General features: G+C 43.4%; 5 protein-coding genes, 1 long non-coding RNA gene and 1 other non-coding gene across 11 annotated transcripts; 5 read left to right on the forward strand and 2 right to left on the reverse strand.

Moving 5' to 3' along the window:
* The first annotated feature begins 46,868 nt into the window (after window positions 1-46,868).
* Window positions 46,869-57,882, forward strand: LHX8 (LIM homeobox 8). The gene is made up of 8 exons (XM_055815506.1): window positions 46,869-47,289; window positions 47,477-47,635; window positions 50,125-50,246; window positions 51,746-51,966; window positions 52,424-52,527; window positions 54,763-54,858; window positions 56,325-56,508; window positions 57,289-57,882. The coding sequence occupies exons 1-8, from the start codon at window positions 47,143-47,145 to the stop codon at window positions 57,363-57,365; spliced, it is 1,110 nt and encodes a 369-aa protein (XP_055671481.1). The 5' UTR covers window positions 46,869-47,142; the 3' UTR covers window positions 57,366-57,882.
* A 5,191-nt stretch (window positions 57,883-63,073) lies between these two features.
* On the reverse strand, window positions 63,074-70,211 carry LOC114014116 (uncharacterized). 3 transcript variants are annotated; one of them, XR_008749062.1, is made up of 4 exons: window positions 70,134-70,211; window positions 67,084-67,871; window positions 64,369-64,469; window positions 63,074-64,266 (listed from the first exon to the last, which is right to left on the reverse strand). It is a non-coding gene; the product is annotated as an uncharacterized LOC114014116 (long non-coding RNA). The 3 variants fall into 3 exon arrangements; XR_008749063.1 differs by lacking the exon at window positions 67,084-67,871 and having other exon boundaries at window positions 70,134-70,208; XR_003557527.2 differs by lacking the exons at window positions 67,084-67,871; window positions 70,134-70,211 and having other exon boundaries at window positions 64,369-66,307.
* Window positions 70,212-72,479: 2,268 nt separating this feature from the next.
* On the reverse strand, window positions 72,480-166,871 carry SLC44A5 (solute carrier family 44 member 5). Of its 3 annotated transcripts, none has more exons than XM_055815582.1 (22): window positions 166,432-166,869; window positions 121,462-121,510; window positions 112,580-112,653; window positions 105,166-105,250; window positions 101,565-101,649; window positions 98,449-98,577; window positions 97,608-97,668; window positions 95,965-96,088; window positions 94,646-94,729; window positions 91,994-92,106; window positions 91,421-91,552; window positions 89,003-89,102; window positions 86,885-86,977; window positions 85,874-85,961; window positions 84,398-84,660; window positions 83,233-83,327; window positions 82,743-82,846; window positions 81,394-81,467; window positions 79,499-79,569; window positions 77,985-78,073; window positions 77,257-77,341; window positions 72,480-75,313 (listed from the first exon to the last, which is right to left on the reverse strand). In XM_055815582.1, the coding sequence occupies exons 1-22, from the start codon at window positions 166,466-166,468 to the stop codon at window positions 75,201-75,203; spliced, it is 2,148 nt and encodes a 715-aa protein (XP_055671557.1). In that variant the 5' UTR covers window positions 166,469-166,869; the 3' UTR covers window positions 72,480-75,200. The 3 variants fall into 3 exon arrangements, with proteins under 3 accessions (XP_055671557.1, XP_055671558.1, XP_055671559.1); XM_055815583.1 differs by lacking the exon at window positions 166,432-166,869 and adding an exon at window positions 166,130-166,358; XM_055815584.1 differs by lacking the exon at window positions 72,480-75,313 and adding an exon at window positions 75,324-77,200 and having other exon boundaries at window positions 166,432-166,871.
* A 12,064-nt stretch (window positions 166,872-178,935) lies between these two features.
* Window positions 178,936-188,468, forward strand: ACADM (acyl-CoA dehydrogenase medium chain). Its single transcript, XM_055815559.1, has 6 exons — window positions 178,936-178,962; window positions 181,989-182,117; window positions 182,231-182,300; window positions 184,662-184,762; window positions 184,849-184,929; window positions 187,367-188,468. The coding sequence occupies exons 1-6, from the start codon at window positions 178,936-178,938 to the stop codon at window positions 187,448-187,450; spliced, it is 492 nt and encodes a 163-aa protein (XP_055671534.1). The 3' UTR covers window positions 187,451-188,468.
* Window positions 188,469-196,144: 7,676 nt separating this feature from the next.
* RABGGTB (Rab geranylgeranyltransferase subunit beta) lies at window positions 196,145-207,731 on the forward strand. The gene is made up of 9 exons (XM_055815338.1): window positions 196,145-196,266; window positions 196,695-196,802; window positions 197,736-197,933; window positions 200,442-200,547; window positions 201,995-202,047; window positions 202,167-202,277; window positions 204,400-204,525; window positions 205,342-205,491; window positions 206,807-207,731. The coding sequence occupies exons 1-9, from the start codon at window positions 196,264-196,266 to the stop codon at window positions 206,945-206,947; spliced, it is 996 nt and encodes a 331-aa protein (XP_055671313.1). The 5' UTR covers window positions 196,145-196,263; the 3' UTR covers window positions 206,948-207,731.
* On the forward strand, window positions 196,937-197,019 carry LOC114014117 (small nucleolar RNA SNORD45). Its single transcript, XR_003557530.1, has one exon. It is a non-coding gene; the product is annotated as a small nucleolar RNA SNORD45 (small nucleolar RNA).
* A 144-nt stretch (window positions 207,732-207,875) lies between the features above and the next one.
* On the forward strand, window positions 207,876-241,385 carry MSH4 (mutS homolog 4). The gene is made up of 20 exons (XM_005244488.4): window positions 207,876-210,470; window positions 212,482-212,643; window positions 216,804-216,967; window positions 217,900-218,010; window positions 219,128-219,243; window positions 219,909-220,082; window positions 222,432-222,604; window positions 223,418-223,485; window positions 227,532-227,606; window positions 228,064-228,128; window positions 228,662-228,831; window positions 230,560-230,696; window positions 231,121-231,224; window positions 232,040-232,164; window positions 233,915-234,115; window positions 235,296-235,414; window positions 235,931-236,059; window positions 237,536-237,710; window positions 239,308-239,396; window positions 239,739-241,385. Exons 1-20 carry the CDS (start codon window positions 210,206-210,208, stop codon window positions 239,922-239,924), a joined length of 2,808 nt encoding a protein of 935 aa, XP_005244545.2. The 5' UTR covers window positions 207,876-210,205; the 3' UTR covers window positions 239,925-241,385.
* The last annotated feature ends 46,973 nt before the right edge of the window (window positions 241,386-288,358 follow it).

Here is a 288,358-nt window from a genome sequence, read left to right on the forward strand (position 1 = left end):
CTGGGCATCAAAAATGATCAAGCAACCCTTTCAGAGTCTTGCAGAGGCTCTGCTGGAGCATTTTCTTGTAATCTGTTAACACATATTTCATCCCCTGTGAAGAAAGTCTCTCACTTTGGTAGCTAAATTTATCTCAGATCTATAAAACCTGTAGAAAATATGCTAAATCCAAAATAATAAAGCAGTAGATTCAATTCCACTTGCATTCAGAGTTTCCGAAATTTCCATGGCCTGATCTCCAGCTGATAAAATAGGAGTGTGACCATCTGTTTGAGAAGAATCTGCTCCATAACATGAAAATTAGCTGTAGTTAAGAAAAGAGTGCACCTCAAGACCATAATTCTGTTTTGCCACAGACATAGCAGCGCACAACTTGTGGCAGGACAAAACCTGTGAGTTCTGTTTCAGCTGAGGAAGCTGCTAGAGGGTTGCTGTGGAAAGCTGGATTCTTTGTTCCTTCTTCTTGCATGTTTAGATTTCAGAGGGCTTCAGGGCTTTACCAGTCTTTGAAACAATTGACTGATCGCTTTTTTCTCTTTAAGGTAGCTAGTAAATGGAGACTGGAAGAGTGAAGAAACTTCTAGAAAAATAATTATAGTTGTTCTTAATGAAAAAAAGTATGACGGCATACAGAAGAGTTAGATTTCTTGTGGAAAAATATGAATGATCTCTAAAACTTGATCACCTAAAAAATACATCTTTTGTAACAAAGCTTTTCAGGCTAGTCCAATCAGTCTCCACAAGATTAAATCACAAGAATTTTTCAAGGGGTTGGTTTCTAAAGCTAATTTTTATTTCTAATACCTTCCATAAATTATTTTGACCAATTTCTGAGTTCCAGGCTGCCACAAATTATCCAAACCACATTACTGGAATAAAACACTTTAAAGCTTATAATTCCTACAGGGTATTTTGATTATTTTATTCAACTAAACTCAAACAGAAAAAAAAAATCACAAGGGAAACTCCTGTGTGGTTTGAAGCCATATTCACCTGGTTTCAGCTCTTGTCTTTGTCTGGTGTTAAAGCTGTGCTTATTAACTTGACACAATAAACTCAAACTTTAACATATTTGGGTTGAATTTGACTCAGTCTTGGCAGCATCCCTAGTAGGGTATTATCCACAACCTTATTTGGCTTTCACAGATGTACAGTGATTCAAAGCTCCAAGGGCAATGCTAGTGCCTTTGAGATAGCCCAGGTATATTTAATTTTACATAAAAGCACAAACACTAGGCTGCCACAGCCTTACCAAGTGTGTGCCAACAGTGCCAGCATTTACACTGAAGCCCCCTGTAAATACTGGGAAGTCCTTCTGTGATGAAGGCAGGCACAAAAAGAAAGGAAAAATGGGTCATCAATTTTGAAAGAAAATGCTGGATTTTTCTTAAAGATGCATGAGTATGCAAAGGACATGTATCAGCAGTAGGGAGTTTGTAAAAGCAGTCTTCTTGCTACCATCTCGTTTGAGTATGAACTTTGTAGAGCCACAGTATATGCTACCAAGCCCCTGCCTGTTGAGAAGACAAGCCCTTCTTACTAGTGTAATCTGATTTTCTGAGCACTCCTTTGCCTCCGCTTTCCTCCCCAGCCCCTCAGCCGCAAACCAAGGCTGCATTACTGTCTCAGTGCTGTCTGGTGTTACCTCGGTCACACACAGGTTACTGTGGTAAAAGAAGTATTTACTAAGTTACCACACAGCAATATCCAAGATAGTGCCGTATTCCCCTGACTTTAAAGCAGGAAACAATTTTTGAAGTGTTGTGGCATCTCAGAAAAGCAATTCAGTGTTGTCAGCATTGGATATTCTACTGTATTCTCCAAACCTTGATAAGAGCTCCAACAGTTTCAGTGAAAATTCCCTGAAGTACATGTTTGATAGCACAGAAATGTAATTTAAATGCTGTTAGCTGATCACACACCATTTGTGAGAGAACTCTAGATGAAGCGATAGGGCACTGCTTGCTAAATGAAACCCAACTTCTGCCAATAATCATAAAAATATTATTGTGCAAATATTTAATATAGGTCCCAGTTGCTCAAGGAGAAAAATCCAGACTGTAATCCCATTGCAAAGAGTGGGTGGAGGCATGTTCTGCAGCCCAGTGAGCAGGGCTGCTGCTAGAGTGATGCACCCATCCCCAAGATACTGTGCCTCATCATTGTCAACTCATCCCAGCGAACACTGCTCTGAGCATCTCCACATTACACCTGGGTGTTGCAGGCAGCGACTGCTGGTTTCCTACAAACTGCCCAGCTGTGTTCAGAAGTCATAGAATCACAGAATTGCAGTATGGTTTGGGTTGGCAGGGACCTTCAAGACCGTCCAGTCCCACCCCCCACCACAGGCAGGGACCCCTCCCCCCAGCCCAGGCTGCTCCCAGCCCCGTCCAGCCTGGCCTTGAGCCCTGCCAGGGATGGGGCACCCACAGCTGCTCCGGGCAGCATGGGCCAGCGCCTCGCCAACCCCCATGGGGAAGGCTTTCCTCCTAATAGCTAATTTAAATCTGTCCTTAAAACCATCACTCCTGAGACTGTGGGTAGAAAAGAGGCATCCAAAAGCTGAGCCCAGCTATTAACGGCTGGCAGGACTGCATGTCCTAACAAAACCACAGCACCAAGCCCTCACTCCTCCACCGCACAAGCCCCCCCAGTCCTCAGTGAGCCAGGCACCGCGCTGCCCAGTCCTTCTCCAGCTGCTGTGCATGCTGCTAGGGATGGAGCCCCAGGAAGGCCAGAATCCCCCACAGCCACTCACTTTGCAGGGGGAACCCGCACCTCAGCCATTCTCTTGCTGTTCTCTTCAGTGGGCTTTCCACAGAAATGCTGTGTAATTTCGCAACAGCAGGTATCACAGACACAACGCCTTTTATGCAAATATTATGCAAGGTTCACACCACCCAACATCCAAACTTGCAAATGCAAAGTGCTAATTTGAGTTATTTTGTTAATGTAGCAAAAACCCCACCGTATCACACAACACACAAAGGCAGCCAAAACAAGTATCTACAGAAAAGATTTGCAAAACAGTTTTCACTCGTGGCAAAACTGAAGAAAATCCCAACTCCCATGGTACACATATAGAATGACCAGTTCCAGAAATAAAATCCTGTATCTGCTTGCACGCTCTGCTCTGTATACTTACATTGCTTGCCAAGACATTTTAGAGAAATGTTTATTTCAAAAATATGCTGATTCATCAACACTGACTTTTTATGTAGGGAAAAAGGTCGGTTATGACATATTGCCAGTTGCAAAATGCAATTCAAAATCCAGTTTCAATAGTCTAAATGACAACTTCCAATTTTTTTATTCAAAGCCAGTTTTTTACTAAGAAAATGCAATCACTGGTAGTATAAACGCAACGTAAAAAAAACCACCTGAAATGCAGAACAAAATATTTTAAAATATTCTAAGCAAGCAGTTACAACTGACTGCTTTTTTTTATGGCCAGTAGTCACTCACACCCTAACTGTACATCCAGAAATCTGGATAGTGGTCGTAAGTCTCTACGTGTTATTTTTTTCCTGCAGCATTCTTCTAAGTACCATCAGTAGCTGGGAAAGCTTCCTATTAGCACGATTCAGAGGGCTCACAATGCAGTCAGTCAAGCCAGACACGCCAAGGCAGTCACATCCCCGCATGTAACAAGTCTGAGTACCTGCACCGACAAAAATTTCCCATGACAATGCTCCTTACGTCATCTTCTGCTAATGCTCCATCGCAGCGTGGCACACGGGAGACAGCACTCTGAAATCCCCTTTGGATGTAAAAAAGAAAGTTTATTTTACCTCCTTCAAGCACCATTTTGCTCACTTAGTAACAGCCTTATGCCATATGACCATTAATTACCGTTTGCTCCTTCCTTCTTGCTCCCGTCTATCCCTTTCTGCCTCGGTGCAGGGGCAGGGAGGGTTGGGCAGCCCCCCCGGAGCCTGCTGCTCCCGCCACCCACGGCCCAGGGCAGGGCTGGGGAAGGGGCTCCTCGCCTCGCCCTCCTTCCTGCGGCCAGGGGCGGCAGGCACCAGGCAGCCTGTCCCCCCCAGCGCCCGCACCTGCACACTGCTGGAGTACTTCTTGGCTCCTTGCTCACAACGAAACAGGCACCTTCTGGATGTTTCAGACACTGAGGGGATCGTACAAAGCGGTTTATAGCTTTGTAAAATTACGCTGTCTTATTAAACACCGTGCAGCATGTGTTGTCCCAAAGCGCCAGCCCAAGGACTGAAGTCTAGACTAGAAATAAGACCTAACCAGCCTTTCTTAGAACTCCCCACTAAAACAGCATCCTGGAGGCTCTAACAGCGTTCACCAAAGTTTCTTTCTACAACTTTTCTTTAAACAAAACAAAACACACAAAAAAACCACAAGGAAAGGAGGCAGGGGATATGTTTGCAGGTCTAGGTTTTCAAGGCAATTAAACTCCTTCTGCATTAAAATCCCCGTGTTTCTTTACCCAGCAGAGCAGGGAAATGCCTTTGTTCGCGGGGAAAATGGCAACTGGGATTTACCTACTTGTTCTGGCTGTCTGCAAGGCACCCCGCTGACAAAGCACACCCACCTCCCCCTGAATACAGCACCTGGGAAGGACTCTCCCACACTACATGTACTGAAACATACCCTTTGCTACCCACAATGATCAATACCAAACGTTAGAAAAAAAACACACAAAGGAATTGAATTAGAAAAAGGCAGTAGTACAGAAAGGGTTTCTAGTCCACAAGATGTACTTTCACACTCTAACAAACATTTTACTTTCAAAGGACAACAATCTGGAAAGCTCAGAACATTATGTGAGGGACATAGCCAACAGAAGGATCATGAAGTTAAAAAGTCTCTGTTAATCAATGACAAATTTAGTACTTGTTGCTACAATTACAAAGATAATAGTTCCTTTATGTCAGTGCCTTTGGTTTTGCAGCTGTAAAATAGCTTTGAAATTCAGCATTTCAAGTAACAGAAATTAATAGGAGGTCATTTCTACCAGAGAAATTTTAGGGGCCCATCCTCTCTAATCATCATTAAAAACTAAATCCACAGGAGAAGAGGCACTTTACTGATTGTCAAGTGGAAGCTATTATTCATTTGATGAAGCTCTTGGCACAGTGCCATTTATTCTGCTGTAGAGCCTGCTGGTTGCTCTACTTCATCTCATGCAATCAAGGTTGTTTCTGCCTGCCAAGAGTTATTTATAGAGTGGAAAAAAACCCCAATACGTTCTCTTGCTTCAAAAACAAGTTTCAAACTTTCTAACCGAACAACCGCCTCCCTACTCCCCAATGACATTCTTTTATTTTGAGCCCCATTTGTACAAAAACAAAGGCACATTCCCACATTTCATCTCCCCTAAAACATGGAAATAATTCCTGTGCCATGCACATTTTCATTCAGAAATCATCTGATTTTCACAAGTTCAGACTGCATAGCCACATACTTCTGACAGCACGCAGCCAGCTTCGCTGCACATCAGCCCTCCTGGCCCCTGTCAGCGCCAAGGGGGATGTGCAGAAGTGCCTCTTTTGAGGATCACCTTCACTGATACAACTCACCTGTGCCTAAACGGTGGGGAAATTTGGTTGGTGATGAGGAAGCTTTGCTGTCCTCTCTAGGCTGCCAGGATGAGGAGGTGGATGAGGTGTTCGGGCTGAGGGAGGATGAATTTCTGTCCCAAAGACGGATTCTCCAGTGTCCAAATCATGTGCGATCTTTACACCCATGCAGAGTTTGTCACTGTGTTGTGTAAGGGGTTTACATCCCCTTCAATATGCAAACGACCATAAATTCCTACGCAAAAATTTAAAGCCTGTTTTTGACCTCAAGGCCAGTTTAAATCAGGAAACCTGGCATTCTTGAACTGAAATATATAAAATCAGAAACAGTCTTTAAAGCAAATGTAGTAAACCACCACCAGCGTCAAGTTTGTGCGTGAGCCCAGAACCAACCCTTTAAATTTTCTGTAGGTTTTAAGAGCAGTCCCATGTAAAGCTCAGACTAAACATCTTAAAAAGGGGGAAAGTTAATTTCATGCATGGTAAGAGTAGAAGTCTCACAAATGCTCAAGAAGCAGAACTATCAGCATGCAACTGAGCAATTTTACAGCTGAATTCCAGTTTATTCAGCTCTGTGAAACAGAAGGCAAACCACGGTCATTTTCACATCAGCAAATAGTTAATCCTCCATTTCCAGAACTAACAACCAGCCCCTTTAAACAGGCAGGGTTGTTTTGAGTTTACTTATTGCAGTTCTGATACCTTTACTCACACAGAATAGCACCTTATTCCAGGGGTGTTTTCCTTGATAACACCCAGTTATTCCCTGAACAGACTGTCCTGTCACTGGTGTGCCCTTCCCTCTTCACCTTAGCACTTTACACCTAACAAACAGCAGGAGCCCTGCACGAGCCTCCTTCACCCCCACAGCACAATTCTGGCCATTCCCTACACCTGCACGAACCAAGTCTCTCCACAGCTGCTCACTGGTTTGGATGGGTGGTGGAGCAAAGGCAGGGCAGGCTGCCGCATGCAATCAGCGAGGGATCAGCGCAGCAGCAGTTCAGGTAACCACGGCTCACAGATTTCTTGTTTGGTTTGCAAACTTCACGTGGGGACTAAGAAAGATGATTAAACTGGCACTGTTTCCAAGCCTTTATTATTATTATCATTTAATGAACCTCACAGACAAAAAGCAGAGATTTGATTCCAGATCATCATTTCCTAAATAAAATACCAACTTGAATGCAGGAAGGCTGTTTTCTAATGGGTTCTAGCCTTTCCTTTTGACCAATATAAAAACTGATACAGTTTAATGGATCTTTAGTTAAATAGAATTCATAAGACATACGGAAAGCTACTAATAAGCAACTGCTATTGCAAGACTGCCAGGAAATCCCTTCAGTAAAGAAAATGTTGAGCAATTGTTAGCCAATTTCCTAGGGATTTTATACATAATAAGCAAAGTACATTAGGAGCTCTTGATTTAACAAAAAACCCTGAATTATGCATTTGTGTAATGACAAGTACTGCAGGCAACATTTACACATGTATGCAAATTTTACGTAAAATCTAGTTTGCATACGGTGAAATACCCATCCCCCACATAAAACATGAGTTAATTCCAGGGAAGAATTTTCAGCAGGTAATACCTTCTGCTTCATGGTAAGGACCTCACAGCTTGATCGAAAAAACACAGGTTTCTAAAATAACCAGCAAAACTATTGTTCTAACTGGTATGTGAAAAAAGATGTATAAATCACTGGAAAATCATGTGTGGTTTGAGGATTATGCCTCCAAGCTGGTTTTCCCATTGGATGACACGCCAAACCCCGGACACCAAAATGGGTTATGCTGAAGAGCAAATACCAGTCATTAACTTTCCTGTGGTTTAATAATTACACCTCTTCCTGGGGATGTGATTAAACCACACACAGCATCAGAAAACAGAGGGAATTAAGTCAATATGCCTCAGAGCTGAAGAGTAAGTGAATGTGTATAGTAAAAAAAAAAGCTGGATCAGATGGCTGGATGTATATTTTCAAGGTCTGTACAGCAGTGCAACACACGAATGCAATAAGAATAACATCATTACCAGATGGAACGGCATTCTCCCCCTCCACAAGGGAAATGCAGCATTGCATTACAGAAAGACATGAGGGGCACCAAGATCAGCAGAGACCTGACCCCCCACCATGAGCCCTGGCTCTTTGAATGGAAGGATGACTCCTTGCCAAAACATTTCAGTCTGCTGTTTGCTTCAGCACCGGTGTTGTGGTTTTATATTCTTCCCTGGAACACAGGGAAAATGCACCTGAAAAGCCTGGGAAGGTACTGCTGCTTCTTAAAAGTTTAAATATAATCAAACTGAAGCCTGTGGAAAGAAACATTGGGCCCAAGGACAAACGCCCTCACCCCACACACACGCCTGGCTGAAGACAAGTTGAATGTTCAGCCACTCGTATGCTCTTCCACTTTACTTTGACTTCAGCCTTACAGTGCTAGAAACATTTCCAACCAATACAGTATGCCTACATTACATAATGATGCATGTGGCATTGTGAGGTGACATCAGCCGCAAGAAATGGCATTTCTGAAGAACTGCATTAAACAAAGACTCCCCTATTTCTCCAATTTTTAACTGGAGTAACTCCAGGAAATTCTCTCGAGTTACTTCTGGGTGGAAAGCAAGACAGCGGGAAGAAATGGTTTCTCTGTTTCCCTCCCTGCTTGTAAGACCAAGTTGTACAAGACCCTCTCAGTGGGACACAGATACTTACCAAAGCATCTACAACATAAATGATAAATTTAAAGTGTGATACCGGCAGGGAGAGCTTTTCAACCCCACTGACACTTGCCTAATCCTCCCCACATTTCTCTCAGCCCACTGGCTCTCCAAGCCACAGCTTTGCCTTTGAGACTGGAGATCAGCTTAGCAGCAGGGGAGGCTGGAGGCAAGAGGACCACTCAGTCTCCAACAGCACTTGGCTCACGTCGGGTAGCTGCACTACATTCCCCTGGAGTGAGCAGCTGGTGATTATTGATCTGGTCTGGATCTGAATCAGTGACCGGGAGAGAAGGGACCGTGTCAGGCTATCGTTTGCCAAGCCATCCAGTGCTTCTTAATCTGGGCAGAATTTTTGCTGTCAAACGTGGACCTCAGTGCAATTCTTATTATTTTAAAACACTGGTGTCATGGAAAAGACAAATGTTCTAGCAACAAATAAGAAAAGATAGACATGTGAGTATTACTTATTACTTTCCCTTCTCCAGAGAGGAGAGCATTCATAACAGCTGGCAGAATTTGAGGCAAGGAAAAACCCAGCAAATTCAAAGGGATAAAAATCAATATTTGTCTCTAAAAACCTTCCAGCTTTACCAGACCCATTGTTAATGAATAGTAACAAGTATCTTCAGGCTGACTGTAGATTTCTGGGCGGGCAGAGCTCTTTTCCTAATCACAAGTCTTTGCCCACTGACCATGCCCTCTGAACACACGTCTGCATTCTAAAACCATTTGCAAGCAACAGTAACAAGCCAAAGAGGTTTGGCAAAGTTTAGGAGGATGCTGGCTCAGGAGACCAAATTAATTGGCTTTGATGGAGTAACATCAGGGAGGAATTTAAGACTAAAGCATTTCAGTTGTGAGTCATTTAGGCTCCAATGCCACCATCTGGTTTTGGACAATTCTGTAACCGTTACTGCTCAAGGCTGCACTCTGGGAAGAGCATGGCACTGTTGTGCCAGAGCAGGCAAGAGCAGAGTCCAACAGCTGACCAAGGGCTGTTTTCAGTTCCTGAGGTGGGGGAAATGACAAAAGTGACAAAGTTTTCATCTTCTTTTTGAACATTTTTCTTCAATAGTTCGGGGGTTTTCTTTGAAATACCCAAGGAGAAGACATTCCATCTTTCAATAATTTGAAAAATCATTTTCCACTCAGTGGTAACACCCCCAGAACTTTAAGTGACTATTCCCTCTGTAAACTTGCAGAGGAAAAAATTGGAAGATGTTCCTCCTAAAAAAAATATTTTTAAAAAATAATTTCAAACAGTTCTAGCTAATTTCTTGCTTCCTTTTCATAAAAGTGCTCAGCTACAGACTTGGGATATGAATGCACCTCGTCCGGCACCTCTTAGCACCTGGGCTGGAAGGAGTCATGCATGCTGCCTGCCGTAGCACAGCCAGGATGAACTCATGTGGCAGGTCTGTGGTTTGCCCAGATGCTCCAATGTCAACAACTGAGTCACCGAAGCCTCTGGGATAGCTGTTTTCTGAACCGAGGTGCTACCCCTCACACCCTTCTGCTAAAATCACTAATATAAGTGATAACCCCAAATACTGTCTGCATGAGGCTGGCTGCCCCCGTTTCTGGTTACACAATACCATTACAGTCCTGCATTTCCTGGGGCAACTGGTCCCTCTTGGGACATCTTCATGGATGAAAACAGAGCAGATCTCCAAGGATGGTAACACAGCAGATCTTCACAGACGATAACACAGCCCTTGAAGAGGCTGGCAAGCCCACCCAGCCCAATAACCATGCTCCTTCTCATAGAACCACAGAATGGCTGAGGTTGGAAGAGACCTCTGGACGTCATCTGGTCCAACCCCCCCTGCTCAAGCAGGGCTGGCCGATCCACTTGCCCAGGCCTATGTCCAGTTGGATTTTTAATATCTCCAAGGATTGAGACTCCACGAAGAAGAAATAGGAAACTTCTTTAAGCAGAAGATACCACATTAGTCTGGGATGACCTCTCTTTCCCAAATTCATGCTGTATTTTATCCCATTTATCATTTACCTCCACACCTTTCATTACCCTTTCCAAAGTAAAGCTGCTTTGCTCTGCTGGGCCAGTTGACAAACCGGCAGCTGTCAACCACCCCCTCTGCACCCCTCCTCATTCTGCCCTGGAGTTACAGACCACTGGTCTCTGACCACCCACCGCCACCTCAGCCAGGCAGCTTTACTAAAGCACATCGCATCACTCTGCTGGAGGGAGGTGGTAGGTGATTGCCTCTGTATCACTTGGGTTTGGTTTGTTGGGTTTTTTTCCCCCCTCCCTTCACTTACACTGTCTTTACCGTCTAGATGTTCTGGCTTTTGCCCTTCTGATTCTGTCCTCCATCCCACTGCAGGGTGAGGAAGAGTGAGTGAGAAGCTGGTAGGTGGCCAGGGTTGACCCACCACAGACTTCTCTAATGCAGGTCTTTTTCCCTGTCTTTTTGTCTCGTTAGCCATCCAGCATCTGCCCACAAGGCTGAAATATTATTTATGGGAAACTTGGACAAAGTGTTAGTTTATTATATCCATTTATGATCAACATATTTTAAATGCATTATATTTTAAATGACCTTTTACTTCTTTTTCCAGTCTCAGTGCAGACTTGGTTGAAGAAACTCTGAATTTCCCTCATCAAAATACAGCTCACATAGCCTTTGGTAGTCTTCATTTTCCACTTTTTACCTCTAAAGCACAACTTTTTGTTCGGATTAATATATTTTTCTTTTCATAATAGGCTCTTTACTTATTCATGGTGTCCTTTTGAGGTATTTTTCCAGTTCAGTCTGGAGTCATTCCCCACAACAATTTTTTTTCTTTGTCTGCCATACAGACTCTGGATAGCTTTTATACCTTTGATTTCAAGAAATTCCAAAGCTCTTCCATATGCAAAGAAACATCAAGACCAACACAAGCAGAAATATCTGGACCCTGTAATTATTAGTAGCAGTTGCTCTCCAATCTATATCTGGAAAGTTAAAAGTCTCCCATAATGATACTATTACTGGTACTACTTATCTCTCTAAATAACATTGCTGAGATCTCTCTCCATTTTCAAATCCAACCCTGAGGGCCTACAGCAGACACCCAGCACTACCCCAATAAAGCCTCTTATAACATCCTTTCCCAAAATTATTTCGACTCAGACTAATTGTGGTTTCTATACACATTAGCCCTTCTTTGTTCTTTATAGTCATCAGGTCATTAGTGCGCAGTGCTATCCCAGATTAACACATGCACAGACACTCCCCAGAGGACGAGAACTTGCTACCACAGCAGTCCCAAGCCAACTGCTCCTGTCTGCTGCTACCGGACTCCTACGCTGAGTTTGCTGGCTCTCCTGACCACTGAAAACCACTGACTTCAAGATCAGGTTCTCGGGAAGAATACAACGGGTGGAGGAAGGGGACGGGTCTCACTGTCCAAGTTGCTGCTTTCCACCAGCTGGCATTGCAACACCACCTTTGGCAAAATCACGGCTATGTTTGAAACTCAAGGCCCCTATTTATGCGACTTGTAAGTCAGACTGAGATCTCTTCAACATTTAAAAGCGGCTCCCTGGCTGGGTTTTGTCTGTTTACGAAATTCCCCTATTAAGGAGATAATTTATTGTGTTTTGATGTGTGTAGCCAGTAGCCAAGAAAGAATCATAATACAGAAAGGGAAGAAAATGCTGACAATGAAAGCCCTGCAGATAAGCATTGTTTCATTGGTGGCAAATAGAAATATTTTCGACCAGATGCAAATCTTTTGTCATTTATTTAAATCGTAGGGATTGCACCAGGAGTCAAATGGGTCATATCCCTAGTGTCACTGATGCATATCTTACATTTACAAGAAGACCTGAAGGCACACCAGTCTATTTGATAGATGGGTCTATTATAAATAAAAAGAAATTATAAATCTAAATAAATATAAATTATAAGTGTGTATATATATATATGTACACAAATGTTTTTTCATGAAGATATGTGTGTCTGAAGTTCCTCTAACCACTGAAGCAAAAATGCATTTTGAGTCCCCTGAACCATGGGACTTTTACAAACCAAAATGTTGTTTAACTATTTCACTGAATACAAGAGTCATGTCACAACCCTTATTATCTAAATCATACGGACTTAAGGCATAAACATAGGCATAACCGAGGAAGAGTATGTAGCTCAGATGCTTTGACCATAAGAACTGAGTTGCATGTTGTATTGTCTTAATGTGAAGAATTAAAGGCATGTTTCATGTTTTAAGGTTCTTGCAAGAATCAGATTCCTCTAAAATTTAGTTGCCCTCTCTACTGTCAGTATCTCCTCTACCTGGACTGCCCTCACTGTCACCTTAATTTGCAAAATACCCACTAATACTGTAGAAACCACTACGGTAACTACAGTTTATTGGAGCATGTCATCTTTAACAGGCCATCAGGCCACACCATAACTTCTACGTCCTGTAATTTACCCTGCCAAATGGCAAGATTAATTTGCACTCATTGTCACTGAAGGGGAGGCATATACAATTATTCCTGGAAAAGACACCCAGCATAGGACCCACACTGATCAGATGCATCTGCAGACACAACCCAGTGCCTGAAAACACATGAGAACTTGCAGTGACACACCGCATGTGACACACATCCATGTTTCTTCCAACACAGTCATGTTAAGGGCTACCTGTTGTGTTTGGTGCAATAACCAGCTCTTGCTAACTCGGTCTGCAAACAGGAGCAGGAAAATAAGGAGACAAGATTGCTAACTTCCGAAGGATTGCATTCCTTTTTTGATTTACCACCAGTTACTTTCCTTCTTTATGCCCTATTCTGCTTTCCTTGTAGCAGGCCTGTCCCCCGCAGGCAGCGGGGCGCTGCTGGCAGGGGCACAGCTTGGCAGCCCAGGCACTGCCACTGACAGTGGCCCCAGGCCCACCGCCGGGCAAGGTCTGATAGGACTTTAAGATGGAGCTGTCTAAAACAAGAAGAACACTTGCATTGCAAACATTTTATTCATGAGAAAAGCTTCTAACTGTTTTGTGCAGCAGCCTAGAGTTATTCCTGCCCTACACCCAACGTCAGGCAAAAACATCGATTCTGCTCCTTTGTGTCCTGGCGTAAAACACATATAAAAACTTGTGTTTTACAAAACAGTTACTTGGGCTACTTCCACAGTTACACTTAACCACGTCACACATACTCACCTTCTCCCGAGGTTTGAGGAACGGTGCAGCATGCGTGCGTGGGTGCCCTCATCCCAAGGGGGGCCACGCAGCTCGGGCACTGCCCTGGCCCCAGCTCCCCCCCAGCCCTGCCTGAGTGGCGCGGGCCCAGGAGGGGGCTGCTGGCCGGCGCTGGGATTAGCCATGGGATGTGTGAGGCCATGGATTTTAACGTTCTAATAAACACGGGGTTCCCTGGGGAAATAAAAAATTAAAAAAGGCAGCGGCCGCTGCGGCCTGCGCGCCAGCTCACTTCTGCCTCCCGCCCCGCTGCCCCTTCCCGCGGCTCCCAGCGCCCGCGCCGCCGGCAGCGCCCGGCTCTGCCCTCGCAACCCGGGGGGGCGCCGGGGGGGAGCCCGCTGCTCGGCCGGCCCGGGGCCCGCCGGGGGGGAGCCGCCCTGCGCCCCGTTCCCTGCGAGCCGGCCCGGCCCGCGGCGGCGCTCGGCGAGACTACGGCCGGGCGGGGCCGGGCGGGGCCGGGCGGGTGCCCTCGCAGCGGGCATGGGGCCGCCGTCCGTTCGCCCACCGCTGCCGGGGCAGCTGAGCCGCGTCAATACTGCCGGGGCTGTCCGTAACCGAAACGCTCGGCGCTGTTGTTTGCCGCGGCGCTGGGGCACAAGGTGCCCGCTTCAGCGAGCGCGTTCGTTAGCAGACAAAACAAACAGCATTAGGGGGCACGTCGTTACCAGGCTCGGTGGCGCTGGCCCTCACTGAAAAGCAGCCTCCGGCCCCCGCCGCAGGGCCCGCACCCCGCACCCGAGGGCGCCCCCGGCCCGCTCCCTGCGCGGCGCTGGGCTCAGCGCTCCCCGTGGTACGCGCAGCGCCGGCGGTGCTTTTACAGGGGTCTTGCTCAGACTACGTTCCAGCAAAAAGCGCTTTTTCCTGGCCCGTGCTTCCCAGGCTGCACACAGTCAGAAGTTTGAGCAAGTATCAAAATACACACGAGGATTCATAGAATAACACCACAGAAGCACCACTTGCCGTTTGGGTCGGGAATTCTGTCTGCTTGTAACTGCTAGTGCAGCATAACATTTGGAAGCACCAAAATGCCCAAGTCGGAGTACCTGGAGTTACACGGAGCCCAGTAACAGGCTGCAGCTGAAATGAGGGCAAGTGTGCCGAGAACAGCTCTAATCGCAAATACCTGCTGCTACATCATTGTCAGATACCATTTCACATAACCAAGAATCCAGTGAACAGTCCCAGGCGCTGGGAGATAGTGTGAGGTGTCTGGTTCTTGAGAACCTGAACCGGCAGCCTGGCTTACTGAGTCGGTTTTGTACCATCTGCCGTAAGAAAAATAAGGGGAGATGTGCTGTATTTATATGAGGTGGCTCAATTCCTATATCATCTAGGCAAAACAGGAGCCTATGTTATTTCTGTCATTAGTTATAATTAGAGAACTCTAATCAACCCCCTGCCTGCCCCAGTATTCAAAAGTGTTTGAATCTGCAATTTTGCTTGTGTTCTTCATTAAAGAAGAGGGAAAAAGAAAAAGAAATTCATTCATGAAATTCCCATCCATATCAAGGTTTTTTATTTTAGATTTTACCTTCAACATATGTATCTTTATGCTTTTTAAATGTTCTCTTCCTGCACCATCTGCAGTAATAATTCTCTCTATGCATAAATCTATGTAATGCCTACTAAAAACCAGATATTCTTCATTCTTCTTCAGCAATAATTATAGGAATTTGGTGCAGAGAGAGGGAAGTATTAAGAGAAGATAAAGATCTTTAAGACAACCACAGGAGGTATGCGTTACATTCACTTTCTGATGCATAAGGGCAAAATTGCTCAAAATCTTCAGCATCTTGAGTCTCAACTATTTCCAACAGATGGTGCTGATGACATAATTAGTAATGATTACATTTCAACTTCTATTACTGAAGGATTTTTAAAGGCACAGGTAAGCAGCATCAAGCCCAGACTGAGATCTTCACCAGGGCTGCCTGGATGCCACAACAATGAATTTCACCTCCACCCACTCCATTGCTTCCTGTCTACGTTTCTAGGAGGTTCCACGCAAACACTGGGCAAAAAGCTGTGCCCATGCACACTGATGAGGTCCAGAGCATTACCTACCACATCCTTACAGGGTGTCACAGATTTCATAGGATACTGGATTTCAGAGGTTCATAGAGATTAGAGACAGAGTGACAATCATCCTTTTTTACTCTGTCGTATCACTGCCCAAAAAGGTACCATCCATATGTGCTATAACATGAACAAAGGCTTAATTTAAGCCAAGTATTTCAGTCTTACAGCAAAACCCACATGCTACTAACAGAGAACCAAGGAGATCATGCCACCTCTGCCTGATACTTCTACACTCACAGGAAATCAACATGAGAGACTTAGACAGCTGATTTCAGAAATGAAGTTGCATACCAAGGGATGTGAAAGAAGGCAAAAAAAAAAATGCAAAAAGGTTCTGCTGTGGGAAACACCATGGATCTGCTGACTGCTAGAATCACTAGTCTGCAACAAAACATCTGAGGGGAGTATCTTTGTTTTCCACAGCACAGTTTACTCAGAGTTTTGTCTCGGACACAGCTAACTGCCTATATGCTTTAAAGAACCAGTAAAATTTAGTTAAAGTTTTGTGCTGCCTTGTGGAGAAAAAAGTCTCCCTAGAATGGAACAGGCAGAAGCCCCAGAGCAGAATATGTTTGGCTTTCTTGATAAATAATCCCATGTGTCAAACATGTGGCCCAGTTGCCAGCACTAAAATACCCCAAGCACGTGCTGAACTCAAGCAGTAATCAGGCCAGAATTTATTGTGAGCTTGAATCCCATGGGTTTCAGCATCACTTAAGTATGCATGCAAGAAACTTCCCTAAGAGGCTTTCTGAACCAGAATCAAAAAGTGTAACGTTCATTGAGCTGGACAGAACTGTCTCAGTTTCATCAGATTTCCACGTTCCTGCCCCTTAGAAAGGAGCTATGAGATGGTGTAATGCCAGGCAACGCAGCTTGTGTGCCATTCCCACCGGACAGCATGCCACATGGAGTGCAGTCAGGTGAGCTGCAGGAGCAAGAGAGCAAAACAAACAGGAATCAGTTATGATCTGTTTATTCACCTTATCTGGAATGAGATGTGTAATGACTCTCATATATCCATGCCCTCAGAAGTATAATTATCTCAGAACTCAACTACTTTTTGTTGACAGAGGCCAAGCCAATGAACTAGACAAACAGACAAACCCACAGCTTCTAGAGATGCAGTGATAGCATCTCACTTACAAGCCCATTCATTATTCATGTGGCCACAGTGCCAAGGATCCAGGCATTCTCCTGGAACCCAGGGAGTTCACAGCCTTAGCCATGGCTCAGCAGCCATCCTCGCAGGCAGGGATGGGCCTTGGACACCAAGCAGCACAGCCGTACAGGATGAAATAGCAATGTAGCTGGTAAACTGTTAGCTGGCTTCTTATTCACTAGTGCGCACTTGGCAGAAAGTTAAAAAGAACCGTGCACCAGAGACAACCAAATGAGTTTTTGTGATGGGAAAAGCAAAGTTTCCTCACGGTCACCTACATACTAAAGGATATATCAATGTTCTGGTGCTCTCAGAACTGAGGACCGAAGAGGGGTACAAGCACTGCATGATCAAGGAAAAGAAAGTACTATTCAGGCTCAAAAAATATAGTATTGAATTTACTGTAGTACCTTCCATGTTTTCTGCCTCCCAGCAAACCTACAAAAACTGCCCCGTCGTACACAGATTCTGATCTCCTGGACAGCTCATGGGAATCACTCCATGATTGAACAAATCCTTTCCCAGAGTGGAAAGTCCAGGGCCCTTCTGCCTTGCCGGGTGGGATGTCACCCTTCTTGTGCCCCAGGTTACATGGAGACAACTGTAGCTCCAGAACACAGAGCCAGGTTTTCTGGTAATGTACTCCTCTCCTTAGCAATCCACATCCACAGACACCTCTGCCTGTTTTTCTGCCACTGGAGTGGCCTGGCTCAGTCCCAACAGTTGCTTGAGAAGCTGCTTGTACAGACTGCTGAGTCTCATGGAGTTGTTCAAGCCATTGCCTTGTAGGCCACGGGCCTATTACATTCCATGTTTCAGTTCAAGTGGCTTATAGAGCCCACCATTAGCAACAAGCATGTTTCCAGTTAATTCATTCTGATTTCCCATACCAGCATTTCCCAGCAAAATTAAGAATAAAAACAATTAACAATCAATCATCATGACAAAACTGCAAGAACATATAATCTACCTGCAAATTAAAATGAAGGACAGAGTTAAAAAAGGCCTCTGAGGGTACCCTGCACGGTTGCACAAGCTTGCTTTTCACTGCTGTCAAGCAACAAACACATTCATTCCAGCTGGTGTCAACACTCTTCTGGGAACTTTATTCAGCACTGACAGCTCGGTTAATCCAGACACAGCGCTGCACTCTCCAGTTCCTCAAACACTTCGTTCAGCTAGGACAGCTGCACACAGTGGCACTCTCGGCAGCAGATTGAAGACACCAGTTTTCCTGCACTCGTCATCATCTGACTCAGTATCCCTTTCTTCTCCATCAATACCATGTATCAGCAGCAGTCCCACCCTCTCAAAGTGTGCTGTGTTCACGTCTACCCCAGGTCTGTTATTTCCCTTACATAAAGTTGCATGATTTGCTTACCTTTGGCCAGAGCCGTGACTCTTCCTCAAGACCATCAAAAGCTTGTTCCATTTCATGGGGAAGCATCTCGGGTACGAAGCACAAGCGGCAGTGGGCAGAAGCCATCTCCTGGACAAACCACTGAGCACGCACAAATGTGTGACCTGTTTTCCTGAAGGCACCTGGCAGAACTTGAGGCACCAGGCTAAAAAAAATATTTTTAGCATTGACCATCTCTCCCAAATCTCTCCCACTCCAGGAAATGAGAAGTGTTCTTTCTGCAAAGACACTCAGGAAAAAACAGACTTGAGTATTCAGCTCAGTTTCCTAACAAATCAGGCTCACTGGCGAAGCCGAGCTGAGTATATTCATGTACGCACACTCTCTCTGACAGTCCCCACTTCATCGGCTTGTAACCCTTCATCAACTTCAGCTAGCTCTGACAGAGGAAGAGCATGCCGTCTCCCAAATTCTTAGTGAAAACAGGTGGCCAAATGGCAGAAGGATCTTACTAATATTCATATTGATGGAGAAAGCACAACAAAAGCCTGCCTCAGCATCGGCGGGTTCACATGATGGAGAGACTGTGGAGCAGCTGTTGGTGAAAATCTGTACCTAGCAAAGGAGCGAGTCAGCACCGTGTTCAGGGAAACTGTCACTCCTGTGGAGAATCTCTGGGATCCGTTAAGTGTTCAACTCTTGCTGTAACTGTAGTAGAGACATTAAAAATCTGATCCATCACATATTACAAATGGATTAGAAATGAGGGGGGTTGGACAATGTCTTGAATGTTCACCATGGGTGGCACCCAGTCCTGCTCTAGCTCTCCTGCCTGCCACATGGGTGGCTTCGTACCCGGCTTCTGCCTTCAGGAGAGGCGGCTTCCAGGAGTGTGACTTAGGAATCCTGCTCCTGCGTGCCCTGCTAAAAAACAGGGCACGTCCTAGAGCTGCTACCTTTTTGCTTAATGCACCTGATGAGCAGGACTAAGGACTTGATCTGCGGTGGGTATCCGTGACAAACGGCCTTTCCCTGCACCCTAGCACAGGCGTCCTCAGCTGCGCCCTGCTGCCACTGCTTCTGGAAAGGCACAGCTGCGGCCCCCAGCCCCCATGTGGCCTCGCCAGCTCCCCGGCCCCCTGCCCGCCACCCCACTCACCCCCTCCATCCCTGCCACGCTTTCCCCTGCCCGGATGTAATCCGCAGCCATTTCCAGACGAGAGCCATCGCCTCGGGCTGTGTTATTTTCCACAGGGTGTGTCGGTCTTGGCGTGGTTGCCTGAGATGGCAGCTTGAGCTCCACGTTGCTCAGCCGCTGCTCACAGCATCTGCAGCTCACCCTGCCCAGCACTGCTGGCTGGTCGAGCGCTCCTGGCTTTCCTGACAAAAGCCCCAGTCTCCCACAGTCACTTGTTCTCTTGGGATTTTGTCCCCGGCTCAGCCAGAGCAGCCTTCCCTCACCCACACTCCCCTTCCCCAGCCACGGCAGGAGGAACAGCGGCAGCGGGGCAGGCCTGGGGCGTCCCACGCCAGGGCAAGCCGGGGTGACCCTGCTGCAGGCAGCTCACCGACAGGCCCAGGCCGTGGGCAGGGAGCGGCTGGACACCCCGGGGCGGATGGTTGGGGCCATCCGAGTCATTTTACAAGGATCAGCGATGATTGCTACAAGGCTTAGGGGAGTTTATGCAGAAGCTTCCCAATTGCCTCTCATGAATTGTTAGATGTACGACCGTGCAAACCAGACAGAATCATAAGAATAATCCTCGCGTAGCTTCTAAAAATAAAACTCACAAATGTTTGTGACAAATTTCGTAACACAGAACTGTCACATGATGACAAGGTGACTGTTGAAGCTACAGGAGTGTTCTGTATTCAGTAGCATAGATTATGGCGACTCTAATAGTAACATCTTCCAATAGCTGAATCATGGTGGGGAAGTGAGCTTTTGCATTGTGAATAGCAAACTAGATCCTCTTTGCATTGAAAAATGATTAAAAACTTCCCTGAGAGGGACTTTCCCCCCTTCTGTGGCCACTAATGCTTCAGTAATAATGGAAGGAAGAAATAATCTATTTACTTGGTAATTTTCAAGCCAACAGTAAATTGAATGGCTTGAACTTTGGCAATGCACCATCATCCACCATTGGTAATACTAGCCTGAACTTCATGGGATACTGTTCTTGTTTATGGATTAATGAAAAATAAATATTATTTTGCTTCCAGCTAAATGTCTAGGTTCCAGGCTGCAGAATAGAGCAGAGGAAGCTCTAAGTAGATCAGAGTTTCACCTTAAAAGGTGTAAAACAAGTCACAGACTCACAGAATCACAGAAGTTCTCAAACTGGAAGGGACCTGTAATCGTCGAGTCCAACTCCCTGCTCCTTGTGGGACTACCTAAAACTAAACTGTATGACTAAGAGCATCACCCAGATGCTCCTTGAACTCTGGCAGGCTCAGTGCTGTCACTGCTTCCCTGGGGAGCCTGTTCCAGGGACCGGCCACCCTCCCAGTGAAGATCCTTTTCCTAACGTCCAACCTGAACTTCCCCTGACGCAGCTTCAGTCCATTCCCTTGTGTCCTGTTGCTGGTCACTGGAGAGAGGAGATCAGCACCTCTCCTCTGCTGCCCTCCTTGAGGAAGCTGTAGGCTGTGATGAGGCCACCCCTCAGCAATGAGGGCACCCCTCAGCCTCCTCTTCTCCAGGCTGAACAAGCCAAGCGACCTCAGGTGCTCCTCGTAAGTCTTGCCTTCGAGACCTTTCACCATCTTGGTTGCTCTCCTCCGGACACAATCTAGCAGTTTGATGTCCTTCTTGTACTGAGGCCCCCAAAACTGCACACAGAACCCAAGGTGGGGCCGCACCAGCATGGCGTAGAGTGGGACATTCGCCTCCCTCGACCGGCCAGCTGTCCTGTGCTTGATGCACCCCAGGACACGGTTCGCTCTCTTGGCTGCCAGGGCACACTGTTGAGTCATAGTCAACTTGCCGTCAACCCAGACCCCCAGATCTCTTTCTGCAGGGCTGCTCTCCAGGCCTGTCGTCCCCCAGTTTGTACATGAAACCAGGATTACCCCATCCCAGGTGGAGAATCCAGCACTTTCTCTCGTTAAATTTCATATGTTTGGTGATTGCCCAGCTCTCTAGCCTATCCAGATCTCTCCACTTGCTTGACTTCCCACACTTTGGAATTGCCTTCTCCTCTGCTCTTAAGAGATGGCTCTTAAAAAGTAACCAGCACCCATGGACCCCTGTACCTTCAAAAGCAGACTCCTGGGGGACCTTACCAACCTGGGGGACCTGAGCCTGCTCCCCCCACGTCCAGGGCCAAAGCTTTGCTTTTGGTGACAGTGCTTCTCCTGTCACCAACGATTTGAAACTCGACTACTTCTTCCTGGCCACTCCGACCGAGACAGCCACCAGCCACACTTCACCCACGAGTCCCTCTGTCTACAAGCAACAGATCTAGGAGGGCACCTTTCCTAGCCTGCTGCCTCCATACCTGCACCAACAAGTTATCTCCAGCAGGCTTCAGGAACTTCCTGGACCTGTTTGTGTCCGCCCTACAATGCTCCCAGTTGATGCTGGGGAGTTAAAATCACCCATAAGGACAAGGGCAGTTTTAAATAATATTTTCATTTGCCAGAAATACTGAAAGTCTTAAGGGTAAACATTTCATTTTATTCATCCTGAAACAAAGGGATAGTAAAGGAGTATCCCCCAAGTCAGGAATTAACCCAGGTACACAGGGTCAGGATTATCTGAGAGTCTTAAAGATGCAGGTGGAGCTTGTTGGACTTTCTAGTCCAGTTCAGAGATTAGATTTTAAACTTCCACTAAGTGCAAAAAATGTTCTGTTACAGTCTTCAAATTAAAAGTGAATGCATGCATACTGAAGTTTACAAAGATGCAGTAAAGGAATGGTAGGTTAGAAAAAATGGTTAATGAGGAATTATCTGATTACAAATGCAACTGATGTAAAAAGTACATCAGAAAGCAGCAGAAGAAAATAGGAAGCCATTTCAGTCAGTGACACAATTGGATTTCAAAATAGCTGATTTCAGCAAACAAATTTAACCTGATTCAGCCACATACCCAAGGGGAAAAAAATACTGACTTTTCAGGAAATCCTTAGCATTACTGAATGACTGAAATTGGACAAAAGACTGATTATGAATTGTTTGCCTGAAGAAGATTTTGTAGTCAGAGACTCAGCAGAGCTCAAGCCTCAGTAGCCTAGTATTAACACTAAAAGCCTATCTTCAAACATTGTTGCTATCCTCAATTTCTTAAAACTTGTGGAATTTATCATGGCCTTAAATGCAGTAATGGGAAGAACCTTTTCCTGTGTAAATAGATTTGGACAGAGCGCAGAACACTGCTGAACATAGATTTTTCTAGGATCATGCTTAAGTCAAAAAAAAGCCCAAGTCAAAAAATATGCAAAAAACCCTTTCTTATTTGATTCAAAACAGCCAAGGCATATGAAAACAGAGTTCAATAGTCTGAACAATAATAATGAAATAGACTTGTGTATTTGAAGACAGTGGAAATGTACACTGGAGGGGAAGATACATGTCACACTAGGGAACGGCTTTTGCCCTAGAATGTTCCTTTGGAGAATTTTCCTTTGTTTTTCATGCAGTCTATTACTTTCACCCAAGAAAGCTAGATGAACTAACCAATGCCAGAGCTAGCAATGCTGTTGTGGTTCTCCTGGGCACCCAGCATGGCCCAGGCAAGCTGGCACTGGAAGGGGGATGCAGCGAGGTAGGGAATTTCAGGTAAGAAATTCGGAAGGGCAGAGTGGCAGCTGCTGGCACATGCTTTCCCTACACTTCTCCAGCTCCTCCCCAAGGAAGCACAACTGATCATCACTCATTGAAGGAAAAATAACCTGCCTTGTTGTTGAGGAACCATAAAGATAAGTACCATGAGAAGAAAAAATAAGCGGTCATGGATCATGCCTGAGGCAGAGCCCCAGTCCATCACAGTCACCCAATTTTTAGCTGTCCCCATACTTCCAGCCATTCTTCACCACTGCATCCCAGGCTCCCAGCTGGCAGCACTGGGAGCCGGTGCCTTCACTAAGGGAGCGTGGGTGCTGGGGGTGCTCTAAGCGTGGCGTCGGGCTGAGCCCCAGCCGAAGCAGTGACCATGCCATTCCTCTGCCGGGCTTGGCGCACCAGCCTGGCCCTGGCACAGCCGCTGCACACCCGGCTCTGCCCGAGGGCCACGTGCGGGATGCCTGCAATGCCCCGTCCTCGGGGAGAGCCTCTGTGCACAGCAGGGTCAGGATCCCACCCCACCTGGACAGGCTGGCACCACACCCTGACCAAGACTGTTGCGGGCTCAGCCAGGCAAGGGGTGGGATGTGGCCGTCAAGGAAGGGAAGGGATGCAGAAGTTTTAGTCTTGGATTAGGGGAGACCTTTGCCACCACTAGTTAGCCCCATGCTCCCAGTTGCGCCTGCATTACTTAGTGTTTGGACCGCCTGGCTAATTGTGGCATGCGAACGGCAGGCTGCACAGATGTCAGATGTCACGCTCTATCTGATGAAGAGGTCTCTGCCTCAGGCTGTTTATATATGACCTACCAGAATTTCCTGCTGCATGATGAAATAATTAGGGGGCCCTCATGCAGGGAATAATGTTGCTAGTAGGTTGCAAAGGCATTACACATACAAAAAGAAAATCCTAAGCATTTTCCTTATCTGTGATATAATCTTCCAAGGCTCCTTATATACATTCAACTTGTTTGCATTATTTCTCTTAAAGTTCTTCATGCAGATGCCAAATGAAGGCTTCAGAAGGTTTAGCAGCACGCTTTCTTTTTTACTCGGATTACATAGTGGGAATAGTGGCATAAGAAAACAGGAAAAAAGGGAGATTTATTTGTTTGTTTTAAATCAGGATTGCTTTTTTGCCTCTTAAAGCAGCAAACTCTAAACTGCGGAGCGTTTAATAGAAGTTGATCCTGTCATCAGAAAGAGTTTCATTTTTGTGGCTCTTCTTTTTCTAATCAGTTTTAATTCACAACTGGTTTTATACATAAAGAGTGTGTCCATATGCCCACAGACGCTCCATGTACGATTGATCTCAGCCCTCTACCCTTGCAGCTCACTACACCAGAAAACCAGCTGGGTCACATCCTCAATTTCAGTCTGGAACAGCTTATCCATGACTAGCAAACTTTCAGGTAAAACACAGAAACATGAGGTAAGATGCTGACCTTGCATGTCCCGAATGCATCCCAGGCAGGGGAACTGAGTCATTCTGCTGGCTGGCAGCGGCGAGGCCAGCCTGGGCGGGAGCTTGGCAGGGAGCTCTGTGCAGAAACGCCCTCAGAGCAGAGACCCACCCAGCCGCTTGCCCACGCCAGGCTGTGCCCAGAGCCCCCAGCCCCGTCTGCCGCCCGGCGGTGAGTACACCAGGAAAGCCGCGGGCAGCAGGCATGGCCTGCTCTGAGAAACCCCTGGAGTTCACAAACCGAGATTCAATGAGGTGGGCAGATCTCAGGCAAGAGCTGGAAGTCATCTGACAGGAAAAAGTTCGTTGCATCTTCTGCACTAGGAACTGGTTTCCTAGGCTGGAAAATGAAGGCAGTTGGAGAGTGCTGGGACTCCTCAGTTTTGGGAGGAAGGGGCTTGGGTGTCTTATCCATTTGTATAAATACCTGGTGGAAGGGGAGGAAGAAGAGGCAGTCCATTGACAGGACAAGAGGCAATGGGCACAAACTGAAACACGGGAAGCTCCACCTGAACGTAAGGAAACCCCCTCTCACTGTGAGGGTGGTCAGACACTGTCAGACGTCGCCCAGGAGAGGCCGTGGACTCTCCGTTTGCAGAGATATTCAAAACCCAGCCTGGTGTAACTGACCCTGCTGGGGCGGTGGGGTTGCACTGGGCGAGCTCCAGGGACCCCTCCCAGCTGTTGCTATCCTGATTTTGTGACAATAGTAATGATTGTTTGTTAGTGTAAAACAACTCTGATGTGCCTAGAAAGTCTTCCTGGAAGCCCATTTAATTTGCGCTTTTTCTACTAGCTACTCACAGTGCAGTAGTATTCTTTCTGTTTGGCAATAGGCACACAGCTGCTACCCTTCCCCACCACTCCTACTGCTGGTGCAACTGCATGGGCTGCTCTCAGCCTGGGGACATTCCTTCCGCCTTCCTCAGAGTGATTACCTGCTTGGATAGATACTTTGTTTAGAAATGTAAATATTTTCTTTCTGGTTTTCCTGTTTCCAAAGCATATTACCATTATTCTGCTGAGGGGCTTAGAAATGGCATTCTCATTGGTTTTGAGCAGACAAATACTAGAGAAATCCTACAGTTTAGATTAATAAAATAAATGAAAATGAATTTTCGAATTGGGTGCATAACTCATAGCTGGCTAGCCTGGATTTTGACTCACTCATCTGGAAGGAGCATGAATTACTCATAAGCATATCATTAAATAATCAGAAATCTTTCCAGGCAGTTAATCAAAACAGGGTATTCTCATAGAAATGCAGCAGTAAGCAAGGATATGCTGAAGAAATATCTAGACAGAATAAATGAATAAGTCAAACTTTTTTGCTAAATTTCTCTTATCAGAAATCATAAAATAATTTTGATTGAAAGAAACCTCAGAAGGCGATCTGGCAACCTTTACTCAAAGAAGGGACACTTCGAAAGGAGATCAGGCTTGAACATCTCCAAGGATGGCAGCAGACAAAGACTAGCCAGCCCCCACAACATTTACTTTCACTTCTTAATCTTTCTGACAAAGCTGCTATGTGAACCTCTGTAGCCTGCATTTACCCATGATTTTGGTAACAAACAAAAAAAAAAAGGTAAACACACTTTCTCACTAGCCATTCTGTACTAGCTGCTAACCAGCCAGACCCTGCTTGAGGGAACCTGCGGGTGCAGAAACCTGCGGGTGCAAAGAACACTTTGGTCTCTCAGCAAGGTACAACCGGTATTTTTTGATCAGATCACTACATAGCTTTTTCCTTCTGGCATCTTGACTTCCTATTAACTCTTCTTTTTAACTTTGACCTTTGATGCATCTTTGTACTGGTTTTGGACAGGCTAGAGTTAATTTTCTTTGTAGTAGCTTGTACAGTTTGATGGTTTAGATTTGTGATAAAAACAGAGTTGATAACACAGGGGTGGTTTTTGTTACTGCTGAGCTGTGCCTGCACAGCGCCGGGGGCTGTTCTGCTCCTCACCCCCCACAGCCAGCAGCTGGGGGGCACAGGGAGCTGGGGGGGGACATGCCGCGCCAGCTGCCCCCCCCGAGCCCAGGGGTACCCACCCCGTACGGCCTCACGCTCAGCATGGAGCGCTGGGGGAAGGAGGAGGAAGGGGGGCCGCTGGCAGCGATGGCGCTGGTCTCCCCCAGCCCCGTTAGGTGTGCTGGAGCCCTGCTGCCCTGGGGGGGCTGAGCACCTCCTGCCCTGGGAGGTGCTGGGGGAACGCCTGGGCTTGCTCTGCTTGTGCACACAGCTGGTGCTGTACCTGGGGAACTGCCTTCATCTCAGCCCACCCGTTTTCTCACTTTCACCCTCCCGAGTCTCTCCCCACCCCGCTGGGGGGAGGGAGTGAGCGGCTGGGGGGGCCTGACTGCCTACCGAGATTAAACCCCAGCAATCATGATGGACCCCAGTGTAGAACAAACCAGGCTGAATCATATTAATTTCTTTGCTTCTTACACAGCCTCAAATAATGCACCCAGACATACTAACATTAATTTCAAAGACTGAACTCCACAGATCTTCCAAACTGCTCAAGCAGCTGCCCCAAGTACATCATATTTCCAGACTTCACTTCATGCAAATGACACCAAATGATTGGAAATAGGGTAACAGGTGACCAAAGTATGCAAAAGAAGAGTTTTCAGTGTGGTGACCATCTACATTTTCATGGTTCGGAAAAGCACACTGTCATCAGAACGCAGCATGGAAAAGGAATTCACATTTCTGGAATATCAAAAATCATTGCTCTACATATATATAAATGTGTTTACCTCTTTCTTTTTGTATATCATTGTCACTGCTCTACAGATATGGAATACAAATCCTCTTCTAAATTATCATTGCCTTCCTATGTCTATTTAGCACCTCAGCAGTCTTCCTTTCCTCATCTCCTTTTCTAAATGGATCCTGTCTTTCACTAACCAAAAGTTCAAGCACAACAAACAGATATTTCTTTGAGTGTGTGCTGTCCCTACAGGTTTCAGCTCAATTAACACTGCCTAAGTTAGGTTTGTACATAGCACTGTACACAGTACTACCAAGGAAGTTGGTCTCAAGGGTTGGAATAAAACTTGACATTTTCTTGATCTGAGTTCTCCATTAGGCTCACTAATAGCTTCTTTAGTTATATCAGAAAGATATAGCTCACCACCATTAAAAGTGTACAAGTATTCAATATCAGCTAAAGCTTTGGATAGGGAGAAGAGCTGGTGGAGTAGGGGTGCATCTCACACCAAGAGCAACAGTATTCTGCCCTCTGAATAAGACAGAACTGTATTCCAGCGTGCTGATACCACAAAGAAGCCTCTGCCAGCTCAATTTAGGTTCCTTATTCTCAGTGTACCAGTGCACCTTCAAGAAAGAATAAAAAGACCACAAGTCAAGAAAATTTCTCTTGCTCATGTATTTGAAGACTACAACCATAACAGACATCAAGCCGCCTATCATCAAGGCCAGGACCCCCTCGACAGCATCCATTCCTTTCTATAAGGGAAAATCAGCAATGATACATGATGATGGAAGGCATTACCTTCCTCAAGGACCAATTTAGCACAGCAGGGGAAAAGTAGCTAAGGCAATATGCATCTCAAAGCAGGAGAAAAATTAAAGGCAGGAGGAGGAAGAGTGGATTTGGAAGGGAGAGTAAGGGATGAAAGTAGCAGTAGTAACTGTGGGAAGGATAACCATGATAAGGGCAGCGGGCAAAGAAGAGCAAATGCAGTGCTTGCAGTTCATTAGTGAAGGGGACGTCTGGACCGAGAAAACTGGGACATCATAAGCAGGGTTAGAGCTGGCAGAAGTGCATGTTTACCAGAATAACTGCTCCTTTGTTCAACTTCTTTCTAGCAAAAGATAAGAAGCCTGCAAGAAGCCCACCTCTGCACGTCAGGTACCATGCAGCAGGATTACGGTGCTGCTGCTCTTGTTGCGGGCCCAGACTTCGTCACTCACCTCTGACTACTGCAGCAGGGTGGATAAACGGGAGCAGTTTCTGCTCCAGCATGCCTGTACCCCCCCACCCCAACCCAAATGAGTAACAGAAAGGGTGTCTCCCTGTCTGTCCCTCTGCCTTCCCGGCCCTGCGCTTGGCACGGCCCCTTCCACACAGTGCCACCCCTTTCCTGCCTAGCCAGGGTTCGGTGCGACTGGAAAGAGCACCCTCACAGCAGGCTATACCTGTGGGCACCCACAGCAGGACGTGCTGCTGGGCTAGCAGTGTGCTAGCACACCCCGGTCTGCAGGACCTTAGGCAAGTAATTTGTCTCCCTACACCTCTGTTTCTGCCTCTATTAAATTTTACTGACTTGCCTCACATAGCTGAGAAGAAAAACTATTAAATTAGGGGCATACTAAAAGTTGGGGGAAATTCCCCTCACAGCTGGCTGCTGACAGAGCTGTGGAACTGTCTTCAAAACAGTTTACAAGCCCTAGAAGTGCCTGATATTCAGATAAAGTATTTGTTGAATCACCTTTATCTTTTGACCTTTTATTTTTTCACAACATAAAGTCACAGCTTCTGCCTAAATGCACATATCTGTATTAAACCAAAACCCAGTAGTGGAAGTGTAAAGAAACAGCTCCTTACACAAACTAAATACGAACATTGAAAGTTCATGTATGGAATACAAAATTTTTTCACCTGTAGTGCTCAGCCCTTCAAAGCAAAACTTCCATTAACTAAAACTCAGGACTTTTTTTCAAAGTGGTTATGAATTTAGGCAGTCCATTTTAAAATAGTCTTCCATCTATTCTATAGGTGAGGGACACCAGTCGATTCCCAGGCCCAGGCACACTGCTTCTGAAATTACCAGGTACCTCCCGCACAGCCCCAGCCCCATGAGAACAGACCAGCAGCTGCTGCGTGTGGCGCAGGGCTGGGGCTCAGCAGCCCAGCCTCACACGTCCGCGCTGGTAGAAGGTGTCCTGGCGCCGTCCCGGGGCTGCTGCGTCTTGTGATGGTGAATTCACCAGCAGTTTCCAGACAGGCTGTTGAGCCCTGCAAAGCAGCCCTTTCAGGGACAGCATCTCCTTCCAAACAGTACCGCAGTCCTGTCCTCTTTGGGTCAGAGACTGGCCTTGTTGCCTGTCCACATACCTCCCTGACCTTTAGTTCCCACCACAGGGAGTAACAGTAACAGGCTTTTTAACCACTAATAATAGATAACCCATACAAAGACACAGAAAACAGAGGTAAGTGTGGTTTTACAGGTTGACAGGAAGTTTTGTCTTGGTGGTCCACTTAATCACATATATTTGAAGGATAACACAGAAATGTTCTCAGTGTGAAAAAAACTCTAGTCTGGGGGAAACCTGAACTCCCTTGCTGCCTGCCCCCATGATTCCTGTGATTGATTATATATAGCCTCATCTTAGTTTTAAGTTATTCTTCATTTATTTCATTTGCAACATTTCTAAGCCTTTTTCCTGATAATCATTTTATTCCCTTGTCTTCCTTTCATTTGGCAACAGCTGAGCTGGCAGCAAGCCCAAAACATGGTAAATGACAAATCACTACCAGATGAAGCTGTGAGTTTTACGTAGAGCATTTCCTCCAGCCACAGAATATTTGAGGCCCAATAAAATTACCAAACTGATTGAGAATTATACCAAGATCAAGCTTTACATGAAGGCCTCCCAGTTACAGAAAACCATGCTAATTCTCCAAGTTGTGAATCAAGTAACTGGGTTAATGAAGCCCCAGAAAAGCTGTAGAATCAGATGCAGCGATAGCAATGCAAATCCATACGGGGTCCCCCAGTCAGGGTTTCATTCTTGCTGCCTCACCTGGGAGCAGGAAAGGCCCTCCATTCCCCTGGAGAGACAGCTGCCATGGAAAGAAATGCCCCACAAGAAGCAGTAATCCCCCTTGTGTCCTCCCTTATCCATGTTAAAGCCAAGGAGCTGAGCCAAGTTACCTCCCTGCAGATGGGGCTCAGAGGGTGGTGCTTTTCCAACAGCCTCAGAAAGTTTCCCAGCAAGCCAGCATTTTGGGCCAGAGAAGAAAGCAATAGCAGACCTTACTGCTGCTGACAACCACGGTAAATCCTTCTCTGGAGAGTGCATCCCCCCAGCCGGTGAAAGGAAAGTAGAATGAAGTTACAATCAGGGACCAAGATGTTTCTCCTGGGCATCCTCCAGGCGGGTACTCGCCTTTCTCCTGGGTGTCCTCCCTGCAGTCTCTGGGATCCCAGCACTGAAGCCACAAGGCGCATGGTGTAAATGCTTTCCTGAAGCTTGTTTCACCCTCCCAGGGCTGATGCCCCAAGACATCACCTTTTGTTATTCAATATTGTCAGATAAGGGTTGAGACACGCTGTCCTGCAAAAAGACTTCCCCATTTTTTGCTAGGTAGACATTTTTAATCAAGGCTGTGGTATTTGCAGTGCCCTTGCAGCTCATGCACAGAGTTACATTTCTTTATCTAGTTGTACAGACAGCGGCCTGAATTTCTGTGTAATTCTATAGGAGATACAGAATGATAAAGTGGATGTAAAACAAAACCGATCTGAGTCACATAACATAGGCTAAACAATGCCTGGCTGTGGACATAGCCAAAAGATATAAAGTGAAGCCAGCAGAGTCCTAAACAGAGAAAACACTCTTGAGGTATACCCTTCCAAAATTTTCAAGATTAATGATACAGCCATGCAATGAATGTTTAAAAGTAAAATCAGAGGGAAAGGAAAAACTCAACAACAAAGTGGTGTTTAGCTGTAGTTCTGTGTACCCAGATGCCACACAACTTGTTTTTCAGAACTGCTGGAAAACCACTCCCTTAAGAGGGGTGTTGTTTGATTTTGTGGGAAAGTTTATAAGATATTGAACAGTTATGTATAAAACCACAGAATACACAGCACATATCAGGCTTACTTAGCTGCTTCCAAATTCAACCTTCATTCACCAAGGGCTTAATTCAGCATTCACAGGGTATGGTTAGGACAATTTGTTGCCGCCGAGCAAGCTAGTACACATTTAGGCTTGTCGACTCCAGGGTGCTAGGGACTGAGCAGGTGCTGGGATCATCCAGGCTGCACACATGACAGACCAGTATGTGGGCCACAGATTCCCACGTCTCCCCATTGCTCGTGCTGCAGAAGGACCAGCAGAATGCTGCGGCACTGAGTGTTTTACAGCCAGGGGAGCACTGCTCTGCCTGCTGTAAAACATACACGGGCAAGCTCATGTGTGGTCATTCTTGGAAGAGTTAGATTCTATGAACAATTCCATACAACCTTTTTCTTTCAAAAAGGCAAAAATCCTGGGTTAGTCTTACAAGCCTGCCATGAAGCAGTTCATCGGACGGGATACTCAGGATGAGGGTGCTCAGGCACAGGGGCCACACATAGCTGGATCCCCGCAATCTGCCAGCCCCCCAGCCCTGAGCCAGCTCCCTGGCCCAGCCGTGACACACAGCGGCAGCCCCCACCCAACGTGCCACAGAGCCCAACGCACCCCTCCTCGGTGAGCCACAGGCCAGCCCTTGGCACCCAGGGCTGGCCAGGAGGGGTGCTGGGGACCCCCTGCAGGCTCCCCCCACCAGGTTCCCAAGAGCAGGCCCCCCACGTGTGCCCACGGCATCCAGATGTAATAACCACGGCAGCATCCACAGCTTCCAAGCGCATGGGGCAGGGGCAGGGGACCGCAGTGCTGAAATCGTGGCAAGCCAGTAGGTGGAGGTGAAGGAAACTTCAAAGGGTCAAGTCCAGACAATACTTTCCTGTCTCGGGGAGTCACACACAGTCTGGAAGAGGAGGGCAGGGGGACGCCTGTCAGCCTTCATTTGCCACAGGTAATGGTACAGAGTAATTTCTTCTGATAATGTCACCGGAAGAGGAAATCCTGCAGACTAAACTCATTAAGGCCTGAGGGGAGCACGGTGAGGGGCTCTTTCTGCAGGAAGGACGACTGCAGGCTACCTTTGTCTGGGTGGGGGAGCATCTCTCCTGGCACACAGATCGAAAGCTCTTGGGGCTCCCTGCTTTGGTATGTGTTAGTTCTTAAAGTCTGACTTCTCACTTTTGAGTCAAAACTTACCCATCCTTCCAAAAAGCACACACACACCCCAAAAAAAGAAAGCAGCAGATTGATGCTCAAGAGCCAGTAATCTGGAGGCATTTGAACAACTTTCCTTTGCTGGCGTTCTTGTATCAAGCAAGCCAATAAATAAGACATTACATTTCCGTAAGTGCTTGTTCCAGAGGCCGTTAAATGTAATGCAGATATTTCCATTGGCTTTGGATCAAGACCAATAATGCCTTGAAGTTGAGGCTTTCCAAGTATACTCTGGACAGTGGTGGAACAGTCCTCAACAGCTCTTCACCAAAGGGCAGCATCATTTGCCAAAAATAAATGTTGCTATCCATGCAAGGCACCCGGGGCACGTACAGATTTAACGCCCAGCTCTCCCCTCCTGCATGTCCCTGCAGGTCCGGGGCAAGTCCCTCCTGTCACGGGCAGGAGAGGGCACTACGGCATGGGGCTGCCCATCGGATGGGAAGCCTGTGCCCCCTGGGCACCAGCAGCATTGCCAGCACTGCCAGCCCTGCAATCCCCAGCTGCCTCCCCCCGATAAGCCACGCACACCTCAGCGGCCAGCAGCATGTCCCACACACTCGCTGACTTGTAGGCTGCTGCAGCTGCAGTTGCTTTTCTGCACATTGGTAACAGATTTGGAGAAAATGGGCAAGTTCCTCCTGTTCTGAGTCCATAGCACAGCAGTGAAGCTTAGCCCACTCAGCTCAACAGAAATATGCCCCCGATTTCAGAAGCAATTCAGACTGATCCCCGATATTTTATAGGAAAATATTTCAATGGTACAACAACTGAAATTAAGTAAAGTTACGATGACCAGCATTTAATCTGCTAATCCTCCCAGGACTGGTTAACTTGAAAATATAAGATAACATTTTTTAAGTGCATGTCTCTACTTTGAGAGCGCAGGCGGTAGCCCAGCTGGCACACAGCTCCAACCTGGCCTTCTGCCAAGGCAGCCATTTAGCAGGGACAACGGCTTGGCCATGGCTCCTCTCCTGGATCAGCAAAGCCATCCCAGCCCTGCCTCCCCAGCGCAGCCGGACCCCGCCCATGCTTAAAGAAAGATTCATGCACGGAACTTGACACAGGCTAAATTCAACCAACCTTTCAAAAAAAATGGGCTTCATCTCAAAACAAAAAACAATTAGGACTTTATACCAGCACCAGTCAGAAAATTTCCAATGGACACAAGTACCTCAGAAAACACCAGCTTGTCAGAAATGAAACAATTTGGGGAAAAATACGTCACTTTTGAGGAATGCTAGTTTTAAAATAAAGATGAAGAGAAAGCATTTCCAGTAAAACAAAACATGATATTTCAACCTACTTTTTTCAGGTTTTGAAAGTAATGTTGTCCAATAAACTGAAAAATGTAAGATCAAAATCTCAATACAGTGTTTTGATTTTGTTAATCAGACTGTTCACTTATTTTTTTTAGAATTTGAGATCACACTTGAAGAAAAGCAGAAGGGGGGGAAAAAATACCTGTTCCAGAATGAAAGGCTGAAATCATAAATGACACTACAAAATTAAAAGTCTGTACCTGCACTGCTGCACTTCGAAGAATTTACCCATATTTATGGATTACAGTCTTTCACTCAGCATATCTAAAATGTCAGCATAACCATTCCTTTGCAGACAAACATATGTATTTCATCTGTGTACATGCATACTTCCATGATAAACTTAAAATCCACAGAGAGAAGAACAATCTTGCAGTCATTTTTCAGACTGAAGGCAGCGGGCACTTTGACAGAGCAAGGACCACAGGGCTGTTGCATGAATGGAGCTGCAGTTTCATTTTTAAACACAGAACTCCTACACTTGTCATCACTAAATACGCAAGTAGCTTTTGCATCCAAAACTGTAACACGTTACATGAATTAAGCCATTTGTCTAGGGTGGCCTTTCTTAGAAATGAAAGACAAAATTAAGAGGAGTATGAACTATATGAAAATGCAGTAAATTGGATCACTGTGACTCCAGTCCAGGAGGGACTGTTTAACTCAAAACTGGTCTGCTGTGTACAGAGTAAGTCAAAAAGCCTCAAAACATCCCAGAGGCGAAGTTCCTAAGTTCCGCCCTGCCAAGTAAAACAGGCATCATTCCTCTGCAAAACAGGTCCGAGCAGCACGCCTGGAGATATGCACCACAGAATTATATAGCCCGTCCCTCTCCACGAAGGGAGCCATTGCATGGGCCATGCTCTGGCTCGCTGCTGCCTCACATGCACAGGCAGCCCGGAAAAAGCTGGCATGCCAGCACATGCTGCTGGTGCCCCGCCGTGACGGCCAGCATGCTGGCTGCCCCCGCACAGCTCCCTGCAGGCAGGGGCACTGGCCTCACCAGCACCCTGCAGGACAGTGCCCTGCACCTCTGACAGCCTGGCTGCAACGTGTCTTGAGCGTTAGAGCACATTTCCCACTTCCAGAACTCTGGAACTGGATATTGTGCTAACCCTCCCATCACCCAATACCTACATGTGAGGCAAGGGCTGAGGCGGCAGAAGCCAGGGCTGGAGGCAGTGCTAGCTGTCTGCGCAGGGACCTGCTGGCCTGGGTAACATCCTCTTCCGATGGCGGTGGGCCCAGGGCTGTCCCACCAAAGTCAATAGATTGTCTTCACCCTGAGCAGGGTAAGCCTAATGTGAGGCTGGTGGGGGTCTAAATTACTTTTTTTTCTGATGCATATTGCAGATTGTGGAGCTCTTACATGAGGCGCGGAGATGCTGCTGCTGGAATCCACAGTTTCAGATTGCAGGCCAGAGCACTGAACAGACAGTGACACTAACACAGACTATGAAACCTACTCATAGATGCATGTGAGTTTACATAATCCACCCCTGGGACTGTTTATTAGTATTGCGAACTGTACGCATACAACCTTAAAATACCCCCTTCCTCCAGTATCCCAGTGCCCCTTAACTGGATCCATTACTCTTCCAGTGCTTTCCTAAAATAACTGTTTTGATTCGGGAATTTAAGTGGAAGGAAGCATACATACATAGGCCAGAACATATTTAAAGCATCACTTCTGCTCACTGAGCTGGTCTAATTCTGTTTCCTTACTCATTCCTGATCATGGTCTTCAAAGCACTTTGCATCAGACCCACGAGCTTGTGCTTTTGCCTGATTACCTCACATCTAAAACAAGAGAAAGAAGGTCATGAACAGACAAATCCTGCACCAATGTGGCCCATGGGTGCTCAGCATAGGAGCATGGTGCTGAACCCTGGAAAAGATGTGAGCTCTTCCCTCTGCTGGACCAAGCTGAATGGAGTCTCCTTGCACGTCTTGATGTGTACCTTGCTAAAGACTGAGACAAACCCTAACGCATATGCTTTGTGAGAGCATCTGAGCTCAACGGGTCTTGAAAGCTAGAAACTTTCTGTTGCCAGTATATAACTGTTCCCTGAAAGTGAGGTGAAGGAATTACCTGCCTCATCCCCTGTGACAAAACAAGACATGCTGTGGTCAGTGAAACTGTGAAGATGCACCGGCAGAGCAGGTGGCCCGACGTTAACTGTTCTTATTAACAAAATGCAACTGGTGCTTACACACAGGGGATATAAACAAGTTCATTTGCTAAATCAAACTGGTGAAAGCATACTTGGTTCAAATTTTCACTTATAGTAAAAACAGCCTACTAACCATAGCATCTTTACAAACCCTGAAGGGTAACAGAGCTAGAAAGAAGGGATGGTCCCGTTGCACTGAGCAGAACTTGTTTAGTGATATGAACTGCAGAAAAAGCAGAATCCAGGAATGTATGTAACAGTATTTCTTAAGACAGGTCCTGACAAAAAATGCTATTTCTTGTACATACCTATTTTTAAACATTTTTTCTACTCAAATAAAAATGTTCTTGTATTTGACATCTTAATCATATAACTAGTAACAACAACAAATTAAAATGAATGAATCCCATTCTGACTTATCTTGCTTGCAGTGTTAAAAGTAAGTACACAAAACACAATTAAGTCATTGTAAGTCCTCTTTTTAAATCCTAATCACAAATTGCTACATCTAGATCAAAACAAAACAAAACAAAGCCTTTCATTTGGTGTGAGCTGATAGATGTATAGCACACAGTTCCCACTGATTCCGAGGCAAATACTTTCACTGCTTCTTAGGATTTCTGGTAAGGAACTTGCTCAGAAGTATTGGGACTGTACACAGGATCTGCTATTTGGAATAATCAGTGCAGGGAAACTTTAACTACAATGTATAATATAAAGAAAGATATTAGAAAGATATTAGCCTAGGGATGAGGAAGGTCTGACACTTGTTAAAAAAAAAAAAAAAAAAAAACAAAGGAAAAGATAGAAATGCTTCGTTGATCTGAGCTGACATCTCCCTCTTGCTTGGTACAGACACTTCTTTAGGGCACCTCATTCCAAGGCAGCCTGCTCTGTCCATTTTGAAGTACCCACATGGAACCCAGACTCATTTCTCTAGCTAAGCCATTGCATATGCCCAGGTAACAATCAGACACATGGCCCACAGACCCCATTTGAGGAGACACCAGCAGAAGACAAATGAGTGCTGCTGTGTGCAGAGCAGTAGCAGTGCAGTAGTCTGGGTTTCTGGTGTTAAGAACAGCACTGCAGTGACTGGCGAAGGGCTGGAGCTTGCTGCCATCCCTGAGGGCACTGTGCGGGAGGGATGGGGCCACAGTGTGGAGAGGGATGCACACCCCCACTGCAGTGGTAATGCCTGAGCTGCAGGTGGTGTGAAGGCACCAGACAGCTGAGCCTCTGCACAGTTCTTTCATCATACACAGTATCACGCATATGTGACAACCAGACGTCAGAGGGTTATTAATCCCTGTTAAGTCTTCCAAACTAGCCCACCTCTGCACACACAGAGGACGCTGTAGCCACCTGCCCACTGATGTACACAAGTCTGTACATCATGTACATACATGTACATACACAAGATACACTACACCTGTTGCCAGACTCATGGGGTAAGTCCCAGCCTAGGAGTCGTAACCCTGCCAGAAAGCAGAAAAGAAATACAGCATGAAGGATTTGTTGGATGGTCCAGCTGCTCTCCCATCACCTTGATGCTGTTCATGGATCTCTCCTCTCACCTCGCTTTTCTCCAGATGGTGCCCAGACTTTTCCCCCTGCATGGACAGACAAGCCTCTCACCCTGAGTATGCACACGTGAACCCATACTGCAGGGATGCTCCTGGAGCTCAACAAGAGCTGGAGCCTGCAGCAGCATACACTGCACATGAGAAGTCCAAGAAGGGGGATCTACCACATAGCTGCTGATCTTCAGCCAGCCTGATACCTGAGCACCAGGGAGCAAATGTTGCTCCACTGGGATGCCCCTCTGATGCAGCCAACATTAACCTCAAATGCCTCAGACGGCAAACAACAGCATAAATGAAGAAATATTGCAGGGAGAGCTCTTAACTATGCACAGGGCAGCTGGCAGTGAGGAAGGCACCTTGCCTGTCAGTTGGGCAAGTGTATCCATGAGCTGTGTTCATTCCAGAAATGTTGTCATAGACCAGACCAGTCACCATCCTACTGCAGGAATGAGCCCTAGCTAGTGCCTCTGCCTGTTCCAGAAGACATACTTGTGGTTAGAGGGGCACCACACATTTGATCTTTTCACATATCTGCTGCACCAATCAACATTCTAAACCTAGTGTCACTATTCCTTCATTCTGGGAAGGAGTCCCTCATTGTAACAACACCTTCTTTGGTCTCTAGATGTAATAGCTGCCTGGTCAGACTCCGTTCTTCTTGTATATATCATCTAGCCATACCTATCATAGCTGAATAGTACATTCACAGCTTCTAGCACTGAATAGAATCCATATGATCTGTTCTCCTCTCATCCCTCTGCAGAAATTTAGCTGTCTAAGATACTTGCTATGGGATCCTGCATATCCCATTTAACACCAACATTCAGACACAAAGCAGCATCATATGTCCTGGTCTGTTGCTCCTTGAGAATGTGGGGCGTGATCAGCCATCAGTATGAAAATCACCTCCAAAACACTGGCATGAACTGCAAATACACCCAGTGGAATGCAGTGAAGACAGAATAAATGTAATTTCCACTTCTGAACTCTCTGTGATTTTGTCTTACAAGAAAACACAGGTTCTCAAAACAACAGTGCAAAGTAGACATGGAAACATAGCAAAACAACTGCAAAGTTTAAACAGCAAGACAAGATAGAGAGGGGCCACGTCTCCCACCCTGCTTGCAGCCAGGTAGAAGGCAAAACCACACAGACCTTGATGGCAGCACAGCCACTGCTGTGGTGGGCCCAAAGCAGGCAGGCTTCCAGGGAGTCATCTTTCTGCTTGCCAAAATCACGGACTCCAGCCCAATGGGCTCCACGAACTGGGAGTGTTTCAGTGGTAAGGAGCAGGGCAATATGCCATCTGCAGTTCTGCAGCCCTCTGGAATGGCGTGCTGAGCACCAGCCCATGGGATTCTTCATTCTGTAAACCTGCCTTGTGATGCCATCAGGGGCTGGTTGCTGAGCATCTCATGTTTCAGTATTTATAGCACAGCAGTAGAATAGCATCAATATCATAACCTGCACAACCCTGACAGCAAGTCAGTTCTCCATTGAATTCTTGAATTTTCTTTCATCCCTGAGAGTTAGATAAGTAATTTTTTCTTCTGCTCAAGCACTGACTTTCAGATGGTCCTAAGGAACAGCAAAACACACGGTGAAGTGCTGCTTTATGTAAACCTTTTTCCAGGTAACCAGCCAGAGCTGACTCATTTTTGAATGTTTGTTTGCACAGATCAAAACAAACAGTTGCCTTTAAAATCTCCAGTCACTCCCTCTGACACTCTCTTCTCCTTCTTGCAATCCCAAGCTGAAGCAATGAACAGAAGATTATCATTTGATCACCAGTAAAGAAAGATCACCTTCTGTCAGACTTCTGTTGTGGAGTGCAAAGAGAACTGGGAGTATCATAGAGAGTGCGATGGCTCTTAAGCCACATGAAGGGAACAAGCAGTTTTGTGCAGAGCAGTAAGGTGAACAAGACTACTCCTATGTGTGCAACCAGTATCTTTTAGCTGCTTCATGTGCTGCTTAAGTAATCAATCTCTTGCTACTTTTTTACTACCTTTTTGTTTGTTTGTTTGTTTGTTTGTTTGTTTAATATGTGTTCAGTGAAACACTTCCTTGCTGCCCTTCAAAAGCAGCAGCACAATAGCCAGGGGTGCTACTGACTGCGGTAGAAGCAGGACTGAATCCAGGTCCCCAACACTTACTGCCAAGGTAGCACAGCACAGCACTTTTTCCTAAAGCCGCAATATGCTCACAGATCAAAGATGCATTTTAAATCCTGACCACTGTGCTTTCATGTGTGAACAGATTAGTTAATCTCAGAAAACTGTTCAGAACAAGCAGGTGGACAAAGGGAGTTGTGTTAAACATACTTGGCATGTCCCCTACCTTGTCCCCTGCCCAGAAGTACCGGGCTGCTTTTCGAGCACTAAAGCCAATAAAAGTAGATGCCTGGATGGAAACAAGCACTGCCCAGGCACATCACCAGAACAGCATCACTCTGGCACCAGGTAAAATCTCCCCATTTAGTTCTATGAGTGTCAGTCAAGAGTTAAGGCAGCCATATCAGCGTAAAAATGACAAACACAAAGAAGAGTAAGATTCCTTATTTCTACTTAAAACAGTACACTGAACACCTGCAGCCTCTGCACTTTCAAAGGAAGTGTATTTTATTTCAGAGAATTACAGTAGCACTTTGTACACCCCAGTCACAAAATTATGAATGTTGATTTACTTGTGTACAGATGCAAACATTTCAGCAACTGTGACCGGCAGGTAGCAAACCGGGATCCTGTTTCTGGAGGCACGCTGTGGTTTTCGGATCGGGTATGAGTGAATCACCTTTTTTCATCAGCTCCCTTCCCAGCTTGTCCACTTAGTAAACAAAACATCTCTAACTAGATAGTCCCAAATGTGCTCAGGTTTTGACGTATTTTCGTTTCAATACACATGCTGAACATCGTATCAGCATGCAAAGTCATAAATTAGCTGGGGAAGGCTTTGAAAGCTTTCATCTTGAAGTACAGTGAATCCGCCCTTTAATTCACATTGCAAACAGTCCTTCACGGCGACATGCCACAAGTCCCACCACCGAGCTGCGGTGCAACATGCCCCGGGCAGTGCCGCTGCATTAACCACGCAGCAGCCAGTGCCACCCGCATCTCCGAGCAGCAGCCAGCGCTCCCACCGGCGCCTGCTCGGCAGGGAGGCAGGAGCGTGAGCCCCAGAGGCAGTACAACACCTCCCGGCTGTCGGGCTTCACCGCGCTAAGCGCAACGTGAGGAGAAGTCCCCTCAACGTGTCTGCAGCTGAGCCCCAAGAAACTTGAAAGCCAGCCACATGGAAATCCCTGAGTGAATTTCAAGCAAAGCAAAGACGTTCCAAAGCCTGTGCCGTGCTCGGGGCGCTGTATCGGCGCAAGGAGACAGGGCTGAGGGCATCACGCACCCCGCTTACCGCAGCGTGGCCTGGGACGCTGGAAAGAGGCGGGATTTGATCCCAAGGTAGCAAATGCGATTTTTCTCTGAAAAGCCTTTGCTCTGCTGTGGGGGAGGGAGTTCTCATTCGCCGAAAGAGGGAACTGCCCATAGCCGCCCCAGGCGGAGCGGCGCTGGGCGCTCAGACGCACGGCCCGAATGAGGGAGAAGGTCCTGCGGCGGACAGAGGCAGCCACGCGTCCTGCCAGCCGGCCCTGCTGCTGCTGCTGCTGCCCCCGCCCGCGGCCGTGACCCACACCTGCCCCCAGCCGCCCCTCCAGGGCCGGTTACCAGTGAGCCGACCGCGGGGCGCAGCCGGGCGGCCCGTCGGGGAAGCCCCCAAGCACAGCCCACCGTGCTGGGCCGTCTCTGCGGCGGCCACAGCGGCTGTCGGAGCCGCCCGTCGAGCCGCGCCCGGGCCCAGGGCCGCCCTGACCGGCGGGGCCCCGGCAGCCCGCCCGCCGGTTGCGGTCTCTGGGGCTGCCGTCGGGTCTCGCCTCGGCCGGCCTCTCCCCACGGTCTCTGCCGCCTCCGGCCTCCCGCGCCGCTTCCCCCGCGGCCCCCTGGCCAGGGCGGGACCGACCCCTGTTCCCGGCCGGCCGAGCTCACGGGGGCCGGCAGCACGAAGGGGCCCCGGGCAGCGCTACTGCGGAGCCCCGCGATGCTCTCCGGGGACGGGCAGCGGTGGGGGGTCCCCGGGGAGCCGTGAGAGACCGGGGAGAGCGCGGGGCCAGGCGGGAGGCGGAAGAGGACCGGGGAGTAATGAGAGAGATCCGGGGAGGGGTGGGGGGGGGGGGGGTGTCGGACAGTGCGGGACCGGGAGGGGAACAGTGCGGAGCCGTACGAGAGCCGTCGGGGAGGGGGGCAGTGCGGGTCGCCTCAGGGTGCCAGGCGCAATGCCCGGCGCGGAGGATGCGCACAACACCGCGGAGCCGCTGATCGCGCCCCTACCGGGGCGGGACACCACGATACGGGCTCCCGGGGGGGGAAACCGGGAGGGTTTAGGGCTTCCGCCACACCTGCACGGGGTCCCGGCGCAGGCTGCCCTCCCGGGCCTCGCTGCGTCCTGAGGGACGAGCTGCGGAGAGCCGTCGGTCGCCCGGCCGTCGGTGGGAGCCGCCCCCCGCCGGGGCGCACGGGGGGAGCGGGAAAGCCAGGCAGCCGGCGGGGGTACAGGATCGCTCCCCGGGGGAGCCCTGCTGCTGCCGCAGCCCCAGGGATGCTTCGCACAAGTCCGTCCAGGGCCAGGTTCCTGCGGTACGCACCCCCGCGCCCCCCGCGCCGGGGCAGCGAGGGTCCCGGTCCTCACCGGCGGTCGCCGAAGGAGCTGAGAACCTGCCGAGCTCCGGCGGGCCCCCTCCTCCCCCCGGCACACGCGGTTCCATTTGACGGCCCCGGTCTGCTGCCAGAGCAGTGTTTACTCATCGCATAAACAGAAGGGAAAGGCATTAAGCTGGCAGATAGGATAGCTCAGGGGAACCTTTCAGGCCCTTCAGCACCGAGTTACCGTGCTCACGGAAAACAGGCCGTCCTTACAACCGAAAACATGCAGCGAGCTTTGCAGCTATGTATTTATAAACAAACCTAGATGGTTTCCATTTTGGTTTTGCCCTCCAGGGCGTTAAGGGCAAAATGCTCTTTTACATAATTTGATCGCTGCTTTAATTTCCTCTGTCCCCAGCACTTTCCCTAGCTGAATGACAGCGTGACACAATTAGCACAGACGCTTAAAAATTCAACTTCTAGATGAAGCGTTCACCGATTTTCAGGGACAGAGAAGTGCAACGCTTAAATCGAACACGCACAGGTTTCATCCAGACAGCCTTGTTCCTAGTGCGGGGACCAAGAGGTGGAGTAAGTAGATCTGAGTAAATGAAGCAAAATTATTGCAGTTACACACTGGGGTGCCGAAATTACTCCCTGCGCTTCCTCCCGCAGTGCAAGGGGCAGTGCTCTAAAAAGATGCAGGGCTGCATCCCACTAACTCCCTTCTTGCCCTCTGCCTCCCCGCCCCAGCCCCCATTTTTTTTCCCGGGGCGGGGGGGGGCACATTGCATCGAATTCTGAGTGTTGGTGGGGGAACCACTGGCTCGGGAATCCAATTAGGAATGAGAAACTTTTCCCTTCGACTGATCTGGTCGTTCCCCATTAAGCAACGCAGAGCTGCACACTGGAACAGCCGTGAACAAAAGCCACGTCTGCAGCTTTGGAAGATCCTGGACCCACACAGCCGAGACAGACAGCCTGGCCCAAGACAAGCGTATCGCACTGATTTGGAAAACAAGTCATTGGTAAGAGACTGGGTTCGTTTACTCGTTAAACCAGTCCAGAACCAAGAATGCAGGGCTAGTCCAAACCCTGCAGCATTTACCAGTGGCTGGAGCCAGCGGGGATGTAAACTCGCGAAATGTGAGCCCGAGAGCGCCGGCCTGACTCCCCCGCCGACCCCCCGGCCCACCCCACCCCCGCTCCGTCCAGGAGGCTGCGGCCCACAGATGGAAAGCCTCTGGGCACTGGCAGGTGTGCAAGCACCGAAGTACGCGTGAGGTGGCTGAGAGAAGGCGGGGGGCTTGCGGGGAAGGGAGCCCTGTCCGGCAACGGCTGTCAGGCTCTCCTCCCCGGGTTGCCCCCCTTGCCAGAGAGCTGCTGGCGAAGCGGGCGACAACAGGCCCCGCAGCGACAGCGCAGCGGGGCGCCGGGGCAGCCTGCCTGCGGGACCCCCCCGCCGGCCCCGAGGAGCGGGGCGGTGAGGCTGCGGGCCGGGGGCAGCGGCGAGGGGAGGCGGGCTCCGAGCCGCGGGGCCAGCTCCGCCCCGGGGCCGCCCGTCCCTGCCGCCGCCCCAACAGCCGCGCCCGGCACCGGCCAGCGCCGGGGACCGTGCCAGACGGGGCCAGACGGGGGTGGGCAGCCGTGTTCACCGTGGCCCGGGCCTCGGCACCCGTTTTTCGTGAGCTGGACACAATGCCGTTTGTGATTTCTCAGCAGACCTTGTTTTAGCGGAAAAACCAGTTTCGCTGGAGCAAGCTCCAGAGAACCTCCAGAGGCTCGCAGCGCGGTGCCGTCGCTGGTCAAGAAGCCCGTATGGCGACCGCCTCTCGCCGGAGCAGCCCCCGCTCTCCGCTCCCGCGCTTCCCCCGCGCCGTGCCTTTCCGTCAAGTGTTAAGAGATCTCTCCTACAAGCGGACTGATTAGCACTCCCACCCACTCACATCCTTGCATTACTTGCGAGAGACGAGAATCAGAACCAGACGCAGTACCCCCGTCTGAGGGTCCCGCGGGAGTCCCCCGTTCCGCTCGCAACCTCGGCAGGACCAGGCCGGGGCCACCCTGCCCAGCCCAGCCGCGGCGCGCTGCCTGCCCCCCACCCCCCGGGCAGATTTCCCTTCCTCCCCATCTCTCCCTGCTGAGAGCCCGCCGACCGTCCCCGCGGGGTCCTGCCCGGGGCTCGGAGACAGCAGCAAGAGAGGCGGGGGCGCGCAGCAATCGGAATCCCCTAAAGCCTGCGTGCCTGCCTGCTTTGACCTCCGCCAAAACCGGTGCTGGGAACGCTCAATGAAATAGCGAGGGTGTGTAACTGAAACGATGGAGTTCAGAGGAGACTTTGGGGGGATAGGTGTAAAAGCACACAGGCGAAGCACGGGTGGAGCGCGGATAACCAAGCCCGTGTACTTTCCCCGTCCACCCTGTACACACCACAGCGTTTCCCAGGTCTTCTCGGAAATAACGCCCCTTTCCAAGAAGCTCGGCAAAAAACGCTCACCTCTCGCGAAACACCCCTGGCCGTAGCAATAACCAGGCTCTGCTACATGAGTGTCTCCACGCCGGTTCTCAGGGGGACTCGTCCTCACGCCCCTCCGCGTCCCCAGGACCGCCGACCCAGCCCCGGGCTCCACGCAGCCCTCGGGAATGCCCCGGACAAGCCCCGCACCCTCGCAGCGCGCCCCCCACTCCGCCGCCACAGAGACCCTTACACCCCAGGACCTCGGGGGTGGGGGCGGCGGGACACCCGGGGGCGACCCCGACGCCACGGCCCGAGCTGAGGCAGGGGGCGGAGAGGACCGCGGCTTGGGGGGTGGTCGGGGGGGCCTGCCAGTGCATCCGCGGATGTCCGCCGCACTCGCTCCTCGTCTGGCGCAGCCGGGCGCCGAGAACGCTAAGAGACACGGAGACATCCCCGGTCCACGGCATTCCGCCAGCAACCGCTTTGTGAGCTACTGCCGCAAGTCCACGGTCGCCGCGGGGAGCAGCGCGCGGACTGACTTTGTTGGCTCCTACTGCTGTATTCTTCAGAGAGAAAAGGTGTATGCACGCAGAAAGGAGTTATGCTATAGAAATCCCACGCGCAGCCCTCCGTGAAGCGCGCACGAACACCCTGAACTAACTTCTCTAACAGAGCAGGGAAGGAGCGACGGGCAACCTGCTCGACGCTGCTGCCGGCCGTGCCACGCTCTCGCCGCGCCCTGCGCTTGTCAGTGGCTCCCCTCCCGGCGGGGCCGGCCCCCGCTCCCCCGGGCACGGCTCTCTGGAGGCCTCCCGCCAGGTGGTCGCTTGCTGTCGCGCCGCCCGGGACAGATGACAGTCCTTGCGTCGTGTTTCTGGCAGCCGCGGGCGGGCAGCCCCGCGCAGAGGCAGGGGCCCGACGGGCTACTCCCCGCCGGAGCCCACGGGGTCGCGCCGACGCGTGGGCCTGGACGCTCGGCCCGCGCCCCCGCGCAGCCCAGGGGAGCGGGGCCCCGAGGGGACGCCCCGGTGCGCAGTGCCCGGGGTCTGCAGGATACGGCCCCGCGGGCCGCCCAGGGAGAGGGGCCGGGCCGGGGGCGTCGCGGGCAGACCCGGGCCCGCCGGGGAGACGCCCGAAAGCCGCTTCCAGGCCGGCGGGGCCGGCGGGGTCCCGCGTCCGTCCCCGCTCTGCCCGCCGCGCCGCGCCGTGCCGTGGCTGGGCGGCCGGGCGGGCTGTCGCGCTGCTCTCAGCCTCGTCGCGGCCAGAAAAAAAACCAAACCAAACCACAACACTGCTTGCCTCGCTGCGGTAACGGCTGTCAGGGACATTAGGACTAAATTCTGTCCAGGGTTTAGATCAGTTTTAGCCCGGGACAAACGAGTGACCGACTACGGACGTCCCGAGTTTACTGGGGCTCGGCACCGCCGCTCGTTCCGTTACGGTCCTGCAAAATCGAGTCCTGCAATTTGAACCAACGGTCGTAATTTTTAGGGGGAAGAAGAATACGGGGCTTCTCCTTTCGTACAGCTTCTCGAAAGCAGAATTCCCTTTTATCAAACTTATCGTATTTCTAAGCGTACGGGCAATTCTCTGTTTGCTTTACTGAGGCTCTGCAACATGTCTTGCGTCTATCGTCGGGCAGAGCTGAAACAAAGAGACGGGGGAAAGATGGAAACATAACGACAAGTTTAATTAAAAACACCTGGCTAGTTAAATACGTGCAGAGAAGCTGACGCCCCGGTTATTTGCCTCACCTGCGACGGACAAGCTGTTGCTTTATTCTCCCGAAATGTTCCGCGAGCACCGGCATTATTTGGTTTGAGGGAACTCTGCGGGGGAGGTTTGTAATCGTGGAAAAAGCGTGCCGGTAGCCTACGGCTGAAGGAAGTGTCCTAGTTCTCCGGGAGCGGCGAGCAGCCAGCTCCCGGCGCCTCGGTCCGCGGCGGACACCGATGTAGATTAGCAACGTCCATGGTCGGTCAGGCTTGCTTTGAACCGCGCTGACGGGGCGGCCTTGGGGCCGCTCAGATGCTCCCGTTTGGGCTTAATGAGGAAGGTTTTACGGCGGGGCGCCGCGGCCGCGGGGCGGGGGTTGCCGGGCGGTCACGGGCGCGCGCGGGCTCTGGGGCTGGGCGGTGCGGAGCCCTCCGGCCCCCCTCGCGCGCGCGCCGGCTGTGTCGGGACAGACGTCACCGGGGCCTGCGGCGGGGTGAGCCGTGGCAAGCGGCGGAGGCGAACGGGGGGGGACCCTCTGGGTTTTTTTCGTTGCCGTCGCTGCTGGGGTGCCCCCCCTCCTCTGCGCGAGAGCCGCGCGGCCCGCCGGCGGAGCCGCCATCCCGCCGGCAGAAGGCGGGCCCTGCGCAGGAGGTGAGGCCAGCGAGGCAGGTCCGCGCGGCCGGGCCCACCCCCTCGAAAACAAAACTTTTTTCCTGCAGGCGCTGCGAGCAGAGAGCTGGCGCGGGGTCCCCGGAGCAGCCTCGCCGCGCCCCGCCGCGCCGCGCAGCTGGTATGCGGTAGGGCAGTGCCATGTACTGGAAGAGCGACCCGATGTTCGTCTGCAGGCTGGAGGACAAGGACCTTCCCGCGCTCGGCGGCCCCTCGGAGAAGGTGCGCGGGGCGGCGAGCGGGCGCGGACGGGGGCGGCGCGGGGCGAGCGCGGCGCCGGTGCCGGCTGCGGGGTGGCGGCCGCTCCGGTCGCCCGGCGGCTCCACCGCTTCCCCGGGCGCGGCCCCGCGGAGGGACGCCAAGCCGCTGCCCTTCCTGGCGGGGCGCCGCAGGTGCCGGCGCGGCCCCTTGCCTCTGCTGGGCGAGGCGGGCGGCAGCCGGGCGCTGACCGCCGTCTCCCGTGCGATCCCCGCAGGCCGGCCCCGCCGCGGCCGACGAGGACTCCTGCTCTTCTTCCGCCGCCCTGTCGCCGTCCTCCTCGCCGCGGTCCATGGCCTCGGGCTCCGGCTGCGCCCCCGGCAAGTGCGTGTGCAGCAGCTGCGGCCTGGAGATCGTGGACAAGTACCTGCTGAAGGTAAGCGCCCGGCGAGTGGCGGCTTCCCACCGACGTGGCGCCGCGGTGCCGCGCCCGGGGCACAGCCAGCCGGGGCGGCTGGGGCTGGCGTCGTCGTCTCCCGGGGCCTAGCCCCGCAGGCCTGCCTGGGCTGCGGGCACCGGCGCGGGTCGCCCCCGCTGCGCCCGGTGTGGCCCCTGCTGGCGGCGGGGCTCGGGCCGGGTGCTGCGGCGCCCCGGGCAGCGATTCCCTGGCGCGCCGGGAGGGAGCGGGGGTGGGGGGTGGGCGGCGGCGCCGCCGCTGGCGCCGTACCGGGCTGCGGGCTGCGGAGGTGCCGCTCGAGGGACGCGGGCATGAGCCGCGGCGGCTTGCTGGCCTGGTGGTGTCGGGGAAGGAAGCGCGCTGCGGGACCGCGGAGCGGTTTTGCTGGCCTTAGGATTCGGGACCGAGTAAGATCATTTAAAAAGAAAGCCATGCGTTAATGCGGTGGTGGGTATTTTCCTTCTGTTTTACGGCCGGTAGAATTGTTCTGGCTCAGATTTTCTCCCGCTCCCCTTTCAGAAGGGAGGTCAGACAGCCGTGCTAGAAGTCGCTTGGTTCCACTTAGATGCAGCCTTAAATTAAGCCGTTGTGTGTCCCGCAAAGCCGAACACCACCGAAAACGTCTCGATTAGATCAGTTGTTAGATCTCGGCAGGAGCGCAGGGGTCGAAGGCAGGCGTGTGCTGGGCCGGTATGTGTTCCCGTGGGAGCGGGTGCAGGGGGGTGCCATGTACCCTCTGTTCCAGCAAGCCCCGGCCGCCTCGGCAAGGTGTGCTGGGACTGGGAGCAGAGCTAGCTGGAACTTGGTGCCCATCCCGCTAACTCCCGTGATAGCTCGTTCACTGATCTCTGCTGTCTAAAGGACTGGGATAGTACGGCTTGGAGCAACAGACCTCTAAATGGTTTAGCCAGAGGTTCGAGTTAGCTGTTACCGCTTCCCGCATAGGCAGAGAGAGAAAGGCATCTGTGCAAGGGAACTGCTGTCTTGCTGATGACCACCAGCGTGGTGTCCAACTTCAGCCCTGTAAATTAATGAGAATGTAGATAAGTGACGTCAGATGGGACAAGTACCGAAGCGATCGGTGTCCCGCTCCGTGGAAGAGCATCGGCCTCCGAAGAGGCCGCAGCGAGATGCGCCGTGCGTGGCCGGGCCGTCAGCCCCGCCGGGCGGAGCAGCGCAGCGGCGGCCCGGGGCCCGTCGGGGGGGCAACTGCTTGGGCCGCCCCGGGCCTGCCCGCGGCGCAGCCGTCCTGGGAAATACTCGGGAGGATCGGCTTGACAGCTGTTACCAGCAGCGTGGCATTGTATCGCGGTGTTGTGAATTTGCCAGTGTCGGGGAAGACGGCTGCCAGCAAGGGCAGCAGCCGGAAGGGCGCTGGGCGGCGCAGAGTGGTGCGGTGCGGCGGGACGGGCGCGGGGGTCCCAGCCCGCGTGCCGCAGGCGGTGCCTCGCGCTCACCGTGCTTTGTCTGGCAGCGCTTTGAGGAAAGGCACGTTCTGGGTTATCGCAGATCTGCTGCTTTGCCGTAGGCAATATCTGGGCTGTTTGGTATGAGATGAGAAATTGGCTCAGAAAAAAAATAAAATTCTGAACTTAGTCATTGTTTGGTTTACATAATTCCTCCCATGCAGCATGGGATTATGCAGAGGGTTATTACTTCATTTTTATGGTCACTCGGAGTCTTGGGCTTTCAAATAATTTGTTTGGCTTATGCATGATGTGCAATGTACAACAAAGAGTGGTCTTTATAGGAAAGAAGGAATGAAAGTAATTGCACTCAATTTATTTGCCCCAAAATTATATGCAAGATTTCAAAACTGCTGATTTCTGCTGCTTTCCGTGACTATGTCTAGTTTCACTATGGATGTTACATGTTGGAGAATTCTTGAATTTGCTATTAAAACAAATGCTGGTATCTTGAAACTCACGCTTCATTCACTGACTTGGCTTTAACAGAAACCTGGCAAAAGAAGATGTGATTCATGAGGTGTTTCTGTTTTGCAGACCTCCCCCCTCCCCCAATACTCACATCTTAAAATTTCAAATTAATCCCTTTGCAGAGTTTGTTGTTTGTGAAGCAGGACTTTTTACAGACTGGGAAATACAAGTATGTAAGTTAGCTGCCTTCCTGAGGTCATGCGAGGCCAAAACTTGCTCTGTTACTCTAATGTGATGAGAACAGACCTGGGCACAAAATATCTACGTGCAGCTTGAATCTTTTGCTTCCTCTCTGGTGCTTTTAATTACAGACTAAGAGAACTTACTCTGAAGACCTCTATCAAATTATTTAACCCTTAATACGCATGCAGTTCTAAAGGAAAAATGTTTTGCCTTGAAGATAAATTTTCTGTGAGTAGTAGTACGTGTAATTTTTGGCCTCATCTGTATGGATAGAAAAAATAGTTTTTGTAAACATGAAATACAGTACCAGTAGCACGAACGTTGAGGGGTATTTTTGCATTTTTGCAGGTAAACGACCTCTGCTGGCACGTGCGCTGTCTCTCATGCAGTGTTTGCAGGACTTCTCTAGGAAGGCACACCAGCTGTTACATCAAAGATAAAGATATCTTCTGCAAACTTGACTATTTCAGGTATATCGTAGGAGATTGTAATTTTTTGGATAATGTTACTCTTGCTTGTTACTCTTCACTTAAGCCACAACTAAAATGCACAACGAGGCTCTTTGGTTTTTTATTTGCTAGGTTTCTTTTCGGTAGTTAAACTCTGACACATCTTGTAGAGGTACTTGGGAAACCCCAAGCCTGTCTAATGTAATTACCCCCCAGGACTGGCCTTCTGCCCCTCTGTAACAACATTTATAGAGCAGTTCACTTCTGCATGCGCGGGGGCCAGGGAAGTAGGTTGAGTCCCTGCCACAGCAAGGTTGTAAAGCTGTCGTATGTGCGAAGAATCATCCTTAGGTGGTGTCGATTGAGGGTACAAGGAAGAGTTGAGGTGGTACTCTGTTTGGGCTAGCACTTCACTGGTGTGAGGCTTAGGGCATCACGTGGAACTACAAAAACAACCCAGAATATATCCTGTGATCTTTAAAACAAACTTTCAGCAGTTACACCTTTCTGTGATAAATCTGATTTAGAACATGAACCATTCTCCAAATTTAAGGTCTATTCCTGTAAGGAAAAGACTTATTTATTCGTGTTGGCATTGAGAGTACTCATGATACAAAAATCTTTAGTCCAGAAAGCAGGAAAAATTTTTGCTGTTAATTTCGATGTGATTGCTAGTGCTTCCCTAGACTAAACCATTTATGGAGTTCTCACCTGTGTAGTGAGTGGATGATGTTCAGCTAGTCAGTATTGACGCTGAAAGAGAGGGAGAGGGCAAGTTGAATACTGTGAACTTCTGGAAAAAGAAAGTGTTCTGGGACTTCAGAAAAAGACCTTCCAAGTCTGCAAAGATTTTCAGGACAAATTCTTATCTAAATAATCAGCATATCTTGGTGGCTAGTTTCCTCTTCAAAGAGAAATATTCTTCTGCGGTAATGTAAATACTTGCAGATATTTGAATTTCTTTTAAAATCATAATGTTGCGGTAATTAAGGAAATAACTATGAGGATACAGGTTGTCCCTCTTCTGCTGAAGGGAACCGAGTGATTGTTGAAAGTTGATGTAGCTAAATATAATAATTCAGGCTACCACTGGAGTAATGTGAAATACATTTGAATAATGGGGAGAATTTTGAATACAGTCAGCTGTTTCCATCTCCCACTCATAGCTTTTTAAAAACTAATTATAACAGGGAAGATGAAGAGCGGTGAATTTGTGTCACAGTTAAGATGCTTCAGGTTTACTCTTTGCCTTATGAAAATATTAACTTCCGTAGTTCAGTAGTGGTCTTGCCTTAAGCTGCCAGATGCAAACTTGCTGCTTTTTTTTTTTTTTTTTTTTTTCTCAATAAAAGCACAGTTACGCTGTCACCTCATCCCTTATCCCTTGCGGGTGGCCCATTTCCTGCAGGTCTCAGCTCCGCTACCCCTTCCTGGTCGCCTCTAGCCCTCCCAGAGTCACCATCTCACCCGAGATGGTTAGTGTCTGTGCCTTCACCCTCCTGTTGCCTTTATTCTTGCAGGCGGTATGGCACCCGCTGCTCCCGCTGCGGGAGGCATATTCATTCTACTGACTGGGTCCGAAGGGCTAAAGGAAACGTGTACCACTTGGCATGTTTTGCGTGCTTCTCCTGCAAAAGACAACTCTCCACTGGAGAGGAGTTTGCTTTGGTGGAAGAGAAGGTCCTTTGTAGAGTACATTATGACTGCATGTTGGACAATCTGAAAAGAGAAGTTGAAAATGGTAATGTACTGCTTTTGTTAAGAACTATGTTTGTGGTTTAGTTTTAATCAAATTGTTGGGGTTTACCTCATCTTCCTTATTAAGTGGTAATTACCTGGCTTTACTAAGGCTGGAAGCACAGGTTCTTGAATTAAAATAATGTGCAAATTATTTTGTTTTAATTTTTTTCAGTTTGTGTAACTTGTTTTCTATCCTAAGGAAAAGAGAGCAAGGGCATATCTAGTTGATAAAATGTCATGCTGGATTTATTTTTTCCCTCGCTTGCAAGGGAGTAATTTGGGGTGTAATGGGTAATGGTGCCAGATCAATTTAACTTTGAACAGAAGGCGGCTTTTTTTTTACAGTTGAAATTCAGCTGCCTAAGTACTGTTGGCTATTGTTGGAGGACAGTCTGAGTTACAAATAACATCATTTTGAATGTTTAGCAGATGATGTTGTTTTCTTTTTAATGCTTCAGGTAATGGGATTAGTGTGGAAGGTGCATTACTAACAGAACAAGATGTTAACCATCCAAAACCAGCAAAAAGAGCTCGGACCAGCTTCACAGCAGATCAACTCCAGGTAGAGGAAGCGCTAAAAACTTGCATAGCTCAGGCTGGCGCAGGACATGGGTGCTGAACTGGTAGGAAGTCGGATGCGTGTGTGGGGAAAACAGAAAGCTTGCGTGCTTTTAAACTATTTCATAAACTGTCAAGACACAGCATGTTTCTGGAATTGTTTGTCAGCTTCAGCAGTTTAATATGAAATAGTTATTCTTCAAGCTTTTTATTTCCCTGGGGGCAGCCAGTAATTCTGCAGAGTGGAAACAAAAAGGTGGTTCTATTTTGATTGCTCGATAAAATCGATTTAATCAGGCATTTACATCGCTACACATAATGAAGACAAAATATTTTTAGAATTATGTAATGTGAAGAGTTGTACTAGAGATGGGTACTGTGTAGAACTTCAAGACATTAACAGGGTGGAAGCTTGAATTTTGTTGTAATGCCTGCATCTGCTCCGTTTTCAACGCTTCTTGTCTTGTTGCTGCCTTGGCAAGAGTTAGCTCTGGACTGCCTCAAATAGGAGTTATTTTGCCCTCTGGATCACCACTTCACTTAAATTAGCTTTCTAGGGAAATGCACTGTGCTTGGGGCCAGCTCCCTGTGAAAGGGGTAGTGGTGAGGCCAGGTGTAGAGGTTTCAGCCTGTAGCGGGAAGGATGCTGTGGCTTTCCACCTAAACCTAGCTATGCACCCGTGCTTTCAGTTTATATTGTGTCTCTGAATTTCTGGTCACACATGGCCACCACACTGTTCGTTTGCTACTGTCTCTGTCAGAGTTCTGTTTTCTCGGCCTGTCCCCATGTTCGTGGTGAAAGCAGTTGAGAAAAACTAAAGCTGCGCTGTCATAAAACATGTGAGACATTTAAGCATCACCATATAACACAGCATGTGGCTGTCCAAAGCTTGGTTTGGTATTTCAGTTGTGGCTGGAGACAGAATGCGTGGTGAATACCAAACAAGCATGTCAGCAATGATCTGGCAAGGGCTCTGCAAATCAGGCTTGGACTTTTGCGAAAGGGAGCTTTCTTTTCCAGCAGCAGCTGAAGGGGAGACAGGCCCAGCCATCAGGGCAGGAACTGCACTCAGGGCTTTTTCCCCTCTGCTGTCATTGAAACTTCCATGTTCCCCTCTTTTCCTGATTTTAAATGGGTCATAACCTACTTCAGCAGGTGTTGGAGATCTTAGGGCCTCACTTAATGACACTTGTTGTCTGCCCAGCGCAACTGTGTCTATAGCTGTCCTTGATGCTGGTGTAAGGCTTTGCCTCCAATAAGAGAAGCATCAGCCCGATAGGTGATGGCTTGTCTGAGTGGCAGCATGTAGTAACACACCTCGTGAAGCACTTGTACAAGAGGGTGTCCACGCTTCTTGATGTCTTGGTATGAAACAGTAGGAAGGTAAATAGTTTCAGCATTTCTGAGTGTGGAGAGCAGTAGCCTGAATGTTTAAAGATGAAACCGGGGAAAATGTGCAGACCATCAAAGGCCAAAATCCAGGAATGAGAAACTACAGTTTACTAAGTTGCTGAAGGTACCATGCAGAAATCCGTGAAGCCTTACTTTCTTAAATAAGGTAAACTCTTACAGGCTCTAAAACTGTTCAGGATGCAGGCCAAGCTGACATCTACTTCCTCACAGAAAAAACATAATTCATATCCTAATGACAAGTGTTCACTTAAATTTCCTGTTAAAAAAAAAAAAGTGTAAGCAAACAATTACATGGTGCAGGTCAGCCAAGGTGGAGCCTCTGTGTTCCTTGGGTCGATTAAAGGTAAACAAGGCACAAAGTGCTTCCCAGTTGCCGGCATCCTCCAGGCAGCTGAAAAGAGGGTCAGGTTGCTCTGTATATGCAAGATGCAGATAGCAACTGACAAGTTCAGAGGTGGATCATAGTTCCTTCCTTCCTTATGTGGCGCACCGTGGTCTGCTGCTACAGAAGTTTTCTTTATCGAGTGTGTTTGAATTGCTTTGCAGTAGATTTTCTCCCACAGTCCTTTTAATGCAACCGTAACAGAGTGGCTCCTCCTTTTTTTTTTTTTTTTTTTTTACTGCCACCAAGCGGAATTAATTTATATCATTTCTGGTAAACGTCTCAGCATAGTTAAGCATAATAAGGGGTAGCTTGTATTTTTGGCTTTGAGGGTTGATTATTTTTTTTTTTTTTTTTCCTTCTGCACGGTCTGAGAGGAGTCTCTAATGCTGCTCTCAGGACTGCACACACAAAAACTACAATCTCTTACCTTGCCTTTTCAGGTTATGCAAGCACAGTTTGCTCAGGACAACAATCCGGATGCACAAACACTTCAGAAACTGGCAGAAAGAACAGGCTTGAGCAGGCGTGTTATACAGGTAATTGTGCAAAGTTAGTTGATTAACAAAGTCTGGTACTCATCCACTGGGAATACTTAATAACGGTTTTCTCCAGGTTGTTATTCTGAGATGGAAAAAGTTCTAAGCTGGCAGTTTTAGCATAGCTTCTGACAGCATCCCCTTAGTCAGGAACAGGTCTAGAACAAACCTGCTAATTTGGAAATCTTGCTGTATTCCTCTTGCACTTTGTATGGAGGATTAATAATCTTCCAGGAAGAAACTCCTCAGACTAAATAGTACAGAAAGTGGCACTGAGCTCTTCTAAATACAAGTTTTTGACTTTAATAGTCTGTTCTTAAGACCTGCACTCTTTTTGCAAACATCTTCAGGTTTGACACGTTAGGTGCAAGCACCTGGTGATCTGTTCTAGGGAACAGAGTTAAAATATATACCCATGCCATGCAAAACTGAGAGAAACAGGAACTTAGAATCTTTGCCTGAAGATGTCTCTCAGCAAACACCATATGTGTGCTTTTATACACAAACATGAACTCTTATATAGTACACATTATGTATTTATATGCTTGTATAAATAAAAAGTTTGCGGTTCCTTGGGCTCTTTCTAGCTTGCAAAAATGGAGTGTTTATACAGAAATGAGGTATCTGGCAGCTGCAATCAAGCCTTAAAAAGTACAGAAGATTACATGTAGAGGAATTATAGAGGACTGTATGAAAAGTTTATTTGTAAAAAATTTGTGGTGATTGCTAAAACCATGAGGTATGAAATGTTAAAAAGAAGAAAAAGGGGGGAATTGTAGAGGAATGAAGCTGGGTTAATTAACATTGATAACATACAGCTGTGGGCTGGCTTCCTGGGCGGTGGGTTGGCTGATGTAGACAAGGTGCAGGTGTGGCTGGTTCTGTTAAGGGGTTGGGCAGCCAAGGAAGAGAGAGGAGGAAGGAGGAGAGAGAGAGAGAGCATGTGCATCCTGGATGAGGAGAGACAAGATGAGGAGAAGGCAGCAGAGGGACTGGTGTGAAGAGTATGATGGTATGAGATGGTAAAAGACCTTGTTGCAGCCGGCTAGTTTTGGAGAGTGCCGTGACACTTTCACACTTCTCAATGTGAAAAGGAAAGTGGGTATCCTGTGAGAAACCCGCTTTGTGGGCAGCGGGGCTTGGGCTGTGCCCCGTTATGTGTGTGGGCAGCAGCCCCAGCAGGGCGTGGGGCTGCAGGTGCCGTCGCTCAGCCTGTGGGACCCTGCAGCCCTCGCTGTCCTTCGTGCTGCCGGTCCCTGCAGAAGCCTTCCTGGCTTGACCGTGCTTGCTTGAGGCACTGTGTAGGCTGAGAATGGGTATTTCTTCATTTGGACAGTTGGGGTTATGTGAGAGGCCTGATTAACTAACTGAATTCAGCTGAAGTTAGAATGCTGAGGGTTTTATTATGCTAATGTTGAAACAGAGCCCAATCTATCAACATCACAGAAATTTTTCTCCCTTCTCAGGTGTGGTTTCAGAATTGCAGAGCACGCCACAAGAAACACGTTAGTCCTAATCATTCGTCTACTGCTCCTGTCACAGCAGTTCAGCCCTCCCGGCTGTCGCCGCCCATGTTAGAAGAAATGGCATACTCTGCGTACGTACCCCAGGACGGGACTATGCTAACTGCCCTGCACAGCTATATGGATGGTAGGTGTAATCGCTTCGCGTAGCCACGTAAAACCATTCTTCATTGTAGCAAGAACAGTTTGCCAAGTACTGATTAATGAAACTTAGTGGATTTTTAATTTCTAGTGTCCTTTATAGAGTATCTTAATACTGTCCTTGCTATCTGTGTCTCATTAAGGGCGCCTCATCAAGCAGTAGTCCTTTGCTGTAAGAGCATAGCTGAAGATCTGGGAATGAAGACCACTTTTTGTGCTTCTTCCAGCCTATGAATGCTAGTAATAGGAACTCAAATGCTTGGCTTTTTTTAAACACCCATGCCACATTTTTTAATGTGTAATTTTAATGAAAACTGTTTACCACCTACTCCTTGGCTTTTCCCCTGGGGGACTGTAGGTGAACTCAGTCCAGCAGCTTCACTGGAAACTTAAGCTTCCCCCACAGTAACACATAGTGCAGGGAGCAGGGTGGTCAGAAGTACTGAAACAGTCATCGTTTTTATTTTGTCGTCAATACTTTGACCCAGCAAGTCAACTTTGGCTTGTGTTTGTGATTAGAAGAGACTGTGAGGGTTTGGGGAGAACTGGACTCTGAGCTGCATGTGTGGCCTGAGCCTGTTTTTCTCCAAGGCAGTGGTGTAAGGTGGGCTGCGGGTGGAGGAGTGTGAATGCTGGGCGAGGGAAAACAGAGCATGCTGCAGCAGCTGGGAGCAGTGAACTGTTACTGCCCAGCGGGATTTACTGGCTTATAATCTTTTTTTCTACCACAGATGAATCTGACGGGTAAATATTTTTGTCTTTGTAGCTCATTCACCTACAGCTCTTGGACTCCAGTCTTTGCTACCCCATTCAATGACACAACTGCCACTAAGTCACACCTAATTCCTTTCTGTCAGGGATACAAGCTATTAAGGATATAACCTGAAGTCATTTATTGTGTATTAAAAATATCATTGGAAAGGTATTAATGTTAACTTTTTATTTAACATCTAAAGCATTTTCAAGATCATTTTTGCTGCCCAGGTATGTAAGTATATTTAGCCTGCAAGACACTTTTATGGATTCTACATAAATAACTATTACGTTGTTTACAAGCCTTATTAAACACTTTTTTTTGTATTGTCTGGAAGTAGTCCACTCTAGTTATGTGTGTTAATTTATTTGTCATCGAAAGAGCACTTTGCCTAAAAGAAAGGACTGACAATTGTGCAAAATGTTTACAATTCTTTGTGAAATTGTAGTTTATCATTAGTTTGTAAGTTATTGCTGAAAGTATTACCTGTATTTGAGTTGTATACAGCCTATATGTTAAAGCTTATTTCTGTGAATTTACAAAAATAAATTTTGGTTGCAAATATTTTCAGAATGAACTGAATAAAATTTCTGCTGTAGCATGTCAAGCAAAAATGTTGCTGTGTTTATGGCTGAACTGTGATTATTTGTCAAGTGCTTAACCTGAGTCTTCAGTTTTAAGAGAAGGTCCCTAGTATCCTTACATATACTACACCAAACCCTTTCAGGAGTGTTCACATCTGTCTCGATTGATTTTTAAAAAAAACTTTAATGGGCTTAGTCTTGAAACACTCCAAATTACTACTTTAAGTATACACAAAACAGTGCTACTCCTGAAGGTGCACACCTGCAGGGCGAGGGAGATGGTGGATGTATGGGCTAGACTTTTAACTGTGGCTGAAGTTAGCAAGTAGAGGACCTGAATTTGCATCTTCTTTAACATTTTGAATTTTTACTACTTCAGCTTCTCTTTTCTTCCATGGTTTTTACCTCATGATTTTGTTAAGCAGGCTGGTAACCAATGTGCAATACTTCGAAACAGAGTCTGCATTTTTAAAGTAAATTTAGTTCAGTATTTTAACTGACCTGTATAGAACTGCATATGAACAGACTGGCATTCAGTCAAATGCACAAAAGTCTACTGTGTTTTAAATTGTTAATGTGCTAAGACTTAATGGCAAAGCATGTTTTGGTACACTGATTTGATGGATAAAGGCTAGTTGTGTACTATCGATTCAACTCATTTTTGCCTTCACAGACTAGTTCCTTCAAGGATTTAAGACTAGTAGGTCCCGTCTGCACACCTAAACTTTACTTGCATCAGAAGGAAATCATACTCTTGAAGCAGGGGGTTTATCCATATGTGTGTGTGGGTTTTTGTTGGTTTTTTTTTTTTTTTTTTTTTTTCTTCTTTCCTAATTCTCGAGTTAGTGTCACTACTCTGTGAATTTTTTTTTAACTTCCTGGTCAAACCATTTCAATGTGGAAAAGGTAGCATTCTCCCTGCTGCAGTGGAAAGATGATGGCTTCTGAGGGCATGGGCTTTAATGGCAAGCTCTGAATTATTCAAGTTCCCTAAATTAAATGTTGGCACTGTTTCAAGTGCTACTCACAGATGTCTGAGCTAATCTGAGTAGCAAAAGCAATCTGTTTGCACTGACACAGTGGTTTGTCTAGGCTAATATTATCCTGCCACTTTTTTTTTTTCCACAGAACACTAAAGACATGGAGTGTTGTGGAACTTGATTGACTTTACATTTTATTCTAACATACGTGACTTCTTAGTGAAATACTCTGGGTGGAACACTGAATTTGGTATGCTGTTTTCAGTACCTAAGCTAGCTCCATGTATCTTTGATACAAAGCTGCATGCATATTGGTAGACAGACTGGTTTTTGTTCATTTGTTGGGTCTGATATGCAAGTAGGACAAGATTACTGCTCAGCTTCTACCAGTTAAATGCTAAATAATGCTAATCTAGATCTTAATGCAACTTGGCAATTTAAAATACTATCGAGTTGTCTTGTTTTAAAATGTGACTTGACTTCTATCAAGTCCCTTGGAAAAAAAAGTAATTATTCACTCTAATTTGAAGGACTGAACAGCTTCAGGTTGCCTGAAACATAAGTCTAAGCTTATGTATGAAACACTGCCTTCTGTTCAGTTCCAAAGTCAGTGCAGGATTGAAGTAAATGGGGAGCAGCTTTCCTGTTTCCCTATGAAAATAGGAAGCAGCAGAACTGATCTTTGCTGCTGTGAGTGCTTGAGCAGCTACTTGTAAGTGCAGCTGGGGAAATGTAGCATTGAAAATGGGAAGCCCCAGCAGAGGATCTGGACTTTCGAGTCTTCCCATTGAGAATGCCAGACCTGTGCCGTGGTAGCTTCAGCTGTTGTGGCTGGTGTTAGGCTGCATGGGGCTGACAGAGCACGTGGAAAACAGGACAGCGTTAGTTTGCTGCTCTCAGCTGAAGCTGTTGCTGTAGCCTGACTTGCAAGTCTGAATGCTTGTCGTCTTCTCCTGCTTGTGCATGGGCTTGCATTTGTGACTACTGCTGAGCTCTTCTCACCCTGGAGCCATCCTTACTGCCTCTTGCTGTTAAAAGAGTAACTTGGATGTTGCCGGGCTGAGGAAATTTATGGACTTTCGTTACTAGAAGAGAATGCAGCTATAGCAGGAACAGGTAGAATGCTGAGTCGGCGCCTTTTAGACTGCACAGGCTCAATGTAAAATTGAGGAGATGTATGAAATTATCATATGAAATAAATTGGGCTTAACATCTCACTTAAAAGCGACCTGCCTTGAACAGAGAACAATACAGAGCTTTGCCTAGTGCTCTGCTACGTGGGTACTTTTGCAGAGCACTGTATTTGTAATGTGTCCCCTCTGATCCCAAAGTGCTTAGCCTGCGAGGTAGGGTGACAGTTTCTATGCTAAGTTGCAATACAACATATCTTAAAAAATCCAAAATAGAACTAATGATGCAGAGCCTATTTTGCATCAAGAGGTTCTCAAAGGAGGAATTACCACTCTAACAGTTGTGTCTCAAAAAGTACTGTGAGGAGACTGGCTATCAAATTCCACTCCTTTTCTCCTTCCTTCCCTGACCTGTCCAACCAATGCAGGTTGGGGCTAGCTGGCATATTGTGTGTTGCAACAAGCAACTACACTGCAAACTAAAACTTATTATTTTCAACCTGCTGTAGAAGGAGGGAGAAATATACACGAAAAGTATCCTCCTAGTGCAAACTTCACAGAATCTCTAAAGGATGTCTGATTATTAGAAGTTGGTAGTATTTCAGTTTGCAGTAGCCTGTTGGTATAGCATCCTAGATATTTTGACATTCCAGCTGTTCAGTGGAAATACAGGTTTGTGTTCATATAAAGGTAAATCTGAAAAGTACTTGGGCATTCTCTAGCCTGCTTTTCACCCTCAGGCACGATGAAATATTTCAGCTACCACTAGCAGAGATGTTTGACTAATCTGTTCTTCAATTTCTCCAATAGTAGAAATCCACAAAAACTCTGGCACTTTCTTAGGGTAAAAAATAAATTCCAATAAACCCCCCAGACTTCTCCCTGCCAAACAAATCCGATTCACTGAGTTTTTCATACCAAGTCACGTTTTGTAAATGTCTTAACTGTTTCTATGCTGTTTTCTTTGTCCATCTTCTTGAAGCACGAAGCTCAGTTTTAGCCAAGCCCCTACTGATGCTCAGCAGGAGGATTAGGGCACACAAGTTGGTTGCTGCTGTGTGTTGCAGGGTGATGACTGCTTTTCTTCTAACAACACTGCCCTCCATGTTCTGCTTGTCACAAGCTGTTATCTTGTCCCCTGATGTTCACCCCTCTCCATAGATTATTGCAATCTATTTTACCATATTGAATTTCACCCCACTTCTTTCTTACTATTTCTCCAAGTTTTCAAAACAATTTTGAATTCCATTTCTGAGTTTCCCCGGTTCTGCCTCTTTTGTGTTGTCAAAAATTCACTAAGAATCTCTTTATTCTGTCACTCAGGTAATTACCTAAAATACTGACTAGAACCTGACCCTTCGGTAATTCCGTTTGTTCAAACAAGAGAATGTATCGTGTGAACTGCTTGCAACAGCTTACTTTCCAACTTTGCTATCCTAGGTTATGTCCCTGTCTTGCTTATGCCAGACAGCGATGTGTACAGCTTCTTGACCACACACACAGCTGTTACAGGCAATCTCATTGTTTGTATTCTTATTAATGCTGGCGTGGTTGAGATTATAAAATTCTTGGATAAAATAATTAGACAAATGAAACAGCATTATTGGATTCCCTGGCTTTCCTCTGCACAGTTCCTGGGCTCTAGACACCGTTTCAGTCCTGGTGTCTCTCCAAAAATAAGAGTTGATGGTTTGGAGAGGCTGCTATCTAGCTCAACTGCCCTAGGAGAAAGTGCAGCAGGCCCAAGCTACCTGAAAACATTTAGTTTGCAATTATCTAGAAAGCTTGCTTTTGTTGACCTTGGTACTAACTGTACTAGTGACTTGTTCATAGATTTCTCTCTATGTTTGATTGGGGTTTTTTGTGGTCAAAGCTGATACAAGTGAAGATCCAGTTTGGCCTTCTGGTACTCACTGGCTGTAGCTTTGATCTGAGTAACAGATCAGCACTAGCCTTACTTTTGATTAGATTCATTCATAAATGTACAGAATGCTGTTTTCTTTACCCTTGCTGACATTTGCTAATGCTACCTGATTCTGTGAGTTGGTTTTTGGCCAGAAGTCCGTGTTTTTTATATTTGCATTACAATAGCCATAACTGCCTTCTGTGTCCCTTCCGCAATTACCTCTGAAGCTGAAGAGTTGCTTAAAGTTTAGGCAAGTTGATCTTACTACACTTTGACCTTTCCTTTACTCTTTCAGTTTTTGTAGGTATAGATAACTGTTATGAATACTTTTCGCTTCTGAAAAAACTGATGATTCTTGTCTCCTCCCCCAGCCTATGAAATGTCACAGCTCAGCTCTGGGTTGGTGGTATGCCTTCTTGAACCCCCAAGTTACCATCTTGCACTACGCCACCCCTTAGGACATGTGAAGTTAGTGATATTATAAAGATGGGTAGTCAAGTAGACATACAAGGAATAGCGTCTTCATAAAAGACACTGTTTCCAGAAATATTTCAACACATGTACCTGTGCTTTTGTCCCCCTTTTCCTTGTCTCTTTTAAAAATTACACTGCATTTAAAATCATTACTGATTCAAAAGTCACAATAGTCTCTGACAGATAAACCTGTTTCTATCCTTCATTCAGAATGACAGCTGGTTTATGAAGTATATATTATTAAAGAAGAAGTTGCAAGCCTTCTGCTTTTTGTACAAGCCCACGTGTAACCCGCTGTAATGACCATCCCCGTTCTCTGCTGTGCTAGCGACATGAATGCCAAGGCAGGAATTCACAGAAGGCCACCACTCTGATCGCCCCGTGCAGGGCCAGTGACCAGCTGCCCGGAGCCCTGCCGACCCTGGCCCAGGCTTCACGTTGTTCCATACTGCCGATTTCACCCGTGGCTGTTATCATTACAGTAACTTACGTTTAAGCTCCAAATATCCAGCTACTCCATATGTAGTCCCTAGATGACTACTTGGGAAAAAGGTGTGCACCTGCAGCAGAAAAAATTTTGCAAGTTCAAAAACTTAACTTCTGCCAACTTAATTCAATGTATTACTGTTGTTGCTTGTTAACTTTTAACTCCTGCTCATTCTACAATTAAAAATTAAGCTACTACACTTGTCATACAAGTCACTAACAGCATGATAACCAAGCTTTTTCCAAAAAAATTAAACAATTTATTAGTTTAAATGTAGAGCAGAAAAAGAACCCTGAAGTGGTTTAGTAAATTTTTGAAAATCCAGTTTAGTTACGTGTGGATGAGCCTCCAGAATAGTGACATCTAGGGACACAGAAAGATAGTACAAGATTAATAACAAGAAAGACAAACTGCTTCTAAGTTGTTAGTAAATGGATTTACATTGAAGTATATGTTTGCACATTTTAATGCTCCTATATTTCCTTTTAAAATAGAATGAATAGTTACTGAAAACACACCACTCTGTTAGCACTCTCTCTCACACATGTTCTTGGATGGAACCTAAGAGAACAAGATACTGTAGAGGGTCTCTGCTGTGACCGTGGGTACTTCTAACTGGCTTTAACACACAGGAATGGAATGCAATTCTAACATCACTTTTAGAGAATGACCTTCTGTTGTCTTATACAGCTACCCTGGTTTCAAGCAGAATAGTTTTCCTTCAAGTTACAAGAGGATGCCTTTTCACTCGTAGGTAAGGTTGTCACTGATGTTCAGCCCGTTGAGAAATGCCGAGTCCAGAACATGTTCTGAGCAAGCTGACATTCTGACAGCTTCTCTGTTCCTGGAGGTTTAAAAAAAAAAAAAAAGGAATACTGTGGGTACTAACTGTGTGCTTTCATCAACAACTTAACTTTGAAAAACAGGTATGTTTGGGATTATGTCACTTAGAAGAATATTATCTCAAACTCTAGAGGTCTACATTTTTTACAAGACCACCACTAAAATTATTTACAGTTTTTTTCCAATAAGTCTGGTAGTAATAACTGCAACACAAGTCTGTGACGATAGCTATTTTCCTCTCCCGTGGGGAAAAGGATTACTGTAGACTGATATGCTGTATAAACTGAACTTAAAGACTTACTGAGTCATAGTTTTTCCATATATGCTAAAACAACTCCCTGTCAAATGTTTTCTGCATTGTTTTAAAGAAATTGCGCATCAAGAGTAGTCTCCAAGAGAAAAATAAATCTTGATTCTTATCTGCATTCATCCTTTATCCTGGCATCCATCATTATCCCCAGCTGGCTCATTATCATCACTTACACTTTCTCATTCTCTTTAAGGATGATGGTTTTATATTCCACACTTGATCTTGACTTAGGCAGACTTAAACCTTCTAGAATCAAATGGCTTTAAATCTGATCTTCTATGAAATGGATGCCAGGGAAGAAAAAGAACAAAGCTAAGAACCTGTTAGCAGAGGAGCTTTTAAAATGTGCAAAATCTTTCTGGGCTACACCAAACTTACTTGTTACAACTGCATCCTCTTCCGTGGCACTCTCTCCTTCATTTTCCCCTTCTCCACCAATCCTTGAGAGGAGCCTAGTTCGCTCATGCTGCTTAAGGGCCCTGTTGCAAAACCTCAAAAGGCCAAGATAACAGACAGTATTCACAACTCACAACAAAGGCAGTGGCTCTCTTTCTGCACTCAGGTGTAGACGCTCAGGGCTTATTTCTTTGTTCTAAGCTGCTGCAATAATGGCCATATGGTTTCTAAGCATTTTACAAATGTGGCTCTGTGTGTAAGGACACCAGCCAGAAATGCAATACATGCCCTTCTCCAGAGATGCATCACGGAGATCACTTAAAACTGCTTGGGAGCCAGCCCAGCCATACAGCTTCTGTGGAGTAGTAAGGGTGGTTTCAAGTGTAAACTTGCCCTAGAACCAAAATTTTGTTCTTCATCTACTGGATTTGAGGGATAAATTGTCTGGCAGTCACATTTTTTTCCTAGTAATTTAAGTCTGTGCAGTGTACTCTGTATTTTCCAAATATACTCCCCTGAGATGAAAAATATGACTGATTTTAGAATCAGTGCTGACTCCCAGCCTACTGACTTGCTGTCACCAAATGAGGTAACACAACATAACTCTTCTGAGGTCTAACATCTTCTCACCAGGCTGCTGGTGCAATACGGTACCTTCATGCAGGCTATTGATCACTCCCTTCTTGTTAAAAACTGGGTAAATCAATTTGATGGGGACACCCACAGTCAGTCTATTAATATTAAAGGTACTTCCAGAATGAAAGAATTACAGCTTCTTCCAGGAGTAGGATCAGGGCTAGGGGAAAAAAATAATCTCTAAGCTATGTCTGGCACTACAACAGACTAGTCTTAAATCAGGTCACCTGGGCTCTGTCAGTAAGTATTCTGGACTACCATTTTGAAAGGCAGAGCAAGAAGTGAAAAATCAAATCTATATAAAGAGACTTTTGAGAGTAGGTTTTGACAAAGTGGCTCAAAACAGAACAAAACCAATAAGGAAACAATACTACTTCCACAAGAAAAAGAGCCCCCCAAAAAATAATAAAAAAATCACACAATCTAATCTAAACACTGAGCTATAAAGATGCACCTTTTCCTGATCCTGTTCAGTTTTCTCTCTCATTTTATATTAATGGAAATGTGCAAAAGGTTTTGGTGACTTCTGTGTGTGCGAAAAAGCAACGTGTGGGAACATGCTTTTAAAGCATCCAATAGAACAAGGACAGATTTTGCCTCTTTGTGTCATGCTGCCGGCTCCAGCACAGCTACGCTCCCATCATAATTGCTTTTATGTCAACACATGGTGATCTTATGCAGGAGCAATTATTCATGCAAATATTAAGATGACAAAAAGCCATCCAACATATCATCATTATAAGAGGGTATTTACACCTTCAGAATGGACTGTACCAGGATGAACTGGCAAACAGGTATTGACCAGGGTAAAATCTATCAAGAAAAAAAACCAGGGTGTAGCTCAGACCAGTTTAGACAAATGCTTTAAAAACACCATAATTTATAAATATATATGTGTCAGTATGTGTGTATGCATGTGTGTGCGCTTTTCTCTCTTCATCTGGTTTGTGCTTTAAAATGTACTCACTTCATATGTTACCTATAGCTGTGAAGCCCTTAAGTTAAAAAAGGAATAATGAAGTAAGAATTTACTCTTTTGGTTGAAACAGTTAAAAACACAATGTAAGATAAGTGAGCTTTACAGTATTTAATCATGGCCAGGATTAGCAGCACAGGTGGAGTAACCAAAGTCAAATGTTTGACTCTCCATCTGCCATTCACCTCCCTGCCCATCTTTTCTTTTCTACTCCTGCTAATTTGGTTTTTTCCCCACACAAGTAAGGATACAGCAAACCAACAGCAGTCCTGGGAAAAGACCTCGTAACTGCCTTGCTGCCTGCAGACTGCACATTCCTCTCTCTCTCTCTCTACACCGCTCCCCGCCCCCCCCCCACCCCCCCACCCCCCCCGGGACTTCTTCCCCACCCCTCTTGTAAAAAGCTTTTCCCTGTTGGGCACACACATGACTATGTATCAGCTCTCTTTCAGACACTGCTGTCTTGTGGTTGGTCGGGTTTGTGTGTGTGTGTGTGTTTTTTTGTAAGGCCCTCGGACATCTCAACAGGAACCAATTCCACCCACCCCCATCCCCCGAATGATAACTTCTATCAGCTGCCATCACAAACTGCACCAATGTATTTCCCAAGCTGACCTCGTGGGAGAAAGCTGTCTCCTGCTCCAAACTGCCTACAAACAAAGTTTATCACCAAAATATGGGAAACCTAGAGCAAATAACAGTACACCAGTATATAAAAAAGTTACACACTTTCTTATGTTAAAATTAAGCCATTGCATTTGAAAGTCAGCTAATCCATTTAAAAAAAAAGACAACAACCCAAAAACAAAACCACACAAGGAAACATTTTGATTTTTTTTTTAGTGTGAGTTAGCAGGTCATCCATGAAAGCTAACTGTAAAACTATCATTTAAATAGGATGTAAACTGTAGTTTGCTGAATTCAGGAACAACTAACAGACACCCTTTTTACTATTTCCAGAAATAATCAGCAGAAATACTGGCATTTCTAAAACATGTATACAGGCACTTACCCAAAATACGAATTTAAGACAAAAAATATGTGCATATGCATGTTACACATAGTTAAATTCATAGAAATATTACCTTTTAATATGCATTTTGATCTTCAGTGTCTGTGCAGCAATTTGTGCAGGTGTCTTGGTAGCGGACTGAAACACCAAGACATACTCCACAGGGTATGTTCAAACCTGCAGCTACAGTTCTCTTGTCATGACATCAGTTCAGAAAGAGCTGCCACCGCTGGACACCAAGAGCCACTAATATTAAGCTCACAAAGATAACATTGACTTTTCTAAGCTGTGGTGGCCCAGAGCCAATACAGCTGAGTATTATATTATGATGTGTTGAACTGGTTTGGACCATTCTTAGTGTCCTCACAAAATAACCCGGCTGTGAGCTTAATCATACCAATATGATAACGCTATTCAAGTATTTAGTTTTCCTGTAAGAAACTGGAACTGCATAAACTAAAAAAAAAATTAAAACAAAAACAAACCACAGGAACAACGCCCACCCCCCCTTTGACATTATCATTTGGAGCAAATTAAGCACGCAATCTTCTCCTGAGACAACTATGATTCTTTCCCAAACTTGGGCTCCTTCAGACTCCAAAATTAAAATAGATCAGCCGTAGAGCCCAGCCAAACCAACATGTTGAAATGAGAACCTGGGACTTGATGAAATGAAAGTTGATTCAAGACAGGAAATTGAGTTGGTCAGATGTGTTGAAAATGATGGCAACCAGAAACTACATTATGAAGCTCTGTATGAAGCAATCCCTTCTTTTCCTTCTCCAAGCCACCTGCAGTTGTGTGGATTTGCAAAGTAGCATGCCAGTTCCTAGAAGGAAATGCACCACCAGCAACCTTCATCTGCAAAGGCAAACATCACAGGTGGTACATATCAAACATCAGCCAAGACAAAACCAGAAACATTTTACCCCATGTTTATGACCAGGGTCTGTTTCATTATAACAGATTGGTTACGTTATCACTTCCTTCTTCAGTGGATATTGCAGCCAGCCCGCACCGCTGCTGAGAGCACCACTGTTCCATCCCAGCGCAACTGCAGCACGATTACTGCCGAACGTGCCCAAGTGGAAAGGCAGGCAGCCACTCTCCCTGCGCAGGCACCGATGCCAGTGAGGAGAGTTCCCCAAGCAGGGCACAGAAGCTGGTGCTTCCCACAACAAACCCAGCGATTAAAGACGAGCAGCTGTGCTGCATCTGCTCAAGTGATGGCACGGCTCACTGGTGCACACCCCAGGCCTGTAGGGGAGATTTGCAGGGTGCAACGTTCCCCTAGGGTAACTAGAAAGAACAAACCTTGCAAAAGAAGCAGGATCCCTGGAAAAGTCTGGAGATTAGACAGCCAGGACACAAGAGAAAACTCAGCAGCTTTTGAATTCATCTGGATGTGGATTAAAGTTTCTATGGCATGCAGCCAGCAATAGATTTAAATGCAATATGAATGGCAAGAAAACCAAGTGTGATGTAAAACATATTGGTCTGCAAACACATTTAAAAGGAGGCAAGAAGACAATTTTGTTAGTAAGCCTGACATTTTCTGAAGGAGGACAATACAACTATTAGCTGCAGTCAGTTCCAACAGACCATGTGTGTTAACAGCAGATACTGATGTAGTTTAAAAAACAACTAATCCAGATTTAATTAAAATAACTACATACATATGAGACACATAGTAAAGGTCCTCTATGCTCCAAAAATCCCCTTACAACTGTGCTTTAACATACACAGTGCTTTACTATTGTTGTTGTTCACTGCTGCGGTCAGAACTGAACTTCACAGTGATGCGTTACAGAACAAAAAGCATGCAGGCTTTGTTTGCCAAATTTGCATCTGATCAAATGCTAAAAGAAAAAGAACAAGAAAGGGTATGCTTTTGTGAAGATTTACTGTAGAACAGCAGCATCCCTTAGCTCTTCTGAGCAACTGTTCTCTGCCAGGCTTGTACCTCTGCCCGTGTGGCATGGCCTTGGCAGCCTCACTGCTAAGCTGGGCTCCAGTACCGAGGGATACACCGGTAGCCCCCTGAAGAACTTTTACAGTTCACCTTTCCCTGTTCAGTTTTTCAAACTGCCCACCTCTAAGCCACGCGGGCTGAGCCATTCTGCTCCCCGTGCGGCTCTGCCTTCTCACAATGTGCCTTTTCCCGCCACCCCCGAGCACAGCGGCCTCGCGCCTCTGCTGCGCTGGGCCAGTCCCGCTGCTCACAGCCACGGTGGCACAGCTGGCTGGCCAACACAAACCCACCAGCCCCCCCCCAGAACCGACGGCATTAAACCTTCTCTAAGAAACAGCATCCTACAGTGTAGGCCTGATATACTGCCCATTTACCCTCAAGCGGTATATGCTGAGCTCTGAATTTAAAGTTTCTGTGTACCCTGTGAGCTTCAGTGCATCAGTTTGCTGTCAGGCACCGAACCCTGAACACACAGCCACGCTCTCCCCCTTGAGGCACCGCCAATGTCGCCTCCCGCTGCAGTTGCACTCTTCTGCCTGGCTGGCCACACGTGTCGGCATCGTTAGCTTGTTGTGCTAATTCAAAACTTCATCTCGAGGTTTCATTGCAGCGATTGCTGAATGCCAGCAGCACCCTCAGACAAGGCTCCCCACATACGGAACGACTTACAACGCTTGCCTTTAGCGGCTAAGCGGGAGCCCAAAGCCCCCCCTCGCCCTGCCTCCAAACCCCGCCCCACCGCCGCCGCCGCTGTAACTCGGCCTCAGCTCCGAGAGGCTTTTGCGCTGCTTTTGGTCGCGTTCTCCCCCCGCCTGCCAGAAAAACGCACTTCGGGCAGAGGTGGTGCCCCGTCGGCCTCACTCGTCTCAAGGGGCCACCGGCCAGCCTGGGGCCGTGGCCTCGCCACAGCTGCTCCCCGGGAGCCGGGAGCGGGGCAGCGCCGAGAGCGCGGCGCCCCGCTGACCTCACCCGGAGGGAGGAGGGAACCGCGCCGCGGGGGCTGCGGGGGGGGGCTGCGGGGGGGGGGGGCTGCTCCTACACCACAGCGTGCGGGTCCGCCTGATTTAACAGGCGCCCCGTCTGCTGCAAGAGCCCGGAACAGTTTCCGCCGACCCCCCGCGTGTGATTACCGCCGGGCCCAGAACACTTACACGGACGATGTAACAAGTGACCCTCCGGCCTCCAGAGACGCAGCGAAGGAGCCCGCCTGGGTAAGGAGCGCCCCGCCCCGCCCCGCCCCGCCCCGCGGCTGCCAGCCCCCTCCCTGCCGCGCGCCCGCAAACCGCCCCGCGGCTCGTGCCCGCCCCCCCGGCCCCGCCCGCGCCGCCGCCTCACGCCGGGGGCGGGCACAGCCCCAGCCGCGCGCGGGCACACGCGCACACAGACACACGCGCTCCGTTTTGTATCTAAATGTTTATTAGAACGATCCCCAAGAGCTGTAAAACATCGGAGTAGCAACAATATTAAACCTTCAGTTATCAAAGATAGGCAGCGCGTTCCCATTTCTGCACAGCAGAAGCATCAGGGTTTAGAGCTCAAACTGTCGTGCTCATGTTAGTTTGGTTTTGGCAAGGTAATAATAAAACTTTAATAATCATATTAATGACACAGTAACTTCCCTTCCATTTCTTGAACCTCAAACAGTCGTCGTCTTTTTTTTTTTTTTCCCCATGATTTTACAACTCATTATTTGGGACAAAAACATTTGGACGTCTTGTAACATAGAGTAACAAACAATTCCAGTATTAGTAGCACTAGTGTTACTGAAACATGAAGGAACAGTTATCTTTCTAATTTGATTACAGTGCAGTACAAATTACGTATTACCTCAAAAACCACCTGTATCAAAAGTTTAAAAATTTAGAAATTAAAAACCACTTCCAGAATAGCAAATTATCGGTCTTGAAATGGAGAATGAACTTTATGCTTATGAACACGCAAGGAGATGCGCTACAGGAACATACTATGTATTTGCTCAGCTTTTGTCCTCCCGTCCGAAGCAGCCGGAGCCTGGCTCTCCCCGCAGTTACGCAGGTACAACACATACTGTCACTGTAACCAAAAGCAGAACAGGCCCTACTCGTAACTCCACTGTACTGTAAATTAAAGCTATTAAAAAAGCCTATGACTGAAGATGGAACAGTCTTGCATTGTTTTTATTTAATTATTTGCAACACCAGCACTGGCACGTGTTCCCCCCAGAACACACAGCCTACTTCCACCATCTGACAACAGCAGCAGTAAAACCACCTGTGCCGCATCATGCAGTCCAAACACATCTCAGCTTTTCCACAATTCATACTGTACCACTTAATTTGAAATAAAGAGTATTGTTCTTCCTGTCTGGTCTTGTCTGTCCTGTAGTCTACCCGGTGTGAATAAACCTCAAAACATAAGCCGAGTGAAATAATAGCCAGTAAGGCACTTTTGTCAGAAGGGACACAGCTTCCAGGCCGAGCACTTGGTCAAAGGGAGACATTCCATGTTACCGAGAACAGTCAGTCTATTCTTCGCCATCACTGCTCTGACAACCCATTTGTAGAAGAACACTTACTGACTGCCCCAGAATCAGCTTGACATTGCATCCATCAAAATCTTTCTCTGTTCTACAGCAGAACACGGAACAGTAATCTATTTCGTATTTTCAAATATTGACATTTAAAAGGCTATTCAGCATCCTCCTAACAGCCAAGAATCAGTTGCTGAGTAGCACTTGGGAAAAAAAAAACCTCAGCGTTAAGAAATGATCCCATCTTTCTTGTTTTGTTTCTGGGGTCACTTTTTTCCTTTTTTTTTTTTCTTACAAGATTTGAAAGCTGGACATTAAAACTTTGGTATAAAACATGGAAATGAGAGCCATCCATTAATACATCCTAGGGAGACACAATGAATCCAACCAGCACCAAACCAGACATGCCTGTGTGGATGTGATAGCGGGAGTTTTCTACTGTCTCTCGGTTTCTACATTCTGCTTGTTCATGACCTTCAAGGGAGTTCCTCCTACTCGCGCACAGGGCCTGTCTGCAGAGCCACCCTGCCTTTCCGCAGAGCCCACAGCCGGGCAGGACCGCTGGCCTGCCAAGCCCTTCCCTGGCGCAGGCGGAACGATGGGGTCTGGGGTCCTGCAGCATCACCCCCAGCCGCGCCACCGCCACGGAACCGCCAGCCCTTGCCTGCACCCCGCTCCCACGGCCCCAGAGCAAAGCACAGCCGGCACCACTCGCTGTGGTACAGATGGCCACGTGTGCCCCTCTGAAGTGAAGAGCAGAATTCTGAATTTCAGATTAAATCAAGGAACAAAATAAACATCCAAATCCATACATGCCATTCCCAGGACCTCCTGCGTGGTGTCTGTCTGCAGACTCTGGCCCACAGGATTAGTTAGAAACCATTATAATAAGTTAGTCCTAAAATATTTTAAGTGATTCTTTCCCAAGTAAATACTTGCATTGATTTCTACTTCATTCACTAATAGCAATTTATATTTAAAAAGCCAATTTTAATATTAAATCATTATAATTTATTCAATTTCTTGATTACAAAATCTACATGATATTGCTTTGTATTTTCACAGTTCTCATTAAGAAAATGGCTTTTAAATTTTCTTCTCAGAAATGATGATCACTTACATTCTAAATCATTTCACAAAATAGCGAGTGGAGCAAATTTATACATATATATATTTTTACTTATATAAATAATAATACAATTTAAAACTTTCAATTTTAGAAATTCCTTTAGTAAATGCATAGGTTTGTTACAAAAGTCTTCTAATCAAATAACTGTATACTATTTCTATTATGTTTTATTCCTAGTAAATTCTATGGTTACATTCATATGATAAAAAAAGCACACTGTATTCAGAAATACACTTTTATCAGTTGAGCTCCCAGTAAGACACTCAAGTCCAGTAGAAATATAGATTACTTAATGCAGTTTCTTTAGCTGCAAACTAATCACACAGTAGTAGGAGAAAAAAAAAAAAAAAAAGCTTTAGCACATGGTGGTAATTCAGACCAGCAGCTTTTAAATCACAGAACGGTGACACAACACATACCCCAAAAACTCATGGACTTAATTCTCAGAAGAGATTAGAATAATGGGGGGTGCGTGTGTCTACATCCAGTGCCACGCATGTTAACGAGAAAGGAATGATGACGATGATGAAAAACATCAGTCAAGTCTGATTTTTTCCAAAGGTAGGTTAGTCAGCCCTTTCTGAAAGTCAAGTTTACTCTGGGGTATCTCACGAGGAGTTGTCAAAAACAGAAGATGCCCATGATCAGTAGTTACATTTGAAACTGCACACCTTTATTTTACCTTGTTTGAGTCCTAAACTGAACCACTCATTTCTGCCTCAGGGAAAGGCGCCCGCTGGCTCTCAGGGAACACGTACAGCTACCCCTGCCACTTGCACCTCGGTTCACCGGATTTCAAGATCGCACTATGCCCATGACTGCAGATGCACAGATGGTAATTACTTGTGCATCAACATGACCCTGGAGCTGCTGCACCAAGAACAGCTTTTCTGCCTTTGTAGCGGTTACAGCTGTCACAAGCTGGAGCCTAATTTAGAAAGCAAACTCACTTTGGGATGTGGATCGTCAGTAAATTTTCCCCAGAAGCTTGCATTCAGATTATCTGGAAAAGAATATGCCTTTCTCTTTGTGACACTAATGGACTCCTGGGGCTAAAAAAGTATTTCCAGGTGCTGAACGCCCGTGACAGACCCGGCAGAGGTATGGCACGTGCCACTCCTGGAAAGCCAACAGTAATGGAATACCTTATTCAGTACAGTCGAATCCATGAAAACCGGAGGCAGGCCTTGGTAGAGTTGTGTCCTTGGGGACCCATGAGACTAACAAATTAAAACCTTTCTGGCTCAGCTCATAGCAGTAACAGACTTGAGAGCTACTCCAGTGTAAGATTTTTTCCATGAGCAGAGCTGTTACTGACCTCAGTGGCAGTTCTGCTAACAGGAGGGTCATAAAACTGAACAAAATGTTAATGTGCTTTCTACCAATAGATTTTGTACTAATGACCGGGCAAATCTAATAATCCAAAAGAAAACTAAATCTTTTGGAGCATCTCTCAGTAGCCAAATAGTTCACCCTGCATCATGAGAAGACTCAAGTTCAATGTCTTAACACCTTACTGTGAGAGCCACTGAGAGCCTCGAGACCCACAAGAAGAGCCCACCTGGCCCTCAGCACCGACATGGTCATCACAGTGTCTTGTTAAGAAGCACTCCCGAGCTAGGCAGAGGCAGTGGAGCTCCTTGTACACATATACGGCCAAGACTTTCTTCCAAGGGAAAAAAAAAAAAGACTGCATTTGATTTTCTTTTCAGTGAAGCTCAACTTCCTCGTAATGCAGAACACAATCAGAGACTCATTAGAGATAGGGGGATATTAACACAAGTGCATCTCTCTCAGACATCAGCTAAAAATGATACATTCACCATCTTGTACCAGATGAAACCTCATTTGTGTGAACCACAAATCAAGTGCAGTGGGACCTTCTCTCAGTTACATTTTAAGCACAACGCACAGAAAACTTCACTTTAGGCAGTACCAGCTATAGTCTTCTCTGACTACCATCTTTGGACCTGCAGGGTACCATCATTTCTTAAAAGATGTAGTTGTGGATGTGATTAAAATATCACTACATTTTTCAGTGTAGGGAATAATTAATGAATGTATAATCACAGTTTAAATAGCTGTGAACCAGCTTGTACAAAAAAATACAATCATAGCACCATATTTACAAATTTAGTACCATCTCCTGGTTAACTAGAGAGTCTTGAACTATCTTTTTATGGCTAATTAGGTTACATGTTAGTGCTTTCAAAAAATTGCCTGAATTTCTTTTACAAATATACACTTATAAAAAGAAACATTATCAAAACTGCTGTCATCTAAGGCAGCAACTTGTGTTACAAAAGTTATTAAAACATTATTATAGACTTAAAAAAGCTTCAAATTTACTTTTTCCTTTTCATAGGCACTCTATAAACTAAAACGTGGCCTTGTCTTCACAGCTGTTAGTTTAAGCATTTAAACTAGTTAACATTATCAATGTTGCTCACTTTTTTAGATATAAGCAAAAGGAAAAAAGAATCACCCATTAATCAGAAGCATAATTTACATTTTTTACTTTTGCCTACTTTGTACACGTTTTAAAAGTGACACTGTTTTGATGTCGAGGCTTAGTTTATGTTATCCCACTGCCTTCTTAGGGCTTAGTTCCTTCTTCCCTAGAATTTGGTGAAGGCTAGCTGACATGAAGTAGGGTTTTGCTGTAGATCCATCATTTCTTTCCAGATCTTCACCTGAATTTACACAGCAAAAGCAGCCAAAAAGCAAACAGCAGTACAACCACACACACACAGAGACAGAATTGAAGAAAGGAGAGAGCAAAAGAACAAACATTAAAAAAAAAAAAATCTCAATCAAGGCAATTTAGCTGTATCAATAAGCTGATGAAGGACAGTACAATTTCTATTTTCTCAAACCGGAAGAGGTTTTACACAAAGCAGACAAACAAACATCTGGCCATTTCTAAATGATAGCACTGTACCCTTTTTATCCTCTAGTTCTTTGGTTTGGCAGTATAGGTGGAACTTTTCAGAAACACTCACACCTCCACTGAAGTCTGGCATTTTGGCTACTTCTTGCTAGAAAATTTGTCCCAAAGAGCACTGTGGATTTAAACACTTTTAAAAACTGGACCCTTTTTTACTGTCAAAGGTAAAGTTCTTTTGAAAACCTGATGCCACAAGCGTGCAATATTCTATATGATCTCTATTGTCCGTTACTGAATGGAAGCATGGGAAGCAAAACAGAATATGAATTTAAAATAACGAGGTAGATGTATTACTTTTTTTTCCTTCAGAAGGTCATGACTAAATCACCTGTCTGGGTTCAGCCCAGTATTTGTGCCATGCAATAGTCACAGACCAGTGAAAAATTTCTCAGTGATGGGCAATCTGGAAGGAGTGTGCAGTGAAGCACAATCATTGCAAATGCAACCCTGCTGAAGCAAAGCGTGGTATCTGCAAGGCCAAAAAGACAGCACGAGTCGTAAGAAATGACCGAAGAGGTCAAAGGAAGCAAACCTTCGTAAATCTCCATGGCAGTATATACCATGTGTCTTTGGAATAAATTGAAAAAAAAAATCTGTTAATTTTTGAGACACCAACAAACTTTCTAAATTTTATTAGTTTGATCACTTTCCATGCAGTGTCTTGACTGTGATCACGTTTCTTTAGAACCAAAGTCCATAACATGAAATAAACAGGACGTAGTTCTCAACTAGACAACAGTTTTCAGTTTTGTGACTGATTTTATTCCTGTAATTCTTTGGGAACCCAGTATTTCCACAATCATGACTAACCTTAGGTTCCTGGGGAAGCAGGGTTAGGAAGGTGGGTGTTTAAAGAAAAGAAAGAATTTATGCTATTGTAAAATGAGAATCCGTATTACTGTTTATATCTTGCTTCAGTGATCCACTGTATATATGCTAGAACAAGGCTATGACTATTTCATTATTCCTTTAGTATTACCAAATAATCCATCAATTGCAAGAACAATCACTGCCATGTAAATTCTACTTGAACCTACCAGAATGACTTTTGCTATAGAAAAACTGTATCTTTATTTCTTTAATTTAGTAAAACTAGCAAATGAAATGTATTTCTTAATAAGTACATCCTCTTCTTATAATCATGTCCTAATTTGAGACCAACAGATTTCTTTCGTGATTTTTGTATGCTCTGACAGGACACATTGAACAGCAGTCCCTTTGATGGTGCCCATGACTGCTTGCCATTGGGGGGTCCAAGGGACATACAGCTTTTTAAATGGTGTTTCACACAAATTTGAAGGTAATTCAGCATAATTGTTCAGGGACATTAAGGTGAAAACAAAGGACTACCTATATACCAAAGAGTAACCTTGTTATTAACACAAGGTTTGAGTTAATCATTGCTGTGCAGGGCTCTTTGCAAAGCACCCAGAAGCAAATTCTTAATGAAAGTTAAGGAACATCTGAAAAACAAAAGCCAGATATCCCCATGAGCCACACAGCCACCCTCCATTACTTAATCTAATTAAATTTGAATACTAAAACACTTCTGCATTGAAGAATGTATCAAGGAGCCAGTCTGAAAAGCAGAAGCAGTTCCTTTTTCGCAGTCTGCTAGCATGTCACCAGAATTCTACTCTTCTTCCCATGATTTGCAGGTGTATCAGCGAAAGAAAAGGTAGTACTTACAAAAGCAGAGGAAAAGCGTGTCAACACACATTGCATAGACGCTGAAGAACGCATGTGCAACTAGGTAGGAGCCAATAATGACCGTCTACAAAAAACAAACCACAGTAAAACCCCAAATTTAGTTTGGCACCAATGTGGGAGTGTTAACACAAGTCAGAAGCCTAGTCTACTAAGCAAATGTGGGAGGGTTTAATGGCAGTTTCTGACCAAAAATCACTACTGCTGTGGAAAGGCATCACAGGTTTAAGACACTGTGTTCTATCTAACATGCAGTAGCTGCTGGTTTTCTAGCTGCAAAATCGGAGCCATTTCAACCCCCAAACAAAATATATGCCCAGAATACTCTGAACTCCTTCAAGATTATTCTAAAGAATCGCTCATCTGGAGATGTTCAAGAGTCTAGGGGGGCTACAAAAGGAGAAAGACATGCACTGCAAGTCCCTTCCACTAAAAGCCACACCATCTTCAGTGCCTCACCACCAGCCTTTGCTGTCTGGGAAGTCTGAGCAAAGCAGATATGGAACCTAGTTTTTCTGAAGGTGCAGTTACTGCAGTGCCACTTCTGCCTGAAGTATCCAGAGAGGCCTAAAGCAGCAGATCAGTCCTCACGTCAGTGGACAGTATGCCACCGAGAAGATGACAACAGGGCCTGTTATCAGACCATGCCTGGGGTAGTCTGAGCACCTCAAACTGCCCTCAGCGTTCAGGATATTAGATGGTTGCCTTACCAACAATGGTACCCAGTAGTAATTTAACGTTGGTGCTTCCTGTGCAAAGACTGGTATTCTCTGTGTGAAGAAAAAGAACGCAAGAACACCTGCAAGAAGCACAGAAGATTAGTGATTCCTATGCCAAAGCTGACTTCCTAATGCCTAAAGAATGGATGAGATAAAACAAACAGGTGACAAGATCCAAGGTTGGTTTAAATCAGAGTTTGTAAACAAGAAATTCCTCCAAGACTAATCATCTGCTGGATCTGTATTCTAACAGAAGAAACATGTCAAATGAGTCAATTACCATAAAAATATTTATGGGCCCAGAAAGACATTAATGAATTTTTTAATCATTCTGTTGGATTTAACAGTAAAATTAATAAATAATGATAAACAAGCCAATGACATGGGATAACGACCATTGGGTGGATCCTTTCTAAGACACAAAAAGAGTGAGAAAAATTCTGCTGCTTTAAATTTTGCTGCTTGAAGAAATACTTAATTATTTCAGATTGAAAGGAGAAACGGCAGTGCTCATGATAAGCACAACAATAAGTTTAGAACAGACCAGTATCCTCAACACAAATCGCTCAAAGAATTTATTCCTGAAGAGGATAAAGACACAAATTAATTTCAGTATTTCATGGCTTACATTTCAGAGAATATGTCTCCAATCAAATTTGCTACCCCAGTTTGAAAGTCATTCTACAGTAATGACAAAATCTTTTAGATCTGTTCTTGGTACTAATTTTCAATTTTTTGTTAAAATATAATTAATTAGTAATCTTGAAAAGTATACAGCATAGATAATACAGTTATTTGTAAAATAATGCTTTGAAACTGCTGTGAAAATTTAGAAAAAAATATAAGGGAATACTGCCAACTTGAATTTCTGGAAGTGTTTCACTTAAAAAAAAAAAAAATCACTTTTCTGTCACAGAAAAACATGAGTAATATACTTTGATGTTTACTGGTAACTAAGAAAATGCCATAAGGGTGTTAAAAATACCCTTTTTCTTTTACTGCTGCTTATAGCTATAAAGGGCTTGAACACAGCAGAGCTTTAGGCCCATCGCCTGCAGACCTGCACCACCTCCTCTTTGTACACATGCTGTCTGCTACCAAGTAGATCTCATTTGCACTCATTTGCAATTTTCTTCACTTCTGAAAGGAGAATCAATTGTGGCTGACTTACTGGATGTGAATTTAGTTTGATACAGCTATGATGCTTTGGCTGCAGAAGTCCTTACCTCAGCAACAAATGCAAGAGCTGTAAAAGCAGTTATGGAAAAGACGCTGTCAACAACACACAGGGGGAGAGCCAGCGGCTGGGGGGAAGGGAAAGGGCGTGGGGTGGGGGAAGTATTTTAGTTCAGTCTTGCAAATCCTACAAACAGGGGAACAGCTTCCCAGGACAGCCAGACCAGTGAGAACCTCCAGCTGTTAACTAAGCATACATGAATATGGCAGGCATACTTGTAGGTACCAGAAAAAAGAACATACTGTTTGATAAAAATCTACTAGCTTACCTACACCACCAGCAACAAGAATTTTCCCCAGGAATAAAAGGAAGTCTGTCACTTTGTCCAGAACTGCAACTCTGTTCAGCAAAGGACAAATGATACACAATCATCACAAACCAGACATTTGTGTTCTTTCTCCTTAAATCTATGGATAACTGATAAACATGACCAAGAAGCCATTTTCTGCTGGTTTCACAGGCTGACAATGCAATGCAGAAACACAACACTGAGATGGGCTTTATTACAGCCTAATCCCAGGAGGCAAAAAAGCACTGAGCCTCTTGTTCAGTTAGGCTTTAACACAGCAATACCATTATAGCACTTGAAGACTGTTTATTGCTCTTGCTGGTTGAAAAAAAACTAAACAAAAGCATCAAAATATTTTTATTTCAGCCTTTCTTCTAGGGTCAAAGATAAGCCAGCCCAGAAGAGGCAAAGTACACACTAAAAAAACCCAAAGCCACGTTTGCGTAGATTGCTGGTAGGTCTTCTTTTCACTTGGTCCTATCTGGCCACATTTCATGATCCCATAACATGCAAAATCTACTGTTTTGAAGATATCATGGTACAACACAGAAGGCAGGAGGCCTCAAAGCAGGGAGACAATCACAGGTGAATGAATGAAGGTAGACAGAAAAATTGACAGTAAAATCTGCAACCCTCGTGGAAAGCAACAGCAGGGAGTTTCTGCCCAAAATCCTGCCAGTCTGTCTTATCAGAAACTGCAGGTAAATAATGGGATGGAAAATGAGCTTTGTATCATCAGCCTCAACAGTGCTGAAGGCTATGGATATACAGCACTGACTACCACGAAGGATAAAATGTTAAGAAATATTGAAGAGAACAAATCTTCATTGACCTGTCAGAATTCAGAACAGGCAAAATACAGAATAAAAAAAATATCTCTGAAATGATAGAATTATATGCCTGGCTTTTAGCTATTCTTACTGATAAAGCACAAAGGACAGTGAGGCGATGTTCTGAAAGGAAATGAAGGCAGATTCTCTTTCGTGTTGCACAGGCACTACATGGTGTGGACGCCACTGTACTGATATTAACGCAGAGTAACAGAGTGAATGCATTCCATTCTCCTCCCATTTCCATCTTAAGCATCCCTTTAATTTTCCTCTTTCAGCCTCCTCCTCCATTCCCCTCCTCCTCCCAGTCCTTTAACTTAAAAAAATTTAAACCACCGAACCAGTTTTACTGTGTCTCTTGCTTGGTAATTAGATGGTCTGCTATTGCATTAAACACGGCCTGCTCCTAAGTTATTCTCCCATAAATTTTTGATCTCACAGTAGTATAGGAAGAGCGAGGAGCAATGAAAAGTACTGATGAGAGCAGGGAGTTTGGCAGCAGTCTTGGTAGTAGGGAAAAGGGCCAGGGGAGTTCCCAGCACCAGGGGAGATCTGGTTGTATTAAAGATACTGGTTTTGGAAGCAAAGTACTCTCTCTTCTTTATTGCCACTCTGATACCTTGTAAGCTTTCTGGATGACACTGAAGACACAGGTGTCTCTGCTTTCTTCTTCATAGGCAGTGAGCAGACCAAAGCTCAAGAAATGCACATATGGCAGGTCACAAGCACCCCATTCCTGTACATCCATAGATCTCTCAGGGGCTCCATTGGTTCTTTGGGAGGCACTATTACAATCTACTGGGTGCTTATGAATTTAAAAGAGTAACCACAAGGAAACTGTTAAGATTATATCAGCCTTGCTTAGGGTACTATGCTGGACAGCCTGCCGTTACACACTGAGTGCTAGAAGTGAGGGTCATGTCTGAGCACAGAAGCAGCATACAACAATATTTGGAGGAGACATGGGAGAGGAAATAAGTGTGTCTTCAGAGCGCAATAGCAGGAAATCCTGACATTTCCAAGGACTGGGAGATGGCCCCTTACCTCACCACATTCCGCATGAGCAGAAAGAATGCTTCCTTTGCCGAGGTGCAGAAGTTTTTACCATATATGGCAATCTGCAAAACAATAGTAGCTGTTAAGAATTTTAAATTATGAGAATACCTCCTTGTATGCCAGAATCTTACTGTGTGTAATACATAGTTCTTTCTAATATGTGGCCTTGAAACTCAGACGAACACAAAACACTTCCCCCAGCCACCTGCTGCCTCTCAGTGCTTCCCACCAGGCTGGGACAGAATATTATCCATCCTTCCCTTTGAAATCACCCAGTGATGAGCATGCCAGTCCCTGTGACCTTGCAGGCAGTAGACTCAGTACTTAGTTTGCCAAGTACAGCAAATAAGATACTTGCTGAGGGGTCCTTCTGACTTTGCTAGCTACCAGCACTAGATTTACAGTCAGTGGAAAGGCACAGGCACTTGTAGAGCAGAAGTGAGTTGACTCCTATAGGCATCTCCTTGGACCTGATACTGCTCTCACTTAAGAAGAAATCAGCAATGCCAGTACCAAGTCAGTGGATTTATATCACCATGAAGTAAAGCAGCTAAAGCTGTTCAGGAATCCATTTCTTCTTCCTGGAACAGTGTCCACAAGGGTAAGTTGGTAAGGTATATTAGAACAGCTCTTGGTGAAGTCAGTTTACCAACCGTAAACAAGACAGTCAAAAAGAATACTTCTTCAAGATGGCATTAATTTGAGATATAAATTGCATGAACATGGGTTATAACGGACCATTACAGCCACCTCCTTTAAGACAAGTCTATGACTGCACCATTTAATCACTGAAATTACTTCCAGTCAGAACATCCTAGGCTGAAATCTGTGTATGTTTATACAGGTGAAAACTGGAATCTCCTGGAAGTTGAGAAGGGTTATTTTAGAGAAATATCACTGCTGCTGCTAGTAGAATTTATGCTTTTGACTTCCAGGAGGAAATACAAATACCACATGCCTTCTGCCCTCCTTACTCAAACACTGCCTCCAAATAGAAGCATCATCAACATGCAGCATGAAACAAGCTAATATTCCTGTTGAAATCAGGATTTCAAGTGGTGAATCAGAGGGGGGGTTAACCATTTATGCCATCCCCTTCTAATGACTTTGGGGGGTGAGGGGGATGGACATGGACAGGCATGAAAAGAGGCCGAGTTTAGGAGAAGAAGAAAGATCTTACTTTTTCGTTGTAGGACCATATGCATTTCCTAAAAACTTCCATAAATCCCATTATTTATTCATCAGATTCTAGTACTACTGGCTGTTGCCCAGCTAGTAGTGGCTAGGGTATTTTAGTGTCCCAGATAGGGGAGACCACATGCAGAGAGAACACGTACCATGATGTAGGCATTTCTGTTTATAAATTTTAAGAATTTTTCCAAACACCAGAAACAGCATTTGAGGCAGCAGAGTAGAAATCTAGTGAAGGAGTTCTGTGTACCTGAAAAAAAGGAGAGAGTACATCACACATAGAACTCATGAACAGTCTTCAGAACACAAAGTATTCAGAAGAAAATGTTAAATTGTGACAAAAGCAGACACTTTTATTTCTTTTCTTCTAGGTATGGACTCTTTCAACCAAATTTATCTCACCTGCTTTTGATTAGATCAGATCCACATCCCACATGAACTTTGCATTAGGCTCCCATGGACAAAGACTCAATTTGAATAAATCAGCACAGATTCACTGGCTTCACATGGAACTACAATGGCTAAAAATAATGTGGAATTTATCTGTTTTCATTGATGAAAATACCTCTTGGGAAAGTAAGGAAGTAATTTACCAAAGAAGGTCTTAATAACCTACAGCAGAATCATAAATCTCACCTTTCAGTTTGTGATCCAAGTACTCCAGTATTACTCTAATAAGCTGGACAACTGCAAGAATTAAGGCTCCAAAGGCCAGTGAACCTGTATGGTATCTAGAACAAAATAAATTACTGTTATGTTGTGCATATGTGCATATATACTATTATATACATATGTGTGTGTGTGTGTATATATATATATATAAAAGTAAAATTGTAACTGGAGGAAGGTCCATTAGTGAGAATTACATATTCTAATGGACCTTCATCCTGGTCCACCAGAGAGGAACAGGATGAAGCCACTGGTGCTGCTGGTGTTTTTGTGAGCACTGTGTGCGCCCATCTGTTGCTCTATGTGGACAGCTGTGTATGTGTTGTGTACATGTATCTGGGTGTGTGTGCCTACTGGGAATACCTGCTTGGCCTTGTCACTGGGGGCACATGGAGCTGCAGCAGCCTTGCCGCTATTGGGCTACACAATCCAGCCTCCTCTTAGCAATGAGATTTTCCTGATCATACTGGTTTTGGATGGAATAGAATTAGTTTTCTTCATAGTAACTTGTATGGTGCTATGTTTTGGATTTGTGATGAAAACAGAGCTGATAGCACATCAGTGGTTTAGCTGTTGCTGAACAGTGCCAGGGGCTGTTCTGCTCCTCACCCCCCCCACAGCCAGCAGCTGGGGGGCACAGGGAGCTGGGGGGGGACATGCCGCGCCAGCTGCCCCCCCCGAGCCCAGGGGTACCCACCCCGTACGGCCTCACGCTCAGCATGGAGCGCTGGGGGAAGGAGGAGGAAGGGGGCTGCGGGGAGTTATGGCATCTGTCTTCCCCAGTCACCGTTAGGTGTGATGAAGGCCTCTTGTCTGGGGGATGGCTGAACGCTTGCCTGTGATGGGAAGTAGTGAACTAATTCCTTATTTGCTTGCGCACACTGCTTTGCTTTACCTATTAAACTGCCTTTGCCTCAGCCCATGAGTCTCTGCACTTTCACCCTCCCGAGTCTCTCCCCACCCCGCTGGGAGGGAGGGAGCGAGCGGCTGCGGGGGCCTGGCTGCCTACCGAGATTAAACCACAAAGCTGACTAATCGTTTTCATTTGATATTCTAAGTCTGGCTTCCCTAGATGTAAAAAGAGCACTTGTTGGAGAGATGACAAGGCTCACATCCATCTCCAGAGTCTTACCGTATTGCTCGTCCAAATGAAGAGAAGAGCGGCCACAGTGGAATATCAGCTGGTTTTCGAGAGGCCCAGTAATAAGAGGCAAAGGCACCAGCAAGGGTACACTGACCCAGTGCAATTGCAAAGTTCACCAGCCAGAGAAAGACAAAAGCATTGGCCAACTGGAAGATGAAGATGTACTTATGGTACAGGCTTTCTCCTCCATAAAAAGCAAAAGTACACTGAGCACCCAGACATACTTTAGTCACATTGGTTGTGTTAAAAGTCTGCATAGAAAGAAAAACAGTCAACACAATGGTAAGCAGTCAATTCTGTGCAGTCTCTGAAGTTTAGTAGCTTAATACAAGTAACATAACTCTGCTGATGTTTCATTAGCTCACCCAACACCGCACTCCAATACTATGTAACCTGTTTACATATTTAAGGATTCATATTAGTATCTTATACAGGTGCTCAACTTTATAAACGATGCAGTTAGTAAACAGGGCTGTTCACTGCATGCCTGAAACCTACATAAATGGAATTTAATTACAGAAATCTACTTTTAAGACACATAAAAGCTTCAGTTTCATTAAAGAAAATCTGTTCACATTAAAAAAAAAAAAATTATTTCAAAACCAGAGGACAAATCTACAGTTTAGGTAAATCCCCACAGCCAAACTGAAATCAGCAGAGCTGTGCCATTTTACACAAGTTGTGGACGTGGTTGTAACTTGCCTTACCTATCTCAGAGTATTAAAACAGGTGTAGTCTTTAAATTGAATTAGTTTTCCCTATTTCTATTGTTCATTTCATGTATTTGCTCCGTTTTGGCATGAAATAAAACTAGTCAATTTCTAATTCCTTTCTTTTTTAGTGTTCAGACATCATCAGCAGGGTGGGGAATTGTTTGGCACATACATAACCAGAGCAGTACACTGAAATTTAAACACCTGAAAATAACTCTGATGCAACATTTAATAAGTATTTCCAGTTTTCAAAACATTCTGAAAATTCAACCCCACAGTCAAGTAAAAACATTTGACTGAAGACAAATATTTTTTGAGCTTCATAAAGGTTATTTCTATGCCAAAAGAAGCTAAGCTTCTGCTTCAAAACACGGCTGATCCTTGGGAAACTTTGAAGCACAGGTTTCAAAGTCTTCCATTGCTTTTTGAGGACCACAAAAACAGAATTTTCATGAATTCAAGAACAACTTTCCAAATAAACCTGTATTTCTGTGTCTTTCTTTCTCACTCTGTAAATTATTAGGTTAATATTTACCTATTTAACAGGATAGTTTAGCTCAAAAATCAGTTTATATCTGTAAATTGCTTTGAACAAAGAAGTGTTACCTGAACACTAAGTACTATTTTCAGATTGAACATGAGGAATTGTTACTTAAAATACGCACATTTTCACCTAGCATTGCATTTAACAGTGATTAAGAAATGCAATTAACATAGCTCTCACTATAGGTTAAGTATCTGTTACACTTACCTCTGGATCACAAGTCAGGTTTGCATACTTGCAGAGTGTTTGATTAGCCATTACTTTATACACAGGTTCTCCTGATGTAGCCAGAAAACTGAACGAAATATTTTAAGGCGGAATGATAGAACTGTAAGCTTTCAGCAGCTTAGGATACTGCACTGGGTAACCACTAGCTCTAAAGAACTTGAGCAGGTAACAGGAAAACTGCTTTTGCTATGCAGAGATGTATACAAAGTGTTGATAGACGAGACCAAATACCATTGTTACTTAGAGAACTAAGGCAAACTCCATCCTGGAGCTGTAATAACCCCTAACCAGAATGGGCAAGTGGAATAACCTTGAAAGTTGATTCAGTCACCCCTGCACATCTGCCTTTGACAGGGCAGATTATGCAGTAGTTCTTTGACAGTTTGTGTATTAGTGGAAGTAGACACAGACCATAAAGATAAATTAGCATTGTCCTGAACAGCAATAACTGGCCCCCCTTGCATGTGAACAAAATATTAGTTTTCAATAAGCGATTTCCCCATTTCTGATACTTTACCAACCCTTGCTGTTCTGGGAACAGATGGTGGCTGCTGTTATGCAATTTAGAGAAGACTCGGTGCACTGCATGTTCTCTTACTCCTTGCCTATACTTTTCTGAACAAAACACACCTGGAGCCCGCCCCTAGCTAAGAGACCACTAACATCAGGCCTATAGAGCATGCAGCACACTAAAGGCCATATTCACTCTTTGCTGAGAGCCCTTTTTTACCCCTTAAAGTCAACCTTATGTAGTACACAAGGCCTTGATGATCCCTCTGATTTGGCATGAATTTTAGTCCAATTCTTCTTAATGAAATTAAATTCACTGTCCTATTTGTACATCACATGCAAACGGGCAGTGAGAAAGAGTGCATCAGTGCAGCAAATGCACTCTTAACGTTAGTTTAGTTAAGGTGAAATAGCAGAGAATTTATCTAGTCTTTCAGACCAGAAGACTGTTCCTCCAGAGGTACACAGACAGAAGGATACACAGCTGTCACAGCCCAGTAAGAAATACAAATTGCAATGAGTATAAAGGTGACGATTGGGTAGAACAACGTAGACATTATGTAGCCAATAGCCCTATGAAAGAAACAAAACATACCGGTAAGCTACAACAATTTAAGAAACAAGCTTTTTATCAATCCTCTTCTAGTATCATCCTTTTTACACTGAGCTACTTGTTGATAGTGGTAGCATCAACTCTGGGTGAACTGCCCGCAGCAATCTCAGAGGTGAACACCTCCAGCTGGGTATCTCATGGGATGTGATTTCAGAGAGCATGTGTTTTGTTCACTGAAGCTTACAGGTTGGTTCTCTATATACTCCTGTCACCAACCTCTTACTGTTACTCTACATTTTCCTTCCAGTGATGATGTAAGTTTATTACAAGCCTTTTTGTCTCTTAAGACTATTTCCTGCACTATTTCTCCCATGACTTGTGGCACTTGTGATGCTATTTGTTTTACAGAAGGCAGTTTCCAGAATGTAAAAGGAGACAAATTTACTCAGTTCCTGCTGCTAAACTAGTAAATGTTGGGCAGAATGCAAGGGAACTGTCAAGTGCAATCAAGAGGTTAAGGGCATCAATTCCTGCCTGAGTCAAGAGATGTAAAAGTCCATTAAGAGTCACACAAGAGGACACAGCCTCAGGCTGAGAAAGAATCACTACCTATTAGCAGTGTTCAGCAGTTGATGGCAGGCCTCTTAGTTATCACTAAGATAATGGACAGTCTCAGCTCAGTCCAACAAACTGAGTAACAACTGTTGATTGTTTCTAACTATGAATTTCAAGTCAATTATTAGCATTATAATTGTAGGATTTTTGAAAGAGTAGTTAAAAGGTATTAAAACATGTAATCTGATTTCCAGTCATTAGCAGCTTCTTTTTCATCTTCCTGAATACAGGGTAGGTCTGTTAGATTCACAGTAATTACATACGGTGTTCCACCTCATGTATTATGCATGAGAGTAAAAATATCGCCCCCAAGTGACCATTTCATGCTGCTGAAAATGTTATTACTTGCCAGCAGGAAGTTTATGAACTTCTTGAAACCCTTCTACTTGCCAAGGTTGTGAACAAAAGGGTTGCAGAATGTTAGAAGTGTTCCTGGATTTTAATGAACAGGAATTAAAGAGTATAATTTAGTGCTGCCAAAAATAATCACTATGCTCGAACTGCACAGTAGCGTAAGACAGGAAACAGGTACCTGGCTGAATGCAGAACTTCAGAATTTCTTAATCCCATTACAAAACTCCCCAAAACCCCAAATCCACAACGTCAATGGAGAAAACTACAAGCAAGTGCACATAGATAAACTCAGAGCTAACCCTATGTGCTCTAACAACGGAGTTCTACTTCCAAGGCCTATGAGACCTTAGCCTACTTGCAATGAAATCCAAGGGTCTGACATTTTAAGTCAATTTCTCCTTTTTTATATTCCCATTTTTTTAAAAAAAGAAGTAAGTGTTGGCACTGTATAAACCAGGAACCACCATGAACAAAGTCTATGCAGATTTCAGGAAACACAAAATGAAGAGGTGTCCTAGACCTTCAACTCTCATTATCGTGCTCTGCTTTCTTCTTTACTCAGAGCTGAAAATGGAAGTCTCCTTTTCTCTCTGCAGATTTATGCATGTCTACTCAAAGGTTTGATTTGAGCCAGAAGAATCCAGTCTCTCCTAAACAAAAGCTATAGCCAAAATAACACCAATCCTCTAACCACTACTATGTCACGCTGGAGACAATCCAACGACAGAGCAAAGTTGTCAGCCCAGGCTCCTGTTAACAGTATACTACACGTAGCATCTCTGCTAGTACACTTTCTTGCACTGAGGATATGTGGTACCACTAATAGCATATGTACTCTTAAGGCAGGCAGCTGAGAGGCAAGAAATGTCTTACTGCTAAAGAAAAAGCTTTTATAAGCACAACCTCATTAACAGAGAATTGGCATTCCTTATACTACCTATTTGGCTCAACAAATCCAGTGCTGTACTCTAACCCTCAAATTTCTGCCCTTGGTAATGCAAGATGAAGTTCAAGAAGAGTGTATTCTAGAGATCATTTAATAAAATTCAAAATATATTCAAATCAGACAAACATACCTACTACCTTCCTTCAACAGCGCAATAGCAATCCGGATCCGATTCCTTAGGAAGATCAGCATCAGTATGATTATGACCTCAACAACACAAAGTATTATCACTGTAAAAAAAACCAAACAAAAAAGTTTGATTTATCAAAAATTCAATGAGTACGCTGCCTCTATAAATCATTTCCCCCCCTTGTATTTTAAACTGCTGTTCATGAATTCTCTGCTACAGCAGTTGTCTCTTCCTCTCACTGCACCTGCCAATCTTCAGTCCCATTTCACAGTTCCAGTGTAGGGAAATTCTACATGCAGAGAGTTAGTCAGAATGTGTAGGACCCTGACATTAGCACTTAAAATTTTAGAAGAAACTTTCACCAAGAGTGCACTTTTCTGATATATATTATTCTAACATTAGATGTACTTGAATCAACAGTTTAGTTTGAGTATTAACGTGGCATGAGCTCCTTTCACCTCGTCTGAGTAAGAAAATAACAAGAGTCTAAGATAGGACAGTTTTGGACAAATTATTTTCACCTTCCGGTTGTGCTGCTGGAATCATACAAACTTGCCTGAGGTTAGAGAGCTGAGAGCACCATGACCTAGAACATTTCCTCTCTTTAGTTATGAGCAGCGTTTGAATCACAACCCAGATCTGGTTTAAAGAGTCTGCTTCTGTCTGATTTCCATTTGTGTCGGTTCAAAACCTACTTCTGCAGTAGAAAGTAAAAAAAATTCTCTGGACTTCATCTAGAGAAGACAAGAGTCTTTAATGCCTGAAGCATATCTCCCCTGACTCTGAGACATATCCGTTAAATCTAGGTGCTTCAGATAGGTAGATAACATTTAAACCTGCCCAGCAGTTGTGCATGGTTGCACACAGCAGGAACTGTCTCCTCCAGCTGAAACCAAGAAGTTTTGTGGAAGGAGAAGAAAATAGAAGTGATAGTATTGCAAAGCCTTGGATTGTCTGGAGGTTTGCAAAGGGACTCGGGAATTGGCTTCATGTCCCACAGCTTAGACATAGTCTCAGAATCCAGACCCAGACAGTCACAGATGATGTTAAACTGCAGTCCCGAGTATTATCAGTACCCCCAGCCATCAGAACTGGTGGTGGCAGTGACCACCGTGGTGCTCAGAGCCAGACTTTTTTCAGAACAAAGTTTTTGTTACACACAATTCAGCACCTATTTTTGATATGGTTCCCCATGAAGGAATACAGAATCAGGTTTCTTTAAAGTTGGTCTCATACTAGTTCAGCTCTGTTAAGTTAATGTAGCTTGTCCCAAACCATTGTGAAAAAGGAAAGTAGTGTCAGTACACGGTGAATGTACTAGGCCGGTGAATGTACTAGGCCTAAGAGGACCTACGTTTTCTTCAAGGATATTTAACTGCTTTGCTGGGTGACTTTGGAAAAATAATTTAATTCCTGAGTACCTTAATTTACTTGTCTGAAAGTGACACTGACCCTTGGATAAACTATATATTGGCTGCTAAGAATCCAGCAGGGGAAGAGCTTGGAGAGTTAGAAGGAAAAGTGTAGTAAAGTTGTAATGTTCTCTAGAGGTAGCATACTAAAGAACTCTGCCTCAACAATATATAAAAGATATCTCACAAGCTCAATGATCCAACATAGAGTTAAATAAAGACACAAAGCAGAGGAAGGAGATTTAAACACTAAACTGCTGCTCTATTAATTTAGCTGCCAACAGGGAGAGGCAGTGTTTTAGGTTATGTCCCATTCATCATCAGTTACCGTCTGTGTGCCTTCTAACAGAGCAGAAACAGCAGTGCAAGCAATATTTAACAGGTATTTGCTCTCTCTTCTACCACTCCTTCTCTGGGGAGGGATGTGTATACTACAGGTTGTCATATTTCAGTAGAATTTTGTTTTAAATACACCGCCCTTGTAAGAGAAGGCAGTGAAACACTTCTGAAAATAAAGGTGATGAAATCTGTGATGATTCATTCCATGCTCTTAGATCAGTCCCCAAGAAAATTCAGTGGCCTGAATGTAAACAGTTCTACAAAGATGTGTAGAGTTATTAATCTCATTCCTGGGGTCCTCAAAAAGGAGGAATAAACAAACTAGAAGAGAAAAACGCCCCTCCTAACGTAACTTCATCAGGACTAACTAACAGTTATTGCCTTCTGCTTCACTATTATGAAGACTGAACACGCAGTAAGTGGAATGATGTTAACACAAGCATTTTCACTCTCATCACTACCGCAATTGCATTATCTCCCCTTACAAATATACTAGTCTTCTTGCAAAAAAAGTAGATTTTTGCACAATACAAAGAAAGAGAATTCTGCTTACTTCTCTGAGTGACATATGTAGAGGAGGAGATTTAACAAGGCAGCAACTGTAGCAAGACAGTGATTGATCCTCCTGAGTATCCATTAACAGATAGCAAGTGTAAAGGGCACTTACTAAATGCTAACCATGTTTGCCTCAATTGCAGGTACACTCTGAAGTCTGTCTGGAATCCAATATCGTAAACAGTAAGGTCAGATCCAGGTATTCCTTTAAGATGATCATACTCCCAGTAACAATGCCAGATGCCTTTTAAAAAACAATTAATATAAAATGAGTGTTTCTGAAGAGTGCAAAGACAAGTTTTTTAAAAAATCTTTATGAGCCAAGTGTTTTGTCCTCAGCATGCCAGGTAAACAAAACCCAAAAATGCATCACTGTGAGACTAGTCATGACTAGTCACTTGAGTAACTAGACATCACATATATAGAAAAGAAGTATCAGTACAAGTGAAAACAGACTAAGCATACTGTAAGTAGATAATTCAGGTTACTGTATCTGGTGCTAAGTATCAGCACAGTTTGATTCTTACTAAATTTCACTGCCATTTAAGCCCTTCCCAAGTAACTGTCTAAAACTAGGCATTAATTCTCCCAGTCCTACCATTTAATTGATGTAATTACTGATTTTCTTTGCCCAAACTTAATCAATAAGAAAAAACAGCCTCAGAAGCCAGAAGGTAACACCTACCATAACCGATAATTCCAATCACACCAAAGATGAAAATCCAGAAGAGAACCCCAGCTGTGAACCTCAGTAACACAAGGAAGAGCAGACTCACAATCATTGCAACGAACAGCCCACTAGAAAGACAGAAAACAGAAACACAGGGAAAACAAATGTGAGAATCTTCACTTTCTTGCATGCCTGTTACTCCAAACAAGGGTCACTTCATCGCAAATAAGAGAATGATTTGTAAAAATGTATTTCAAAATCTTCCTTATGAAATACATCCTCATGGCTATTATCTGCTATTAGAAACAAATAGCTTATATATGATGATCTCACAAGGCAGAGCCAGAAATTTTTGCATACACTAGGTTCCCAGGTTAGCTGGATGGGACTAGTACAATGCCTTTTTGGCCACTTACACCAGCTGAACAAATCACTGCCTTTTTCAGGCCATGGTCTAGTTCGCAGTACAGAAAGTTTAACTGGAGGGATACTTATGTGTGGGGAGATTACTCTTTTCTGTCCTCCATTAAAAATCCCTACCTGCAAAGAAACAATGTTAGTAAAGTAACATTGTAGGAGCTTTCCTAGAAAAAAAAAGAATTAAATTTAGGAGGAAAAACAGAGACTCTTTCTACCCATTAGAAGAGGAAATGCTCAGGGCATTGTGATGCACAAAAGAAACTATTAAGAGCTATCAGTGGGGCCCCCTAGGAAATGCACCTACAGTGTCTTCTCTTGATCAAGTCTGTGGTAAAGAAATACCTGTTTTCAGTTTCACTCCCAGAAGGCAAGTAAGAAAGGAAAAAATGACTGCAAAAGACCTTTTTACACATTGAGGCCTTCTAATGTGATTAATAATCCCATCCAACATCCAGCTCAGATGCTTCACAGAACACTTCATCTCTCAGAATTTTTTGTAGCTATTACATCAGAATTTTGTAATAGTACGGACTCAGAAAAATTTAAAACCTCTTCTTGCCTGTGTTCAGTAACTTCTGAATGCTCCCATCTTATTTAGCCAGTTACCAAAGACAAAAATGGGTTAGCCTGATCATAAACAATCAAACCCAGATGTTTTGGGCAAACTAAGCCAGACAGGCAGAGGGACAAGAAAAACATCATCGATTTATTTAGTTAAACCTTTGTAAGCTGCTTTTAACTCCCAGCCCTTTAAAGGCCTCCTAGCATGAGGTATTTTCCCTTTCTGAATGACTTGTTTGAATTCAGATTGTATTCCTCAAAACAAATTGTAGTTTTGGAGCTCATGACTTGAGAGCAGTAAGTTACCTTTAGCTAATGTTATCTTTAGCTATACATGTGTCATTGTAACACCAAAACGGAGTACATGGTAACAACTGTCCTCAATAGATCAGTTCCCTTAAAACTGAGGCTTGAAAGCAGCAATTCTTTTGGGGTACGCTAAAAAACCTAGAGCAATTTCATATTTAGTTTTTAATCTAGCCTCCTTTCACTATCAGGTCTTCACTGTCATCACCCAGACTCCGGCATTTAAATACATTTGTCCAGAAATCGTTTGATATATGCTACCATTTAGTGAAAAGTGTGAAGAAAATCCTATCCAACTACTTAAAAAGTAGCAACAATTCCTTACAAGAATACTGTATTTGAAATGTGGAAACTGGCTTCAGTATTTAGAACTTCTGTTAAAAAATGGTCAACTCTCTCCAGCCTCTGTTCAGTGATATCTCCTTGGAAAGAAACTGCACCATAACCCTGATTTCAATAATAGACCTAGAAAGGACCAAGCTTGCTGAATAAGAGCCGGTTTCTTGCTACTCACTGTTGTGAGCACAGTATCAGACTATGAGAAAGCTGTCCTCCCATCCGTGGAAACACCTTTAAAAGCTGACAACTTCTGTTTCTGGACTGACTAATTCTCCCTATTGTTTATTATCTAAAGTTTATGTATTTATTCTTGTGGATTTGCATTCAGGCTTGAATAATGTATGCTTAATATGCGAATGTTACAGGCTCTCACCTGGCAAAGAACACTGCTCCTGTTTAAACTGATCAACACCCTGGTCCATCAAAAACAGTACTAATGGGCTAAGAATGTACATATACTTATGTATTTGCTTCAGCAAAACAACTGCTACTTTGTTTCAGTGTTGCATTTTTACCGATTGGTGATTAGGGAGTATTTATTGCAAGACAGAGTTAACACTGTTCAATACTTTTTGGTTTTGATGTTGCTTTGCCTGCTGCATTGGATTTACAGATTTGATTTATGGATTACAATGGATTTTTGACTATATATTGCTAGTATGAATTTATAAACTATGTATTTTATATATATACAAATGACACTTAGCAACTGCAATTGGTTTGAAAGTCTCTTAATTTTTCAGTTTTGGAATTATCATGCAGATGGGTCCTGCAACAGAAGACAGCATCTCCTGTTTTTCTGCTTGGTACGATACTAAAAAGCTCCTCCAGATCAACTGACACTTTATGTATGTATGCTGTGCTATCCTTACGTCACTACAGAACCGTAACAATGTTATTACCATGTGTTGAAAAGAAATTTCAGTTGCTCCTTGAGTTAAAAGTCAGACTGGTAACAAACACACACAGGATCATTTTTTAATTCCCTGCACACTCCAAAATGAGTCCAAAAAAATTAAAAAAAACCCAAGAAAATCTTACATTAAAATCCAATACCAAGAAATGGCATAGTCTTCAAAAATTTTCATTCCAAATGATCTTGCATCCAGGACATTATTGATGCCGCTAAGAAAAGACAAACCAAAGAAAAGGTTGCTTTAAGTAGAAAAGCAGAATGTATTTAAACAACAAATAGTCTCAGTGAAAGAATTTGAAATATCTTTGCTAGTGATAAGAGTATATTGCTGTCCTCCAGGTCCAGTTCTGCAACCAAGCCAAATCAATCACAGTTACACCAAAGAAAAAAAACCTGTGTAAAAATGGTTATACAGCTCCTGAAAAAGCTTTATTAAAAAAGCTTTATAAGCACTAACTATCACCAGGTATAATTGCTTATTATGTCACAAGAGAAGTACATACTATTAAGATCTAAGAGCTGAAGAGTTGTGACTCCAGAACTGCTAACAGCAGAGAAGCAGAAAACAGCTCAATGAAGCAGAAGGTTGACTTTATGGCCCTGTCTTCCTATCCTGCAAAGTGCTTGCCCACATGAATGTTTTCGTAAGAAGAAATGAAGGATCTTCTTATCGAAGAACAGACAATGTAGTTGTAGAAGCCAGAAAAAGTGAACTTAATTAGGTGCAGATATTATCAGTGTTGGTAAGACGCTAAAATGTGGTAGCTTTGGATTGAGAGGTAAGGAAAAGTACCCCTGGGCTCCTGACAGGCTGAGGACTGACGGTAGCTGGAAAAGTGAGGCTATTGCAGCAGTTTTCTCTCATCCTGGTTGATGCCCAGGATTGGAGATGCTTGCTGTTCATCTGCAAGGGAGGTGTTGTCATGCATCAGACCCCAGTACATTGCTTTTTGATCTTTAGACATGTACTAAAAACAGGAGCACTGTGATGAGGTGAGATGCCCAAAGTACTATGACACTCCACATTAGTGGAAGGGCCATCATAGGAAGGAATAGCCAAGGCCATTACTGGGTGGCCTGAGTCCGGCAGCACAAGGATTTAATTTTGAACCTCCTTTAGCTTTCTTTAATATGAATTTTCTCTACAAAAAACAACGAGAATGATTTAAAAACTGGCAGTCAGTCTGAGACAATCAGACTACAACTTTTGCTCCTTGCTCATTTCTGCATACCTCAGTGCTGGTATTTCTGCATACCTCAGTGCTGGTATCTCCCTTACTGGACCCTTGTAAGTGCTCAGGCACAGAGAGATCATTTACTAGCAAGTCTTGCCTGGGTACCCTCAGCCTTTTGCTACAACAGATTCTGATTATTTTTTTGATTCCTAAATTATTTCATGATCTTGAAATCCACCAAACAAGCACTTAAGAAAGCTAAGACCTACTTTGCAGCTTCCCTGAGATCAGTTACATTTCTTGTTTTCCCTCTTCCATCTTTGAACGTAGTCTGATTTGCCACAGTTAGCACACCATTCTTCGTGGAGAAGTCTGGGAAGCATCTCTTAAGAACTATTTAAAATATCAAAAAAAAGTATGCATGTTACATTTCACAACAAGCTCCACCTCTATCACCCATCTTTAGTGAAATATTAAAATCATTTCAGATCCACAGTCAATTGTCTTTCAACTGCTTACCTAACAATATGCTAACTTTGACAAATTTTGGAAGTGCCATTATATTCAAGATTATGATTTTTATGGTCTGGGGCTTTTTGTCCAAGCTACAGGCATGGTGGAATCCTAGCTTGCAACTGGAGATTCCAGGTGCTACCGAGTAACAACAGTAGTATCTGTAGCAGTTTAAGAACTCATAATAAATGCAGAAGTTACTCTCTATCAGTATTGCAGCAGCTTACAAAAACTGCAGCTTCTCAAATATGTCATTTCATTGTAATAATCAAACCAGCCCCGAGGGACAGACTCAACATGACTGGTCACGAATGGTATTAGCACGCTAAACAATACATAACAGCAAGTGTCAGTTCCTCATGTGTCAGACGAGCTCCAGTACCAGCCACTATCACTAGATATACTTGGAGAGGAGCAATGGAGAAAAGACTATTGGTTAGACAGAGGGAGGAGGAGATTACAAAAGAGAGAGACAAGGAGAGATGTTTACATACTTATTTATGTTGCCCTGCTCTTTGCTGCAAAAAGTCCTGGTTTTCATTCCAAAGGGAAGACCAGGTTAGTCCTCCTACACAGCTGTACTTTATATAACAATTCTGTGCTCTCCTTAGCAGGTTCTAATCAATTCCAATGTTCAATATTCAGTCTAGAATATCTACCCCACCAATTACTCTGAGGAAATAATTAACATGTTTATTTTCCTCCAACTGTAATCTTGGTCCCTTGCTGCAGTTTAAAATAAGATTCTTTGTAAACTGTTTTCTGTCTTGGGTCAGTACATGAGTTTTCATATAAATCGCTGATTTTTTTTTTAATTTAATCCGTATTTTCTCTTTTTGATAACCTCTTCCTGATTTACATGATGTCTATTTTAAAGCATTGGCTCTGAGACCTGTGGTTATCTACTCAGAAACACCTGCTGACCACTGTGACAAAAAAATTTTTTGGCCCCTTAACTCCTCTGTATGCCCTGCACAGCCAGCACTGCAACGGAGAAGTGAGCTGTCTCATAACTGGGCTCAAGTATCATCTGAACTTAAACAGCTGGCCATATGATCCTTCCTACGTTTGTGGCATTTTCTTGATGCCAATGGGTTGCTTGATCACATTTTTTGGAAGGTATAATTTGAGCTGTAAAGCTTTTGTTATCAGTGATGATTCAAAAGCAAGAAAAAGCTCAGCTTGACCTGATCACACACTAAATGTTCATGGATGGTAGTTAGACAAAATAGTAATAAATCTTTATACTTTCAAACTGATTAAAATTGAATGGACATCACTGTCAAATAACAGACAGCATTTAGTGACCTTGCCACAAAGCACTTTTCAGACTGGAGTTGTGCTTTAATGTGAATGTTTATAATCTGCTAAGATGTGTGTAAGAAGTAGAACCACTCACAAGGCCTGCTTGGAATGATCATCGAAGGACAATCTTCATCACGTAGGACTTGAGCAACAGACTAAAAAGGGGAAAAACAGGAACGCTGAATACATAGTAGAATAACTACGTGTTTCTCGTTTCTCACCCAGTCTGAGAAAATGCCCCAAACTGGGCTTTGTAGCTTCCTCCCCAAACTTGACTGGTGGAGCTGCAAGGTACATTCATGGTGTAAGTAAGAATCCAAATTGTCATTGTGATTTGGGAAAAGACTATTTTTTCTTTTTCTAGTGACAAAAACCAAAAGACCTGTTCACTTTAGATCAGCATCTAAGCCAGAAGTGACTAGGCAATTGTTCCTTGGCCTCCCCTTTGCCTTTTCTCTTAGAGTGAGAATTTGACACAATAAATATAGCTGAATTGCAAGGTGTTTTAAAGATGGGAGAACACAGTACATTTAAGTGCAAAATCAGTTCCATGAAGGATAGATTAGTTTTTCTAGCTAAAATTACTAAGTAGCTATAGATGACTCAGGAGCCCCAAGAACTGCTTTCAGATATTCGGCTATACTGCTGTAGAGCACCTCAGTACTAAAGGATACTACTTGCCACAGTACTGCAACCACATGGGTAGCTGCAGATACTCTTTGAAGCAAACAGTAATCATCTAAGGACTGGGGGATTTGGTGTGCATACAAGATCTTCAACCCTGATTAAATCACTGGCAAACCATCTATATGGGACAACTCCTTATATAGTGAAATCAGAGTAATTCCAAGCTTTGATGTAGCTCAGTAAAACCATGGATATTACATATTGCTTGAAGAAAAAACGTATTTCATTCCCTACTGACACATACACACCTTGCGAGGATTGTTAAAACCAGGTTTGCAGAACTGCTTGAAGTAATTCCACTGATCTGGTTTATATCTGTAGGAAGCTTGAACATCAATGTAGGTTGCAAACCTGTCTGGGCACTTTGAGACACAAAGCTGCAAGAAAAAGAAAAAAAAAAAAAAAGTGAAGATACACTGGGGGTAGGGAAGGATAAGGAAAGTCAGTGCAATTAAAAAGCAAGAAAAAGGCCACCTATAAAAGTGCACTGGTTTATGGAATTGCCTTCAGTAATATTTACTGCAACATTTAGAAAGGGACATATGTTTTCCTTTTGACTCCCTAGATCAGGGGTCCTCAAACTACCCACGGGCCAGATATGGCCCCTCAGGGTCCTCAATCCGGCCCCCATTATTTACAGAACCCCCCGCCGGGGGCTGGGGGGGGAAACCAAGCAGTCACAGATGACCTCCTGCCACTTCATCCATGCACCGGCCCCCTGTTTAAAAAGTTTGAGGACCCCTGCTCTAGATGAATACTTCTAAAATTCTTTGATAGAGCACACTTTCAAAGTCCCTCCTTGTATCTGGCATATCAAGCCATTCTCTGTTTCCTCTTAAGTTCTACATATCCTGGCAGATAAGCAGAGCTTTCAGTCTGTTGAAAAAAAAAAAACACTTTTTTTTTTTTTTTTTGGAACACCAGGAAAAAATCTGTCAGGTCCCCCTCTACTTCCATCAGCAGCAGTGTATATGAGCATGATGCAGTAGCTACTTCCACAGGATACATGTAACTTCTTTCTGTTACATTTATAAGGAGAGCTTTATTTAAAAAAAAAAAAAAAAAGTATCACGCAGCTAAAATTGTTCCATATTTCTACACAGCCTCTTCAGTCAAATAGACCTCCACAGAGATTGTTCAAGTCAAGTTAGGTGTAGATCACTCAAAGGTGACTTTTTAGTACTGGTTAATGATGAATCTCCCCTAGTTACAAAGCAAGAGGGCTGCACGTGCCAGGAATGAAACTCATGCCACTCAAGGTACAGCCATTAAAAGCTAGATTTATGTGAGAAATCAAATGAGGACTGGGGTTTGATAAATGCATCCACTTGGAAGTTAAGATTTGGATTTATGTAATGGAGAAGCAGCTGCCCCAATACACAGACTGTGAAGGCTCTGCTGGTCACTGGAATCATGCAAGTGTACATCCATTCTGACTCCTCAGCATTCCCGAACACTATGAGGTAGTGAAGTCCATCTTTTTAGCAAGTTTCAGCCTTTCCTAGAAGGCTGTTCTCTGTTTCCAAAGCTGTGCTACCCAAACACCCTTTGCAAAGCTCTGCTATCCCAGGGAGACATCATGCACAGAACCGTATTTTACCTCAAGGGCATTTCACCATATACGATCCACCCAAAGGAATCTGCAAAAAGATCTTGTACTAATCCTTAGAACAGGGCAGATGCTCCAAGAGGGTCTTTCTACAGTACTACATCCTACGGACTACCCAATGGCCAAAAAACAAAACCCAAGAGTTTTTCCTTGCTGGGACAACAATTGCCTAACAAGTGTACACTTTACTATAACCTCAGTTTCCCATCTATGGAACAGGCACTGAAATGTGCTGTCTGTGGAACCCACAGTCTTACTCAAGAGCTAAAGCTCTTCCTGTGCTGGTTCTTGGGTTTTTCTCTTCTGTCATTTGATAGGAACGGGACAGGAATGAAAGACCTTGCCTGTGGTTCAAAAGAGGAATTATCAAACAAACGTTTCTTCAACATTTGCACAAAAGACCAGAGAATTCACCATCTGCAGCACCAAACAGCACTGACAAACATTCTCTGTTTTGGAGATATCGTATGTTTTAAAATAAACAGAACAACTACTCTGCTCCACCAAACTCTCCTTCAACAAGTATTTCACCTTACTTGATTCATGACCACTGCCAACTTGACCACAGCACCAGCCAAATCCCACACAATGACCTCAGTGTTTCTGAACAGGCTGAATTGTTCCAGCAACAGAGTCTAAAGACTGCAGGGCAACAGTGTCAGTGTCTGTATGTGGACAGATGGGCGTTTCTGAAGCAGATTTGCTGCTGATACAGAAAGTTTCCATTCTGACAGCAACTGGTCAGCGTTAAGAGGGTTCTTGTTCTTCCTGGCTGGAGATTTCCATCTCTTCAGCTGTGTCAAATAGTCCATACAGTCACACTAACTGACAGGCCAGAAACATCTATCAAGAATAGGGATCAGGAGTAAGGGCAGGCAGGAATGGGAAACATTTTAAAATAGTCAAATAAATAGACAATTAACATTTGTAATCAGTAAACTGGTTACCAGATAACAACCCTCATCCAAATTAATACTGGACTTCACTGAATGTTTACCGAGATGGCTGAGACCATACTCTGCCACCTGCAGTTTAATTACACAGTACTATTACTTTGGCAGCAAAGTTGCATCACAGCAGCCTTGCACCTAATTCCTCTGACCTACCCTATGCCATAAGTTGTCACATAAGATGAGCTGACATAACTGGTGGTGCAGTTGTTCATCATCCAGGTCAGTAAAATGGTCTCATGTAAAGAAACATCAGGAGCATAATTCTAACCCTCAGTGACTGTGTTTATTTCACAGCCTCACAAGAAGCCGCAGCATGGCTAATGAAGTACAAATCGTGGCATAAGGCCAGAACAAGCTTTCAAAATCTTCACTTTTGAAAGTGCCATAGGCCCTAACCACACCCAGATACTCCTGTCACTGGGGACAGGCACATTTTCTTGAACATAACTAGTTCAGAAAACCCTGGACATCAATCAAAATTATTTTCTACACACACTGATTACTACTGGATAGCTGCCTGTGACGAAATCATAAGCTGCAAATTGCTGTATTTAACTAAACAGACTTTTTTTTGTCAACTCTTATCCAAAATACACAACCTTGCACACTTCTATTTATTCTTGCTGACCATCACATGCCTCAGAGACTGTGTGCAACACACCATCTATAAAACAATAAAACAATCATATTCTATTCTGAAGGATACGAACATCAATTTTTAAATCCAAACAAACATATGTCTAGTTCTTAAGCACCACGACTAAGAGGCAGGGAAAGTATTTTATCTCTGTATTTCACTCACCTGTGTTGTAGGGCACTGTAGGTTTATTAACACTATGGGGCTGGCACATTTCAGAATGTTAAAGTAAAACAAAACGGTCTTGTTCCTATGGAAGTGGATATAAGATAATTGATGTTATAAATGTGGTTGCTTGTTATAGCATACATTTGTATTTAATTTCTATTACTGTGAATGGCCACATTGCAAACACAAGACAAAAAACCAAACCCCAAGCAGAACCTGAACGTTCCATGCCAAGACATTTCTGAAACCACAAGTATTTGTTCTAAAGAATGCTAGTTTTGAAAAGTTTTTTCTACAGCAAGATTTTAAGCTGAAACAACCCTAGGCATTGTTACAGCTATCTGTAGTCCTGGCTCTGAGAAGTGAGGTCTGTAAAATACCTCTGCAAAAACACTGTGGTCCCTTTGCTTACAATGAACACACTGTGAATGTACTGCATGCACAATCACTATCAGCAAATGCTACACTGTAAAAGCTGCCTATTTTTTGTTGATCAGAAGGTGGCACCAAAATCAATCAAAAGCTTTTTACGGTTGGAAATCGAAAGCAGCTGGCCAGGAAACGGAATCATAATAGCACCTGCTAGTAATGCTGATAAACATCCTTTGATATAAATAAGGGACAGTCTGATGGGTTTGCACCCCAGAATCCACACACTTAGTGGCTTCTGGAACTTTGGGACTGTGAGGTAGCTCTCATCTCAGTTTGCATTTGTTGAAAACACATTATTCCACGATCTCTGGATGTAAATACCTGGGTTTTGAAGACAGCAAAATATGCTGTTAATCTTTCCTATGTCAGAAAATTATCAGACCGCTCTCGTGAAGGTGGTATGGCAGTAGTCCTGCCCTTTTCACACCAGACTAGTCAGCTAGCCATGCCAGGACTATACAGTGTCCCCAGAAGCAATAATGATGCATATGCCCCGCTATGGTCTATGACGTGCAAGAGAAGGCAGGGACTGGCATTTGAGCTACGGCTGACCCCACTGTGGCAACGCAGCACAGAGGGAGCTCTGCCTTGGGGGCATGTTAACAATGAAGCATGCTTGGGCTAACAAGGCTGCCCCTCTTCTACCTCTGGACGTGGCACAAGTCCTGCTCCCACATCTTTCCACTGTATCCCCCAGTCCAGGATGTACGCTCAGATCTTCCACCAGCACATGGTTCCCACCAGTTGCTGAATATGGCTGTGCCTTCAAAGCTGTTACACAGCATTAATGCACATTCAAGCTCCCTTTAAAACGGGGATTCGCTCAACTGCCTGACATTTTATGAGGTTAAATGGTTTTCACTGAGCTATGTTCTACTATGCACTGTTTAACAAACCATGCATCCTGGCAAAACCAATTCACTATCGTTAGTTATTACTCCTTCAAAGTAACAGAATAAGATTTTGGACTGAAATGTCATCATTCTTCAATAGTTTCTTGACAGTATTTATAATCTGTGAGCTGCTTAAAATTAAATTAATTGAATCTTTTTTTTTTTTCTTATGTCTTAGCCCACTTGCTGATATTGACAGCAAAAAAGAAAGTCCAAACACATACATAAGAAAACAGCCACGGAAAGCCTGGTTTGTATTTTTTATAATGAAATGGTATTGTATTCCATGGCTACTCTGCTCTGTAGAAGGCAAAACAAGCTTAAAGATTACATGGAGATTAATGGATGGATTACACGGAGACACAAAGAGGCCTAAGAGAGACTCACATGACAACACACAGTAGAATTAACATGACTGCATGGAATTCATTGGAGTTTAAATGGGTTTTAACATGGGCTGTGAGTGTTGGCTTGGTTTGTAGCTACTCTTTTCTATTCCTCAGTGAGACTGCTGGGAATGCTTGTTCCAAGCAAAAGATTCAAGACGCAGAGACCATGATCACTTTCCCAGGAAAGTCTCAGAATAAGCCCTTGGGGACTTTGGACCTGGGTTATGCCTTTCACACTGCTTACTTTCAGGGCATCTGAAAAATCTGGCAACGGTATCAACGAAGTCCTGACAGCACATTCCACACCTCCACTTTTAAAGGGACTTGTTCAGAGGGTCCTCCCAGGCCACTGCCATAAACACTCCTGCTTTTTTAGCAGGTTGTATTATGTGTCTTTTGGCTTATATTTTTATAAGAAACTCCTCAATGTAGCAAATAAATGCCAAAATGCAGTCTCAGAAGCTGTATTACTCTCCAGCAATCATATATATGGAGGGACATTTGTGAATACTGGAAATCACACTGTAAGAAATAACTCAAGGGAAGGCTTGAGTAACAAAGATAAAGAGGGGGTGGGGGTAGATAGTAAGAATTAGAGGGAAGCATCTGGCTACATCCTCCACAGTGCACGGACGCTCTACGTCTGAGACTCCCAAGCCCATTTGTCCACTACTTCCTACAGACCAGAAGGAGGATAAGGACAAAATGGGGGGTGGGGGGGGTGGGTGGAGCAGAAAGCAGAAGCAGGGAAGAGGTGCAGTGAGGGGAACATGCACAACACTATGACTTTTTGTCCTAGTTTTTCTCCTTCAGGAAGCTGGACTCAACAAGTGCTGTGAAGAACCTTAGCCAGGGGGTGGAACAGGTCTTACACTATCCAGCCTGTTTCCTCCATAAAAATTTTGAGAGGACATAAAGTCCTAGCTCTACCTCTGTTCCACTCCCTGTCTCCTGCTCCTCCCCTTCTGAACTACCCCTTGGACAGTGGATTCAGATTGTTTCCCAGAAAACTAAATGGGAAAAGAAATAAGCAGCAAAGAGCTGTTATCAAACAGTAGCTTCTGTGTTGCTTCCTGCATAGCATTCAGCTTCTTGACAGTGAGAAGGGCATAAAGGGTGACTTTTTAAAAGGGAGAAGGTGAGGGGAAAAATCAAATATTCTTTTGAATTCTAGTTCATAAAGCTGTTTCTCTGCTTTCAGGGAAAACATTGACGTGACATCTTTCTTTCCTGAGCAGCTATTTTCATGTGTAAGTATTCTGTTGATATAAACTAATTAACTCTCACAATTTGAAATATAAACCCCCCTGGGAAACAGAGACAAGTATATAGAGCCATTTGGCTGATAGCCCCAGGGAAGGTATGGTTACATCTGCCTGTCTCCCAGATGACTCAGTCTGCTCTCTACCAGCAATGGATAAGCACCAGAAAAAAACAAGAGCTTTTCCTTATGATCTTTTTTGTGACTTGGCGCATGCTGAGAAAAACTAAGAACCAGGTTACAATGCTTTAGAACTACTCTTATCCCAAGGTGGACAGACAAATTACTCAATACGTTATTAACTATCCAAACTGTGCCAGTTAGAAGCTGTGCCAGCTAGTCACTTTCCATGCAATTAGTGATGCAATCTTTAAGTTATATTGATACTTTACCAAAATTATTCTCTGAATGATGAAAACAACTTCATTGTAGTAATAAATTGGGTCTAGATTTGCACCGAGCAACTAATCTATTTCTGAACTTTACTTGGAATAAATACAGTAAGAGTGTCACTGTCTCTTCAACTTCCCACAAGAATCCCCACCAGACAGAGAGATTTGAAAACTCACATCTTATTCACAGTGCATGAGTAATAAAGGTATGCAAGTGGATTTAGTACTCACTCATTGAGGGTGTCTTTCTGACCACAAAACTGTCCATAGCTGTCAGTTGGATAAATTACTTTCCTGGGGTCGCCGTGCACCCAAGCTGCAAATATACACAGTTCTTTTAGCATTTTAGTCAAGGGTACACAGTTAATAGTTGAACTGCCCTAGTATGAAAATGTATCACCTCTAATGTACCATTTTAATCTTTGTTGATTACCACTGAATAGTATTGATTTGTAGATCTCCTAACGAAAAACTAAAATATAAACCAAACAAAACTGAACTAAGATACGGATGAATCAGTAAGAAAGCAAACCAGTTCACTTTTTGCCTCAGGGCATATATATCTAGGTTGTATCCACAATATGATGTAGCGGACATAAAAGTAACAGTTATTAAAAGCGGAAAGAAGAGGAGGTAACTATGTAGACAAATTTAAGCCTTCACGGACAACTACAAGGGCATTGAAATTACTGGGATTACCTGGGTGTGTGACAGAAAGGCACAGGGTGTGCCTGAATCCAAATGGACTCCGTTTCCACTAAGAATGGAGACAAACTCTTTACTTTGTAAATGGAGACATTTCCTGATCTCTCACTTGGCAATTGCCCCAATTTTCAGTTACTAGGCCTGCACCTGGCAACCTATGTATTATTTGCTAGCGTGAACCCCAGTACTGAATGGGAAGAGAGGTTTATGCTGAACTTTTCTTCACTTCAAAGCAGGATTTCTTCTCCAAGCCATTTTCACCTGCACCATTATTTCCCTTTAAGGATCAAGTACGCACCAGCTATCACTGTAGGTATTGCTATTTCTACGCTGTACTGTGCAGACCTGACTAAGCCTCCTTCATGACTAGCCAATGACTAGCCTTTGAACTATTCTGACTACTAACTGCTTCTTTGACCCTAGATAATGGAAATTTCATTTATTTTTAATATCGCCTGAAAGTAAGATACAATACCAGAATATCACTACCCTGACACCCTAAAATCAGGTTGCTAGAGAACTGTTAGAAAAGAACATTTAACTTCTCTCAAACACTTCCCTATACTTGTATTATGTAGGGAAGATTACAGGTATTGAAAAGATTTTAGACCCAACCTTCCTCCTCTTGCATGATATACTGAATGCTGGGAGCCCACTTTGCATACACTTTGGGCTTTGATCTATGCAAACCACCTTGAGCTTGCTTCTCTGCAATTATCCCATTTTCTCTCAACTCTGTGACATTATATTTAGTCATCTGGGAAACTGTCATTTTCCTCAAGGTCACTTTGGTAAGAATAGCAGTGCTTAACAATAACGGTATGTGCAGTAGAGACCGAACCTATGTAAGATCTCAGAGCAGCAGACTGTAAATCTGTTGAAATGTTCGGGACAGATGCACGACATATCTTCAATGACTTGCAAATAGTTAGAGAATCTGTAATGCTGCCTTTCACCTGGAATGGCTTTAGACTACCAAAATGAATCTGCTGGCTCTTTTTAACCTATATTAGTTTTTCTGTGTTTTGGAGTTTTTAAATTAACCTGCTGCTTGGTACCAATTTCTGAACATTCAGATTAACTGCATTTCAGATTAATTGTGGTGTGCTGATGCTCAGAGAAAGCTAAAGAGCTTCACCAGTGTCAAAACCCATTTACTTTTTCATTTCTTAGCCCCTACTTACCTATTTCAGTAGCATTATTTACAGGAACATTTAGGAGGCATCAGCTCTCTCTTAGCAATTCCTATGGCTGGTTGACGAGTCATACGTGTACATGGCATTAGAAAGCAGAAAGCTGTCTGGTGACTGCAATGAGGCTGCACGTTATGCCATGTACACTTTCTTCCACCATGACTCTGACAAGCGGGAGATTTTTCTGCTACTTTAGTATGATCTCACTTGCCACACAAGTGAAAGCCTGGTCCCAAATAAATCAGCTGCCTATACAGACCTGAAAGACCTGACTTGTATGTTAGATGACTCTAACACATCAGTGTTTTCCCAGCCCCAAATTAGTTTTTCTAAATTACTTTAGCACATTATTAAAGGGACTAATTTTTCACATTTGGCTGTATTTTTTCTTTAACACCAGCAAAACAGGAAGCAGTAGAGATAACCCCCACCATGCCAGATTCAAAGTACAGACGAGAATTTAGTAGCTAGACTTGTATCTGCTTCATATAGATAATTTGGAAGGAGTTGCTACTGCCAACAATATCCCTTTCCTAAGTAGCATATTAAACCTGGAATTGCTTTTCACTCCTCAGACAAACTTGGGAGAAAGGAGATAAGCACTGCAACATAATGTTGGTTGGGGGTTTTTTTGCCATCTCAGTCTTATTATGGCTCTTTCCTTAAGGAGGGCCCATGTGACCCAGGCTTACTTCCTTCAGCCTGTTTGGGTGGACTAACAGAGCAAACAAGAATAAAACCCAGCTCCATCAAATGGGCAGAGCAGTGTATTCTCCTCACATTCTTCTTAGTTCTAACACAAAGTCTGCTGAAATATTTCAAAAGGTTCCCATGGTTTCACTGGGTTTGTATCAATCCTTGGCCTCAAATTTAATCATTCATCTTCTGCAGTGTGTTTCTCGATTATTTAGTAGAAATTAGCAGAATATAAACAATGGACCACACTGCTCATTTCTGAACAAAATTTCTGTTCAGATTGTACCTGTTTTGCCATTATCAAATTGCCTAAGACTACTCCTGCTTGGCAATAGTTGTCCTGTGCGCCTAAGGCTTCAGTCATATTTTTAATAAAACAGTATTAATAAGAAGCTGCTTTTAAAAAAATAGATTTAGCACACTTTGTGAAATTCTATCACTGAGATCAGCTGTTGGGTGGATGGAGGAACGTGCCTCACAGCTAAATTCCACAGTGAAACAAAAATAATTTGGTCTGATTTACAGCATACACATTTAGCATTTAACTAACTCTGCAGCAGAAAGAGAAGGGAAATGACCAACAGAAGAGAAAATACTCAGCTTCTTTCATCACCTGTGCCAGGGCTAACGATCAAGATCAAGGAACTTAATCCTCTTCGAAAGCTTAGAGCAACGACAGTGAAAGAATCCATTGGATAAATACACAATTTTTCTGGCCTAGTCAGTGAAGAGTAAGTACCTACCTCAACACCACTCACCGAGGGAAGAAAGTTATTGCAAGAACTAGACTGAGAGAGTAGCACCATGTTTTGCATGTTCTGCTGCACTATTGGTGACTCACTATCAAGTACTAAATGAAAAGGAATCCAGTCGCCTACAATTTTTATTCCAGCATGTTCTGATGCTCATAAGGCTACAGTCTGAGTGCTGGCACAAACATCTGGGCTAAAAAAGAAAATTAAAGAACAGCTGAACCACACTACGCTTGACAGCCTTCAGAGCAGCAATGTAACATCCTATGACACTGGTATGGCATTTTCGGGAGGCCTGCAGTTATGCCAGCCCTTTTACTGATGTGCAGCCAACACACATGGACAGTATCAAAAATAGCTAATGTCTGTCACTAATTGTCTATCAGATGCACTCCTTTTTTTCTATGGTCTATGGGCTATGTCAGTGGTTGTAAAGGCTGGAAAGCTCCCTGTCAAGGAGAAAATGTGATTAAAACAATGGCATCCTGTGATACTTAAAGATGAACAGCCAATCTGCTTATACTGTCTCATTCCCACTATGTATTTTTCAAAGTCCTTCATATAATTATTTTGCTTCCCTTAAAGGTATGATTCTAATGTTTTAATGTATGGTGAAACTGACCTGCCAAATTGTTCTTATGGCTTTTTAACACAATCAATTTACTAATGTATTGAAACAGGTAACAGAACAGATGACACAGAATTTGTAAATCCCTGTGGATAACACTGGTATTGTGTTAAGTATCCCTTGGAGCAATACAACAAGAGTTATTACTTTGTATTAACCTGTCCTTTGAAATGTGAGACTCTTTTTCCAGAATAACTTATTTGCTGCCTTTCATGTGAACTTTTCTGAATTAAAATAATCTTAAATTAAGAAATTGAATATCTGTAAGGTATCGCCTGGGTAAGCCAAGTGTCTCTGAAATAAACATGCAGAGTTAAGTCAGTTTCATAGGAAGTAAAACTACACAGAATGTTAAATTAGCACTGTTAGTTCACCTGTAAAGTTAAAAGCATGATAAGAAAGTAAATAATAGAACAACTACTTCTATTCAATGCAGTCACTCAGCAGCAGCCATCGCTGAAGTAGAACTAAGAAAGGCTAGTATCAAACATAATTGAGTTTCATCTTTCAAGGAGAATTGATTACCTTCTACTCAGACTACATTTCAACCCCCCTGAAACATAAAAACATTCTACTTCACTGGCACATATATAGCTGAAGTCTGTGTGAGCCATACTTACAATACTGAGGGCAAAATCTGACTTAGATTTTAAGTCATAGCAGTTGTATGATGAACCTGCATTTATTGCTTATTTCTCAAGCCAAATCAAACAGGGAACCAAAGTGGTATTCACACATATTCAAGAAATTGTGGCAATCTATCTTTTTTCTATAATAAACCATAAAGCATAATTCATGACTAAGGATTTATTTATAATCTATTTTTTCATAATGTGAACTTCTTTGACTCTCATGCGTTTTGTACAGGGCTGGCCTCTGGAACTGTACCAAAGCTGATCTCATCTTTTACTTACAAATAAATCAAGAGTAAAAAGAATAGCTGAAGTATAGTACAAAGGAAGATGAAAAGCAGGGACCACATGGATATAGATTTGGAGCTGAACTAAATGTTTCTGGGTTGAAAATTCAAATCTCTGTAAGAAAGGCAGAAAAGGTCACCAGCTACAAATTTGGTATCTAGTTCCAGGAATAGGTTCTCTTCTAGCCAGTACTTCATAAGGTTTGCAAGAGAAGGCTGTTGAGACTCCTTTTGTCCAGTAGGAAACTACTGCACGCGTAGAGCAGGGAATATGATCGATTCAGTGTCTCACATCACAGTAACTGCATTGTCTGAGATTACAGACATGAAGAACCGAGGAACTGGCCAGTCTGCTTCTGCTACTATCCACTTCTGCAACATCTATCATATGGGATTCTTTGGAAAATGCACATGCAAAGTTGACATAGAGTTCTAGCCAAAAGAATAAGATTTATGTAGTGCTGGAAAAGAGCACCAAAATCTGGCAGCGCAAGAGTACTGTACAGCTAGAAACTTCCAGTGCTCTCCTTTCCCTCTGTCCAGGTAGCAGCACTTCAGAATACTGCTTGTCTGCACAAGGGCAGGTCATCAGTCACCAGAGCATTTGTACGCTCAGGAAAAAAACTCCTCTGATCTGAGTCCAGCTTCTTCAGTTCTGGCTTTGCATTTGAGCAGTGACAGGACAGCAGAACATCAGTGAAGAGGAGGACAGACATTAGAGGGATGTCCTTCAGACATGGCATACTCACAGAACCAAGTGGAAGGCACAGCAGGTCTGCAACAGCTGTGCACAGTCCAGCAGCCACTGTTGCTTCTTAGGACTAAAAATTCACCTATTTTTCTTCAGGCTATTCCAAAGCAGGTTTAATAAGCAGAGAAATACATTGCACGTATATTGTGGTAAGTCCTTCTCCAATCTCCTGTAACTGGGAGTCATGACTATTTCTGCTCGAAGTACTTTCACAAGTCAAATGAACAGCAGTGTCAATTTGGAATTAAATGAAGTGGGAACAATTCAATTAGGCCACAAGGGCAAGAACATGCTTCATTCCACAGCAAAGGAAAGGGCCCATAGGATCCAAACAGTAGCCAGAACTGTGATGCATTTTGCATATACAGAATCCAGTAGTGGCTACAAAACAAAGAGATCTTGGACTTGTCTCCACACAGATGCCACTGATGTTAACTTAAGCATCACAATCATAGACACTGACTTGTGAAAAAACTGTCAAAGGACTGCACTTCAAGTCAGTCTGAAGCTGACTGCACAATCATGCCATGCAGTACAGTTAGGGACCTTCTTCCTGGATCCAATCCCAAAGAGAATCCTATACTGCTAAGAAGTATGGTATAAAATCAAGTACAGCTTGATAGCTTCTGAATTCACTTTTTGCTCTGCCCACTTTTCTTACATTTATAGATCTGAAGTTATCATTCATTTTTGGGAAACAGAGGCTCAAAGACATTAAACAAGAAAAAACCAAAGTGGTTTTGAAAATAAGTAATTTCTTCCACCTGCAAGCATCATTATCCACCTGTTACCCTGGTGTTTGCTTCCTAGTGCAGGCTTCACACTTCCTTGCAAGGGTCCTCCATGCCCCTCTCACTTGCTGGTATATACCATTCACTTCCTCACTTCTCTGTCTTCCTGAAGACATAATGGTTGATGATGAAGCAGTAAGTGCAGGTGAATAAGAGAAAGAAAAAATACACACAAGAGTATTCCTGGTGCTTGAGAGAGAGAACCGATTTTTCAGAATTTTTTCAGTGCTCAGCTACTACTGGCAAAGTCTGAGGAGACAGCTCAGCATTGTATTGGAGGATGTTATGTGACTGTACAATTTAGTGGGAGGGTACAGTATTCTCTCAGTTATTGGAATCACCTATATTAAAGAGTCTTGCTTACAGTCACCTTTTCACACTATAGAAGATAGCTTTTCACAGAATGGTTGGGTTGGAAGGGACCTCTGGAGGTCATCTGCTCAGGCTGGGTCACCTAGAACAGGTTTCTCAGGACCACATCCAGACAGCTTTTGAATATCCCCAAGGATGGAGATTGCACGACCTTTTCTCTATACAGAACAGAAAATGGTATTACAGAATTATGAAGAAAACTAATGGCTTTTTTTTTTCTTTGGCAAAAGATTTTTTGGCCAAAACAATCTTTTAAAGCAAATTGAAAAAGCTCAGACACATGTGCAGATACACAGTAAGTACACTTTTACAGCACCATTTGTCCTTTTACACACAGGCAATCATACGATACTCTCACACAAACAAAATAAAATAGCTATTATTAATGATTATCCTGATGCACAAACAACTCTGTATCCCACAATGAATAAAGTAATTTCTCTTACTTCTCCTTACTGCTCACATCGGTTCTTTCAGTAATATTTTACAGAACCAAAAGCCTTCCAAAACCAGTGTTTATCTCTAACTTTTGCTGTTGGTTTAATGACAAATGACAGTGAATTTTTCCACTACAGTTACTTTATGATAGCAAAATTATCAAACCATGTATTTTCACTTGAACATGATTTCGAGTTTTTCATCAGTAAATGTGGTTTTGAACTTCTCCCTAATTACAACAGACACTGAATGTTAAGTCATTATTTGCTTCTAGGCAACGCACTGCTTATTGATTGAAAAGCTTTACACAGATATAAACAAAATTCAGTTAAAAATTCTAACATTCACAAAGTTGCTTCCCCTGTGTATAAGAAGGCACTATACACCTGCGTTTACTTACCCACAATTCCCAATGCAATGTAACCCAGAATGACGACTATGAAGATCACACAGCAAATAACGTCTGTACAGTGCCTAGGGACAGAAATTAACACTTTTTAAAAACAAGATGTCTAATATGACCCTTTGAAAACACCAAATGTCATAGAGTATTTTAACATGTGAATAAGATGTCTGCATCTGCGCCTAGTAGAAGTGTTATTCACAAAATCATGTTTGAGGTGTAAGGCCCTGCTTTCACAGCAAATAAATGCATATGCCTTTTGTGTTGTAGACAGCAATAAAAAAAAATTAAGGAACAGATTTAAATATCCTTTAAACAAATAATACCTCACAACACTGAATCCATGAGATCACTTACAGTATAAGCTACTACAGGGCACCTGCGGTAGCATGTCGCCCAATATATATATATGGCATCATGTATTTCAAACAATGTGATGAAAGAAAGATTCAGCACAACTTACCTTTATTATAAACAGCTTATGAATGGAAATTTAACAGCTTGAAATTAAAAAAAGCCTATATGCAACTCCCCTGATCTCCGCACAAAATTCTGACTCAGCTGCTTGACCTCATTTAACACAAACAAAATGTGCTCTACGGAGAGGACAAAAGAATCCCCAAGGTATTGTGGAGAGCCACACTTTCTTTTACAGACAAGCAATCAAAGAACAGCATTCCTCAGTCTGAAAACTGTGAGTACACTGTGAGTATTCAGTTGAATTACTGTCTTCTACTTGTTGGTCTGCATATTAAGTTCATGCAGGCAGAAGAGTGGAGATGTGGATCTTATTTTTCTGCAGCGTCTGACCTTGATCAGAGCAGTTTCAGGAGTGTAATTAATGTGAAGCATGACACTCCCAAGCGAGCAGGTCAGCACACATGTGCGGAGACCACTGGCTCCCAGGGTCCGGCAGGGGGGGTAGCAGTTCTCTCCTTCACAAGCCCTTGTTTCTGAAGATGCGTGGAAGTAAAACAGTTCCGTCTGCAGGCCTCACTGGTTAAGAAACAGCTGCAGCTAATGGTCTCGACAGGGTTTAATTAACATAGGAGCGAATACTCATAAAGGGGCATGTTGCCTGCGGCCTCTTTATCTGAAGGATGCCTGCGGCTGCCGTTGCTCACCACATCCCACGACAGGCAGCTCGGGCAGGGGGGGCTGTGCAGCCTGAAGATGCCCAGGCTGCAACCGCCCTGTCAGGGCAGGGCTGGTGCCCGCAGCACCCACGGTGCCACACCAGGCCATCCCCACAGCTGTGCCACACACCGCTGCCATCTGACCTGAGCCGGGTCCTGTCCCGCTCTGTCCTTACAGGCAAGTGGGAAACCCAATGCATGCCGCACACTGATGTCAAGGATACCTTCGTACAACAAGCGCGGTGCATCCCTGCCCACAAGGCCGTGCGTGGAGCCACGTGGATGCGAGCTGAATCTCGCCAGTGACAGAAACCTTAGATCCCAAACCCCAGCTGGCACGCAGCCATTTTTAGCATCCACCATTCCCTCCATTTTCCACTCTATGCCTCCTCTTAGAGAGCCACTGTTCTTTAGCAAGAAGGAGATAAAGATGGCAGAGCTTTTAAAAAGTTTCAGAACCTGAAAAGCATTCCCAGGTATAGAAAAGGAATGCAAAATCCTGTATGCTTCTCTATACCCAGTTTTAGCATCCCATGGAAATAAATTTTTAGTGAGGCCAAGGTGGTCCAGGATTCAAGGTCAATACGACAGTAACCCAAGAAAGGGCAAGCAGAAGAGGTAATGCTGAAACAACGCTGCTCATTTTCACAGCCTCTGTTCAGCAGCAATTCTGACACTGCTCAGGCTTGGCTCTTACCCCATCAGAGCCATTTTTAAGAGGTACGATATTTAATTCAAGATGTCTCAGGAGAAATATGGCACCATAAATACTTTAATTACAACTCCTGTAGTCCCAAAACCTCTTCCAGTTCAATCCTCACAGGTCTCATTTTACGATACCTAAATGCAATCAAAGATTACATCCCTTTGTGGTAAAGCTTCCTTTCAAAGTTTTGCAGAGCCACCGTGAACAAGTACCAACAAACGCTTTAGCAGAATGCAGGATTTTCTGTTCTTTGTAATACACAAACTTCTGCACAGTTACCTAGTAGAACTCACTGTTGCCAAATATTATTATACAAATAATTTATAAATATACAGGAAGCACATAAATCCTATTTGGATAGCCTCAGAAAATTTTGAAACAGTTTATACAGACTAATTGTTGTTCATTCAAAATAAAGGCTTGTTTTACTAGATACTACAGGTCAAATCCTGGCTCTATTTAACATCATTGCTAGCTCAAGTAGCTCACTTCCAGTAAGATCATAACATTACCTCATAAATACAAGGCTCCACATGGAGAGGGAAAAAAAAAAAAAAAAGTAAAACATCTTAAATGAATAAATTAAAATAACTCTGTAAAGACACAAGATTGTACTGTGAAGATTCTGGGAGTTTCCAAAGTTGCAGGAACTGAAGCAATGAGAATTGCCTCTTCCTTAACAGGAGATACTGGAAGCCTATGCTTACTACTGAAACTTACTCAGAAATTATCCAGCCATGCTTTGACTGAACACAGATTTGATACAAATTTTTTCAAACTAAGAAGGTGATCTGTTATGGCAAATCTGCTTCTTCCGTTTGTTGCAGGCTAATGAGGCAGAGCAAAATCATTCAGGAGACTGAACTGTTAAACTGAACCCTAAGGAAGATGGATTGATGGAAATATGGTTATAAGAACTGAGAACACCATTTATCATACAGGCTCTATAATCTTTCTTATAGATAGCGCTATCGTACTTTCATATAATAATTATGTGTAGACATGCAAAAATTAATGAGAAAAAGTACTTTACATTTCCTATAGTACGTATGACCAAAAAATAAAAAACGCCTTTGCTAATAGCCAGTATTAGAAATGTCGATGTTTTTTGGTACTTTTTAGATATCCAAGTTCCTTAATCTGAACCAAGACGTTTCCACAAAGATAAATTTCTGATAAAACCCTCAGATTCCTCATTTTCAGGTGACATAATAGAAGACCTTCATTTGCTTAAGTGCACATTTCAGGCTGCCACATCACATTTTACTGCTTACTGCTGTCATTTAGCCTAATTTATGGAGCTTGATTTGCTTTCCACCATCTCAGAAACGTACTTGCTTCTTGGCTTCTCTTGCGGTGTTACATGTGGTGTAGCAAGCAAAGAGTATTTTGTGCAAGGGTAATGGCAACCTAGCAAATAAAGAATGCAAGGATAAAATCACCACACAGAATATTAGTGCATAAAAGCCATTTATTCACTGACAGTTCATGCACTTAACCGTTAATGACTGACTAGAACCTCCCTCTGTTTGGCATTTCCACGTCCAATCTGTCAGAAGTGCAATTTCACTCAAGATGCTGTGCTAGCAAGAAAGGACGACGTTTATTAGTGAAACAGCACTAGCAGTATATCGGCACCTGCAAGTCAGCTGGAGCCCAGCCCTGTGCAACCACAGAGCAAAGTGAGGCTCAGGATGCTCGCAGCGTTAGTTTCAGGTCACTGCTTTCACCTCTGTTGCCACATTAAGGTGACGACTAATGTCCTCACTTCTGAGTTCCTCCTCCCTGCTGGACTAACAGCTTGTGTTTTCACACTTCCCTACATCACGTTGTGTCAAGGTGATGTTACACTGTGCCATACGATGCCATGTAGCTCTGAAGACCCCTTTCTTCACTGGGGCTGGACTGAGCAGCAAGGTCTGCTGTACAAATGGGTGTATCTATCAGCACAGTGACATTGAGGGCACCACCCTGCACAGCTGAATGAGCGTGCAAGGTGCCCATAAACTAAAGTTTTGCAGAGAGTTTCTTTCAAAATCCCCCATGAATTGCCACTTCTCCTGTGAAGGCCAAAACTGCACAGAAAAAGATATTTATACAAGTTTTCACCACAAGCTGTTTTCCATCAACTGAAATTCTGCATTTTCCTAATGAGTATGACTGACCTGCACTGACCTGCATGGATTTACTGAGTTCATACATCTTAGTTACAGGCTCCACACTTTAAGTATGGTTTCGTTCTGGAAAACTCAAATTTCAGTATCTGCAAATGAGCAACACCTGCAGATGCTGTATGCCCCAAGCCAGAAACACAAAACAAGAACTCAAAAAAAAAAGTAGGCTTTCCCACTCATATTAGTGAATGCGTGGCAAATTATTTTGATACAGACAACACGTAATAAAACATATATGGACCAATAAAATCTTAGTAACAAGAAAAATAATTTTGTATTCCACCAATATTTACCTATGGTAGACTCTTAGTGTAGTCTAAGTAACATCTCTAGCAGGCTATTTAGTTTAAAAAGCACAAAGGATAATTTACATGGCAAAACTGTTTATTATTTCAATACTGACCGCAGTATCAAGTGATGTGCCATGCAGATATCTATGAGTGACATTTATATTTGTGAGAAGGTGAAGTTTCTATTGCTAGTTAAGGTCAGGAATTTTTATTAGTTTTTTTCAAACCCTTAAAGACAACAGCTAAATGGTTACGGAAATTTACTGAGATTCAGTTTGTGTGAGAACCCATTAACTACATTTTCCAGTCAGAAAGGAAAAGGTGATCTTTGTCTTAATAAGAACACTGAAATTCTAGAAGGATGGTGAACAATTAAAGATAGCCCAGGGGTGTCGGTAGTTTTTAAAACATAACAGGAAAAAAAATACCTGCAATGTGTCTAACCAGGAAGAGGAAAATGAGAAAAACCTCAAGAAACTACATAGAGGAGGGAGAAAAATCACCAAGGGCAAGGCAAAGAGTCAAGACAAACTCTGCAAAATTGGAGATGTCAGAAGCGTGATTTGCTAATTTGATTTTGCCAAAGCAGTTTAGAAAAATATGCCATGATTGTATTGACTGTTATAAATGCCCTTACTGGAATTTAGAGAAAATCTAAATGGAGGAAGATGGTTTGTCTTATATCCATAGTAGTATAACTATGGAGAGGCTTGTTTTCCCACCTGTATGATGGTACCTGACTGATTTATCCACAAACATATTTCAGATATCTTATGATGATGTTGGTGGAAGAAATTTTTTTTTATTCTTAAAGAAGCATAACATATTCTATCTAAATTCCTTACGAACCCTTAACTTCACAAGTCTTCCCCACAACATTCCCTGCTTCATCCGGCATTGGCATGAAATAATTGAGACCATTCAACGCCAGTGGGGGAGAGATTGACAGATGGACAGCTTTAGGGTTGTGACACTGGACAAGTGTTCGTACATTTGGAAACTGAGAGGCACCCAACTTACTCAGTTCCTAGGGGTGAACCTCTGGTGGGGGGAAAGATGGCTTGGAGGAAATTTCTGCCTTTGAGTAATCAGAGATAGCTTAGACTTAAAACATGATGTGCCAGGTTTTGTCTCATATGAATTCAGTTAAACTGATCATCAGATCTGGTGACTGCAAGGTACACATCTCCGGCTCAGACTGACAAGGAACACCAGGAGTTTCAATTTTCCTCTAGAAAGTTGTCTACCAAAACTCCTGCCACATCATTTTGAGCTGCAAAATTGCAGAGCTACTGCAATTTCTTACTTACTGTAAGCTCACTCACTTGGTGGAAATGGCCTCAAGTTGCACCAGGGGCGGTTTAGACTGGATATTAGGAAAAATTTCTTCACTGAAAGGGTGGTCAAGCACTGGAACAGGTTGCCTAGGGAGGTGGTGGAGTCACCATCCCTGGAGGTGTTTAAAAAGCACATAGACATGGTGCGTAGGGACATCGTTTAATGATGGACTTGGCAGTCCTGGGTTAACAGTTGAACTTGATGATCTCAAAGGTCTTTTCCAACATTAACGATGCTATGATTCTATGATACAATAGATAAAACCTTACTAGTATTTTCTGATAGTAATGTACATAGATGAACATTTAATAACATCCCTAAACTATTGCTTAAATTCATTCCTACACAGAGTCCATACAAAGTCACATTGGCAATATCATAAAGATACTTCTCAAATTAGGATCAACTTTCTAAACAAACATTTCCATTCATTTCTAAAATTATTAGCTTTCAGAAAGGAAAAGAAGAAATACATCTTGCATAGACAAGAACAAGGTGCGTGCATTCGAGTGAGAGTACTACAAGGCTGCAGTGTTCTCTGTCATAAATTTTCTGTTGAGAAAGATAAAAATCAATAAATAAATTGTGGTTCTCTATTCTTCTCACTAAGGATGGTGAATGCTAGTTTAGAACTTATTCTCTATGTTACATTTACATCTGGAAAAACACCAATGAATTGCCCCCGATTTCTTAGATGCTTGCTGAGCAATTTCACTGCACTTGTAAACTACAGAACCTTCTAAGTAGTAACAGACATGCTTTTATCTGCAGCACTGACTATTAAGTGAATTCAAGCCAAGACAGATTGTTCTGGCAGGAGGCTTTGTAACAAAGAAGTATGTTTCAGAACTACTTTTAAGTTAGATAAAATCCACTTTTTCAACATATTTCCACTGTACACTAATCTTTCTATGGACAACAGAGACAGTCTTGAATGGTACAGAATGAGAGCAGAAAAAAACCTGAAAGAATTTCAGTACGTAGTTATACCAATAAAAGACATCATCTTGAAAACACAGTTTTGGATTTTCATGAGTTGGTTGGCTCAGAGTCAATCAACACAGTCATTGCATTTTAATCCTTTTTAATGAAAAGATGTCTGCATGAAATATACCAAACTCCACACACAACCCCCCTGAGAATGATGGTACTAGCAAAGCAGTGTATACATTGCCTTGTCGAACACTCCTTTTTCCCACTGTTGCTGAACATTTTTAACCACTGACAACAGCTCTTTTCTATTAAAAAAAAAAAAAAAAAAAAAAAGAAAAGTTGAGAACTGAATCTCCTTGCAAAGGATCCATCTGACAAAAATTGTGGGAGTAATCCACTCTTTAAGAGATATTAATACACCATTATTAAGACTTGGTTTCTGTTTTTCAGGCTTTTAGTGGACTGGGGGATAGCTTGGTGCTCAACAACTTCAAAACATCATTTCTACTCTACAGCACCTACAAAAATGCACCAACTTCAGCAGTTACAATGATGGGATGTGACCTTTTCCAGCTGTCTCTGCACCTTTCAATGCAGCCTGTCTCCCTAGAAACCCACCCTCTCCATTTTTCAAAAATGAAGACAACCTTTTCAATGAAAACTGACAATGAAACCAAGCACAGGGCAAATTATTTTATGAGCAGAAAGCAAAGATAAGTGTTTCCCCACGCACACTGTACATAGAGTTATACCAGTTATGGCAAGGTGTACAAACAGCTCCCACCCACATAGCCATAACTAGCAATCATTTGTCTGGACAAAAATGTATGCTTTCAGCTTCCTAGTATCTCTTCTCCCACAGAAAAGTGGAAAGTCCCAAAATCAGAAGCAAATTCAGGGAAGACGCCCATTTCCCTCTTGTTGAACTCTTTGGAATATCTTCTGAGAAGACATTTTGTTCATAGGACCTAGATAGCCTTTTATTTGCTTGAAAGACCATGGTTTCTTAATCATTTACTCTTAGTAACTGGAAAAATAAATTTTAAAAAATCCAGTTCATTCATTGTCTTTACAGAAAATTAACAATAATCTTAAACTACTTCAAAGGCATGTCAATAGTGCAGTGCACAGTGCTGCATTGATGACCCCAAAAGGTCAAGCAAGTCATCTTGCAGAAACAGTCCGCTGAATCTAAATCCAAGTGCACCTCATTGCAAAATATGCTCAATAAGCATCAATGCAGCTCGCCTTATGGTCTACTGTATAATGAAGCGATACCCTTAACCTTTTCATATTGTTTCCAACAATACTCTCACCAAAGCATTATAAAATGCACGAACACATGTGGTATAGTAGTGCTGTATTGTTTTCATTTGGCTGTGTTTTCAAGAAGCTGCTGAGGAACGTACAATTAGAAGAGCACATATATATACACCTGGAATTGCAGAAGCTGTGACAGCAGCTACACAGATGTGACACCACGCCCTGTGCAAAAACAGTTTTTACTAACTAGACCACACAATAACAGTAAAAACAAGACAAGTCCTCCAGGCATACCATCACCAGTGTTTCACCACTCCTCACACATGACCGAAAGGCACAGTAACAGACTGCGCAAAAATACCATTAAATTGCAATATTTTAGGACCACCCCTGCAGTCCACAGTGCCACAGGTAGTCTCACTCACTTCAGAGACACTTTTCATACGTGTGAAAACCATTCACTTAAGGGTTTCTGGGCTGAGTCACTCAGCAGCCAGCCACATCACTGGCAGTACTTCACTGCTGTCACTGTTCAAGCACTACTGACTTTCTGCCAGGGATTTACACCACTGGCCAGCCACAGTACAAATGAAATGGGATGCACCCAGGCCATACACTGGGGAGAACCAAGTAAGTCCTTTGATGAGGCAACTATGGGAGCAGGAAAATCAGCTGCAAACTGAAGAATAGTGTGCCAGGGTTCCAGCCCTATGCTGTATGAAAACAAGGTAGGCTGCACCACATGGCCGTGGCACCCCAGAACATAACACCACCTCAAATGGTCCTGCTTCTATCAGCACAAGGTAAGGCAGCAGCTACTTGATAATATGAGGCATACAGAACTGGCATTCAAATTGAAAGAACTTAAGAGCACACAGTAAATATTCCCCAGTAATGATACATCCTCAAGGGTGGCAAGGATTGCCTCTGGGTTTAAAAGAATTACAGAATCAAATTCGTAAGTTTTGTTAACAATTTTTTTTATCCCCTGTTCACTGCAAAACCAAAAGAATTAAATAGAACAAGTTATAGTATTTACCTGTTATGAATAGGTCCTCTGAACTTTGGGTCAAATTTCCTTGGTTCACCTGCATTTAAAATAAAAACAGTATAAAAATACGTCCTTATTTAAAATAAAATCTGTATAGAGGGGGGGGGGGGTGTTAAAAGCAGTCTTTGAAGAACATCTTCCATATATTCCTATTTAATCAGTTCTGTTAAAATCATTTCATGCAGGGAGTATCAGTAATTCACCAATACAATCACCTAGTTTTTGTACATGAGATCAAAGCTTTTTTCTTCTAGCTTTAACACTTTGAGGGCCTCATATTTACCACATGATAAATAACCTTTAATGTACATCCTATCACTACACCTGTGCACAGTGTTCACAGTAGAAGGTCACTGATATTTGAGAGGCAAGGATTATATCTCATAGCCCCGTGCTATGTGAGTTTGGCAGCAAAGGGAGTGAACCTACCTCTCTGGAGCTATAGGTTAAGCCCTTCTGATTTTTCTCTAAAAGAACAGTTTGGAGTAATGTCTGTATTTAATGTTACACTTACAGTCTTGCAGAGTTATTCTTACTTCCCACTACTTTGGTTACAGGACTTTACAGACATAAAGCTGCAGGTCTGCTCTTTTTGCATTGGACTTACCAGATGACAAAGCATGGCTGGAAACTGTGGAAATTCAGTGTGGACCTTGCTCTACGCTACCCTGCACAGCTAGGGTAACTGCACTAGCTTCTCCAGAGCTGGAGATGATGTGCAGCACTGCAAGGCCGGCAGAAAAGCACATGTTTCAAACAATATTCTCTAACTCTCAAGGGGACACACCCATCACATATCCCAGTGTAGGAAGAATAGCAGGTTTTAAAGTTGGTTATGCATACACCCCTGAACACAGTTGTTGCTTTACATGAATCTCAGAACCAGAAGGTCAAGTCAAGTTCCTCCTAGAAGCAGGCAGTAACAGCTGGCCAAAGTTTACAGGGGAAGGAATTTGTTTCACACAGCTATCCTGGTTAGCTTAGTTCCAATTGAGTCACTCTACAAGCAAACAAACTATATCAAGAAAATGCCAAATACTAACCCACCAATCTGTGCTTCAAATGTGGACTTCAGTAAGATGAATTACAGTATGATTTCACTTGGGAAAGAGTAACAAAAATTTATAGTAGAACTTACATTTTCAATTTTCAAACAACTGTGTGAAGAGCAAGATGCAGTCCCTCGTTCAACAGACCAGGATTTGGACTTTTCCTTTTGAAGACAGCTATTCAGCTTTATGGGATTTTTTTAAAGTTCAGTGATTATGGAGATACACTGAACCAAAATCTGTGCAATGAAAAATTATTTCTTCACTCACATGTCAACACTACAATACTGTTTCAGACTGCTTGCTTAGTGCCTTCTAAAGGATCTCCTCTGCTGAACATACCTGGTATTAAAGGGTGTTACCAGCCTAAGCCTTTGCCTGCCCACAGAAAAAATACTTCTTCAATTAGAGAAGAATTCAGCAACTTCACAAAAGCAGAGTTTACTTATTAACTAAATGCCAGATTTTGTTCTTGGTTTATATCAGAAAAACCTTATCAAAATACACACAGTCCAGTACAATAAACACAGCAGATAATAAAATTTTATTTAGCCTTCGTTTGAGGTGTTCAGGTCCACCTTACCAGGCTCCTAATACAAGTATGTTTTAACACAGAAGAGACTGGGAAAGCTAAAACTTTGGAGGAGTGATGTGTGACAACTCCAGGGAGTAGAAGATGTTTTATGCTGCTACACAGGTACTACAGGAACCCACCATGGTCCAGAAAACAAGTGTACCACAACAATACCTGATGCTGGGCCAAAACCTGTATTTTGAAGAACCTTTTTGCACAGCAATTTCTACAAAGTAAGTATTTCTACAAAATAATTTATCTCCAGAACAATTCAGCATCTGTAACATTACTCCCTATTGGCCCTAAGGCATACTGAAGTGAACATTTGTTCATTGCCTATACAGGAGCCAAGTTTAGCAGTTAAAAACAGCCAAACGAGATCACAAGAGATCCACTGGACCCATACCCTGTGTCTAACAAGGGACCACAGTGAATACGTAAGGAGAAATGCAAAATCAAGGCAAACATAGTGGTATTTCCATAAAAATGAGTTTACAGAGATTTGCAACACTTTTCTAAACCAAAGGTAGCGACTTTGTATTTAAAAGTTGTGGGCAAATTTCTTTCTCATTTATTCCATGAATCTCTACTTAACTTGCCCTACATCATGGAGCAGCATGGCATGCTGCTAATAATTGTACTGGTTATTACAGTCCTTTTTACTTGTCTGTCTCCCAGAGTCCTAGTCTGCTCAATTGTTTCTTCTACATAAGCCATTCCATACTTTTGGTCATGCTTATATTCCTTTTCTGTACCTCTTTCAGTGCTACTACATACCTCTGGAAAAGGAAGGGCTAGAACTGGATAGGATATTCACCACAACTATTGGCTGTGATTTATACAACCACATAATGACAATTTCTATTTGATCTCAGTCCATTCCTAGTAATTCTTTCTTACAATTAACTTGCCTATGGGGACAAACACTTTCACTGAATCACTCATTAAGACCACAAGTTCTCACTCTTGAATGTTAGTAGTTAGCTCAGTCCCACTACTCAAGAAACCTACTCTTCAAAGCTATTCAACACTTTCCTTAACAATTTGAACAATGAAGTGGAATGAACACATTGTGACTGTGCAGGTGACAATTGTTACAACACTTCTGGAGACATAATCAAACAGAAATTCATAAACAATTTAACAATTCAAAGTGATCTTCATAAATTGACGGATGTTATAAAGACAAATTCCATTCACAAATCCATACAGAATTGCTTTCAACACCACTGATGAGAAGAACCCTGAAGTATTATGGCAGACTACAAACAGAGATTCAGTAAAGTGATCGCTTTGCAAAAGAAAGCACAAACTCATTCAAGAATTGTGAGTATGACAGGTGAAGTCACTGTTCCTTGTGCTTGGGACATGTACGGCCTCAGCTGAAAAAACTATTTCTAGATCATGGCACTAGAATTTCAGAAGATACAGACAAATGGAGAGAGTAGGACTGATTAAATAGAAGACATTAAGAGTTTACAAAATGCAGTAAATGAATGCAAACTTCAGTGACTGTGATTAAGGGAAGGAGCACAAAACAGTCTTCAAATACCATATAAAAACCACAGTGATCAGTTGTCCTCGGCTTCCTCTGTCAGAGACAGAAGCTAACTTCATTTACAGCAAAGGTGGTTTACATTAGGCATTAGGAAACCTTTCAGAACACATAGGCAGTTATACACTAGAACAGGTTTTCCAAGCATACTTCTGAATTTTCCTCACCCTAAGCTTTCAAGAATGGATTAGACAAATACCTGCTGGGAAGAGATTAGGTAAATGAACCATGTCTCAGCACAGAGAGAGTCAAAAGGATGTCTTGAAGTCCATCATTGCTGTAACTGTCTGGTGGCAGCCAGCTAAGACGTAGCATGCCCCAAATGTATGTTAGTGCGCTTGTTCATTTTTATCTTTTCTCACACATTATGCATTGTTTACTTTCCAGATAGAAAGCAGTGATTTCTGATCTCCTTGGTATGGCAACAAGCTACTTTTTCAAACATACGATACAGACTTTCAGCAGGGAAGCCATACACCTGTATTTTGCATACAGATGTTTCTGCAGTCTGTGTTGTTCCGAGAAAGCTTGTTGACAGGGGCAACCTCCTGAGCTTCCAGAATGTCTCCATCAGGCAGAATAGTTTTATAATGCAACCAGCTGGGCAAGATGTAATGTGTTTCCTCAACTGTCCTCCTTTCCATAATAAGATCAACAGTGTCTAACAGTGTATGTAGCTCAAGTTTTGTTATTTATGTCATACCTGTGTGCCTCTGAAACAGAACAAAGAAAAATGTATGTCAAAAAATACATGTATTTATGGAGCATACTCAAGTGTTGTAGGTGAACTCCACAATATTGCTACAATGAAAACTAATATCCTCTAACTAATAAAAAAAATTAAAAAAAAGCACTCCAGAAAATCAGCTCTGATTCAAATGGAGACTTTAATCTCCATCAGGCAAGAAGAGGGATGCTGTGAGATAGTAAGTGTCATTAACAGCAGTAAAATTACTGCAGTACTGCAAACTTCTTCCAAGAATTGTTCCTTGCTGCCAGAAGTCAGTGTGCTTATCATGGCATGGTGCAGTGCAACACTGCTCAAATTGTCTTCCTCTGTCACCTAGGTCTCAACCTAAATCCATTACAGAATATGGCAGTCTACATAGGAAAAGATAACTAGATTCTAAAGTTAAAAAAACACTAACATTCACAGACAGAAGGAGTCTGTAGCATCACTGGAATATTCCTTACCACAACATATGACAGCAACTCTGATCACAGCTTCACAGCACAAGCAAAATGCTGTTTTTTTCATTCTGTTTTTTTTCCAAATTAGATATCAAATTTCCTACTTAATTACTACCATTCTTTAAAAATAGAGAAGACTTCTTGGGAGTGAGGTGGAAATTATTGATGTTATTAATATTTACATAGCTCCTGGTAAAAGCAAACCACTTCCTTAGCTATAAAAGCCCAAACATATTAAGAAAGCAAATTCCAAGCTTTAGAGTCTGGTAGGCATAAGGAAGAAAGCAGTGGCAAGGGGTAACGCCTGTCGTTTTTTTGCTAAGATTAAAAACTGAGATGATATGCACTCTTTGCAGATGAGACATCTATTTCAAAGGCTGCTTTATGATATGAAATGTTTTTGTACAATGTACTTTTGTACATTGAATTATCACCAAAATAAAAATTTCACAAGACACTTCATTTACCAGTTCTGACTTCAAACAGTATATGAATGTAACTGTTGCACTTGATTACTATAATAATTTTAAAAAGCAATTCTAAATTACTTATCTAAAATACAAATTGACAAGATGTACAAAAAGTTTACCTTTGACCTGTAATTTAAATAAACTTGCAAATGTCATGCTAGAAAAAAAAATAGGATATTGCTAATAATTGAAGAGGTTATAGAAAGCCATTTGAGGATGAACTGAAGCCCATTAAAGTCAAGTGAAATAATACAACTGAAATAAATGAGATTTAGATCAGGCATTTACAAATTGTCATAAGAAAGCAGGTAAATTACCGTGTCTTCCATAGTAGTTTTCTTCATCTCTATCCATGTTACTGTACCTGGATCACTTTAGCAAGCTGTGTGAGATATTAACTGCCAACTCCTATGTTGCTAGCACACTTTCCCCAGCAAGCACAGATACACAAAAATAATATTTAAAAAGACTTTAAAATAAAGCTGATTGTCATGAATCAGAATGAAAATTCACAAAGTAGGCAGGCCTTACACTGAACAGAAAGTTATCACTCAGTGCCTTCCCCACCTACTCCAAGCCAGTCTACTAGTAAGAATGAAAAGGAATTACTCTTATCAGCTTGTATTAACCTACAACGTATAAGCAGAAAGGGAAATGTATGCACCTGAATACCATTTGTAAAATAATCTTATGGAAGTCAATACAACTGCAAAAAATACCACCAATTTGCTAACTGAGAATAAGGCATCACACTGTCAGTAATTACTGTGCTTTTGTAGCCTGTGCTACTGTGAGAGAAAATAGTCTTTACAAGTCACACCTGGCCAAATTTTTCTCCCTCTATACACGTGACTAGCTTCCCTAAAGTACAAGTTATGCAAGTGGGAAAAGCAAGATTTACTCTGACACATATAACTCTAAAATGTAAACTGCTGTATATCAAATTCTCATTTTTGTCAAGTGGAACATTTATCTGTAGGAGTAGTCATAATTTACCAAATTGTTTTCTTTATAAAATGTACATTTTGTCTTTCTGCCTAGCACAAAAGCGCAGAATAGAAGACTTAGCACTAGAAAGACTTAGTGTTGTTACTTTAGATACTGTAATGCCTATATAGTGAAAGGAAGTACAAGGCATTGTAGCTACTATGTGAATCCCAAAGCCACTTAAAAAAAAACCCCAAAAACCCAGCAACCTCTCCATTTGGCCACAAAGGAACAGAATCCCTGTGTGGTGATCCTGACCAGTATGAAATTTCCATTCTCTGTAGAGTATGATTAAAACACCAATTGTAGAACTCTGTAACGAGTAACATGTACACTTGTATACACATTCCTGCAATAATTTTACAAGACAGGGCTGAACTACATGCGGGAACAACAAAAATTAACATTTTTAAGTCAACCCTGTCACTGTGTAGTACACAATGACAAAGGAGAATGATTGCAGATTATAGTTCACAAAAGATGCCTGTGATCTGAAGTCACAGCCCATTCTGTTATTACAGAACTTAACAGCACTGTTCTAATGTTTACTGAATGAGATACTTGGTATAAGCAGTATCAGTAAACAGAGTGAAAATAATATGAGGGTGTGGATTATCTTTTGTAAAATATTAACCATTGACTGAACTCCCATAATTAACTACCTCCCAGGACTTCCTGCTCTCCTCAGGCAAATACAAAAAGTGACAGAGAAGCCAAGTGACTATGGTTCTACTGTGCTCCCACCTAAGTTTGAACCTCTGTCAGAAGGTGCTTCAGTAAATCTCAACATAGGACAGTGACAGAAGGCTCTGAACAGACAGTGCTAAACACAGACGTACACTAACTGACCAGGCATTTGGCTAGCAATATGTTACCCAACTCTAATAAAACGCCATTTCTTCTTTAATAGCTATTAGTTTCTTCAGTTTTCTTACTTTTTGTTTGGTAAAAAATTACACATGCCTGTGGCTAGAACAGGTGCGGCTTTAAGAGAATAGTATTTTTATTTGAAGGGCGTTGGAGCTGTATGTGTATGTGCTGCTTCCCTCTGCTGGGGTAAATAGGTATGTTCAAGTAATTAAAACTTCCTGTAGCATGCCTCAGCAACAGTAATGTCTTCTTTTGGGCAAGTGTACACAATCTGCTAATTCAATGCTCAAAGGTACAAGCGCACAAGCCAACAAATCAGGCTGCTAACAAATGCTTGGGGTGGACTGCGACTGAATGAGCCTCATCCCAGTTTCTCTAAAAAAATCATATGAAGATTTTGATGATGATGCCCTTCTATTCTGGGTAGAAGCAGGAAAACCCAAAGTAACACAAGCTCTTTCATATCTATCCCTTTCAGAAGCAGGAACTTCTCTAACATAAATGAAAGCCTAATCTTTGCAAAGTTTAGTCTAATTTTGCAAATAATCCAAATAAATGTTTGAGATGTATACCACTGTTAAGTTGCAGTCAATATTATTTTACTTAGAAGATTCTTTTAGGCAATCTTAAGCTACGTTGCAAGTCACATGTAATGTTTGTTATACAGAAACAGCTAATGGTTCTGGTAATGTAAAATAATACATTATTACTGTAGGACACAAATGTGTGAAAGCAGTCTATTAAGTCAAAAGGTTGACACCATAAACACAGCTCTTCTGCTAAGTCTTGTACCTGGTTTACAAGCATACAGGGATTTTTTCCTCTTTGAAAGGTTCAGGTATAACTTGTTTGCTATGAGATCATATACGGATATACACACGTATTTCAATTATAATAAAAGCACATTTATGATTCCTCTTGTGTAATAAATATTAAATGGTAGCTTTCTTTGAAATACCTTTTATTGTGACAGTATTTCTGCTTGTTAGCCAGAAAAGCTAATGAGAGGACAAATACAACTCACCCTAAATTCTATTTTTAAATCTCAGAAAACTGTCTTTTCTGACTGTGAGTTGTGGGGGGTTTTATATTTACTTCCCGTTAGCCATTCATGCAGACAGATTTTTTTTCCAGAAAAACAATTAAATGTTTTTGTCTTTTAAAAGTGGAGAATTCAGCATAGAAGTCTTAGCAAATGGATGCCACACATTGAAATGTGAGTCAGCAGTATCACTGCATTAAATAATTGTACTAGAGTTTTAATGTCTCGATCCTATATTAAATCACAGCTTATGTATGTCACACTTGTTGGAAACACTGCATGGCAGGACAGACCCCCTTCATTGTTTCTTCATGTGCCCACACATGCGCAGGAGCTCTGGTACCCCAAGCATTATGAATTAAATTAAGTAAATATCCAAAAGGTAAGTAAAATATTTGCCTTCACATTTGAAACATTCATATAGGTTGAACAAAATGGTGCAAGTAGAAGCTACTGGAGACAATAAAATAAATTAAGAAATGTCAACATTAGGTGATTAAAGTCAGGGCTATAGATTCTGGGTTCTTACAGTGGAATCCACAGCTCTCTGCTGCTTAGGCCATCTAACAACAGTGAAATAGAAGTCTGTCAACAGGATAGTGGCATCTGGCATGTTGAGGCAACATGATGATGGACTAGCCGGTAAAAAACACTGAATAAAAATAAGTGCATCTTTGGCTCTGTTCCCTACAGGTACTTGGGTACCTACTTCTGGGCAAAATTCACAGCCCTGCATCCTTCCCTGGAGTTTCTATCAAAGAAACAAACAATTATTTCCTTAAAAACGTCGATGCCACAAGAGATGATGGTGCCTGTCCCCCACTAAACAAACAGACTGCTCCAACTCAAGTTACAAGAGATATAAAATCAGATCCATGCTGCAGAACAGTAGGCTGGAAGACATGCCCTTATGTGTGAACAGAAAGGCACTCCGTGCAGCTGAAAGAATTACTGTCAGAACAGAATTATGTGTATGTCTGCATAGCTCATACTGGATCAATCTAGAATACTATCCCTACTCCAATATTTATTATGTAACATACAGCCAGACCAGTAAAATCTTCCTTTCCAATATGAAAAACCATTTTTACTTCCTTGAAATGTTTTAACCAAATTTTTCTTATTATGCTATTACACAGAAGTTAAGAGTTTTTCTGCCAGATGCCAGAAGTATTCTTATCGTTCATCTTATTAGAAATTGCCAGAATGCAAAGCTTCAAAAAGATCTACCTGGTGGCTTGGATTGCATTGTTAATAGTAATGCAAGAAGGAAGTTACCAACAGTAATGAAAAACTATTTGCTCTATTATATGACAATCATCCAGATCTCAAAGCAAAACATTTTGCAAGAGGTTTTTCATCAACTCACAAAACAGGAACTGCAGTAACAAACAGCAACCAGAACAGGCAAATTTTTATTAATGTACAGTGCAATAAATTCTCCAATAAGCTACACACTCAAAGGAACACCTCTTCATGGTGCTAATATACCTGCTAGTGCATTAGACCAGTGTTAATTCATTCCCTCTCTGGATTTTTCAGAAAGATTAACACATGGGAAAAGATGTTGTGGTTCAACAGCAGAACAAATGACACTAGTTGAAATGCTCTATCTTCCACATTGTCTAACTCCCACAGAATTCTTCCCATTTGTTTCCACATCCACACATTCCTTTCCTTCCTTTCCATCAGCTTGCCACTACATTCCCTGTTTTTCTGAAAGGCAAAAGCATATGCAACGAGTGCTCTGGAATGACACTGTGATCACTGGCTGACCACTATGCTTGGGTTATTTGTCCGTGGACAGCCACCATCAGAATGTTCAAGGGGCTAACGAGGGAGGCACTGGTGGTGGAGGGCACAGTCATGAACTAGACAAAGTGCTGAAACCCGGATGGTATTTGAATCCAGTACTCTGTTTGTACTACGATACTGGCTCATGACTTGCCAAAAATTGAGGGGTGAAGAGGGAAGAGGAGGTGGCAGATGAGACAGGTCATCTCATCACATAAGCATTCTTTTCTTTACGCAGTTGCAAGGACACAAACCTTCACATGCAAGTCCCAGTTTTCCATACACATGCGGTCTGAGTTTCAAAAATGACTGCCACTGACTACAGTGCAGCTGAGGGCATTCAACACTGCTCACAAACCAAGTATCACCTCCACAAGTCTTATTGAAGGGCATGAGAAAGACAAGGGTTTAAGGAGGTTTCAAGAAGACCAAAGTACTATGTACTTCTGTGTCAGTTTTACCTATCATACAGACTCCTTTGCTTCTCAAGCAGTCCAGGCCATAAGCACTACATATGTACACACCATAAAGGACATCATCTGGGAATCCTGAGGTCAGTGACAGTCCAATGGAGAAGGCTGGCCATTTTTTCCACAGTGGTAAGAAAACTAAGGCATAAATTAGGCTCTATGATTCATAAACTTTAAAAGTAATGTTACTTCATTATCCCAATTATTCATGTATCTGAAGATGCATGAAGTTCTCCATGTCACAGCCACAAGACAGAGTGAATAACAGCACATCATACACCCAGCTGACCATCAGTTTGTCCAAGAATTCTGCAATGTTTTTTCCTGAGGGTGCCTGAACATACAATCAACATGTTGTCTGTGTTCACTTAAGCTTAGGCAAAATACCGCAATCTCTTTCACCAGCATGATATGATCAAATGTCAAAAGGTCCACACCTAATACACTTCTGATACTAATGATAATACATTGTTGTTGTTAGGCAGATTTTGAAAAACACCAGTTGTCAAACAGCTACCACAGAAAGGGGACTGAAAATGTATAGTTTATATATTACAATTTAATCAATCACTATTCTGCCATATGTGATCAAGAATACTGATAGCTACAGGAGGTTTTACACTGACATCCAACAGTAAGTTTGCCGGTAGTTTGCATCACCTACACAGCTTCATTAAGGCTTCCATTTCAATATACATATTAGCTGTTCCCCCAAATTATTCTTGAGAGATGAAATATTGTCTGTTCTTTTGTCTCCCAGTTTCCATTTCTTATCTTGTTCTGGGACTACTACAGCCACAAGTTCCATGGAATTTCCAAGCAAAGACACAACTACCAAGACGCTTCTGAAATGCAGCAAAGTCTGTTGGAAGAGTATTGCTCTGCCACCTCAACTATTCTGAGGTTCTATGAGACATCTTGTCAAAGGCAGATTGGGCAAAGCCAGATTGGGCCCAGAAGACTGGATGAACTCTAGAGAAAAGCAGTTATCATACAGTTATCCCTTTTCCCCAACACTTTTCCTTATTAATCCAGCTAGGAAGGGTGGTTGTTCTTGAAACTTATCTAATGCTTTAAAAAACCCCCAGCATCTAAGATACAGTCTCTGATGATGCTTTCACTGGAAAAAGTGATGTTTTGAAATAATCAAATGCTTCCTACCCAGGATCAGAAAATGCCAGAGGCTTCTGTTTCTAGGCTGCTTTACTCCAGCTGATCTAGCCTCTAGATGACAGCTGTTAGCCAATGATTTTTTCTGTACATATTCCTAGCTACTCCTCTAGCCCCAAATGCTTTATACCATCACATATAACCGCAATCTTTCCTACTTTATCTTATGCTGTAAAATGCTGCATGCAGATACCATACCACCTAAAACCTTCTCTATAAACCATTAAAATAACACTTTTATAACCTCTGAAGGAGGGTATTATCTATCAACATTTAGCATTAATAAAGCACTGCACTGTTTATACTGGGAAAGGAAGTACAATTATACGCATTTTTCAGATATAAAAATGTCAGGTGGAGAAAACAAAAGCTGCATTATTCTGGACTTTGTATACATCATCTATTTGCCAGTATTTTATTTGTATGAATGAATTCAATAACTTTGCAAGCAAGGGGACAGTCAGACCCACAACCTTCTGAATAAACCAGTGTCTACTTCACAAAAGCCATTCTTGAAACTGCAGTAATCAGAGCCCTAACAGTAATGCACAGTTTTGAAGGTCTGTCCTCTTCTGTGTATCAGGCCTTTTCTAATGGTTGCTGATTTAAACTGAAATGGCCAATGGTTGTCTGGTTTTGCTTAGCTGAATTTTTCTAGTGATCTAACATTCTCTGAAAATTGACTTCAAAAATCCTAATGGAACATTCTGTTAAAACGTCCAACATAAAATGTGCGTAGCAATCATGTGTCTCACGTTGTTCCACAATTCCAAATGTAACTAGCGTTTAATTCTTCAGTCATGATTACTTATCCAGTTCTCAGAAGACAAAATAGTAAGATAAGGTTCTATCCTTTCTTTTTTCTTGCTCTTCATGTCCTGCAGACACTGCTCCTTGGCATACTACACAGGTACTACTCCTCCATTTCAGCAGCCCTCCAGCAATATGCCTGCTGAGCACGTTCAGCAACTGATGAGATCACTTTTACAATCAGGACCCCACTTTTATGAGGAACTATATGCCTGCAGGTGAACATAGGGATTTGAAAATAATCTTCTGGTTTTATGGACAAAAACAACAAAACCCCCGTCACTGTTACTAAATACTAAATAAGCCTGATAATGGAATCAAAGGGAAGGCATAAAATAAGCAAGATAATCTTCAGTTCTAGAACAAGTTGCAGTTTATTGTTAAGGGGAAATTAGGCTATTACTGCTCTTCCACAATACATTTTTAGGACTAACAAAATTTGTTCCACTAAATGTTTAGCACTCTAGTGGAGTCTGACCTTTGATAATGACTATAATCTTCTGTGAGACGAAAGCTTGGCCTTCTGCAGTAAATTACTTTGAAATGGAGACATTTCATAGATTTTCACACACATCTCCTTAAGAACTAAGAACATATAGTTAACTTTAAATTGGATCTTATTGCCTATTTTTTTATACTAACAAGTATCTGCTAGAAAACACCTATTATAGTCTATACAGTACCTTCAAGTTAAAACTTCTTAAGCAAAGTCAAATTTTTTTTCAGATGTAAAGAGAGTATTAGAAGTAGCTCTACCAATTGTGTTCTTTCTATTTGTGCAGCAGTATTTGAATAAGAATTCTGTAGCATCGAACAGTTCAAAACCAGAGAAACGGCATGAGGGTATTCCTTGGTGCAATGTACTGACAGAAATATACACGCAAACTTCTGCTTTTTTGAAGAACGCTAAGAAATTACAGTAATTCCTAAAAATTGCAAGCCAGACATCCTGATTCACTCAACAACTACTGCCTCTCAAACTTTGTTTTTCAATAGACTATATAAATATTCACACCCCCAGTCCTTTATTGTGGGGGAAAGGGGACACAAATCTATAACGTTCATTCTTGCAAAGGAGCACGAAGTCTCTAGAAAAACTGTCTCCAGCAATGTAATGCATGGCCTTAGGGAGCCCGTGCCGCAGCCCTCCTGCCTGAGAGCCTGGCCTGGAGATGCTGACCAGGGAAAGCAGAGAAACAGACAGAAAATCTCCCTATGTAGCTTGGGGAATTAGTAAAATTTTACCCGGTCTCCCTAACAAGTCCTTGGATGACATTACCGTATTAATCACCTTTATTGGTGAACTGCTCAGGCACTTTTTCCGCGGGGTCCCCACCCCACGCCCGCATTCCCTATCCGACACAAAGGCGACCTTCTTCAACCCGGGCCGCAGAGCCCCCGCCGGTGCCCGCGGCACGGGGAGCCCGCCGTGCCACACGCGACCGAGACAGCGCCGCGGGCCGGGCGGCCGGGGCCCAGCCCGCCGCACAGGGGGCTGCCGCCGTCCGCGGCCCGACAGCGGCTCCGGGCAGCGCCCTCAGCCGCGGCCGAGCCCCCGCCCGCGGGCGCCGGGCCTCCTGCCGCGCCGCAGCCGTGCCTGCGCCGGGACACCGGCCGCGCCGCCCGGCCCCGCGGCCCCCGCTACCGCGGCCTGCCCGAGGGGCTGGAGCCGCTCCGACCGCCCCGGCCCGACACCTGCCCTGCCGCCTCGCCGAGGGCCCGGGCCGGCTCCTGGTCCCCGCACCGTCCCCGCCGGCCTCGCCCGGGCGCCGCGGGCCCTCGGCACGGCGAACCCCGCCCTGACGCGGGACGGCCGCGGGGGCGTGACCGGTGAGCGCCCCTCGGAACGACAGATCCCAGATCCACGCCTGCTCGACATTTTCGCTTCAAAGGATACCCTCCGCCACGGTTTGAAGGGCGGTTTCACCCACACGTTGCTGAAATACCCACAGATGGTGCAAGCAGCGCGGTGTCTGGTAAACCACACCACATCAGCCTGGCCAACTTCACGCACCACGAGTACATCAACCGTTTAAAGCATTTCCAAAAGCTAGGAAGTGCTTTATCTTCCCTTTACAAAGGGTGGTTTTGAATGACACGCACACAGTTTTTGTGAAACACTAACTGCCCTGGTGCATGGCCCATTTTGGCACTTGGTTACTAGTATCTGGTATGACGTTTGAGCACCAAAATCACTGGTTCTGCTTCAGACTGATTACAGTGTTAAGCAAACAATAGATTTGTCCACAAAAAAAGAGTGATAAGCTTATAAAGCCTCACCATTAGACGCTTGATAATTTACTGTCTGTTCTCTGTATAGATAAACACAACTTGTAGAGATACTCTTTTTTTTTTTAAAAAAAAAAAAAAGAACAAAGAATGATGTAAAGAAAACTATTCAGATGGAGATTTGGCAACTCACTGGTATCGCTGCTTTATCAGAGGTTAAGATTTATGTATATGTAACACTGTACACAAGATGCATTGTTATGAATGCCTGCCTTTCTGAAAGCAGTCTATGTACAGCGCACCATCTGGTATAGTGAACAAAGCACCAGCTCTCCACGGTTGTTTTTGAACTATTAGATAGGCAGTTACAAGTGGAGTTTGTAAGATTATGTTAATTAGATCCAGTATTTTAACAGGCAGCCACATTTTCATTTTTGCCTTCATTTCTGAGACTATTGTCGTTTACTGTAGGATGTGTTCTGCAGCCTTGCTGGCATTAACAATGGCTCTGTGTAGCTGGAACAGTGAATATATTCACAAAACGATAACACAGGCAGATTAAAGAATTTATTTGAGCAAATAAATCCCTTACAGTTGCTTAGAAATGGTCAGAAGTGACCTTTCATACCAAATTTTTCCGCTTATGAACAAAAAACAGGCTTCCACTATATCCTCTATTTTGTCTTCTGGAAAAAGTCCTCTGGAATCAACAGCTTGCATTTAAACAAAGCCCAATGTGTTCTTTGAGAAAGGAAGGGGGCTGTGACTATTTTTTTGATGTTTTCTGTCCCTATAGACCCCTAAAGGCACAACGTGTTTATGCCATGTTGGTCTGCATCCATTGACCCAGGTAATAAGACAGCTAATAATTAAGTAATCCAACATTTGTTAAAGGTTTTTGTTCCTAAGAGGCACTTGTCAGCATTGCCAACATCCACAATTCATGAAATACGGTTACACTGACACAGAAAATAACGTCTCCATACATCTAATTCTTAGGTGCTACAATAAAAAAAGCCCCACGACTTGAATGGTGATCTGAATATTGTTTGAATGATTTTGAATGTAAGAGGATTAAGTCCGAAAAACTTCACATCAGCTAAATACCTGAAAAAAAGGATGCGTGGTGACTCTTTAACCTGTATGCAGGCTAACTTGCAATGATACTCTGCAGACATACATCCTCAATCCTCTATACAGAGCACTATGCATTATGAGAAAATTCTTATTCTATGAAACAACCTGTTCATGCAGCAGCAGGTGTCAAGTTATTTTCTAAGGCACAGAGCTGGCTCAGGTTCCCCCCCTCCATTTCAACAGCAAAATACATGGTGTGCTCAATGGGTAAGACTGAGTTTATTAGAACTAGTTGCAGATTTCCCAGTTTGCAATGCAATTAGGAACACGTTTTCTATTGCTGTTGGCATATCGATTTAGAACCAAACAGCTGACAAATATAATCCTAGATGTAAATTCACAGACACAATGGCATAAATAACAGTCCTGAATGCTCAGTCTCGGCTGAAATGATTACAGGAGTAAACCCCATATATAAGAATCATTAGATGTGGATCAACCATAAGGTATGTGGAATTAGTGAAGAGGTGATTACAAAAGATAAACATTGTAGGAACATTTCTAGAATGCTTTCTACAGTCTAAACAACATGCTATTCAAAAGAAAGGCTACTCAATGCTAACCCAGCCCAACATCTGCTTCCATTATAAAAATGGCAGCCTGTGCCTTAGTAGCATGTTAAGAAGAGAATGTTCAGGATCCAAAAGCTGGGCATTTTGTCAAATGTAAATGCTGGTTCAGATCCTCACTGTTATCTAAGAGGGAAGAGGTGCTCTTACAGCCTTTGTAGCAACTCCAGACTACTCTCACACTTTATACACAAATGACATGAAAAGTGTATTCCACCTCCTGGGGTGAGGGGGGGAAGAATCACAGCCCACTGTGGATGTGAATATTTAATGTGAATGTTTAACACCTCAAAGACAAATCACAACCAGACCAAAGTAGGAGGTAAAATATGATTTGGGGAGATTCTCAGAATACATATTAATCTTAGTAACACTGAGAAAGCTTTTTAAAAGAGCTGCAAAAACATAAGAGAAGATGGAAGCCATCAAAATCAGGGTTTGTTTCACTCTGCTGAAAGATCAGAAAATTCCTTCCCAGCCTCAGAAGGGAAATATGCCTCACCTCCTTACAAAAAGACACAGAAAAAAGAGCATTTTATAGTGCCAGGCTCAGCTTTATGCACTCTTGATGGCCCTTAACATTTTAAGAACAATGATAAGCAATAAAATCATAATGGATATAAGAACTTGCTGACTGGAACTTCTGATATTATTTCCTCAGCTCAAAATGCTTAATATTAGGCCCAGATGCCTGAAAGCTAGTTTCTAGTTTAACCTCCAGCATATATATATATATATATATATATATATATATATAAACTGATATCTTATGTTTGGTATATACTAATAATTGCATAGATTATAACTGGAAACTAGAATTCTTGCTCTTACAAAAGACTGTCAGGACAAAGATAACCTATGAAAACTGTGAAATCCTAGGAATTAGAAGTAAAGTAAATCCTAAAAACTGAGCCTTTAGCATTACATTTTTGTTGCTGAATCCACTGCAATACTTTTTCAATTGGGGTATCTGGCGCTTAAAGGTATAGTCATTAAATGTTTTAATAATAATAAAAAAACTAATAAATTATTATTGTTGTTGTTGTTATATGTCCTAGTAACAACTGTCTTTAAAATGGAACATGTTAATACTCAGGCTATTTACACTTTTCTCTACCATGTATGAAGTCAGTTGCTAGTAAACAGATACCAAAAAAGATGTACTGAAGTACACCCTGTCTTTGATTCTTGCCACATGCTGCAAAGCACATAAGCCTAACATTCAGCCATGAAGGTGGTGCTAACAGGCTTTGCTATGCTGCAGTTTACAACACTGAAATAGGTTTATGTGGCTAGCAACTCTGTAACTGGCGCCATGAAGAATTCTGCTCTGTCTTTCCCAGTTGTACACTGATAGAACGCAATCAGAACACATCTACTTGCAGACAGGGCAGGTCCCAGCACTCTCTTCATGCCTTTAGATACATGCTTAAATTAGAATTGAGCTTACAGAATGCATTACCCTAGTACATTAATCTAACCTCTTGAGACCTTGAGGGAATTGCACATCAACATAAATTTCATGTCTGTGGTCTGAATTTGCCTTCTACAGTGAACCACCACACCATGATATTCATTCTGATGAGCCTCTGGTTGATAGGAACAAAAGGTATTGTGAAACTAAACTGCCAGTGTGTGAAGGGAAGATTTCACAGTGCATGCTTATACCCTGCTGTTTCCTTAGCATTCCGTTAATCCACTAATCTCTTAAAAAATGGAAAGTGAGGAGAAAGACACTATATCTGTACTATACTACAGATAAATGTGAAATACGTTAATTTATTATCAGCACTCAGTAAATATTCCAAATCTCTGGAGAAGCTAAAAAACCCCCCAGTGTTACCAATTTTGCAATGACTGTATTTCACCTACAATTCGTTTCTGTGTGTACCTGTGAGCATACACATATATAGATTTTAAATGGTAATTGGAAGGATTTTCTTCACTGCAACACTGCAACTGTACAATACAAGATTTTAACACTCCCAAGGTGACATGTGTCCATGTGTTATTCAATGGACACTGGTATGACCTATATTTAACTAGCAGACTACACCCTTCCTAGTTCAGCAGTAACGACTGTTGTGTTGAGACAGCAATCCTGTAGTAACAGGCAGATCTCCATGGAATTCCTCTGGCTAAAGCATAAGCAGAAAATGTGCAAAAGATTCCTAATTTATATTCCAGTAATCTGTGACCTCCAATGTTCCAGGCTCTGTAATACTTTTCCATCTGTACCATATGTCCTTCAATCATCATTTTCCTAGTTCACATGTCCTTTAATCCTCCATCCCAAATTCTCCTCCCTTCTCTTCCTAACATAATTTTTACTGTCATTCTACTGTGCCATATATGCAACAGGGCTGCTCCTGGACAACAGGTTTTCATTCTGATCAACCTTGACAGAAAGATGGTTTATACATCTAGTATTCACAGATCTCATATTAAGCAGGCTGTAATTTAGTCTCAGTTATGGTGGTGTTCTCAGACTGTTCAAATCACGCTTTTGCTTTAGGATGCCACTTGACTGAATTACTGTTTGCATTTGTTTTGTTGTGATTTTACTCCCATTTTTTCACACACTCAAGATGACATGGATCAAGCGGGGGGGGGGGGGGAGCAATGGAAACAGCTGTAACAGACTCTCTCTTCGATTGGCACACACTGTTGCAATCACAACTTGAGTGCCAGCCACAGGGTTACAGTTTCAATCTTTAGCCTCGCTAAAGCATCAGCTCATCAGCTAGCTGCAATTAAGCATAGCTTGAAAATTCCAACAATAAATACTAGCATTCATCATCACAGCATATGGATTTTGAGGTATAGCTATTAGTCTTCCCATGACTGTAGATATATTTACTAACACATTTTATTAATGTGAACACTGTTTATATGTACATTCACTAAGTATTCTACAATAACATTTGCAAATCTTTTGTAACTTGCTCAGTTAAAAGGAGAGATTTCTCTATCAGTTCCACAGGAAAGGGCCCTGGTTAGTCTTGCCTGTAAGCTGAATGAGACTTGAACTAGTCTGAAAGGCTGCTTGAAAAAACTTCATCTCTCCCTACTGCTTCTAAATTCTATCTTCCGTTTTTAAAATAAAGACAGATGGAGTTCTTAAAGAGTAACTTAAATTTGTGTTGCAATCACTACACAGAGCAGCAATTTCAAGAAAAGCTACAAACATTTGCACAGAAAACAGCAAAAGTCTTCAGCTTATCTAATTTTTTACGCAGCAGACTTTATGCTAAAGAAAAAAATGCCAACAATAAGAATCAGAAGCTTCCTGACTGGCCTTTTACTATTTTCTGAAAGGTTTTCGCAACTGTAGTAATCCAGTATAGGCTGCGATAAGGTAAACAGACAGGTCTATAAACTGAACCAGGGACCTAAAAAAAGAAACCAGGTAAGATAGACTTGAGGGATCCTCTTACAGGCAGACCACTACATGGACAGGAATGTAAAACTTGTGAAACCACCGTTTGTAAGCCAAGGGGAAAACATGACTGGTAGACAGGTACACTCGCTTGCTGGGAGAGGCTTGGTTTCCAGTCTGTGAGAGTACTTGCTTTATACTGAACAGCTCTCAGCCAAAAAAAAAAGAAGAAGAAGAAAAAAAAAGAAAAAAATCTACTGCACAGACTTGAATCCAGGTCTTTCCTCACTCAGCTAACTTTCCTACTTGGTCTCCTTCATGCTCCTGTGAGGTTTCTTTGCCACGATTCCTGCTTTCCAGTCTGCTCCATGCCCTGTCCCCAGAACTGAGAAACAACTAGTATCCAGCCTAGTCTACAATCTAGTAAGTCAGGCTCTCGTCTACGCTATGCAGATTGTGTCCTCACCCGAGATGAGGGCACTGTATCTGGGACTTTCCTTAGCCTTCTAGCCACAACACCTTCACGTGGGAACCACCCTGTTGGCACTGTAGAGCAGTAAACTCTTCCGAGATCTTTGCAAAACAGCTCCAAGTGGTGTAAGCTCACGATTAAGAATCATAAATTCTGAATCATTCCAGCACTGCAGACATATCCTAGCCCTGCTACTTCCTGTCAGCTGCTATAAAGCATCACATGCTCAGCCAAGTTGTTTTCTTTTATTTTCCCTTCTTAGGGAAGTTTCTTGCTTCCCATTGTTTTACACCCCTCCAATTACATCTCCCTACAGGAATATTTGCTTATGCATTAGTGATAACAGCAAGACATTCAGTCTCTAAGTTAGATTTAATATTCAATTTACCTAATTTTATTAGCAAGTGAGATGAGGACAAATAGTTTTGACCATCACAAAACAGTCATTAATTGGGCAAGTATGTGCTCCTAGTTCAGGACCATGAAAGTTACACTAACAGCAGTCTTTCATCACTAGAGGTGTTCATAGAAACAGTCCCATAAACTGTCAGACACTACACAGCAACAGAAGGAACACTAGAGGACTCTGAAGGTCAGACCAATCCCACCTTCTCTAGGGTACCAACTTCAGAATTCACAATTGTAACCAACATTTGCAGCTTGTCTGTCTGGGTTTAGGTAACTTATTTGCTGCCTCATTAACCTCCCAAGGCAACTAACTTTTATTAGCTTAACCTCATAGTTCAGAGAAATTACCTTAGTTTAAATGTGTTAGAAGTCATAGTACAACACATCTACCCTACAATGTTCTTACTTCTTTCAGAGGACAGACTTCTTGTGGATTCAGCACGCCAATTATACAGGAATTGAAGTGTGTATCCATGGAAATTAGGGGTGACAGGACAGTCACCCCGACATTGCATTTTATATCTGAAATGAGGGGTTAAGAGCATCAATGCGAGCTGCAAGTCTTACCAGAAATCTTAGTTTAAAAAAAGCTGTTTGCTCCTGAGGTATTAAAATAATAAAACACAACGGAATTTGCCTTGCACCTATATAATTTGAATGAAGATCACCTTTACATTTGAAGACTGTGTTAGTTTATTGATATCCGAATTGTACAATCAAAAAAATGCCAATCTTTTAACCTTTAGAAATCAAAACCAAAAGCTGTATGTAATGGGCTTGCATGGCAAGGTTTTTGTTAGCTGCACAGCTACAGGGGTGACTTCTATAAGAAGATAATACAAGCTTTTCCCATGTCCAATGGAACCCAATGCCAGCCAGCTCCAAGATGGACCCACTGCTGGCCAAGGCCAAGCTAATCAGCAGCAGCACCTCTGGCTTAGCATAGTTAGAAAAATTTAAAAAAATTAAATATCTGTGCCAGCAGGAGAAAAGAGACTGTGTGAGAGCAACAACTCTGCAGGCACCAATGTCAGTGAAAGAGAAGGAGGAGGTGCTCCAGGTGCCAGAGCAGAGATTCCTCTGCAGCCCGTGGTGAAGACCATGGTGAGGCAGGCAGTTTCCTTCACGCCATGGAGGTTAACAGTGGAGCAGATAAACATACGCCTGCAGCTCATAAAGAATCCCATGCTGGAGCAGGGGCATGCCCGAAGGAGGCTGTGACCCATTGGAAGGCCATGCCGAAACAGGTTTTCTGGCTGGACTTGTGTCCCCACGCTGGGGGGGGTCCCTCACTGGAGCTGGGGCAGAGTGTGAGGACCCTCCTCCTGAGGAGGAAGGAGCCACTGAGTCAGCATGTTGTGGACTGACCGAAGCCCCCATTCCCCATTCCCCATCCCCCTGAGCTGCTCGGGAGTGGGGGGGATGTAGAGAAATTGAGAATTAAGCCCAGGAAGAAGGGGGGGTGGGGTGGTGGCGTGTGTGTGTGTCTTATTTGAATGTTAATAAATTAAACTAATTATCCCCAAGTTGAGTCTGTTTTACCTGTGACAGTAATCACTGAGTGATTCCCTGTCCCTTACCTTGGCCCACAAGCCTTTCATTATATTTTCTCTCCCCTGCCCAGCTGAGGAGGAGAGTGATAAGAGTGGCTGTGGTGGGCACATGGCATCCAGCCAGGGTCAACCCACCACACTGCAGATCAATTTTTCCTCACAAGAAGAAGAATTGAGCAGGTTAAAATTTAACAGATTTATATCCAAATTGATCGTTTTCAGTTTCTTGTACTCCTCAGCGTATCTTTTCTCTTTGAAGACTAGTTGAAGCACCTGTCTGGTCAGCTACAGAGCAGGTTGAAACTCAAGAGGCTAGTCCTAACCCCTAGCCATGCCCTCCTGCCTCTCCCTCGTGCCAACAGTAAGGAACAGCCAGGTTCTGACAAGACTGAAAACCACCTCCAGGCAAGCACACTTGAGTCATTTTCACTGCAAGGTCTTGAGAAAAGACAGGAGTGTGCAAGCGTGAATAATAGCATGACAGCTGAAGTACAGCAGCCATGGAAGCGAGTCTGGAGATCAATGGATGAACTTTATGGGCCGGTTATGATAGAAATATATAGACATATTGCTACATCCATTGTGTTGCACTGAACAGATGTGCTTTAGAAACCAGTATGACTGAAATTTCTCATTGACATTGTCTTAAGGGAAAGAGACAAGTACCTTGGGCCCAATTCTGCAATCGTGTGGTCGTGAAAAGTAACTCTCTGAAGATAATGGTACTACCATATTCTTTTACGCTTCCCTAGACTCTTCTATTGTCATTGAGGCTACACTTTTGCTGTCAGTTTTACTGGGGCAGTGAATGTCAGTTTATACTTTCATCCAGTTTCCAGATGAATTACTGCCCCAAACATGTATTTTGGGGATTTATTTGGTTTGCTTTAAAGACAATCAGTACACACTCCCCTTAACATGTTTTGGTTTTTAGTAAGACTCTGATATGCCAGAATTTGATTTCTATTTCCAACATGTGCATGTGTTCAAAATCTATTCAGACACTATTTCAGTTAGAACTACCACATTCAAATATACAGAAACAAAGAGGAAACACCGGCTGTACCTGTTACTCTTCTTAATATTGCAAAGTAGCTAAAAAAGAGCACTTTCTCTACAGTAACTATAACTCCGTTCTTATTTCTACTATTTTCTTCTTCAGTGGTAGTTTTTCTTTATACATTTTTACATTCATTTACATTCAACTAATAATCACACATAAAATAACATTGAGATTATAGTCAATATTTAAATCATGCATTTATTTGAACATATATTAGTTCTTTTTTACAGGTATCAAACCTATATTTAGCAAAATCCCCTGTAAGTGAGTTTATACTGCCAGTGATCTCCATGTCATGAAGTCCCTGGGCACATTCCTGACAGTAACTTCATTGTTAACACAATGTAAAACACAACTCTCCTAGCAGAAGACCAGTCACTAGAGAATTTATCAAATTAAAGTCCTGTTAAACAGTAATCACTTCCCCAGTCTCTTTTTGCTTCAGTCAGATGCCTCAAGTTATAAGAAATGGCAGAATCCATCTGGTTGTATCCAGAGTGACACTTAATAAAATGAGAATTACTACTCAAAAAAACCCCAACATTTTTTTTTTAATATATTTGTATGTTACATGGGTATACATGCATCCAAGGCACAAATCAAGTTAGGCAAAGGCTGCAACAGCCCCTGCAAATATACACAGTTAATACCAATATGACAGGATCTCAAAAGTTAGTAAATGCTAGCATTAATGTCACATATTCAAACTTGATCCAACCTCTTCTTTGTGTAAGTGGAAGTGGGGCTCTTGGTAATTACACCATGATATTCATATTCCCTCTACTGCAATACTTAATCTACCCCCTTAAGTATGGCTCGATTCAGGAAAGCATTTAAGATTGGGCTTAATTTTAAGCGTGTACTTTCCTTTTAGCATACAATTAATTCCAATCATAAATTCAGGGCTTTGTACATAAACCTCATTTGCCACATTATGTCTTAAATCCACAGTGACATTTTGATTTCCAAATTTCCATACTGCAGAGTCCAGTGAAGGACCACCAAGATGCTTGAGGGAGTGGAGCATCTCTCCTCCAAGGAGAGGCCGGCAGAGCTGGGGCTGCTCAGCCTGGAGCAGAGCTCAGGGGTCTCGTCCATGTGTGCAGACACCCGCAGGGAGGGTGCTGAGGACAGAGCCAGGCTCCTCCTGTGGTGCCCAGGGACACGACCGGAGGCAACGGGCACACAGGAGGGTCTCCCTGAACACCAGGAGACACTTTTTCACCTTGATGGTGACCTAGTACCATCAAGGAGGTGGTGGAGCCTCCATCCTTGGAGATACTCAAGAGCCATCTGGACATGGCTCTGGGTGGCCCCATTTCAGCAGGGGAGTTGGACCAGATGATGTCCAGAGGTCCCTTCTAACCTCAATCAATCTATGATTCTGTGAATATTTATTTTCTCTTTTCCTTTCCCTCAGCTTTTCTTGCCTCCTCTTCTTTTTTCCTCCTTACTTCAAGTCCCTTAAACTCTTCCATACCTTTGGTTATTTCTTAGACTGTATTACTATTTTTTTTTCACTGTTGGCTTCATCATATGCAACTTTAAGGTCCTGATATTACTGTCTTTGTCTCTGGCAGTAATATATTATCTTTGAATGATTTCTTTTTACTTTATAATGTTCTTTCTGTGCTCCATGTCATTTGAATTTTCTCTTTTCTTTCCACACAGTCCTCAGCTGTTCACAATATTTTGACAATGTAAGATTTCCAGTAAAACTGTGCCTGTTAGCAAGTTGGTCTCTCCATTTGTGGAGGGTGATAAGAGAGACTGAGGTTATGCCTACCCTATGTTTAATCCATGTCTGTGTTACCAGCCTTTCAAAACACATTTACCAATTCACTTAAATGTTTCTTTTAAGCTTTCCTTTCTTTGACCTCCCTTTTCACATTACAGTGACTTATTAAAGCACTTCAATCACTAAAACATAACCCCAAAATATTTTGCCAGAAACCACTTGCTCCCACTTCCAGGGACCAGATGAGATGAAACATTTCTTTAGTGGTAGCAAAATGTATCAGAAATATCCATACGCTGAGGTGCGATATAGACAAAAATTCAAAGAACAGCATAAAACCAGCTTGTGCTCTTTCCAAGAAAGAGGAATCACACATTCCTGCTTTGGAATTAGTCCCAAAGATGCAGCAAATCAGTTATCAGGTAGTTCCTCTGATCCTCCAGCCAATACCATGTTTTTCTGTCTCACCTATCATTTACCTATTGTTCTGACCTTACATTCATAGCAAAAAAAATTTTTTGAAGTATCAGTGATTTGTAGTGTTTGTCAAGAAATAGAATTTGCCTGTATCATTTTGACGGAGGAAGTAAGTGTATACAAATCTCAGTTTTCTATTTTAATCTCATGCAATGACTACTCTTACAGTCAATAAATATTAAATTGCAGTTAACATTATCAAAAAGCTAACAAAATTCTACTGAATTGACAGCAAGACCAGGATAAGACTTTAGAGGAAGGCACTTACAGTTCTTTGCTAAATTGCCTGTAAAGCAGGTAATGCTATTGGAAGTAGGATATGCAATCTGAGGAAACAACAATTACTTTAATTGCAGAAAGGTTACAGCGTTTGAGCAAGTTTCTTGCAAAGTCATTGTGACAGAGAAGACACTGCTTTAGAGACAAAAGTAGTCAGGGTATTACTGGGCTTTTTTTGCCCCCTGGGAAAAGCAACACTGATCTTTCTGACTTTGTCGAACAATATTTGCAGAACATTACCAGCTATTGCAATGAGTGTCTTCATCACCTAGAGAAAAGGCGTAATTCCAAAAACAATGGAAATCCAAATAAATGCAGAGACTTCCTGCTTTGAGTTGGTTTTTCACCTCCCACTATATCCAGGTTAGCTCTTGCTGGATCTTTGTTCTTTAGCTTCATAGTTAAGAGGATCACTAATGGACCTGTTTCCAAAATGCCTTTCCACTCTTGTGTAAAATGCCCATTTTCCAAATGTCCAGAAGACAACAAATGGAGCTTCATTAAGAGAGCCCCTTCACAGATTATAGATACTGGAGAGGGAACTTTGCATCCCTCGTTCCCTCTAGGTAAAGGGCATTCCAAAGCACACAGACACCAGATCTAGTATAAGGGTTTATCTATTCAAAAGCCCATCCACAGACAAGTAATGCATTCAGCCAAGATTCGGCAGACCACAACAGCTCAGGGATGCCACCGTCTATCATGACCTATGCAGCATCTGTGTAGAACTAGAACTCCTTTATCCAGAGGATCACCTTTACAGCATAAAATAGTTGACAGAAACTGATGAAAAGCAAGAGAGGAAGTTCTTGAGCTATCTATCGCACAGATACATGGAGTATAAAGAAAATTTATTTTAAAGGAATTTGTCAAGTGCAGTGAACAAGATGTGGTAGAGAAACTACCAGGGTCTAAAATGTCATGATTTCCTGCGCAGCCTCAGAGATAGACAGATCCTTTGGGAAGTTAACCAGGCTCAGCAATAATTTTATCTAAAATTACCTGATCATTCCTAGACTTACTTGAGTCTGCTTCAGTTGAATTCTGTTTTTACTGAAGGTGTAAGTTAAATTAAACAGTTAGATAGTGATGCCGTTAAATTTAGCCCTCTCGCTCGAACAGATACTCTTAGTCAAGTGAAGAGCTGAAGGAAGCAATTCTCTGACTATACAGCTGTCCATGTTTTGAGAATTAACGAAAGGAACTTCTCTAATTTTTTAATTAACCATTAGGAAAGAAAAATTAAAGAATGCTTAGTATCTTACTGTCATATTAAAAAATTATTCAGGATACAAAAAAATTCTTCTGCCATCAATCCTAAAGCATCCATTAAAGTAAAACTTCTACATGCTGGTACAGACATGCACAGACTTTTTTTTTTTTTTTTAATACTTCAAATATTACACTTCTACTTAAAAATCACTGTGTTACCTGCTGCTACTTCAACATGAGCAAGATCTTTAACTGAGAAAGAAGCAGAAGAATAAACCCTAGTTCTCATACAGTGCTTTCATCTACAAAATGTTACAACTTTCTGTGATTAAGAATTGGCAAAACTAACAGACTCAAAACAGTAACTTGCCCAATGTCATCCAAAGAACAGTGGCAATAGCAAGATTAGAATAAAGATTCCCCAAGTCACAGTTAAGCTTTGTATCAGGCTGCATAGCTTAAGAGATACCAGAGCTCCAAGCACAAACCGGTGCATGTCCAGTCTGGTTCAGTATGTACTGTCTCCCAGTACCAGTCCATCTAAGGATGGAATCCAATGCTTTTCAATCTCAGGCTTTTTTAGACATACCAATAATCAGTCTCTATTCCTGCTTCCCTATAGACTTTAAAAAAAAAAAAAAAAAAAAAAAAAAAAAAAAAAAAGTAAAAAACTTTCAGAGTTGTGAATAACTGCACTCAGAAAACTGGAAATATTATTAAAGTGAAGTCAAGTTTGCCAGTGACCTCTATGGTCTTGCAACATATTTTTAGCTAGGTGTTTGCTTTATACCAAGACATGGTTCCCATCTCCCTCACTATGACTTTGATATCTGCCTTGCTAAGCCCTACTTTAGTTGTTATCCAACTTGTGCTGGAACACTGAAGCAATTATGTGTCTTCACAATACACTTTAAAGACTTAAAGAAAAAAAAAAAAAAAGATACGGCATTTTCTTTACCTCTGTGACTGGATTTTCCCCCTCCTTTAAATACTTCCCACTCACTAGAGAATTAGAGCAAAAATCTGTCTCCCAATTCACATTCCATCCTACTCATATTCCCAGTGTTAGAAGTGTTTCAGTTGTTTTGCACAGCACATCACCAGAAATACGTGCATCAAGCCAAACAGAGTTCTGAACATTAGGTAGTAAGATCTATTATTTCTGGGACACTCTGATACTTTTGTCAGAGTCATATCCATACAATTACACCCACAATTGCTTTGAGTGTATTACTTGTTCAAGAAAAGTGACTGAAAAAATGGTCCTGAAGTGCGAGCTTCTTTTCACATAGTCTGTAAGTCTCCTGTCTTGAGCAACACACCAGTCATTAAAACCTAACTGCTGAAAACAGGAGGCTTCCTTTTTTAAAAAAAATTATTATTATTAATTTATATATATAAATTTAATTATATTAAAATAAAAATTAATAATTACCCATTAAATATTTCTTGATTTTCTTCTAATAAGATAGTCCACAACAACATTTATCATACTCAGTCCTTTCAGAGGAAGATTTTCTCATAGCCAAAATATTTTATTACAGATTCAGCCTTTTAACTCACCAGAAGGTCTGGAAAAGATTTTCAAGTAACTTTCAGCTGCATAGAAAACTGCTGCAATGTGCTTTCTACCTAGTTCTATGAAAGCCACAAAAGAAATTAACAAAATCACCTCCAACAACTTGCTGATCAATGTTTATCACTACTAAGGTTTTGCCAAAAGAAAATGGCAGTTTTCCCTACAGTGAAAAGTCATGCATTATGGAGAATTCACAGCTGGAAGTCAAGTACAAATTCATCTTGACAGAAATGTTGTATTCAAAATACAATTCTATTTTGGCCACCTGCAATTACCCTTTATTTAAAAAAAAGTTCTTATTGTGACATCCAATGCAAATGTAATACAGAAGAAAACATCAAAGTCCTTGCCTTTCACTCACTTTTATTTTGCTATAGGTCAGATCTGTTGAAACCAGTACAGTGAGGGTGGGGAGGCAAATTCACAGAATTCCTCTAAAACAGAGGCAAGCAATGAAGGAGCGGGTGATAAACTAAAACTGTAACAAAGTCAAACCGACAATAATGAAAGGCAAAGCAGACACTCCAGATGCAAGGTGAGCTGCAGTCACAGATGATATAAAATAGATGCCTGTAATTACAACAGCTATAGTACAAGAACTTGTAACCTACATGAATAATTAGCATAATTATTAAATAACAATAAATAAATAAATAATTTTAAAAAATTCTTTATCCTTTCAGGAACATAACCACACAATTACTTAGAAGCATCTACATCAGTAATATGAGGAGTATCTGGTTGCCAGATCATATCTTAAGTGGTCCAGGGAAGCTGCAAGTAATCACAATGTAACTTGCTGCAGCTTTTACAGGCAACTAAAGCAGCAGAGAAAGAACACAGCACATAGTTGTCATTAAATATAAACGTAGCACACAAATGCAGCACACAAAAGTACATAATTTAATTTTCTAATATTTAGCTTTCATCCTTCTTTGTAAAAGGAAAGGTGAGGACGCAGTTGAAAAGCAAACAAATCCCCATTGTAAAAGGAAATCACATATAACCCAGCATCCTGCAGTGGTAGAGCAAGGCAAAGCAGAGATGTCTGGCTTTGCTCCTTACTACACTAATCATGACTAATATCTAAGTTAAACTGCACTAACATCAGGAAGACATGTTTTAAGATACTGCCCTTTGAGACAGATCCTAAAGGTCTGCAAGTGCTCATCAGTTTTGTATGGGAGGATGGGCAGACAGGGCAGGAGAGTGCAAACATGCTTGAAATGGCCAAAAAAGTACAGCTACACAGACTACAGTCCTACCCTTTCCTCCAGTGCTCCAGAAAGGCTCAAGGGCTTGCAGAGTAAGAACAGAAACTACTTCCTTTTCCAGTTTCACTTATTATGCAGGCTAGAAGCAGAATTACCCATAAACATGAGAAAACCTGAGTATTTTAAAATACACAGCAGCCTACATTAAGGATTATTGCTATTAAGTTGCCCTTATTTAGTTGGACAACTATGACTTAGGTCATTATTTTACAAGCAAATTCAGTACTTAATAGCAAATTCACTGCAGGATGCCTTCTAAAGATAGTAATTATAAAGCTTTGGTACTGACATTAAGTATGACACTTTGCCCTTAAATATTACTATTACAAGAAATGGTTAAACAGAGTTTAGTGCAAGTTACAGACTGTTAGAACTAGTGAAATCTAACAGGTTTTCATGCTCACACTGAGTGCAGTATTACCATCAACTGATCCTGCTAACTGAACGGACCCAATCCAACAGCTTAAAACAAGCCAAAAACCAGCTGATGTTAATTGACCCTCCACATTCCCATTTCCCACACCCCTACAGACTAGGGCAGCATGGTTAAGCTTGACAGTTACACACCTTTGAGATATTTTTTTGTTTCATCTGAAAATTCTGCCCACAAAGTCAAATTCATCACTAGCTTCAACTTCTGTTAAGGAAACATCACCACCATGTTTTTGTGGATTTTGGAGGATCTCTCCCTTCTTTCCATACTATGGGCCCTGGCCCAGAGCCTGCAAATACTCAGGCACTTGATTACTGTAAGCAGTCTTAATGATCATAGAATCATAGAAGTTCTCAAGCTGGAAGGGACCCATAAGGATCATCAAGTCCAGCTCCCTGCTCCTTGTGAGACTACCTAAAACTAAACTGTATGACTAAGAGCAGGGGTCCTCAAACTTTTTAAACAGGGGGCCGGCACGCAGATTAAGTGGCAGGAGGTCATCTGTGGCTGCTTGGTTTCCCCCTCCAACCCCTGGCAGGGGGGTTCTGTAAATACTGGGGGCCAGACTGAGGACCCTGGGGGGCTGTATCCGGCCTGCGGGCTGTAGTTTGAGGACCCCTGACTAAGAGCATCACCCAGATGCTCCTTGAACTCTGGCAGGCTCAGTGCTGTCACTGCTTCCCTGGGGAGCCTGTTCCAGGGACCGGCCACCCTCCCAGTGAAGATCCTTTTCCTAACGTCCAACCTGAACTTCCCCTGACGCAGCTTCAGTCCATTCCCTTGTGTCCTGTTGCTGGTCACTGGAGAGAGGAGATCAGCACCTCTCCTCTGCTGCCCTCCTTGAGGAAGCTGTAGGCTGTGATGAGGCCACCCCTCAGCAATGAGGGCACCCCTCAGCCTCCTCTTCTCCAGGCTGAACAAGCCAAGCGACCTCAGGTGCTCCTCGTAAGTCTTGCCTTCGAGACCTTTCACCATCTTGGTTGCTCTCCTCCGGACACAATCTAGCAGTTTGATGTCCTTCTTGTACTGAGGCCCCCAAAACTGCACACAGAACCCAAGGTGGGGCCGCACCAGCATGGCGTAGAGTGGGACATTCGCCTCCCTCGACCGGCCAGCTGTCCTGTGCTTGATGCACCCCAGGACACGGTTCGCTCTCTTGGCTGCCAGGGCACACTGTTGAGTCATAGTCAACTTGCCGTCAACCCAGACCCCCAGATCTCTTTCTGCAGGGCTGCTCTCCAGGCCTGTCGTCCCCCAGTTTGTACATGAAACCAGGATTACCCCATCCCAGGTGGAGAATCCAGCACTTTCTCTCGTTAAATTTCATATGTTTGGTGATTGCCCAGCTCTCTAGCCTATCCAGATCTCTCCACTTGCTTGACTTCCCACACTTTGGAATTGCCTTCTCCTCTGCTCTTAAGAGATGGCTCTTAAAAAGTAACCAGCACCCATGGACCCCTGTACCTTCAAAAGCAGACTCCTGGGGGACCTTACCAACCTGGGGGACCTGAGCCTGCTCCCCCCACGTCCAGGGCCAAAGCTTTGCTTTTGGTGACAGTGCTTCTCCTGTCACCAACGATTTGAAACTCGACTACTTCTTCCTGGCCACTCCGACCGAGACAGCCACCAGCCACACTTCACCCACGAGTCCCTCTGTCTACAAGCAACAGATCTAGGAGGGCACCTTTCCTAGCCTGCTGCCTCCATACCTGCACCAACAAGTTATCTCCAGCAGGCTTCAGGAACTTCCTGGACCTGTTTGTGTCCGCCCTACAATGCTCCCAGTTGATGCTGGGGAGTTAAAATCACCCATAAGGACAAGGGCAGCTGATCTAAAGATATCCCTTAATTCCTTGTAGAATAATTCATTGGTGGATGGTAGAACTTTTGCTACTGAAGGTGCTAACAGCTAAATGGTACAAACAACTGCATGCCGGCACTGGAGCCTGCACCCTTGCGTATTTACTTTACTAGTACAGAGTCAGCCATAGGCTTTATTCATAATGCTTGAATTTATACATTTTAGTAAAAACTTTAAAAAAGTAAATCTTCAAAATGCAGCATTTTTACAGATCAGGTGCAGCCATTCAAAAGTTGTTTTGCTTTGAATCAGGTGCATGCTATTAACCTCCCCAGATAGCTGGCGGGTCCTCCAGCTCAGTGTACCACAAGCAGCAAAATGCTATTGTTACTAGAAATCTCCTGGATTACTGATGTGCAGAACATCACACCTCTGATTCCTCTCAATCTCTGTACTTACATGTGTTGGTAGATAGACAAGGCAGGTAGGAGATAGCGCACACTAACTCCAGCGCAGGCCCTTATCCTAGGTCAATCCCAGCATGACCTTAGCCTGTTCAGTAAGTCCACTGAGGTTTCCCAATGCTCATGTTTATGCTTTGAAATTATACCAAGTGCTAAGATGTTCCAACACTGTCAGAGAGGAGGTAATAACTCCACTGTGATACCTGCATGGATATGAGTTCCCATCTTGACTTGCAAATACAGCTACGTTATGTGCAGTTGATGGCATCAACGAATGGAACTCATTCTGTGGGGACAAAAGAAACACTTCCCCAAACTGCTCTTTTGCTGTGTCACACTTTCTTATTACATTTTCCTTATACCTTTGAGTGAGATAGAGCATAAATAAACAACATTCATAGGTTTTCTCACATATCTTTTTCTGGCAGTGGTTACAGTGCACATAACAGGGAAAAGTCTTAGAAGAGAGCTCTTAGCAACTGAGGGGTTTATTTCCTTCTGCTTGCAAAGCTACATTTCCAGGCATACTACACAACTTCATCGATGGTGTATGGCTCGGAATTCTAGCAGGTTTGTTTATTTGTTTACTATCCTCAGTTACAGATTCACTTGTTTTGGGGTTGGGTTGGATTGGTTTTGTTAAGAAACTCCATTGATTTCTCTTCCTCTTTTGTTTTTCAGTACCCCAAACCACTCATTCACGATTTACCACGTTTTTTGGTTCCCTCAGTTGAAAGGGAAAACCTTTCATTACAAAGGGATCAGAAGAAAAAGACAGCAGCTCCCAATAGCTGAGCTCTTTTTATAATTTTCTCTACAACTGCAACATAAGCTTCCAGACAGCTCTGGAAAGGGACATTCTCCCTCAGATGGAGTCTCAAAACGGTGGCTAGCCCCAAGCTCGTGACAAGATGCCGGCCTAGTGTGCCTCTTGCCACAACACCCAGTCATTTGTGAAGAGGCCATCGGCACAAATTAGCAAGGGTCTACTCAGCATAAACTACACAAATAGAAATACAATGTATGCACACGTTACATTTCTTGCTTTCCAAATGAAATCATGTATTCATAGCTACAGTAATTCTGTTATTGATGCTTTGTCCAGGCATAGTAAGGACCGGGACAGAGGCCAGAAAAATGCCAAGAAGGAAATAAGTATGTATGTACACATTATATATATTTTTTCTAAATACATACATATATATGCATCTAAGCACTTTATTACCTCACAAATGCCACTCAAAACTTTAAATTACTTATGGGGGTAAATATTACAAGAGTTCAAGAGCATCGGTCACAGGCGCATGGCACTTATTATCATTTTTCTGTTAATAGCAGTTGTGTAGATGCTAGCACAGATGCTGCATTGTACTGAAACCAACAAAAAGGGGTATTCACAAACACAGCTCATTGCCTTTTTTCAGCTAGACTAAAGCAACAGCATAGGAACTATTTATCATTCTGCTGCGGGGGGTGGAATCTAAAACTAAATACTGTATTTTGCTACACTGTTACTCAGCTGTTTTTTAACAACCTGATCACGTCTAAGAAATTCAACACTTGTAGAAAAAGATAAGTGATGGAAAAAACAATTAGCTTTACTGTAACACTGAGTACAAATAATCTGAAATAATAAGTACCAGAGCTATTATTCAGCGTATTCATTTATTTCAAAGTACAATGATTATGAAGGACACTAATTTAGCCACCATATTTCATGGTACATCAGCTTGTACAAGTCTAGATGCTCTGCATGCAACTGGCCCAGCAGAAATCCGTTTACCTGAAAAAGATACTTAGTTTCTATACATTATCAGCTGTGCAGAAGAGACAGTTCAGCAGAATCCTGGCCCACTCGTGTGTTAGAGCTCCTCCTTCTGGCGACGCACGCTCTTAGGGCAGAAACAGGTTCCCACCCTTACCACATCAGAAGCACACGCTAAAACACGTATTTTAATGGATTACCTCCTGGTTTAAGAAACAGCAGGTACTTCCTGCTGGAGAAGCACAAGACTTCCTGCTGGAGAAGTAACCCACCAAATACCTGTTGTGAACCACAGTCATTATCCTCTCCCTAAAGAGTTTTCCTCCTGGCTACTTTTATTTATGGGTGCTGACAGCAGCCCAGCTGCTGTGAAGTACCACAGTAGATTAACACCATACGAAAAAAAAACCCAGACCCAAACAAAACCCAAAAACATCCCTGACGTTTCATGTGGATTGCAGCTCTATTACTCAGAATAACAGGTATAAAAGTATTTATATGCATACCTGGATAGAGGAAAATTCCAGAGACTGGAATTCCAGGATCATAAAACATTAGTACCAACAAATTCAGACTGAAAAATATGGAGGGAAAATACTGAGACTTCTGGCTCTCAAACTTGCTGAGACTCTACCACCTCCCAAATAAGTGATCATAGAAAATAAAGTTTGAAGGGACTTTGAAAGGTTATTCTCTTTGTCTTCTTCCAGGATTTTCTTGGGTACTTCTTCACTGCTTCCTCAACCTATGGCTGAAACACCTTCTTTAAAGTCCCACAGGATCGAGGACACATTCAGCAGGAAAACATGTGAAAAACTAAATGTTTGAGCTTGTGCATATGTTGTACAATGCATAGCCATTAGGTTTTGTTTAGCCTTCACTGTAACTAAACAAGATTGTTAACAAATTTGGGGATGTGTTTATCTTAATTGTATTAAACAAAGCATAGATGCTTTTCATCATGCTGTATTTCATCAAACAGCCTTGTCCCTAACCTCACAGGAAACCTCTTATGTTTATGTGCTTTAGTAGTTCTAAGTCAGCTTAATTTATGTTATCCTGCTAGATGTTTCTGTACTGTTATTAGGCTAACAGTCATTAACGAGACACTGTCTCCTCAACAGAACACCCAGATGCTAGGGAAAATTACATACACTAGCAGATTTTGTAAACCTGACTTCCCCTGAGCCAGGTACTAGCAACAGGAGAAACAAATACCGAACACAGTTAATCAACTGTGAACGTTATGTGCTTTTGCGCTTCAAGAGCAAACGCACAGAAGACAACTTTTTTGACATCCAAGATCAGTTACTGAATTTACTAAATCACCTCCAGGTTTGTTTTTGTTTGGTTGAACTGTAGTAACAGCAGTTTCTTCTGACCAAGTCATCATGGCTAATTTGTTTTATATTTGCTTATCATGGTATGATACAACCATGTTCCTACAGGTAACAGTAACAACTAATTAGTCTGTGCAGAATGAGATATTTATGACTAACGTAAGGATGCAGTGTGGAGAAATACAGGCCTGGTATGACAGGAAAGACCTTGAGAAGTGGAGACACAAAATTTGATAGTAATATACTGTTACAGGCATGGGATGACAAAAGGTGGGGCACATGCTTAGCACTGGACACATCGTGACTACAAACAGCTCACCACGGACAGTAAAGAAATAACGGTGCTGGAAAATGCTGTTTTTCAAGGATAACAGAAGAGAACAAAGAGCAAGTATTTAACATAAGTAAAACACACCATATATAGTAAGTTTGGATATAATTTGTAGGCCAGTGAAGAGCAAGGTACAAAAGTATGTTAGCAATCATATTTTAGAAGTCCCAAAGTGGATCCTAGAGTGAGGAAGAAAAAAACATCATTATCGACATCATATTTCTCCTGGCAAGGGACTCCAGATGCTGGTAACTCATAGGAATGCACACACACGCACACCCAGCACCAGACAGAAGCCACCAACTTTAGGTTCTGGAGCAGAGACAGAAGGAAAAAGGACAATGGAATATAAACTAACAAGCATTAATATAACACTTTTAACTGTAACTATAGAGACTTTTTTTCTGTACAGAAGTACTCCTTCTGCAATAACTAGATTTGAACTAATACAGATTATTGCATTAGACTGTTATGATTTTAGTTACTGTAATAATAGATTTATTGGCTTTATTTATAAGATGTTTCCTCTTTTCTCACAAACAAGATTTTCAGCTTAGCACAGAAGCTAAATTTTCTTATTACAGCCCAACTGTGGTATACTACACCAAACTTTTCTTGATTTCCTGTCCCTTCACCTCTAACAAACCAAATAATTATGAAAATTTAAGAAATTCTCCTAAATGCCAAAGAACTACAGAGGCTGGTGAAAAAAACCCACTTATTTTTAACCTGTACTGTAAGAAACAACTCCATGTTCCTGTAAACACCTATCTTCTTTTCCAAGTACAGAAGTGCACTCTCTTCCAGCCCAAACCTAAGAGAAGTTCTGGATGGTAAACAGCAGCCAACAGTCCAACCATAGCAAGTGATCTGAGCAAGTCCCGGAACATGCTTCAAAGCCCTGACTTCCAAGAAAGTTCTGATTAACTAGACCTGAAATTCACTACTAGGACCAAAGATATGTTTTGTGGCATAATGACTACATTCAGCATGCAAAAATGTTTCAGCCTTTATTTCTTTCATCTCTTTTTAAAGCAGCATGACAGCCTAATGATAGAGATATCCTAAAATGCATTAAAAGAACTAGAAACCCAAACCCGAAAACACAGCAACCTAAGCAACTCTCTAAAGCCTATGACTTGTTCTTTTCCCATGAAAGGCTAGGAGCACAGCTGAGCTACAGCTTGGGGGCACTGGAGCAGGACTTTGTGAAGACTTGATACACAAAAACATGAGTGCTTTGGGACTGAATTCAGTAAGCCATCTTGGACTGAAAAAGGAAGAACGAACTACAAAGCTGAATTTTTTTTTAATTTGTCAGGACTGCCCACTGAAACACAAACACATCAGTTACTTATGCAGCCGTAGCCAGACAAGTTCAAGGTACTGTCTATTTATCTGCTTCCTGGTTGGACAAGCCTCCCGTCTTGTCTTTGAGAATTCCACTAGGCTTCTAAAAATACGTAAACAAGTATACTACATGTATGTGCACAAGAGACAAATAGGCAGGGCTAGATTTCACTTTGGTTTTATTGTACAGTTAAGACTGTAGCTGATTTTGAAAGTGAGATATGCTTGGAAAGAGTTGGAACACCTGTGGATACTCAACTGCCAGCACATCAGAGCATAAACACGTCAAAGTGGTATAAGAAAAGTGCCAAGTCTCACTTTCACCCAACCATTAGTATCTCTGCATTTGACATAAAGAAGTTTCTTTTTAATTTCTTTTTATCAAGTAGAGTTGTGAAAACAACTGCTTTGCGGCAAATGCACAAAATGCTGACTAATCAAAAAAAGACTAGCTTTTAGCATTCTATAGTCATATTGAGGGGACAAAATGATGTGGAGACAGAGTACAGAGCATCAAGGAACTGCAAGAGCCAGGCTGCTCCCTAAGGGAAGGAGAGCCTGGACCCCAGGATGCCCAAAACACAGGCTGTGCCATACCTTCACACTTACAGCAGCAGAGGCACGCGTGCAAAGCGGTGGCAGGATCAGGTCCTACTGACAGTTCAATGTCCATCAGGCAAGACAGGGTAACAGGCCAGGGTCCACCCAGCAATTTGACACAGCACTTCAGGAACGGGACTGGGGACAGACCTCCTAGGACACAGCTCAGGCAGGAATGAAAAGCACCAGCCTGAGCTTAAATGGAAACCTTGGTCAGAGGACATGGGTGGAAGCCCCAGGTGAGACTGGTCAGGGTAATGACTACATATTGGTTCTCTCAGTGCCCTGATGCATAGAAATATCAACGGATTCGTAAACAGAATGATTCACAAACTCTGACAAAACTACCAAGTAAGGGTACAAATTCTAACTCTGCCATAGTTGTGCTTCATGTTTCTGTGCAATGTCTCCTTTTTCAGAACACATAGCCCAGGGACCTTAGAACATTAAAGGCTTTAAAAATTACACACACACACATAAAGCCTTGGTTTGTTAACCCAGTAAAAGCAGTGGGTTTGAGCTTTATCTCCTCCTGCATGAGGAGGAGATACAAACTCCAGGATGGTGTGGGTATGTATCACAGAGAAACTGCTGCAATCCATCTGACAGAGGACTCTGCAAAGATCAGGGTTAATTTCATTACATCATTGTCAAATTGTATGGTAGCAGAGAAGATTTCCCCTCAACTACGTATTAACATCCTGCTTGTTAAAAGACATACCAAAGTTTATTTAGTCATAAAGAAGCCTAGCTTGCTAAACTACTTCTTTCTGGCTAATGCTCAGTGACATACCACTCAGCAATAATCAGCTGAATAATGTATAACCATGCATAACAGTTAAGTTAATCTCCTTAAAGATGCTCTGATTGTGTCACCCTTGTTCATGGCTAAGCAATACCTTACTCCCAAGAATGGCTCAGCTTAAGTCAATAAGCTGAAAGAAGTACAACACTCAAGCTCAAATCAGATCCTCGATGCTTTCACATACTCTAGAATCTTAATTGGACTGGAAACTGTAGTAATTAATTTGGCTCAAGAAATGCAAAGAAGTACTAGACCACTAGATGAGCAATTTGTACTGACTAAACCCTAGTGATTTTACTGCCTATTCACTTACTGACCTAACCGTTTCTTCTTCTTCAGCTACTTGCATTAATAAAGTAAACACTAGTTGCTGTATCAAAGGAGATGTTTGCAAATTTAACGGAGCTGCTTTTCACATCTTGTCAATTATCTGTTGAAGACCCCTTGCAAAAAACTCAGAATACACCTTCTTTTATAAATCCAAGTCATCCCACAAAAGTCTCCATGATAATTCAAATGAGGAAATGACATTTAAACTGTTTCTTAAATCAGCACAAACCAGGAAGCCCATGAAGTTACCACTATCACCAAAGCACAGACACTTCTGAAATACCACAGCTGCACAAAAAACTAAGAACATTCAGTTACCTTTGTAATCAGGGTTTTACTGTAATACATAATAAACCACACTTCTGTTCAGCAAGCCTCTGTTCTACTGCGTAAATACTCTTTTTTTTTTTTTTTAAATACTCATTAATAGAGATAGTCACCATAGCCCAATAAAAACAGTATGTGTTCTTAACACTGACTAGACACATACTTACATCCTATTGCAGTCAATAACATGCATTTAAAGTCTTCAAAATATGGATTATGAAAATGTGTATTTAAACAGTCCTGAAATGTGTATTTACATCATTGACTGTAATTTATCTAGAAAGCTACTGCAAACCTTTGTGTTCACTCTCACACGGTTCTACAGGGATCTTTATTTTTTTCCTCTAACACTGTAATTTAACATGCATAAGAAAAAGTTAGGGTTATCAGTTCTGTGCTTCCTAAAGTTTTGGGGCACAACTTTCTATTGACTTCTTTAGAGATTAAGTTAAAATCTTATAATGACAAAAAGGTAAAATGAAACAAATTTGTACTACATTTCTAATTCTTTCTTGATACCATACTGATTGTTCAGTGAATTATGATGTATACTTCATGTCTTACCTATTCCAAGAAAAAAACCTCATTACAATAACATTCAACATGATCATGAACTTCCTGACTACAAGTAATAAATACGTCATACAGCTCAGAGTATGCAGACACATCTCCACATTAGACACCTGATTTAGAGCCCAGTTCTGATCTGGGAAGACATCTTCCTCATAATTTGAGATATTAGAAAGCTAGCTCGCATACACAAAGTGTGATGGTCTTGTACGTGTCCTCTACCGAGTTCATTTTGTTTATGAAGAGAGAAACAGCAGCCACATAAATGGCCTAAAATTGCTTCGTCACTTTGACCTCCGCCAAAGTACATACTGCAGTATCTTCATTTTTTTTTCAACAAATCACCCTTTCACAAGTAGTGTAAGCATTGTGTTTAATAAACCTACTTTTCAATAAATTTACAATGTGATTGCATAAACATCCTGTATGTTTTTTTTTTTAATACTTTCCAATAACTTGGGATTCCATCACCAACTTCCATTAAATCTGCTAGAAGAGTGGATATGCATTAAGATAATTTTACATTTTGTGAAAATCAGCAGGAGGCAGACAAAGACTACCCTGTACATGCCTCAAGGCACAAAAGGTTAAGCAAACACCACATTAGACTGCAGAGAATCAAAGATGGGGGAAGGGGAAGCTGCTGTCTAAATGTCCCCCAAAACTTCAATCACTTGGACAACAAAATGCATCAATCACAAGACATAAGGGTATGAAACCCAGCTTCCTGCATTTTGGTACTCATGGAATTTGCTTTAGAATTTCCATTAAAATGGAAAAAATTGGAACAGATAGTCGAACTCAATTTAATTACCTACTGTTCAGAACCTCATCACAATTTAAAGTCAACATACCACCTTCTCCATGTAATTAACTACCCAGGCAAAATACAGGAACAGTATAGGAATTTCAGTAATCTAAACAACTTGGGACAATAGGTGCTTTGCTACAAATACAAAAGCGGTATACAGCTCAGATAGTGCTTTGGGTTGGAAGGGGTCTTTGAATATCCAGTCCAATCACCATGAGCAGGGACATCTTCCACTAGATCAGGCTGCTCTAAGCCACAGCCAACCTGACTTTGAACACTTCCAGTGACGGGGCATGCACAACTTCTCCGGGAAACCCATTCCAGCATCTCATCACCCTCTTTGTAAAAAATTTCTTCCTTACCTCCAATCTAAATCTACCCTCTTTCACTTTAAAACCATCGTCCCTTTTCCGGTCAATACAAGCCCTGCTAAAACAAGCCCTTCTCCCTCCTCCTTACAAGCCCCCTTTACATACTGAAAGGCTCCCCACAACCTTCTCTTCTCCAGGCTGAACAACCCCAACTCTCCCAGCTCGTCTGCACAGGAGAGGCTCCCCAGACTTCGGACCAGTTTTGTGGCCTCCCCTGGACCCGCTCCAAGAGGTCCATGACCTTCTTGTGCCAGGGACCCCAGCGCTGGATGCAGTGCTCCGGGAGGGGGCTCACCAGAGCAGAGGGGCAGAATCACCTCCCTCAGCCTGCTGAACACGCTGCTTTTTATGTAGGCCAGGATACGGCTGGCTTTCTGGGCTGCCAGCACACATTGCCAGCTCATACACAGTTTTTCATCCACCAGTACCCAAAGCCCTTCTCTGCTGGGCTGCTCTCAATCCATTCATCTCCCAGACTGTACTGATCCTGGGGGTTGCCACGACCCAGGTGCAGGACCTTGCACTTGGCCTTGTTGGACTTCAAGAGGTTCACACGGGTCCACCCCTCAAGCCCATCAAGGCCCCTCTGGATGCCAGCCCCTCCCTCTCGTGTATAAACCACACCAGTTTGGTGTCATCTGCAAACCTGTGAGGGTGCATGCAATCCCACTGTCTATGTCATTGATGAAGATTCTAAACTTTATTTGTCCCAATACAGAGACCACTTGCTACTCGTTTCCACTTGGATATTGAGTCATTGACTGTAACTCTTGGAAAGGGATGTTGTGGAGGACATTACAATAGGACCATGCAAAATATGAAGCATCCTGCTAAGAAAGTTCTTACTCAAAGAGACCTATCTGCAGTAATAACAGGAAACATACTACAAAGTGCCGCTTTTAAAATTCTCCCTGTTTTTCTCCCCATCCCCCTAAATTTATTCCACAGTGAAGTGTTTTACCTAAAACTAGGATGTTAGGAAAATCAGACATTGCTGAAGCTTGGTACCTAGGTTCAGCAGGAATGTTCAAAGAATAAATGATTCAGGCCACCTAAAGCATGGAATGCAAAGCCTAGATAAAGTGGACCAAATTTATGTCAGAGAAAGAAAGGTTTAAACCATCTGAATCTGAGTTTCAGCTACTTCTAACACTTCTGAGTATATTCAAAGGTGAATGAAGTGTTAAATCAACTTTCAGCTTTAACATGAACGTACCCCACCAGTATGAAATTTGAACCTCAGAAGGCAAAATGAATTACATAACATGATACATAAGGATTTGCCAGTGGGAGCTACGGAGCCTTTACCTGCAGCAGTGCCACAGCCAGTAGCTTCCGCGTCATATAACACTGCTATGGCTAAATAGCCCATTTTCCTCAGCCCAAGGATGTCCTTCCTGCATGTTACATATGTGTAACAGGATGAAGTTAAGAAAGGGAAACACAAGACAAGCTAGAAGGAAATAACACATATTGATAGAAAGTTTCATAGTTAATCGAAAGCTCTTCCACGGGAAGCAGAAGAACCTCACCTACTTGGGAAAACAAACAAATAGAATTCTTTTTAGTAAAAAATCTGACAGGATCACTTCACAGCAGTAACTAGGAATACCAATTATAGACATATTTCAACTGCACCCACTACTGGCAAAAGAAATCATTGAAAAGAAGTTCTTCCTAGAGAGATCTAAACATACAAATATAAAAAAGCAAGCTAGCGAAATTTGAGTTGAAAGTAATAAAATTTGGCACTCGTATACTTTCTCTCAACAATGTTTCTTAAAAGTGTGATAAAAGCTTTCTTTAACAGACAATGCCATCATCCATCTGGACTTCAGTGATCTGTAAGCTAACAATGAACTACATTTTGCCACTATAAGAAATTGCTTATGGTACAATCACCGCTAAGAACCTGATTCTGCAATGAAGTCAAAAAGAATTTTACCATTGATTTCAACAGTCACATGACAGCCCTTAACATTGCAGTTACTTTTGTTAAAAACCAATGATGTCAAAACCTCAAAAGTCAGCTATAATGAGAAAACAAAATAACAAGTGATTTGCCTCTGTAGCTTCAGTAGCAACCTTCCTGGTGGGAAAGAACTTTGGTTTTTTTCTCATTTGGAAGTCCCATACTAGAGAGATGCGCCTTGGTAAAGTCAACATCATCATTCTTGACAAAACCTTTGTATCTGACCCATTTTAAGGAAACACTTGATGCAGTTCCTAGAGCCAGCTTACAGCTATCCCAATGAAGGCTAAACTTAAGGAATCACTGAGAAGCTTGTTTTCAAAGACAAGTCTACAATCCTTCTCACACATGCATGCAGAAGAGAAACATGGCTAAAAGTGAGAGAGCTTAAGAGGAACAGGCCTCAAAATGTCTCTGGGCTTATCAAAACTTTTTACAGAGCCATACTCACACTAGCAATCAACCCTTCCGGCTGGTACCTTGGCTTCCAGCAGTCAGTCCAACCCATAATAACCAGTCATCTGATGGGATACTCATTACCTAAAAGTGAAATCCAAGGTAGTTATGAAACTGCTCACAGAGCCTAACATCAGCTGTCAACCACGGGCTTGACTCATCTGTTCTACAGAATCAGATTGATGCCACAAGTTAAAAGACCAAAACTTTTGAGAAGAATCTGCTTCTGTCATTTATGAATGCTGCAACTGAGGAATCATTGAAATACCAAGGAGAGAAGTTTAGGACACCTATAGCTCTGAAAAATACACCCGTGGGCTAATAAGTAACCAGTTACCAGCAGAGACAACAAAGTCAAGAGAGTAACTATCGCAGCAGCCTAATGTAAAAGGAAAGCCATATTGTATATGCTGAATTTGGAAGTGCTGCACTTTCATAAGTCTTCAACACTATGTGATCTAACAGGGAGAACAGATCTGAATTCAAACCTTCCTTCCCAATACATATCTGGAGCAATTACTCAAGATTCCTGCAAATGTGGTAAGGCAATACACGTTGCCCCTGACAAAATCCACTTACGCAAAGCACATAAAAGGAAGTGAACACACTGATGACATGAAACAGCTAAAATAGCAAAAATTCTAGTCAGGATAATTCTGACTCCCTCAAGCTGAGTAATGACAGGATCACCCTTTCCTATCTGAGTAACAAGCTCTGAAAAAACAAAGTTAAGAAAGGGTCGTGTTATGCCAACAGGACATTCAGCTGGCACGGAAGCAAGCGCGGCATGCACCGGACTCTCCTCAAGGGGTATTTTCCCCTCCGGAATGCCGCGTTCCTGCTCTCCTTTCAGAGGGATACTTCCCCGCCAGGCTTCCCGCCACCGGTGCCAAGTATCGCTGGCCCTGGGCCTACCCCTCTGCAGTCACGGGCGAAGCCACCTGAATTCTATGGGAGCAGGAACAGGTTCCCTCAGAAGTAACTGCGGACACACCTATTTGGGTTTCGCCCCTGGAACACGCCCGTTCCTCTCCGGCCTGCGCGGCCCCCCGCAAGCGGGCTTTCCTTCCCCTTCAGGGGGGCAGCCAGGCGGTGACTGCTCCTGCAGCCGGGCCGGGGTGCGGGCCGCGGAGCTGCGTTACAAAACGGAGTTTCCCCAGTCGTAAACGCGTCGCACCACAGGCCCGCGGTGCCGCGGCGGCCGCCCGCCCGCGCCACGCAGCCCAGCCCGCGCTCGCTCTGCCGCCGCGCCGCCGGAGGGAGCCGGGTCTGTGGCGGCCGCTGCAAGGGGCCGGCTGCCCCGCGGGCCTTCCCCGGCGCGCCGGCTGCGCTGCCCGGCCCGGGAACCCCGGCTCCGCCCGCCGCTGCCCCCCGCCAGCGCCCCCGGCCCCCCGTGCTGCCACCCAGCCCGCCGGGTAAGCGGCCGCCAGCCCCACACACCGGCCCTGCACGGCCTGGCCTAGCCCTCCCGCCACCGCACACCTGCCGCCCGCCGGCCTCCTCCGCACCGCCCCGGGCCCGGCGGGCGCCTCCGCAGCCCTCCCCTCCCCAGGGCGCGGACAAAGCGGCCGCAACGCACCTGCTGGCAGGGCGGGGGGGGCACCCGCCCCCATCTCTGCGCCCCCCGGCTCCCCTTCCCCAGCCCCCCGTCCTGCCTTCTCCGGGCCGGGCGAGCCGCAGCGGGAGCGGAGAGGTGCTCGGCGCCTCCGGGGCTGCCTCCCGCACGCGGAGGGGGGATGGGGGTGGGCCTACGCCCACCCCGCCCCCGGCATCCGCCGAGGAAAACAAACTCCGGCCGCCGCACGCCGGCGGGATCCACAACGTAAACAGGCCGGCCGCTGCACCGCCCGCCCCTCCTCGCCCCCGCGCCCGGGCGCTCACCGTAGAGAGGCGCGGAGGTTTCTCCTTTCCTCGCCATCGTCTCCCGGTGCCCTCCGCGCCGGCACAGCCTGGGGCAGGCGCCTCCGCCTGCCGCTCAGCGCGTCCTTTGTTGCCGCGAAGGCATGAGAGGAGGCGGCGGCGGCCGGGCAACCTCCCGCTCCGCTCGGCCACGGCCGCTCGGAACAGCGCCCGCGCCCCGCACTGACCCTCCCGTCCCGTCGGCTCCGCGGCCCACGCCTGCGCCGAGCCCGCGGGGGCGGTACCCGCGCCGCGCCGGGGGGGGGCCGCGGGCGGAGGGGGCACGCCGGGGGAAGGCGGAGGGGCGGCAGGACGGCCCGCAACCGGCCCCGCCGCCGGCCCCGCCCCGGGACGCGCCACGCTAACTTCGCCGGGGCCCGGTCGGCCCCGGGCTACAGCTCTGGCAGCGGGCGCCGTACCCGGCGAGGCCGGCAGCCGTAGTGGGGGGGGGGGGGGGGCTCCGTCCTCGGCCCCCTGCCGCCGCCCGCGAGGAGAGCCATGCCGCGGGGGCGCGCCCCCAGTCTCGAACCGTGCCTGTCCGCAGCCGCCCCGGCCCCGGCTCCTGCGGGCGCCCGTACCGCCTCCGGGGCCGGGGGGGCTCTCCCCTCCTGCGCCCCGGGCTGTGCGGCGGGCGGGACGCTGGCCGCCTGCCCCGCAGCCGCCCCGGCCCGCCCCGGGGGAGCGGCCCCGCCGCGGCGCGCGGAGCTGTCCGGGCCACCCGTGCTGAGCGCGCGGCGGGAGCGGCTCTGCCCAGGCGCGGGGCCGGGGCAGCGGCCGCAGCGCTCGGGGGGGCTGAGCCCGCCCGGCCGCGGGGTCGCCGCGCGGGGCGCTCAGGCGGTTCGGTCGCAAATCTGGCTCTGTCCCCACAGCCGCGGGGTGCTGGGTGTGCGCCTCCCTGAGGCTGTCCCCCCCCCCCGCCCCCGCCCGCCCGGCGGGGCCGCGGCCGCCGCAGAGCCCTTGGCCCGCCTGCGGAGACTGCTTTTCGGTCGCAGCGACGCGAACGGCCGCCGCGGCGAGAGGACGCGACAGGCAGGTGCCTGCCTCCCCGCGCTGCTCCGTCAGGCTGTTGTCGGGGCCCGCCGCCGGCCTACCGCACCGAACGTTCCGTACCGCCGCACGCGAGGCGGCCCCGTGCCACCCCGGCCGCCGTGCGCCCGCAGGCCACCGCGTGCGTGCTGACGGGAGCCGCCTGAGGAGCAGGCGCCTGCCGAGAGAGGAACCCTTTCGGGGGCTAGCCTGAGACCCTCGGCAGCACGAGATTATTTTATCTATGAGTAAATTAATGTGCACAGACCGTGGAAGTTGTTACTATGCTCGTATCGAATCGCAAACCGACCATTTGTGTGCCAGAGGCAGGCACGGAAAGGGCCCCCTCCCCTGCCAGCACGCCACCAGGCCCTGCCGAGCTGGCACCTTGGTGAGCTCTCACGAAACCGCACCAGGCACGTGTAGCACCTCATCCGTCCTCCCAGAGGCCCCAGTCCGGGCCAGTGGCTCCCATAGTTACTGAATTACACATACAGGGTTTTGTTCACTAGTACTGGGAGGAGCTATTTCCCCCTCTGCGCTACACTGTGAGGATCTGTTTCTCCCTTGACTTTTAAAACAAGTAGTTGCTTCCTCCAGTGACCTCCTTTCATCAGAACACTGCCCAGGCAGAGGTTTCTGTGCTCAGTGCACCACTGGTGGTCTGCAAAGTGAACGAGAGTTCTTTCCTAAACCTAGCCCACCTACCCTCTTAAGCCACTTACCAGGTACAGCTACCCAAGATGCCTGTCTGCCTGCCGGGGAATGGATCTCAAGGGCCAACACCTGATGCAGGAAAGTGATGACACACTTTGCTATCTACAAAGAAATCTTATTCCATCTCAGCACTGATGACTAAGAGAACTCGGACAATCTCACCTACAGAGAAAAGAGCTTCCTGTGTCAGAGACTGAGTTGAATGTGAAAACAGCTGCGTAGGACAGCTTTGTAAGAGGCAAGGCAGTGGGCTAACGTCTTCTGGCCCGTTCTGATAAGGCATGGCAACCTGAGGGTAGCAGGGCTTGACAGGATGTGCTATTTAGAGCTGAAGTAGTATTCTGAGAGAAGCTTCGGTATTATTCTACAGCTCAGTGTTATTCTGTTCCCTTTGTGCAGAAGGGTGTACCTATCTATAGCCTACTTTCAAGAATGGACATTGGAATCTCAACAAACATTGTACAGCTGGTCCTACAAATAAGTATATAAAATACATTATCTATGTATCATATATTATATGTAGTATATATAATACACAGCATATACAATACATACATTGCATGTGTGTATTATTGTGTATATAAAATATTATATATAATACTGTATCATATAATCCAAAATATATATTCTGTATTGTATTTAACATGTTATATTTAACACATATGCTATATATAACATGTAGCAGAAGTTATATATAACAGAACATACATATACATTAGGCTGTGACTAACAATCAGAAATAAGTTTTTACTTACACAGCACTTCTGAGCTCTGGCAAAAAAAACAAACAACTCTCACATGCACTCTAGCAAAGGTTTTTCTTCCTTTTCATTAGGGTTTATGGACCAATACAAAATTAGGATTCTTATGATTTTTTTAGAGAATAAAACCACATACAGTATTGAGAAGTTAGTATAGACTCCTGCAGGATAAGAAGTAACTTTTGGCTTGGTTCTGACTACCAGAACCAAGGAATAAATTAAAAATACACTAAAAGGGGAGAAAACTTGCTAAAAATAATTTAAAAGGTTAGAACAGCACTAAAAACTACATAAGTTAAGAGTTTCTCAGGTAGATAGAAGGCTGTATAAGGAAGCCACTTTGAGACACAGCAGGTCACCTATTCATGTCTCTCAGAAGGGCCTGAGAGATGACAAAAGGAAGCCAGCATGTCTGGACAGAATGAAAAGGGCAGTTGCTACAGACAAGGAGGAATTTTTCGATAAGTCAAAGCTGTGCTCAAATGGGTAAATTACAAAGGATCACAAAATTTGGCAGGTTAAATATGAAAGCACAATAAGGCAGGCCAAAAAAAGTTTAAGCATTAATTTGCAAAAGGTGTGGACACCAAAAATAATCATTTTTTGAAAGGCCAAGAGCAGGAGGAGAATATGCAGGGCCAACGGTATTTTCCTTAAGTTTCCTATGTGTATATAGGCATGCGGGTGATAAACGTTTTTGAAAGTACTTCCAATGAAAATCCAGAAAACTGCAGTCTGATAAACCTTGCCTCTGCACGTTGCAAAGAGTAGAATCTACAATAATGCAGACAGATTTGGAATATTTGATATATTGGGAAGTATGATTTTTGGAAAGAGAAATCAGGGCTCACGGGACTACCAGAGACTTCCTAAGGAGTCAGCAGGCACAAAGATGAGGGAATACAGCTGATCTTCAGGATATTTGGATTTCTGAAAATGTTCCACAAGGTTCCTCACCAAAAAACCTGAAATAAATTAAGCCACCACAGAAGGAAAAGTCTTGTTACGGCCAAAAAATGGTAAGGGGTGTTAGGAGTGGCTGTCACCTCTTGCAGCTCCAGCCTTTCTGCCCAGCCACTTGAGCCCAGGGTCTCTGCCCTGGTGCAGGGACGTGGCTGCCACCCTCCCATCTGCAGGTTCAGCCAGTGGCAAAGCTGAGCGCATGTCCTAGAGACACGCACATAGGACACGCGTGAATTGGCCAGTCACATGTACTGCTACAGGTGAGGCACTCCCTTCAATGGTACCTACAGATCAAGGGAGACGATGAGCCTCTTCTGCTCTACCCCAGTGAGGCGCATAACGAGCTCTGTGCCCAGTGCTAGGCTCCCCATTGCAAAAAGGACAGGGAGCTTAGTGGAGGGGGGCCAGTGGAGGGCTGCCAAGATGATGAGGGGACAGGAGCATCTCCCTGATGGGGAAAGGTTGAGAGAGCTAGGGCTGTTTAGCTGGAGAAGGCTGAGAAGGGGACCTTATCAATGCATACCAATACCTTAAGGATGAGTGCCAGGAGGATGGGGCCAGGCTCTTTTCACTGGTGCCCAGTGACAGGACAAGGGGCAATGGGCATGAACAGCAACACAAGAAGTTCCTTCTGAATATGAGAAAGAACTTATTTACCTTGAGGGTGACAGAGCATGGGACAGGCTGCCCGGAGAGAGAGACATTGTCTCTCTGGAGACATTCAGAACGTGACTCTGTGCAGCTTGCTGTAGGAGACACTGGTTTATCAGGGGTTGGACTGAATGACCTCCAGAGCTCCCTTCCAACCCTGGCCTTCTGTTCTTCTGTGCTTCTACACAGAGGACCAACATTCAACACAAGCACAGGCAGCCCCTCGTTTGCCCCAGCCACCCGGGTCCCTCCCCACAGCAGCCTGCCAGGGCAGATGCTGCTCCTGCCTCAGCAGCTGAACCCGCATCAGCAGCCGACACTGAGACCTCGCCCTGCAGCTGGCACCGCAGCCAGGGGCACCCACATGCCCAGTCTGGCTCCATTTGCTGGTACCGAAACCACACACACAGGACCCTCAGTGGCAGGCACTTCTTCCTTACAACACACAAACACTTCGGATAGTGATATTACAAAGAGAGATAGCTAAGAAAATGTTTAATAAGAAGATAGGATTTAATAAGACGACTGTGGTGATCAGGTGCTGGGCTCAGTCAGACATGTGCGCTGACTGCCCTCTTTTACACGACTGATCCATTTTGTACTCCATTCTGTCTGTTCCTCCAGACATCCTTCCCCTTCAGACCCCTTCCCAACATTCTGGACCCTCAGGTTTACATCACTATAAGCTGCAAAGTCCCAGTGTGCCTGCAGTTTACTGAGAGCCAGTTTGTTCCTTGTCTTTGTCACCGTTGTGTTTGCCTGTCAAGTCTGTGTCCCCATATTTTGTTTATGGCTTCCCACTTTTTGTTGGTATCCCATTTGATAAGCCCTTTGACTAGATAATCTTACTGAAACAAACATTCCCTTACCAATTAGTGTGACTGACTGGGCTTACATCTCATCACTGCCTCCCTTACCATTCGTTAGTCGGATCTTTGTCACTTAATGATCTTGTTTCTGGCTTCCTCCTCTTCCTGTCCTCCCTTTTTGCATGGAAAAGGTTCTTGAGCAGATACCCTTAAAGGAGCAGACACTTCCCTTCCACATACCCATACCGGGTCTGGCTGAGCCCCCAGCACCCTCACAGCGCTGCGCTCGTGCCGGCAGCCAGAAAGGTGCTGGTAACACACCAGCGCTCTGGCTGCGGCTGAGCTGGGCTCGCACAGCGTCCAGGCTGTCTCCCCAACCTTCCCCCTGCCCCTCACCACTGGGCTGCGGGAGGGGACACAGCTGGGACAGGTGACACAAAGTGACCAACGGGATATTCCATACCATACGATGTCTGCTCAGATAGAAGAGCTAAGGGAAAGGAGAAGGTAAGGGGGGACACTCATTATTTATGATGTTTGTCTTCCCTGCCTCCTGGGAAGAGGCCGAACATCAACTGCTGATGGAAGTAGGGAATAACACCTTTTGTTTTCTTTGCTTCCACACGCGTGATTTTTGCTGTTGCTTCATTAAACTACCTTTGTCTTGACCCACAAGCTGGGTTTTTTTTTTTCATCTTATTTTCTCCCGCCCTGTTCTGCTGAGGAGGGGAGTGATAGCATGGCTTGGTGGGCACCCAGCATCCAGCCAAGGTCAACTCACCACAATACCCTCACAATTTATTTTTTTTTTTTTAATTTCAAGACTAAACAAAAATTTGTCACAGGGGTGGGATCGCCTATGGAATCTCAAAGACTTACATGTCGGGACTCTTTGCTGCTCCAGGTACTACTCATAAATGACTTGAAAAAGGAGAGGAACACTGAAGTGGAAACTTTTGTTGCTGATACTTATGGGACTCAAAACAGTTCCAGATGAGCTCAGGGCAGATAAATGTAAAATGATGCAGACAAGGGGTGCACAGAAATAGTTATATAGAAAGATGAGCTTTGAGTCGACTAATAGCTATGCATTTGTTATCATAGATAATATATGAAAATTTACCTTTCAGTGTTCAGAGGTAGTCAAAAAAAAAAAAAAAAAAAAAAAAAAAAGAGTACCAGAAAATAACACAAACGGAGAAGAGAACTTTCACTCTCATCTTGACGGAAGAACATGAGCCACTTGCTGATTCCAATTCTTATGCCACAAAACCAAGACAATGTAGAAAATACCCAAAGAGATTATTCAGCTTGGAAAACAGACAGCTAAGGGGTTATCAAGACATTTTTCTCTTAAATCATTGACACACAGAAGATTATTGGGGACTGACCGTTTACTGCCTCTTCCAATTCAAGCAGTAGGGACAACAAATGAAGTTAGCAGATGTCAGGCTGAAAACAAGCAAGCCAAAGTGGTTCTTCACAGTGTGAGAAACTAAGCTGTGTCTCCCAACACATACCAAAAGCAACTGGTCACATTAATGGAAGAGACATCCATGAAGCATTATTAAATACAAAGGCATCACCTTCAGCTCAGGAAACTTCTAAATTTTTGGAGGGTAGGAAAAAAAACTTGACAAAAATAACACTACATGATCAGTAAATGCTCTGTTCTTGAAATCTTCCCCAGGTGTTCTTTGTTGCAACTGCCATAAGCAGGATAGTATGCTAGCAGGACATTTGATCTCACCTAGTAACCAAAACTCATTACTTTCATGGCAAAACAAGCCTTAGCTACCGGTGTCACAAAGAGCCTTGTTGTCTGTTGTATGAACAGTAGGTGAAAACCTCAGTCTTTGCCTTCTTGTGCCCATACTCTCAACCCCATACTACTTCTTCCAGGATCTCCAACACAGGATTTCTCTCTCTCTTTAATTTTTCACCGCACATGCCTCAACAGTGCTCTAATCTCAGGTAGTCTACCTTTTGCAGTTCAACAACAGCAACAGCCGTACTCATTACTGAATGTCTTTAGTATGTGGGCGCAAGTTCCATCAGCCCTTATGAAAACTGAACTCTTGCGATTTATGGCAGAATTTGCTTTTGTCATTTGCCACACTGCCTAAAAATAATCATACAGGCTTTACTGTAACTTCTTTGTTCTACCGTAACACAAAGGGCTGGGCTGCAGCTTGCCCAGGCCCCTGTGCCAGCTGGTAAGCCCCCACACTGCCCTGCAGCCCCCCGCCCCAGCCCCTGCCACATGGCCCAGAGATGTGCTGGCTGGACCAGGCGTGAAGCAGCACAGATTCCATGGGGAGGAGTACACCAAGGAATACAGCTGGAAGAGTCCTTTAGCTGCTAAACTGCCTGCTGCAGCACCTTTCAATACGGGGATTAAAACTGATTTAGTGCCACAGTGTCTTGGATGCTTCCTTTACACATAGATAGACCGTACCTTGCTGTTTTCTCTTTGTAATGATTAAATTGTTTATATTGCACACAAGTGAAAGCCATTGAAGTCTAAGTAAGTACTTGTTTCTTCAAGTAGTTTAGTCCTGCCTGAAAAATTCTAAATTGAATTTCATCATACTTTGAAAAAAAACCTGGAGAGGTGCTCTTTATTCTAAGGCATGGTTCAGAAGCTATCTTATGAGATTTCCACTGACTTTCCTCATCTTCAGAAAGTCACAGAGGCCAAAATTGTCACAAGATGTAGCTGGTTTTTATTTGTTCTCAAGCTCTGTGTATCTGTCCCTTCTTTTTCTTTACAGTTGCATGTTACATAGTAACGTAAATGTAACTCAGTATGTTTTTATGACATCAATGAAAAAACAGTAGTCAAATTAAAACCCTCCAAGACTTTAAGGAGGTATGGCTTTGTAATTGAAAAAGACTGAAAACTTGAAATGAAGTAATGTCTGTGATACCCAGGAATCAAACAAGCTAAAAATATACTTGAAAATATTTTAATTGAAGCATCACATTATCTTAATTTTTAGATAATTCAAAGGTTCCCATACACGTGATTTTCTTTTTTTTTTTTTCTTTCCCCAAAGAAGTTTAATAAAGACCATGAAAAAGCCGAAAAGAGACCAAACCAAAAAACAAGACAAACCACAAAAATTACATGAGCTTGCAACAGAATTTTAGGAAAAAAATGTTGGGTTTACGATGTCTGAAGTTATATTGTAGCCAAGATCAAAGAAACACAAAAAATATTTCATCACTTTATTAAAAAGGAGTTGCCATGGTTGTTGCATTGCACTACATTGAAAAGGATTCTGCTTTGCAGATCATGAATTCAGGACCTGCACACTAAACTTTACAATGTCTGTTTACTGCAGTAGCTTCAGTAACTTGCACTACATAAATCACCGCAGAAAATTCAAGTTGCTTTCCATTTCTAAAATGAAGTTTCATTAGAAAATGTTAAAATACAGCTTGTTGTTAACAATTGAAAAAATAAACTGTAAAAAATTTATAACTACTACTAAAAAAAAAACCACTTCAGCCTAAAATACAGATGCTAACTAAGGAATGAGCTGCATTTTGTAATGTAATATCCTGACTGCATTTACTTGCTATCTTCTACATTTCCACAATAAGCATCATGTATTCTGGTGGTTAATATAAACAATAGTATTCTGAGTTAATAATGGAATAAACTGTGCAGTATACAAACTTTACCATAGTAACAGTGATCAGAGGGATAGTAAGGAAGAAATACGACAGAGTAGTAAGGGTTTGAGAAGATAAAAAGGAAAGGCAGATGCCATATTTCTTGCTTTTGTGAGAAATGCTAAAACACAAGATAGACTTAACAGAAACTTCCATCTGTTGTCACCCCTTATGTAAACAACTTTGAACCTCCAAGTTCAAGTGGTTCAGGCTTTGACAGGGAACCTCACCATCTATCACATCCCTCCCTTCCCAACTACTTAGTAGGCACAGACCACTGGGTGGAGGTCGCCAGTGCTTTGACTTTTCCCCTCCAGACTGTAAAAACTCTGTTGACAAGACATTGTCAAAAAATTTCACATTCGTCTTCCCAAGAAGATGTGAACACAGGTAGCAAGAAAATTATTTGAGAGAGTGGAGAAAGACAAGCAAGGGCATAGCTTCAGAACTGCAAGCTGCGTTAACCAGTGACCTTAATCAAGAGCTGATTCTAGTACCTTACCTTGGTTGTTCCTGTCATTTAGCAGAAATGCCCTTGAATACTTTTGTCTCGGCTCTGTGTAGTCTTTTCCTCCTTGTCCTGGAACAACCAATGTTCTTCAACCTCTACAACACTGCAGGAGATCACAGATAGTTATCAGCCTTTTAATACAGAAGCTTGCTTCCAGAAAGCACATAGACACCCGTCTTCAGAGGCAAGTAGCAAATTTCACATGCAAAGATGCTTCTAGTGTAGGGCAGACCTGGAGAACAGCAAACATTACGGTGTATTCCTGGACTTGATTTCCTCAGCTGGACAGTTTCAGACAACTACCTTCCCATGCTCTGTCTACGTGAATAGTTTAGTTCAGGTAAGGAGAGGTGAATCTCCCAGTTGTCCCCAGTTACTGCACCTTAAGTGATTCACAGAGAGATTTCAAAGCACATGAACTGAATTTTGCATGAAACTAACTGGAAGACACGATCTAAGAGTGCACCTAGCACACTCCAGCCACTTAGCAGGGGACATTCTGTCAAGCCCAAAGCAAAATCCCTCTAGAGTGCTTCCCAGGTCTTTAATTCATCCCTTCTACTCTGTAAGTCCAACAGTACTGGTCTGCATTACTTCCTAAGGTCAACACTCCTTCAGTGTACTGATTTATTCAGTCTCTCAGCCTTAGGGGTGTCCTCAACCCTGTTCCAAGCTGTCTCTTCACCTCAGTGCAAAAAAGAGCTTATTTATTTACTGAAGGGTTGTGGATCCTATCTCAAAGGCACCTAGAAATAGCATCTCAATTCTGAGCACTGTAGCACTTAAATCCCTTCCTCCAGCTAATAAATGTGCTTCATGTTCTTTACAGGTGTTCCAGCACCTGACTTGGTCAGCTGGAGTTGTTCGTTACCTGTGAGAGTGTACATTAAAATGAGATGCGTGTATTTCCTTATATATCATCATAACAAAGGCTGTTGAGATGATACATCAACCGAGGAGTATAGAGATGCTATTTATACACAAACCATACACATAATATAAGGATAGAAAATGGACTGCTTGGTAATTAAACTCCCACACCATATTCAGAAACATGACCTATGGAACAGAACCTTATGTAAAATGGAACGCAAAATACAGACTTGAGGGTGGATAATTAAAAGTCCTACAGCCACACGATCCAGTGGTATGGTGTACTTAAAACTAGATTTAGAATAGGAAGAACATACAAAAGAGTTCATGAAATACATAAGTAACATAAAGTTATAAATTATGCTTATGCCTTTTACTAAACTACCCTTCAAGTACAGGGGAAAACCAACACCCACTGATACTGTGGAGTGAAGAATCAGCAGCCTATGCACTAAGTCAAAGCTTACATGCTTCTGTTTGGCAAACACCTGCAGTCATGCCAGTATAAAGCCTACAAAACATTATAATCAGCTCCTTTTTGATTAATTGGTATGTATGCCAAAAAAACAACTCTTACATGACTAGCTTCCTATTTCTTTGGAACCAAGTACAAAATCAACACTCTCAACTGTCAGGAACAAAACAAGCAGCCAAGAACCAAACATATGAAGGCAATAATGCTGCTAAAAATATTTAGGACACCTTACTTTGAACTGTTGTGCAAAATGAAATGTTACCCAAAATCCAGGTTCCATAAAAGTGTGTTATGTTTTGGTAATTCTGTTAAAATTTCCAACCAAAAAGGGTCATTCATCCACAAATCAAAGTAACGATTTGTCTTGAAAGAGTGCTTTCAACCGCTGAAGCATCAGTATTCAAAAGAGCATCTTTTACGTGCTGCAGAGAATGTATAAAGTCAGTCCTTTTTCTTTAACCTGCAGCCAGAGCTGAGCGCATCTGTAAGCACATTTTACTTCACCATCAACGCGGGACACATCGCTACGGTACCCCAAGCGAAGAATGGCATTAAAGTTCACATCTGTATAAAACTCACATTTGAAAAGGCCAGCCATGCCAGCAGGCTGTGCGCTTCTTGCGCTGGGAGGCCATGAGACCCTGGGAACAGACCTCAGGCGGCCCGGCAGGGCAGCGCGCAGGGAGGAGGTGCGGATGGCTGGAGGCGGCCCAGGAGCCTCGCAGCGCGGCAGGCGGCCCGGCGCAGCCCCGGGCAGCGGCCCTGCCCACGGCGCCCGGCGCGCTGCCCGGCCGGGGAAGCGCCACGGCCCCCGCCTGCCGCACACGGGCGCACGCCCTCTCCACGTGCCGCAGGGCAAGCAGAGCACGGCGCGGGCAGCCCCCTTCCCCCGGGCGTGGGGCGACCACCCGGCCCGACCCCACCCGGCCCTGCGCAGCCCCCGCAGCCCCCGCGGCAGGCTCCCCGCGCAGCGTGGGGGTGCAGCAGCCCCGCCCCCGGCCCAGCCGGCCCCCGGCCCAGGGAGCGGCCCCGCCCCGCCCCAGAGGGCCCCGCCCCGCCGGGAGGCTCCACCGGCACGCCGGCGCCGAGGGCAGCTCGGGTGAGCAGCCGGGCGGTGCGGGCAGGACGGGAGGCCCGGGGCCGGGGCGGGTGAGGCAGGGCCGCAGGCTCGAGTCGCGCGGGCGGCTGAGGCGGGGCGGGCCCGGCCCAGCCCCCGCCGCCGTGACCGCCCAGCCCTGGCCCAGGCGGCGGGAAGGCCGCGGGGCCGCCCCGGAGAGCGGAGCCGGTGCAGGGCCGCCGCCCGCACCCTGTTCTGCGCCTGGCGCCGCTGCGCTGCGGCCCGCGAGTCGGCCCTGCGCCGCCGGTGCCGCCGTGCCCCGGGGCTGTTGGTGCGCCAGGGCCGTGCTGCGCGGCCCGGGGGGGCCCCGCCGGCACCTCGGGCTGCGCGCCCGCGCGCGGCGGGCGGCTTCGGAAGGGCGGGGGCCTCAGCGCGCGGGCTGCGCCCCCGTGGCGGGGCGGCACTCACCGCTGCTGTGTGCAGTCGGCAGCAGCGTCCTCGCTGCGAGCCGGCCAGGAGAGGGCGCTCAGGGCTCGGTGGCACCTGGCGCAGCCCTTCGCGGGCCTTTTTCTGTTCGCCCCGTTTCCGGAGTCGTGAGTCTGAGTTGAAGGGCTCTTGACAGAGCGCCCCGGCAGCAGTGGTTTGCTGCCCCAAAGCGATGACAGCCTGGCCAGTCTCCAGAGTGTTGCTGTGACCGTGTCAGTGAGGGAAGAAGCCTCCATCTGAGGCCAGCTGGCATTGCGCAGATGATAAGTGACGCTCTAGGCGAGGGCAGCCAACGCTAGTGGATGCCCACCACAGGGCACTGCTGTTGTACGTTCAGCCTCCTGCAACACTACCCCAGCAACAAACTGCTCTTGACAACCCTTTTCATTTCTGTCCCCAGTTCTGTGAGCCAGAACCAAGGTTAGTGACCTTAGCTTGTTGTCCTCTCTTTTCCTATGATGTGCATCTTTTCAAAGATGTTCCGTAGCTCTTTGGGTATTAAGGTAATAAAGATGGCATCACTTCCCTGTGCGTCCTTGCCATACCCTTTTCCTGACAGCAGGTTATTCTAGTGTCAGTCTTGCCACTTTACCGACCGTATTTCTGACTGTGGCAGGGCTCATGCAGTACTGCAAGGAAACGCAGTTGAAGTTGCGTCTGAGCGTTACTAGCAGTAGCTTGTCTCTGAATCTAACTGTTCCTCAGAGTCAAGCAACAGGAAAGCTGACAGAGTAGACAGATGGTCATCCAGATTCTTACACATAGCAAACCACAATCCTCTGTCACTTAAATCACTCATGCAACTTCCAAGTATGACTCCGACCTCTCCAGTTCTTATTTCTGTGGGGGGAGTGTTGAGATGGTCCAGACTAACTTTCTGTGTGGCCCTTGCCTACTACTGTGGTACAAAACCCACAACAGACGTAAGCTCTCTAGGGTAGATTTGACAGCTTCTTTCATACAGGGTGTAACTTCTAGTGTTAGTTTGAATTCAGTATTTTTTCGCGTGTAGCTAAAACTTTTTGGTGGCAAAGCTATGTATAAGTCTGTCAAGGGCTGCTCCTTAAAAAACCCAAAAAACCAAAACAACAAAAAAACGCCTATTACAATCGTCTGGCTTTTTTTCAGCCTTATCATGTCTTTTTCCAGATAAAATAAGATATAAAACATTCCAAAGAATCGAGGTCTTTCCGGATGTTTGTTGGTACTGTTTGTTTGTTCATTTTGGTTTTCTATTTAAGAGCAGTAGCAGTATCACAAAACTTAGCAGCATACCATTTTGCAATGTCTGTGGCTTATGAAAACTTGGTAATATATTGCCTACTAGAAAATGCAATCCTGCACTATTAATAAACTGACTTAATGGTTCCGTATTCAATCGTGTGATAACCTCCCCCTCTTCTATGCCTAGCAGTGGTCTTGCTGCATTTCTTCATCTTTCAACTTCATAGATCTTTTCAGTGTCCTCTAGAAATACTTTTTTCACTGTGTTGATACCTGTGTTCTTCATACTTTTTGTGGTGTGACTTTGTAACTATCTCTGGGTAGCATTCTTATTTTTTAAGAGCACAGTTATTTACCACAACTTTATTTTGAAGCCATGTGTTGTCTCCCCAGCTGTGTAACTTTCTGTAATGTCCTTGTCTTCTAGAGTTTCCAGTAACATTTCTGTGGTATGTTGGCACTGTTACGATTAATCTGATTTTTTTAATGTTATGAAATAAGTGACCAATCTGATTGCTTTTTTTTCCCCCTTCCAAAATTTTCACGTAAGAAAATCAAGAACAAGCCTTTTCTTAGTGTTTAGCTGAATTTGGTTTTGCATAGTATTGACTTGGGTAGTTCTAGAAATTTATCCCATTAAATATTATTTTTCACTTTTTTCCCCCAAACATTTCAGAGATTCATAACTATTGAAAGATGGAAAAAAGTAAAACAACCTTTTAGAAACAAATTCAGACATGTTTTTGCACAGTATTGAGGCATTCTGAAAATAGCTGTAACAATAACGTTTGTGGGCACTAAATTATAAGAAAGCAAACAAAGCTCCTACAATGAGAAAGAATATGTTTGTGATAAGTGTTAGGAATAAACTTCAGCTAGTCTGCTGAGTTCTGTCCGAGTTGGAGTATAATAACAATAGTCATGAAGTGTCCATGGCAGCAGCTTATTAAAAGAAACAAGATATTATCAAAATATTCTGATCAATAGATATTGGTTAATGGGTAGGTTGTTCTTAAAGTCTTGCTTAGTCTGCATGTAGGTAAACATTGAAGAGATAGAATATTCACCAGTGGGCAAGAAAATTGGGTTTGATGAGTGTGTGTATAAATGAAAGAAATATATTGCTACATCTCTGTGAACATACGATTTAATTATGCTTCACTGTTTTTAAATTATCAGTTGGTGCAATACTTAAAGGTGAATACGGCAGTTCACTCATGCTCAGTGCTGTTAAAGCCTGGGATTGCTGGTATAGCTTCCAGTTCATGTGAGCGCTGCTTGCCACAGGAATAAAACTTAATGTAGCCAAGAATTATTTTACCACTGTAGTAATTGTATTATACTTGATGTGATACTGTTTCTCAAGACGGAATCTACATTTAAAGTTGTGCTGCAGCCAGGCTAGAAGCTTTAGGAGACTTGAGCTGTAAAGATCTCACGCCTCACGTTCTTTTTCTCTTTAGCAGATGCTTCAAACCCCCGTTGCAGGGCATGGGTGGAGGTCACATTCTAGTAAATCTGCTGAAAATTTACGTATAGGCAAACCTGGAGCTTGCTTGAGCTTTGGTAAGATCACAGTTTTTGAAAGAAATATAGCAATTAAGGGCTAATTGCAGCGTTAAAACCAAACAAAATCCTGCATTGCAGTTCAACATGAATTTAAAATGGAGGTGTTTATTCTAAATAATTTCTATTCTTTTTTAAAATAGTGTTTGAAAACCAAAATTACTTTCTTCCTCAGCTCCGACAAGTCAGGTATGTGTGTAGTGTTTATAAGGTTTTCTTCTTTTAACTCCTATCTTAAGCTTTTTTATTGCCAAAGTGTCTTAGTTTTGAATAATTATCTCATGTTGTCATTTACAATGTTGAAGTAACTAATGTAGACATAGTTGAACTTGGTTATAAAGAAATTTTATGAAGAAATTCATCCTCATCTTGGCATATTATATACCTGAAGCAAATTTAGTGGGTCAGCAGCTAGATGTTTGAAACTGAATAGCCAGGATCTTCAGACATCTGCCTCCTCTTCATTTAATTAGCACAACATTCTTGTTTCTTTTGGTAATACATTTTATGTTATGCAGTCTTCTCTACTCCATTTTCAATATTTTGTGGGTAATTTTGTCAGAAGTAAGTGCATTGTAGGTGTTGATGAGAGAATAATGGAGCTTTTCCCCCAGGAGGAAGAGGAAGCTTACTTCTTCTGCTTCTTGGAGAGGCCTAGGAAGTAGTGGTTTGGGTTGTCCTGCAAGGACTGTCCTCTATTTTCTCACAGTCTGACAACTGGCAAAATTAAACATAGTAGAGAATTTGTGATTTATTTTTTTTTTTAATAGAACTTACTGATGAACAGAAAGCGTTTCAAACTACCACTTGTAAATTTGCTCTGGAGGAAATTATTTCTGTTGTTGCGCAATATGACAAAACTGGAGAGGTAAATCTACCATAGCGTAAGGGAAAAATTAGACTTTTATCTTAACCTGCTTAAAGTTTGAAGTGTTAATTGTGATGATATAGAAGGTGATTTTTTTTCCCTGTCTATTTCAGTATCTGCTTCCACTTATAAAATGGGCTTGGGAACTTGGTCTTAAAAATTCACACATACCAGAAAAGTGTGGTAAGTAATCAACTTTTTAATCTGTAAAATGAAACAAAGAAAAGGCATTAGGTGACATTTGTATGTGTAATTATGGATTCTGTATAAAATAAACAATTGCATACTTGAGTAATATAAATCTAATCAGTTGGCAGGTTGACACGTAGAGGTGTTAACTATGTGTGGATGTAATCAGGAGACAAATTAGACAGACTACGATTTAGTATTTTATGACCAGATTTTCCTACTGTGATTACGACTGCCTAATGTTCCCCTGGTGCACTGTGTCAACTGATGAGGCAGAGAAATTAGAAGGTCATGCTTTGTTCTAGTCTCTGACACAGGCTGGAGCAATTTAAGAGTTTGTTCCAGAAGGACAATTTTTCAGTTTAGATTAGGTGCGGTACAGCAATGCTTTGGCAGTGTTCAGGTAAATGAGCAACCATGGAAACAATGTTAAATTATTTCCTTTTTTGCATTTATATTACTTGAAAAAGAAGTTAGGAAAGTATTCATAGCAGACTCTTTTTTTGGAAGACTAATGAGAGGGTATATCTTGTATCAAAAATTTAATTAGCGAGGTTAAGGAACAAAGAGACAAAAGGAGCAATTATGAGGAGCAGATTTATTCAGCCACAACTTCTAGAGAAACTGAAGGCTGAAATAGCAGGACTACCACAGTGTATAATCACTTAATTATTACATGAAAAATTACAAGTGGAAAATTGGACACCATTGCTTTAAAATGTTTCCAAGGGAGATCTGGGGAAATACATACTAGTAAGTCTGAAACACAATGTAAATTAAGAGCATGTAAGATGAAGTACAGAAATAGTGGACACAGATAAACACGATATGGTAGAGAAAGGTTTTTGTGAAAGGAAGTCATGCCTCATAAAATAACTGGGGTTTCTGAAGTAGCTGATCAGTGTGTGAACAAGGAGAGCCTGGTTGATACAGAATGCTTGAACTTCCAGAATGAGTTTTAAAAATCATCAGGTTTCATACTGCAAAAATTAACAGCACAGCCTTGCTGGGTCTTGTGCTGCTTGCAATACCTATAAATAAACTGGAAAAGGGGGTCAATACTGAGGTGATAGAGTTTACTGATAATAGCAAGTTATTCAGTGTAGAAAAGATGAGGCTGGTGCAGAGAGCTGCAGGAGAAGGTCATGAAACTGAGTGACTGTTAAAATGGCAAATGCCATTTAAAAAAGGAAAAGTGATGCACATGTGAAGGGAAAGAATCAGTCCACACTTTGCAGGGAAATGGTATCTTCTGAGCTAGTTACTGCCTCTCAAAAAAAGAGATTTTAGGGTTTATAATATATAGTTCTGTGAACACTGGCATAACTCAGAAGTGGTAAAAACCATAAAAGTTAGGGTAAGAAGGGACCTTTAAGGGAATGAAGAAAAGAGCGGAAGATGTAATTATGCTGCTGCCTGAATCCAAATTGCATTTGCCTCTTTAAATCATTATGTAGTCAGATCCTTCCATCTCAAAAGAGTATTGTGGAAATGTAAAAGGTTCCTAAAAGGGTGACAGAGATGATAAAAGATGTATCTTCTGTGTGAGATGTAGCTTCTGTGTGAGGAACGACAAAAATGTCAGTGTCAAGGAGAGAGTGAAAAGGGATTGATAGTTCACTGTCCCTTTCAATATAACTAGAAGGCATCAAATTAAATCAGCAGATGGCATGTTCAAAATAAATGGAAGGAGGTGGTTCTGCATGCAGTGTGTAGTTAATTTGTGAAACTCATTGCCCCTGGATGGTACTGTTGCTAAAATTTTACATAGATTCAAAAAGAGACTGGGCAAATTCACGTAAGAAGTATCTGTCAGGGGTTAGCGTAACAAAGATACCAAAGGGAGGTATCTCTTTGGCTGAGGAAGTCACCTGAAGGCGTGGGGAAATACTTTTGAAGAAGTATAGTTGTATTGTTGTTGTATTTGTATGTGCTTCCTGAAGTGCTGGCTTCTATCAGAAGCAGGTTACCGCGTTGGTTGTCTGACTAACATAAACAATTCCCCCCGCCCCCCACCCATGCTGTGGTAGCTCAGGACCCCTTTCTCTGCTTCCTAAGAACTCTTAATTCTCAAATATAAAGTAGTCAAAAAATTTGAGTGGTACATCCTTGCCACTTTGTGCAACTTGTCCCACATTAATCACACAATAACCCTGGAACTGCAACATCTAATTTTCAAATCGCCTATTACTCTTCTGACAAAACTTTATTTAAAAACCTTGCATGAGAATGTCTAACCAAAGGCAGTACACAATCAAATGTATGTGGGGGAATATGTTTTTGTTAATTAATTAGTGTAAATCACCTATGTTACAATTTAAACCCATTCTGGTAAATGAAATATTTCAATTGTAGGTGGCTTTGGCCTTGGCAATCTTGAAGCATGCCTTGTTACAGAAGAGTTGGCTTCTGGATGTACAGGAGTTCAAACTGCCATTGAAGCTAATTCCCTGAGGGTAAGTTCTGTCTTTTCTTACGTCCCTTAAACTAGAACCTGTACATTTAAAAAGGATGGATTAATGGTCTAAATACTCTCTTTCAGCAAATGCCAGTAATCATTGCAGGAAATGAACATCAGCAGAAAAAATACTTGGGAAGAATGACAGAGGAACCAATGATGTGTGTAAGTATAACTGCTACACTGTAGAATGTTCCTAAACCATATTAATAGTATTAGTCCTTTTTTTCTTCTTTAGCTTTCTTTTTTCTATTTTCTTTTTTCTTTCCTTTTTTCCATTTTCCTTCTCCCCCCTTTCCTCCCCCCCTTTTTTTCCCATTTTTTTCCTGTCCCTTTTCCCCCCCTTGTTTCTTTTTCCGTGTTTTGTGTGCGTCCCCCCCGCCCCAACACTGACAAGTACTCACAACATAGCACATATTTTGGTTTGTAAATAAACAGTGGCATTTACTGAAAGGCAGGGAATGGCTAATAAAATACATTCAATAAGCAAATAGAAGATAATACTTGGATAATCATCCCCATCCTAATTTACTTACCAAAAATTAACACCTTTTATTTCCCTTTCAAGAAGGGGTGTAGGCATTTAAGAAAAATACAGAATTTCTATAAGGAAAACCTCAGGCTGAATGGTAATTAAATTGTATTTTTGATCTTAAGTATGATATAAGCCAGGGGTCCTCAAACTTTTTAAACAGGGGGCCGGCGCACGGTTGAAGTGGCAGGAGGTCATCTGTGGCTGCTTGGTTTCCCCCCCCAACCCCCGGCGGGGGGGTTCTGTAAATACGGGGGGCCGGATTGAGGACCCTGGGGGGCTGTATCTGGCCTGCGGGCTGTAGTTTGAGGACCCCTGATATAAGCAGTACTTGTTACACAGAAAGAAGTAAAGATGCAAGTGCAGTGCGTTAAAATCTGAACAACTAGACCTCAAGAACACAGTACACATAAACTGTTACTTAGTGCTCTTATTTTCAGGTTTTAAAGATCCTCAGCTTTCATATTAGTTTGAAGTCTGAGGATGTAATGACTCAAAGGTTACAGAACAGTACTGTTTCATTAAAAGACAATTTTATGTATTATGGATTTATAAAGAAAATTAACTCATGTATGTTTGGATTCTTGCTCTGACAGCTGTTGTTGGGTTTTTGGGGTCGAGTTGTTGTGGTATTTTATTTTATTCAATGTTTTGGGTTTTACCATGCAGTTCACTTAAACCTTTTACAGATCAGTTTGATGCACATAGTCTGCCATAATCTGTGGTTCCTTAAAAATAAAAATCTTATTCCTTAAGATTTTACATTTTATTTTCTTTTAGGCGTACTGTGTAACAGAGCCTGGAGCAGGCTCTGATGTGGCTAGTATAAAAACACAAAGGCTGAGAAGAGAGGAGTATGTTATTAATGGTCAGAAGGTGTGGAAAGCAAACTGATGTTATAACTCATGATATATTTTCTGTTATGTTCTATAGTGGCTCCCCTCAAAATTAAATTCTGTAAAGATCGTTTATAAATCGGAATATTTATTGTGTTCCAACACGCTGCACTTTCATCTTTGACCAGTTTATCATGATAGGATATAAGAACACAGTGTCAGTGCTGTGCAAAGCCTAAAAAGGAAAATGAGCGATGATATGACAACTCACTCCAGAAGGCCTGTCACATCTTGCTGCTATGAAACAAAATTAATTCTGCTTTTTCTTCAGGGCAGGACAGCGATAGAATTTAACTTGCAAAGTACTCAGCAGGCTGATGTTACTAACTGCCTTGCTTTGTAGCTGTGATTGAGATCAGTTGCTTCTGATTCTACTAGAAACACCTCTTGCTTCTAGTGAGGCTGGAAACACTGTTGGATTATGGTGTTACATTTTTATTTTCTGAAGGGAAGACAGCTTTCAGCTGTCAGAGAATCCAGATATTGCTATGGTGTCTATGGAGCGTGCTTTACAATATAAACCTCTTTCATCATGTTTCACATCATGCTGATTTGCAACATACAAATTCTTCTTAATTCAAGTGAGAAAACTTTATGCATTTATCCAAAAGTTGAATTTGCCAGTTATTTACTTCCTTGTTCAAGGCAGATCCATCAATCTACTAGATATCTTTTGACATTACTGAACACCATAAATATGATTTACAGCTGCTAATTTCCAAGAGAAATACTTACTTACAACTTAGAAGAATAAAAGTAAGATCTTTGAAATCAGGTGATAGCATAATATTTTACATGCAAGTATGTATTTTCTAACCATTATTTTTTATGTAGGTGCTGTGACTGAGCTTCTTTTGTACTATTCATTAAGCTTATAATATAAAGACTTATGATACATGGAAAAGGTGAAGAATCTTTGCTTGCTTGCTTGATTAAGATCTGTTGATCTGAAGTAATTTTATTGAATTTTATGAAATCTTGAATCTTTGAAACTTCCTCTTGCTCCCCCTCAGTTTATTTTTGGGAAGGGCAAGAAAAAAGGGTTGTTAACTTACAGATAGAATTTATTATATGGTAGAACTGCACATAAAAACAGTTAAACTGCTAACTAAAAAAAGTATCTGGTTGTTAATTGTGAGGATAAACTGCATCCCTCTTCTTCGTTTTACACTAGGTATTTTTTGATAGTTCATACCGATCCAGATCCAAAAACTCCTGCAAGCAGAGCCTTTACTGGATTCATTGTAGAAGCAGATAGCCCTGGAATCCAAATTGGAAGAAAGGTGAAGACTATTTCGTATTTGACAAGCCAGGAATTACAGTTCTAAACTAATACTGCAAGAAATTACCATTATAGAAAAAAGACTGTTATGCAACTGAACGTTTTCATATGCGCATGTACAACAATCTTCATTTTCACAACATTCAGAAACTATTCATAAGATGTACTTAACTATAATGTTATTAATTCAAATAAGTTATTTAGAAAAGTCTAAAGTGAGATGACTGAACAGCTGCAAAAGAATCTTTGAGAACTATTTTCTTGACAAGTGCCAGTGAATGTGGAATAGTATACCTTGAAAGGATAAGAAGCAAGTTGGGCAATTTTAACCATAATACGCACACAATGAGATTTAATTGTAGCTACTGCTGTTCAAGGAAGTGGCCTTGGAGACACTGGTGCTAGTTCTTTTTTTCTTTTTTAAAAAAAGTACTATTTTTAGTAGTAGGCAAAACTGGATGTTGAACATTAGGGAAGGAATCTGAAGACTTGAAAAGCTCAATTATTTATTTAGTTGTAGTATACCTCTACTGCCTGCCTATTAGATTATTTAATTTTTCTACTCCCATCTCAAAGGATATAGTTGAACTAGAGAAAGACAAGAAGACTAATTAGAGCTACAGACTGCTTTCATAATAAGGAGAAAGTAAAACTGCTCAGCTTAGACAAATCAAGTGCACACTGGTCTGTAAGTGCAAAACTAGTGTTTGTCATGTATATGGTAATTTTTAGATGAAAACTTTTTGGGAAAAAAGCGTACTTTATGCTTTGAGTAAACTGAAGAATGAAAACATATTGTACATTTGAATAATGCAATGTAGTTGCACCTCTGTAAATTTTCCATTTCAGGAAATTAATCTGTCAGAGCTGCTCAGATATAGCAGGTCTTTGAAAATGTGAGAGATGTGAGAGTTCTGAAAGAAAATGTATTAATATCTGAGGGAGCTGGCTTTAAAATCTCAATGGGAGCTTTTGATGAGACCAGATGACCTGTAAGTATTGATTCACAGGTCCAAAACCAGATTTTAGTGACTAAATATTCTTTATTGTCGGCGCCGGGTGTACGGGGGATCCTTCCACCAATCGTACACACCCAGAGGGGCAGATTATCTTATATTTATATAATGAAAGAATGAATATTCCATTAACGCCTATACATATTCATTACCTGAACCCGCCTACCCTCGCTCCGTATGCTAATTAGCTTATCAGTCTTCCACGCTTGCATAGATTCTTCCAAAAATTGTGGGCCGGGGTCTTTAGAATGTGGGCAGTGGTCTATGGGAGGAAGGCCGTAGGTCTTCCTCATGGTGTACTTTTCACCTTAGGTCTCAAAAGTGATGAGTTGGCAGACTTGTAGAAATCTTTCCCAGGGTTTTTACAATACCCCTCGTAATTTTACTCAAGGCCATCCTGCTGTCCCGTTATCTCCTTGGTAGGGCAGCTTGCTTTGCAGATAAGGAGGACAGCTCCCCTTGCAGAGATTTGCAACTTTCTTGCCAGAACAGTCTATATGATCTTTCAGACATTTTAACCCCTTTGTCGCTATACAATTACAAGCTTATTTATGCATTAAAATGAATATTGGTTTATGAATACAAACTTGACCATATTATTTACAGCTTATTCACATCAGTATCAGAAATAACTTATTTGTAAAATATAGCAGGTATTTCTGATTTTTTTCATTCTGTGCTATATTCAATTCAGGTAGCTGCTGGTGCTGTTGGATTAGCAAAAAGAGCACTTGATGAAGCTACTAGATACGCTTTGGAGAGAAAAACCTTTGGGAAAGCAATTGTTGAAGTAAGTGAGGGTGGGGAGGGGGAAGAAGGAGAGAGAACATAAATAGAAGCTATGCTTTCACACCAGAGGTACTACTACTGATTTTTCAAGGTTATTCCTTGATTGGTTTAGTTCCTTAATTTTTATATTATCTCACTGCCATTTTTATGTTTCCAACTATGTAGGTCAGCACCATTTGAGTAAAGTTAGCTGTGCAGTACTTCAGGATTTTTTTTTATAATTTATCAATGATAATGGTAAAAGCAAAAAGAAAACCGAAAGCCCAAAAACCTGAAACTCGTGTATGAGCAGGATGTACTTAAGTTATTCAGTGCTAATAAACAGGGATTTTCAGGAAAGGAGAAAAACCTCTGAGGTATGTGAAACAAGATGCACAGTATTAATACTAACAGAATACCCTGCTGATCACACCACTTACCAGTTTCAAAGAAATGTGAATAAATAGCAAGGTAAATACCAATCTCACAGTATTTAACCCCTCTGACTAAATGGATTTGAGAATTAAAAACTTAAAAGTCTAATTCAATATACAATTATGAGAGCCTGACCTATATTCTGTAGAACTCCTCTAGTAGAATTTACTGGGTTTGTTGGAGAGATTATTGTATTAAAAAGATTATCTCTTTCTTGGATGTCATAGAATTTTAAGCGGGCAATGTTAACCTAGTTTACTTTGTCATTCATAGCACCAAGCAGTATCTTTCTTGCTTGCTGAAATGGCAATTAAAGTGGAATTTGCTAGGATGGCTTACCAGAGAGCTGGATGGGAAGGTGATGCTGGTCACAGGAGCACCTGCTATGCTTCCATTGCAAAGGCATTTGCTGGTGACGTTGCAAACCGAGTAGCTACAGATGCAGTACAGATTTTTGGAGGAAATGGATTTAATACTGAATACCCTGTAGAAAAACTAATGAGAGATGCTAACATCTGCCAGGTAAGTAAAAGAGAGAATGGGATCTTTATATAATGCCTAAATTTTATATAAAATAAACATGGCTACTTATTTCAGATCGTGATGTACACATATAAAAAAAGTTTTTACGATAAAAGCAATAATCCTTCAATGTAAAGAAAGAGTCATTAAAATCAGGCAAATTCTGGCATAGAAAAGTTATTGCACTGGACCAACTCAACCTACGTAAGAGAAATAAATTGGTCTTTTCTCCCCCCTGCCCCAATGTGGTAACTCCCTGAAATTCTTGTACTCTTAATTTTGAAGCTTTTGAGCTCTTAGAAAAAAACACTGTAGAAGAAACCGATCAAAATACTAGTGCTTGCTTTGGGATTCTGAAAGTAGGATGGTTTATGTATAATGCTGGTCTTGAAAACCTTCAGTGATGGAAATCCTCTGACCTTCCAACATGTATTGTGGACTAGCACCTGCCTATAATTTAGCTTTCCTCTCAGCCTGAACACTAAAGCAGCTTCTTCACCTTTCTTCCTGTAAGTTGTGGGGTTTGTGTGGTTTGTTTTGGTTTTTTTGTGGGTTTTTTTTGTTTGGTTGGGTTGGTGGTTGGTTGGGGGTTTTTTTGCTTTCTGTTTCCAGCCTTGTTTTTGTTGCTGTGCTCTAAACCTTCTGTTTGCAACTTTGGTATTGTAAGCTCTGTGGAACACTCTGATTGAAAATCAGCAGTGCTGAGTATCATGGAATGATGATCTTGCATTTGTTGTGTTAACAGAAGTGTGACACAACCTGGAGTGATTAGCCTTTTTTCTTTTTTTTTTTTTTAACAGCAAAACCCTCCCATATTTACTCATGTTTAGCCCAGGCACCCATAATCCCCAGGGGTTTTTTTCTGCAGTGTTACTGCCAAGAAATTATTCTATGTCATGTTGTAATTCTTCTGTTAGCGTACACTATGCTACAGTTCTTTATTCAGCAAGAATATTTTGTGTTCAGCAAAACCAGTGATGTTTATTAGTGACTAGATAAAACATACCAAAACAGATGATACCAAGAAATGCATGCAGACCATGAACTGTAATGTTAGTTAGCTATAACAGCTGTCATTCTTAAGAATCTAGGTAGTTAGTATTTCTCTTACAGCTACTTCTAAAATGAAAACTAATCTCACTAGCCAAGAATTTATTTTTCTCTATTTAAGGAAAGACAGCCATTGTTATGGAATCTAAAGTTTCTTAGAACTAATTGCACTCCTGTGAGTGAGGAAATGAATGAATGACTAAGTGAACTTTATTATGATTGGGCTTTTTGCTTGGCAGGTTGCATGGTTTTGTAGAGAAAGATGATGTGACCGTTAGAACTTTATGTGAAAGCTGAGACTGATTTTACAGGATCCCAGTTATTTAGATTTTCCATTACACTGATCCATCACAAATGCATGGCTATGTAGGCTTTTTTTTAATTGTTCAGATTAATCATATTTAGTATTTTTGGTGGTGTTCTGTTCCACTTCATCCCAAAAACAATTCAGGAAAGGCTTTTTTCTTTGCAATTATTTTGTCCACATCCCTTGAATATACCTTGCACTTCACTGCACATTACTGCATTACTGCCCAATTCCAGATGGTATATGCATTTGGCCGTAAGTTTCATGTACAAAAACTTGGTTTTCCAACTTTTCTTCCACATATTTCATCTTTTTCAGTATTACAGTATTCTAATACTGATTTTACTGGTAACATTTTTACATGTCCTTACTCTGCTTTAGGTTTGTCTGACTACAAATCTAGGCTACTCTGGTAGAAACTTGGAATCTAGTTTTCTTTCTCAGATTTTGAAAACTTCCCTTCTTTAATTGACAATGATTGTTGACACTATATTAGCATTGGCTTATAAACCTCTGGTAATTACTTGACGAGATTGTCAGTTTTGATGTCTTTACACTTGAGGTCCATGGCTGTCTTCATCAGCAAGTAATTTAGCACAGTAGGAGCAGATTAGTAGATTGCACGAATAGCTGCTGAGGCCCGGACAACTGCACTGTAAGCAGTTTGGGCAGGCTGACTTCATAGCAAGCCTGTTTGGTCCCTTGAATTGTATGTCCCCGATACACATAAAATTGTAAGGATCCAGTTGTAGGCTTGGACCATTATGTCTTCATTCGGGACTGGTGTCCCAGTAGGTGTTTGGTATATAGTGAAAGCAGAGCTTTCATTTCGGTTTGCTCCAGAAGGCATCTACTGTTCACAAAACACAATTTGCTCTATGAACAGTATCAACATGGGGTAAGCAGCAGCAGTCAGAGAATTCAGTTTGGGAATGAAAAATTTCTTCTGAACCAAAAGATTAATGTGAATACAGGTTATAGTGTTTTTATTTTCAAAAGACTTTGTGAGGTTCTTGGGAAGATTATTCCAATAAGTGAATGGAAAAGTAGATTTGCATGAATTTGAGCAGTTTCCCAAACCAAGTTCTGGCAGAACTGGGAGCTGGAACACTTTAACCTCTAAATTAGGTTGCCTCAGCCCTTGCATTACATTGCAATATACCTGTGGAGCACATGGCCTTCTTTGGCACTAGAGCTTCATATATACTTTGTTGTCTATCTTTGACTTCGCTGCCAGCAAACAAACAAAACAGAGGGATAATGCTGACTGTTTCTAGAAGAAAATGCAAGAATACATTATTAACAAAACAAAACAAAAAAACAAAAAAAACCCCTGCTCTGGAAAGAGTACTAGTTAATAAGAAGAAATGGAAACAAATAGATCAAAGAGAATATTTGGTATGACCTTGAAAGGCTAGTCAAAGAAAATACACCACTTTGGCACAAGTCACCTCCTCCCTTCCACCTATAGTTTTAAATCCTACTTTGTAAAACCTAAATTATGTATTTGCTTCCTCAGATAAGAATTTTCCTCATCCTTCTTCACCCACAACATCTGTTTATTTTTATGAGAACCTTACGGAGTTAAGATAAGAGCACCTGAGAGGACAAGACTGTCTCTCAGTGTCTTGTACGCTATTTATTCCATTTAGCCCGCTGTATTACTCTGTCACACTGGAATTTTCTCAGTTTTCTTGTCTTTCTGCACATCCCAATGCACACAGGGTTAGTGCCACGAAAGTTTAGAAGTATAGATTGGTTAAAAAATCATCAGCTAACATTACTGCAATTCTTCTTTTCAGATTTATGAGGGAACTGCTCAGATTCAAAGGATGGTCATAGCTCGTGAACTTGTTGGCAAAATTAAGGCTTAAAGAAATGTATAAAATGTATCTGGCACTGCTGTAGTGTTCTGTGTTCTCAGGGAAGAGGATTTTAGTGCATTTCTCAATAGAATTAAAAAGGCATGGAGGAAAAACCCCCAACCTTCCTTCAAAATCTTTTTACGTTGTACATTATTAAGCAGTGTTTCTGTTCTCCCTGTCCAGTCCCTCACTTCATTCCTGATTAACAAAGCTGGTATTTTCTAATAATTTTGCATTCATTCCAAAGTGATCAGTTCTTCAAATACAAAACAGGCAAGAAATGAGAACCTTATAATACAATGTTTTCTCACTATAAAATTAGATAATCAGAATGTTATGTCTGATGGTCATTGCTGCATTCTAATATTTTTTTTTAAGAGAAGTGTGTTTGGTTTTTATTAATTTACCTTGTCACATCACTTAACTTGTATTTTGGGTAAGTTGTTCAGTGTCTGCAGTATGTTAGTGGCTGTACTTCAGCTCCTACTATGCTGTGCGAACAGCAGCTGAATAGCCTTTCCGGTTTGGCAGTGTGAAGGCCTGCACTGCTACAGTCTGCATGTGTGCCTGTTCTGAGGATTTAGGTACTACCCAATAGTAACGATACTGGCTTGAGAGAATTGTGGCCTTTTGCACTGTTGCACTCACCTAAGCGAGTAAATGTTCAATTAGGATGATTCACTCCAAGCAAAAGTGTGTAACTTTTCCTTAAGAAAGACTTCCAAAATCATGTTTATTTCAAATACAGTGTACTTAAACCTATTACTGCTTTCCATCTATGTATATACTTAACTATGTTTGCAGCAAGAACAGCTGAGAAGAAGGAATCGTGTTGGTTTTTTTTTTAACCTTGGATAGACCCTTCTTGGCAGTGCTGGCAGAATGGATGTTCCCTGAGCTGCTTGAACAAATTACTCTGCAGTACTGGGGCCATACCTGCAGTACTGTGTCCAGTTCTAGGCTCCCCAGTGGAAGCAAGATACGGACTTAACTGGAGAGAGTCCAGCACGGCCACCAAGATGATTAAGGGACTGGAGCATCTGTCACATGAGAAGAGGCTGAGACTCTTCAGCCTGTACAAGAGAAGGCTCAGGGTTAGTCTTATGTATGTGCATAAATTCGTGATGGGATGCAATGACGAGGAGGGACCCAGCGTCTCCTCAGCAGCATCCACTGATGGGACAAGAGGCAATGCGTGCAACTTAAAACATGAAATTCCACTGGAACACAAGAAAACACTTTTTTTTTTTTTCCTCCTCTCTCTTGTGAGGGATGTCATACACTGGCAGAGGTGGAGTTGCCATCTCTGGAGATACTCAAAACTCAGCTGGACATGGTCCCAGACAGCCTGCTCTAGCTGTCTCTGCTGGGGCGGGTGGGTTGCACTTGATCCTAAGAGGTCCCTTCAAACCTCAAGAATTCTGTGAATTCATTGGCAGTTTCTCACCAAAATGCCTTTGTCTTGCTGTGGTCTCTCTTCCATCACCTGGATTTAGTGCTGGACTGTACAATTACTGTCATCGGGTATTGGTTTTGCAGTGCTCGGGAGTATCCTCTGGTAGGCCACCTGGGAAATCAGTTCTTTAAAGAAAGTGTTTAATCACTGTAAACCACCAACATGTTTACCTGTGGGAAGACCAGCGATGCGATGTTCTTGACAGGTATTTGACATACATAAAACCCAGGCCTCGGTCCAGCTGCTCTGTACCAGCCAGCGTCACACACGGTACTTGTACAGGATGGGAATGGTGTTCCCCACCTGGTGTGCTCCATGTGCCAGCATCCAGCCTTGGTAATCAGCATCATCATCACCCCAGGCAATTTTAATTAGGAAGCAAAGGGTGGAGTTCTTTAACAAAAGGACAGTTACCCTTACCTGCCCTGTGGCTAAGTTCTTGGATTTGCTTTCCGGTAGGGCTGAGGCAGCAGTGTTGCAGATTATTTTAAGATTTTACTGAATCTTTCTATATTTTGTGTTTATGTAACTGTTAGTTATAAGAGCATTTTGATTTTAAGGAGTTAACCTCCATGTTAGAATTATGTTAGCACTTACTAACCAATGACGTATGAATTGCTTTGCTGCTTGTTACCCAAGACTGTTACTGGAAGTCCCTGTGCTATAGACCATAATACCCTTAGTCCTTATTCTCCAGAGCATAAGCAGAGCACCCAGGTTCTGTTGTGTATAGGATGAGTTATTGGACAGCTTGGCAAGGCCGATATCCAGCCGTCCAACTTGGCAACAAAACTAACTTAAGGTGTCCTGAAGTGAACTACCTTCATTATAATACTAAAAATCACGCCCACAGGTCAAGAAGACCCTTGCCCAGGTGAAGACCCTTCCCCTGAACAAGTGTAGTAACAGAAAAGGATTACGCAGCAAATATTACAATTATATGCAAATTGCTAACCTATCATTGTAACTGGGACTTTACGACCTTGTAATTGTTGTATATAAATGTAACGGTAACATCTGCACAGGTGTGCTTGATCTGTGGAGATGCCCCCGAGCACCCAGCGCTGCAATAAAGGCGCGCCCGCTTCTTAATGCTGCAGCGGTGTGACGAGGTTTGATTCCCGGTTTCGGTGACAGCGGCAGGAAACTGCAGCTACAGCCAACGCTGTCGGTCTCGCTGCGGTGCAGGACAGCCGGTACCAGCGCCCGCCACGCGTGCGCTGCTTGCGCCCCTCGCCGGCTCCGCGGCCCCCCCCCGCACGCCTACGCGGCCAGGCGGGGCCAGGCAGCCGCAGTGGGGCCCTGCCGGGCCCAGCGCCCGCCCCGCCCCGCGCCGCCGGGCGACGCTCCTTCCGGTGCGGGCGGCGGCCATGGTGGGTACGGGTGTCCGTGGTGGGGAGGCACGCGCCGCCGCCTCCGGGGCGCCGCGCAGAGGCTCCCGGTCGCGCCGCGCTGCTCCGCGGGTCGGGGGGCGGCGCGGGCTGGCGGCGGCGGCCATCCCTACGCCGGCTGCGGAGCGGCCCCGGGAGCGCTCCCGCCGCCCGGACCTGGTGATGGTGGCGCGGCAGCCGCGTCCGCGGGGCCTGTGTCCCGCCGGGACCTCCGCCTGCCCCCCGGCCTCTTTCGGGCCAGCCGGGGGGGGTGTCGTGGCGTTGTTGGGGGTCTCGGGCCGCGGGCGGGGCGTGGCGGGACCGGGCCGCGCCGGCGGGAGGCGCGCACCCAGCCCCCGAGCGGCCCTGCTGCGGGTGCCGGCACCCCTCGGGCTGACCGTGCCGCTCGCGTTGTGTCGGTGCTTTTTCAGGGGACGTCGCAAAAGGATGTTATAATAAAACCTGACGCCCCGAACACGTTACTTTCGGAGAAGCACGCGGACTATATCGCTTCGTATGGAACGAAGAAAGATGATTACGTAGGTATCGATTTGTTTCGGTACAGCTATGCTTTTGTTAACGGTCATGGCAACCGCCACCTCCATGCTCGGAGCCAAGGGCCTGGTGTGCGCGCACACGCTAATTGTTTCTCGCCCTGCAGTCGGTTTCCCGAGGTCCGTGATGAGTTTCGGCGTGTATTAGCTGAGTATAAGCTTCAAGATTATCAGTTCAGCTCTAGAATTACTCTAAGACCTGAGAAATGAACTGCTTGTGCTTTCTTCATCCCCTAGGACGCAGGGGAGCGTGGCTGCATCCGCGCAGCCGCGGGGCACGGGGTGTAGCCTGCGAGAACTGGGTGCTGGTTCCACCGGGTGGAAAGCAGCAGTAACTGCTCGTCAGAAGGAGTTGCGGTTGCTTTTGCAGTCCACGAAAGGACTCTGAGCGCTATTGCTTACGATTGCTCTCGTGCTTTAAAAGTTCTGCACGTAGAAAATAATGTTGATGGGTTCTGTAGGAGGTGTGATCTGTGTAAGAACTCGGTATGAAATTTCACTTCCCAGTGCAACTTTAGATTGTAGGAGTTTGGATGCTTGTAACGTTCATTAAATGTTAACTTGTTATTTTTGGGACTAGTTGGGGTGGTAATTTGAGCAGTAGTTTGGGTAAGGTGATAGCTGATGAGCCGAAGTGAATCGGTGCCTAACTGCTTGTACAGGTTTAATTTGATATTGAGCTTGATGCTTTGAACTAGGAAATAACGGGAGGAAGGGAACGTAGTACACGTAGCTGTATACCTGTGTGTGCCTGTACGTATGCATGTGTGTACAGAATATTTATGAGTGGCTGATACGAAGTAAGTTGTTAATGGGATGGAAGATGGTTGGTGCATTACAGTTTGTAAATGTTTTTTTCATTGCTCTTTGTTGATGATGTGCTTATCTGATTAAGAACTAAAATAATCCACTACTTAGGAATACTGTATGTCGGAATATTTGAGGATGAGTGGTGTGTACTGGGGGCTGACAGCAATGGATCTCATGGGGCAGCTGCACCGAATGAACAAAGAAGAAATTCTGTCATTCATCAGATCATGTCAACATGAATGTGGTGGAGTAAGTGCCAGCATAGGTCATGATCCTCATCTTCTGTATACCCTCAGTGCCATCCAGGTAAATGTAACAGGGTAATTTTAGAAAAAAACACTTAATTATTTTGATGATGGAAGCCTTATGAACGTGGGTGCTGTTGGATGCCAATGGCAAAAACTTCCAGTATGTTACTTTAAAAAAAAATGATCTAATGGGAAAAACTTCAGGATTTAGCTGTATAATTTCCTAAAAAACTGTCAGAATTAGGAACGTTGTGCTTTTAATGATCATTTAATGGTGACTGCATTCTTGGTAAGTTTTGTGACAGTCTTGAAATAGTTCTTAGTCACAGGTTTTACTGGAGTTTTTTGTAGATAATTTTGGATTTTATAAGTTCTTAGTGTACATTGAGGTGAAACATACATATGACCAGAATAAAGTTTTGGATTTTATTTTTTAATGTATATATTACTATATTATGATTCTTATATATTATAATGCACTAATAGATAGTTATGTAGTATTTATATAATTTATGTAACATGCATGATTGTGTAGTGTGTTTACACTTTAGTACTGTACAAAAGAAAAATTGTGGTACTCTGTTCTTGTTGTGTTCCTCAAATACGTTTTTTTAGTGTAAAACTTTAAAATTATACCAGTTTGTTGAGCATTTTATTTGGTAGTACGCTTCCCCTGAGAATAAGTGATTCTCAGTCTTATTTTTTCACTGTAATTATCTCCAATATAGATTTAATCTCTCACTCTCATGTGTCTCCTCCCCTCCCCCTCTCTTCCCCCCCCCCCCCCCCTTCCCCCCTCCTGCAAACCATCATGGGAAAAAATACCAAAAAGTCTCAAACACTTCTGAACAATTGCTTGATTGCTTGCATACTGTATCTCTAGTCCAGTCTTCTGGAAGAAATATTTAAAGGGTGCTACAAATAAATAAGATAGCTTCCAGTTTTAGGAAGAAAGTGTGTTGGATTTGAAACCCTTGGGTAGGACAGAAAAATGCTGTTTTCTTGAGTTGGTGATGAGTGGTGTTGTGTATTATCTGCTCTAAAGTTGACATTTATCACTACTTTAGCTTCCTGGTTCTCAGCGTACCAGTAATTCTGGAGCTAAAGTTTATTTATGTTGTGAAGCTTGAGGTTTTCCAGACTGTCCAATCAGTCCTTTCACAATCCAGTATAAGGAGAAAAGGCTATGATGTGAGGTTGCTTACTTTTACTTATTAGAGATGGTAGTTCTTAGATAGTATCTCCTAGTAACATCAAGTGTTTTTCATGTTAACTGCTCTAGATTTATGCAAATTAAAAAGTGTTAGCAAGTGCTGATGTAAAGTTTTTGTGTTTAACCATAATGTTCTGAGTGAGAGTGCATGTTCTGAGTGAGAGTGCATGTTCTGAGTGAGAGTGCATGTTCTGAGTGAGAGTGCATGTTCTGAGTGAGAGTGCATGTTCTGAGTGAGAGTGCATGTTCTGAGTGAGAGTGCATGTTCTGAGTGAAAAAACACCATTTAGTTCTGTGTATGTGTCCAGAATATTTAAAGGGTCATGTCATATCTTCCTTTGATCACAGTTAATAGTAGTTTGTTCAGATTTGCTTTTTAAGGAGCACACTATGATTATATATTTTCTGTTGGAGTTGTACATTTTTTTTTTGCATCTCCATAAGACTTACATTTTATCTTAACAATTGAAAGATTCCAGCTAACCCTAGGTGTGCAAAGTCATAGAAGTTGATATTTTTCAGAATTGGCACTATAATATTGATTGGTTTCAACTGGTCTTTCTGTTGTGCTGTTTATAGTAAATTCTTAATTACTGTCTTTACAGATTATGCAAGTTATGAGTAAACCCACAAAGCCAGCTGGGGCTCAGAAATGGTGTTGTTTTCACATGACATTGTGTCATAGAGATTTCACTGGTTCAAATCAATGCTAGCTCAGAAACCTTTGTGTTCGCTACTATGACCTATATTTTTCTTCCAGAAATATATTGACTCTACAGTTTGTGTGTAATCATATTGTTCATACTTCTTAAATTACTGAAGTTTGGTTCTGTTAATTTTATTTTTAAATGTAAATAAAAGTCTTATAACTCAAAACCAATCATTGCTGATGGGCTTGGACTGTTAGTGGTGTTAGTAACTAGCTGCTTAACTTACACTTGCATATATCCAAGTAGCAGCAGTGCACAAACTGCAAATTTGTAAGTCTAGGATGTCATTATTCCATTACAAAATTAACTGTAATGCAAATCTGTGTTCTACATAATGCTAACATAAAAACAAATAAACCTCATTATGAGTTTGAAAAGAGAGATAGAAGTTGGAAAGAGCAAAGCATGAAAGTGGTCAGCTTGAATTGCCTGTGTTTTCATTTGAGAATTTCTTAAAGTTTTTAGATAGAGATAGATGAACTGCAGTGAATGAAATTTTATTTCAGTAAACCTTACCAAACAGTATTCACAGTCAATTAAAGTCTTTTATAAATCCAGGATTTTTTAAAAAGCAATTTTTAAAAAATTTTAAAATTTTTGCCTCTCTTTGATTGTTACTGTGTCTTTTTCCCACCCTCTCCAGATTCTTACCTTATATGATAGTCTCCATGTTGTTGATGTAAATAAAATTGTTGAATATATACAGAACTTGCAACAAGAAGATGGATCATTTGCTGGAGACAAATGGGGTAATTTTCAGATCTTTAAAATTTAGTGACTAGGTTGACATGTAAGTCCATGAACTGAAGTCTTCTTGGACGGTCTTTTTGCTTATGTATTGTATGTGAACACTTCTATTTTGAATTTTGAAAAAGGAGGTTTTGTGAAGGGCAGAGTTGTGTTTCATTCCTTTCATAAATATTAAAAACTTCAGTTCCTTTCTTGTATTACAAATAAATTGTCCAGATCTTAAAGACGATGACTTTTGACCATTTGTAACTTGACAGTACTTGGATATGCTAGATATGCTATTCCATAGGGAATGTTTTATGCTTGCCATTCAATGGCAGGCAGTTACGGTCTTTATCCGTGTTGGCTGCGAAAGAATTTTTCACTATATGGGAATGAGAAAAGCTGGCTTTGTACTTACGAACTTCTGTTAACACTGATTTTGTTTCTGCACGTAAATTGTGAACAAAGATGGTATTTTTAAGCTGCAGCATAAATATTTAGTCAATATAAAATATCTGTCCCCATGGAATGCTTACATTTTAATAAAATCTGTTGCATATTGCTCATAGTTTTGGTAAAATTCAGCAATCAAGATTATGGCAGTATATGTATGCTACTTGTAAAGGTAGCTGTTAGGCTATGTGTTAAAATAGTTCATAGTTCGCTGGATCCTTCTTGTTAAAGTATTGAAACAAACATACTGAATGCACGATGGCTTACTGTTACCTCTTAGAGGCCATTACAGCACAACTGAAGGGGTCCAATAGCTGGTGTGATTCAGAACAGCATGTGGGGTTTTTTTTATGTTTCAGCTTGTGCATTTCTTAAGAAGAAGTGTCTTAGATCAGTTTGACCAAAAAAATGAATGTTTGTGGCTGGGTTCAATTTTAAATTTTTACTTCAAATATTAATTGCTCAGAGTTTGTGCTAGGAGAGCTACATTGGTATGGACTTGCTGAGCAATCTTTCTGATACAGGTGTAGCTTCCAGGTATAAGTATGCAAAAGAAAACTTGCAACTTTCGTCAGTCTTCTGAAACAAAAATAGCTTCTACTTCTGCCCAGATTTAAGGCAGGTCAAGTGCTGTATCTGAGTATTTTTGAGTCCACAGCTCTGGAATTATCTAGTAGAGCGCTACAGGTGAACTCTAAAATTTATAGTTATTTGTAAATTGCCACTAGTTGATTTGGTTATATATCTGACAGTACACCAGTTTGAAATGAGTTGTTTGCTTTACGTGCAGTAAACTTAACAGGTCACTTGTTGTAGTGTACACTTTCTAAATTACTGATTAAATAATTCGTGGGCTGGAAGAGGAAAGAGTACAGGGGCAGTTTTTGGCTGATAGTTGTTCTGTGTAAAACCTAGTATTTTAATGTTTTGTTCCATATTTTCAGTGGTGATTTAATTAACAATAAAAAAAAATTAAAACTCTTTATTTTATTTCCTACCCCCACATTCTAGGAGAAATAGATACAAGGTTCTCCTTCTGTGCTGCAGCAACTCTTGCGCTTCTGGTAAGCCCTAAATCATTACCTTCACAAGTACAGAATCTTCTCTGTGCTACTCCTGAAGTTCCTGTAGTTGATGGGTTTGGTGGAATATAAAGTGCATTAGTTGCTTTTCTGACTTGCAGGGAAGACTGGATGCTATTGATGTGGGGAAAGCAGTAGAATTCGTTTTGTCCTGTATGAACTTTGATGGAGGATTTGGTTGTAGACCGGGTTCCGAATCACATGCAGGGCAGGTGAGTTTTCTTTATATGGAAATGTTTTAAATGAGCAAGCATCACATACTGTCTATAAGTGTGTTTACAGCATCTATCAGTGACGTCAATTGATCCACCTTTATTGTTTCCCAAATGCCTGATGCTAGTATCTTAGTTAAAATAAATGGGCAAATAGGTAGATAAGTCTAGGATGAGTAGAGACTTGGGAAGGTACGGTCTAGGAAAACAAACCAAAAAAAAGACCATAAGGGAACAACTTTTAGGAGTATTTCAGTCTTCACATAGTGGTGTTGGAATAGTATGAGGATTTTTGGAGAATTTGGAATGAATGTTAATGAAGACGTTGGACAAGATCCATCACTGACTCTGCCACAGATCATAATGAAACATAAAGGTCAATTGTATAGTATTTTTACTGATAAATAGCTGATGTTTAGTGTAGTGTTTGCATGCTATCAGTAAAAACAGTATACGTATAGTTTGATATTTATCAGTGATGTACTCAGAAATGAGACGTGAACCTTCTTAATGCAAGGCTTGTTTAATTTTTTGAGGAAAGTCAATTTTAAGATGAGATGCCTAACTCGGGCGTGGGAATGTTTATCATGTTTTGTTGTAGGCACTGAAGAGTATTTTACTAGTAACAGTGAATTCTGAAAAATGCTCAGTAAAATCTAGTTGAGAAGAGAATGCAGTGTTATAACTGGAAAATTAAGGTATCTTTCAAGGAAGAAAATCTCAATGACATTTTCCAGCAGAAAACTTACATAAAAACTACCTTTGCTATTTTTATTTTTTTTCATAGAAGGGATCATTGCACTTAACCTGAATTTATGAATCAGTATCAACCTTTAATAAGATACTGTAATGTTGTTGCAAATCACCTGTTTATTTTGCATAATTATGGTGAGCAGCGTCATAGCCAGGATTTACCTACCTCAACACATGAAAGTATTAGAGGTGTTTTGTTGAGAAAAAGCAGTGGGGGTTTTGTTTGTTTGTTGGGTTTTTTAAAAAACACCCACCCACCCCATACCCTTTTTTTAAAATGGGAAAAATAATTTAAATCTGATAAAACACTCTTTAAGATAAGGTACACTTATCTACAGTACCATTGCCTGTATGGTCTACATGGCTGGACCATGTTATAGTTGTCAAGGCAGTCAGAGCTGAACTCACTGTGTTTGCAGCTGGCATTTCCTGGGAGGATTAGATACGTAGTGCATGTTCATAAGCTCCTTAAAATGCTGCAAAGGCCAACTCCTTTGTCTGCACAGTAGTTCAAAAGTTTTCTGGGAGTGTCACATTTATTTTGCACTATTCTTAGATAGCCACATCCTTGTTGATGTGTGCTTTTGTTGGCTTTTTTTTTTTACGGGGGCGGGGTGTGCGGGGTGTGGGATGTTGGCTTTATAGGGGTGTGTTTTATTAGGACAGGCAATTATGAGCAGCCTTCAGTTGATACTGTTGGTTCTTGCACTTTGTGCTTGGCTGCTTTCTTAGTGACTGCATGAAATGTGACCATTGCACTCTAAAAAATAAACAGAGGTTAATCAATGCACATACAGTACATGGCATGCTGGTAATAAGCCTGATGTGACTAGGTGCATGTGGGATTGCCAGGATAGTTAATGATCAGGGTTAAACTGTTTCTGCTAGAGAATTCATTTGGTCTTCAGTTGGCTCTCCACGAGCCTTAGACTGAGGGGCGCACACACATGAACAGAGCATGGGCTGGATGCAAAATTTTTGTGAAGGCCATATCCAGCCTGCAGAAATCAGTTTGAGCACCCCAGGCTTGACCAACGAACCCCAGTGTGTGTTTTTAAAATAAAACTGTATGGCTCTGCCTGATCTTTGAGGATCTTTTTCCAAACCTTGCACTAGTGTCTTATATTAGTAAAATCTTACTGGTTTATAATTACGATGCGTGACTGGTACTTTTGCACAAACCCAAGTGTAACAATAACATGCTTTTCTAATGGAGAAGTAAAACTCACTGAAACTAAAAGTCGAATTGTGTGCTTATTTTGTATTGTGTTTGCATGGCTATATTCCTGCTTTGAGGTCTTTCTGTATTTAGTCTGCCAAACTATACTTAGTTTTTAAATACACAAAATATTTATGTCTGTAATTTTAGATCTATTGTTGCACAGGATTTCTGGCTATAACCGACCAGTTGCATCAAATAAATGTTGACTTGCTGGGTTGGTGGCTTTGTGAACGCCAGTTACCTTCTGGAGGTCTCAACGGACGACCAGAGAAGGTAGTAGGTGGTTTCTTTTGTTTGTTCAAACTTCAATAGATACTTTTTCTGAAGCTGAAGTACTTCTGGAAAATTTAATGACTGCTGAGAAATTTTTAGTAAACTTTACAAAGTCAGGCCTTCATTTTGATTCTTCAGTTTGTGACTAACACTTGTTATGCAGTCCTTAGCTGTGCTTAGTTTGAGTCCTCCGTTCAAGAAAGTATATGTGCTGAATTATGTCTTGCTGACCACCTGAACCAGGTTCCTGTTAAATCAGGGCTTGAGTATTTTCTGACATTGGGAATGATCTCTTCTCTAGGATTTGTACAAAAATTACTGTTGTACTGGATGTAAATCCTGGGTGTTTAGTGTTTCGCATCACACTAGGAAATTGTGTAGCTATGATAATCTCCACTGGCAAATAGATAACCAACCAACCATTTTGTTTAGTTGGTTTTTGGTGCATAGTACTGTAGCTTTTTTTATGAAACTAGTTGAGGTGAAGTTCTTTGTACTTCTGAAAAAGGCACTGTGGTTTTTCAGCCTTTCTCGCAGAATGTGAAAGCTGTTTCAAAATCACATTCTTGTGGTTTTGTTTCTTGAAGGAAAGAGAGTTGAAAAAGAGACTTTTCCTTCCTGGAAAAAAAGGAAGTCCTCTGAAAAGGGACTGCATCCAGGAATTTTTTTCTCTTTAACCCCAAAGAAACTCTGCAACTCTGGTGTTTCTCTGCAACACTATTATGACAGCACACCTAGTAATCTGCAGAATCACCAATAAAATTTGCAGCGTCGTGTTTAAAACAAAATCAAATAATAATATTCTCTGCTTGGCAGTTACCTGATGTATGTTACTCGTGGTGGGTGCTAGCATCTTTGAAGATGATTGGCAGGTTACATTGGATTGACAGAGAGAAACTGCGCTGCTTTATTTTGGCTTGCCAGGATGAGGAGACTGGAGGATTTGCTGACAGACCAGGAGATATGGTAAGGAATCCTTTACTACATAAAATGTACTGAATTGAACATTTCAACTGAAAAAGTAAGTTTTATCATTTGAGTGTAACTTCACTTGTGATCCAGGTGTAAGTGTTCTGCAGAGCCTGCAGTTTACTCTGAAGCAAACAATAGGGTAGAGTTGTCTTTGAAGACTCACTTAGGAAGCACATGTTTTATATTGCACTTGCACTGTGGTATCTGCCACTGAAGTCAGTTGTTGCTCCTTAAAAATTCTGGTTTGGTTCCCATAACACATACCACACAAATTAATTTCTCACACTTGGAAGATCACTACTAAAATACTGTGTTTGATGGTGGTTTTTGGGGGATGTGTGAGATGTTCTGGGGTTTGTGTTGTTTTTAAAATGATATGCAGGCTAGAGTCCAGTGCAGGTTAAGTAGTCTTCAACTCTCTCGGTGGTTTTGCCTGATCTGAATGAGTCTTAAGTTTTATTAAGAATCCTTAGACACTAACTTCTGCCCTGTGCCAGCCCAGCAACTGAATAAATCCTCTCACTGGCATTTGTCTAGATGAGGGAGGAAGAAGCTTTTGTGATAACATTGTGAAGAGGCTGGTGGTATGGATTTTCTGCTTGATTGAGAGAGCGGTTATCGTTTAGCTGGTCTGTTCTCTGGTTTCAAGTGGAAGTAATTGAGATTGTCCAGGTAAAATTGCAAGTAAAGTTCCTATCTTTCAAGGGTGATGGGCAGGTAGAATTAAAAGTGTTATGAGACCTCAGTGCAATTCCTATAGAACGCTTTGCTGCTTATTTGTCAGCTGTCAAGGGGAAGTCTTAGCTGTTTTTGTTGCAGCTGATCATGTCTTCTTTTTTCTCCACAAATGCATTAAAAACTGCAGTAGCTTTCTATTTCCTTGCAAGCTGATACACTATTCCCACTTGGGGGAAGGGGGACGAATCTCTTGACTCTGGTCTGTCATTTGGAAAGTGTTTTGATGTTCTTGAAATGGGAAGGTTTTTGTATTTCTAAGAGCTCACAGAAAGACTTTTTTTCCCTTTTCAGAATTCTCCAAGAAAAGCCTAGCACTTAAAAGTCTTAATGCTTTTCTGGCTTTGATATTGACAAGCGTCTCTCAGTAAATCATAGTACTGTAAATGCACGCTGTGGAAATTGTCTTACCTGTCAACACATGTCAGCACGAATGGGAGTTTGTTCAGTTGTGGTGCCTTCTCCAGCCACGGAGATTTGCAGTTCTCTTGCTAGCAAGCAAAAGCTTCATTCCATACAAATGAAAAGCTGGTTGGCTTTTGGAAACAGACACAAACTTTCTTTCTTCTCCCAGGTGGATCCGTTTCACACCTTATTTGGAATTGCTGGACTATCTTTATTAGGAGAAGAACAGATTAAGGCCGTCAATCCTGTCTTTTGTATGCCAGAAGATGTCCTTCGAAGAATAAATATACAGCCTGAGCTTGTGAGCTAAGCCTTGTAGAGAAAAAAGGTTGATATGCCCAGTTACTTTGGTTTTATTGATTTAAGTAATCTCATCTCTGAAATTTAGCATATACTTTTGAGATGTGTTTACATTATGAAAGTAAAGCAGTAGCTTTACTGTGGGCTTTTTCACTTTGTAAACTATCAGAACAGGCTGGTTCTAATTATCTGAGTGTAACGTGTTCTTTAGTTGTATATAAGAGATGTAGAAAAATTCAAGTCAAAGCAATAGTGTGAATGCTTGGTTTTTGTATTACTGTGATACCAACTATGCTAGCATATGTCTTTACACAAGCATGTTTGGTGGTGGGTCACACAAAGCACTTTAAAAGAATATGGGGGGAAAAAACCCAAACCAATGCCAAACAAAACCCTACTTAAGCCATGCACTTAATGCCATACACATGTGCATTTAATTCATCCTGTTGACATTTGCCATCAGTTTTCTATACTGTCAAACAAGCTTTTTCTTCTGATAGTAATTGGTACCGGTGAAAGCAAAAATTATGGTTCCATTAAGTATATAAATGTCTTCATTTTTTAATGAGTCCCTTAGGTTCCATTTTCAAGTATCAGCAAAATCTATCTCAAGTATGTTTAGTGAAACTTGCAAACATAAAGCATTCCAGAGAAGGTCTTAATAGGACAGACTTGTAACTGAGAGCTGATCCTAAATTCATTGCTGGGTTGAAATCCTGCTTTCATAGCTCCTAAGATGATAATTGCCAACTTGATTATGGTGTAATTGAGAATAAAACTAACCCTGGAAAATACTTGTTCTCTGAAGGATGAAGTCCTCTTTGTTTTCACAGAAGCCCTAAAATTGCCTCTTAATGTACATTCCACACACCCTGGCTGAGACTGAATGGTATTTCAGTTGAAATGTGCGGTAAAATGTAATTGTGAAGAGGAGGAAGTCTTTGATAATCTCTGTACTTAAGGAAGGTCTAAAGTTTTAAACACAGCTCTAAAGGCCACCTGGTTAGTTTTATCCAGCCTATTTGTGTTAGTAGAGTTAGCTGGAACGGCACAAAGTAACTTTTTGGTAGACCTTAATCTGTAGAAGATTTCAGAGAAAATGAATGCTCAAGTAATTCTAATGAATTTTTAAAGCCTTCTCTATGGGCTTTTAGATAAGGTAAAAAACCCTGCTAGAGCATAATTAGATTTAGCTGTCCAGTTGCCTGATGAATTCTTTGGTCAAAGTCTGGAATTAATTTCTTTTTCAGGCTTTGGAAGAAAGTTACAGTAGGTTTTGTGTTGAGTGTGAGGGAATGAGAGCACGGATCAGGTTTTATCTGACTGCAGTGTTTAACAGAAAATTTTAAAATTTTTCTTGTTCCAGGTTACCTGTGCAAGTGCCACTTCTTTTGATCTAAGGAAGCACATAGGAATGTTCAGTACATAGGAATTTGCCATTTTTTCCATGTTGTGTAGACAAAATAGAATCCTCTTCAGAATTTCTAATCTAGTATAGGCTTGAGACACCCTGGGAATTAACGTGTGGGTGATGCTATATGACAGTGTAGAACATTTCACTGTAGGTTGAAAACCCGTTAATACTATCAGAGTTTTTCTCTGGGGAAGGTCTGGTTACTTCATTTCCTAAAATCAGCTGTGATTTGTAAAGATCTTAAAAGATGATAGGTTAAAAAAAGGGTGAGTATGTGCACAAACCAAAAACTTCCTAAGAATGGAAGAATATTCTTTACATCGTTTTTTTAACACATTTTATTTGTAGGAGAGTCATCACAATTGTTCTTACGCAAACAAAATAACATTTTTATTAGATGTACTGTGAAAAAAAAATCAGCTGCGCAGTGTGTTTATGTTCAGACTCCTGTCATTTTGGTGGTGTTACTGTCTACCTCTTCTTTTGTTAAAAGTACTGAAGATTCCTCCGCCCCACCCCCCCCGCCCCCCATGTAGTTAGAAGCTTAGCAGTAATTAATTTACTGTTCTGAGTCTTGGGTTATAGGTCTTTTAATAAAGGCTTTCAGAAATTTGTACTTCAATAACTTTTTTTTTTCCCATGGAAATCTTTGTATGGAAAGTTCCTGACATTATCTTAGCACTTCATCTTAAGTGCTATAGCATAGCTGACATTCCCAACAATAAATTTGGCAAGACACCGTATGAGAATTTGTGGAAGGATAATGAGTAATTTGGATACATAAAATTGTGTGTCTGTAGATACGTTTACTAAATGAAAATCTGTGTGTGCATGGGGTGAATGGGCAGCTATTATGTTGCCTTCTGAGAACACGGTCAAGTCCAGAGGCATGTGCTTTATTCCAAGGATGCTCCCTTTCAGCTTTGTTGAGACACTTGGTTAGGTGAACTCAGCCTTGCCGTTTGTGGCTGTTAGGAAAGAAGGGGTGGTGGAAGACGGATGTCCCTTTTGTTTCTGCTTTTCTTGCCACGAACTTGGATCTCTGTCAGAGAAGAGAAGGTCCAAGACCAGCTTCAGGAGTTGGAAGGCTTGTGGAAGGTCCGACGTGGGACTCGCCATTCAGGGTGGTGGCAGTAAGGGCCAAGCAGCTGCCAGACTGAGTCCTTTGTGCTGCGGTGGGGCGAGAGGTTCAGACATTGGGGTTCACAATTGACTGGGGCCACTCGGCTGGAGGGCCACAGGGGCGGCTGGGGGCCTGTAGCTGAGCAGTTCTCTGGAGCTGGGAGCCATCAGTTGTGGCCTGGCTTCAGCCTGAAGTGTATTTTAATGCAGGTGTGTTACATTCCTGAGGCAAAATTTGACTAGTCAAAATGATAATTGAAGCAGTTAACATGTTACGTTATGTGCTGACATGCAAAGCAGTGTTCCAGCGTTCAAAAGTGCACATAGAAGGCCAGATATTTAAGACCATTCTAGATGTAAACAAGCTGTGTTTTTTACTGGGATCTCTTGCGCAGGGGGAAGGGTGTGCTGCCCCTGTGGAAAGTCTCTGAAAGTCAAAGAACGGGTGTAGGGCAAGCTGTGTAAGCGCGTTACCCTTTAGAAGAGCCTCCCCTGCTGCTGCCTGGGCCTCGCTGCCTGCCCAGCAGCTGCGCTGCCCGTGGCACCGGCTTCAGGCGCGGCGGCGTGGCCCTTTAGCCAGGAACCCGCGCCCCGCCCCGGCCCGCGCGCTCTCTCTGTGCGCGTGCAAGGCGTCTGCGCACGCGTTTGCCGTGGGCTCCGGCCGCCGCCATTTTGAGGGGCGGGTGGGTCGCCGCGGGGCTCGGTGCGGTGGCTGGTCTGGGCGAGGCGGCCATGTTAAAAGACAGCAGTAAGGCGAGCGCGGGCGGGTGGGCGACCTCCTCAGAGTCCCATACGGCCTCTGGCTCTTCCACGTCGGGGCTGGGCGGGCGAGCGGAGCCGACGACCCGCTACGCCCTGGGGCTGCTGCAGACGCCGGGAAGCACCGACGCCTTTTCCAGCGGCGCGGCGAGGCCGAGTGGCTCCAGTGGGGAAGGCCTCGCTCCCAGCCGGGCCACCAGCGGCGGCAGGGTGAAGCCGCCGGCTCCGGGAAGAGGAGGTGGGGTGCCGCGTTGCCGTCTCTGTCCGGGCCTTCATCCCTTTACTTGCCCTCTGCCCCCTAGTCTGGGACGGGCCTCGAAAGAGCCCGCACCGGCGGTACTGGGAAGGGGGGAGCAGCGTCCCTTTGTCTTGGCGACCTCTTTTTTGTTATTATTTTTTATTCCGTTCACCCCGACAGAGCCAGGGTGGTCGTTTCTTGCACTAATTTAAAGTTTTATTGTTTTCTTAGTGTAAGTTTTTTAGATAGCAGTATCTGAGTTCCCCGATGGGGTCAATAAGCTGGTTGGAATTGCGAGACGTTTGCTTTACTGGGGACCTGAACCACGTTCCGTTGTTAAGGGCTTTGGTTTCTTGGTTGGCTGGTTTTGGGGTTTGATGTGGTTCGGAATCTTTGGCCCGTTAGCCCGTCTCCCGACCCCCCCCCCCCCTCGCAGCCCGGCACGGCGAGCCTCCGCCTCGCCCCGTCCGGAGGCTGGAACCTGCCGGCAGAGGCAGTGTCTTGGCAGGCGGGAAAACGTAGCTCAGCTTGTGGGTTTTTTTCGGTGGAAAAGCTATAGAAAGAATTGGAAATAATTTTAACGCTTGCTGAAGTGCATTCTGAAGTACACACGTCTCTAGTATGCATAAAATGTGAAGAAGGTAATGCGGTTGTGATCAGTCGTGAATCCTAGGAGAAACCCAAGCAACAAACAAAACCTACAAAACCTAGAATGCGGATTTGAGCAGGGCACAACTTATGTGTTAAACGTTGGTTTTAAAAAATATCTGTAGGTGTTTGGTTCATCTGGTCTTTCAAAGTGTGGGTTTTTTCCCCATGTTAACAGCAGAGTCTCTTCTCCCAAACCTCTGAGAGAACTTACGCCAAAATCTAAGTGAATGCTATTTTTAAAATAATCTGTATGTATTGCAGTGCTGAATTGTGCACTCTTTTTAAAAAATATTTAACGATCTGAACTAATAACGCTTTTTTTCAGCTGTCACAGTTTCATAAGATTTTCAAAAATCACACACACCCCCCAAAAAATCAACCAACCTACCTCACCAAAACAATACTGTGAATATTTTTGTACCAACCATGAGAAAATGTCATGCAGTCAAGGGGTCATCTGAGAACAGTACTGAAGTATTTTATCTTGTAGATCTATTTTTAATGTAACAGAAGGGACAAAAACATTTGTGTTTGTGTGTCTCTTTAATACTTGGAATTTTGTAAGTTTTAAGTGGAAAAACTCCTTATATTTTAATCATTTTTTGATCTTGAAAAGCAGTTACCCAAGATAGATTAAGGATGTGATGTTGTTTTTAGTTATCTCAAGGGTACTGAAAATAAGTAAAATACTTCAAATAATTTATTGAAACTAAATAGTGATCTGATACGAGGAAAAAAAGATTCACAGGACTTAAAAATGTAGGTAAATCTTAAGATACTGTAGGTAACAAACATGTCCTAGATTATTTTATGATTTCTGAGAGTTGAACCCTGTAAATTCAAAGGGAGATCATTCTCAAGCAGAGGTGTTTTTGAGCATGGTTCTTTGCTTTCTTTTATTGTCCTTTTTCTGAAAAAAATGCTGAGCTTTAAAACAAATTTTTCATAAATGTGTGCAGTTCCAGATACACATTTTACAACTGATGGGCAAATGCGAGGTAGAGCTGAAGTAGAGCATTCTTTCATAAATCTGGAATTCATTAGGACATGAAGTTATGCATTGTAAAGTTACTTCTGTTGTATTATTTCACTCCAGCAACGTAAACAAAGATTTTTGTTGGTGCTGCAAGTAATGCCATTGTTGAAGATAACCATATAGATAAAAACTTGTTTTGAAAACAGACTGACTTGTTTTACTTTTGGAGAGCTTTTGTGGAATGACAGTAAAGGTTATTGCTTGGATATCTCTGTGGTATGAAAAAAAAGTCTTCTAAGCTGTATAGTTATATATTGCTTTCTGAATAAAAAAATTAATGTGTCTGCTTTCAAAAGTTAATTTTTTTCTTCCCTCCCCCACCAGAATCATATTTCGGGGACAAAAGTTCCTGTGTAGAAAATGCTAGCACATTGAATCTCACAGGTTCTTCTCTGCAAGGCCTGAATAGCACATGTATAGGAAGAACACCCCTCTCTTCTAGTAGACCTGTTTGCAGAAACCGTACTCCTCTTATAGGATATTCAGGTAAAATTAACAGCTTTTAGAGGAAGTAGTCCTACTTATATTTCTAACATTATTTTATTAAACATACTTTATTTTTAATGTGATACAGTAAGATAATGAAATATATTCAAAGCAGAAAACATAACATGCGCTGTATGACAGAGGATGCCTGCCAATGAAAGATGCACCTATAGAGGAAAATACTACTTCAGATACTGGTTAGATGTTTTGGTATTGCAGCCTCTTGTTGTTTGCTTTGCATTCATGCTTAAGTTACCAACGTACTTAGAATTCAGACTTTTGTTAATTGTCCAAAGTGGGATTATTTTTGTGGACATGTTGCTTTTGTGTGGTGACTGAGCTGAAAAGGCTGAATTTATGCACGTTTCTAATCAAGGTTTCTTTTTAGGGGCTTGTATATCATGTATCATTATTAGGGGCTTGTTTCTTGATACAAGTTTTATGCATTTTGTGTTGGCATCTTCAAAGGTGTAGAGCACTTTTTTCAGAACAACACCTATGCAGTGGCTCATTAGGTGTACATTTTGCAGTGCTTCTTATGAATAAAGTTGTGTTACAGGGTAATGATGCCTTGTGCCATGTTATGTGACTCTGTGCTCTGGTAGTGCAGAAGTAAAGAGATTCAAAGTTAGTTCTTTCACATTCTGACTAATTATCAATTGAGTCTTTAGTGTTCTTGAAGTTATTTAATGGTAATTTTCTGAAGCAATTAAATTATTTTAAAATTTATTTTTAAAAATTACTTATTCCTGGTAGGGAATACAAATTAGCTTTCTACTTGCTCCTGAATTGTTGTTTTGCAAAATGCAACTAACATGAATTCTGTAATTTTCTAAAGCTGTTGTGATCCACAGTTTTCTTTGTGACTACTCCAGGAATTGGGGAATCAGAATAACTATGATGTTGAAACCCATAGGACAGGTTTCTCTAGACTTTATGCAACTTAACAGTGAAACAAACCCAAGTCTTCAGTTTCCTCTGATTTTACATGTGTGGTGTTTAGCCACCAAGGAGGCTCAGGGGAGACCACCTTGCTGTCTATAACCTGAAGGGAGGTTGTAGCGAGGTGGGGTTGGTCTCTTCTTCCAAATAACAAGCAATAGGACAAGAAGCAATGGCCAGTGGAGGTTTAGGTTGGGTATTAGGAAACATTTCTTCATGGAAGGGGTTGTCAAGCCCTGGAACAGGCCGCCTGGGGAGGTGGTGGAGTCACCATCCCTGGAGGTATTTAAAAGATGCATAGCTGTGGTGCTTAGGAACATGGGTTAGTGGTGGGTTCGGCAGGGCTGGGTTTACAGTTGGTCTTGATGGTCTTAAAGGTCTTTTCCAACCTAAACAATTATATGATTCTGTGTTTGTGTGTGTGCATCTGTACATTTGTTTATGCTTGCTGTATTGTATGTGAGATTCCTTGATCAGTCTTTCATTGATCTGTAGTAAAGGCAACGTGTCCAGGATATCACATTTTGAAGAAAGTTTGTTGGTTGCTGTATTTTTTTGTAGTGTGGCAAACTGAAAAACTAACCAGCGTCCAAATAAAATTTGTGTAATTATCATACTTTATTTGAAATGCTTATTATTATCTTCAACTTTTAGTTGCTTTGAAAAGAAGAGATAGTACTGGGATCAGCTGATGTTATGGGCCAGGGGTTGTTCTGATTAGAAGATTCAGAATAACAGTTACATTTTCAGCAGGCCTCAGATGAAACTTCATGGGAATGCTGTTGCTGACATATTGTGGCTTACAGAACACAGGTAGAATAAATGAAAGTTCAGGCTTGGGTGTGTGCAGCATCAAAGATTTCGTGCAGGTGGTAGCCAATTGCAGTTCAAATAGCCTTTTAATCTTAAATTCTTAGATAAACTCCAATTCTGATCTTGCCCTTCCTGATTTCTGGTAAGAATTAGTTTTGATTTTGGGGGTACAGATTGAGTTTACTCAGAAGAAAATGGCAGGTTTGGTGTATTACACCTCTTCAGTGGGATCTCCCTGTTTTGACAATGCTCTTATCCCGTTGCTTCTTGAGAGCAAATTCAGTGAAGAACAAGGGAAGTTAATGGTGGAAAAGAATGTAAATGATCACTATGAAGCAGGTAGAGTTTATTGGTGTTTCAAATCAGTAAATATGCCTATGCTACCAAATCCTAATATAGTTTAGATGTTTTTGAAAGTGTAAATGGGGCATGCCTTTTATATGCAAGTATTTTTCTTATTTTGGATACTTTAGACTTAATGGTTATTTAATAATGACGTCTTTTCTGAGTATTTAAGTGAATTCAAGAAGGTTTAAGTAAAGAATCTGTTAAATTCAGCTATTGTAAGGTTTAGTTTGGCTTTCAGCTGAAAGTTAAGATGACTGAGATTGTGAAAGGTTTTTCCAGTTTGAGAAATTATGCCAAAGTGTATGTATCAATTGCTTTTCATAGTGGGGTCATAACTTCAGTATTGCTCAGCAGGTTGCACATTTCCTCATCTAAGTAACACAGTATGACAATCTTGGGTCACAGATTTCCAAGCAAAATGTCATTAGTAGCTTCTCCAACGGAATCTGGAAGAATGTAACACCATTTTGCAAAGATGAAACAAAAATTAGCTGAGATACTAAAAGAAGCACTATATACATATTTTTGGTCTTTCATAGATTAAAAGTTCAGTACACAGAATTAAAATGGTATCACCCCATTAGGTAAATGTTGTGTCTAGGAAGTACTGTAATTTAGTGCTTCAAAGCAGTGCTTCTTACGTAGTGAGGCATAATTTGGCATGTGTGGACTTTATTAGTCTTGGTTAAGACATACTGTTGTACAATCTGTGATGGCAGGCACCCAGAGGGAAGCTGGGGAGAAGCGGGAGGGTCAGCTCATTTTGTCCATCATCTTATCCCCGCCAGTTCTGATTGCAGAGGATGCCTCATCTCTGAGACTATGCTTCTTATTGGCTCACAGCTTAGGTTTTAAACACCAAAACAGTAGCACTAGGAGACAGTTGTTTTTTGACTTGGTGCTGTTAAAGTTCAGTACTGTATGAAGTGGTATGGGAGGAGTGAGATGAAGGAATGTGTCAAAATTAGTCTCCAGTCAACTATACTGCAGTCAGCCATAGCTGAACACAGAACAGCCCCATTTATGAAATTAGCTGTTTTGATCTGAATAATGTGAGATTACGAATCATAGGTCTATAGAGTTCAGTTCAGGTATAAACATCAGGTTTATTGTAGGTCTGCAGTACCATCCCAAGGTAGATTTGCTATGTTATGTTGGGTAAATTGCTAGAGCAGCTGGGTTGGGCGTTTTATCTACGTGGGAAAAGAAAGAAGACTAGATAAGAAAATACAGTGAGGTTTAGGGTCTTCAGAAAGGAAGACATTAGGTGTTAAGGAGCTTTAATCTTAATTTTTACATTTATTTTTGTAAGGCGTGTCTTGGAATCATGGGTGGATATTTGAAGAAGGAGATGAGATTAGTTGAGTTTGTGATATTTGGGAAAATTTAATTTGAAGCAATTTTAAGATGCTAAGAATGTTTCTTAAAAAAACATGAAAATGAAAATCAAATTATTGGTTCTCAAGCATACTTTATATGTATGCATTTTAGAATAGTTTAATAAGTTTAGTGTAAAATCAGATTAAATATATATGTATATGAAAAAGACATTTGTTTCCCCTAGCTTGGTGAGATCTAAGCCACCTTGATCCAAGTTGTGCTTTTAGTAGAATATTATGTTACAGTATCTCTCTGCAATTAATATATCCAATTTTAACTAGTGGTAATAGCTGTGCATTGTCTTGATTTTAAAATGGCAAATGTTTAATAATAGCCATGCCTTTAGGAGTGTAGTAAACATCTTTTTTGTTTAGTACAGAGATGGTGACTCAGAAGTGGTGTTTTCACTTGCTACAGAAATGTGATTAGTTCTGACAGTCTCAAATGCATTCAGTAAGTCTTCTAATGTCAGGTTATGATGTTCATACTTGGGAAGGTGTGCCTTGTCTGTATGGTATGGCAAGTAAGGAGTTTTTAATTGTTAATGAAGTTTGGTAAACTGAAAGGGCTTTCCACAGATGTGGGAATATAAACACATATTTAACTTGGAATGGCAAAGTATAATTCTGTTAATGTAAAGTGGTGGCTTGTAACTGAATATATGGAATGTTTTACAGCTACATCCTCATCTGCAGTCTCTGCTCATACCGTTGCATCAGTTATTGTAGCTGTAGTAGAAGGAAGAGGCCTTGCCAGAGGTGAAGTAGGAATGGCCAGTATTGACTTAAAAAATCCTGAGGTCATATTGTCACAATTTGCAGACAATACAACTTATGCCAAGGTATTGTTGCATACTTAATTGCAGTATCCCTTACAGGCTAATTATTTTGTTTGTCTGTCTTAAAAAAGCTTATGACCAATGGGAAATTAATTTTTTAATTTATAGAAGAAATTTCACAAAAGTTAAAGGAACAAGTTCTAGAAAACGTGCAGCGTTGAAGGGACTGCTATTTCATGTGTCTCAGATTTTAGATAAAGAGGAAATAATATTTTGCAAAAGAAAAATAGCCTTTCTGCAGAAAAATAGTGTTTGGACTATGTCGAGTGAGATGCCTGGCTTTGAAGAGCATTGGACAATAGGTGGTAGTAGAACTTGCAAATATTTTCATCAGGCAAAACAAAACAACTCTTGAGAGCAGGGCTGTGTAAATGGGGGGGAGGGGGGGGAGCTGGGCAGGAGTAGAATAACTGCAGGGTCAGCTTTGTATGGTTGCACAAATACTCCTTCTCAGTTAGTTCAAAATGAAATTTACTCAAGTCTACAGCCAGGTGTTCTGCCTACCAGCACTGCATACTCAACATTAATTGTGAGAGTAAACTGATTTATGCAATAGCAGTGTTAGTAAAACATCTTAGTTAAATGGTTTTGTTGTTGATACGCATGCTGGAAAATAATGTGGCTTGTAGCATCTTTACAGTAGTCAAAGAAGTAAAACATAAATTTAATTAGGAGACTAAGTAGATGTAACTCAGAATATAAACGGCTATCAATGTGTTGTATAATGTCTTTTTTTTTTTTTTTTTTTTTTGACCATTAGTACTTTTAAAGCTTATCCTGGCCTTAACACACGTAAGTACGTATTGCACCTGGCAGCTACAGAAATACTTCTGTAATAGACAGTACTAAAAATAAAAATGAAATGTGCATCTTGAAAATGTGAGTGCATGAAAAAATGTACACATTCAGATGATTATGTAATTTTTTTTGTTCAGGTTATTACTAAACTCAAGATTTTAACACCACTAGAAATAATAATGTCAAACACTGCTTGTGATGCAGGGAGCACAACAAAATTGTTCAGTCTGATAACAGAACATTTCAAGGTAAGCTCTTAAATTTCATTCCCTGTTCTAGAGTTCTTGTTGATCACTTTGATTCTTGATTTGAAAGTTTTCTACAACTTCTGAAACCTTAAACACAGCCACATTTTGTGTTTTGTATCATTTTTCGGGTCAAATTTTACCACGGTAAAGGATAATCTAAATGCAGCTTCAGCATTGCTAGTTCTAATCCTGACAATTACAGAGTTAAGTATATTAGTAATTACAGCTGGAAGTTTTAAATGTGTGGCATTGAAGTAATTTGAGCAATACTGAACCTTGGAAAGAATCAGAGATCAAAAAAGCAAGCATTGTCCTTTGCTGCTCCTTTGTTCTCTCAACCTGATAAATAGATGGGGCTAGTGTATCACAGAATAGGAAAAAGAGCACTGACGAAGAAAGAGGCTGAGATGAACTAGCATGCATAATTTATGAGTATTCAAGTCTCAGAACATTTAAAAAACTGTAGTAATTACTACTTGAATTGTTTCCATGTCTACACTGCTGATGGCTCCTTCATGAGTCCTCTTTCCCTTACTGACTTCTCTCCTCTTTTTCTTGCATAAATCACTGGTGCATTGTGCATATTCAGTTACATTAACCTGCATATCTTTATTCCCTATTTACCATTGAAGGCTTGATAAGGCCTTTACCTTATCAAAAGGCTTTACCTTTGGGCTTTACCTTAAAAAAGGCTTTACCTTTGGGCTTAAACCTTGGCAAGGGAAAACTACACTTTGAATCTGAGCATCAGTGCTAGCATGAAAATAACTCGTCTCAAAAAGTCATTAACTTTATCCAAATCCAAGTTAAATTCACAATGTGGACTAGCTAGCTCTTGAGAGGAAAAGCAATACCCAAGAAAAAGCCTATGTTAATTGACTTAAAGCAGTCATATGAGCCTTTTTGTATGTGCTCACTACCAGAGAGAAGGAAGGATGAGTTCCAATAGTATGGCTTACTTGTGCTAAGAAGCTAGAATGAATAGTTCTGTAAAGACAGTTGAACGGGTTGATAGATTTTCTTGGAAACATGTATCACTAGCAAAATAGGGAAATCTGTCTGGTGAAAAACTCTCTGTAACTTTTTAAACTATTTGCTTTTCACCCCATCTTCACAGAATGTGACTTTTACAACTGTCCAGAGAAAATACTTCAATGAAACAAAGGGTTTGGAATACATAGAACAATTGTGTGCATCTGAATTCAGCACTGTTTTCATGGAGGTTCAGTCAAAGTATGTTTAAATAAGGAAAAAAGCATACTGTGTCCAGATAAGTTTTTAACAGCTTTTTACATACATAGTACACAGGTCTGTGGCTTGTTGCGAAAGTCAGAAAATAAAACAGAGCTGGGTTTTTTGGGGGGTTTTTTGGTTGTTTTTTTTTTTTGCCCCCCAGTGTTTCTGATATATCTAGAAACTTAAATAGAAAGCCTGTTACAGATTCTGGGTTGGTTTTTTTTTTTTGAGTTTTCATAGACTTCCATATTCTCCTTTTCCTTCTTTATTTAACAATACAATGTAACAGCTGTGATTGCCAGCCTTTCTGGCCTCAGCAGATGTTTTCCTTTTACCATCACTTTTGAGTAATGATACTTGGTGACCTGGGTCTTCATTTCAAGTCACGTGTAACTACTGAAATATGTATGTTAACAATAGCAGCTTTGTAGAGGTGGGCTATCAAGTGTACAGACAGTCAAACATTCATGAATATTTGGTTTACCATGCACATATGTGCACTGTACATGGGTTAGAACATACTTAAAATGTTCTGCTTTTTCAGTGCTTATCCCAGTAGTTGTCAAGCAGAAGTGTGAATGTGATTTCTGTAGTGCACTGCTTGGTTTTGTGGTACTTAAATAGCACTATTTAACATTCATTAAAGCTTGTTTCTTTTGAAGGTATTACTGTCTTGCAGCTGCTGCAGCTTTGCTAAAATATGTTGAATTTATTCAAAATTCAGTTTATGCTCCTAAGTCACTCAAGGTGCGTTTCCAGGGGAGTGAGAAAACAGCTATGATAGATTCTTCATCAGCGCAAAATCTTGAACTAGTAATTAATAACAGAGATCCTCGGTAAGAATATTTAAGTTTACAAATTACACTTTTATATAAAAGTTGTATTTTCACCAAGTATCCTTGATGTTTGTGTCAGAACTGACTGTTACATTCATTTCTGTATGACAGAACTTACATACTATTCAGAGCTTTTTTAAAAAAATAATATTTGGACAGAGAAATGCGTTACAATTTGGCAAAAAATTTCTAGCTTAGGAAATCCTACAAGTAAATTGCAGGAATAGATGGTACATAGTCATCTTTACATTGATTTCTGTATTTTATTCAAACTTACAAATGATGATGCAAAATTTCACAGATTGCAAAATGAAGGAAGCAACGTTTTTGCAAGAAGTTGCTTATGTTGGATTAAAATGCCTAGGTTTTATTCATTTAACACAAGATAAAGGCTCCAGGCTTGAAAGGTTGTTTTGTTTTCCTTTAGCCGTAAGGAATAGTGGCAAACACAGTAATTGCTGTAAGGATGGTCACAGGGAATGTGGTACTTGATTGGATGGTATTTCTCCACAATGAGAACAGTGCCTGGAGCACTTCCTTCACCGGGACTTACTTGCCTTCTAGGCAGAAGCAGCTGCAAGGCTTACTTTCTCAAGACTGTTATTCTTGTTAGAAACATGGAAAGTTTCTTGGAAAAAAGACTTGGAACTTGTACTTTGCTGCCTGCCAAGTTCTGAGATCCACCTCTGTTCAGAAGTCTACTCATCACCTCGATACGAAAAGGGGAGCCTGGAGATTCCTCACACTCCCAATTATTACTCATAAGAGCTTTCCACTTGGAGAGATATCATAGAATGGCTTGGATTGGAAGGGACCTTTAAAGTTCATCTAGTTCCAAACTCCCTGCTGTGGGCAGAGACATCTTTGACTAGATCAGTCATCCTTAGACTTCTGCCACTGCTTTCTTCCCTTTCCAGAATTTCTGTGGGCAGTACACAGTTAGATCTGTTCTTCAGAACTGGGAGGTAATTACAGTTTCTTTCTGTTCATCTGTCATGCTCTGCCCCCAGTTCCTTCTTGTTTGCTTCATTGCTTCGTATGTAACTCTAGGAGCCAGCCACTCTTAAGATCGGTGAGATTTTCAGAGCAATATTTCTCTGAAAGCTGCTGCTAATTCCACAGATTATTTTGAGAGGAAGGAGGTCACAGGAGGAACTGAGCAACAGTAAACTGCTTCAAGACACTCTCTCTCCCCCTACCCCCCTCATTATTGCTGGAGAAATTTTGCTGACCCAGTGGCAAGTTTGAATCAGGCCACACACAGCTATTTTCATTACATAGATTTTACCTCTAAAGTGTGGTTAGATACCTTTGTATCAGATACTAACAGGTAAAAGTTAATAGTACAGGCACACACCAGAAACGCCTAAATCAAGTTTTTGTGCTAGTGGAGGGGCTTGTCTCTCTTAATTTATGGTAGGAGGAAATGAGCCTTCAGTCGCTTAAAGGTAGGCGGTGTAGATACTATCCCAAATGTAGAGTTCCCCTTAAGTCTTGTCATGAGTTGCGTATTGTGGTAAATATGTCCTTAATAAAACTGGGTTTGAATTTCCCCCTTTCTTAATTCTCTGGACTGTTGCTTTGTTCTTTTATAATGTGATATTTCAGGAGTTTCTGTACTATCTATCTATTTTCGTGCAGTTTGTTTTGTATACTTGTATCAGATTTCTTCCTATACAAGTTCTGGTTTCAATCAATGTTTATATGGCCCCAGTGTTTTCACTGGTTTTCGTTCAAGCCAGTAGCATTGAAAGCTTCAGTTGTCTGAAACTGTTTAGGTATGTACTAGATGTAAATATTTATTATATTTATATATATATTTATATATGTATAAAAAATGCTGTTTCTTTTAAACAGATACAGTCAACACTTATGTGTGAGACCCGGGGATGTGTAACATGTAAAAGCCATGAATATGAAAATAATATTTATAATTCATAAGCATGTTATTTGGCTCCTGTATTCGCTGTGAGGTAGTTCTTTAAAAAAACAAAATAGACGCTTATTTCTCTCTTGGGCTTCTAAGTATTTTAAATATTTTTCAGAGATGTATTTTGATGAAAATGTTCTGATTAGTATTTGATCTCAGATTAGAGTTTGCCTCATTTTTAGAGGGTTAGTTTTGTTCACTTTTCATTAGCTCAGTTGAGAGGACAAAGGTGAACTACACTGCTGCAGTAGGAATAGAATGCTACCACAAAAAATGGTGTCAAATGGGGGGTGCTAAGCATCCCAAAAAGCGTATCTCGAATTTGTAGGATACCCTTGCCTGAAAATTTCACTTGATATTTACCATCTTTATTTTTGTGAGTGTATTCTTTGCATAATTTTTTCCCCCCCTCTCAAAAGGAACAGCCACACACTTTTTGGTGTCCTAAATTACACTAAAACTCCAGGTGGAAGTCGAAGACTTAGATCCAGTATCCTGGAGCCATTAGTTGATGCTGAAACAATTAACATGAGACTGGACTGTGTTCAGGAATTACTCCAGGATGAGGAGCTCTTTTTTGGTCTTCAAGCAGGTAGTAGTTAATTGGTAGTTAATAGGTAGTTTTTGGAATACATATTATTATATTTCTTTTTAAACTTTTTTTTTCTAATCCATGAAAGCATGCCGTGCTTAATATGTTCGAAAAGTATTCTTTTAATAGTTTGTCAGGTGACATCAGGTGACACTTATATAGTGCACACTTTTATTTTTTGAAGTAATCTTTATGGTAGTGATACTTTTCTCCAGTATTTTGCTAAGAAAAGTGAATTTCTCTGATAAAATGGATAGAAGTCAGTGAGCCAATAGATTTTTCAAACAACTTGCGTTTGTCTCTTCACCTCTATGGCTAGATATACACTATGTTGGAAGTATACAAGTATACATAATGTATATGTTAAAATCACATGAAGGTATCATTGATGCAATATGTGTTTGGATGCATATTTTTTTTTGATTGCTTCATAAATAGTTGTCCAGAGAAATATAAGAAAAAATACAATACCAGAGTATGAGTTAGTCCACCTGAAGCTGAGTCATGTAATCTTAATCTTTATCACAAGAGACATATGATTAAATCTAACAAAAAGAATATTGCTGAACTGATAAATGTCCACCTGTACAATAATCACTACATGCTTAGGCATAGTAAGTGTAGTAATGACAAAATAATTTAGATAGAAGCTGGATTTAACCTGGGTTTTTTTTCTGGTAAATAATTTGTGAAGATAGAATGAAAGAAAGAGATCAGCATAAGTATTGCTAAGTAATTGTGTGCATTTTTAAAAATTTGGCTTTATTACAATTCTACTGTTCAATTTCTGTTCTGTTTACTTTTGTTTTACAGTTATCTCAAAATTCCTGGATACAGAACAACTACTTTCAGTTTTGGTACAAATTCCAAAGCAAGATACAGTATGTTTTGAAGTACACCTTAGATGATCAGTTATCTGTCTATAACATGCAATATATAAATGTGGTAACTTTAAATTTGCATGATATGATAAGAAAAAGACTGCACCTTAAAAAAACATGGAATAATGTTATAGATTGAGACTATAGCTTATGTTACAGCAGTAGAAGATTCTCATAGGAGAATGTTAGAAAAATTTGTGTTTGCTTCAATATCACATTCTACGCAAACGTGACTTCCAAAAATGTTTACTCATTCATCACTCCCCACTTTTATTCTTCATAAGTGGACATCCAGTTTGACAGTATTAAGATGAGAGGGGAGACTTTTCTTCACATCAGCATAAAAGAAAAAAGTGTGTAGCAGAAATTTGCTTTCTTATTTTTGGAGGTTAATGCAGTTTTTGATAGCCTAAAGAAAATTAAGCATCTTTCTCACTAGAAATTAAATAACTTCTTAGCTTTCATGAAATACAAATCTATAGGTATTTGTCTTCATTGCCTGAAAAAACATTTTTAAAAAGGTTCTTAAGAAGTGCTGTGACTTTGCTCAACTGTGCTTATAATACAGATAAATCTGTATTCAATTACAAAGTCAGTTGTGTAAACATACAAAGCCAGAACTGGGACTTACCTGTAGCTTTCCAAGACACATAGTATGAGCTATGCACAGCTTTCGTGCAGGAGTTAAGTGCTTCCTCTGAACAGCGATCACCTGACAGAAAATGGCATACTCACATGGACAGCATAAGCAAGCAGTATCAAATGAGACAGAAGTTTCTTCTATGCTCATAAGCAGAGAACATTATGTCTCAAGCACACAGGGATACCTAGGTTATGAATACTGTTTAAAAGTCCTTTCTTTGTCCAATTCTCAGCTTGACCCATGCCTCTCTGTTAACCTTTGAATGCAAACAATAAGTGAAGTAGTGGAGAACTGATTACTCTTAAGTTTTCTCAGGGTCTTGTCTTACAGATTAAGAGAGTACCCTGCTCTTACCTGTTACCTTAAATAGCACATCTTGCAAGGCGGACCAAAATGAAATGCAGATAAAAGCATTTGTTCATAAGAGCATAACTTAGTTTAGTTGAAAGACAAGCGATACTTTATCTGCTTATGCAGGATTATCAGCTTTAGCAGGAAGGTGTTTTATCCCTTATGCATTTGGCAGTTTCACTCTGTGTGAATGCCTTATGCCTCATGTTGCACCCATTAGAGTGCTTTCAGGAACTTGACAGTCTTTCCTCCTCAGTATTTATAGTGAACTTCCCCTTTGAAGTCTTCTAGGAGGTCAAGACAGATTTAATCTTTTGCCTTGAAAATCACACTGGAATATTTTTATGGTTTTTACCAGGAGATAGTTGTGATTAATTAAACTAAGGGTTCCCTTCCTTCAGTGTGCCAATGTGTCTTTATTAGACTGGAGGTCAGCTCCTGTTCTTAATTAATTTGTAAACAAAAATTGCTGAAGGGGGGTGGGTATAAAAGCTCTCTCCCGCCTAGTGGCTATTAACATTTTTCAAAGCAAGATTATTTTTTTGTCAGACCTTGCCTTGTATATCAATCTGTATATTAACACATGCAATACAAATATCAAAACATAAATACATGTAGTACATGTAGCTTACTACTGGATCTTGGTTGAGACCAGACACTATGGTTAACCAGTGAGCTTGAGATAACTGAACCTTAGCTTTTTTCTGCTCAGCATATTGTCATCATTCCATTATAAGTTACATTTGCCTACTGTACTTGAGTAGGATATTTCTTCCAATGCTTTTGAGGCTTATGCTCACCTGTTTCTATGCTGGTATGCCAGCATCACAGATATTTACAACTTTCTCACCTCTCGGTGTCTTCTCACATGCTGAATTACTTGCTTACATAAATGACTTCTCTAATGCCAGTTAAAGAAATCAGATACAGACTCCAGTAGGAGTGTAATTAATCCAGAAAAATCTCTTTAATGATATATCCAAAAAGCTGAATGTTGATTGCTCCTGGCTTTCCTTGTAGAGATCTGTAACGTGAATAAAAGATTAGCTGTATGACTAAAACTGTCAGCCTGGGTGCCTCTATGTACATATAGGACCATGTGCACCAAACTTAGCTGAAGCGTTTTCAGTCTTGATTTGGTCCAATATAGCAGAGCTTCGTATTCATGCAACAGACATGTTAATTTGAGTGCTAACTCGGCTGCTTTTATCAAATGCTAGATTAACCCATTCAGTATGTTCTGATCCCATTCACCATACGAATTGTCACTGCAAAATGTTCCACCGGTCAACAAATGAAGTCTTCAGCTGAAAAGCCTACAGTTTCAATCACTAAAAGCGAGCAGTATGTTCAACATGAGCATTCTGTCATCCTAAGGAGGACCATCAAGTGACAGTCTTGCTGAGATGTGTTGATTGAAAAATCATGTAATTGGTGATATGAAGTACTTCCTTTTCTGAAATCTGCATATATATGCAAATTAAAGCTATCTGGACCAAAAAAAAAAAATATCCTTAAAAGACCCTCTTGTCTCAATCATGAAGGATCCTTAGAAGTTGGATCAATATCCAACTTGTGGTGGAAATGAGGACCATCTGCTCTGCATTACTTGGTCACCCATCTGAAGAACAAATTCAGTAGATTCCGTTTCTGATGAAGTTCCAAGCATGCGACATATTGATTGCTTCTCTGACAGGAAGAAGGTACCAGTATTCTTGGTCTAAATGAATTTCCAGGAAATATAAAAGTTAAACTAGGGCTCATCCACTGACATAGCACATAAATCTGTAGGACTATGTCTCTAGCACAAAACCAAAGTCATCTGCTTCTCTGAATTGTCGTGCTTTACATGTCAGAGTGACTGTGGACAAATCAATTTCAGATACTGTAAAGGATAGGCTTGCATTTTAGTCATTAATGAATCATAAAGAAGTAACATTACGTAGAAGAGTTTCTGGCTATAATTGTATTCATTCAGTTTTTCCCTTTGACCCTAAAGTGCAGCATGTACAAAGATCCACTTCTAACACCAGTTAAAATTCCTAAAGAACTATTTTAGAAAAGGTACATTCCATTATGAAATACCAACTCTTCACATATGACCATGTCTGTCCTTTGGATGTCTGATTCCATCATGGGACTGAGACCCCATATTCATTTGCAGATTATGATTCTTCTGTTAAATACATTTCGTCCAAAACAACTTTATATAGAAGGTAAGGTAAGGCGAGAGGTGTCCTCTATCACAAAAGTAGAGTTATATGCAAAGAAGAAAAGATTTCACATGGGGTCATACTCCTGTGTCCATGTTGAAAACTAATGCTAGATTTTCTTCAGAGCCAAATAATGTGCTTAGCTATGTTGGTTTCTTAAAATCCTCTTACACAGTGCATATGTACTGTATATCCTATGCAGGACATACGCTGTGCCCTAATATCAGCAGCAAAATTCTTATAATTGTTAATGGGGCATGCAAAAGAAGGTAGGATGTGTGTGTGGACAAAACATTTTCAAGAGTGGTCTTTAAGCAAAATTTTTAAACATTTATTGCTTTTATTTATTTTTTTTAATTACATGGGTGTATGTGTAAGGATATAAATATATTATCCAAAGATGAGTCAACCAAGTTGAGTTAATTTGTGTTTAACAGCATTTATGGAAAGAGCTATGCTTCTGAATTACAAAACATAATGTATTTGCTTTGAAAGAGTACAGGCTATGTAGTTTAGAGCTATGTGTACGTAGAAGATCAAAGAAGTGTTCATGGTTTGGGTTAGCAGTGTTCTCAGTCAATCATTGTCCATGCAGATGTATGAAAATACTACCTACTGATGGGCAGACTATCACTGTAGGCAATGTAAAATTTAACTACACTTTTTTACGCAGTTACATGGCGAGTTGTCAAAGTGAGCTTATAAAGTATTTTAACAATTTTCTTTAGAAGTATAAAACCTTACTTACAGTTAACAATATGAGTTCTGCTAGTTCTTAGGTACTCTCTCAAACAGGCAGACATACAAACAGCTCCAATACTTGTAAAATTTTTCAACAGGTTAAAACTGCTGAATCAAAAATAACTAATTTAATTTACCTGAAGCATACTCTAGAGCTTGTGGAGCCTCTGAAAGTAAGCTGTCTTTATTTTATTTTTTTAAAAAAAACCAACAACAAATAAAGACCATTTTGTCCTTATTTTTTACAGAGCAGTTTGTTAAATTTCATAGAATATAGAATAGAATATCTCAAGTTGGAAGGAACCGATAGGGATCATCAAATTAAAAAAAAAAGAAGTTATTTATAACTTGCAGGACACAGTACTGCCAATGTGTAAATTCTTAAGCCAGTTGAAAATACACATTTGAGTCTAATACTCTTTAAGAACTGAACTCCTACCATTACCTGAATAATTGAATAATTGATTTTGTAACAAGCATTTAACGGACATTCCTGCTCAGATTTTGTAAGCTGCTGTTGTGCAACTGTTGATGAGCCTGGGTGAATCTAAGAATTTTCAGTCATACAAAAGCCCTTTTTGGGCTACAAAAAGAAGTAACTGTTTGTGTCCATATTTTAATCTTCAACAGGCTGCTTTAAGAAGCTGTAACACATCACTGCTAAAGGCTTACTACAATTCTCTTGAGGATACAAGGTATTTATCATAATAGTGTAGCAAGTATGTTAGAAACTCTCACCTTAAGAACTTAAGATTAAAGATGTTGCATTTTTGCTTATTTGTAGTTAGAGGTTTAGCTCAATTCTTCTGTCTAAAAGCTGATTTTAATTGTCAAAATTCTAATTTTCAACTAATAAACAAATACAGGGAAAAAAAACCAACAGAAGGTTAGCTATGATAGTGCAATTGCTGATGCACTGTATTCCATTAGAAATAATTCTGAAAAGACAAAAGTAGTGGTTTCCTAGAGTAATAATAATCCAAAACTCAGCTGTTCCCTGTGTATTTGAGAAATAATTCATATCTCCCAAAGATTTGAATGATATCTTTGGTCAGACTTCGGTATAGTCGTACTTCATTCTGAGGCAAAAACAGATACGGAATTATGCTTGGTTTTAACAGTAGGTAATTTACTTTGGTTCTTTGTAATACTCTAATTTTTGGGTGATACTGAAAATAAAAATGGTAAAGTAATAGGTAGCTAATTATTGATACAATGGATATTGCAGATTTGGAATTATACTTGAAAAGATTACAACTGTAATTAATGATGATACAAGGTACACAAAAGGATGTCTGAGTATGAGGACCCAGAAATGCTATGCTGTTAAACCTAACATCAATGAATTCCTTGACATAGCTCGTAGAACATACACAGAAATTGTTGATGACATAGCAGGTATTTCTAAACCAAGATTTTTATTTATTTGGAGCTCAAAGTATGTTGCATCTGGCATATAGAAGCCATGTATCCATATGTATTTTAACTTTCTTCTGGGTATAAAGTATTTAGTATCAGTATAAACTGATTGTCATTGATAAGTAACTGAAGTGCTTTTGAGATACTGTGATTCCTATATCTAAAACTCTTGTTGTTCCTTATCCTCTAGAAGTATGAAAAAGTTAAATAGAATTATTCCAACTAAAACATTCTGCATAAAACATGTAAATCTTTGGTTTAGCTTCTTGAATTAAGGTATCTTTGTTCTTTATATTTTAAGCAGTCTTCATGTATCTGTGGTCTACTTTTTAGCCAAGCTATTAAGAGTTGAAATATACAAACAAAAGGGATTTTAGCAAAATGTCTGTTACCGTGCTTAAGCAATCTTCCTGCATTAAGTAAAAATAGAAGTATCCGGGCCTACATAAAAAGCAGCGTGTTCAGCAGGCTGAGGGAGGTGATTCTGCCCCTCTGCTCTGGTGAGCCCCCTCCCGGAGCACTGCATCCAGCGCTGGGGTCCCTGGCACAAGAAGGTCATGGACCTCTTGGAGCGGGTCCAGGGGAGGCCACAAAACTGGTCCGAAGTCTGGGGAGCCTCTCCTGTGCAGACGAGCTGGGAGAGTTGGGGTTGTTCAGCCTGGAGAAGAGAAGGTTGTGGGGAGCCTTTCAGTATGTAAAGGGGGCTTGTAAGGAGGAGGGAGAAGGGCTTGTTTTAGCAGGGCTTGTATTGACCGGAAAAGGGACGATGGTTTTAAAGTGAAAGAGGGTAGATTTAGATTGGAGGTAAGGAAGAAATTTTTTACAAAGAGGGTGATGAGATGCTGGAATGGGTTTCCCGGAGAAGTTGTGCATGCCCCGTCACTGGAAGTGTTCAAAGTCAGGTTGGCTGTGGCTTAGAGCAGCCTGATCTAGTGGAAGATGTCCCTGCCCGTGGAAGGGGGGCTGGACTCTGAAGGTCCCTTCCAATCCACACCATTCTATGATTCTATATTCAGAATGTCCTAAGTTGCTAGTGTATGTTGTGAGTGGTTGGAACATGAGAGTGGTCAAGCTTAGAGCAATGAGCAGCAAGGAAGCACCACTGAGTAACTCCATTCCTCTCACAGGAGTACAACAGTTACCCTTTTTGCAGTATTCAGAATTCTCATGATTTAACAGTACATACTCTTCTATCATCTAACAGTTCCCTGCATATGGTACCTTCTCAACTAGGAACAAGATGGATTTAAGGGGGGATTACAAATGTACACCATTACTCTTAGTCTGAGGAAAGTTGCTTAGAATTATGAACTGGTTAAAAACTGAGAGTCCGTAGTCTGCAGTTCATATTCTGTCTAGTGATTAGACATTGCTGCTGAGTGCTTGAGCAGACTTTCCTTTCTGTAGTTAGGCTCACCTGGGAGTTGATCAAATGCATGATCTGTCTTTAAAGAACACATGGATTTATCTGATTTTTCACTGGAAATTTTTTCCCAATAGCTTTGTGCGGCCACATTTGTTACATTAATATGTTACTTAACTCCCTGAAGACCAACCGCAGAAAGCCTTTTGTTATGTTACTTGCATGACACGTTCAGTGCCTGTAAATCACATTAACAATGTACTTTGTGCCAACACAAATATATATGTGTGTGTATGCACATAAATGCATGTAAATTGGGTCAAATCTTTATTTGTGGTATGTAGGTATGGTAACACAACTTGCAGAAAAGTACAGCCTACCAATGAAAACAGGTTTCAGCTCTGCTCGTGGATTTTTTATCCAGTTGAATGCTGATTGTTCAACTTTACCCCATGGCCAGCTTCCTCCAGAATTTACAAAGGTATCTGTACTAGATAACTTTTTTCATATGTTTGTATACTTATTGTATATAAAATGTATAATACATGAATAAAGTACACATTATACAGTAATTTAAGCAACAAAATAATTTCAGTGAAGATATCTACAAGTAAATAAAGGTATAATTGTACTTTTTCATAACTGCCCTATTTCTACTCATACTTAATATAGTCAGAAATGGGCAATTACCTGCAATTATGTTGTGTGTAAATATGAAGTCATATATCTTGCTGGTAACTGCATTCTCTTGTATGGATTTTTCATAAAAAATTATATGGGAAGAACGAAACCAGGCATTGTTTTTTCTGCTTCCCCCTGCCCGTTAGTCTTCCCAGTTTGCTTTTTAGAAACTGTTTTTATTTCTGATAATATGTCACGTTCTTGTTGTTTTGAATTCCTTGTAGATCACTAAAATGAAAAACACATATAGCTTCACTTCAGCAGATTTAATAAAAATGAATGAAAGATGTCAGGAATCCCTGAGAGAAATATATCACATGACCTACTTGTAAGACCATTTAAAACTATTTCATATTTTCTAACTAGATTGATTTTGGCCAATTAACAGCTAATTACAAGTTTCCTTAATGCTTTCTGTTACCACTACTTACAGAAATAATCCAAAGTGACGCTGGTCAAGTGTACTTCCTGAGGCAAAAAAACCCCTCACAAAGTGTGTATTGTATTAAATGTGGTTACAAATATATAGACATTTATTAATAAGGGTGGCCATCATATTTGTTAAAAGTTTATGGATGAATTATCTACACAAAATGACAGAAGGAATGCTTTAGTTTTGTAATGCAGAATCATTACTTTTAATCAGTTCGTTGCATTTAGAGAAGAACTGTTTGTTTCTGTATTTTGTCCTTGCTGCATGTTGTGTTGCTCTGCTGTCTATATCAGAAGACTTCCTAAGTGTAATGTTGCATGTCAGTTCTATGGAAATTATTTCTAGAAACCATGTGGGGTTTTTATTAAAGTGAAGCTTAAGGGAATTAGAGTCACATTTGACATGTTAATAAAACATACTTGATTCCATGGCTGTATCTCTCTGTGAAGCTTTCTTATGAGCTGTTGGTATTTGAGTTATGCGTCTTGTGTCTGATAGCAGAATTTGATATGAGGTGATGGTATAAGATTTTAATTTGCTTCAAAGAAATTTATACATTTGTTTGCATTTGGCAGAGGTGATTGCATTTTGTGAGTAACCTCCTACCCTAATGTGTGCAGTATGAACGTTATTAACTTGCTTTATTTCTTTAGGTTGTATGAAATGGCAGAATGTACTGTGCAACAACTAAAATCAGTGTCTTATTTCAGAATAGTGTGTAAACTCCTGAATGAGATCTATGAACACATTCATTGCCTATACAAGCTGTCTGACATCGTGTCAATGCTGGATATGCTGCTTTCATTTGCCCATGCCTGCACTCTTTCCGATTATGGTAAGTTTATTCTTTGATTCTGTCACAGGCCAGATAAAGACACTCCAGCTGGAGAATATCCAGTCTGTTTTGTCTTTTCTCCATTGCTGAGCCCACATTATTTATTCTTGTGGGTATCTGTATGCTTTAGGTGTGTATCTCTGGTCTGTCCTTGCCAGTTTTGTGCCTATGTTCTTTCTGCTTCTATTCATTTAAATTACATTCTGCCATTTAGCTGCTGTAAGCCTTCACAGCTGGTCTTTTCAAGTTAGCCAGTTTAAGCATACTTGGTTCAAAAGCAGAAATCTGTGGACATCTGAGTTTACACTTCTGTTCTGGAAGGGCAGAAGATAATATAACCAGACCAGCATTAAGTATTTGCTGTAAAACAAAAGACGTAGCTACCTTTGTTTCTGCTTCAACTTCTATAGCACTTTTAGACATTTTTGGAAGTAGTCTTCTAAGGAATCCAGCATCATGTGCTTACCTGCATATTGTTCATCCTGTTTCCTTAGCCCGGTTATGCAATGTACAAATGAGCATGTTGTCTTCAATTAATGATGACCTGAGATACCTACAGTACAATATGGTGTAGATACTGACTCAGGTCTGAAAGCCATCTGAGGAGATGTATTAGTTCATCGTTACTGATGCTGCTGTGTAGTTTCCAGTTCATGAGCAGGATCAGTTTACTTTGCAGCATGGACTGTGAATCTGCATGTGCTGATGGTTCCCATAGCACAGGAATTGATATGTAACTGAACAATAACTGTAACACTTGAGGCAACCTTCTCCCACCAAATTAATCAGAGCACAAGTTTTCTTCAGCAGTAATAATAAGACCAAAGCCACTTAGCTTCTCCCCACAGCCAGGCATGAATGTGTATCCACCAAAAGAACTGGACTCTCATTTGTAGGTTTCAGTCCCCCTTGCCACTTGACTCTCTCATCTAAATCATTGAATGACTAAAATCCACACCAAGTAGCGTTCCCCAATGTTAAACCTGGAAAACTGTTATGGTACTTCTTTCTTGAAGGCTGCTGCATTTAGAAAGACCACCAAAATTAACAACGCTTCTTTGTTAGCCTGGGGTACTGCCACTGAGGTGGACAAAGAGGAGACATACAGAAGAGGTTCAGAAAAGAACTGTATTCTGACAGAAATACATACGGAGAGTCCTGGTATCAAATGGATATGTGTAGGCATAATATATATCCAAATAATACAATAAAATAGAACAAAAATAGAAGGAACGCTACTTCCTTTCCCATGCTTATATAATAAATTACGTATGTAGTAGTACTAGAGTTCGTGACCCCTGTAGTTTATAAGCTTCTAGCAGTATAAAAATAAATTATTAAAAATATATTAGCTATGAAACTGGCTCTCAGGTTTTCAGTTTTAATTACTTTCCAAGTTTTAGTCTTTTCTATTTCTTTTTATTACTGCAGTCCAACCCTACTTATTACAGAACACAAACACAGTGTTAATTTAGCAATGAAGTGTTAGTTATAGGATTCTTTTTGTAGTAATGAATCATGAAGACTTGCTTGACGACGAGAATCTGTACCCATACGTGGCTGGTGATTCTTCCTAAATTCTGCATGTTAGTCTTGCTCGCTACAGGAAAGTAAAAACTGGGGAGGAATCAGAACTACAGAGTCTGACTTCTGCTCTGCAGGAATTACTTTATTTCAGAATGCCCTACTTTAATAACCTAAAAGTTTCCATACTAACTCTGCAATGTTTTATATCCTTTTTGTCATTTAGTTCGTCCAGAATTTACGGATACTTTAGCAATCAAGCAGGGATGGCATCCCATTCTTGAAAAGATAGCTGTGGAAAAACCTGTGTCTAACAACACATATTTGACAGAGGGTAACAATTTTGTCATTATTACAGGACCAAATATGAGTGGAAAATCAACATACCTAAAACAGATTGCTCTCTGTCAAATTATGGCACAGATTGGTGAGTAAGTGTACACCGTATTAGAAGTCTGTGGCACATTTATTGTTATCTAGTTAAAAATATTTATGGAGTTGAATGATTTGGCTTCTAGAATAAGTTTCTATCTAAATAGTTACAGGTAATTTTTAAGTGTTTGCTTCTACCAGCTCTTGTGTTGCTGACAGAGACCACTGCAAGGTTTTCAGTCTGCCATTGGAAACTTATGGGACCCTGTCTGTGCATCTGGAATACTCCCCAGTCTGTCTTTAGGAGAAGCACAGCTGTATGCTTTAATCCTTTGGAGCACCTTAGCGACTGTCCTTGAAGTAGGCCCATTGGGCTATGATTGTGTTAGTCATCCAGAAGGAACAGGTGAACCTGAGTATACCTCAGTTACACAGAGAAATGTAACGTACCCAAGTAGAATTAATAGATAAATAATCAACTGCTTCGAATAAAAGTAGTAATAAATAGGGCAAGTTTCTATTATTAAAATTATAAAAGTAAACCAAGTATTTGTAAAGTCTTAACTGAGACTCATCCCTAGACTCAGGAATTCCTCAGAATTTTTACCTTAAAGGTAAGGTTCATGGCACAGGAGAAAGACCTTAATGGGCTGACCCTAACTCTATTAGAATGAAACTACGTAGCAGTGGGGAATAATATTTGTCTACCCTGTGTTTGTGGTCCAGTCCCCAATAACTGCAAGTTCTTCAGGAGCTGGTCTCAAAAACAAGTTTAATATGAATAGAGGAGGTTTGTAAAGTCTTCTGGGAGGCTTCCTGTTCTTCTCTATTCAATAAAACTAGTAAGCCTCACAGCCTGATAAACACAATATAATCTTGGTTTTGGGAAACTGAGGTAATTTGGGATTAGTAATTCAATGGCTACAAAAACGTAAATTAATCCTAGTGTTTATTCTTACTTTTGCATCCCTTTAGACTGAAATGCAGCTTCAGGTATATGATTTCTTAAGGTTTTACTGATAAACTTCTCAAATTATTGCGTCTATATAATAATTCTTTTCTTACAAAGTAATGGTAGAACATAATATTGTGAAACTTTATCAAATAAAATGCATTCTCTGCAGTGCATGAAGACCAAGTGTAAAACCAGTTATTTTTTTTCCCCACTGACATATTCAGGCAAATTGGCATTTGCCGTACTGATGCAAGAAACTCATAATTTACTTGTTTTGTAGGTTCTTATGTCCCAGCAGAGTATTGTTCTTTTCGAATCACAGAGCAAATTTTTACCAGAATAGGTATGGATGATGATATAGAAACAAGTGCATCAACATTCATGAAGGAAATGAAAGAGGTATTAAACATTGTTAATCCAGGATCCAAGGCCCATTTTTACTGTTGTTGACTGTACTTTGAAAAGTAGTCAAAAATCCAGCTTTCATCTGTTACCTTGATAATAAATCACAGAAAACCAGGCATATCTTCAATAAAAAGATATCCCAAGAAGAGTAAAAATCAGTACTCTGTTGGACAGGAGTTTCAACATTTTATAATCTCTTAGACCTTAAATGATTAATTGTAGGAGCCTAAGCCCTCTCAATTCCCTCTTCAAAACTGATACGATTTTGAGGGAAAGTGATGTGTTCAATGGAAGAGGGAGTGCTGTAGTATGAGTCTTTGCTTGATTAGAATTGACAGCTATTTAAAGGCTGTCAAAAGGTAAAATTTGTAGATCTGACAAGATTTTTAAAAATTTCTGCATTAAATTTCATCTGAATAACACAAAGTATTCCTATTAACAGCAGTATTTCTATTAGACCTTTTAACAAATGCATTTATAGGAATGGTAACACATTAAATATTTTCCTAGATAACATACATCATACAAAACGCTAATGACAAATCACTCATCATAATTGACGAACTTGGCAGAGGTACCAGTGCTGAAGAAGGTATTGGCATTTGTTATGCTGTCTGTGAATATCTGTTGAATTTAAAGGTAATTCTGTTTCTGAAAAAATGTAAGCCTTATATAGTATTTTCTCATATTTAACTTCAATTTTATAGAGCCTTCTTGCTTAGGTATGATATTTTTCATACCTGATGAATAGTAAGAATTACAGTGATAGAGAAAAAATGCTGACATAAGATGCACTTTGGTTCACTGGTGGTCGTGATTTAATTCCTGTAGTTGGCTAAACACCACCCAGCCACTTTGCTCCCTCCCTGACAGTGAGATGGGGAGAGAATAGGGAGAGTAAAAGTGCAAAAGCTTGTGGGCTGGGATAAAGACAGTTTAACAGGTAAAGCAAAGCTGCGTGCACAAGCAAAGCAAAATAAGGAATTCATTCACTGCCTTCCATCAGCAGGCAGGTGTTCAGCCATTTCCAGGAAAGCAGGGCTTTGTCACATGTGATGGTTACTTGAGAAGACAAAGACCGTAGCTCTGAACATCCATCTTTTATGCAGCTTGTATTGCTGTGTGAATATATGGTATGGAATATCACTTTGGTCAGTGGGGGTCAGTTGTCCCAGCTGTGTCTCCTCCCAACTTCTTGTGCCCCTCAGCCTGCTTTTGGCAGGGTAGGGCAAAAAGCAGAAAAGGCCTTGATGCTGTGCAAGTGCTGCTTAGCAGTAGCTAAAACATGACTGTGTTATCAACACTCTGTTGATCACAAAACCAAAACATAGGACCATAGAAACTACAATGAAGAAAATTAACTCTGTCTTAGCCAAAACCAGTACACTGGTTACCATTTCTTTCCAGCTTGCTCACAAGCTTGCATTTCTATCTAGAAGGAGAATAACCCAGTCTCTTTAGTTTTGCTTAGTACAGCTGTGTATGCTTGAATGTTAAATATAAACCTCTTTACTGACTCTTACCTTTCCAAAGTACAGTGGTAGTTCCACATACCTTTGTGACCAACTCGTAAGTTTAGAGGCTTGTTTGGAAACTGGAAGATGGGTTTAGATGGGTTGGAAGTTTCACCTCTATTACTTATGTGATCATCTTGAGGTTGTTGTCAGTTTTTTGAAATAAGCATGTAGGTGTTCAGTTTCTCATCAGAGTTTATTCAGAGTACTTCAATGGTTTGGTTTGAAAAACTTGGATATTTTCTGTAGCTTGTATTTTTGGCAAAACATTCCTTGAGAGTGTTAAGGCAACCATTTGACAATTACTCAGATTAACCCTAGTGAAATTCTGTAAACATCATGGATTTCCTGTTCCTTCTGATACTCTTTTTTTTCATCTATTGAGAAAGGAGAAGAATCCCCAGCTGGAAAAAAAATCCTTGACAATGGTAGAACTCATTTCTTAAAGATTTTAATTTGCTTTAGTAATTTAAAGAGAGCTTTTGTTTTACTCCTGTGAGATTTGTTTGACATCTGTGAGATTATTTAATTTTTCTTATTTATTGTTATTTATTCCAGGATAATTTCCAAAAGAAATCCTTTTTCTTGTTTCCTTATTTAGGCATTTACATTATTTGCTACTCATTTCCTGGAACTATGTCATATAGATGCTTTATATCCCAATGTGGAAAATTACCATTTTGAAGTGCAACATGTGAGAAGCAGTGCTGTAAATAAGGAGAAAATTGCTTATACTTACACACTCTCTAAAGGATATACAGAGGAAAAGAACTATGGTAATGGATTCCACTGTGACTTTAACTTAATAAAGATTATATAAGATAACTTTCTGCTGACAGATTTCTGCTGAGCTTGTATCTCTCTTGCAGAGTAATAACTGCAGGTCTGTAACATGTGAGTTTGGGGTAGTATGACGAACTTACATGAAATTTCATAGTGAAAAAACCATTTTAGTAATGTCAGTAGCTACTTGATTCACCTCTGAATGAGATGAGCCATTCTGAGCACACAGTACTTGAGGTGATTTAATCTCCGCTTATAGAAGCGAGTGAAGATGTGGGGGAGACTCAAAGCCATGAATGCTGAGGTTTATGTAATGTACAAGTCTCTTATGGGTCTGCTGTAAGTAATGATATATCAGTTAAATAGCAGCTTGGCCTTTTTTGATTAGCAAAAAGGAGCAAGTTTCTTTAAGCAAGGACAGGCATTTTACTGTATCAGCCTAAGGCTCTTTTGAGAGGTTCCACTAAAGCACCAGCGTTCTCCGGAAAGTGGGTTTACTTCTCTTAATTTTACAATAAATCATACTGAAGACTGAACAGATCAATAGATTAGTTATGGGTCAATAAAGAAATGAGCAAGTGACAATAAGCATAGCTGTATGTTTTAAAGAATAACAGACATCTGTGTTTCCAAATACTAGATTCTGAAGTTGGATCCTTGATTTAGGTGGCATTCAATCAATAGGAAATGAGCTACACATGATTTTTGCAAGCTGCTGGTAATTGACAACTACAAATTATTCCAGCCAGGCCTCAGTTAACTGGACTTAAAATGTTTCTTTATCAGACTTTCAGAATAAGTTTCTTTACTTTTGGCAATGCAAGGTTAATTTCAGATGCTACGACACCGCTAACTCAGAAGAAAGAATTGTATGTTTAGAGAGTACTCTCAGGGAATAGGAGACCTTTAGTAACTCTAAGTTGGTGTCTTGGCTTTACCTTACTTGAGCAAGTTACATTCTGAGAAAGAGTGCAAGGGCTCTTCTTGACCCTTTTTTGGTTTTAACCCTGCAGTGTTAAAGCACCCAATGAAGCACAGAATTTCCTCAGAACACCCAGGGCCACACGCAAAGGAAAAAGTAAAAAAATCATGTTAGGGCAGAAGAAAATACTTTACATCTCTTTCTTACCCTGAGTATCTGGCAGTTTGGCTGCTGGCAACAGAGTAGAACTTGGAACATGACATCCATATCCACTGGATGTCTGGATTTAATGGAGAGTGCATTTAGCACAAGTATTTTCTGGCCTGCCAAGTTAAAAACCAGAAAGCTGTTGTCACCACTGCTATTTTTTTTCTTTACTCCCTAATGTGTCTCAACCTGCTCAGTTACAGTATTATCAGCAGTAACTTCATGTGGAAGTGTACCTTAGAGGTGGCATAACAACAGAGTAGACATTTTAGGTCTCAAAAACATGTTCATTTTTTTAAAAAAGAAAAAAAAAAGCAAGCCACACAAAATGTGTATCAAAATTATTTCAATAAAAATGAAAACTTCACCTTTTAAAAAGCAGGCTAAGTCGATTCTGGCAGACAGGAAGGTAGGGGGAAAAAATGACATCAAAAATCCTGATTTGTGTTTTACATGTTTAGGATTAAAAGCTGCAGAAGTTTCCTCCCTACCGTCATCTGTAATTTTGGATGCAAAGGAAATCACAAATCGTATTGCAAAACAAATTTTGGTATGTAGTAGAATATTATAATATTGTAATACACAGTTTTACAAAAACTCAAATATGTTTCAGTTTCTGAAAGGCTATAGGATAAGCACTGCCTTTGGTTTTATGAAAATTATTTCATTAAGGTTTGTATTTCTGGAGCCAGTTATACAAGATTGTACTGAAGGTCACTGTTGGGTGACAATACAGAGCAGTCCTTGGGGTTAAGGAGTGTTGAATGTAATGTTGGTGCACAAATCAAGAATCAGATCAGAAATAGGCTGGAAAATAGCTAATTATTAGTATTTTAGTAATAGAACATAATTGATTTTGTGTGTTAATGCATGTGTATGTTTTTAAGAACAGCACAGGCAGAAGAGCACTCCTGAGATGATGAAACAGAGAGCTGTTTACCATTTAGCAATGAGATTGCTTCAGACTGTCAGAAATTCTCGATTGGATCCAGACAGTTTGCGTATATATTTGAAAGGCCTGAAGAAGAAGTATGAAGCTAGTTGTCCTGCACCCAGACAAAATGATGAGCAACAGTAATGTTTAACAGAGGATGTTGCTCTAATTTTTATGACTGCAAGATGATTCCTTTTTTTCCCGTAGTATTAGAAAACACTGCTTTTCACAAGTTTTTAAATTCTGAATTCTTAGTCTAACTTACACTCACTACTGAAAGACCATACCTTTTGTGGTTTTTCCCCCAAACCATATCTGAAATATAACCATTTAGGGCGTATCAGGAACACAATTCTTTATGATAATGAACCATCCCTTTCTTTATTTTAGAGACGAAGAAGTTGTATAACATTATTTCCTACATGATATATCTGCTGTTACAGCTCTTAATCTGACACTGAAGATCTTGCCTAACAAAAAGCAGTCTTTGAAACAGATGGTCTGCTTGTCTTGCATAGGCAAGCTCTACTTGCACTGTTGAACATGCATCCATAAATCCTGTTGTTCCCTTCTCAAGGAGGGTTCTAGTGCTTTCAGGCATTATGCTGAATCCAACATAATGCAAGTAGTTCAGGACTGTTTCCTCTCCAGAACTGGGCAGCCAGAGCTGCTTTGTAACACAGTTACAACAAATTACTGTGATACTGACACTGTTGATCAGTTTTTGTTCAGAAAGTGAGTAGCAGGAAGTCAATTAAAAGTGGAATATCCTTCTTCTTTTTTTTTTTTGAGTGACTATAGCCATGTATTCCAGCTTGAAGGAATTTATCTTCCCTTACTTCCTTCTAACCAACTTTGGCCAAGGGTTCTTACATACTTCTTTATATATAAGTGTGTGTGTAACTTATTATGCATGTCTGTAAAATGGGTAATATACAACAGTCCAATATCCAATCTGTAACAACAAATATATTTTTATATATAGTTATAATTTCCTTTTTATGTATCTACCTTGGTAAACACAGCAGCACAACAGAATAACAGTTGTAGTAGGCACACTGTGTTTTCTGACCCAAGAAGTTTTTTTATTTGTTTAAGCTTTTACCACAATTCTGCTTACTTTAGGCCTTAAATGTTGCCAAATATATCACTCATAACCATCAGTAATACTATATTTGTTGTCTACCCCAGTGAGGATCACGGCAGAAAGAAAATATTTTGTATTCAGGTTTTTTAACAAGAGGAACTATATGGCAAGGGATACACGTTTCACACATTGACGGGACAGGGTGCCTGTCTCCCTGTTGGGGTCAGCCACTGCAGCACCAGAAAAAACAGCTCTGGGGGTTCACACCTGAGAGCCTGGGGTAGTTTGACCCCATAAGAACTGTTTCCCTCTTTTGTGCACCTTATTTCAGACCCTTTGTGTTACTTTCAGTCAGTCCATCAGGAGAGTGAGGGAACTGTGAGTGAGGGAGATGCGTACTGCTCTCTCCAAACACATCTGAATTAAGGAGGGTCTGTTTTGGGGTGGTTCTTTTTTCCTGACATCCAGATGCCAAGGAGCAGGACCAGAACACTAAAATATAGGTAATTTCAGACTCACTTTTGCATCACTAGTAACAGTTGTCCATAGACAGATTGGTTTGAATTCTAGGATCTTTGCTAGCACTGTCCAGAACTCCATGGAGGAGGCAGAGGGGTGAAAAAGTACCGTCAGGGGGCTGTCCAGTGAGCTTTATTGCTAATCTGAGAATGGTGATGGAAGCAAAGGGATCTCGGAAATTTTACAACGGGGTAATTGCAGGGAAGCAGATTGTGCTTTCATGTCCCCTCTCTGCAACTGCAAGTAGCAAGTCAGACTGCTGCTTTTTTAAATGCTCTTTCTTCTCTTGCGGTTCCTTACTGAAGGTGGCAATCTCAGTGTTGGAACACTGAGGAAAAAATTTAAAACTAAGCCTGGTCAACATCTGACAGTAAAAGTCAAAAGGCATGCAGCGTTTGTCTGATAAAGTCCTGAAACTTCAACAGACCATTATCTCTGACAAGATTGCGATTTTGTATAGCTTGTAAACATCTTGTCCTAGAAAATTATACAACGCACTTAATGTCTGCACTAACTTTAGCTTTTTAATGCAGACTTTCCTCAAAACCAAGGCTGTTATCACCATGTGTCAGTGAGACAAGGCTGCCTGATAGAAGAAATGTTATTTGGAGTATCCAAAGCCAGCATAGCAAGACATACACTCTCTAAAGTCTTTGTCTTCCTCCACAAATTTCCTGTCAGCAGCAGGCCTGCAGAGGGACAAAGCAGCTTATAAGCAGAAAAAGCAAAAATCTCATAAACCAAAAAGATACCAGAATTCAGTGTCACCTCTTTGGGCCTGAAAGACCAAGGCTGAGTTTACGCTTTCCACTTGGTGTATGTATTTTCAACTTGTACTTCACAGATGGCCACCCAAGACTTGGCCTGCATGGTTTTTATACTAACAGAACTATATATTGAGGTGTAAATTATTTTTTTTAAAAAAAAAGCTCCCTGAATAGACTATATTGCTTTAGACTACAATACTGGGAATTAATTTGATACATGGTAAGAAGTCCTGTAACCGTAAGCAGTTTTTAAGTGACTGGTCACAATAACAGAAGTGCCTCTCGTGCTTCAGTAATAAGGCTTGATCTTGAGCCTGCAGGACCGCAGAACAGTCCAAAGGCCAGTTTGGCTGGAGAATAATCACAGCACTCAAGTGAATGATTGAGCTTTTTCTTCTCTAAAGTGTGTGTCATTAAATAATGCTCATAATTCTCAAGAAAAGGACATCTCAAATGGGAGACAGGTGTAACTTTCCGTCTCTGCTGCCGCCTCTCCATGGTGGAAGGGGCCCTTGGGCGGCGGGAGCACTTCTGGGGCAGCGGGCCAGGGCCAGCAGCTGCAGCGGGCGACCCTTCACCTGCGAAGGCCTCTTCCGCTTCAACATGTGAGCCCTGTCTGCCTCCCCCCCCGCCTGCTCTCCGCCAATACAAGCTACAATACCGAAAAAGATGGATTTGTAAGAAATAAAAAAATACATTTGAAACAAGGATATTTAATAAATCCATCAGGTCAGGATCATACAGTACCACTACAATGTGAGGAAAGTGATACAGTATCTATATGAAAGAATGATCAGGAGGGGGAAGATGAATGGAAATAATGTAGCAAGAGTTTAACCTACACTTGAACAATTGCCAGCTAGTCGCTTCTAAAGCTCAGAAAAGCATTGAGGAGCGTTGCACAGAGCACTGTTCAGCATCTAAAGAAGATAGAGGGAAGGTGAAGGGGCAGGTCAGTGCAAGACAGGTGGCCGCGGAACCAATTCCTCGCGCTTGCCTTTTGTAATACTTTTTAAAGACAGACAGCAATCGCGGGGGTGGGGATCCCGCCGCCGGCTTGCTTTTTTGTCGTGCCCGCTCGCAGGGGCTGCGGAGGCTCCCGAGCCGCCCCCCTGCGCCAGCGTTACCGCGGGCCCCGATGCAGCCCCTGCGGCCCCAGCCCGCTGCCACGGCCCCGGCCGGCGGCTGGGGGAAAGACAAAGCCCCGCGCAGAGCTGCGGCGGCTGCCCGAGCACCCGGAGGCGGCGGGGGGGCGGCAGGGCGCCGCGGGCCGACCCCCCTCCCGGGCCCCGCCGCCGCGCCTCGCCTCCTCGCTGAGGCAGCGGCGCAGCTCCGAGTGAAAAAAAGGCAGCACCGCGAGCAGCCCGCTGAGCACCGCCACTGCCGGGGAGACGAGAACCGCCGGCAGCCCCGCCGCGCCCGGGCCGTCCTCCCGCCCCAGCCCGCCCGCCGCCGGCACCAGGCGCTCCCTGCCGCGGCCGAGCGCCGGCCCGCCACGTCCCCCCCCGGCCGGCCGCTGCCCGACGGGGAGGCCCGGGCCCGCCCGCTCACCCAGCGCGCCGCCGCACGGCCCGGCCCTAAGGCCTTCCAGGCTCCCGGGGAAGCCCCGCACCGCCGCAGCCGCGCCGGGGCGCCGCGTGGCCGGAAACTAAACCCGCCTGCCGGGGCCGGGCCGGGCCCGCCGCCGGCCCTTCCTACGGCCACGGCCGCCGGCCCCGCCCACGCCCACCGGCCCCGCCCACGCCCCGCCGGGCAGCGCGGCCCGGAGCCGGCCGAGGAGGGGCTGGGCTGCCGTTCCGCGCCGGGGCGGGCCGGGGCTCGGTGCCGCCGCGGGCTCCTCTGAGCCTGGCGGCCCCGGGGCTCTGCGGGGGCCGCCCGCGGGGTGCGGGCTGTGCCGAGAGCGGCTCCCTGGGGGGGGGGGAGAGGCAGGTGAAGGAAAGACCCCGCTCCCTTGTCCCACCTTCCAGCCCTGCCGCGTGCTCTGCACCCCTTCACTCCGGTAACGGCTCACTTTCCCATCACAGGGAACGGCTATGAAGTCAAGAGGTTAAATCGTGCAACAGTTCGTAAAGGCTTACTTGTGCAAGGACAAACCTCGTATGAGCTTTCCCTAAGCCACATATTTATACCACTGCTTTTTCCTACTCAAAAAGTGCAGTCCTGCAAAGTCTCTTCTATTTAAAAAAAAAACCCACACAATTCAACATTGCTGTTACTAACAGATGCTTCCAAATGCAAACAGAGCAAATGCACCCTACAGCAAAACAGAATGTGTCTCTGAGTAGGGCACAAGACAGGAACCCTGTGATGCTGCAGCTGTTCCATTGCAGGAAAAGAAGGTTCAGAGGCTGTTCCAGCTTCTGAGCTTCCACAACAGCAGCTTTGGGCTCCCAGACCACAGCTGCCAAGGAGTCAAAGAGCTCTTGGACAAGGCCTGGCAGCTCCTGGCTGGTGTTTGCACAGCACACAATACAGTTCCGCCTGCATTTTCGTCCTTGTGCCAGCTGGGTCTGCAGAAGGGACACCTGAAAGAGGCAAAGACCAAGCTCAGAGAAGCCCACACTGTTAGAACCATCCACAGCTCCATGGTACCGGCTAATACAACAGCCCGACATTCTTGTGGAAGCTGAGTAAGCTTGGTTTTGCTTATCTAATGACTACAAAGTCGTACTTCTGAAGCAAGCAGTGGAGTCATAGTGTACTACATAGTGTGTGGGTTAGTGTCCCATAACCCAGGGGAAAAGGGTGTCTGACATCCTGCTGTTGTGTCTGAGCCCCAGCAACTAGCAAACTAAAAAAAAAAGCTGACTAATGGTTTGATAAGCGCATTTAAGCTGTGCTGTATCACTTGGTTCTCTCTCGCTCACTGGGGTGGTGGCCCAGCTCGGAGTTGTGACTAAAGCAAGCCCAGTGGTACCCACGTGTGTGTGAATTTCTCCTTTAACAACAGCAATTGCTGGGGCTTATCCGTAGGACCCCACCATCCACACGCCCCCCCGCCCCTTGTGCCATGGGTTCACCATGCTGCTGGCTCTCCCTCTGTAATGGGGTGGGGGCAGGGATGGAAAGAACCACATCAACAGCTGTTAAAACTGTCAGATGCAAAGGATTTAACCGCTCGAGCCACGCGGGTGCTTTGTGGTACGTAGGCAACGGGTAATAGTGGCTGGGCTGCGAGTGGGCAAAGCGCAGAGCGAAGGGAACCCCGCAGCCGCAGCGAGCAGCTCCCGTCGTCGGGCGGTGTGAACTGGGCCGAGATCCCGGCCCGTGCTCAGCACAGGGTCAGTGGAGCGCTGCTGCCACCTGGCGCCCAGAGATCGGTACTGCAGAAGCCTTGTTGGAGCGCTGATCACAGGGCAGTGATCACCAGGTTGCAGACTCGTGCTCCATTCTTCTGATGTTTTTCAGTCTTTCTCTTGCCTGCTTCCTTAGTTTCTAGTGCTTTGGTGTAAGTTCAGGGAGCTCTGTTTGCAACTGATGGCAAGCTCAGGACAGAAGGAGTGCTCTCCCTTGCAGAGCGGGTAGCTGACTGAGGGAGGAGGAGACCAAACCACCATGAGTCTCCAGCAATGCTGCACAAAGTCTTTAATGGGAAGGAGGAAATGCAGTGGCACAGAACAGAGCCCAAGACACATGTCTGCAGGGTTCAGGAAGGTACAGAGAGAGAATGGCCCATTTCCCAAGGACGAACTCCACACAAAGCGCTTGCCTTTTCCATTCTGCTCTACCTGGTGGCAATCCCAGGCCACAAAGAGCAGTCCCTAACTCCAGCACCCTCCCCCGTCTCATCAGGAGGTTCAGCAAAGCAGAAGAGAATGAGCCCGTTCTCAAGGGGGCTCAGAGAAAACCAGAGCCAGAGGAGACACGGCTGGGTGGTGGGTGGGTGTGGTATCTGCCCTACAGCGAGGAGCAGCAGGCACAGGTCCATCCTGCCAGGTGGGATAAGGACACCCAGCCTGCCTTTAAGGCAAGGGAATGCCTGAGCTGCTGCAGGGTTTCTGTCTTCCTTCCCACTCCAAAGGGGGTGATCCACCATCTTCAGCAGTTCAGACTGCAGCGGGGGATAGGCAGACACAGCCCTGACCCCACCAGACCAAAGGAGCCCCCAGAAGAGATGGGAACCCCCCCAGCGCTGAGGGAGCTCCCAACAGCAGCTGACAGAGAGGATCCCACGGCTGTGCTCTGAGGGAAGGAGGTGAGGATGGGGCCCGGCAGGGTCACCACCACCGGGGAGGCCTCAATGGCCACGGTCGAGTCTGCGCAGCGGGCGACACAGGGCTCACTGCAGCTGCTTGCAAGAGGGCTTGGGCCAGAAGCGCCGCAGGGGCGTGGAGGACAGGGTCTGAAGCAAGACATCTCTCGGTGAGGGAGGCAAAGCTGAAACACAGAGCAGGCAGTGAGCACAAACCTCAGTATCAGTCTGCCCTTCCTTTCCTCAGCTCTCTCCATGGACACACTTTGGTTTAAAAACGGACAGCGTGCCTATGTGTGCCATGACCCTCATTGTGCCCTGCAAGTGGCACAGCTCAGGAAGGCTGACTCACTTGTGGAGCAGGAGCCAGCAGAGTGGGTTTCAAGCACCTGTGGAAGGACTGATCATGCCCCATCTCCAGAAAAAACATTGCACTGAAGAAGGTGCTGGATGCACTGGGCCATTTGGTTAGAGACCATCTGCTGGTGGCAGAAGGTCTGTTGGGCAGACCTCCCTGCCGCTGAGCCCCATTGATCCCCTTCTGCTGGAAAGAACCCCCCTCCTCTTCCCCAGCCAGCCCCATCAAAAGGGAAAGAGGTGACAGCCCTTAAAGAGTTCTACTGCAGGGCCAAGCTGAGGCAGCCCAAGGATCAACCTGAGTAGCCACCGTGACAGCCATTCAGCCCACAGCGAGAGATGGAGCAGACTTAGGCTTACCTCGTGTCAAGGAAAGGGAGGCAAGAGAGGAGGATGCAGGGCCTGGAGCAGCGCAGGCTTTTATGCTGTGTACCAGGGCCCTGGGGGGCCGCTGACATTCCTTCCTCATGAAGCATCTAAATACCTAGCAGCTCCTGCCTGCCAACACCTCATGTTAATTAAGCCCTTGCCTCTCTCATCTGAAGTGTTTTGCTCCCGCTGCTTCGTACCACTTTAGAATCATAGAAGGAATCATGGAATGGGTTGGGGTGGAAGGGACCTTTAGGAACATCCACCTCCAACCCTCTGCCTTAGGCAAGGCTACACTCCACCAGATCAGGCTGCTCAATGGCCCATCTACCCTGGCCTTGAACACTTCCAGGGAGGGGGCATCCACAACTTCTCTGGATGATCTGTTCCAGTGTCTCACCACCCTCATAAAGAATTAATTTCTTCCTAATGTCTAATATAAATCTACCCTCTTTTGGTTTAAGACCTTTACCCCTCATCCTATCACTAGACCCCCTGATAAAGAGTTCCTTCCCATCTTTCCTGAAGGTCTCTTGGGTGCCTTCTCTTCCCTAGGCTAAACAACCCCAGCCCCCTCACTCTGTCTTCACAGGGGAGGTGCTCCAGACCCCTCATCATCTTTGTGGTCTTCCTCTGGACTCGCTCAAGCAGATCCACACCTTTTCTGTGCTGGTGGCCTGAGAGCTGAACACAGTGCTCCAGGTGGGGTCCCACAATAGCAGTGAAGAGGGGCAGAATCCCCTCCCGCGACCTGCTAGCCACACTGCTTTTGATACAACCAGCTTTGCGGGCTGTGAGCACGCATTGCCAGCTCATAGTCAGTTTTTCATACACCAATACCCCCAAGTCCTTCTCTGCAGGGCTGCTCTCAATCCACTCATTGCCCAGCCTGTATCCATTTGGGATTGCCCCAGCCCAGGTGCAGGACCTTGCACTTGACCTTGTTGAGCTTCATGAGGTTGACACGGGCCCAGCTCCCTAGCCTGTCAAAGTCCCTCTGGATGGCATTTCTTCCCTCTAGAGTATCAACCACACTGCTCAGCTTATTGTCTTCTACAAACTTGCTGAGGGTGCACTCAATCCCACTGTCTGTGTCCCTGACAAAGATGTTAAATAATACTGGTCCCAATATGCCCCTGAGGGACACCACTCATCACTGGCTTCCACCCGGGCATAGACCTGTTGACTGCAACTTTTTGAGTGCAACCATCCAGCAAATTCCTTATCCACCGAGTAGTCCACCCATCAAATCCATGTCTCTCCATTTTAGAGACAAGGATGTTGTGCTGGACAGTATCAAATGCCTCACACAAATAGATGATGTCGGTCACTCTTCCCTCATCCTCCAGTGCTGTAGATTCTCCACTGTAGAAGGTCAATGTTTGTCAGGCTTGATTTGCCTCTATGGGAGCCACATTGGCTGTCATCAATCACATCTTAGTTTTCCATGTGCCTTAGCATAGTTTCCAGCAGGATCTGCTCTGTGATCTTGCTGGGCACAGAGGGAAGACTGAGCAACCTGCAGCTCCTGGGTCGTCCTTTTTTCCCTTTTAAAAATGGGGGTTATTTTTCCCCTTTTCCAGTCACTAGGAATTTCAGCAGTTGCCATGACTTTTCAAGTTTAATGGATATGGGCTTAGCAAATTCATCTGCCAGTTCCTTCAGGACCTTCAGCTGCACGTTAAGGTTCCTTAGATGGTATCAAACCCGATCTTCTCCTACAGTTCCTTAGATGGTATCAAACCCGATCTTCTCCTACAGTGGGTGGTATGTCATTCTCCCAGTCCAGGCCTTTGGATTCTGTGAATTGGGTTGTGTCACTAGAGCACTTGCCAGTGAAGACTGAGGCAAAAAAGTTGCTGAGTACCTCTGTCTTCTCTGTGTCGGTTGTAGGCAGGTCTCCCATTTCACTCACTGTGGGTACAGTTTCTTTCGTCTTCCTTTCTTGTCCTGAGTACCTGAAGAAACCCTTCTTGTTATTTTCCACATCCCTAGCCAAGTTCAGCTCCAGCTGTGCCTTGGCTTTCCTGATCCCCTCCTTGCACTCCCCGGCCATTTCCCTACAATCGCCCCAGGATGTGTATCCCTGGCTCTGCTGCCCATACATTTTGGTTTTGTGGTTTATTTGGCTAAGAGGTCTTGATTTAGCCAAGCTGGCCTTCTGCCTCCTCTGCCTGACTGCTTTCACATTGGTGTTGAGAGCTTCTTGTACCCTGAGAAAAATGCCTTTCAGCGTCTCCCACCTCGTGTTTGCTCCTTTATCTCTGAAGGCAGTTTCCTAAGGGATCCCTAAACAGCTGACAGCTTGCTTGTGTGAGGTTTAGGGTTGCGCCTCTACTTTGGCCCATCCTGTACCCCTCAAGACTGAGAATTCTACCAGGGCATAATCGCTGTCGTCCAGGCTACCTCCACTCCTGACTTCACCAGTAAGGTCTTCTGTACTAGTAAACAACAGGTCCAGCAGTGCCTCTCCTCTGGTCGAGCTCTCCCTCACCTGCGCTAGGAAGTTGTCCTCAATACACTCCAGAGGTTTCCTGGACTGTTTGCATTTTGCTGTGCCGCTTTTCCAGAACAAGTCTGGGTGGCTGAAGTCCCCTATCAGGACCAGGGCCTGGCAAGCATGCTGCTTCCTAACATTGAAACAATTCTTCTATGTCCCAGATTCATAAGGCAAATCAACTTGGAGGTCACAGTCTAGAGGAGAGGAAGATTTTAAGTGGGTTTGCCTTTGTCACATTGCCCTCTTCATGGTGAGTGTGGCCACCAGTCATGGTCACATTCAGCTATGAGGAATGCTTTGAGTTACCTCTCAAACGTTTCCAGTGCAGACACTCAAACTAACCCTGAGAGACCTTTCTCCAGTGGGTCATTGAAGAAGACAGGAGACAGTGGGTAAGTTCAGGCCAAGACTGCACAAACCCATACAGAAAAAGAGACACACCTCGCCAGGGGTGTGGCAAAGCTCAATGGCAACGAAGGATCATTGTTGGCTGGAGGACAGTTCTTTGTGGGCGGGAGTGAGGGGCCATGAGGACCTTGCCTACTCTTACCAGGCTCTGTCACAGCCTGTTTTTACCTCCCATGTGCCCAGTGAATGAAGGCAGATTCATAACAACAAAGAGCATACCAGAGGGTCAGGCAGGTCTCTCTCAAGTAACTTCTCCACGGGATCTTGTGAGGGACTGAAAGAGTTATTGTGTGTTGATGTTCAAACATCCTGGTGAGGCAGTCATGCTCAGCACAGCAAGGATAAGGAGCTGGCTCACACGAGGGGGTGTGCTGGAGGGTGCACAGTTCTGTGCTCTGTCAGGTCTGGCATGGCAACACACCCTACAGGGCCAGAGTCCATTCAGAGTTTGTTTGAGAAAGGGGCTTATGACCACCCAAAAGACCCTTTGCAAGCACCCCCTACAATGCCACCTGTGCAGAAAATCAGGAGGTAGATCCTCAAGGGGTGTAACTGGTGCAATTGAGAGGCAGGGACTAGACTATAAAAGGCAAAACCAGGGAGCCACGTGCGTGCGTGCCCATCACCAGAGGATCAACCATTATCAGTGTTCTGTCCTTTCCTTCCTTTTCTTTCCTTCTTCTTCCTATGGTTGTTTCTCAACAAGAACCCACCTTGCCAAGGCTTTTTACATTTTCCAAGTTCAAGTAGCTTTGTTATAATTAAAACGTTTACTTGGTTGTTTAGCCGGGGGGGGGGCGGGGATTTTTTAAACCTTAGTTGCTCTCCTCCCGTCTCAGAGGTAGACTGTGACAGATCTCCACAGCCATATTCCCTGACAACTTGACCCTCCCACATGGGAGCTCAGCTTGGGAAGAGGAGAACCCCTTGGAAACAAGCAAATCAAGGCATACGAGGGTGATCAAAGAGATGCCCGCGTCCTTCCCTGAAGGAGACCCACACCCAAATTGACCTGTTTTGCTCAGCAAGGTCTTGCCAGTGGCAAAAGTCCTGGATAGCCTTCTTTTGAGGAGTGGGGAGGTGGCCCATTCCATACATTTCAAACTACAAAGGGAGATCGGGTCAGTCTCCCAGAGCACCTGGGAGTCATCGTGATGTGGAGGAGTTGGGAAAAACCCTGAACTCCAGGCAAACATGAGTCATCCTGCTATGGACTTCAGTGGACATGGTGTCCCAACCTCAGGCATGCCAGGGATACCAGAGTTCATAGCCTCATCCCTCCCCAAGTTCTGCTTTCTGTGCATTCTGTGATTCTATGAACATTCATACACCAGCTGCCTTTGAAGGCATTGCCTTCTGGTGGCTGCTCAAGGGCCCATGACACGCAGCACACCCCAGAATACTGAGGTTTAGAAGGGACCTCTGGAGGGCCTATGGGATGACTTACAGCTACAAGCAGACCATGCAGTTGTTAAGAAGAAAAAGAAAAGAGTTCACGGACAAGTTGTCTTGACTGTATGAAAAGTTTATTTGTGAAAAGGTTGTGATGATTATTAAATCATCATTAAACCATCATTAAGAAGGAAGAGAAAAAAAAGAAAAAAAAAGGGGGGGAATTGAAGAAGAATTCTTAGAAGAGGAATGAAGCAGGTTAATTAACATTGATAATATCCAGCTGTGGGCTGGCCTCAGGGGCGGTGCGTCGGCTGATGTGGATAATGTGCAGCTGTGGCTGATTCCTGCTAAGCAGTTAAATTGCTCTAAGGGGTATGGAGGAGGAGGATCATGTGAAGAGAGGCCTAGAAGAAGTGGAGGGAGGGTGTTGGGTGCCCTGGATGTAGGAGAGGCCCTGGGAGAAGAAGGGGGCCTGGATGAAGAGAGGCTGGATGGAAGAGGAGCCTGGAGAAGGAGGAAGGCAGAGGCAAGAAGCAGGGTGGACTGGTCTGAAGAGGATGAAGAAACAGCATGGACAGTAGATGAACTGTTGAAACCTTGTGGGGGATTGGTGGCTGTGCTGGGGCAAGGCACAGGAGCTATTTATTGAAGTTAACCTGGTATAGGATGGTATAAGCCTTGTTGCAGCTGCCTAGTTTTGATAGTGCTGTGACATGCAGTGGCATCCATTAGGGTATGAAGGAAAGCACTGAGCAGAAGTGGTAATTCTGTGGATGGCCTGTCACATGAAGAGTCAGAGGTGACCTCATAGTCAACATTGAAGCGATCTTCTGATTTCTGGCCTATCAGGTACTTGGGTAGCAGGGAGCTCACATGCAGATACCCATGGCATCTTCCTTCTGCCAGCTTGTGAAGCACTCAGACAAGGAGGACTTCTGGAAGAGGCTACCCTCAATTGTTTTTTGAAGGGTCATGGTAACTGAAAGGCCATGGCGGGGCAGGGGAAGGAATAACTCATCCTGTAACTCCAGTATGGGTTCTCTCCATGCCACAAAACTCAGACAGCTCAGTATTGTGGAGGCAGCTGTGTCCAGCCCAGGGCAGCCCCTTAGGTCTTCACACAGAGGCCACCATGCAGTGCTTCATCTTTGCTTCCAACACCTAGCCACATATAATGGGCACAATACAGGGCCCACTGGGAACTCCTGCCTGGCCCTGCTCCTGGCTGGATCTGCATGTAGGCGTGGCAGCAAAAAGACTAGGATGGGGGGAAAACTCTCCATATGGCCAAGCTGATAGCATTGGTGCTTCCCAATGTAGCACCAGCAAATTCCTGGAAGTTCGGACCTGTGGCTACCTATTAAGCTGCCTAATGGGAAGGGAGAAACCCTGTCTTCCCAGGATGCCCAGCTCCTTGTGGGGAGAGGTCTGCTTGCTGCTCCACAGCTGAGGGTTACTTGAGAGTGCTGGCTGCTACAAAGACAAAGGAGAAAGAAGGTGGCAGTGGCAGAGAGAAGGGGCTGAGGGAACAGGAGAGACAGGGCTGTGGGTGCCCAAGTTAAAACTTGCTGTGAGAAGGTATTGTTACAGATTTGCTAATAAGTTAAGATTGATTGACTTTATTTGAATTTATAAAATTTTTAATAGAAATATAGAGGGATAAGAAATATTTTAATGAAACTTAGTTGCACAGTAAAAGCTGTTATGAAATCCTTTGTACAGTCTTGTACCAAGGCCAGAAGAATGGGCTAGAATCATTGTTTAAAACTTAGGTAATAAATTTAGAGTTTGAAAGGTTTCTTTGTATTTGACTAGTCTTCTGTACATAGAAAGTGTATTGAAATGTCAGAATATAGGATTAATGGGAACTGGGGAGAGTGGACTGGAACAGCTTGTGGTTATCTGTCAAGAAACAGTTACCTTAAGTGGCAGGTAATTCTGGCAGGGGGAGATCGCGACCACCTACCCAAATCGTACCCCAGACCCATTTCTGGACTTTTCTAACCTTTACTGCACAGAATCGGATATGGAAGGAGAGTATGTTAATGATTTTTGGGAATTATTATGTTTATGCATGAATACTTAATGAATATGTATGAATAAGTTTTATATATGGTGTCTGATTTTGAAACTTGGTGTGTGTTGATCGTGAGAGGACTCACTCATGCACCTGGCTGTCAATAAAGAAGTGTCTGCTTATCTACATCACATTGGTGTCGATAAGTTCTTCATTCCGAGATTTCGGTAACAGTTTTGGCGACCCAGATGGGACCTCGCTGAAGGAGACCGGAAGAATCGGGGACCTGATTGGTTCCAGCTGACACCGAGGATTTCTTGGGGATACCCATCGATCCCCGATCCGTAAGGCTCTTCGCAACATTCCCTGGATTTTTGGTAAGACACTTCTTTTTGTAATTGTAGTAAGTGGGTAGGAGTCCCACTAAAGTAAGTGCACTGGAGCAAGTGGGTAGGAGTCCCACTATAATAAGTGTATGGTAAGGAGTGGGATGGAGTACCACCAGTGGGTTAGAGTCCCACTGAGTAAGTCTGCCTGCCAGTCGCGGCGAAAGCCGCGCAGGGTTGGACTAAAGGATCCTTGTGGAAGTGGAAGCCCAGGCGCCTGCCCGTAAGACATAAGCGAAAGCTATTGCAGGGTTGGACAAAAGTGGAAACAAGAGAAACTACATGCTATAGTGTTCTCTAAGGTAGTGCCTCTAACAAGAAGTTAGAAGGGTTTTTTTTGTGTTATGGAATTGTGTACTTTGTGTATTGAGAAGAAAACTAAGTGTATAATATTGTTTCATATCTTTGTTTAACAATTGTGGAAAAGTGTGAGTGTGGCTGTAAGGGTGAGACGTGCAATTGAGAATGAAAGCGAGTGTGGAGCATGGATCTGCGGATCAGAGCGACAGAGTTGAATAATTGTGTATTGTACTGTGAGTAATTATACCATGGCAACTAAGTTAACTCAGTTGTTTAAAAGTAAAAGCATGGGTAATCCTCCTGTAAATGACAAAATCCCGAAAAATTTTTTGTTGGGATGTTTATTGGCACATTGGGGAAATTTACAGGATGATCTGCAAAAGAGCCAGATTATTGAGTATTAATTGGTGGCCTTTATATATTGGATGATCAGGAAAAGTGGCCCATGAATGGGACACTGAATTATAACACAATACAGCATTAACTGCAGAATAGTAAGAGAAGTAAAATGCCAAATGTGGATTTGTTGCTTAAGACAAAGAAAGGATTGGCAGGATGAATGTAAGCTAACTATTAGAGATAATTTGGTAATGGCTATAACTTTTGATAATAAAGTGGAAAAAAAATAATAAAGTTGTTCAACCTGTGAGATTGGGAGTGGATACAGGAGCGACCTTTTTCGTATTAAATACTTGTAAAGGAAAAATTGAAACAAAACCAGGCCATTCCTGCAACCCCTGGATTTAAAATTTGGAAATAAGATAATCACACATGAATTCTTGTATGTACCAAAATGTCAGATACCGTTGTTAGGAAGGGATTTGTTATCCAAATTAAATGCACAGATTGTTTTTGACGAAGGAGAACTTTTCTTGAAAATACCCGAGTCAAAAACGGGAGAAATCTTGATGATACAAGAAAGAGTAAAGGAACAAGAAATTCCACCGGAGGTGGATTTGGCAGTGATCCCTACTGTATGGGAAACAGATATTCCTGGTAAATCGAAACTAGCAGAGCCTGTTAAAATAGATTTGAAGGAAGGCGCAGGAACAGTGAGAATTAAACAATATCCAATCAAATCGGAAGTGAGACAGGAATTGAAGAAATTGAGTGATAAATTTTTGGAGTATAACATTTTGGAAGAATGTGAATCTGAGTATAAGACTCCTATTTTACCAGTCAGAAAACCCTCGGGTGAATATAGGCTGGTACAAGATTTGAGAGCAGTAAATCAACTAGTTAAGGATATTTATCCTGTAGTAGCAAATCCTTATACACTGTTAACAGCATTAAGGGACACTTATCAACGGTTTACAGTGCTTGATTTAAAAGCTGCTTTCTTTTGTATACCTTTGGAAAAGGAAAGCAGAAAACTGTTTGCTTTTGAATGGGAAAATCCTCAAACCGGGCGAAGGATGCAGCTGACATGGACTAGATTACCCCAAGGATTTAAAAACAGTCCAACTATCTTTGGAAATCAGTTAGCAAAGGAACTTGAAATCTGGAAACAGGATAAATCCAAGACCTGCACATTTACTTTTACAATATGTGGATGACATATTGATTGCTACAGAAGAAAGATTTACTTGTATACAGGTGACTATCGACCTCTTGAATTTCCTGGGACTAAATGGGTACAAGGTATCCAGGAAGAAAGCCCAGACAGCCTGCCAGACTGTGATATATCTCGGCTTTGAGATTTCAAAAGGACAACGACAATTAGGAAAAGATCGCAAAGAGTGGAACCTCAGTCAGTCCTTATGAATTATTATATGGAAAAACATATGAGTCTCCAGAACCAAATCTAAACATACATGTAAAAGGAAAACAAGATGTGTATTACTATTTGCTTTCTCTAAGGAAAACTTCAGCTGCAATTCCGAGTGCAGTAAGTTGGAATAGACCTTTACCCCTGGAAAATTCAGTGCATGATTTCCAACCAGGAGACTATGTCTATGTGAAGACCTGGGCCTCTGAACCTTTGCAGGAGCGCTGGAGAGGACCTTTCCAGATACTGTTAACCACTTTTACAGCTATCAAGATAGCAGAATCAGATGCTTGGAGACATTATACTCGAGTGAAGAAAGCACCTACTCCATGGAAGATTGTCAGTCGTGACCCAGAGACTTTAAAATTGACACTGAAACATGTCTAATTTTTATATTGGGTTTTATTTTGGTCGGTAGTGTTGGTGGGATCATGGGCCGGCTTGGTGGACAGGAACAAAAGGCAAATAGAAACAGAACAAGTGACTGACATTCCCAAACAAATGGCTGAGGAAAATTTGATGGTAGGATTGATTAAAGGATTTGCCAATTTACAAAATGTCACGCAGATCACTGCTTGTTTGCCAATACCGAGGGCAGTAAGTGAACCTATTCCGTGGGGAATTTTAACTATGAATCTGACTAATCTGGAACATAAAAATGAAACCACCTATTGTGAACAAAGGCCAGTGACTCAATGGTATGAACACGTAAAGGTTATTAGAAAACAGTGGAAGTTGCCAGGTAAAGAAACGGATTGTAAAAAAACTACTAAATTATAATTTTATAACAGGATCCTGACCTAGTGCCATAGCTCGAGTTTTTCTTCCTGGGGGTTCAAATCTCCACTTAGGATGGTGTTCTTATGATGAACAACTTAAAGCCAATATAAGCAAAAAATATCATGGAATGGAAGTGTAACAAAACTGGCCAAGGTACACAATTAGTAGAGCAATGGGACTCTATACGGTCTATGTCCATATTTTCCCAATTTCAGTACATGGCCAGAACTTTTTGGTGTTTCACCTGGGATGGAAAAGTTTTTGCAGTGTTACCCTTAGTTAATGATAAAACAACTTTATTGAGAGAAAAGGAAAATAAAATAGCACCATGGTGGAAATGTGGAAAAAGTGTATGACTGCAGCAATGCAGACTTAACAATTCAAAGAATTCCTCCTTTGGCTGCTGCTTTGAAATATGGTTGTTTCTGTCGAGATCTTAAGAATACTCTCAATTTAACCGGTACTTTTACACTCAGGAAAGGAACTCTGTTTAGTTGCAGAAAATCTACTATTCAAAGTCCAGGACATTTAATTTGGGCATTAAGTGATGGAACCTGGACAACTCATTTACCATTAGATGGTAAGGTGAAACAAATTACTTTAGGCATGCCAACATTGTGTCCGATTTGGAAGAAATCACCGTTTAGAGGATCCCTAGAGAATTTAAAATTGAAACGAACAAAGAGATCTGAGACAAATGATGATACTTGGAATGAACCATCTACAGGAGTGAAAATTGGCTGGGCAATTGAATCACTTTTAAATCCTATAGCATCATATAGAAACAGAGCATGGCTTTATAAGTTAACTGGTCAAGTGGAAAAATTAGCAAACGTTACCAAAAAGGGGTTTAAGGAATTGAATATACAATTATAGGCGGCCTCCAGAATGACTTTATAAAATAGAATGGCACCAGATATGCTCCTACTTAAAGAACATGGAGTACGTGGATATCTCAAGGATAAACTGGACCACTGTTGTATCCACATTTCAAATGTCACACAAGATGTGGAACATGATTTGGATTTATTAGATAAAATTGAAAAAGAAACAGAATCGATTCAAGAAGATATGTCAGAAGACTGGTTAGGGAAAATTTTTAACAAACTGGGATGGAATTTGAGCTCTTGGATACAATCCATAATCAAAACTTTGTTTCTGTTACTAATAGTCTTTCTGATGATCATGCTAGTACATGCATGTTTGAAGAAACAGTTTACCAATAGAATTTGTCAATCATATGAGAGAAGTACCAACTATTCCATCAAGACATAGTCCACCACCAAAATATGTTGAAACAAATGATATGTAAATAATGTGAAAGTATTGAAAACTTATTTTCAACACTTTCAAAGGGGGGAAATGTTACAGATTTGCTAATAAGTTAAGATTGATTGACTTTGATTAATTGATTTTATAAAATCATTTTATAAAATTGAAAAATAGAAGGATAAGAAATATATTTTAATGAAACTTACAGTTATATAGTAAAAGCTGCTATGAGATCCTCTGTACATCCCGTACCAAGCTAGAAGAAGGGGCTAGAATCATTGTTAAAACTTAGGTAATAACTTTAGGGTTTGAAAGGCTTCTTTGTATTTGACCAGTCTTCTGTATGTAGAAAGTGTATTGAAATGTCAGAATATGAGATTAATGGAAACTGGGGAGAGTCGACTGGAACAGCTTGTGGTTACCTGCCAAGAAATCGTGAACTTTAGTAGCAGGGAATTCCGGCAGGGGGAGATCGCAACCACCGACTCACATACCACCTACCCAAATCGTACCCCAGACCCATTTCTAGACCCATTTCTAAGCTCTACTGCGCAGAATCGGATATAGGAGGAGAATATGTTAATGATTTACGGGAAATATCATGGTTATGCATGAATACTTAATGAATATGTATGAATAAGTTCTATATATGGTGTCCGATTTTGAAACTTGGTGTGCGTTATCGTGAGAAGACTCGCTCACGCACCCGGCCGTTAATAAAGAAGTGTCTGCTTATCTACATCACATTGGTGTCGATAAGTTCTTCATTCCGAGATTTCGGTAACAAGGCTATGGGTCCTTCTGCAGCTCCTCCTTCCTTGGTCCTAACGAACCCTCTGCTCCTGACTGGAGCACCAGAGAAACGTCACCAGTGAGGACCAGGGAGATGTTTTCCCCAGAATGCCCTAAAACCTGATGGTGTTTTGGGAAGAAGGGCATGGAAATCTCCTATGGGCACCACAACCTCCGTGAGTCTGTCTTATCTAACTAAGTGACTGCTTTAAAAAGAAGTGGGGTGGTGCAGGCAGACTGTGGGGACAGATCGAGATGTGTTTTGGCATGTGCTGGCACCACCACCCGCTGGAGGATGCACGCAGGAACATCTGGCTTCTGCAGCCCCATTACACTTGGGCAGGAGCCAGGTCCTGATGTGATCAGCCTGGGGCAGCTCTGGGCATGTACCTAACCTGTTTTAGAGGAAATGTAGGGTTTTACAGAAATAAAGAGGGAGGCGCCTATCCTCCCCCACTAAGTATTTCCAGGGTTCAGCAGCAGCTGGGTATGGATTTTGGATGCACACATGAAATTCTGGACAATTCCTTTTCTGGCTATAGGCTGACGCCCAAGGAAGATGTCACAGACTGCTGGTCCACTCTCTTTGTGTCATCAAAAGTCTCTGAAATGGTGGGGCTGGGCTGGCATTTCTGATTTTGTTTAAAAATCATTTTATAAGAATGTCTGCTTTTTTAGCCTCAGTTCCTACGGAAATGGAACTCAGGTGATCAAGAGTATGCCTGTTCTGCACTCCCTGAAAGTTTTCAGCCATGAAGCAGTGGCTAGCAGAGTAGAAGGACTGAAAGACACAAGCTGGCAGAAGTTTTCAGAAAGCTGCTTACCTGGTAGAGGATGAATATCCTATTCACAGTCCCATTGGGGAGCCAGCTGTGGCACGAACTCATGGTCTAAGAGGCACGAGAAATTCCACATGGGAGCTCACCCTAAAGAAATAACTCCATAGAAAAAGCCTCGTCACACAGGCAATTACTTCTTCTTCTTCTGCAGTGTCTGACAAGACAGGCCATAAAAGTTATACACAAAGCCCTACTAGATCCTTTTCCAGCTGGCATTCACTGAGGGGAGAACAAAAGACAAAAAAGCACACATGCCTTCCCTGCCTTTGTGTAGCTGTTAGTGTGTGACTGGCTGGTAAAGCTCATCTGGGTATTAGGAACAGGCTTGTCGCAGGGGCACGCAGGTCTGCAAGGGCACACCGACGTGATAAGAAGCAGGGGAAGGTGCTTGAGTCATGCCCTCAACTCACGTTAAAGCCTAAACGGCTCAGGTCAGCAGGTGCCTGGGCTATGCTGACAGAGACCAGACACCCTCCTGGTCCTCCTAATTTCTAGGGTGCTGGAAACTACCATTCCTCAAACATCCTTAGGCCAAAGGACTAAAAACACGATGACAGATTTGGAGGGAGAATCTCAGATGCTGGGAAATCAGATGATTTATTCCAGCGCTTGGGGAAGTCCAAGCAGAGGCTCTGTGGAGCTCCTGTGTCCAAAGCTGGTGCATGACCCACCTGCAAGGCTCATCTCCCTTCCCCTGCACCTGCCCTTGGCTGTGATTGCAGATATCTCTGTGGTGCATCCCTCAGCCCCCCGCTGCCTCTGGGACCCCCCTCCTGACCGTGCTGCAAAGGCTCCCTTTGCTCTGGCTCCCAGCCCTGCTGCTGCCCTCCCTCCTCCTGCTGCTGCTGGTCTGCCACAGCCGCCTGGGCACCCAAATTGCAAATCCGAATCAGCAGGAAAAGCCCTAACCTGCACCATTCCCCAGCAAGGACAGCTCCCTAAGCTTGTTCATGCCTCTTCCCAGGCAGTGCCAGTACAACAGAAATAAGCAGTCGAGGTGGCTACTGCTGCCAGGAAACTGCATGTTGTAACGACTCTGACTTTAAAACCCTGCCTGACACTGTCCCTAGAGCTGTCCCCAAACTGTAACAGTTGAAAATAACTGTCCTCCAAGCTGACTTTCTAGGCTGACACCAAATTCAGAATTTCTCCCAAAAGATGTTCTTTAAAACCAGTGCTTGCATAGTTACAAGCAAGAAGCAAAGTGCCGCAGCTGGACGCTGGCAGGATGCAGCCAGGAACAGGTAGCTGTGACGCAGAGATGCCAGGCACTGAACCAGGCACCCTGGCTGCTGTCACAGGTGTGGAGAGAGACTGCCCCTTCCAGGGCACAATTCATCCAGCCCAAAAGCAGGTGTCTCAAACTGGTCTGGTGAACGAGGCCTTACAAATTCCTGGTTTTCCCTCCCCAAGCACAGAAAGGCTGTAGACACCTACCTCAGACAGTGACAAGTGTGTTACAGGCATTTACACTCAGGTGACAGGAAACATAATCCTCACCCCAATCTACATCTTAGTACAAACAATGCTGCCTTTTGAAAATATCTACACGCAGGAGACAATAAGCCATTAATCCCGGAGACACCAGAAAGACAAAAACTAAAATTAAATCAGAGATGAGATGCTGAAGCTTTAAAAAGACAGCTAAACATTAAATTGCATTTTAGGCCAATGGCATAATCCCTGGCAACATCAGCTAGGCAGCGGGTGTGCTGGGACAAGTTCAGCTCCAGCATCTCCCCTGGTACCCCTGCTGCCTGGCTCCAGCTGTGGTCCTTTGCCTGACAGCAGATTATAAACTCTCCGGGGCAGGGACCATCCTACCCTTCTCTACTTATTACCGCCTAACACAAGGAACCTTGTCACCTTTCTCAAGTTGTGACAAGGGCGCTAACAGACAGTGCAGATGAAAAAAACCCCACCAATGAATAACCCCGCCTGGGTGACAGGGGCATCGTTAGGATGTCTCTCCTGAACTTGCCCCATTTCCCATCCTTGTTACCCACTGACTAACGGGTCTCAGGGCACTGACACTGAGATCAGAAGCCACTGGCAACTTGGCCCTCAGCAGCATGCCAAAATCACGGACATACGCAGACAGACATGCGGCCTTCCTTATGGAAATAGGCAAATCCCGATATTAAAAGGATTTTTTAACAAAACAAGCAGATCAGGACACCAATACACTTTCAGGAGGAAATAAGCTTTTCCCCTTCTGAAATAAGTGTCAGCCTCGGGCAATTAAGATCTGCAGTCTCCTTTCAAGCTCACATAGGTTGCAAATATCAGCACAAACCTTATGATGACAGTATTTAGCTCAATCCTGGCTCTGAGTTCTTCATTCTGCTGTTGCAGCATGGTGATTTCTTCTACCAGTTTTCTAATTTTTTTGGCCTGCAGCAAAGGAAGGTTGGTTAAGTCTGAAGGAAGCCCAACACTTGATCCAAGACAATTTGTTCTTTATCTCATTTGTCCCTAGACCAACTTCTAAAATTTGAGAATATATGGAGACAGTCATCTTGACTGCAGCTGACGCTTAGAGGTCTGACTCACACCACATCATGCTGGTGAAGTAAGTGGGGTCATCAGCAGAGCCTTGAGTAGGGGCAGAGCTGAACTATCCCTTACTTCTAATGGAGGAGCAGGAGGGTCTTGGTCTTGTCCAGCGCAAATAAAACATCTTCCTCGGTGGTGCCCCCACAACTTTTATCCCCCAGGAGCCAGCAGGACCAGCCGTTGTTCTTGGACAGGGAGCTAGTGGCACTTGGGGACCATGGGGATGCCCAGTATGGAAAGGGCACTGTGGTGTGAGTGGTCAGTCTAGCAACGAAGGAGGAGTGCAAGGCGGTATGATGTGCATCATCCAGCTCAACTAACCTCACCAGACACAAATCCTCTAGGACTGTGATTCCCCAGTTACGGGGAGCAAAGCGTTACCCAACAGGGTGGATTACACCCAGCAGCAGCCTTAGCCTGGTGCTGCACTCACATGAGGTGGTCTGCGCTTTGGAGACACTCCTCTCCACTGCTGACAGTGTTGGCTTAAATGACAGGCTTAAACTAGACATTTAACTATAAGCTACAATTAAGTGAAGTGAATCCTATCCCAACTGTAGGTAGCTTTTACTCAGGGCAGGTCAAGGACAGAGTTTGAGGATGTCGATAGCAGCGTATTAAAACATCAGTAAGATGTTTATAGGCAGGTACCACAGCCTCAGACGCCCTGTTTTTCCCAATTTTGAATTTGGCATACTTAATCACCTTAGTTCTTAGTTTTCCAGCAGTTTGAATTTTGCTGAATTCAACACTTGGAAGAAAACAAGATACCACAGGGTACCCTTATCTCTGTGTGAGCTTTGGTTTTGAATTTCCCAATCTTCTATAAAGAACCAAAATATTGTGCATTGGAGTTAGCAATAACTCACATCTTACAGCAGAGGCATCAGTTTTATGCAGTGGCTTCCAGTCCATGCATGTAACCATAAGGGATACTCCTGATTCTCAGACATTCTGGCCTAACCCCCTATACTATGCTGGAGCAGGACAAGGACTCTGGCCCTGTTTTGAAATGCTCTGAGAGAGGAATCACTGTCATGGGCACCTGCTTCCCTAATAGTTTTAGCAAGTAGTAGCTATGACAGCAAGAAGCATGGGAGAAGACCTGTGCATCTCCTTCCCTCTCTGCTGCAACCCTCACCCTATACCACTCCTCTCCTGCCACCTGCATTTCCAGCCGCCCTTTCAGCAGACAAGGAGCCAAGCCTGACCCTGTGTTTGAAATGCCCTCCTCCTCCCTCATGAGGCACTCCATCTTTCAGAGCATGTGGAGATGCCCTGTAGATGTTCTGGCACTTATGACGGTAGATCTTTCAACAGAAAGCTGTTGTGCCTTTGGACCACAGTAAATTCAGTGTTTGACTGCCATAAAGGGCAGGAGCAGGACTGTGTGCTCGTATGTGGCTGATTAGCAAAAGCAGCTAAATGACCAGGAACTATTTAGGCTGTTGTTTGGGTGGGGTTTTTTCCAGTCTAACACTACCATGCACGTTTCCAGAAGCTGGCTTAGCTCCAGGAGCGGCATGCTGGAAGGAGCACAGTTAACAAGCCTCAGTTGTAAACAGGCACTTTTCTCTACTCAAGCATCTGTTCAGCAAAATAATCACCAGAGTTCTCAGATTTCCCCGTAAATGGAAACAAATCTTGCTGAATGCTGTGCTGAACCAGCTGTGGTGTTGCCTCATCCTGCCCCCACACTATGCATGTGCTGTCACTGTAGGTTATGCCTTACAAAATGAATCCCCTTTCCAACAAAAAGTGTAATTGGTGGTGAACTGGGGAGTTCTTTGATATGGACCCCCACACGCAAAGAATGAGAAAACAGCATAGGCTGCAGCAAAGCATTACTTTAGGGTTAGAGAGATCTTTCCTAGCACAAGCCTTGCTAGGGACTGCTTGCTGAACATTACTAACTCATACTTGCAGCCGGGAGCGCCCTAAATGCCTGCACAAGCAGCAGCAAGACACACATGGCTCAGCCTTCCTCCAGTTGCCCTCTCCAGCCCTGAATGGCTACCTGACTCCCGCAGGGACGTACGGTGCAGGCTGGTGTACAAGATGAAGGCCTGGGCTACCACAAAGTTCCCCTTCCTCCATTCTTCCTACACCACTTGCGTCACTGTCTAACATCATAGGCTGAGCAGGTGTTGCATGGAGAAGCAACACGGATCAATGGATGTGTGGGAGAAAGCAAGGGTGTCATGGGTGGGTGAAGGGATGGGAAAAGATCCCAATTTCTGAGTGAAAATCTGAGACGTAGTATAGTAGAAGCAACTCTGTAGGCTGACAGTGGAACACCACGCTATGTGGGCATTTATGAACTTCTTTGTGTCTCGCCCCAGCCTCTTGTGTTTTCTCACCTCTTTTAAGTTCACCTGCTGTAACCAAACTTTTACTTTATTACTTCTGTGATGCCTCCTCTGGAGGGAAAATGACAACTCACATTGGTTTCTAGCTCCATGATCATCTTTTCCTGCCAGTCAATCTGCTGGTTCTTCATTTCCAGAACACATTTTAAGTTCTTCAAATCATTTTCTATGTGCAGATATGGAGCTCGTACAATCGAGCAAATATACCAGCAATTAGGGTATCTGTAAGCCATAAACGCATCTTCAGCCGTAAGGTACATTTTCCTCAATGCACCCAGTGGTTTAGGAGTCCCAGTGATGTGAACACCACCTAGACGTGGGCCTCCACAGCCCATCTGAACCCTGATATTCTCTCCTAGACCACCCCTCTGGCTGGACAGCCTCATGGCTAGAAAGATGGGATGCCAGGTTGTCCAGCAACTTCATTCCTGCTCGTAGCGTGGGAAGAGCATGAGGTGCTTTATGCTTGTGCAGGTATTTTGGCTTGGGACAAGTACCAACATAAAGCTAAGGAAAGCAGACGAGGGGGCCGGAGGTGAAAATGAGTGTTGTGCCTTGCCTGCACCCCTGCACCACAGCGCCTGTTAACAGAGATCAGATCTGCTGGGAAGAAGTTCCTCCTCTGCTCAAGAACTTCAGATGTAGGGGATATTTGGGTTCAACTCACGGGCCAAGGATGCTCTCTGAATTAGACTGATGAAATAGTGTTGCTGAGTTAAACTCTTTGGACTCTGCCAGTGTAACTCACTCCAGTGAACTGCCTGGTGGTACTTGCCATTAACATCACCGTGGCACAGCAGAATTTGTCCTTTCACGTAAATTAAATGCCGTGGCAGAGGGTGAAAGGGACTGTTGCTACTTGTTTCCCATGGCCAGGCCTGTTTCAGAGATTTGCACTCCTTTCCTAAGGAGTTCTCTCACCTAAAAACTCACTGAGCCCCTTGCTTACCCCACTGTTCTCATTCTGTCCCCTTGATCATGTTGAGACAACTGCCCATGGGATTGTGCTGTGAACCAGATGAAATGCCCTGAGTTAAAAGAAAACTTTTTGGGGGTCATTTCAGGGCTGTTTCATTTCAGATAGACAACAGCAGCGTGTGTTTACTTACACACTGTAAAAAACAGCACATCCCCAGCAGACAACAATTGAATATATACTTCATACGACAGGGCTGTTCCCTGCAAGTTCAGGAAAAAATGAAAGAACGCAGGGATACCAAAGAACTTGGTTCAGAAGGTACAAAAAAAAAAAAAAAAAGAAATCTAAATGTGAAAAAAAATTAAGAAAAAAGAGAGGAAGAAAGGAAAGAAGAATAGACAGCAATAAGGTCATACTAGATGGAGTTAACAAAATGTTTTGGAAACAGAGCTACAAATGCTGGATGAAAGAATAAAGAAAAATAAAATCAGAAAATGATGGCCCTAGACTAAGATTTCTGACTCCTCCTCAAAGTTCAAGATCTGGGGCAGGATCCTATTGCTATCCACTGAATCGTGTGATGTGAGTCATACTTAGTGATGGATCTTGGTGACTGTAGAGTTACAGTTGCCATTTACCTGCAGTTGTTCCTTTTTTTTTCCTTCAGAGCCTCTTCAGATCGCTCTGCTTTGGCCTTAGGAGGTTGGTTCTGAAGGGTGAGGGTGTCTGTCTGGTCCTGGAGGGGAGACACACCAATGAACACACCAGCCATGCTATCGCCCCTCTTACACTCATACAAGTCAATCTGTGCTGAGAAACCACCAGGGGAGCTGAACAAGGCTTAGAAATCCTTGCAAGGTGGTGTGTTGTTACAGAAGGCCACTGGAACACCCAGTGTTTTGATAATCCAGTGCCTCAGGGAATCTCAAATCCCTGTAATGCCTGCAGCTGGCCGGCACTGTGTCCTGGTTTCAGCTGGGACAGAGTTAATTTTCTTGGTGGCTGGCGCAGGCTTGTGTTCTGGATGTGGTGTGAGAACCATGTTGACAACACGCTGATGGTTTCAGGTGTTCCTAGGTAATGTTTATACCAAGTCAAGGACCTGTCAGTTTTTCAGGCCCTGTCAGCAAGAAGGCTGGAGGGGCACAAGAAATTGGGAGGGCACACAGCCAGGACAGGTGACCTGAACTGGCCAAAGGAATATTCCATACCATCGAACGTCATGCTGAGTATATAAGCTGGGGGAAGAAGGGGAAGACGTTTGGCATTATGGCATTTGTCCTCCCGAGTAACCATTAGTAACCATTATGCATGACAGAGCCCTGCTTTCGTGGAGATGGCTGAACGCCTGCCTGCCGATGGGAAGTAGCGAACGGATTCCCTGTTTTGCTTTGCTTGCGTGTGCGGCTTCTACTTTACGTATTTAACTGTCTTTATCTCAACCCACCAGTTTTCTCACTTTTACTCTTCCGGCTCTCTCCCCCATCCCACTGGGGGGGTACTGAACAAACGGTTGTGTGGGCCTTAGCTGCTGGCTGGGGTTAAACCATGACACGCTGGCTGGCACTAGTTCATGAAATGTCTTTGATGCTAAATCACCCCAGCACCTTCGGCTGGATGAGAAACAACCATGCCCTTCCTTAAGAAGCTGGCATTTGTAACAGAGGCATGAAAGAGATTATTTGCGTGGTCCCTAGAGTCTGAATGAGGTGGCAGATATCCCATCCCTGCCTCCTTCACCTTTCTAGGCTTCTAACATGGTAACAAGCAACAATGAGTTAGCGGTGTGGACTTCAAATGACTGTCGGTTCATCTCAGAGTTACACACAGAAACAACGCATTATTTTAAGCAGTCCTATTTCTGTTACGATCAAAGGCATTCCTGTTAACTCTCTCTATACAACACCTGTAAACACGCAGTTGCTGTGGAACTGATATTCTTATCTTTCATGTATGTCATTTCTTGGCTGTAACATTACATCAGTGCTTACTGCAAAACTGCTGACATGCCCTGAGCTGTCACAGCAGCATGAGGAAGGCAGTGACAGTTGCTGCGTGCAACAGTATGTGCTAGTCAGGGCTTTTAAAAACTGTAATTAATGTCTGCCTATGAAATCAAACAAAGCTTGCATTATTTGCTGCAGCACCTTTACTTGTTCACACGAGATTTTCAAACTTGGTGTGAACCCCAGGGGCATGCTTCTGCTCTCCACTTCTTGGGAATTCTTCATCTAGAGAGTGCAAACAGCATGGAGTTATCAGCAGGACTGAAAAAGCCAAGATGAGCTTGGTGTTAAATAGCGGAATGGGGGACACGATGTGGCGGGCTGACCCTGGCTGCCACAGCCTGACTGCACAGCAGGGCCAGCCCTGGGACATCCCTCATCAGTGACTGCATTGCTCTCCAGCGGGAGTGGAGATGTCTCTACAACGGGGGACCAGCTCCCCCACACTCAGGCAGCAGGGAAGAGTTTAAAGCACAGGCACAGGGCCAGGCAGGGAGAGGTCACCATTCCTGAGCCTTGGGGTCCCTGCCGGAAGGTACCGTGCAGACAAGGTGACGCTCACAGCCACCGCAGGTGCCAGAGCCCTCCCCACCATGCAGGGAAGAGCTCAACTGTGCTCCTTGGGCTGGGCCAGCAACCAGCAGGGTCAAAAGGACATTTCCTTGCTTTATCCAGCTGCCTTTTCATCCCTTTAGGTTTGCCCTCTCTTCTCTTTCAGACAGTATCTTGCTGAACCAGCCAAGGGGAAAGGCAAAAGACCGAGGGGGCACCTTTGCTGCTGGATCCCAGTTTGGACAGGCAGAGGACAAGGGGTACTATAGCTGGTAAGAAGCAACAGCCTGGTGTGCTGGCAGCTGGTGAGGGGGCTGGGGCTGCCCCGGCAGCTGCTCCACCACATCGTTACAGGAGTGGGAAACAATGAAACTGCTGACCTGGAGTGACAGCGGCAGTTTTTCAAAATTCTCTTCTAATTGTGCCTTTTCCAGATGGTGAGCAGCATTCAGTTCTGGGGAAGATGCACAGACATGACACTGCTAGGTGAAGCCCAGCAAACCACGGTCCGGGAGTGCAGACACTGTGAGCCAAGCGCAATTCACGATGCAGTTCTAGGGCATGGAGGCCGAGTTGGAAACTGATAGTAACTGATAAGGCTCTGCGAACTTAGGTGAATTCCTTAGAGGATCAGGATTTCCTCATCTTTCACTGGTTGCAGGTATCTCTATATCTATGTGACCAGATTCTGATTTTTCAGAACTGCACAGAATTCCTGGCTCCCAGGGTTCTGATCTGAAAAGGGTCACTTTGACCCAGCTCAGGGTGAGCATCCCCAAATCAAAGATTTTTAAATTTTTGAATTAGATATATTTAAAAGCTTGGGTTGCAAGTTCTTTGGGGAGAGTGAGATGGGGGCCAGCAACTCAGGATGCAAAAATGCAGATGACAGTGCTTCTCCAGGAGCTGTGGCAGATGACCTGGGAGATTCATTCTGTTAGTGAGACAGACAGAGTCTGAAGGCAGAAAAGTCCTCCATTTATATTACACGATCAAAGGTTTCACTGCTAGGACAACTCACCCTGGACTCAGTAACAACCAAAAGTTTAATAACCAAAGTGGAATAAAGTTTGATCTCCAAACCAGTGACATCAAACTGTCACTCAGCACAGCAGTAGCACCTAGCTTTTTAGGATACAGACACTCTATTTTTGGTGTCTTTACCCTCAGTCCCATGGGGTTCCGCCTTCTGACCATTGCTCACTAGCCACAATAACAGCAGCAATAACACTCATGCTCTAGCGCTCTCTTTACAGCGCACTAGCCCGCAGCTGCTGCAGCGCCTTCTCCATGCACAGGAGGGCATTTCATAGCCACGCCTGGACCAGGGAGCACAAACCGGCCACCAGACCCTTGCTAACCCACAGCCAAGTTTTATCATCAGAGAACACCAACACAAATGGAAAGGCAAGGATATCCTCAAGCAGGGAAGAGGAGCCTTTTATTATTTGCAAAACTGTGTATGTTGATTTAGAAGTGGTATGCTAGATACCATCTCTGCCTACAGGAGAGGGGAATAAACTGTTCTTAGTTCACGTTATGCTCCGGACTGTGTCTCTAATTAACGCAGTGCAAAGCTAAGCAGTATGGCTCGATTTAGGGAATGTTGTGGGAAAACCTAATAAAGCTATTTAAAAATTAGACCCTTAAACTTATGTGTAAAGCAAAAGAGAGAGACCGTACAGGTAACTGTTAAACGACAGCTAAAGCATGTACAAAGATATGTATTTAGATACTGAACTGGTAGGGAGGAAACAGCTCTGTCTGCAGCGTCAAATCCCACGGAAAAACGTTACACAAAATAAAGACAGCAGTGCTGAGGGGCAGATTTGCGCTAGCTTTGGTCTATCAGCATGGCCAGACTTTAGCTACTGAAAACAATGAGTCTTGGTTTTAGAAGCAGTGTAGTAGGCATTTAAGCACCTAAATTCAGAGACGTTCAGTGAGCTCCAGCCTCCTGAGCACCCAAGGATAAGACTCTTGAGAAAAGTCTGTGTGTGAAATGAGGTGGAGTTTGGACTCCAGGTTTAGTGTTCCATGGAGAAAGCCTTATCTTTGGCCCAAAGATCTCTCAGGTAGTCTCAGTTCCAAGTCAGATGCTGTACATGCTGCACGTACCTCTCCTCCATCCCTAGCATGAACCTGGTGTGAACCTGGTGGTCCACCCCCCATGAAAGCACTAGACCAACACAGATTTTCTGTATCATCTATTCTGGAAGAAGACAATCCAAGCTCACACAATCTAGAGCACGAATTCCTGCTCTGGAACAGCTCTGTAGCCATTGGGTTGTCTTTGGCTTACTTTGAATCTTGCAGGCTCTCTCCTCCAGCAGTTCCTCCATAATGGTTCTGTGGTTAGTTTCCAACCGTAACATTGCAGCTCTACGTGCAGCTATGATCTTCTGCATCTGTTCCAATGACAATGAATGGAGACATGGATGCACAATTAGACATCTTGTGGCACACTGACAGGCCGCTTACTTAAGAGCTCCAGTGAGCTGGAAACAGTAAAGGGATCTACTGAGTGTGACACCGACACTTCCAGCACCTGAGCCGTTTCTATTTATTATGGAACAGGCATGCTGAAGCCTTGAGTGGTAGTCTGTAGTCACCGCTGGTAGCGGTTTTGTTCTTTTAACTTAATGGCAATAAAAGAGGCACATAAGAAAGCAAAAAGCCAAAAAGCCCTTAAGCAAAGAAACCATTTATGATATGTTCATAAATATCAACAATTCATTAATCTAAATTATATTAATGACCTGACTCCCTCTGATGGTCACATAAACAAGCAGAGTTCTGAGCCATCCTTGGTTTTGTTTGCACGGCACTTTGCTGCAATGATCTTTATTGTAAGGTCTTGGATTAACTTCCACGAAAAGTGCCTATGAATTATTCATAGTTGTAAAATATTTATTTCTAGAGAAAAATTGGAATTGTTATCCGTGGGTAGGTAAACCAAGTTGCAATGTATCACACTTTTACTTGAAAAAGAGTATCCTACACAGTCATCAATACCCAAATTCCTGAGTCCTCTGGAATCATGCATTTTTAGTCCACACCCAGTAAGCCGATGAAAGATAGGACAGCACTTTTTTGAGTGTAGACACCAGAGTTTTCAGGTTGGTGTGAAAGTACGAAAGATAATCTCACATTGGAGGCTGAGAGAGGTCCTGCCGCCACAAACTGCCCAACAAACTGAACCACACAGCACACAGCACACGGCACACACCCATCATGGGAGCAGGGGATGCTGTTGGAAGAGGGCTGTGGGCAGCCTGTGTTCCTGTGCCCCTGCTAGGTTTGGGACTCCTTCAGTACATTGTTTGCTACTAGACTTGGCTAAAGGCAAAGCAAGATCCCTCATGATGGTGCTTTGACATGTTTCGTTAAAGAAAATCCAGTCAGAAACGGTTAATCTGGTTAAGTCAGTGGTCCAGAGCAGTTTCCAAGTGCAATTCATAAGTTTGCTTTTCTGGGTTTTATAATCACAGCGATCTTCTTCCCTACATTCAACACATTATCTGTGATATCTGGCAATGCAGAGGATCAAACTATTTTACTTTTACAAGGAAACAGTTGTTTGTTGCAAATTGACTTGACTTTAAACAGCTTTTATTTCTCACTCTTATGTTAAATAATGGTAGAAAGTTACTGCAGCTGAGCATGTCTCGACTGGAATAAAGGTTATTTCACTGTATTTAACTGTCAAACATATGTGTTAGATGACCCACCAGAACCAAAATTTCCAGCTGTACTGGAGAAAGCGTGCTCTTAGAATGAAAGGCAGGCATTTAACATGAAATGTAAAATTATCCAAACTGTTTTTCATAATGATGCGGGAGACAACCCAGTGGTGAAGAACCCTTTGCAAAACAATGGGGACTCAGCCTGCTGCTGTACTGCATGAAAGAGCAGGGAAAGGAGGGGCTGACTCAACGGGCTACCAATGGGATAGGGACTATCACCTGACTTTTCCCAGAGCATGATCTCCTTGTCCATGATGTCTGTGTGCTGAAACCTCATGAGCATTGCCGTGTTCTTTACCTCACCCTTGCTTAAGTCTTTATTCAGACACTAATTGCTTCTCAGCTGAGCAGCACCCCAAAGGAATGATTATGCTCAACTCCAACACCTTCAGAAGGTGAAGGGGTTTCCTTTTACTGCCACCATCTTTGGCAGGTTATTTAACTATAAAGCCAATTCCATATGTTCCAATTCCATATGGTCTGCAGGGATTTTTCTGTCTTCTGTGTGTTTCATACCCACATCCTAAATGACTCTTTCTAACATTCCAGTGTGACCTCTCGGTCTGCAGTTTTTCACAGGAGATAGTATACTTGGCACTGGGAAGCAGATCGCTTGGGTATTCATTCCAGCTTCACCCCTGACTTACCCTATAGGCTTGTTCAACTCACTTATTCTGTGTCATGGTCATTTCTGGCTGTAAGAAGAACCTCAGGTGGGATTTTGAAGGCTTGACAAAGTAAAATCAAGAGGAGGCTCTAGTGACAGAAGTTCAGTACGCTGGCACGCCAAACAGCTTGAGGTGAGCAGCTCAAGTGAGAAATGCTGGCAAGCCAGGATCACAGCCTTCACTTGGCAATTTGGCCCTTCACTGCAAGGAGATACGAGGGAGATTGGGATGCACTGGCACACGTGACCGCTTTGTAAGGAGTTTGGCTCTCATGCTCTGCTCTGCTGGAAGAGCTGCCTCACCCCCTCGGAGACAGCCGAGCAGCTATCTGATATTAAACTAAATGGTGACTACAGTAAAACAGTGTGCTTTCTGAATGCTTTCAAAAGCATTAGAGAGATTGGAAAATTCTGGTTTAGAACACAGAACCCTATTTGACGCACCCTCTAACACATCTTTGAAAATCAATGCACTAACAGAAAACAGTAGGTTGTCTGGGACAAACAGCCCAGTTACATGAAGCCTTTCTGCTGCACATTACAAACTGCAAATCAGTAACAACTACAAGGCACAGCAATTAAAATAGGTAGAGTCCAGCAAGAGCTCTTCAATGCCCTGCCACTGAAGAGCCAAACCAAACTGCACGGTGGCACGCAGGGCAGCAGGCACTCTGGGGCACAGGCTGGGATGCCGTGTGTCTGTCCAACACAGCTGCCTGACCCACATGCCAGCGAGGACCACGCTGCACCCAGCCCCAGGGTACCATTGGTGTTACACAGTACATCTGACACTGGGCAGCTGTACACGAATGACATCAAACTGCCACCATCTCAGTTCGTATTTGCACTCCCATCCCAGGAGTGTTTGTGCAGAGGAGGTATTTACTGCCACATGCACAAGAGCAACGGCAAGGGCAGGCAGCGCAGCGATCTCCTGTTACTGAACGTGCTGCTCTGGGACTCCCAAACAGGCAGTCAGTTAGATCCCTGGCAAAGTTCTCCAGCAAAACCGCCCATGATTTGTATCCACCTCAGCTGTACAAACACGGTGTAAACAGAAGCAGAGCGGCTCTTTACCTCCAGCACTGTATGTCCCTTTCCTTCCCATGTCACCACCACCTGTAAAAGTGCTCACGGAAATGAGCAAACCCCACGCGCCAGAAAGAGGCAGGGCTTTCAAAGGAAAGGAGGGTATTCAATGGGAAGCTGCAGATGTGCCCTGCCTGGAGAAGGCACCACTGGCAACCCCTCCTCTGTGAGAGCTGGGGAGATGCAGAGGGGGAGGAAGGCAGGCGTCCGGGAGTAACTAGAAGCCCTGGTTTGCTATTGCTGCAGTATCCCTGGCTGGGGGGACAATAGAGCTCTCCATGAAATGACAATCAACCAAAAAAAATCAGAGGGGCACAGCAGGGAGCACAAGCTGCTGGGCGTCAGCAAAGGGCTGTGCTCAGCTTTTCTGCAATAGGTGAGAGCGTAAGGGCACTTTAAATCGGAATGTGTCCTGAATCATGTTAGGAAGAAGACAAAGAACATATCCTGCTGGGAAGATCATTAATGATTAGGAAAACTATATGATTAGGCTACTATATTAGGCTATTATATTAATGATTAGGCTACTATAAATTTGCCTCAGGTTAGAAAAGGCCAAGAATCTTTAAAGGACACTACAAAAAACCTACATTTAAGAGAAAAGGCAGTGTAGTAGCAAATGGAATTAAAAGGAGTCCTAGAAAGTAAATCTTTCAGTAATAAGCAAGCAAGGCTAAAAACAATCTAGGGCATAGAAAAGATTAGTTCAGCCGCAGGATACACAGCAGATAGGAGAGCAAATTAGTTCTGTCTTTCCAAAATGTAAACGGAGGAAAAAAAAAAAATTCAGAGCTTAACGTTTCTCTTTATTTTTCCTGCATCTAATTTTTAACTGTTAAGAGAAACAACACAAAAGCTTTATTTTTGCTAATGCGAGGAAAATGGAATCTGGAAGTTAAATTAATCCTTTACACACTGCCATTTGGGGATTATTTCTACCAGATCCAAGGAAGACACTTTCTAGAAAGTTTTGCTGTGAATGGTGTGATTAACTGAGCTGAGTTGAGATCCTTGGGTGCCTAAGGAGGCCCAGGCGATACTGGAATCATTCTTACTGTGTTAGGGGAAGAAGCCAGGCACGCAAGGCTGGGCTCCTCCAAACAGCCAGCTCTGTACTCTGCTGAGTGATGCACAGGGTGCTGTGTGCCAGGATTGCAGAGTCCCCAGCCCTGACCAGCTGCATTAGGCTCAGAATAAAACGCAGTGGATTGTTTTGTTGCTGCTTGCTAGAGTTTTTATTACTATTTATTACTATTATTAAGTAATAAAAAGTGGTGCTTTTTTTTTAAAAAAAAAGATGTGGATGAATATAGCCTGGTATGTGAAAAAAGACCCTAGCCCTTCACACAGATTCCCAAACCAGCTGTCTTACAGGCACAAGGTTTCCCCTTTTTGGGGAATATCACCGCATCTGCCCATGCCATCTGTTTTAACTCACTGGAGCAATTTTAAGAAGTGTTCTTGACAGACTGCCAGGACCGTGGCCCTTGAAGGCGTCTGCACGGGGAGATATTGGAGATGGGGCTTGCAGAAGGAAAGCACCCACCCAGATCACCAGCTCCTACTACTTGAAACAAAAGCCATCTAAAGCAAGAGAGCTCTGTACAAAATCATCACCAGCACCTATGGACCAGCAGAACTCGGTGGGGTTGTTACTGTTCTACTTACACGAAGAAAATGAAAAGCCAGTAAAAAAAAATGACAACTAGGAGAAAGAATTTGTTAAAATGTTGATCCTCCATAAGAAGTATTACAGAATCCTTTTCTTACATTATGTTTTATCTGAGATAAGGTCTGTGCTACCCTTGAGGACACTTGGTGGCGAGACTCTCTCCAAGAGTGGGGAATCACCACAGTGCCAGCTTAAAAATGCTATCCCGTAACTCCAACTTCAGCACGGACACCACCCCACCAGGACAGTGGGCCTCCTGGCTGTCTCCCACCATGCTGGGGCCGTGGTTTCCAGAGCAGCCTCTGGGGCTACCTTGAGCAGCTGCTGCTGGCACGGCTCAGGTGGCTTCCCTGTCACTTGCCTGCCCTGCCAAGACTTCTTGCATTGTGTTGTATTTTGGTTAAAGCTTTCCAACTGCTCTTCGGGACCTCATATTTATGTTTCCCGGGAGGCCAGATGTGCAAGGCTTGGCCTCAGTGCCAAGGTTCTCAAGTAGTCCCTCTTTCTCAGAGGGTTCTTCTAGGAGAGCAGCAGCACATGAGTCCTGATCTTCCTCTTCTGCAAAAAAGGCAAGGTGTAGTTTTGGCGTATCATCATAGCAGCCTTATGGTCTCCTAGATGCATGGTGAACTTACAAATTCCAGACATTTTGTGTTACTGCAACCTGCTTTGTCAGCGTAACAGGTTTGGACTGGCCATGTTCCTGCTACCAATGTAAACATGACATTAGTACAAAATGAAAAAGCCCCTCCTTGTTATCACCAGTGTGCCTCTGCAGACAACCAGCACTTCAGTGTCAGTGCAGCCGGGGAAGTGGGAATGCCAGCACTGAGGGAAACCAAATGTTACAGCAGAACAAAACTGGCTCTGATGTGAGAATGTAAAGCTATCGGGGCCAATGCCGAGATTCACACAGATCCAATGTCAAAACATCAGTTAGAAAATTCAGAAGCACCTGGGGAAAAATCCCCCCAAACAAATCTGTAAAAAAACCAAATTAACAGGACATACTATTGAATTAATTAAGCTTAGTTAAGATTTACGTCAACAAAGTATTTGAAAGAGTAGACAGGGTAAGCAGGAACCTTTGCTGCCCCCCCCCCAGTTTTGTGTCGAAAAGGCTCAACATATCAAAGGAGCTTAGCAGGTGTCCTTTTCTAGGCCACCAGCTGGAGTAAAGCCATTGAGGGTCAGTAACTAAGGGCCAAATCCAAACAAAGTCTGAAAAGACTCAGCAACTAGACAAGTGACCAACCTGTTGCCAGTGGGTGAAAAAGTCAGAGGCATGTACAGATTGTGAAAATAAGCAGCATTTCAGTGGGGCAGTTTAATGACAAGTGAGAAAAAAATTGCTTTATTGTGATTTCGGGTTGATTTTTTCTGGCCAAAATGCGAACACAAGAAAATGGATTTTGCACACACTGTTGCATTGATTTTTAAGGTACTTATAATGAAAGGTATATTTCCCTATTGCTTAGAAAACTACATGAAACAGGTCTTCCATTGGCTGCATGCCAAGAAATGACTGTGATACTGAAGGAATTTTCATGATCCTCCGACATGGAGACAACAACGACTCATGCGCGCCGGCACTAGCACGGGCTCCTCCAGCGCAAAGCAACAAATGGCTCCTCCAGGGCGCTGCCACCATCGGCTCCTCCTCGGCAGCGTAACAAAGGGCTGCTCCTCTGCGGCACGACGAGGGGCTCCCGAGGCGCTTTGCCACCAATCGCTCCCCTGCGGCGCTGCGCTACAGGGCTGCTCCGGGGCGGCGCCACTGGGGGCTCTCCAGGAGCAACGCTATCAGCATCTCCTCTGGGGTGGTGCGAGCGCAATGCAACACGACTCATACCACGCTGGAAAGAACAGACTTGGAATACAATACGTCATACCACGTATTACAAACAGCCCAGCAGAAAACACAAGACGTACCATAGGATACAAAATACAACCCTACGCACCCCATACCCACTAGGCCGGAAATACAAGATACAGCTCAAGAGACCCTCAGTACAATAAGCACTAAACCACGCAAAACCAAAACAATACATACAGCACAAAATACAGTCCAGATCAGATCATGCAATACTCAGTAGACACAGGACGACGCAATACGGAACACAAAACCAACTACAGTACGCTCCACCATGTACCCCCCGCCCTTGCTACAACCCATCCCCGACAAAGGACATTGTACAGACCACTTAAGAGACACAGAAGATGCCGTACAATCAAATACACCAAACCAAACGCCACACAAAAGAGCAAACGCAATGATGCGGCGATGACAGGCTCCTCCGGTGACATCTGGCAAAGGGCTCCTCCGGGGTGCCGCCATTCAGGGCTCCTTCAGCGCGGGGCGACGAAAGGCTCCACAGAGACGGCCTGGGCTGTGTGATGAACATGTCCTCTGGGGCTGGCACGATGCAGGGCTCCCCAGGCTAAACAACCCCAGCTCCCTCAGCCTCTCCTCGAGACACACACCACCGAAGAAATCGCAGGAGCCAGAACATTACAAACCATAGCGCATGTCACAAGACACTTCCAGAAACAGCGCACAAAACCAGACGCAAAAGACAAGACAGGAAACAGAATCTGGGCGGGAAATACCTCAAAAGACAATACGTACCAGAAAATACAGGCAAAACAAGACAAAACCCAGTAAACGACACACAACAGAAGGTACTATGCAATACATATAACATACAACAGAAAACAAAACACGAATACATACCATCAAAATCATCCTGCACAATAAAAGACAGCACAAAGAATACACAGAATACTGAACAGACAGTAAAAAATACTCTACAGAAAACAAAATCCATTCCATGCAATGTATACCATACAGCACACACTGTACAAGAACTACGACTCCATACACACAATACATATGCTACAATACAAAATACAAGTACCACAGTAGAAAAATACAGGCCAACTACAATGCGACACCATCCCAGACCGGACAGGAGATACCACAGGCAGGGACCAGACCCACAGTACCTACCCTAGGGTACGTACCAAATCACCAGCGTCAGGAAGATCTCCCGTGGGGCACTGCGATGCAGGGCTCCTCCAACATAAGTTGACACAGGTGCCCTAGCAGGCAGCACGAGAAGCGGCTCCTGCGGGGCGGCACAAAGAAAGGCTCCTCCAGGGCTGCGCAACCAAGGACTCCTCCAGAGCGGAAAGACAAAAGGGCTCCTCTGCCGCCAAGCCATCAGGGGCTCCTCCAATGCTGCACCACCAAGGGCCCCACCAGCATGGCACCACCAACAGCTGCTCCGCTGCACCAAAGGGGCTCCAAGAAGAGCCGGGCATCAAACAAACTGCTCCTCCGGCGCTCCCTGCTAACCACTGCTCTGCTGCGGCGGCACAAAGCCAACCTCTGGGGAGGCGCCAAGACACGCTCCTCCGACGGGGCGACAACAAGGACGCCTGCGCAACGGCACTAGCACGGGCTCCTCCAGCGCAAAGCAACAAATGGCTCCTCCAGGGCGCTGCCACCATCGGCTCCTCCTCGGCAGCGTAACAAAGGGCTGCTCCTCTGCGGCACGACGAGGGGCTCCCGAGGCGCTTTGCCACCAATCGCTCCCCTGCGGCGCTGCGCTACAGGGCTGCTCCGGGGCGGCGCCACTGGGGGCTCTCCAGGAGCAACGCTATCAGCATCTCCTCTGGGGTGGTGCGAGCGCAATGCAACACGACTCATACCACGCTGGAAAGAACAGACTTGGAATACAATACGTCATACCACGTATTACAAACAGCCCAGCAGAAAACACAAGACGTACCATAGGATACAAAATACAACCCTACGCACCCCATACCCACTAGGCCGGAAATACAAGATACAGCTCAAGAGACCCTCAGTACAATAAGCACTAAACCACGCAAAACCAAAACAATACATACAGCACAAAATACAGTCCAGATCAGATCATGCAATACTCAGTAGACACAGGACGACGCAATACGGAACACAAAACCAACTACAGTACGCTCCACCATGTACCCCCCGCCCTTGCTACAACCCATCCCCGACAAAGGACATTGTACAGACCACTTAAGAGACACAGAAGATGCCGTACAATCAAATACACCAAACCAAACGCCATACAGAAGAGCAAACGCAATGATGCGGCGATGACAGGCTCCTCCGGTGACATCTGGCAAAGGGCTCCTCCGGGGTGCCGCCATTCAGGGCTCCTTCAGCGCGGGGCGACGAAAGGCTCCACAGAGACGGCCTGGGCTGTGTGATGAACATGTCCTCTGGGGCTGGCACGATGCAGGGCTCCCCAGGCTAAACAACCCCAGCTCCCTCAGCCTCTCCTCGAGACACACACCACCGAAGAAATCGCAGGAGCCAGAACATTACAAACCATAGCGCATGTCACAAGACACTTCCAGAAACAGCGCACAAAACCAGACGCAAAAGACAAGACAGGAAACAGAATCTGGGCGGGAAATACCTCAAAAGACAATACGTACCAGAAAATACAGGCAAAACAAGACAAAACCCAGTAAACGACACACAACAGAAGGTACTATGCAATACATATAACATACAACAGAAAACAAAACACGAATACATACCATCAAAATCATCCTGCACAATAAAAGACAGCACAAAGAATACACAGAATACTGAACAGACAGTAAAAAATACTCTACAGAAAACAAAATCCATTCCATGCAATGTATACCATACAGCACACACTGTACAAGAACTACGACTCCATACACACAATACATATGCTACAATACAAAATACAAGTACCACAGTAGAAAAATACAGGCCAACTACAATGCGACACCATCCCAGACCGGACAGGAGATACCACAGGCAGGGACCAGACCCACAGTACCTACCCTAGGGTACGTACCAAATCACCAGCGTCAGGAAGATCTCCCGTGGGGCACTGCGATGCAGGGCTCCTCCAACATAAGTTGACACAGGTGCCCTAGCAGGCAGCACCAGAAGCGGCTCCTGCGGGGCGGCACAAAGAAAGGCTCCTCCAGGGCTGCGCAACCAAGGACTCCTCCAGAGCGGAAAGACAAAAGGGCTCCTCTGCCGCCAAGCCATCAGGGGCTCCTCCAATGCTGCACCACCAAGGGCCCCACCAGCATGGCACCACCAACAGCTGCTCCGCTGCACCAAAGGGGCTCCAAGAAGAGCCGGGCATCAAACAAACTGCTCCTCCGGCGCTCCCTGCTAACCACTGCTCTGCTGCGGCGGCACAAAGCCAACCTCTGGGGAGGCGCCAAGACACGCTCCTCCGACGGGGCGACAACAAGGACGCCTGCGCAACGGCACTAGCACGGGCTCCTCTAGCGCAAAGCAACAAATGGCTCCTCCAGGGCGCTGCCACCATCGGCTCCTCCTCGGCAGCGTAACAAAGGGCTGCTCCTCTGCGGCACGACGAGGGGCTCCCGAGGCGCTTTGCCACCAATCGCTCCCCTGCGGCGCTGCGCTACAGGGCTGCTCCGGGGCGGCGCCACTGGGGGCTCTCCAGGAGCAACGCTATCAGCATCTCCTCTGGGGTGGTGCGAGCGCAATGCAACACGACTCATACCACGCTGGAAAGAACAGACTTGGAATACAATACGTCATACCACGTATTACAAACAGCCCAGCAGAAAACACAAGACGTACCATAGGATACAAAATACAACCCTACGCACACCATACCCACTAGGCCGGAAATACAAGATACAGCTCAAGAGACCCTCAGTACAATAAGCACTAAACCACGCAAAACCAAAACAATACATACAGCACAAAATACAGTCCAGATCAGATCATGCAATACTCAGTAGACACAGGACGACGCAATACGGAACACAAAACCAACTACAGTACGCTCCACCATGTACCCCCCGCCCTTGCTACAACCCATCCCCGACAAAGGACATTGTACAGACCACTTAAGAGACACAGAAGATGCCGTACAATCAAATACACCAAACCAAACGCCATACAAAAGAGCAAACGCAATGATGCGGCGATGACAGGCTCCTCCGGTGACATCTGGCAAAGGGCTCCTCCGGGGTGCCGCCATTCAGGGCTCCTTCAGCGCGGGGCGACGAAAGGCTCCACAGAGACGGCCTGGGCTGTGTGATGAACATGTCCTCTGGGGCTGGCACGATGCAGGGCTCCCCAGGCTAAACAACCCCAGCTCCCTCAGCCTCTCCTCGAGACACACACCACCGAAGAAATCGCAGGAGCCAGAACATTACAAACCATAGCGCATGTCACAAGACACTTCCAGAAACAGCGCACAAAACCAGACGCAAAAGACAAGACAGGAAACAGAATCTGGGCGGGAAATACCTCAAAAGACAATACGTACCAGAAAATACAGGCAAAACAAGACAAAACCCAGTAAACGACACACAACAGAAGGTACTATGCAATACATATAACATACAACAGAAAACAAAACACGAATACATACCATCAAAATCATCCTGCACAATAAAAGACAGCACAAAGAATACACAGAATACTGAACAGACAGTAAAAAATACTCTACAGAAAACAAAATCCATTCCATGCAATGTATACCATACAGCACACACTGTACAAGAACTACGACTCCATACACACAATACATATGCTACAATACAAAATACAAGTACCACAGTAGAAAAATACAGGCCAACTACAATGCGACACCATCCCAGACCGGACAGGAGATACCACAGGCAGGGACCAGACCCACAGTACCTACCCTAGGGTACGTACCAAATCACCAGCGTCAGGAAGATCTCCCGTGGGGCACTGCGATGCAGGGCTCCTCCAACATAAGTTGACACAGGTGCCCTAGCAGGCAGCACCAGAAGCGGCTCCTGCGGGGCGGCACAAAGAAAGGCTCCTCCAGGGCTGCGCAACCAAGGACTCCTCCAGAGCGGAAAGACAAAAGGGCTCCTCTGCCGCCAAGCCATCAGGGGCTCCTCCAATGCTGCACCACCAAGGGCCCCACCAGCATGGCACCACCAACAGCTGCTCCGCTGCACCAAAGGGGCTCCAAGAAGAGCCGGGCATCAAACAAACTGCTCCTCCGGCGCTCCCTGCTAACCACTGCTCTGCTGCGGCGGCACAAAGCCAACCTCTGGGGAGGCGCCAAGACACGCTCCTCCGACGGGGCGACAACAAGGACGCCTGCGCAACGGCACTAGCACGGGCTCCTCTAGCGCAAAGCAACAAATGGCTCCTCCAGGGCGCTGCCACCATCGGCTCCTCCTCGGCAGCGTAACAAAGGGCTGCTCCTCTGCGGCACGACGAGGGGCTCCCGAGGCGCTTTGCCACCAATCGCTCCCCTGCGGCGCTGCGCTACAGGGCTGCTCCGGGGCGGCGCCACTGGGGGCTCTCCAGGAGCAACGCTATCAGCATCTCCTCTGGGGTGGTGCGAGCGCAATGCAACACGACTCATACCACGCTGGAAAGAACAGACTTGGAATACAATACGTCATACCACGTATTACAAACAGCCCAGCAGAAAACACAAGACGTACCATAGGATACAAAATACAACCCTACGCACACCATACCCACTAGGCCGGAAATACAAGATACAGCTCAAGAGACCCTCAGTACAATAAGCACTAAACCACGCAAAACCAAAACAATACATACAGCACAAAATACAGTCCAGATCAGATCATGCAATACTCAGTAGACACAGGACGACGCAATACGGAACACAAAACCAACTACAGTACGCTCCACCATGTACCCCCCGCCCTTGCTACAACCCATCCCCGACAAAGGACATTGTACAGACCACTTAAGAGACACAGAAGATGCCGTACAATCAAATACACCAAACCAAACGCCATACAGAAGAGAAACGCAATGATGCGGCGATGACAGGCTCCTCCGGTGACATCTGGCAAAGGGCTCCTCCGGGGTGCCGCCATTCAGGGCTCCTTCAGCGCGGGGCGACGAAAGGCTCCACAGAGACGGCCTGGGCTGTGTGATGAACATGTCCTCTGGGGCTGGCACGATGCAGGGCTCCCCAGGCTAAACAACCCCAGCTCCCTCAGCCTCTCCTCGAGACACACACCACCGAAGAAATCGCAGGAGCCAGAACATTACAAAGCGCATGTCACAAGACACTTCCAGAAACAGCGCACAAAACCAGACGCAAAAGACAAGACAGGAAACAGAATCTGGGCGGGAAATACCTCAAAAGACAATACGTACCAGAAAATACAGGCAAAACAAGACAAAACCCAGTAAACGACACACAACAGAAGGTACTATGCAATACATATAACATACAACAGAAAACAAAACACGAATACATACCATCAAAATCATCCTGCACAATAAAAGACAGCACAAAGAATACACAGAATACTGAACAGACAGTAAAAAATACTCTACAGAAAACAAAATCCATTCCATGCAATGTATACCATACAGCACACACTGTACAAGAACTACGACTCCATACACACAATACATATGCTACAATACAAAATACAAGTACCACAGTAGAAAAATACAGGCCAACTACAATGCGACACCATCCCAGACCGGACAGGAGATACCACAGGCAGGGACCAGACCCACAGTACCTACCCTAGGGTACGTACCAAATCACCAGCGTCAGGAAGATCTCCCGTGGGGCACTGCGATGCAGGGCTCCTCCAACATAAGTTGACACAGGTGCCCTAGCAGGCTGCACCAGAAGCGGCTCCTGCGGGGCGGCACAAAGAAAGGCTCCTCCAGGGCTGCGCAACCAAGGACTCCTCCAGAGCGGAAAGACAAAAGGGCTCCTCTGCCGCCAAGCCATCAGGGGCTCCTCCAATGCTGCACCACCAAGGGCCCCACCAGCATGGCACCACCAACAGCTGCTCCGCTGCACCAAAGGGGCTCCAAGAAGAGCCGGGCATCAAACAAACTGCTCCTCCGGCGCTCCCTGCTAACCACTGCTCTGCTGCGGCGGCACAAAGCCAACCTCTGGGGAGGCGCCAAGACACGCTCCTCCGACGGGGCGACAACAAGGACGCCTGCGCAACGGCACTAGCACGGGCTCCTCCAGCGCAAAGCAACAAATGGCTCCTCCAGGGCGCTGCCACCATCGGCTCCTCCTCGGCAGCGTAACAAAGGGCTGCTCCTCTGCGGCACGACGAGGGGCTCCCGAGGCGCTTTGCCACCAATCGCTCCCCTGCGGCGCTGCGCTACAGGGCTGCTCCGGGGCGGCGCCACTGGGGGCTCTCCAGGAGCAACGCTATCAGCATCTCCTCTGGGGTGGTGCGAGCGCAATGCAACACGACTCATACCACGCTGGAAAGAACAGACTTGGAATACAATACGTCATACCACGTATTACAAACAGCCCAGCAGAAAACACAAGACGTACCATAGGATACAAAATACAACCCTACGCACACCATACCCACTAGGCCGGAAATACAAGATACAGCTCAAGAGACCCTCAGTACAATAAGCACTAAACCACGCAAAACCAAAACAATACATACAGCACAAAATACAGTCCAGATCAGATCATGCAATACTCAGTAGACACAGGACGACGCAATACGGAACACAAAACCAACTACAGTACGCTCCACCATGTACCCCCCGCCCTTGCTACAACCCATCCCCGACAAAGGACATTGTACAGACCACTTAAGAGACACAGAAGATGCCGTACAATCAAATACACCAAACCAAACGCCATACAGAAGAGCAAACGCAATGATGCGGCGATGACAGGCTCCTCCGGTGACATCTGGCAAAGGGCTCCTCCGGGGTGCCGCCATTCAGGGCTCCTTCAGCGCGGGGCGACGAAAGGCTCCACAGAGACGGCCTGGGCTGTGTGATGAACATGTCCTCTGGGGCTGGCACGATGCAGGGCTCCCCAGGCTAAACAACCCCAGCTCCCTCAGCCTCTCCTCGAGACACACACCACCGAAGAAATCGCAGGAGCCAGAACATTACAAACCATAGCGCATGTCACAAGACACTTCCAGAAACAGCGCACAAAACCAGACGCAAAAGACAAGACAGGAAACAGAATCTGGGCGGGAAATACCTCAAAAGACAATACGTACCAGAAAATACAGGCAAAACAAGACAAAACCCAGTAAACGACACACAACAGAAGGTACTATGCAATACATATAACATACAACAGAAAACAAAACACGAATACATACCATCAAAATCATCCTGCACAATAAAAGACAGCACAAAGAATACACAGAATACTGAACAGACAGTAAAAAATACTCTACAGAAAACAAAATCCATTCCATGCAATGTATACCATACAGCACACACTGTACAAGAACTACGACTCCATACACACAATACATATGCTACAATACAAAATACAAGTACCACAGTAGAAAAATACAGGCCAACTACAATGCGACACCATCCCAGACCGGACAGGAGATACCACAGGCAGGGACCAGACCCACAGTACCTACCGTAGGGTACGTACCAAATCACCAGCGTCAGGAAGATCTCCCGTGGGGCACTGCGATGCAGGGCTCCTCCAACATAAGTTGACACAGGTGCCCTAGCAGGCTGCACCAGAAGCGGCTCCTGCGGGGCGGCACAAAGAAAGGCTCCTCCAGGGCTGCGCAACCAAGGACTCCTCCAGAGCGGAAAGACAAAAGGGCTCCTCTGCCGCCAAGCCATCAGGGGCTCCTCCAATGCTGCACCACCAAGGGCCCCACCAGCATGGCACCACCAACAGCTGCTCCGCTGCACCAAAGGGGCTCCAAGAAGAGCCGGGCATCAAACAAACTGCTCCTCCGGCGCTCCCTGCTAACCACTGCTCTGCTGCGGCGGCACAAAGCCAACCTCTGGGGAGGCGCCAAGACACGCTCCTCCGACGGGGCGACAACAAGGACGCCTGCGCAACGGCACTAGCACGGGCTCCTCCAGCGCAAAGCAACAAATGGCTCCTCCAGGGCGCTGCCACCATCGGCTCCTCCTCGGCAGCGTAACAAAGGGCTGCTCCTCTGCGGCACGACGAGGGGCTCCCGAGGCGCTTTGCCACCAATCGCTCCCCTGCGGCGCTGCGCTACAGGGCTGCTCCGGGGCGGCGCCACTGGGGGCTCTCCAGGAGCAACGCTATCAGCATCTCCTCTGGGGTGGTGCGAGCGCAATGCAACACGACTCATACCACGCTGGAAAGAACAGACTTGGAATACAATACGTCATACCACGTATTACAAACAGCCCAGCAGAAAACACAAGACGTACCATAGGATACAAAATACAACCCTACGCACACCATACCCACTAGGCCGGAAATACAAGATACAGCTCAAGAGACCCTCAGTACAATAAGCACTAAACCACGCAAAACCAAAACAATACATACAGCACAAAATACAGTCCAGATCAGATCATGCAATACTCAGTAGACACAGGACGACGCAATACGGAACACAAAACCAACTACAGTACGCTCCACCATGTACCCCCCGCCCTTGCTACAACCCATCCCCGACAAAGGACATTGTACAGACCACTTAAGAGACACAGAAGATGCCGTACAATCAAATACACCAAACCAAACGCCATACAAAAGAGCAAACGCAATGATGCGGCGATGACAGGCTCCTCCGGTGACATCTGCCAAAGGGCTCCTCCGGGGTGCCGCCATTCAGGGCTCCTTCAGCGCGGGGCGACGAAAGGCTCCACAGAGACGGCCTGGGCTGTGTGATGAACATGTCCTCTGGGGCTGGCACGATGCAGGGCTCCCCAGGCTAAACAACCCCAGCTCCCTCAGCCTCTCCTCGAGACACACACCACCGAAGAAATCGCAGGAGCCAGAACATTACAAACCATAGCGCATGTCACAAGACACTTCCAGAAACAGCGCACAAAACCAGACGCAAAAGACAAGACAGGAAACAGAATCTGGGCGGGAAATACCTCAAAAGACAATACGTACCAGAAAATACAGGCAAAACAAGACAAAACCCAGTAAACGACACACAACAGAAGGTACTATGCAATACATATAACATACAACAGAAAACAAAACACGAATACATACCATCAAAATCATCCTGCACAATAAAAGACAGCACAAAGAATACACAGAATACTGAACAGACAGTAAAAAATACTCTACAGAAAACAAAATCCATTCCATGCAATGTATACCATACAGCACACACTGTACAAGAACTACGACTCCATACACACAATACATATGCTACAATACAAAATACAAGTACCACAGTAGAAAAATACAGGCCAACTACAATGCGACACCATCCCAGACCGGACAGGAGATACCACAGGCAGGGACCAGACCCACAGTACCTACCCTAGGGTACGTACCAAATCACCAGCGTCAGGAAGATCTCCCGTGGGGCACTGCGATGCAGGGCTCCTCCAACATAAGTTGACACAGGTGCCCTAGCAGGCAGCACCAGAAGCGGCTCCTGCGGGGCGGCACAAAGAAAGGCTCCTCCAGGGCTGCGCAACCAAGGACTCCTCCAGAGCGGAAAGACAAAAGGGCTCCTCTGCCGCCAAGCCATCAGGGGCTCCTCCAATGCTGCACCACCAAGGGCCCCACCAGCATGGCACCACCAACAGCTGCTCCGCTGCACCAAAGGGGCTCCAAGAAGAGCCGGGCATCAAACAAACTGCTCCTCCGGCGCTCCCTGCTAACCACTGCTCTGCTGCGGCGGCACAAAGCCAACCTCTGGGGAGGCGCCAAGACACGCTCCTCCGACGGGGCGACAACAAGGACGCCTGCGCAACGGCACTAGCACGGGCTCCTCCAGCGCAAAGCAACAAATGGCTCCTCCAGGGCGCTGCCACCATCGGCTCCTCCTCGGCAGCGTAACAAAGGGCTGCTCCTCTGCGGCACGACGAGGGGCTCCCGAGGCGCTTTGCCACCAATCGCTCCCCTGCGGCGCTGCGCTACAGGGCTGCTCCGGGGCGGCGCCACTGGGGGCTCTCCAGGAGCAACGCTATCAGCATCTCCTCTGGGGTGGTGCGAGCGCAATGCAACACGACTCATACCACGCTGGAAAGAACAGACTTGGAATACAATACGTCATACCACGTATTACAAACAGCCCAGCAGAAAACACAAGACGTACCATAGGATACAAAATACAACCCTACGCACACCATACCCACTAGGCCGGAAATACAAGATACAGCTCAAGAGACCCTCAGTACAATAAGCACTAAACCACGCAAAACCAAAACAATACATACAGCACAAAATACAGTCCAGATCAGATCATGCAATA

This window comes from Falco peregrinus, chromosome 10, assembly GCF_023634155.1.
Source record: "Falco peregrinus isolate bFalPer1 chromosome 10, bFalPer1.pri, whole genome shotgun sequence".
NCBI lineage: Eukaryota > Metazoa > Chordata > Aves > Falconiformes > Falconidae > Falco > Falco peregrinus.

Excerpts from the sequence above, each read along its gene's own strand:
- SLC44A5 (XM_055815582.1), bottom strand. The coding sequence starts at position 166,468 with ATGGCGAGGAAAGGAGAAACCTCCGCGCCTCTCTACG. Across the intron at positions 121,511-166,431 it reads AACCTCCGCGCCTCTCTACG|GTGAACCAAGGAAATTTGAC; the intron begins GTGAGCGCCCGG and ends TTTTAAATGCAG. Across the intron at positions 91,553-91,993 it reads GATTGGAATTATCGGTTATG|GCATCTGGCATTGTTACTGG; the intron begins GTAGGTGTTACC and ends GTTTTTTAAAAG.
- LHX8 (XM_055815506.1), top strand. The coding sequence starts at position 47,143 with ATGTACTGGAAGAGCGACCCGATGTTCGTCTGCAGGCTGGAGGACAAG. Across the intron at positions 50,247-51,745 it reads TGCAAACTTGACTATTTCAG|GCGGTATGGCACCCGCTGCT; the intron begins GTATATCGTAGG and ends TTATTCTTGCAG. Across the intron at positions 56,509-57,288 it reads CCTGCACAGCTATATGGATG|CTCATTCACCTACAGCTCTT; the intron begins GTAGGTGTAATC and ends TTGTCTTTGTAG.
- RABGGTB (XM_055815338.1), top strand. Across the intron at positions 196,803-197,735 it reads GAACGAAGAAAGATGATTAC|GAATACTGTATGTCGGAATA; the intron begins GTAGGTATCGAT and ends TCCACTACTTAG. Across the intron at positions 205,492-206,806 it reads CTGACAGACCAGGAGATATG|GTGGATCCGTTTCACACCTT; the intron begins GTAAGGAATCCT and ends TTCTTCTCCCAG.
- MSH4 (XM_005244488.4), top strand. The coding sequence starts at position 210,206 with ATGTTAAAAGACAGCAGTAAGGCGAGCGCGGGCGGGTGGGCGACCTCC. Across the intron at positions 223,486-227,531 it reads AAATTCCAAAGCAAGATACA|GTTAAAACTGCTGAATCAAA; the intron begins GTATGTTTTGAA and ends ATTTTTCAACAG. Across the intron at positions 235,415-235,930 it reads TCATGAAGGAAATGAAAGAG|ATAACATACATCATACAAAA; the intron begins GTATTAAACATT and ends ATATTTTCCTAG.
- ACADM (XM_055815559.1), top strand. The coding sequence starts at position 178,936 with ATGTTCCGTAGCTCTTTGGGTATTAAG. Across the intron at positions 184,763-184,848 it reads TTGAAGCTAATTCCCTGAGG|CAAATGCCAGTAATCATTGC; the intron begins GTAAGTTCTGTC and ends ACTCTCTTTCAG. Across the intron at positions 184,930-187,366 it reads CAGAGGAACCAATGATGTGT|GTATTTTTTGATAGTTCATA; the intron begins GTAAGTATAACT and ends GTTTTACACTAG.